This window comes from Kogia breviceps, chromosome 5, assembly GCF_026419965.1.
Source record: "Kogia breviceps isolate mKogBre1 chromosome 5, mKogBre1 haplotype 1, whole genome shotgun sequence".
NCBI classification, from domain to species: Eukaryota; Metazoa; Chordata; class Mammalia; order Artiodactyla; family Physeteridae; genus Kogia; species Kogia breviceps.
In genome coordinates, this window is record NC_081314.1 from 91742563 (window position 1) to 92007823 (window position 265261).

At 39.7% G+C, this 265261-nt stretch overlaps 6 protein-coding genes across 9 annotated transcripts; 2 read left to right on the top strand and 4 right to left on the bottom strand.

The window, feature by feature from the left end:
- Window positions 1-1190: 1190 nt before the first annotated feature.
- SLC9C1 (solute carrier family 9 member C1) lies at window positions 1191-99248 on the top strand. The gene is made up of 27 exons (XM_059063940.1): window positions 1191-1335; window positions 2501-2601; window positions 5512-5640; window positions 14686-14851; window positions 17219-17347; window positions 22236-22397; window positions 26824-26923; window positions 30907-31050; window positions 32670-32844; window positions 45040-45121; window positions 47570-47736; window positions 49505-49630; window positions 53021-53115; window positions 56412-56531; window positions 65177-65372; window positions 68841-69029; window positions 70093-70242; window positions 71918-71969; window positions 73191-73339; window positions 77029-77154; window positions 78518-78616; window positions 79145-79318; window positions 86461-86592; window positions 86725-86910; window positions 88426-88549; window positions 96695-96759; window positions 99168-99248. Exons 1-27 carry the CDS (start codon window positions 1191-1193, stop codon window positions 99246-99248), a joined length of 3564 nt encoding a protein of 1187 aa, XP_058919923.1.
- A 13088-nt stretch (window positions 99249-112336) lies between these two features.
- Window positions 112337-128422, top strand: GCSAM (germinal center associated signaling and motility). Its single transcript, XM_067035359.1, has 5 exons — window positions 112337-112466; window positions 117625-117669; window positions 118990-119036; window positions 124866-124894; window positions 125791-128422. The coding sequence occupies exons 1-5, from the start codon at window positions 112438-112440 to the stop codon at window positions 126055-126057; spliced, it is 417 nt and encodes a 138-aa protein (XP_066891460.1). The 5' UTR covers window positions 112337-112437; the 3' UTR covers window positions 126058-128422.
- Window positions 128423-129820: 1398 nt separating this feature from the next.
- Window positions 129821-161781, bottom strand: C5H3orf52 (chromosome 5 C3orf52 homolog). Of its 3 annotated transcripts, none has more exons than XM_067035357.1 (6): window positions 161072-161781; window positions 153740-153869; window positions 144795-144922; window positions 138869-138939; window positions 135408-135589; window positions 129821-132430 (listed from the first exon to the last, which is right to left on the bottom strand). In XM_067035357.1, the coding sequence occupies exons 1-6, from the start codon at window positions 161231-161233 to the stop codon at window positions 132426-132428; spliced, it is 678 nt and encodes a 225-aa protein (XP_066891458.1). In that variant the 5' UTR covers window positions 161234-161781; the 3' UTR covers window positions 129821-132425. The 3 variants fall into 3 exon arrangements, with proteins under 3 accessions (XP_066891458.1, XP_058920904.1, XP_066891459.1); XM_059064921.2 differs by lacking the exon at window positions 161072-161781 and adding an exon at window positions 159991-160218; XM_067035358.1 differs by lacking the exon at window positions 161072-161781 and adding an exon at window positions 159704-159982.
- Window positions 161782-165868: 4087 nt separating this feature from the next.
- Window positions 165869-206007, bottom strand: TMPRSS7 (transmembrane serine protease 7). The gene is made up of 18 exons (XM_067035360.1): window positions 205960-206007; window positions 203522-203729; window positions 197190-197320; window positions 195539-195606; window positions 193811-194004; window positions 192502-192540; window positions 191539-191767; window positions 190089-190219; window positions 187900-188012; window positions 183255-183361; window positions 179959-180095; window positions 177743-177850; window positions 175097-175207; window positions 174190-174306; window positions 172717-172894; window positions 170133-170401; window positions 168308-168444; window positions 165869-166515 (listed from the first exon to the last, which is right to left on the bottom strand). The coding sequence occupies exons 1-18, from the start codon at window positions 206005-206007 to the stop codon at window positions 166345-166347; spliced, it is 2496 nt and encodes an 831-aa protein (XP_066891461.1). The 3' UTR covers window positions 165869-166344.
- A 21328-nt stretch (window positions 206008-227335) lies between these two features.
- On the bottom strand, window positions 227336-241262 carry TAGLN3 (transgelin 3). Of its 2 annotated transcripts, XM_059063610.2 has the most exons (5): window positions 240884-241262; window positions 240403-240584; window positions 239113-239287; window positions 229309-229411; window positions 227336-227819 (listed from the first exon to the last, which is right to left on the bottom strand). In XM_059063610.2, exons 2-5 carry the CDS (start codon window positions 240580-240582, stop codon window positions 227678-227680), a joined length of 600 nt encoding a protein of 199 aa, XP_058919593.1. In that variant the 5' UTR covers window positions 240583-240584; window positions 240884-241262; the 3' UTR covers window positions 227336-227677. The 2 variants fall into 2 exon arrangements, with proteins under 2 accessions (XP_058919593.1, XP_058919591.1); XM_059063608.2 differs by lacking the exon at window positions 240884-241262 and having other exon boundaries at window positions 240403-240826.
- Window positions 241263-248653: 7391 nt separating this feature from the next.
- On the bottom strand, window positions 248654-263185 carry ABHD10 (abhydrolase domain containing 10, depalmitoylase). The gene is given in 6 exon segments (XM_059063606.2): window positions 248654-249687; window positions 254343-254480; window positions 254887-254998; window positions 260396-260579; window positions 262895-263063; window positions 263065-263185. Coding segments are annotated over 6 exon segments (1056 nt in total). The 5' UTR covers window positions 263173-263185; the 3' UTR covers window positions 248654-249342.
- Window positions 263186-265261: the final 2076 nt, after the last annotated feature.

Below are 265261 nucleotides of genomic sequence, written 5' to 3' on the forward strand. Positions count from 1 at the left end.
GAAAGGAGCAGAAAGTATAATTATATAAGGATGAACAGAACTATGTAAATAAAACATATAAAAGCCACTAGATGACATACTCTGCATATTTTTTTGTTTTTGAAATGCTCCTTTACATATTTATTTCAAAAATATTCACAATAAGCATGTATTCATTTAATTTTCTTTCAAAAGGTTGTTTTTATAGTCAGTAAAGAGCATATTATAAAACATATGTATGTGAAATATGAAACTGAAAAAGGCATTGCTGGATTGTGAGAGGAAGTTTAGTAATAACTAATTGATTGCTTAGCGAGGCAGCCAGATAAGATGCTAATAGACACTAGAAAAGGTTAAGCCAATATTATGAGAGAATTGGAATAGTTCCCTGCATGAAGTTTAAGACCCCGATGTAAAACTTTCCTCACCATGGGAAGCAAGTAGGATTGTCAGACTGCAGCTATTACCTATTTCTTCAAACCAAGACACACCATGGCCCATGTTCCTTTTCCAAGAAGTAACAATAGAAACATTAACAACTCCCTTGTTTTAAATCATTTTGTTTTCAATATTTTCTTAGGTCCTTGGTTGCCATAAAAATATTTAAAAGTTAGAGAAAACATGGCCCATCAATGTCTCAAAGGAGATAAAAGAAGGCTGTTATTAAACATCATCATGGTCTATTAATTTCTGTCTGGATAGAACAGCAAAAGAGATCAGAATATTCTCACCACCACCACTTCCTACTTTGGAATAGCTGCCAGAACATGCTTCCAGAGGCTCAGATACTCTGAGAGCAAACCCCTCAGTTGTCCATCCTCAGAGCTAAGTAACCTGCACCAGCTTGTGGTCCTGGTGACTGGTTAGATGAAAAATCCTCTTTTCAGCTGGATAGATACAGGGCGAAAATAGCTGAGTAGTGCTTGGCATCATAAGAACACAGGATGACACTGGCTCATCTCTATCACTTGGGGTTGTAATTCTTCTATCATTTAAGTTGAAAACATCATAGAAGAGGGAGGCATCCCTAATTTTGGCACACCCTATAAATCACTAGAAATAACTAAAGAGAAATATAGACTTTTTATTTATTTTTTAAGAAAAGCTGTAGAAGGCCACCAAGAAGGAAAATTTTATGTTCTTTTGGTCCTAGGTGAGTTTTGCAGAGAGTCCTAAGAGTTGGATTCAGACAGCCTATGAGAAACCACAGGATGAATGGCCCTGTTTCTAATTTCACTTTTCTTAACAAAGGATTTACCAACATATGGCTGGATTTTTTTAGGAGTACATTCATGAAAACTTCTCAGGAACTCCCTGAAATCATTCTAATATTGTCTTTGATCTGTACAATTGGAGGTAGGTGTAATTCTTTGTATTTAAGTGTGTTTTGTGGCTGTGTTTTGTGGCTGTATTTTTTAAATGTCATCATAGAGAATTAAGAAAAGTAGCAATAATAGGAAATTAGATTTTTTTTCTAAATTCATACCTCTATACCAAGATTTTCAATCAAATGAATTCAACAGTAATCTGCCCCTGAGGAGAGACCAAGTAGAACTGATCCACATTCTTCACCTCTGTTGAGTTCAGAGTATTCATACCTTCTTACTTGCTAGGTCTTGGTTATATTTAAGTGATGTGGAGAATTGAACCAGATAAGCAGAAAATCAAAGGTTAGGGATTTTATTGTTACCTGCATCATCATAAACTAGAGTTTCATTCATATTTTAAAATTAGCTGTCCCACAGATTTTTTCACTTTGAAAAAGAATTTTCAAAGTGATAGGTCTTCTGAATGATTCAGTTACTTTTTAACCCCTTGGTAGGTGTTCCCTTAGGTTTCGTCCAAATGGTAAATTATGCCCAGCTTTTATGAGGGGAAAAGAACGCTGTAGAAATCAAAAGAAAGCACATTTTTTGCATGTGCTTTTGACTTGATTAGGAATTGTATTACAAAGAATTAGAAACATTAAACTGAATGAAATGCTGTGATATTGCTTATTGCACTTTGAAAAAAATTATGAACAAAGTTAAATATTCATTATAGGCTTTCTAATGGGTAGTAGGTAATTAGTAATAGGTAGCTAGTTTTTCTCATTATTAAATTATTATACTAATTCCTCATTGTTATCTTGGGAATCAGCCAGGATATTTCATTTAAGTTTAGTAATTTATTAATCCCTCATTGCAGGATTACTAAAGAAATGAATATCTGATTTATAGCATGTACATTAACTGCTATAAATATTTTAGTAGGAACACAAGAACCAATGATTACTAGCAATATTTAGTAAAGATTCTAAGAAAATGATAGTCTTCGTAAAAGAAGTAAAGCATGAATTTAGTGAATGACCAATTATACTGATTCTATATGCTTAAGTGTGAGGGAGGGTTTCAGTTACAGGAATATAGCAAGTAAGGGGTGGTGCAGTATTTCATTGTCCTCAGTATTAAGAAGTCATGTCAAATTAAAGTTCTATAAATGTGGTATTTCACTGCCTTTCAATAGACATATTTTTTTGCAGCATTTTTGAAACTACACTTGAAAGACTTTCCAATTCCTCTCCCTGTGATATTATTTTTATTTGGATGCAGTTTTGAAATGTTAAGTTTTACATCTGACCAGGTGTGTATAGTAAATATGAGTATTTTATATATCTGACTATATCTAAGATTCATATAAATACAAAGATGGCTTAAGAAAATTTGTAAATATATTTCTTCACTGCTCTGCCAGTTGATAGATGCTTATGATGTGGATAACATCATATCAGCTGTGTAGAAGAAGGAACCAGGCATGAAAGAGCTGAAATCCAGGTAACATAGTCAAAACAGAGCCTAGGTCTGAAACTACGTAGGCAATTCAGAATGAGTACACATACAGCTGCTAAGAATGTGAGTAGCTGAGTATTTAATCATAATTCAAAACCTTAGACAAGAAATTGGTAAACAAGATAGAAGCCCAGAGAGACTTTGAGCTACTGATACAGGACTCTAGTAGCAAGAGAATTTTGACATTGAACCAATCAATTGCCTTGGGAATGTTTCATAGGGTTCCCATTAGAATAGAGGCTACTCTCTAAGTGCACCTGCTTAGAATATTTCAAGAAACATACACTGAACCTCTTACATGGAGTTGGAAGTGAGGAACAAGACAAACTATATAGTCAAGACATATACAGTACTACTAAATAGCTGGGAACAGCTGGAGTCAGGCAAAGGAGAGACAATATGCTTACTACAAGGAACATAGAATGCATTATTGACACATTAAATAGTTATCTAGCCCAGGGGTTGGCGGCGAAGTGTTTTCTGTAAAAGGCCATATAGTGCGAATTTTAGACTATGAAGGCCATATGATCTCTGTCACAACTACTCAACTCTGCCATTGTAGTTTAAAATCAGCCACAGAGGGACTTCCCTGGTGGCGCAGTGGTTGAGAGTCCGCCTGCTGATGCAGAGGACACGGGTTCGTGACCCGGTCCGGGAGGATCCCACATGCCGCGGAGCAGCTGGGCCCGTGAGCCATGGCCGCTGGGCCTGCACGTCCCGAGCCTGTGCTCCGCAACGGGAGAGGCCGCAACAGTGAGAGGCCCGCGTACCGCAAAAAAAAAAAGCAGCCATAGACAATATATAAGTAAGTTGGTATGGCTGTATTCCAATAATACTTTATTTACAAAAACAGCTATTGAGCCAGATTTGTTCCCAGGGCCCATAGTTTGCCAATACCTGCCCTAGTTAGTATATAAATACGAACGTGTGTGAAAATGATTGACTTTCCCAAACACATTTAACCAGTGATATTAAAAACCCTAATGGAAACCATGTATCCATGACAGAACCAGAAGCAGATTACTCTTTCATTTGTCATGAACATGTTTTATAATCATCTGATTTTTGACATAAATGCAATTTTAAGTACTTCTATAAACTTTACTATTTGTCAACAACTATTTAAAGGAAGGGACCATATGTTGAGAACTGTGAATGTTATAAGATTTTACTCAACTTTCAATCTAATAATTTTGCTTGCCACAGTTTCACGGTCCTGGCAAAAGACACAGGACTCCTGGGCTAGACACAAAGGACTTTATTACTCATAGCAATAGCAGAAGCCAGAGTATCAGCATTTTCTCATCCCTGTTCCATGAGCCCCACAGGGAGAAGTAGAGGGCAAGGTGAAACCTGCATACACAATGGGTTGCATTATAGGAGAAGAAATCTGAGCTTAGAGAACTTGAATATTTTATGATGGGCAGTGAGCTCATCTGCCCTCTTGCCCCAGAAAGAGATAATATCTTTATAACACTGGACAGTATAGTAAACCTGCCTTTTTCTCTGGAGGGAGACACTTGCTTTATCTTCCAAAGCTGTTAGCCATACAAATATTCCTGAAAGAAAATATTCCTGGAAGAAAAGCAGTCAGTGCCTCCATCCATAGCATACAGAGAAACACAAGAGACCCATGAAGAATCATCTCCCAAATGCAAGGAGAGCTCCTAACACAGTAGATACTCAGTGTTTCCTTAATGAGTGAATGTTGAATGGATATGTTAAGGAACCAAACTTGTCTGCTTGCCCATGGGCAGTAAAGCCAATCTACTGACAGTGGGTTGTGGTGAAGGAAAGTGCAGCGTTTATTGTAAGGTGCCATACAAGGAGTATGGGACAGCTAATGCTCAAAAAGCCTGAACTCCCCGATGGGTTTCAGCAAAGCATTTTTAAAAGCAAGGCAAAGGAAGGGAGTCCCAGGGTATGTGATGAGCTCGTGCACAATTCTCTGATTGGTTGATGGTGAGGTAAAGTAAAAAGATCAAAAATTGTTGCAACTATTTCCTGGTTCCAGCCAGACTCCTGAAGGGATGTGTTAATTTCTTTCATTTGGTGGGGGATTTTGCATCTGTAAAACAACTCAGGAAATGTGCATCAGATACTATTATCTAGGTACTTCAGAGAGGACCTAAAGCAGAGGATATAAGGGAGACATGTCTCTGGGGAAGGCCCCATAGGGTCCTGCTTGGTTTCAGATACCCATATAGGATTTAAAACTATCAACTAAATATTTTATGATAAACTCCATTAATTGGTTATTTCATAATCTGCATTACCTTCCTAGTCTCTATCCCTGCTATTCTTCCATACACATCTTCTGTATAATCCATGGCTAATTATGTAGTTTCTGGAAATTTATATGATTGTTTACTCCTTCGTGGATTTTGTGCATGATGATCCATCTACCTGAAATCTCTTTCTTTCTCTTGTATGCCTGAAAATCTCCTACATACCCTTTAGTACTTTTGTCAAACTGTTTCCTATATCTATTCTTAAAAAAAAAAATAGGCATAGAGATGTTCATTAACATTTTGCTGTAGTTGGTAACGATCTGATGCAAAATTATGAAAATCCAAGAGTTAAGACTTTAGCACTTACTATGTTGTGATTTATCTTTTTATCTTGTGCTAGGCATAGGAGTGCCTGGCATGTATTCCATGCTAATAGAACAAAAGATGAGAAAATAACATTTTTATATTATTAGGTCCAAAAATATGCAGATGCCATACAGTGGATGGATCCACATTTATTTTTTGATTTATTTACACCAATAATTATCTTTAATGTTGCATTTGACATGGATGTTTACCTGCTCCACAAGTTATTTTGGCAGGTAAGAAGTGTTATTTTCAATAATATTCACTCATGAACTACTACATGTTATCTATGTTCAGATTTTTTTACATTAAAAAAAATCAACTATATTTAGGTATAATTTATATGCAGTAGTATGCATACATCTTGAGAGTACAGTTTCATGAGTTTTGATAAATATCAACCTATCAAGATATAGAAATTTCCATTATCCTAGAAAATTCCTTCAGACTTCTTTGAAGTCAATCCCTCATCAATGCCTCAGAGAGGTAAGTACTGATCCAACTTTCTCTTTTTTAATGATTCAATTTCATTTGATTTACCTTAGAAATTCTGTCCAAATATTATGTAATTTTTGGTACAGATAGTCATTTGCAAGGTCATGGGGTACAAGTGCAAAGACTAACTTTCTCATTACTTGTCATTTCCATATAGTATATTTCTTTTGAATATTAATTCAAAGAGAAAAGTAGGAAATCATTTCTGTAGCTTTATTATTAGTAAAGTCTCATATAGATGCCAGGTGAAAAAATTTGCATAGTGACTATTACAGTCATTATTTTCAAAAGTCATTCCTAAGCAAGATAAATTATATTCAATTAAATTGATTAAAAAATCCATTACATATTTTTTAGCAGGTTCTTCAAGATTTACATAACAGTTTCATTGTCTTCCATGTATGACTTAGATTCACAATCAGAAATAAGTCTCCACTTTGATACCACTGTAGTTTTCTTTTTTCCAAAAGTTTTTAATTTTGATGAAGTTCAATTCATCAATTTTTCTTTTAGAATTTGTGTTTTTATGTCCTATTAAAACTTATTTGCCTAATCTAAGGTCACTAAGCTCTTTTGCTATGTTTTCTTCTAGAAGTTTAATAGTTTTAGATTTCACATTTAGGTCTAAGATCCAATTTGAGTTAATTTTTTTACATGATGTGAGATGGGTGTTCTATTTTTTTTTATATGGACATTCAATTTTTACAAAATCATTTTTCTTCTTCCAGTTTTATTGAGATATAATCATTACAGAGCACCATATAAGTTTAAGGGGTACAGCATGATTTGACTTGTATACATCATGAAACGATTATCATAATAAATTTAGTGCACATCCATCATCTCATACAGATACAAAATTAAAGAAATAGAAAAAAAAATTTTTCTTTGTAATGAGAACCCTTAGGATTTACTCTCTTAACAACTTTTGTGTGTAACATACAGCAGTGTTCATTATATTCATCATATTGTTGTACATCACATCCCTACTACTTATTTATTTTATAATTGAAAGTTTGTACCTCTGGGCTGCCTTCATCCAATTCTCCCTCTCACACCGCCCCCCACCCTGCCTCTGGTAACCACAAATCTGATCTCCTTTTCTATGAGTTTGGTTGCTTGTTTGTTTATTTTTGAAGTATAATTGACCTACACCACTGTGTTAGTTCCTGTTATACAACACAGTGATTTGATATTTATATACTTTTCAAAATGATCATCATGATTTCTAGTTACAATATGTCACCATACAAAGATATTAAATAGCTATTGCCTATATTACTCACACTGTACATTTCATACCTGTGAATCATTTATTTTGCAACTGGAAGTTTGTACATCTTAATCTCCCTCACCTATTTCTTTCCTTCTCCCAACCCCCTCTCCAGGTGGCTACCTGTTTGTTCTCTATATCTATAAATCTGTTTCCATTTTGTTACATTTGTTCAGTTAGCATAATACCCTCTAGGTCCATCTATGTTGCCACAAATGGCAAGATTTCATTCTTTAGTGGTTGAGTAATATTCCATTGTGTGTCTGTGTGTTGTTTGTATATATATATATATATATATATATATATATATATATATATATATATATATATACACACACACATATATAAACCACATCTTCTTTATCCATCTTTCGATGAACATTTAGGTTGCTTCTATACCTTGGCTATTGTAAATAATGCTGCAATGAACATAGAGTGCACATATCTTTTTGAATGAGCATTTTCATTTGTTTTGTATAAATACCCAAAAGTGGAATTGCTGGATGATATGGTAGTTCTATTTTTAATTTTTTGAGGAATTTCCATACCGTTTTCCATTGTGGCTGCACCAATTTACATTCCCATGAATGGTGCGTGAGATTTCCCTTTTCTGTACATCCTCTCTAAAACTTACTTGTCTTTTTGATAATAGCCATTCTGACAGACATGAGGTGATATCTCATTGTCAAAATCAGGGATTTTCATTTCCTTGATGATTAGTGATGTTGAGCACATATTCATATGCCTATTGGCCATTTGTCTGTCTTCTTTGGAAAAATATCTATACAGATCCTCTGCCCATTACTTAATGGGGTTGTTTCTTTGTTTTTGATGTTAAGTAGTATGAGTTCTTTATACATTTTGGATCTTAACCCCTTATTCGATATATTGTTTGCAAATATCTTCTCCCATTCAGTAGGTGATCTTTTTGTTTTGTTGAGAGTTTCCTTCATTATGCAAAAGCTTTCTAGTTTCAAGTAGTCCCATTTATTTATTTTTTGCTTTTGTTTCCCTTGCCTGAAGAGACATAGACAAAAAACACGTTACTAAGACTGATAACAAAGATCTTACTACCTATGTTTTCTTCTAGAAGTTTTTCAGGTCTTACATTTAAGTCTTTAATCCATTTTGAATTTATTTTCATGAAGGAAGTGAGAGAGTAGTACAGTTTAATTATTTTGCATGTAGCTATTCAGTTTTCTCAACACCATTTATTGAAGAGGCTGCCTTTCCCCCATTGTATATTTCTTCCTCCTTTGTCATAGATTAATTGCCTATATAAGTGTGGGTTCATTTCTGGGCTTTCCATTCTGTTCCATTGATGCATGTTGCTGACCTCTTAAGCTCACATGCATTTTAACAACCCTGCATTTTTATTCCCCCCCTCACATTTACTGTTTTTGACATCATATTTTACATATTTTTGCTTTATGTATCCCTTTACTACTTATTGTTGATATAGATGATTTTACTACTTTGGTCTTTTTACCTTCCTACTAGCTTTTAAGTGGTTGATCTACTACCTTTACTGTATATTTGCCTTTACCAATGAGATTTTTCCTTTCATAATTTTCATATTTCTAGTTGTAGCCGTTTCCTTTTCACTTAGAGAGGTACATTTAACATTTCTTGTAAAGCTGGTTTGGTGGTGCCGGACTCTTTTAGCTTTTGCTTTTCTATAAAACTTTTCATCTCTCCATCAAATCTTAATTAAAGCCTTGCTGGGTAGAGTAGTCTTGTTTCTAGGTTTTTCCCTCTTATCACTTTAAATATACTATGCCACTCCTTTCTGGCCTGCAGAGTTTCTGCTGAAAAGTCTGCTGACCGTCTTTTGGGAATTCCCTTGTATGTAACTTGTTGCTTTTCCCTTGCTGCTTTTAATATTCTTGCTTTAACTTTATGATCATTACCTTGAACTCTTTATCAGGTAGATTGCTTATCTCCACTTCACTTAGTTCTTCTGGGGTTTTATCTTCTTCCTTCATTTGGAACATATTCCTCTGCTGCTTCATTCTGCCTAATTTGCTGTTTTATTTATATGTATCTGGTAAATTAGTTACATTTTCCAACCTTGGAGAAGTGGTCTTTTTTAGAAGTCCTCTGTGACCCAGCAACATACTCTCCTCTCATCACCAGAGCTGTATCCTCTAGGAGTTCTTCCTATGTGGGCTTTGTGGGTCCTTCTGTTGAAGGAGGATGACTACTATATGCATTCTGGTAGATGTGGCTGAACCCCAGTCCAGTTGGTTGCCAGGTCCTGCCTTGTGTGGATGCTGCCAGCTGCTGGTGGGCAGAGCCAGGCCACAAGGCAGCTGCCTGCAGAGCCCTGGGTGGTCCTGGGGCTAGGGTTAGCCCACTGCTGGGCAGAGCTGGGTTCTGGAGTGGGTGGTTGTGGGACCTGGTATCCTGGGTCTAGTGTCTGCTGCTGGTGGGTGAACCAGTTCCTGACACAGCTGATTACAGGGTCTGGAGTACCCCAAAGTTCATATTGGCCTGTTGGTGAGTAGGGCTGAACCCTGGGGTGGGGAACTGAGGGGTCAAAGATGTCTCAGAGCTGGTGTCAGCTTGCTGACAGACTTGGTGGTTGGGTCCCAGGGCTGGTGTTGGCCTGCTGATGGGCAGGGCCATGGTCCAGGGTGTCCTGGAGCAAGTGCTGTCCTGCTGATCTGGATGGCTTTGGTGCTCTGGTGGTCCCTGGGCTCATGTCCACCCACTGGTGGATGAGGATGAGTCCTGGGGCTAGTGCCAGCCCACTGGTGAGTGGAGCTATGGCCTAGATTCTCTGGCTGCAGGGCCCTGAGGGTCCTGGAATTGGTATGTTGGCCTGATAGTGGGCAGAGCTGGGGCCTGGGTGGTCCTGGGGCTACTGCCAGCCCGTTGGTGGGTAAGGCTTGTCCAGGGGCTAGTGCCAGCTTGATGGTGGGCAGAGCCAGTTCCCTCCAGATGACTGTGGATATGCAGGGGATCCCAGGACTAGTGCCAGTGCATTGGTGTGGGCGGTTGGATCCTAGGCCTTTTGGTGGACAGGGCTGTGTCCCAGGATAGTTGTACACTCAGACAGTGTTAAGGCAATTGGCCTGCTGGTGGGTGGGGCTGTATTCTCACTCAGGTAGCTGCTTGGCCTGAGGCATCCCAGTACTTTTACCAATGGGCTGGTGGGCAGGGCCAGGTCCTGGCACTAATAAGCTAGAGGGAGGACTCCAAAAAGGCACTTGCTAGCACCAGTGCTCATGTGGTAGAACAAGGTCCCCCAAATGGCTGCCACCAGTGTCTATGTCTCCAAGGTGAGCTCCAGTTGCATCCTTCCTCTCTGAGAGGCACTCCGAGATCAGCAGGAGGGTCTGACCCAGACTCCTTTCAAATCACTGCTTCTGCCCTGGGTCCCAGAGCATCTGAGATTTTGTGTGTGTCCTGTAAGAGGGCAGTATCTATTTCCCACAGCCATCTGGCTCCCAAAAGCAAGCCCTGCTGGGCTTCAAAGCCAAATGTTCTAGACGAATCATCTTCATGGTGCAGTACCCACAGGCTGGGGAGCCTGATGCAGGGCCTGGACCCCTTGCTCCTTAGGTAGAGCCTCTGCAATTGTAATTATCCTCCTAGTTGTGACTCACTCACTGTGGGTATGGATCTTGACTATACGGTGTCTCTGGCCCTTCTACACATCTCATGGTTTGTTTTTTGGGGGGTTTTTTTGAAGTATAGTTGATTTAAAATATTATATTAGTTTCAGGTCTACAATGTAGTGTGATTCAGTATTTTTGGAGAACATATTCCATTATAAGTTATTATAAGATAATGACTATAATTCCCTGTACTATACAATGTATCCTTGTTGCTTATCTATTTTATACATGCTAGTTTGTGTCTGTTAATCCCATACACTTGATTTGTCCCTTCTCCCTTTGGTAACCACTAATTTGTTTTCTATGTCTATGAGTCTGTTTCTGTTTTGCATATACATTCATTTGTATTAATTTTTTAAATTCCATATATAAATGATATCATATAATATTGGACTTTGTTTGGCTTATTTCACTAAGCATAATATTTTCTAAGGCCATCCACATTGCTACAAATGGCAGAATTTCATTCTTTTTTGCATTGGTTGTATAGTGGTGAGCATAGGTGCTTTCCATTCTTTTTATGGCTGAGTAATAGTCTATGGAATACATATACCACATCTTTTTTTTTTAGCATCTTTATTGGAGTATAATTGCTTTACAATGGTGTGTTAGTTTCTGCTTTACAACAAAGTGAATCAGTTATACATACACATATGTCCCCATATCTCTTCCCTCTTGCATCTCCCTCCCTCCCACCCTCCCTATCCCACCCCTTTAGGTGGTCACAAACTACCTAGCTGATCTCCCTGTGCCATGCGGCTGCTTCCCACTAGCTATCCACCCTACATGTGGTAGTGTACATATGTCCATGCCACTCTCTTACTTTGTCACAGCTTACCCTTCCCCCTCCCCATATCCTCAAGGCCATGCTCTAGTAGGTCTGTGTTTTATTCCCGTCCTACCCCTAGGCTACTCATGACATTTTATTTTTTCTTAGATTCCATACATATGTGTTAGCATACAGTATTTGTTTTTCTCCTTTTGACTCACTTCACTCTGTATGACAGACTCTAGGTCCATCCACCTCACTACAAATAACTCGATTTCGTTTACACATCTTCTTTATCCATTTATCTGTTGATGGGCACTTGGGTTGTCATGGTTAGTTCTTTATATAGTTAGTTGTAGAAGACCTTTTCTGCTAGTCTTCTGGTCTTTCTCAACAAAAGCTACTCTGTAAATATTTGTAATTTTGATGTGCCAGTGGGAGGAGGTGAGCTCGAGGTCTTTCTACGCAACACCCCCCCATCTTTGCCACTGCGTACAATATAGTGATTCACAACTTTTTAAAGTTATACTCCATTTATAGTTATTATAAAATATTGGCTATATTCCCTGTGTTGTATGATATATCATTGTACCTTATTTTATGCATAATAGTTTGTATCTTTTAATCCTCTACCCCTATATTGCCCCTCCACACTTACCTCTCCCCACTTTTTAAGTCTCTAGTTACACCATGTTTGCTCTTGTTCAGTCAGTATGGAAGATAGCTACCCAATGGTGTAGATTCAGGGAGCAAAATTACTGCAGCCATTTTTGCAAACGATATACCATGTGATTTATTGAGGTATCAACAGCTATTTGGTGGAAGAACAAAGATTTGGATATCCTGACCCTCAGTCCTCTTGTCTCAAAGCCTCATTTTAATTTGTTCCTTTGAACAGGAGTTAGTAATACAACTCCCTTGACCACCAAAACCTTAAATTGAGAATTCAGCCACCCTAGAGGTAAATTACCTAGGGGACCTTGATTTTCTTTCACCATTCTGATGCTGTTATCAAGCTTTATCTAGCAAAGACTCCCTCTCAATAGTGTCAGATCTCAGTAATGCCATATAAGCACTCTGTCATTGTTCTGTCAATTCTAAGATTGGGTTAGAAATGTCTGATTAAGTGACTTAACCAAAATCACTCAGGACTAGCACCCAGGCCTCCTGAGTCAGAGTCCAGTTATTTCCCAGCTGGACCCTAACTCTGCAAGGATGTCCCTGTACAAACAAAAGACTAAAATAATCAGAAGGAAGATAGCTTTTAATATTTTAGCTCTTCTGAATTCTCTTTTTCATTAACTGCATTAGGTATGTCTTTCTCCAGTGCCTATTGCAATGCCTCATTGCATAGTAGGTAGTGAATAAATGTGTAATAAATAAGGGGGTAAGAACTTGTGCTTTTTCATTTTTCTTGATGTAGCAAAGCTGAGACAGGAACCTGGGGATTTTATTTGATTTTACTTCTCTGGAGAATTGTTTTAAATGGGAATGATTAGTACACTGCTGGTGGCTGTGTTTGTTGGTAAAACTTTTTGGAAGATATATTAGTAATCTCTGTGGAAAGACCCAAAATGACGCATGTCTTTAATTTTACTCATTGAAATTCTAAGGATATAATTAAGGATGTATGATATTGCTGTTTTTAATTTTATATTGGCAGTAAGAGCATTTTTCAACATCATTATGAAATTCTTAGTTATCCATTTTTATTTTATTTTATTTTTAATTTGAAATATAATTGACATATAACATTATATTAGTCTCAGGTGTGCAACATAATGATTTGATATTTGTATATATTTCAGAATGATCACCAAAATAAGTCTAGTTAACATCCATCACCACACATAGTTACAAATCATTTTTCTTGTGATAAGAACTTTTAAGACCTACCCTCTTAGCAAATTTTGAATATGAAATACATTATTGTTGTTAACTAGTCACCATACTGTATATTGCATCCCTATGCTTTATTTGTTTTATAACTGGAAATTGGTATCTTTTGACCCCTTTTACCCATTTCACACCTCCAACCCCCACCCCACCCCACTGCCCACCTCTCTTCTCCATATCTATGAATTTAGTTTTTTGTTTTTTTAGATTCCACATATAAGTAAGTGAGATCATATGTTATTTGTCTTTCTCTGTATGACTTATTTCACTTAGTATATGCCCTCAATATCCACCCATATTGTGGCAAATGGCAAGGTTTCTTTCTTTGTCTTATGGCTGAATAATATTCTATATAGATACCACATTTTCCTTATCCATTCATCCATAGATGGACATTTAGCTTGCTTCCATGTTTTGGCTATTGTAAATAATGCTACAGTGAACATGAGGGTGTAGTTGTGAATTCTCATAGGTACTTTAAGGCACAATCACCACATTTTCCCAAGTGCATTTGGGAATAAAATCTTGCTAGATAACCACCACAGGTAGAATAAGAGAAAGTAGAAGGCAATGGTGGGAAGGCAGAAGGCCAGGATCCAGTCCTAGAATAACAGATGTCCCTTCCCATCTTTTTCTGGTCCTCTGCCCTTTCTATACATTCCTTCTATTATTTTGTTTTCTCTTTTTTCCCCTCTTTTGTAACTTCTTTCTAAATTTGTGTTCTTTTTTCTATGTTAATAGGCTATGTCAAAGTTTTTATGCATTTTTAAATGTGTGTATATATATATATATGCATGTATATATATATGGTATGTATGTATATACCTTCACACATATACATCTATATTCAGTGGATTTATCAAGAAAATTAAAAGTTCATTTTTTTCCATTATGGTTTATTACAGTATATTGAATATAGTTCCCTGTGCTTTATAGTAGGACCTTGTTGTTTATCTATTTTATATGTAGTAGATTGTATAAAAGTTCCTTTTTAACTATAATATGGTATTTCCTGTAACTGGTATTTCTTAGGTCCTAAGAATCTCATTGCAATATTTGTTCCTTATTTCCAGAGTTGTAATCACATAGTTGTTAAATAAGATAATTTAAAATTTCCCTTTAATGGGTTGAATGTGATTCTACCTCTCCAGTATCCTGATTATCTGCATTTAAAAATGGAATACAAATGCCATCTGATTTTTCTATCTGTAAAATTTCTTTGCAGATACTTTTAATTACAATTCCTGGCTTTTTGATTAATTATACCTTAATTCTTTGGTATTTGGCATCTGTGAATAAATTAGTTTTGAAAACCACCACATGGTTATTATTTTCAGCTATCCTTGTTAGTTCAGATCCTATGCTGACTTCATCTGCTATAAAAGACCTGGGTAAGTATATTTTTCTCTTTTCCTATATTTAAAATATATTCCATGCTTAAACTGTCTAGTTTTAAGATATTTTGTTCACTATAGCTTTTCACTATGTGAAGTGGGGTTCTGGGACATTGGGGTTTGAGCATAGAGATTCAGGTGGTGATGCTTAGAACAGAAGGAAATGCCAATGATGGGCTTACTTAGTATTTTAAGTCTTACATTCAGTTGTGGAATATGGCAGGGGATTATTTGTAAACCTTGACTTTATGCATGCTTCTACCCTGAGCCAACAGAGTACTTCTGGGGGAATCGCAATATTGCATGTACATTGCGGTGACATTTCTATTGCCCAAAACCTCTTTTCTGTTGAAAACACTGTCGTTAATATAATGCTATTTGTAAAAAAAAAAAGAAAAGAAAAAAAAGTCTTTGGAGTGTTTGTCACCATTAAGACCAAAAGCCTAAAAAGTCAAAAACAATAAAATCATTAATGATACAGTGTGTACTATTTTAGGAGAAAGAAATCTATATTTAAAAGTATAAAATACCGAGTCAATGTAACCCAGAAAAAAATCCAAGAGCCTCATTCAAAAAAGAATTACCTAATTTGTATTCCCTCAGCTATTTTTTTTTTGGGGGGGGCGGTACACGGGCCTCTCTGCTGTGGCCTCTCCCGTTGCAGAGCACAGCCTCCAGATGCACAGACTCAGTGGCCATGGCTCACGGGCCTAGCCGCTCCACGGCATGTGGGATCTTCCTGGACCGGGGCACGAACCCATGTTCCCTGCATCGGCAGGCAGACTCTCAACCACTGTGCCACCAGGGAAGCCCTTGGCAACATTTTTGTCTGAGTTTTCAAAGCAAGACTTTTATATATTTTTTACTTTATTTTCAAAAATAAAACCTGCCCAGGCCAATGTTTGGAGTACATGAATACATTCACATTGTCTTGGGCTTTTTAGGGTCCACTGACTTCTCTTACGTTCCTTGTCTGTTATTTATTTCCAAATACTGACATTTTTTTATAGCCCCATTTTCTAAAATGGAATAGTTATACAACAGTGTCAGTTAGGGTTTGTCTTTGTCTTTGTTTTTGACTAAAAAAACCCACCAAAACATAGTGGCTTAAAACTACATTTATATTTTATTTCCCATGAGTCTGGCAGTTCTGATGGCATGGGCTGGGCTCCACTGATCGTGGTAGGCTCACTAATGAATCTCCAGTCAGCTGGAGGGTCATCTGGGGACTAAGTGATCTAGGATGGCCTCAACTAGGATGATCCACCTTTCTTCCATTATTTCTCACATTCCTCCAGAAGGGTAGCCAGGGAATGCTGCCATGGTGGTGGCAGGGATCCAAGAGAGAGGAAGCAGAAATCTTCCTCAAACCTCTGCTTTCATTGTCTCATTAAAATAATAATAATAATAATTTTTTTTAATTTAAAAAACCAGATCTCTTTGGTGAGAGAAACTGCAACATCTTACAGCAGAGGGTCTGGATGCAGGGAGGGGTGAAGAATTGGACCATCAAGGCAATTGAACTTCCACAGGAACAGACTGTCTTGGCTTTTCTTCTCTTCCAACAGCATACGTACTGTATTAGATTGTGATCACAACTATAGAGTGGTTGGTTCACAAGGAGGGCTTTTACCATTTCCTTAATAATATTTCCTTTCTATGGACATTTTGAAAATCATTAAAGATGCTCAAAGTTATAGTTTTGCCCCTACAGGCACATTGAATAGCAAAGAAAAAATGATAATTGATGGATATCTAAATTTAGAATATCATCATAAATAGAGGAAGATTAGGATGGAAGTAGATTATATCAGGGTGCTCTCCATTAATGGAGCACGATTTCTAAAACCATTGAAAGTGATGTATGGGAAAGTCAGACAATTTCTAATTATAGTGTGATTATCAGGACAATTGCCTTATTACTTTGGTTAGGTACCGTGGTATAAAGCCTTAGTTTATAAATATACTTTATTCCTCCACCATCATTTTTTTCTTGTCTTAAATGCATGATATATGTATTTATATAAGCCAAGTCTCAGAATTAAAAGTAATAAATTTTATGTTTTCATCTGTGCTTTGAAACAAGGAATGAGAGCTCTAATTGATTATCTTACTTACATAAACTATAATCAACCACAATTAATTTGGTAACAAATCATGGTGATCTAGACTTAACTTGTAGTTGATACATAATGAAATTTCCTTGAAGGGATTTTACAAACATGACTAAAGTATATTTAAGTATGTAGGAAAAGTATGTGATATAAATACATAGCTAAGAATATCCTTCTAATTGCTGATAAAATTTTATTCTTCAACATTGATGAAGTTTTTACCACCTTAAAAATATTTTTCCTTCTGCAGGTCTTTCTAGAGGCCTCGTCAATTTAATTAATGGAGAAAGTCTGATGACCTCTATAGTGTCTTTAATAGTGTTTACTAGTATTATGGATATTAACTTTGGCTTTCAGAAACAGATAAACTATTCCTTAGGTAAGGACTTATTTTTTTCTTAATTTCTTAATATTAGAATCCTGTATTTTCTGAAAGTTGACATGGATTTTGTTACACCTTACCATAAGTTATGCTTATACAAAGTTAATCGTATTAGTATAATGATTTACTCTTTACAAAGCACTACCACACATCCCTTATTTAATATCTGTTGTAGTTTTGTTATGAGGCTGAGTTGGGGCTTTTCAAGAGGGTGCATATAGAAGCAACATTCCACAGGCCTAGGCTGAACCAGAACACTTGATAACAAGAATGAGAGATGTTGTTTTTTATGCGTTGAAGATGAACTCAAAAGATAAGACAGGTAGGGCATCCACCAGTGGCGAGAGGAGGTGGCTTCCCTTCCCTTCGCCCTGGGACTATCTCCCTGCAGACAATACAGAGAGCTGTCAGCTCAGGGAGGAAATGTGAGTTATACAGCCATCTACAGGGCCTGAGCACAATGCTTGTAAGCAAAGAGACTGTAATATACCTGGAAGCTCATTTACCACATTCAGATAGCCCTGACAATAAGTATTTTATTTCCTTTATCACATGTGTATGTGTGCATGTGTGTGTATGAAATAAATGATATATGCACACTATGAGTGATTATAAAGTATTTATAAAGTATACAGATGAGTAATTATCACTGAGGACCAGAAATACAGTTACCAGCACTCCCATGAGCATCTTATATGTCCCTTCCCCATGCTTTCAGTGGTTCTCAGTGTGTAGTCTCAATAAAATTAGAAATGAAAAAGTAGAAGTTACAACCAACACCACAGAAATACAAAGGACCATAGGAGACTACTATAGGCAACTATATGCCACTAAAATGGAAAACCTAGAAGAAATGGACATTTTTTTTAGAAAGGTACAATTTCCCAAGACCAAACCAGGAAGAAATAGAAAATATGAACAGACTAATTACAAGCACTGAAATTGAATCTGTGATTTCAAAAACTCCCAACAAACAAAAGACCAGGACCAGATGGCTTCACAGGTGAATTCTACCAAACATTTAGAGAAGAATTAATACCTATTCTTCTGAAACTATTCAAAAAATTGCAGAGGAAAGAACACTTCCAAACTCATTCTATGAGGTCACCATCACTCTCATACCAAAACCAGACAAAGATACCAAAAAAAAAAGAAAAAGAAAATTACAGGCCAATATCACTGATGAATGTAGATGCAAAAATCCTCCACAAAACACTAGCAATACAAATCCAGCAATACATTAAAAGTATCATACACTATGATCAAGTGGGATTTATTCCAGGGATGCAAGGATTTTTCAGTATCTGCAAATCAATCCTTGTGATACACCACATTAACAAATTGAAGAATAAGAACCATATGATCATCTCAATAGATGTAGAAAAAGCTTTTGATAAAATTCAACATCTATTTATGATAAAATCTTTCCAGAAAGTGAGTGTAGAGGGAAACTACCTCAACATAATAAAGGCCATATATGACAAACACACAGCTAACATCACATTCAATAGTGAAAAACTGAAAGCATTTCCTCTGTGATCAGAACAAGACAAGGATGTCTGCTCTCCCCACTTTTATTCATCACGGTTTTGGAAGCCCTAGCCACAGAAATCAGGGGGGGAAAAAAAGAAATAAAAGGGATCCAAATTGGAAAAGAAGAAGTAAAACTGTCACTGTTCGCAGACGACATGATACTATACACAGGAAATCCTAAAGACACTACCATAAAACTACTAGAGCTCATCAATGAATTTGGTAAAGTTTCAGGATACAAAATGAATACACAGAAATCTGTTGAATTTCTATACACTAACAGCAAAAGATCAAAAAGGGAAATTAAGGAAACAATCCCATTTACCACCACATCAAAAAAGATAAAATACCTAGGAATAAACCTACCTAAGGTGACAAAATACCTGTGCTTTGAAAACTGTAAGCCGCTGATGAAAGAAATCAAAGATGACACAAACAGATGAAAAGATATACATGTTCTTGGATTGAAAGAATCAATATTGTCAAAATGACTATACTACCCAAGGCAATCTACAGAGTCAAGGCAATTCCTATCAAATTACCAATGGCATTTTTCACAGAACTAGAATAAAAATTTTTTTAATTTGTATGGAAACACAAAAGACCTCAAAAGCAAACTTGAGAAAGAAAAACAGAACTGGAGTAATCAGGCTCCCTGACCTCAGACTATACTACAAAGCTACAGTAATCAAAACAGTGTGGTACTGGTATACCATACTGTTGTGATTACTGACTATTCTTTTCCAAAAAGAATCACACCTCTCATGTCTTCCTGTAGGGAGCTGGTTCGGGTGGTGGACAATTACCCTACTTGGGCATAAGTAGCACTTGCTTTCAGCATTGTTCTGTATCCAATTATTTTACCCAGGCCATGGCAGCTTGGAACATCAACTGGAACCCCAGTTTAGCACAGGAAGGTACATCCTCTTTAAATGCTTCATATAAGCCATCTGTGGTGTATAAGAAAACCAAACGAACTATCTACATACAACCTTTTCCAAAATCCAGAGTACAAAACGAGGTGACACCATACAGTACTTAGTGAGTTTTTACCATAAAATTTGCTGCAGATAAGGCCTTCCTGAGGATGAATAAGGTGAACAAAAAAGAAAAGTTTATATTCAGAAGCATCTTAAAAAATCAAGAGCCACACTTGGGGGAAACTGAAAAATGTAAAATGTAGTCATACATGCTAGTCAGAAGGATCCAAGCCCAGCCCCTACACCTGATCTAGTATTCTACCAGGTCCCATTTAAGATAGTAAATACTGATCACATAATTTCAGGGAACTTTATCAGAGGCAACATCTACAATCTAATCAAAAGAACTTTCTTGATATTCACTGAGAAGCAAAAAAATAGGAAAAAAGAAAAGTACTGATGTAGAAGTTAATTCATTCATTAATCCAACAGTTACCTGTTGATATGTACTATGTGATAGCTCCTATTCTAGGCCCTGGTGATTCATCCATGAACATAATACTCCTTGCTTTTGTGGAGCTAGCCTCAAAATTTTGACTATAATCAATGGAATAGAATTTTGTTTTTGATTAGATTTCAGAGGAGTAAAACCTTTTAAGTAATCATTGTTAAAATGATAATAGTAACAACATTTTATTACAAATGTCTGCTGTAGGAAGAAGAGAAGAGTAAACTTATTTTCTTTGACATCAGGACTTACTCTGAATTTTTAGTAGGAGAATTCCCCTTAAGAAAGGTTCTTGATAAGTTTTACTGGTATTTCATTTATATCAGTTAACACAGCTGTGAAACAGTAATTTTCGTAGTAATCATTATTTTATAACATGTAATTATTTAAACAGTATTGCTCTATCTTTGAAGTAAACACATATTTCATAATAGGGAAAACCAAGAAGTTATTGCACTCAGAGGTTCTTACCTTTTCCTATTTGTATATTAGAAGTTTAAGAACATTGTAAGAAATAATGGATTTGCTTTGAGGCTTTTCCTGACCTAATAAATCCATTCAGCACATATTGTACTCATTAAGAGCTATTTTTTTTTCTTAAAGGGGAAAGCAACTTTTAAACTGGGTCTTTTAACTCCAGTTCCCTGCATCCTTCTGAAACCAGAGTCATCCTCCAGCCTATGTTTCATTTACAGGAGGTGCTGGATTCCCAAAATTATCATCATGGTCAACTCCATACCTAGAATGGATGTGACTTAGAGGGTCATTCATGAAATTCTCCTCCCAAGTTCACACTATCCCTATGGATGTTAAATCTTTCTGCTTGGCATATCTAGAAACTATGGCTCCCTTTCAGCCATAGGAATGAGACTAGGTAGAGAAGGAATCTAAATAGTTTCAGTACTCTGAACAGTGCCCTCTCCACCAGTGGACATGATTAAGGATTCATAAATGGATTCTTTCTCCTTCATTTTACTATCTCAGAGCATAGTTCTAGGATTTACTTCCCCAAATTTAGCCTTGTTTTTTGATGTGGCTACTGTTGCTGTTTTCTGTTGGCCATTCTTTGTTTCCATTTTGTTCTTGCTCTTCACATATTCTGCTGAAGTTGACCCTTCAGGCTCTCCTGACCCCAAGACCCACTCTCATCTGTAATTCAAACTTTGCTCCTCTGTTCCTCACCCTGTAAATGTGGGAAGGACTTCCTCACCCCTTGAAAATGCCTGATTCCAGCAATCAAGGCTATCAAGGGCTTAGGTTTCCTGTTTTCCTGGGAAGGGCATCATAACAACTGTAGAAAGGAATTTGGCAAGATATAATATTGATAAAGGATCAACTATCCTTCAGTGTAGTAATTCCACTTCTGGTGCCTAAGTAATCAGAGAATTACAAAATAATTATGTAGAGAAATATACACTGCAACATTGCTTCTCAGGGAAAAAACTGGAAACAATGAAACGCCCAACAATAAGGAACGAATTGGATCGGTTTGGCAGGCCAAGACAATACAGGAAATTCACTCAGCTGGGACTCAGATGCATTCCTTTTTTTGTATTTCTTTGTGTGTATTATGTTAGACCTGGAAAATAAGTTCCACGGGTTTAGAGACTTTCTACTTCTTGTTCATTACTGTTTTTACAAAATGTATTAAAATTTTGGCACTGAATAAATATATATTCCCTAATGGGGACTGAAAAAATCTCTTAAACTAAACTGATCAAATTTTACAAATTTGCGTCCAACTTTTAACATTTGAAAAGAAACTCTTTCAATTTAGGAATAAGAAAATACCCTACATCTACCCCAAACACTATGAGCTATTTTTAAAGATAATGACAAAAGGAAAAGTTGACCCAGATTATCACTTAAAATTAAGAGCAAGTAAGTTCTATTAATTATTTTCTGTTTACTGCCTTTCTTGCAGCCTATAGTATCATGGATAAAATTTGGTCATATTGTATAGCAAGTCTCTTGTTTGGAATTCTAACTTCAAAACTGGTACAATTGTGGATGTCTACTGTTTTTGGAGATGATGTGAATCATATAAGTCTCAGCATTTCAATTCTGTACCTCATCTTTTATATTTGTAAGTAAGAGGGCTATGCCTAAAATTAAATGATGTAGAAAAATTGAAAATAAAGATGTGGGAAATATTTAGGCCAAAAAAGAAAAAAAAAAAACCATTCAACTGATCTAGGAGGAATATTTTTGAAAATAATGTATCAAAGGAGATTAAAATTATTAATATGTTTACAATGGGAAACAATGTACCAAGATATATAAAGACAATTATAAAAGATGAGAAATTTGACAAGATCATAATTACAATGAGATAGTTTAACATGCCTTTCCTAGATAATTTCATAACCAACTGGACAAAAAAATGGCTATGGCTATAAAAAGATTTAAATAAAAACTCAAATGCTTGGCTCACAAGATATATAAAGAGTTTTATCTTCCAAAACAGAATGCTTATCCTTTACATATACCTATAGACATTAACAGAAATAAACTAGACTAGAAGAACATTACAATAAAATTTCAAACATTGTTCAACTGCAATGCAATTAAATGCTAACTACAAAAGGAGGGTCTTTAAAAATAAATGTTCTAACTGCCTGAAATTTAAAAAAACTTTTCTTGGTAACTCTTCAAGCAAAAAGGAAATAAAAATAGAAGTTACAGGGCTTCCCTGGTGGCGCAGTGGTTGAGAATCCGCCTGCTGATGCAGGGGACACGGGTTCGTGCCCTGGTCCGGGAAGATCCCACATGCCGCGGAGCCGCTGGGCCCGTGAGCCATGGCCGCTGAGCCTGAGCGTCCGGAGCCTGTGCTCCACAACGGGAGAGGCCACAACAGTGAGGCCCGCATACCACAAAAAAAAAAAAAAAAAAAAAAAAAATAGAAGTTACAGATCAAGGAAGGCTAAACATTAGAAACTCTATCAACATTACTAATCCATTTACCACAACTCCCTTCTCACAGAAGTATGGCAGGGAATGATAATTAGCCATATCTCTGTTCCCTGACAGAGCCTCATAATCACTTTCAACCCAGCCCTTTAGACAGCTCCACAAATGATTTGGAGTTGGCATGTGTGATAATACCTACTTCCCAAATTACACTATGTCTTTCCATTACATTTAGGAATAAGAGTGTTGCCTAGCCTCTTATCCGTGATTAAACACAGACGTAGAGAATGGACTTGAGGATACGGGTAAGGGGAATGGGAAGCTGGGACGAAGTGAGAGAGTGCATGGACTTACATATGCTACCAGATGTAAAATAGATAGCTAGTGGGAAGCAGCTGCATACCACAGGGAGATCAGCTCCGTGCTTTGTGACCACTTAGAGGGGAACGATAGGGAGGGTGGGAGGGGGAGACACAAGAGGGAGGAGATATGGGTATATAAGTATACGTGTAGCTGATTCACTTTGTTATAAAGCAGAAACTAACACAACATTGTAAAGCAATTATACTCCAGTAAAGAAGTTAAAGAAAAAAAAAGTTCTGGAAGCTCTAGCTAATATAATAAGAAAAAAAAGACGTTTATACATATTTTAAAGGAGAAAATGGTTACACTAGTCACAACATTTTAGATTATATAGAAACACCCAAGAAAATTAATTAATAAACTAAGACAACAAGGTTCTTTAATAGTTTGATATAAGGTAAATATACAAAAATTAATAAATCGAACAGCATTCTTATAAAGCAGCAGTAACTAGTTATAAAATATAATGAAAATTGATTCTCTTTACATTAGCAAAAAGTTATAAAATATCAAGGAATAAACTTAACAAGAAGTTTGGACTTAAACAGAAAGCTACACAAGTTTTCTGAGAAGTATAAAATTTAAACAGACACAGAGAAAAGCTTCTTTTTAGAAATGCTAGAGTAACAGGATTCATTATTTTCATGTCTGAGGAAGGAAATACAGAACATAGGGATTTGAGGTTTACTAATTAATCTGGATTTAAACCAATTATAATCTAATGAGGTTTCAGAATCGTTAATGAATTAATAGACAGTGAGAGAATGATAAGTCAGTACAAGTACATTCGTTACATACTTCTTTAGTGGTGTATTCCTAATGCTACAAAATTTATATTCCAGCAAACAATTTCCTCTAACATCATTAAGTAAGCATAGCCTCAAGATTAAGAGTTACGCTCAAGGAAATAATTTTATCTATGTATTTAATTTTAAAAATTGAATTATCATTGATTTACAACATTATATTAGTTTCAGGCATACAACATAGTGATTCAGTATTTTTACAGATTATACTCCATTCGAAGTTATTACAAAATAATGGCTATATTTCCTTGCACTGTACAGTAGATCCTTGTTGCTTATTTATTTTATACATGATAATTTGTATCTCATAATCCCCTACCCTATCTCCAAGAAAATTATTTTAAATTTTTAGAGTCAAGATGTCTCAATAAACATTTTAGCAAAAAAAATCCTAGGACAGAATTTCATGAAAACAGATAATGAGTAAATATAAATCTAATGTAAAAGAACTTTTACCCTGACCTAGCTTATTGTTTATATTAATATCTTCAAGGTAGTCATCATAAATATTTTCCAAATTTTACCATTACTTAACAAGTTATAAAGAGTAGTCCAGGATTTGATCTCCTCAAAGCACGTACATCCACAGTTTCCTCTTCTTTCATGATTCAAAAATGACTAAGTAAAGTGTTCGTTTCTGGCTTAGGTATCATTCCTAGCCATAACTAAAATAAAGAATATAAAACTTGTAATTTTCCATCTCTAGAAGGGAAGACTCAATAGTGTGATAATGTTGTTCATTTCATCAAATTAAGATTATCACAATCTGAATCAAATAATGATAGAATTTTAGAGGGAGGTGAAATTTTACAGAATAATTTAAAAATTCATCTGGAAACATAAACTGTGAGACTATGCATGACAATTTTTTTGAAGTGAAGAATTTTACAATTAGGTAAATATTAAACATTTAATAAGCCTATAGTAATTAAAATACAACTGCTATTAACAGGGGAATACAAAGTAAACCAAAGAAACAGAAGGGGCACCAAACAGATCCATGTATGACAATTTGATAAACATGGCAATAATGATCAAAGTGGCATATCCACAGTATTCTTCAATATTAGAACAAAAATTTTAATTTGTACTTGTTAACTAGAACAATGTCTGCTAAACATTAAGAGAGAAAAAAATAAGCCCATTACAGAACTGTATTGCTGTATAATCCCTCTGTAGTTTTTCTTACTGCGTGACTGTGTATATGTATGTTAAAAGCAAGCCTCTGTGAGTGTTCGCAGGGTACTCCACTCCTCTCTAAGATCTTGATCCAATTATCTTAAGCTTCCAATTCTATAGTCTATGAAAACCCAAAGATATCTCCTCATAATTTCTGAAAATTTCTGGAATTTTCTTCCTCATAATCTCTGCTGTCTCCTCATAAATATATAGCAATTTTTTTCTTCTTAATAAACTCTAGTGAAGATGGGGACAAGGGGAGCTCACAGGGAAAATTACATTTTGCAGTTCACAACTCTATGAGATCTAAAAGCTACCCCTATCTCCTCACTTTTCCATGTTTCCTGCTTAATTTTTACCACTTGTCTCCAGTATAGAAATTCAGCAAGCAGCCTTTAATGCTTGGAGTTGCTTTCTGGGTGTCTCATTCTGTACTTTCAAGTAGCTTATCTTATGATTTTTTTCTAGGCAAATATAGTCCTCTCTTCAATAGGAATTTCAATCAAAATTTTCTTTAAAACTATACCTGAAGTCCTGGCAGTGGAATTATGGGTATTCCCTTTTTCTAAAAAATATAATCTCTATACTGTACCATATTATTTGAATTTTTCACAGTGGTAATATATCACTTGCATAAGCTACTTTCAAAATTATTTTTCCCTCTGGCTCATGAAAGCTAAGAGAATGTTTAAGAATATTCCACAGTTTTGTACACTTTTCAGTCCCTGACAGTAAATTCACCAAACCAAAATTAAACTGGGGAAGTAGATCCATATTGTATTTCTATTGGCTCCACTCCCTTAGTCTTGTCACAAGATCAAACCATTTCTATCTCCTACTGTCTTCTAAGAAAAAGTATGTGAAGTGGGCTAGTCCATAGAGAGCTCATCAGCTCACTTCTATTTAATTCATCCAGAGTCCCTCTAAAAGAATTAGACCTGTGAAGGGTGCTCTAGCCTCACTAGGGCACATGAAGAGATTTGTGAGCTCCACATTGTTGCCAATGATCAGAAGCCAAAGCAGTGCAAGGATGTTCATTACAGAATTTTCTGCACAGTTGGGTATGAATCTGAAGAGGAAGAAGGTCAATGGGTGGTGATAATAATTTGTGATATTATCCAGTTGAAACCAAGTGGGATAGCCTCTTTATATGAAGTCTCTACTACCAGATATCTGATGTTTTCATTTCTGGCAAAATTTGTGCCACTGTTGATGTTAAATTAATACTTTGTATTTGTTTCTTTAAAAAAATAGGTAAGCTAGTTGGAATGTCTGGAATATTTACCATCGTCATTATGGGACTTTTTTTAAATTCTACAAGTTTTAAACCAGGAGTTGAAGCGCTTCTCCTTGAGTGAGTGGCTAGCATATTTATACTTTGTTTCATACATTAGAAGTTATAATATTGTAATAGTAACTACATCTACGTCTACATGGTCAAAATAAGATACTGACTTGAAAACTAGCTAACTAAAAACACGTTCTAAAAACTCTATTGCCTGTGTCCTCTAAACCTCTATCTTTAAGCAAAATTTGTAACCTCACTTAGAGTTCATGTTGACTCTATTTCACCACTAATTCCCTTAAGTCTCTGACCGTATTACTCAGTAATCTTCAGTCTAATCCCTTAGACAGGGGCTAGGATTAAGGTAAGGTAACTGAGGCCTTCATCTCAGGCACAAAATTTAAGAGGGTGCCAAAGTACTCAGTAATCAAATTAAATATTTTAATGCAATATTTAAAAATTGAAATTAATGCAAAAAACCCTTGGTGAAAATACAAAATTTTAAAAGAAAGATCAATATTACTCTCAGTTCCTTTTGCCTCAGGCTCCAATATGGATCAATTTGGCACTGCCACTAGAATGGAAGACCAATATTTTAAGGACAGTGAAGAGAGGTCATGCAAAGCCAATTAAAAGATTAAGCTGGGACATTTAAATACAATTGGCAGTGTTAAAAAAGAAAATAGAAGAGTACAAATTGTGCCTTGCTCAAGGGCACCCAGCTGAGGGGGTGAGTGGAATCTGTGTCAGTCTTGAAGAAGGGTACTTTCTGTAATGTTCCAATACATGGGATGGGAACTTGGCCTAAATCACACAATGGCAACATATTAATATGTGTTAACAGAGACCCTGAACATAATCAATGATTTTTTGGCTTTTGGGAGAACATTATGGAAGATGAAATGAGTTCAGAAGTCAGAAGCTGAAAAGTATAGGATTTTATAGGATTTGAAAGCATGTCACTAAAATTTCATGTCAATTACAATGGAAGCCAGTTGTACTAGCAGCTAGGCAGCATTAATTGGACCACCATTGTAGGAAAAATTTAAAATGTTATGCATGTATTTATATCTATCGGAAGTGATTCTGAAGGCTCCCTTCATTCTTGCTGTAACTGAAAGCTGGATCTCCCCTGAAGACATTATTTCCCTCGTGTTCCTTAAATGTTATAGTGTCTTTCTCACCTGCATCCCTGGTGCTATAAGCCTATGGTTGAGGTGGGTGATTTTTCTGTACCTCAGTCATTTCTATATTATTTTTCTTATTCTTCCCCAGAGGAGCCCAGTTTTGAAGCTCATGCCATCAGATTATACCATAGGCCACCCTCTTGGTTGTAGTTATCTCTAGAACTCTGAGTCACACTCTCCATTTTGTGAAGATATTGGCCCCTGTCTCACTGTGACTCTCTGCAACATCATGCTATCACCATCCTTAGTGGCATCAATCAGTATTCACACAGTTGATCCTACTATTCCCTCACCTTTCAATTCCAAGACTTCCTCTCCTCCTGTGAGCACATCTATCACTCTGCTTCAGCCACCCACTTTATGCTCATACAAATAATAACTTCATAATCTCAACTTCAAGAATCTTACTATCTAAAATATAATATGTACCAGCTCCTACTCTCCAAGACAGTAGAAATCTAAGATACTAATGGTAAATCCTAGTAAATCCTACAAGAGTCTACAGCAGGTCCATGCTACTCTCTAAGAGAGGAGGCGCACCATCTCTCCTCTTTTCAGCTTAACTCCCTAGGACCCCAATTCCAACAATTCTGTTGTCACACTGAGAATATAACGCATTGAACCTATGATGGTTTCTGACCCTCACCCACCTCACTTCCTCCTTACCCAGATCATTTCTTTTGTTTAAAACTATCTAATAACTTCTCATTTGGCTACAAGTCAAAGTTGTTTTAATGGCAAACACATGATATGTTTGTCTCCCTGTTACTTCTGTGATTCATTTCTACCACTCTCACCCTCACCCACCCTGCTCTAGCCACACTTGTTATTCCTCAAATATACCAAACAGGCTTCCAGTTTGGGCTTGTGTCCTTGTGCTTCTGCTCTTAAAATGTGCTTCCTTTACATATTGGCATAAGTAGCTGCCAATTTCATGCTTCTATTCATACATCACCTTGTTAGAAAGAAATTCCCCAAATAAGAGATACTTCCTTGTCAACCCATATAATTTTTTTAAGTCATATAGTACTACTTGGTTTATTTTTATTTGTTTAATTTTATTTATTTTTGGTTGCATTGGGTCTTCGTTGTCGTGTGCGGGCTTTCTCTAGTTGCCGTGAGTGGGAGATACTCTTCGTTGTGATGCAAGGGCTTCTCATTGCAGTGGCTTCTCTTGTTGCTGAGCACAGGTTCTAGGCATGTGGACTTCAGTAGTCGTGGCACACGGGCTCAGTAGTTGTGGCTCACAGACTCTAGAGCGCAGGCTCAGTTGTGGCACCCGGGCTTAGTTGCTCCGCATCATGTGGGATCTTCCCGGACCAGGGATCGAACCCATGTCCTCTGCATTGGCAGGTGGATTCTTAACCACTGTGCCACCAGGGAAGTGCCAACCTGTATAATCTTTTATTCTTGGCAAATTGATGTCCCTAAAATGTCCAGGCCATAAGGCCTTATCATTCCTCTAGGCTAAGGGCTGTGCAACATTGAGATATAAAAATGACACAGATGCCTAGATCTATAGTATCAAAATCTATGAGGGTGAGAGCATGGGATGTCTGACTTTAAAAAACTCTTCACAGATGATACTTATATACAGAAAGGGTTGTGACCCTTTGCTCCTGTAAAATGTCTAGATTTCTTAGGATGACTCATGATCACCAAATAAAGGAAACAGACTTTTTAAAAAAATTCAGAAGCTTTTTTCTGTGTGCCTGACTGATTGCAAACATGCACACACACATGTACATGCGCACGTCTATTAGATGGATTTGGAGCTTGGTTATTCAGCTCATATCCACTCTGAATTTGGTAGGCATTGATTCCTTACAGAATCTGGTTTCCTCCTCATAAGATTTCTCCAATTAATTTCTACCATATATGAAAGAGTCTTGATAACTCTTCACTATATGTCACTTAATTGATTTGATTACATTTTGTGCTAATCTCAACAAGACTGAGATTTTTGATGTTTGGAGGCATTTTCCCACAGTGTTTCATATTGAAATTTTCTCTGGTAATGCCTAGGTATTTGTGTTTCAGGGACAGAGTCTGGCAACATATGGGTAAAACCAAGCTCTTTTTCCTCTCATAAAATGGTATTCATGTGCCTTTTTAATTTTTTCCATTTATTTTGTTATACATATAATGTCAACATTAAATACATGAAATATACAGCAAGATAACAAGAAGTTTTAAATAGCTATGGTCCCAACACCCAAAAATGATAAATAATCATGTCTGAGTGTACTTTTTCAAACTGCTTTGCCTGCAGCTGATGAGACCATAAGCTTCGGGAATGATGCAGAGTTTTCCTGGGCTCTGGAGTACTTGAATAAGTACAGACTCAGAAATCACAAAAGGAGAATCTACAAAGGGCATTCATGTGAATAAAAGATTCATTCACATATTCTAAGTGCTAGCTAGATTTTGGGCAAACGCTTAATTCTATCACTATGTAAATCAGACTAGTAGTTCAGTATTTCCTTTTAAAATAAACAATTTTAGATCTTCCTAATGATACAAGGACTTCACAATCAGTATTTTCCAGCTACTGAACCATAATGCCTGAATGAGTTCTGTCAAATAGCATAGCTACAATCTAACATGTCTTTCAAAGTCAACCCAAATAGAAAGACACTAATTTACATTCAGTGTAAGCTGGTTAAAAATTCTTTAGAAGTATTTGTTTACTTGCCTTAGTGCTCCTTTCTCCCCAGTTAAATTATAAGCCCCTTGAGTGTTGGTGAATGCCTTATTCATCTTTATTTTCTTTATAATGCCTAGCACAATGCCTTACATAGATAAGTCTTGCATTGACTATATTAGATTAATTAACTATATTTACATTTTTTTCTAAAAATGCAGATTCTGGAATTGTCTATCATTTGTTGCTTTTCTTATGGTGTTCACTTTCATTGGACTTCTAATTCCTGCACATACATATTTATATATATCATTTTCTGATATATATTATTCATTAAATATCTGCTTAACACTTATTGTTTTCAGGTAAGAAAGTCATTTGAATTTTTCTATTTATAAGACATTGACTAAGCCTGAATACATTCTTTAAGTGACAGAAATGTTTCATTCCTTAGAATGAAAAATTCACTCAAACTTTCCAAGGAATCATCAGCAAATTAGCACCCAGTGTTTTATTCAATTTTTAACTACATTTCAAAGCAATGCAAGCATGTTGTAAAATTTTTGAAAATTAGAAAAAAGAAAAAAATTTCTCATAATCTTACTACCTAGAGGCAACCACTACTAACATTTTGTATATTTCCTCCAGTGTCTTTTATTGTTTTTTATTCTATGAAGTTTCATGAAGTTAAACACCTATCATAAATAAAAATGTTGTATTGCTTTGTTCGCTTAATATTATATAACAAATAACTTACTCTTAATAAAGTATAGTTGGAAATAGCTTTTTAAAAATCAGGGAGGGACAAATTGGAAGACTGGGATTGATATATACATGCTACTATGAATAAAATAGATAACTAATAAGAACCTACTGTATAGCACAAGGAACTCTACTCAATGCTCTGTAATGGCTTATACGGGAAAAGAATCTTAAAAAGAGTGGATGTATGCATATGTATAACTGATTCACTTTGCTATAAACCTGAAACTAATACAGCATTGTAAATCAACTCTACTCCAATAAAAATTTTTTAAAAAGAAAGGTAACCTTTCTTTACTCCTAAATTATTATTCACTATTATTTGATATCTGCTCTGTTAGGTGTTCTGATGATTCTGGCATTCTGCCATGTTATGTTATATTATGCGATGTTATGTTATGTTACTTTTAGGTAACATTTTTCTAGCTTTGATTCAAAAAAAATTTAAAATAAATTAAATGATCACATGTCTAATAAATAAATAAATAAAAATAATATGAAGTCCTCCTTGTAAATGTCTTTTTTTGCCTAAATAATTTTTGTAGCCCCCTTTCCAGTGTTAAAAGGCAGACAGCAGTCTGCTTATGTAAATGAAAAGGAGATGACATAGAAGAGGAAAACCATCATAACAATTCTTTAATCTCCATCACCAAAATTGTTAACATTCTACTTCCATCTAGGAAGATTAGTTGGGACTCAACATCAAGTCAGCCAGTGCCAAGTAAATGGAAATTAGTCCCAAATTATCAGATACAGTTAGTGTAAAATATAAGAATGATCTGTGACTAAAAGAAGAAATAGAAATGAATTAACTGATTCTGGGCAGATTCAGTAAGATTAAAATATACAAAGAAAAAGAAAGAGAGGACATTATTTTCTCTTGTATTTATTAGATTTGCTTTTATTTGTTTTTGAGATCTAGAATAGAATATATCTACAAAATATCTCTAACACTTTCTTTTCCACCTGGAGAAGCACCACTCAAAGGTGATGTGGAATTACTCTACTACTCACCTAAGAGAAAGAAAGAAAAAGAATAATACCATTCTCTTGGTATGGAATGCCCTTCTGCCTTCCTTTCATACCATGCAACAGAGTGTGAAAGATGGTTCATATGTCAGAGTTGGCAGTTCCACAGGGTATAGATTGGAATAACATAGAATGGGATGGAAAGAAATTTCTATGACAAAAATAACTTTTTAAAATCTGTTTTGTCTTTTAGACTTCTGGTCTTTCTATTACTGAGCCCTCTTTTGTCTCGACTTGGTCATGGTTTCAGCTGGCGCTGGGCATTCATTATGGTCTGGAGTGAAATGAAAGGGACTCCAAATATAAACATGGCTCTTCTGCTTGCCTACTCTGAATATTCTCTTGGATCTGAGAGGGAGAAATCTCAAGTAAAGAAAGATGTGTTTTTTATTAGAATATTTTATGAAAACTGTTTCTGTGTATGAAATATGCTTTTGTAGTGAGATTGGTCAACCCCACTTGGAATGTGGGAGTGATTTAGCTATGATGGTAAAACTGGGGAGGGGAAAAACAACTAGCAACTTTCCTCTTCTCCATTCTAGCTTAAGGATTCCCAAATCCCTTCATCACACTCCTAAAAGATAGGTTTATTGTACAAGTTAAGGGAATTAAAACTTATAAATCATTTAAAATATTACCTGATACAGAGTATGCACTTAATAAATGTTTCTATCTTTATTTACTTCTAACACCTACTCAAGAAAAGCAGAAACCTACTTATAATTGGCTCTATTGCCTTCTGTAACTTTATGAGTCCACATTTAGTAATGCTAGGAACCAAAACATTTTGTTTATTAACAGAAGTTATCTCTAAGATAGAACCCCCAAACTCTGCCTAACAGAATATAATGAGTATGACTCTCCCTCTACCTCATCTCAAAATAAGATAATTTCAAGGAGTTCTTTAAGAAATTTTCTTTGCAGACATCACAACACATCTAATACTTCCATCGTGGCTTTTTTTTTTAACATAAATTCCAAGAGTAAAGGGAACAGTGTAAAGGCCATTATTATGTATAATCCAAACATTAAAAAACTAAATATTCAAACACTGCTTTCTAAACCAAAGTATCTAATATTACATGACCTCCTCCTTCTTTTTAACCTATCTCCACCTGCCTGAATAAAAATCAGCGTCATCATCATACATCCTGACCAGTATAATGGTGAACGTTGCACATGGATATGGGTTCCAAAATTTTTAATTGGTTGCTATTTACTGTGTGACCATCCACAAGTTATTTAATTCCCACCACCTCACTCAAAGTATCAGTTTCCTCAGTCCAAAACAGATTTAGTAATAATACCAATGGTTTTCTAATAAATATTTAACAAGTAACTTTCTCAGAGAGAAGGAGACCCTAAGTTGTGGTGTTTGCCAGTTTCTGTTGTGTAATCACTGGCACCAACAGGAACATCAATCTGCTCATAAACTTCCTGAAAATTTAATTATCAGCTCTTATAAACTTGTATGAGCCAGGCCTATCTGGCTATCTCACTATCTCCACTGTCTCAAAGGGTTATTATGATAAATTAAAAATATACGTAAAATGCTTAACACATTGTTTAGCATATAGTAAATGTACAATAAATCTGAGCTATGATGATGATGATGATGGTGATGATGATGTTGCCATGTAGACTTGCTTTCAAATAAAACTTTGGTAAATAAAATCATTTAAGAGATGTCTCAGTAGTAGTTAACTAGTTGAAAAGAAAGTAGCACTCCTTACTTAATTTAATTTAACTGAATCTTACAGCTAATTTATTAATACTCACAAAGAGGCACTACAATGAAAGCTTAAAATTTTAACTTAATCCTGTCTCTACTACTCACAAGTTCAATGACTGAACTGAATATGTTCCAAACAAGTACATAAAAATATGTGAAGTGAAAACTGAGGACTAAGAGGAAAAATAGACAAACTATATTTGGAGACTTTAACACTCCTTTTTATAATTTGTTCAACAAAGTGTAGAACTAGATAAAAAATCAGCAAGGATATGGAAGAACTAAGCAACACCATCAACCAACAAGATCTAATTGACATTTATAGAATCATATCAACTGATAAAGGAAAAGCACTTAACAAAAATCAATATCCATTTATGACAAAATCTCTCAAAAAATAGAAATAGAAGGGAATTTCCTAATGTTGATAAAGAACAGCTACAAAATAATTTACAGGTGGCCTTATAATTAATAGTGAAAGATATTTTCACCCTATAATTGGGAACAATCCAAGAATGTCTACTCTTACTCTTTTGTTAAACATCATGATGGAAGTTCTAGCTTGCTCCATAAGACAAAAAAAATAAAATAAAATAAAGGAAAAAAAGAACACACGAATATTGAAAAGGGAAAAATAAACTCTCCTTATTTGCAGATAATATGATTATCTATATAGAAAATTCCAAGGGTCTTCAAAAAGAATAGTAAAAAAAAGCCCTACGAGAACTAATAAGTGAGTTCAACATGGTCTCAGGATATAAGATAAGTATAAAAAAATTAAGTATTTCTATATACTAGCAATTGATACAAGGAAGTGAAAATTAAAGATACAATTCCACATACAATCATTCAAGAAATAAAAAGCAAAGAAACTAAAATAACGAAAACAATTTTGAAAGAGAAGAAAAAATGAGAAAAATCACTATACCCAATTTTAAGGCATTATTACAGTTATAGTCATGGAGAATAGATAGTATTGTCAGAGAGAGAGAGACACGTGGAACAGAACAGAGAACCCAGAAATAGATCCACACAAACATCCCCAATTATTTTTTGATAAGGGTTCAAAACAATTCAATAGAGGATGTCTTAACAAATGGTGCTGAAGAATGGGACATTCATAGGCAAAAAAAAGAACATTAACTCTAAGTCTCACATCTTTTACAAAAATTAATTTATAGTGGGTCACAGAATTAAATGTAAAACTAGAAAACTCTTTTTTAACTTGTAATAAAATCTTTGGGACCTAGTATAAGGCAAAGACACCAAAAGCATAATCCATAAAAGAAAAAAAAGAAGAAATTATACTTCATCAAAATTAAAAACTTTTAACAGTCCAATGGGCAGAATACAGGAAAAGACATTCCACAGAAGAGGATATACAGATACAAATAAGCATAAAAAATGGTCAACATCATTAGCCACTGGGGACATGTAAACTGAGACCACAAAAAGATATCTCTCTATTAGAAGGGCTAAAATGAAATATGGTGATGAAACTAAATGGTGAGGATGCAAAGAACCTGGACCACTCATACATTACTAGTAGGAATATCAAATAGTACAGTCACTCTGGAAAAGAATTTGGCAGTTACTTTAAAAAAAATTGCATATGCAAAGGAAGGGACCCAAAGGGCCTGGGGTAGCATGGGCACTTCTGGCCCCCACACAGAGAGCTCCCATGCTAAGTCTGTCAAGGTCAAGGCTACAGTAATTCGACAAGACTTTCCACTATCCTCAAGTCAAGCAGTTATTGCTGGGAGCTTGGAGGTATCAAAACTTCCTGCCAGAAGACAAACTGTGCCTGTCCCTTAAACATTTGCCTTTAAGGGCAGCTTCAGGGCACTACACTCTGTTTCTGAACCAGCCCATCTGGCAGCAGCCTGGTGAAGCTGCCTCCTCCACTCAGTCTCCTCCATCAGGAACCATTTTCTTCTTTGAACACCATCAGGGACACCCGCAGCAGGGGCTGGGGTCCTGGTGCAGCGACAACCCAGGAATTCAGAGATTTCTCCTGATTGTGTCGCAGAGTGCCAAGGAGAGGACTAGAGCCGTGTGGTTGACAGGGTCTTGGTGCTCCAGCTGGGTGTCAACCCTGAGCCTCTGAAGTGAGAGAGCCAAGTTCAGGACTTTGGTCCATCAGAGAACTCTCAGCTCCTCATAATATCAATCAGCAAGAGCTCTCCCAGAGATGTCCATCTCAATGCTAAGACTCAGCTCCACTCAATGACCAGCCAGCTCCAGTGCTGGACACCCCATGCCAAACAGCTTACAAGACAGGAACACAACCCCACCCATTAGCAGAGAGACTGCCTAAAATCATAATAAGTTCACAGACACCCCAAAAAACACCAGCGGACACAGTCCTGCCCACCAGGAAGACAAGATCCAGGGTCATCCACCAGAACACAGGCACCAGTCCCCTCCACCAGGAACCCTATACAACCCACTGAACCAACCTTACCCACTGGGGGCAGACACCAAAAACAATGGGAACTACTAACCTGCAGCCTGCAAAAAGGAGACCCCAAACACAGTAAGTTAAGCAAAATGAGAAGACACAGAAATACACAGCAGATGAAGGAGCAAGGTAAAAACCCACCAGACCAAACAAATGAAGAGGAAATAGGAAGTCTACCTGAAAAAGAATTCAAAGTAATGATAGTAAAGATGATCCAAAATATTGGAAATAAAATGGAGAAAATACAAGAAAAGTTTAAAAAGGACCTAGAAGAACTAAAGAGCAAACGAACAATGATGAACAACACAATAAATGAAATTTAAAATTCTCTAGAATGAATCAATAGCAGAATGACTGAGGCAGGAGAACAGATAAGTGACCTGGAAGATAAAATAGTGGAAATAATTACTACACAGCAGAAGAAAGAAAAAACAATGAAAAGAATTGAGGACAGTCTCAGAGACTTCTGGGACTACATTAAATGCACCAACATTCGAATTATAGGGGTCCCAGAAGAAGAGAAAAAGAAAGGGACTGAGAAAATATTTGAAAAGAATATAGTTGAAAACTTCCCTAATATGGGAAAGGAAATAGTCAATCAACTCCAGGAAATGCAGAGTCCCATACAGGATAAAACCAAGGAGAAACATGCCAAACCACATACTAATCAAACTTTAATACTAATCAAAACTTAAATACAAAGAAAAAATATTAAAAGCAGCAAGAGAAAAGCAACAATTAACATACAAGGGAATCCCCATAAGGTTAACAGCAGTTCTTTCAGCAGAAATTCTGCAAGCCTGTAGAGACTGGCAGGACATATTTAAAGTGATGAAAGGGAAAAATTTACAACCAAGATTACTGTACCCAGCAAGGATCTCGTTCAGTTTTGACAGAGAAATTAAAACCTTTACAGACAAGCAAAAGCTAAGAGAATTCAGCACCACCAAACCAGCTTTACAACAAATAATAAAGGACCTTCTCTAGGCAGGAAACACAGAGAAGGGAAAAACCTGCAATAACAAACCCAAAGCAATTAAGAAAATTGTAATAGCAACATACACAATGATAATTACCTTAAATGTAAGTGGATGAATGCTACAACCAAAAGACATAGCCTGGCTGAATGGATACAAAAACAAGACCCATATATATGCTGTTTACAAGAGACCCACTTCAGACCTAGGAACACATACAGTCTGAAAGTGAGGGGATAGAAAAAGATATTCCGCGGAAATGGAAATAAGAAGAAAGCTGGAGTAGCAATTCTTGTATAAGAAAAAATAGACTTTAAAATAAAGACTATTACAAGAGACAAAGAAGGACACTATATAATGATCAATGGTTCTATTCAAGAAGAAGATATAACAACTGTAATTATTTATGCACCCAATATAGGAACACCTCAGTACATAAGGCAAATGTTAACAGCCATAAAAGGGGAAATTGACAGTAACACAATCATAGTAGGGGACTTTAACACCCCACTTTCACCAATGGACAGATCATCCAAAATGAAAATAAATAAGGAAATGCAAGCTTTAAATGATAGATTAAACAAGATGGACTTAGTTGATATTTACGGGACATACCATCCAAAAACAACAGAATACACTTTTTTCTCAAGTGCTCATGGAATATTCTCCAAGATAGATCATATCTTGGGTGACAAATAAAGCCTTGGTAAATTTAAGAAAATTGAAATCATATCAAGTATCTTTTCCAACCACAGCACTATGAGACTAGATATGAATTACAAGAAAAAATCTGTAAAAACTACAAACACATGGAGGCTAAACAATATGCTACTACATAACCAAGACATCACTGAAGAAATCAAAGAGGAAATAAAAAAATACCTAGAAACAAATGACAACAACAACCCAAAACCTATGGGATACAGCAAGAGCAGTTCTAAGAGGGAAGTATATAGCAAAACAATCCTACCTCAAGAAACAAGAAACATCTCAAATAAACAACCTAAACTTACACCTAAAGCAGTTAGAGAAAGAAGAACAAAACCCCCAAATTTAGCAGAAGGAGAGAAATCATAAAGATCCAATCAGAAATAAATGAAAAAGAAATGAAGGAAACAATAACAAAGATCATTAAAACTAAAATCTGGTTCTTTGAGTAGATAAAGAAAATGGATAAACCATTAGCCAGACTCATCAAGAACAAAAGGGAGAAGACTCAAATCAATAAAATTAGAAATGAGGAAGGAGAAGTAACAACTGACACTGCAAAAATACAAAGGATCATGAGAGATTACTACACACAACTATATGCCAATAAAATGGACAACCTGGAAGACATGGAAAAATTCTTAGAAAACCACAACCTTCTAAGACTGAACCAGGAAGAAATAGAAAATATAAACAGACAATTCATAGGCACTGAAGTTGAGACTGTGATTAAAAATATTCCAATAAACAAAAGCCCAGGACCAGATGGCTTCACAGGCTAATTCTATCAAACATTTAGAGAAGAATTAACATTTATGTTTCTCAAATTCTTCCAAAATATAGCAGAGAAAGGAACACTCCCAAACTCATTCTATGAGGCCACAATCACCCTGATACCAAACCACACAAAGATGTCACAAAGAAAGAAAACTAAAGGCTGATATCACTGATGAACAAAGATGCAAAAATCCTCAACAAAATACTAGCAAACAGAATCCAACATAACATTAAAAGGATAATACACCATGATCAAGTAGGGTTTACCCCAGGAATGCAAGGATACTTTAATATATGCAAATCAATCAATGTAATACACCATAATAACAAATTGAAGAATTAAAATTATATGATCATCTCAATAGATGCAGAAAAAGCTTTTGACAAAATTAATCACCCATTTATGGTAAAAACCTTCCAGAAAGTAGGTATAGAGGGAACTTACCTCAACATAATAAAAGCCATATATGACAAACCCATAGCCACCTTCATTCTCAATGGTGAAAATTTGAAATCATTTCCAGTAAGATCAGGAAAAAGATAAGGTTGCCCACTCTCACCATTATTATTCAACAGAGTTTTGGAATTTTTAGCCACAGCAATCAGAGATGAAAAAGAAATAAAAGGAATCTAAATCAGAAAAGAAGAAGTAAAGCTGTCACTGTTCACAGATGACATGATACTATACATAGAGAATCCCAAGGATGTTACCAGAAAACTGCTAGAGCTAATCAATGAATTTGGTAAAGTAGCAGGATACAAAATTAATACACAGAAACTTGTTGCATTCCTATACACTACTGAAGAAAAATCTGAAAGAGAAATTAAGGAAACACCCCCATTTACCATTGCAACAAAAAGAACAAACTACCTAGGAATAAACCTACCTAAGGAGAAAAAAGACCTGTATGTAGAAAACTATAAGACACTGTTGAAAGTAATTAAAGATGGTACAAACAAATGGAGAGATATACCATGTTCTTGGATTGGAAGAATCAACATTGTGAAAATGACTCTACTACCCAAAGCAATCTACAGATTCAATGCAATCCTTGTCAAACTCCCAATGGCATTTTTCACAGAACTAGAACAAAAAAATTCACAATTTGTATGGAAACACAAAAGACCCCAAATAGCCAAAGTAAACTTGAGAAAGAAAAATGAAGCTGGAGGTATCAGACTCCCTGACTTCAGATGATACTACAAAGCTACAGTAATCAAGACAGTATGGTACTGGCACAAAGACAGAAATATAGATCAATGGAACAGGATAGAAAGCCCAGAGATAAAACCCCACACATATGGTCACCTTATCTTTGATAAAGGAGGCAAGAATATACAATGGAGAAAAGACAGCCTCTTCAATTAGTGGTGCAGGGAAAACTGGACAGCTACATGTAAAAGAATGAAATTAGAACACTCCCTAAAACCGTACACAAAAATAAACTCAAAATGGATTAAAGACCTCTTATAAAGTCAGACAGTATAAAACTCTTAGAGGAAAACATAGGCAGAACATTCTATGACATAAATCACAGCAAGATCCTTTTTGACCCACCTCCCAGAGAAATGGAAATAAAAACAAAAATAACCAAATGGGACCTAATGAAACTGAAAAGCTTTTGCACAGCAAAGGAAACTATAAACAAGATGAAAAGACAACCCTGAGAATGGGAGAAAATATTTGCAAATGAAGCAACTGACAAAGGAGTAATCTCCAAAATTTACAAGCAGCTCATACAGCTCAATATCAAAAAACCAAATAACCCAATTGAAAAATAGGCAGAAAACCTAAATAAACATGTCTCCAAAGAAGATATACAGATTACCAACAAACACATGAAAGGATGCGCAACATCACTAATCATTAGATAAATGCAAATCAAAACTACAATGAGGTATCACCTCACACTGGTCAGAATGGCCATCATCAAAAAATCTACAAACAATAAATGCTGGAGATGGTGTGGAGAAAAAGGAACCCTCCTGCACTGTTGGTGGGAATGTACATTGATACAGCCACTATGGAGAACAGTATGGAGGTTCCTTAAAAAACTAAAATTAGAACTACCATACAACCCAGCAATCCCACTACTGGGCATATAACCTGAGAAAACCATAATTCAAAAAGGGTCATGTACCGCAATGTTCATTGCAGCTGTATTTACAATAGCCAGGACATGGAAGCAACCTAAGTGTCCATCAACAGATGAACGGATAAAGAAGATGTGGCACATATATACAATGGAATATTACTCAGCCAGAAAAAGAAACTAAATTGAGTTTTTTTGTAGTGAGGTGGATGGACCTAGAGTCTGTCATACAGAGTGAAGTAAGTCAGAAAGAGAAAAACAAACATCGTATTCTAATGTATATATATGGAATCAGAAAAAAAATCGTTCTGAAGAACCTAGGGGCAGGACAGGAATAAAGACACAGACATAGAGAATGGACTTGAGGACACAGGGAGGGGGAAGTGTAAGCTGGGATGAAGTGAGAGAGTGTCATGGACATATAGACACTACCAAATGTAAAATAGATAGCTAGTGGAAAGCAGCTGCATAGCACAGGGAGATCAGCTCAGTGCTTTTTGACCACCTGGACACATGGGATAAGATGCAAGAGGGAGGGGATATGTGGATATATGTGTACGTAGAGCTGATTCACTTTGTTATACAATAGAAGCTAACACAACACAGTGAAGCAGTTTTACTCTAATGAAGATGTAAAATAAATAAAATGTCAAACCTTAAAAAAGAGCAAGAGAGGGAGACAGAGAAGACAGAAAGGGATAGGGAACAAATTACTGATATCCATAATGAAAAAGAGAACATGACTACAAATTATACAGTTATTAAAGGAGTAATAAATAGAAATTATGCATAACTTTTTGTCAGAATAATTCAATACCTTAGATGAAAATGGTTAAACTCCTTAAAAACACAACTTACCCAAACCGACACAAAAGAAAATAGAAAATCTGAATAGCCCTATATCTGTTAAAGAAATTGGGTATATAAATTAAAACTGTCTCACAAACTAGAAGTCCAGATGGCTTGACTGGAAAATTCTGCCAAACATTTAAGGAATAAATGATAACGATTCTACATAAACTCTCTCATAAAATAGAAAATGATTAAACACTTTCTTATTTTATGTGGCCAGCCCACTCTGATACTAAACCCCAACAAAGATAATTACAAATAAACAAAACCATTAATGAAACAGGATGCAAAAATTCTTAGAAAATATGCAGCCAATTAATTTTAAATATATAAAAAATATAACATTATGATCAAATAGATTTTATCCAAAAAATATGTCCAGAAATATTAGTTTAACATTCAAAAAACTATTTGTGGAATCTAAAAAAACTGAACTCATAAAAACAGAGAACATATTGGTGATGGCCAGAGGTGGTGAGAGGAGACGGAGGAAATGGATAAAGGCAGGCCAAAAGTACAGACTCCCAGTTATAAGGTAAATAAGTTGCCAAAGAAAGTAAAACCTCCATTTTTACCTCACACCATATGTAAAAGTGCTTAGAGATGCATCATAGACATAAATATAAAATCAAAAGCCCTAAAACTTCTGAAGAAAACATAAGAGAATACCTTTGCAACCTTGGAATAGACAAAGGGTTTTTAGAACAAAAATACAATAGTAATTAGAGTTCTCAACATTAAAAATGTTTGCTTACCAAAAGATAGCTTTACATAAATGGATAATGTAAGTCACAAACTGAGAGGAAATATCCATAACACATATATCTGATAATGTACATTTTTCTGTATTTTTCTAGTGAAATATAGCTAATTTGCAATATTGTATTAGTTTCAGGTATACAAAGTGATATTCTTTTCCAGATTCTTTTCCATTATAGGTTATTACAAGATATTGAATATAGTTCCATGTGCTATACAGCAGGTTCTGTTATTTACCTATTTTATATATAGTAGTGTGTATATGTTAATCCCAAACTCCTAATTTATCTCTCCCACCACTGCTAAACCCTTTGGTAACCACGGGTTTGCTTTCTATGTCTGTGAGTTTTGTAAATAAGTTTATTTGTATCATTTTTTAGATTCCATACATAAGTGTATCCTATGATATTTGTCTTTCTCTGATTTACTTCACTTAGTATGATAATCTCTAGGCCCATCCAAGTTGCTGCAAATAGCATTATTTCACTCTTTCTCATGGCTGAATAATATTCCATTGTATATATACTTTCTTTATCCATTCATCTGTGGATGAACATTTAGATTGCTTCCATGTATTGTAAATAGTGTTGCAGTGAAGATTGCTGTGCAAATATCTTTTCGAATTAGACTTTTCTCCAGATATACACCCAGGAGTAGGATCATATGGTAACTCTATTTTTAGTTTTTTAAGGAACCTCCATACTGTTCTCCATAGTGGCTGTATCAATTTACATTCCCACCAACAGTGTAGGTGGGCTGCTTTTTCTCCACACCCTCTCCAGTATTTGTTATTTGTAGACTTTTTAATGATGGCCCTTCTGACTGATGTGAGGTGATATCTCATTGTAGTTTTAATTTGCATTTCTCTAATAATTAGTGATATTGAGCTTCTTTTCATGTGCCTGTTGGCCATCTGTATGACAATGCACTTTTATCCAGAATATATTTTTCAAAATTTCTACAATTTTATAATAAAAGAAAAACAACCCAATTTAAAAAATAGGCAAAAGAGTTGAACAAATGTTTCAAAATAAAGATATATACCACTAAGCACATTAAAATGCTTACCATCATTACTCTAGGGGAATGTTAATTAAAACTATAATGAGAAACATAATATTCAATTTAAATGAAGGTTTTAGAATTGGCAAATCTCACCTATAGAAATAGAAATAGGAAGAGTAGTTGCTTCGTGTCAGGTGGGGATTGATTGGAGCAGCACTGGAGAAATTTGGAGGGATATGAGAATATTCTAGATCTTGATAGGACTGAGGGTTATATGGGTGTATGCACTGTCAAAACTTATCAAATGATACATAAGTACATTTCAATGTGTGTAGATTATACCTTGGTTTTTCTAATTACCAGTGTTTGGGCTGCACCCTTGAAGAATTAAATCAGAATATTCACTGGGAACATCCTGGGCATCAATATTTTAAAGTTTCTCTGGTGAACCTAGTGTGCAACCTTGAAAGCCTCTTGTGTGGTTTCATGCTCTGTCTCTAGACTCCATTTGTAGCCAAAGAATAGAGGACTGGCTAAGAGTTTAAAATAAGTTCTGGAAGTTAGAATTCCATAAATCGATGGAAGTATGTAGTATCAAATTGAAAAGTATCACTTCATCTGTCCATGGAGATTAATTGTGATATAAGTGGAGAAGAAAATAACAGGTGGCACCAAAGGCATCAATTGCTCCTCTCTGCTGGCAATGAAAGGATTCCAGAGAGGCAAAGTATGAGGTGGAGCAAACATACCAAGGCCTCTGAGTTGTTCTCTTTTCCTAGGTGGAGAGAATTATTTCATACAGATGTGCTGATAATGTAGAGCAGAGAACTGTGTGGCTGTGTACATGGAGGTGTGTGTGCTGTATGAGAATTGGTAAAGCACAGGTATATTTCCAGGGCTCAAGAAGTGCAGTAATGGAATTTAAGAACAAGTATTTTCTCCTAATGTCTTCATATGTAGATAAATATTTGTCAAACCATGTGTCCTGATTTTTGGTTTGGTTCCAGAAATGTGAGTGAAGCACATGCAAGAAGATAGAGAATCCCCAGAGTACTTTCATCATGCCTGACATCCAAATTCCCCTCTGCCATGAGTATCTATTGACATAGTACATCCTTGCTTAATTTACATTGGTAAATATAGAGTATATTATATGACATTGTGAGAAAAACTTACTTTGTTTTTTTTTTCTATTCCAGATATTATTTCATGGAGTGTCAGTATCCTTAGTTACCCTGATTGTCAATAGATTTATTTTGCCAATGGCAATTACTAAACTCGGTAAGCCCTGCAAATTCATATTCTGAGTGAAGAGAAAAATATTCCAAACATGCTAAAGAGTTGTTAATAATGAAAAAAGAAGCCATATAAATACAAATCAATGGTGTCTAATTGAAGAGGAAATTGGATCTCTATGTAAAGTCATATGAATTGTTTAGGCCAATAAGCTTGTTAGGCCAATAAGCAATAATCTTTTACCCCAGTGTTCATTGCAGCACTATTTACAATAGCCAGGACATGGAAACAACCTAAATGTCCAATGATAGATGAATAGATAAAGAAGATGTAGTATATATATACAATGGAATATTACTCAGCCATGAAAAGGAACAAAATTGGGTCATTTGTAGAGATGTGGATGGATGTAGAGTCTGTCATACAGAGTGAAGTAAGCCAGAAAGAGAAAAACAAATATTGTATATTATTAACACATATATGTGAAGTCTAGAAAAATGGTACAGATGAACCTATTTGTAAGGCAGGAATAGAGATGTGGACATAGAGAATGGACATGTGGACACAGAGGGGGAAGGGGAGGGTACAACGAATTGGGAGATTAAGTATGACATAAATACACTACCATGTGTAAAATAGATAGCTAGTGGGAACATGCTGTATAGTACAGGGAGCTCAGCTCAGTGCTCTGTGATGACCAAATGGGTGAGATGAGGGGCGGGGTGGGAGGGAGGTCCAAAAGGGAGGGGATATAGGTATACATATAGCTGATTCATTTCACTGTACAGCAGAAACTAACATAACATTGTAAACCAATTTTACTCTAATTTTAAAAAGATTACTTATTTACATTAGTCCAGTTTAAGTAAAATTATACAATAAGTTTATTCAATTATTTGACAAACTTTTTATTAAAAGCCTCTTATATGCCATTCACTATTCTAACTGATAGTGATGCATTATGAAGACAAAATTCTGAATTGATGGAGCTTATGTTGGAGAGAGGAGAAACAGGCAGTAAACAAGTCAAATAAAGTAATATCAGAGAGTCATTTTTGTATAAAAATAAACAAACCACATATAAATAAAATAGAAAACACAACAGGTAGTAGATTCCTGAGGAAATTAGAAAATGAGTGAGTTTAAGGAAAGAAGGTAAGGTGCTGGGACCTTCGAGAACAATGCTAATAGTGAAGGAAGTCCAGATGGGAGAGGTAGGGTAAGAGTTAGATAATGAAGGACCTTGAATTTTAAGATTTTATTCTAAGGGATAAATGGATTTCTTGGTTGGTTTTAAGCAAGTAAGTGTAATTTTATGAATAAGGTCCTTAAAAAGACACTACTCTGGTTCTGTGGATAGCTGGTTGGAAGCTATGAAGAGAGTAGAAGCAGAAATACCAGTTTTAGGAGGCAACTGCATTATACAATATGTTTCAATCCCCTACTTTTTAACAATTGATAAATTGAAATCTAAAGAGTTAAAAGTTCTTGTCTAAGGTCACATGGCTTGATAATGGCAGTTAAAGAACTAAAAACAAATTGCTCTAATGCTTTTAATCCATTGTATTCTTAACTGCTTTATCACACTTTCTTGCTACACACAGAGTTTTCATTCATATGGCATTTTGTAACCAATCTTAAATTTCATCTTTATGGATAATATTGCACCTTCATCCTCATATTTGCAACAACATCTTTTCTTCCATTTACTTTTTTTTCTGTTTTTATTTTCTGAACCTTAACATAGTAAAATGGGAAAAACAGATTAAAGAGGTAAAATTTTGCAGTTTATCAGATGTTCTACTTAGTAGCTAAATAAACCTAAAATTCTTATTGTGGAGCATCTGTTTACTTGCACTGAGAGCAGTGAACATTTGCTCATGGAACATTATTGCTTTCCAAAGAAACTCCTATGGCTCAGAAAAAGGGAATTTGTATCTGGTAGTAAGATTCCTTCAAACTTTATTGAGGTCTAGAGATATATATATCCATACACACACACACACACACACACACACACACACACACACACACACAGAGTTGATCCTTGATCAACATGGATTTGAACTACGCCAATCCACTTATAAGTGGATGTGAATTTTTTTTAATTTAAAAAATGTTTTAATATGTACTTCAGTATGACGTGAACCTGCTTATTGAATCTGAGGATGCAGAAACATGGATATGAATAGCCAACTGTAAAGTTATATGCGTGGAGGGTTGGCACCCTTGACTCCCATGTTGTTCAAGGGTTAAATGTATACATCTGGAGATAAATAAATATATATCATAAATACTTATATATATGACCTTATGTATAAGTGGGAAATATATGTATATATCTACACATACACAGTGTACATATATGTATATGTATATCTATACCTCTTGCATATATCTCCTACACATCTATACATATATATGTATATTGTATATATATATAATCAAAATGATGATGTCTACTATTTATAAAATGTGGTCTTTGTATCAAAGGTCTTCGTGATGTCACATCAACAAAGTATAAATCACTGTATTATACATTTCAACACTTTCAAGAACTAACCATATCTGCAGCCTCTGCACTCAAATTTGACAAAGATCTTGCTAACGCAGATTGGAACATGGTTGAGAAAGCAATTACACTGCAAAACCCATATGCAGTAAGCAAGTAATATCTTTTGTTTATTCCTTCAAGTGGATATGATTGTCCTTAAATAAATATAAATGTTATAAATATTAATTCACAATTCTTAGGGAATTTTGTGACCACTATGGGGCAAAGTAGAAGTGACAACCCCTTTGAGTATAGCAAGTATGTATTGTAAATTCGAAAGAAGGACTAGTGTATTGGAGCTGCCTTTAAAAGACAGCATAAAAAGAAGAGAGTGAGTCTTAGAAAATGGCTAGTTTTTTTACTAGACTGCAGATGGACAACATTGATTCAGCGTTTATTTAGGCTATTATATAGCCAAGTACTTGCTAGGCCCTGGTTTATGATTAATATTACTTTGTAATATAAAATAGAATTCAAAGCCAGTGTCATACGATTAGATGTGGTGAAATGTCACCTCCTGCTTCTGAGATATGCTTTAGAATCTCCATGGTCAGACTTCTAATTCATATATGAGTTCATAATTCATCAGTAGTCATGAATGCCACAAGGAGAAATAATAAAAGTTGTCCTGGTATCTGCTCAATGCTTCTTCTGGGTTACCATCTCCTATATTACATCCAATTTTCATTGCAATGTTTTTCTGCATCACACAGTGTGAGGGCCCAACTTCTATGACTGTAGACATAAGATAATTGGTTGCTATGAAATAGGATTTATAAAGCTCCATTTAAAATCCTCTAACAAGTGCTTGAAGCTCCAGATGGGGGCCCAGAATCAAGCCTTGTGTCTGCAGGAATATTGCCAGGATTTCTGGATAAGAAAAGTACCAAGTCAAATCTAAGGATTTTTTATAGTAGCTCCCAATATCTGATTGTGGGCTTTTGTTAATCTGGCTGCATCAGAATCACCTGGAAAGCTTATTTAAAAATACGGATTGATTTCCCAGCCTCTACCAAGGAGATTCTGATGAAGATGGTCTGAGGAGGGTCCCAGGAATATATATTTTTAATCTATTTACCCAGCTAATTCTAATGCAAAGTCAGGGTTGAGGTCACCACTCTGGTATTTGATCTGTTTCAGAAGGCAGATAATTAAACAACTACATTCTCCTCTTTATGATGCTGACATGAGGGACATTCTAGTGTTATAGATAGAACATTGGCTTTAGACTCAGAAAATCTGGGTTCATATCCTAGTTTTATCACTTAATAAATGCTTTGTGATCTTTATATAAACCTTTTATTTTATCTAAGCTTCAACTTTTTTCATCTATAAAATGGATTTATCCATATACCCATCTCCTAACAGCCATGTTCACTTTTTATTCTACCTTAAGTAATTAGTTTAAAGCAGTGGTTGTCACACTTTAGCTGTAGCAGAATCATGGAATGGGTTTGTAAAAACACAGATTGCTGTCCATCTCCCCACAGTCTCTGATTCAGCATGTCTATGGTGGGGTTTGAGAATGTGCATTTCTAACAATACCCAGGTGATGCTGCTGGTGCTGGTGAACCACACTTTCAGAACCAGTGGTTTAAAGTGTGATCAGAAATGTAGTAGCTTTTATAAACTTTTACCAATGCCATGCAAAGGTAAAAATATGATATAACTCCTTCCCCCCAAAACTGGCAATTATTTTACCTTCTAGATGACTGTGCAAATGATGAGAAAACTCATCTGAACATTTTTCTGTATCTAGCAAAATGTCTATACTTTTTTAAACCAAAATGGTATGTGAATTGCTTGAGGTTTATGCTAAACAATATGTTAATGTTCATGCATTATTTATTGGTTTTGATTTGTGTTTTATTTAGTTGGGCCAAGAAGAAACAACAGAACATCAAAAAGTGAAATGTCTACACTGTAACAAGGAAATAGATGAGACCCTTAACACTGAAGCAATGGAGCTGGCCAAGAGGCGTCTCCTGTCAGCACAAATAGTTAGTATTTTATTATACGCTTTTAAAATTATTGTCCTACATGTGTATCATTTGCAAATATATTTTTCATTCAGTAGGTTGTCTTTTCATTTTGTCAGTGGTCTCCTTTGCTAAGTTTAATTGGGTTCCATTTTTTCATTTTTGTTTTCGTTTCCTTTGCCTTAGGAGACAGATTCCAAAAAATATTGCTACGATTTATGTCAAAGAGTGTTCTGCCTATGTTTTCTTCTAGGAGTTTTGTGGTTTCCAGTCTTACATTTAGGTCTTTAATTTTGAATTTATTTTGGTATATGATGTGAGAAAATGTTGTAATCTCATTCTCCTACATGTAGCTGTCCAGCTTTCCCAGCACCTCTTATTAAAGAGACTGTCTTTTTCCATCATAAATTCTTGCCTTCTTTGTCATAGATTAATTGACCATAGGTGCATGAGTTTATTTCTGGGCTCTCTATCCTGTTCCATTGATCTACATATCTGTTTTTGTTCCAGTACTATATTAAAAAAATTAAAATTAAATTATTGGCTAAAATTATACTGAAAAGTTGCTCCCTTGCTTAAGACATCTTGGTTATGTTCACCTGCACAGCTTAATAGATTGTTTACAAAGGCAAAGAGAAGTTTGGCATTGTCTTAGGAATTCTCTTGATTGCAAAAAGAAAAAAGAAAAGGACGAAAAGGAAAGAAATCCACTCAAATTAGCTTAAGTAGAAGGTGTTTTATTTTGAGGAACTTGGAATTTCACAGATCCCAATGGCAGGAATTACAGCTGAGCTCTACCACCAGGTGCGTTATGCAGTCAGTCCCATGACACTGCCTATCTCTGGACCAAACCAGTTTTTCCCGAAAGAATACCACCAAGTCCACTAGTAACTGCTGGTATAGGTTAGTATGTTTTCATAGCAAATCTTGGGTAAAAATTAAAGAAATTCTGTAGCACAGCAGCATATAGGACTCTGTGAGGAAATGCTAATAGCCTAGTTACCATTTTCTATCCAGGTCAGAATCTTGACCAGTTGCCATGACTCATCCTCTCAAAATGTTCATGTTGGGCCTTCCTCACTGCCTGTGGAACTGTCATGCATTTCTCAGCTGTTCCATGCATATAGGATTCTAACTTGGGAAATGGAAGATCTTTAGGGTATGATTATTCCCTCCTCAGCAGTAGTCCTGGCAGACAAGCTGAGTCTCAAAGACAGCTTTCCAAGGACCTAAATAACTTCTTTAAGCAATTGAGGCAGTGCCATGAAGGGTGAACTTATGCCCATATCATGCTTTGTTCCACCAGCAGATTTTATGAGATCATGTCTTTGAGTCACTTCCAGATTTTTAATTTATTTCAGGAAAATATAGTATTCAGGAACCCTTAAAATCAATGCAGGAGACTCCATTTTGAGTCTTGCTTTTATTATTAATATGATATATGACTCAGAACATATTCTTTTAAGTTGTTATTCTCCCCATCTGTAAAAGGGGGAAATTATGCTACCTGAATGACCTCTTAGATTCCTTCCACACATGATAGCCTGTGTTTTCTGCAATATATACTTCCTGTACCTTTTTGATTTATTGCCTTAAAAGATTTTTTTCTACTATTATATCTTTGTTGATTTTGTGCTGTCTGTGTGTTAGGTCTTAATCCAGAAATCCTATTTTTCAAAGTATATTGGATCTCTCTGTTCTATTCTCCAGATCTTAACCTCACCTCATATATTTTTAGTCTTTCTTTGTTCTAGACATATTTTCATGTGTATCTTAGCTTGTTGATTTGATTTCTGCAATCTCAATGCTAATGTTCACTGTTCCCTACAGTATTAATTGGTTATTGCAGTTTCCAAAGCTCTGAGAGTTTTTATTTAAATCTCAGCCAGCTCTTGTTAAAGGGAGCAATATCTCCTCTGCTACTGTATGTTAGAAGAGGGGGACTTCCCTGGTTGTCCAGTGGTTAAGACTCCACACTCCCAGTGCAGAGGTCCGAGGGTTGATCCCCGGTCAGGGAACTAGATCCTGCATGCATGCTGCAACTAACGATCCCACATGCCACAAGGAAGAACCCACACGCGGCAACGATGATTCTGCGTGTGGCAACTAAGACCCAGAGAAGACAAATAAATTAACTAATTCAAAAAAGAAAGAAGAGGAAGCACAGGATGGTAAGACAGTGGCACAGGAGAGCAGCACAACATAATGGGGGAAAAGAGAGGCAGGCTTTAAATTCAGAAAGAACTGAGTTTCCAATGTGATCTTGAGAAAACTGCTCGACTCCTTGAGGATCCTCATCTTTCTCATCTATGCAGATTCGTATACCTTCCTCATAAAGCTGTTGCAAGAATTAAATAATTTTCTGTAAAATATAAATTATTATGTTAATTCAATAGTATATTAGAGAGCTCAGAGATGGCAGTTATTGTTTGGAACCAACCATACTCTAAATTCTTCTTACATTTTGGTGTGAAGGATCATTTAAGAGTTAACATTTTTCTAGTATCTAACTGCTTTGTCATTTATGTCGCTAAGCTTTCATGAGCTCCATATGGCTTTCAGCTTTCTTATTTTCCCCACAAGCTACAGTGTTTATCTTTGAGGATACTGAAAATATTTTAATTTTACATTATTTTGCAAGTATTTTAATGATGTTTAAGGAGAAAATGATACTGAATTCCTTTCATTACTGACAAATAACCTTTTGACCTTTCATCCTTAAATTTAGTTCTGTCCCTTTCTAGGATCCCCCAAGAGCAAAACCATGTTTCAATGTCCTTAAATAATTGTGCAGACAGAATGTCTTCTATGGAACCAGGAATCTTTAGTCATATCACACACCCCAGTTTAGGAAGTTGATTCTCAACAATGTTCAGCACACAGAAGCCGAGTGGGCTCTCAGTATATGGACTGAATGAATGAATGTCTGTGTTCTGCACCACAGGAGCAGTTCATTTCATGCTGGGAATAGATTGGAGACAAGAGAGTTCTGTCGTCAAAATATTTGGGGAAGTGGAATTAAATAAAGATATAAATCAGAATCCCTTACTGTAGAATTTCTCAGAGTCTTTAATATTCTAATATGCATTATAAACTTTTAAGATGAGGATAGTTTGCAACAGTTCCCACACTTATTTGGCCACAGAACTCCACTTATTTTTGAAAACCTAATTAACATCTAGAGGAACCTAGTTTCCTGCATATCCATTTTCATTCCACCCAAAACTCAGACCTACCTTCTGCACTGACCTCATGGTCTGGACTCTATAGAAAAAAATTTTTTTTAATATAAAGATACTAGATTATTTGGGGATTTTGACTTCTTTCTCACAGATTATTTTTCCATAAAGAAATAATATATTGTCCCTGTTATCCATATTATAGAATTATTTGATTCAACATTTCTTTTAGGCAAGCTACCAGAGACAATACAGGAATGAGACTCTGTCCCAGAGTGCAGTCCAGGTGCTGGTAGGTGCAGCAGGAAGCTTTGGTGAGAAAGGAGAGTAAGTATATTTTCAGGAGAAAGCTTCCATCCTAAGCCACTGAATTTAGGAAATTGTGCAAATGAGTTTCTCGCTTTTGTCCGGTAACTTGAGATCATCCAGTATTATGTGTGCAAGCCACTGCCTGCTCTCTACCCCACAACCAGGCCAAATCACCTGCTTCCAGTTTCCCAAACTTGCTCCACTCATTCACACCTCTGTGCATTTGAACCAGCTGCTGCTTCTGACTGAGATGCTCTTCCCTTTCTCCTTTTGCCCTCCTCTGCAAAGCTAAGCTGTGGTAAACCACTCCTCCTTCTAGGCTACTCAGATACCTCACTGAGGTCAAAGACTTCCTTAGTCCTTCCAGGCACATCTGCCCAATGCACAACCTCTCCTGATATCCTCGTAATGATTTCTTTAGAGGCAAGCCTCCAGAGTCAGCAATGAGTTCCTCAAAGTCAGCATGTTAGGGAGTACGCTCAGATCATCCCCTGTGGAGTGGAAGGATGAAGGATGTATGCCTGGGTAGACAGACGAGTTAAACTGCAGTGCAGTTGCGACAGCGACCACCCAAAACCCAGACATACCTTCTTGTTCTAGATCTCACTTCTGGTACCACGGACACCAAAATTTCCTGCTCAAGTGGTCCTAAGCTTATTTCTAGGATTGCTTGGGCCTTTTCCCTTATGTCATGATCTTACAAGCAAACTGAGCCCTTGGTGTTCACCCCTCAAAACCTAAGCATGTGCCGACCCAGTGTCCACTCACATGCACCGGCTTGAGGTACAGTGAGAGATAAAGCTGTGTGTAGGAAGAGAAGCAGCCAGACACTGGAGCATGCTCTCACTGCAGTGAGTACAGATTTTCAAAGAGTCTAAGAGTTTTAATTTCAGGCCTAGCCATGCAAATCATTATGACATTATCTTTGCATATATGGTGCAAGTCCTCCACCTGCGCTCTTGCTCTTGGGCCCTCAAATGCTTAGGGGACCTGAATGCTGTTAGTGAAGTAGAGGGAGAAGGCTGGGCACATGTGATCAATTTAAAACAATATGATTCATACTTTAAAGACAGAGGCACTATGTACAGCAGAAATTTTTAAATGAATGAACAAATGACATGCTGAAAAGTAGTAACACTGCATTGTCCAGGAGAGGTTAACATATGTAGAATACATATAAAACAGTACCTATATAGAGTAATTCAGCCCACCACGTTGATTTTTCCTCTTAAAATCCACGAAGGCAGAAGCAACATGTGTCTCTGAGGACCCAGAGTAAATGGGGTTAAGGTTTGAACGGACTCATAGTGGGCAACAAAGGCAAATTTTGAAACATTTGTTACATTTTCATTCACACATGCAAGAGATAAATATTGAATACTAATGTGTGCAAAACTATATGCCAGCACTAGGGAATATCAAGATCAGTGGAATGGTGTTCAGATCAGAGAACTTTCTCTTAATTACGCTTGTGCTCAGTGCTTGCTGCCTTGCTGTGTTGCTTTGGAGTTGATTTCATCATCTGCTGATCATTCCTATCCATAGCCCCACCTGTTGGGGTACCCTGCGGCACGAAAACAAGTCTAAAGATAAAAAACAGTAGGGGGTTAAATAGAGGTACCAGGACCTGTGCTAAGTGCCTGCATAATTGCCTAAGAAGCAATACTTTGAACAGAGCTTATATTTATTGTCTTGTGTCAGACACAGTTTTAAACATATTACATGTAATACCCATTCAATGTCATAAAAATCCTATAAGTGCTATTATTATCTTTATTTTGCAGGTGGGGAAAGTGGGGCACAGAGAGATTAAATAATTTACCCAGGGTTATTTAACTAATGAATTACAGAGCACGGATTCAAAGCTATCCTACCTCACTATCCAGTTAGACAGATCATACTCTTTTCCTAAATCAGGTCTAAACAGTGAACATGTTGATATAAAATAGGAACTCAGGAGCCTGAAAAACACAGTAATTTGGCCTGTAAAATATCACACACATTGATATCACAGAATTTTAGGATTAATAGGAACTTGTGAAATGATCAAGTCTTAGCTTAGACATTAATTCCTTCAGGAAGGTTTCCTGATTGCCCAAGACTATATTCAACACCCCCCTTTGTGGGTCCAGAGTGTCCTCTTATTGTCTCTGCAGAACACTTACTGCGCTAAATGGCAACTGTTGTTTGCATGTTTTACTCCACTAGTCTTCTGGAATCTTAAGGGCAGAGACCAGTATTTATGGTTTACCCCATGCATTTATCAGGCATAAAAGGTGCTCAATCAAATATTTTAAGAATCAGAAATGAATCAAGTCATATATACATTCATGATTTTCCATGTAATTACCACATTATTATATTGAATCACAGAGAACAGAATAACTTCCTTCTTTTTAATTATATCAGTATCCCTGAAACTGAGAAATTGCCCAAATTTTAAGGTGAGAACATCATAATCCATAGGAAGAAAAAGGTCCACTTTTGAACTTAAGTCACCCATGCCCTTCCATTAAGCTGCATTTTAAGGTAGGGCCTCAGATCCAGGGATGGAGCCCCAGCCTCCTTCTGAAGAAGGCAATGTAAGTATCTGGTCAGCAGCAGGTAAGTTTCTCATAAAACCAAGGGAATTTGCTGAGCAAGACCGAATCATAGCACATAGATCTGAACTGCCTCAACAACAAACCCAGAAGAAACCTACAGGCAACTTGGGGCAAATGTTTTTTGGGGGTTTATGAGCACCAACTTCTCCAAATAACCATTTTTACTCTTTCACTTCACCACTTGTATTTTCTCCATAAACTCCCTGATTACTAGCCCAGAAGGTGCAAGAAAAGAGATGGGCGAATGTGTGAGTTGGGCTGGATGCCTCATATATGCTTTCTCATTTAAGTTTCCCAGGCTGACATAAGTATTTTTACTTCCATTCTGAGAGCAAACAGGTTAATGAGGTAATTTGTTCACTGCCACCCAGGTAATAGAGGATCAAACACAAAAATCCACATATATTTGAATCCCAAATATTTGAATCATGGTATGCTTTATCTCCCTGAAACTTGACTTCTCTATTTTGAACCATTTATCTCCATTTTTTTTTTTTTACTCTCTGTTTAATGATGAGCCCCACAATCTAACTTTATAATTATATATCCATCTTTATCTACATCTTCATGACTTGGACCTATGCCCATGAAAGTGTCTCATTTCCTATCGTCACTGGACAAAATAGTTTTCCCACCTCCTGACAGTACTGCATTAAACTCATCTCAAAAATTTTGAAGCATGTTTAAAGGTTCTCCTTTTTTTTTTTTTAGATATCTGAGTGCTGAGACAATAAAAAATTATTCTGAAAGCAAAAAAATTCTTGTCTTTACTAGAAAAGTATTGCTCAATTGGGTGTATAATACGAAAAAGGAAAAAGGGATCCCATCAAGGTAAGTGCTTTTAAACCTTACTAGAAATGCCATTATAATCATTTGAAATTTCCTTTTATTTATTTTTAAAAATTTATATCCTGAATACTTTGTAAAATATTTTGAGGTGGTTTACAACTAAATTACTTATATACATACAAAAAGTTACTTAAAGAAAAAAAGATACAGTGTAATAAGTTTTATTATAGGGGTAAATTTCATACAAGATTAAACGTTAACCATTTTTAAGTGTACCATTCAGGGTTATTTAGTATATTCACGTTGGGCAACCATCTCCTCTGTCAAATTCCACAGCATTTTCATTGCCCCAAATGTAAATCCAGTACCCATTAAGCAGTCACCCCCCATTCTCTCTTTCCCCCAGCTCCTGGATAGCACTAGTCTGCTTTCTGTCTCTATGAATTTACCTATTCCAAATGTATTATATAGATAGAATCATATAACATAGCCTTCTGTTTCTGGATTCTTTTTTTTAACATCTTTATTGGAGTATAATTGCTTTACAATGGTGTGTTAGTTTCTGCTTTATAAAGAAGTGAATCAGCTATACATATACATATACATATATCCCCATATCTCTTCCCTCTAGCATCTCCCTCCCTCCCACCCTCCCTATCCCACCCTGGAAGCAACCTAAGTGTCCATCGACAGATGAATGGATAAAGAAGATGTGGCACATATACACAATGGAATATTACTCAGCCATAAAAGGACATGAAATTGAGTTATTTGTAGTGAGGTGGATGGACCTAGAGTCTGTCATACAGGGTGAAGTAAGTCGGTTTCTGGATTCTTTCACTCAGCATAATGTTTCTTCCACATTGTAGCATGTATCTGTAGCATAAGGTTCATCTACTTTATAGCATGTATGAATACTTTATTCTTTATTTCTTCTTATGGCTGAATAATAGTCCATTGTACAGACGTGCTGTATTTTCTTTATCCATTCATCGGTTGATGGGTATTTGAGTTGTTCTCACCTTTTGGCTATTGTAAACAGTGCTGCTATGAACATTTATGTACATGTATTTGTTTGAATTCCTGCTTTCCATATTTTGGATATGCACCTAGGAGTAAAACTGCTGGATCATATGAAAATAAAATTTATTTAATTTAATTAATTAATTTAATTTCTTGAGGAAACACCAAATTGTTTTCCACATCTGCTAGATAATTATGAAATCAGGAAATGTGAGTCCATCCACTTTACTTTTCTTTTTCAAGATTGGTATAGCTATTCAGGGTTCCTTGCAATTCCATATGAATTTTAGGATTAGCTTATCTATTTATGCACATAAAAAATGTCATTGAGATTTTCATAGGGATTACATTTAGTTCGTAAATTGCTTTCAATAATGTTACCATCTTAAAATATTAAACTTTCTGATTCATGAACATAGGATGTCTTTTCATTTATTTAGATCCTTAATTCCTGTTAGGAATGTCTTATAGTTTTCAGTGTACATGTCTTTGGTAAAATTTAATCCTAAGTATTTTTATGCTATTTCAAATAAAATTGTGTTCCTGATTTCATTTTTGTAGTGTTTATTTCTAGTGTATAGAAATACAAGTTATTTCTGTATATTGATCTTGTATCTTGAAGCTTTGCTGAATTCATTTATTAGCTCTAGTTTTTTTGTGAATTCTCTAGGATTTTCTGTATTTAAGAGCATATCACCTAGGGATAGAGATAATTTTACTTTTTCCTTTCCAACTGAGATGTCTTTTATTCCTTTTCTTAGATTCAAGAGAGGTCTCCCTCTTCTCAATAGGAGTATCAGTAAATACCATATGGATATTTTTGTCCTATGGTTCTTTTAAAGCCTTCAATAATGACTTAAACTACAACTTTCTGAGTACTTATTTCTGTTGATGTAACAAAGAAATGGAGATTTGAAAAACTAGGATTTGTAGTCAATCAACCTTTTAGGCTGTCTCTTATGCATCATTCATCTCAGAGTAGGTAATACAGATTCTGGAGTCAGATGGCTTAGTTTAGAATCCTAGTCTTTATCATTTATTAGCTAGATAAGTTTTACAGGTCTCAGTTTTCTCATTTGAAAAACGAATAAAGTAATATCTATGTCATATTCTGGAGACTGATATATGTAAAGCATTTGGCAAAATAACTGGCACATAGTAGGTACTAGTATATGCTAGTTGGGTTCACCTCTGCCTACATTATGAGACTGTTGTAAAGATTACATAAATAGTGTGTAGAAGCACTTAGTCCAGAGACTAGCACTAAGTAAGCAGTTAAATGTTAGCATTTATTACTAAGTGCTAAATAAAAATTGAGTTCTCTAATGAGAGGACGAAGTCACTATCAAAGATGAACAAACACACAAGGAAACAAATACTCGTGAAAGTGAATCAGCAGAAATAACAGTAGCAGATTTATATCCGTAAGACTTCAGTTATTAAAATTATCCAATATGGACTATAAGTATTAATGAAATGTTGAAATTAGTAAGTGATGGAATCACAAAAATGAACAAGGCCAATCACCAAAAGATTTATATAATGAAAATGAAAAAATATATAATTTATATATAAATTATATAACATGGATAATATATATAATAGTTTCTACCACCTTTTCATTGCTTCCAAGGTAATTACTCAGGTCAGGTCTCAACACAGCTGGAGTGGGAAATATAGTGGCTGCTTCAGGAGACTACAACTTGTCAGCTGATGGAATTACAGGACCTGACATCAGCAAATACTAGTAGAACATATAAGGGGATGGATCTTGAGGATATGGGACCAGAGGGCTGCAACATAAGGCCAGATTAGGGAGAAATTTATTGGCACAGAGGTCTTATCCATGATAATTCAGGATTCAACATTCTATCTAGGACACTTGGAGCTGGTGCTATTATATTCCTGAGATGGTTCTTTGAAGCTTGACCAGGCCAATAACCTACAATAAATGAAGTGCAGATGATAAAATTGGAATATTTAACTAGATTTATTATATTAGAATGAAGAACCAACCTCATGATCTTGTTCCCTGTGAAAGAACGGAGGATATTTCCCTTCACCAAGGCAACAGTGAGAAACTCAATGATAGATGTGCTCTGCAGGACATGGTTAACCATATTAAGTCTGCTGTGGCACTGGCCTCTCTAGTATCAAAAGGAAATGGGAATGGCAGAAGACAGATGGCAACACTTAAATGTCAGAGGCAAGGTGGGCATACTTTATTTTGTGGACAGCAAACCTCGAGTAGCAGTCAGAGTGTTTGACCTAAGGATGGGTAACAAATATTGTATATTAAAAGACAATACAGACAAACAGTTAACTATGGTATTACTTGACTTTTCTAAAGATAGAAAGGGAGAGTTGTTGAGCAAAGGGATGAAGTCAATGACTGCAAGATAGCTAAGTCAATTCTCAGAACCAGAGTCCTTGAGAAAGAACTGCAACAACACCACAAATATGTAGGATAAATATTTCCTCAATCTTCTCTCAGATGGACATTTAATCATTTTACCAGAGTTCCTGTGCATTGGGAAAAGAAAATACTCAGACTCTTTTAGGACTTTGGTTTATGGTATTTTAAATGATACTGATACCAAAGGCTTGAAATACTATTGTGTTCTTCAAGTTAAACTGGGAGCTTTTAGGCCAGATAATTTATGGAGTTTCTGACCCAGTCTGTCTCATAGAAGTCCACCAGGTCCACTGTGTGGTTATTTCACTAAGTCCCTAAGTGTAAAATTGGAATGAAGATACTTAGTGTCTAGCTGAACACAAACATTGTCTTGTTGACCTATATCATATGAATCATGGCAGAAATGGCCAAGTGACCAAGTGGAACCCTGGGCCAAAATAGTAATAAGAAGCAATATAGCATTCCAGGAGGAGTTTTAAAACTAACACCAACATTAAAGATTTAAAGGAATTGTAAGTAATTCCCATCATATCCCCTTTAATTTATCTATCTGACATAAACAAGTCAGATTATAGCCAATTATCAATTTAAGCAAAATGTAACCTCAAGTGTAATGCTGTGCCAGATGTGATTCTATTGCTGGAAGAAATTTTAAAAAGCAGTCTGTTCTCTCATCCAAGATGGTGGCATTGAGGCTCCTGAACTCAATTCCTTCCATGGACACACCAAATCTACAGTTAAACATGGATGAGTTCTCCTTGAAAGAAATCCAGAAACTATCTGAGCAACTCCTACACATCAGGCTAATGAGAAAATACCTACTTTGAAACAGGTAGGAAAGGCTGAGACACACTTTCACAATAAAACTCACCCCCTGGCACAGACATACAATCGGAAGGGAACACACAACTCCCAGTCTCTCCCGAGAAGCAAAGGGTTTGAGCCCAATATCTAGCACCCCAACTTTTAAGACTTCACCCTAGGGGATGGGCCCCCAAAATACCTAGTTCTGAAATCTAATGAGGCTTATAACCACAAAATACACAAGACTAGAGCAGACAAAGAAACAGTTCTTAATGTGTTCATGAAGATGTTGTCTCCTTGGAAGGAGCTTGTGCAAAATTTGGAACCCTAGCTTTTGTGGCTACCACACAAAGGACACACCTCTTGATTGCCTGGCTCTAGTGGCCAAGGGAGCTTGTATTTTAGGACTTACAGGACTGTAGCAAACAAAGAAACACTTCTTAATGGGCTACAGCCCCAGAGCTCAGTGCAGATGGAGCAGATGGAAATACACATCTCCCAATCTTTCCCTGAAAGAAGTCTATTTGCATACCTCAAAAGCTGCTACCTGAGGAGTCCAGTTTCCAATCAACTTGCATCTAGGTGATGAATGATACTCTCCACAATGGGACACAAACAGATCTTAGCACATCCTCAACTACTGGGAGCCACTGAGAGCAAATAAGGCAGCTTGGACAATCACAAAGGTTTGAGAGACAACCAAGAGCTCAGGCTAGGCTGAATGATAAGGTTTATCTACACAAGACCAGTCCATCAAGACTGAAAGAGGTGGCTGTTTTATCTAATGTGCAGAAACCAACAGAGAGCATGAAGGAAAATGAAGAAACAGAGGAATATGTTCCAAACAAAAGAACAGAATAAAACTCCAGAAACACCTTAATGAAATTTAGATAAGTGATTTATCTCTTAAAGAGATCTGTTAGAGTGATTTATCTATTAGAGAGATCAAAGATGCTCACTAGGGTCAGAAGAAGAATGTATAAACAAAGGGAAAAATTTAACAAAGAGATTAAAAAATATAAAAATGTCCCAAACAGAAATCGCAGAGCTGAAGAATAACTGAACTGAAACATTCAATAGAGGGGTTTAACAGCAGACTAAATCAAGCAGAAAAAAGGATAAGCAAACTCAAAGACAAGGCAGCAGAATTCATCCAATCTGAGGGGGGAAAAAAAGAATGAAAAAGAGTGAAGATAGCTTAAATGACTCATGGGACACCATCAGGTGGACCAGTATTTACATTATAGGGTTCCCAGAAGGAGAAGAGAGAAAGAAAGGGGCAGCAAACTTATTCAAAGAAATAATGGCTGGAAACTTTCTTTACATAGGGAAAGAAACAGACATCCAGATCCAGGAAACTCAGAAATTTCCAAATATGATTAATCCAAAGAGACTCACACCGAGACACATTAGGTAATTAAATTGTCAAAAGTTAAAGACAAGGAGAGAATATTAAAAGCAACAAGAGAAAAACTATTTGTTATATGCAAGGGACACACACACACCAATAAGGCTATCAGCATATTTTTCAGCAGAAGCTTTGTAGGTCAGAAGAGAGTAGTATGATATACTCAAAGTACTGAAAGAAAAAAAAAAGAAAGAAAAAACTGCCAACAAAGAATTCTCTACCCAGCAAAATTGTTCAGAATTGAAGAAGAGACAATGAGTTTTTCCAGGCAAGCAAAATGCTGAGGAATTCAGCACCCTCAGGACCAGCCTTATAAGAAATGTTAAAATGGACTAAAGTCCCTTTCAAGCTAAAATGAATGGGAATTTTTTAATAACAGGAAAACATATCAAAGTATAAATTTCATAAGTAAATAAATATATAGTAAAATTCAGAGTACTCTAATGTTGTAATAATGGTGAGTAAGTCACTTATAAATATAGTATGAAGGTTAAAAGACAGAAATACTAAAAATAACTACAATAATTTGTTAATGGATACACAAGGTAAAAAGATGTAAATTGTAACATCAAAAACATAAAATGTGGAGAGGAGGAGTAAAAATGTAAAGATTTTAGTATGCATTCAAAGTTAAGTTTACCTTAAAATAGACTGTTATAAATATAAACATGTTTTATGTAAGCCTCATGGTAACCACAAAGCAAGAAACAATAGTAGATACACAAAAGAGAAAGAGAAAGGAATCTAAGCATACCACTACTGAAAATCATCAGTAGATAGGTATGGATTTACTATTGCCATTTGATAATTGTTTTCTTGCTACTTTATAGTTCTTTGTTCATTTTACATTCTCTTATCTCTTAAATTGATGCAGCCACTATGGAAAACAGTATGGAGTCTCCTCAAAGAATTAAAAATGGAACTACCACATGATCTAGAAATCCCACATCTGAGTATATATCCAAAAGAAATAAAAACAAGATATCAAAGAGATATTTGTACTCCCATTTCACAGTAGCATTATTCACAATAGTTAAGATATAAAAATAACCTAAGCATCCATCAATGGATGAATGGATTAAGAAAATACAATGGAGTATTATTCAACCATGAGAAAGAAGGAATTCCTGCATTTGTGACAACATGGTTGGATCTTGAGAGCATTATGCTAAGTATAAGCCAGACTGAGAAAGACAAATATCATATGGTATCACTTATATGTTGACTCTAAAAATAAGTACAATGAAAAAAATGAAATAAAATGATGATTTTTAAAAGTCAACTCATAGGGACTTCCCTGGTGGTGCAGTAGTTAAGAATCCATCTGCCAGTGCAGGGGACATGGGTTCAAGCCATGGTCCAGGAAGATCCCACACGCTATGGAGCAACTAAGCCCGTATGCCACAACTACTGAGCCTGTGTGTTGCAACTACTGAAGCCTGCATGCCTAGACCCCATGCTCTGCAACAAGAGAAGCCACCACAATGAGAAACCCATGTACCACAACAAAGAGTAACCCCTGCTCACCACAACTAGAGAAAGCCCGTGCACAGCAACAAAGACCCAACACAGCCAAAAATAAATTCATTCATTCATTCATTTTTTTAAAAATAGACAACTCATAGAAACAGAGAGTAGAAACCAGGGCAGGGTTTGGGGAAATAGGGATTGATAAAAGGTTACAAACTTTCAGCTATAAGATGAATAATGCCTGAAGATCTAATGTAAGACAAGGTGACTATAATTGAGAACACTGTACTTTATAACTGAAATTTGCTAGAGAGTAGAACTTAAATGGTCACATTCCCAAAAAAGAGTTATATGAGGTGATGGATGTGTTAAGCAACTAGATGGGGGGAATCCTTTCACAATGTATATGTATATACATTGTATTGTATATATACATGTATATATGATGTACACTTTCAATATCTACAATTTTTTTGTCAGTTATACCTCAATATGGCTGAATTTTTTTTTAAATAGAAAGAAAAGAAAAACAGTCTGGAGAGAGGGCTGAGAAGGGCAGAGGCAGTGTTACCATAAACTTAACAAAACTTACACTCTATGGCTCCTCCCTCACACTGGCACTGCCTGAGGCCTTGGAGGATTTTTGCAATTTGATGACAGCATCATATATGTATTCATAATTTCATCTTCTTTTCCTTAAACAGGGTTCCAAATTGTAAAAATTTCAGGTCCTGCATAACACAGATCTACCTCTAAGAATAGCGAAGTAATCCAGCACTTACCCACTCTTCAATCAATAATTGATTAATAATTTCATTTGAGATTTAGCAATAATAATGCATTATTATACTAGTTGAATAATTTAAAAATAAAATTAAAAATACATTAAGTAAATCCTCTCACTCACAATTCTACTGTCTAGCATACTCAGTATAAAAATAATTTTTCAAAGCATGTATGTTAATTTAAAATTTTTGATAAAATGCGACCTAACCTGTTCCACGACCACACATGCTGGGATTTGTTCCAGATTATACGCCTTGACAAGGAAAACTACTCATGATCCATTGCTAAGAGCAAAAAAAAAAAAAAAAAAACAGAACAATATGTATGATATAATTCCTTTTGTATTTATAAATATGATTATATAAACAAAAATATTGGAAAAATATTCAAACTGGTAATAGTAGCCATCTCTGAGAAGTGGAATTATTGGAAGCTGGGAGAGATTTGCTTTGTTTTTTTTTTAATATTTCCAGTTGGAATTATCCCTGTCTTATGATCTGAAGTATTTTTACTAAAAGTATAAGTAAAAATGAATGAGAGGTGAGGAAAGTGAGAAAGAGGGGAAACCAGCCTGAAGACATTTAGCAGAGGAAGAAATTAAAGGAAAGTATATGAAGTAGGATGCCAGAAAGTGTATGGTAGTGACAGCTACTTCTAAGAATTAAGCTGGGCTTTGTAGCTATTGATGATTAGAACAGAACTGAGCATATATTGAAATTAATTCAGTGTAATTATTTTATCAGATAAAACTTAAAACTATCTCCTTTTGTTTTTTTACAGATATTGGTTTCTTCGTGTATGTCATAAAATAGTATTTACTGATGAATTTGAGTATGTCGGATACCTTGTGATACTAATGAATATGTTTCCTGTTATAATTTCTTGGATATCTGTGTTAAGCAATATCTATGAACTTGAATTAACATATGCTAACTACTCTTTTCTTGCATTTTATATTGCGGAGGCACTACTTAAGGTAAGCTAAAATGTGATTTTGTGTGTGTGTTTGTGTGTGTGTGTGTGTGATATGTCTAACAGGGAGATTTCCTAATTTCATTTTTCAACACTAGCTACAGACAGTTTTCCAAAGGAGTATATAAAATTCTCCCTCACTCCTCAAACAAATTTATTTTTTAAAGGTGATTTTAGGGTGACAATAGAAAATATTAATACTTTAAGGATTGATTTTGTATTTGCAAATTTTTAATTAGTGTGTGTCAAAGGGATGCAGAGTGAGTTACAAAGGTATTGGTAAAGTTCTTTAACTTAGCAGAGAGGTGAGCACCTGGATGTTCATTTTATTTTTTTTTAATGGAAGATTTTTCTTTCTTTCTTTCTTTCTTTCTTTCTTTCTTTCTTTCTTTCTCTCTCTCTATCTCTCTCTTTCTTTCTTTCCTTCTTTCCTTATTTTTGGCTGCTTTGGGTCTTCATTGCTGCACACTGGCTTTCTCTAGTTGTGGCGAGCAGGGACTACTCTTCGTTGCAGTGTGAGGCCTTCTCATTGTGGTGGCTTCTCTTGTTGTGGAGCATGGGCTCTAGGTGCACAGGCTTCAATACTTGTGGCATGTGGGCTCAGTAGTTGTGGCGCATGGGCTTAGTTGCTCCATGGCATGTGGGACCTTCCTGGACCAGGGCTTGAACCCATGTCCACTGAATTGTCAGGTGGATTCTTAACCACTGTGCCACTAGGAAAGTCCCATTTTATTGTTTTTATGCTAGATAGATAAACAGATGGATAAGTAGATTGATAGAAATTCATTTATACTTGAAAAACATTTCATAATTTGATTTTTTAAATCCAGTATAAAGGTAGCTGTTAAATGATGGAAATGTATTGATGGGTCCACAAACTGATAATAGTATTGTGTCATATGGATCAAGTTGTAATATAAAATATTTTTAGCCAGATGATTTAAATAGAAGAATTATATATGATATTCAAACAAAGTGGATGAAATCTCAAATTGTTACTGGAAAATTAAAATGCTACTGCAGAGCTGTGATTGGTGGGGGAAGGGGAATGGCTTCACATTCAATCACATTGTATGCAATAAATTCCAATTAGTTGGAACAACCATAGGACATGTCACCTAATTAAGAAGAAATAAAGCAATTAGGGTTAGGGTTAGTACCAGGGTGAAGGTGAGAGTAAAGAGTTCCCTAAAATCACTTAATATGTACTATAGTGGAAAGAACACCGAGCTGGGATGCAGCAGACTTGGCTCTGGTTTTGGTTTTCTCTGACAGTTAGCTGTTCACCAAGTCACTTTGCTTTTCCCAACCTCAGTTTCTTCTTCTATAAAATATCAGTGTTGGCCTAAATGAAAGAAAACGATCCCTCTAGCTCTGTGGTCTTTGTACTTTGCCAAGTTTAAGCTGCTGCCACAACTCTGCATAGCCATAGCTCCTTCAATCAAGTCTACTTAAGAGAGCAGAACAGGACTGCAGAGACATTGCTACACTTCGTAGCTAAGAGGATACTCCCAAATGTGCAGTCCTGTTCTTGTCTCTATTTAACTCAGGATTCATCTTCACTGCCCAATTTACAAGCTTGCCTTCACTTATCATTTTCTTTGCTGTCTTTTCTACACATGTTCAGTTCTGCCCCTTTTGTACTATGCCTATTAAAATATTCATTATGTTAATAACAACAATAATAACTGATCACTAAGGTACCAGGTATCATTGCAATTATAACATTTCAAATCCTTAAGTTAACCCTTTAATGTAGATGTATATTATGATTTGCATTTTACAGATGAGGGACCTAAGTCTCTGAGAAGCTGTTTAAGGTCACATAGCTAATGACAGTAGAGTTGGGATCCAATCCCTCAAAGTTTGTGTTCTTTCTAATACAGAATTCTACCTTAAACTTTCCTTCTTATATTTTCAAACTTTTCCCAAAACACTCCTCAACCTATTGGAGTAATGGATCTTTTGAAACTTTCTCAGAGGAAGGGTAATCACTCTTCTATATCTGAGTGCTGGAGGCTTCCATTAGCTAAATTTCTAACCATTCTTCAACGACCTTATATTTAACAACCCCCTCTTCCTTTGAAGCCTACACTATCCTTTTATACCAAGCTCTTCCTCTCCTGTGGCTGTATTCTATTGACCTCCAAAAAACTCCTTCTCATTTCTGAATACTTGGTATCTGGATAAAGTCTTACTGTTTATACCATTTCTTTCAAGTTCCTAAGAGAGCGATCTAACCTATATTCTGTTTCAATAAGAAGGAAATGAGACATCTACAGTAGCTGAATGGTGCCTTGAGCAGGACCTCACAAGACCAGGATCTGGTCTTCTGGTCCCTAGATTCAGACACTGAATTTCCTCAGCCCCACCAAATGTAAACAGACTCAAGGGAAATCACTCTCTACCACTAAACACACAACAGTCTGTTTACAAACAAGCATGAGTTTCTTAATTTGTAATCGAGCTTACGCTTTCCCTGGTGTAAATATGTCTGTCTCTTACAGTCTCTGAATCATAGTGAGTAGGGGAATCAGGCTGCTAAAAAAGACAAATTAATCAAAATTACAAATCAGTATCTTAAGTATTATGATAGAGACCTACACAGGGTGCTATGGGAAAAAACCGGAGTCCCTTACACAGAATAGTAGGTTCAGAGAAGGAAGGCTATTAAGGAAAGGAGATGCTTGAGTTGAATTCTGAATAATGAATAGGAGTCAAAGTAGAGAGTGAGTATGTGAGTGGACAAAAAGAACAAGGGAAAACTTAGAAGCAGCAATGTGACACCTACAAGGAACATTATTCCTAATGACAGGAACTTAGGGATGGGTTGGTCAGGATGGAGATTGGAGAGATGTTAAATCTGTGTGGAGGATATGGAAAATGAGACAGGAGACACAGACATGAATTAAATAATAAAGGGCCTCATGGGTCAGTCTATCTCAACCACTTCCCTGGCATCAACTACCATTCATAGTCTAATGATTCCCAAACTCATGTCTCCAGCTCAGATTTTATTCTGAGCCTCAGATCATATAGACAACTGATGACCGGATCTCTACAATAAAATACTGTGCAAAAATCTCAAACAGCACATTCAAATCAAATGTATCATCTCTAAACCTACTCTTGCTTCAAAATTCCCCTGGAAACCTAATTTCCCAGGCTGGATTCCACAGTCATTTTTGACCGCTCCTACTCTCTTAGTTATAGCAGGTTTTCAATAAAAATTTTTTTAATAAATAAAGAATGAATTAATAAGTTAGTAGGCACTTTCTCTCTTGGAATAGATGTTTCAATATTTTAACCATTTAATTTCAAGTTGACATGATCATTTTCTAGTATTTTAGACAAGTAGAACCTTAAGGTAGGTCAGAGAAAAACCTAACTAGTAATGTTTCAGTTATTATGGAAAATGGTGTAGCAAAAGCAAAAACAAATAAGATAATACAATTTCTTTTTAAATCGACAGATAGCAGCAATGAAGAAGGAATATTTTTTACATGCCTGGAATCTATTTGAGTTAACAATTACGTTAATTGGCATCATAGATGTAATGCTTATTGAGACAAATTCCATTGATTATTATACTTTTGATTTGATTCAAACAGTGGTCTTTTTAAATGTTGTTCGATTTCTTCGCGTTCTACGCATTTTGAAGGTAAAGAACTATTAAATCATGCAGTTTCAAACTTCTCCTGACTGCTTCATGAAATATGGAATAAAATCAGTTTACTAGTTTTATGGTTTCCACTTTCTGTTGGGCTGATGTTTATATTTTAGATCCCTTTGACAAATTAAGTTTTATAACAGATTATATTATGAATATCCAAGTTATATTAGAAATTTGTTTAGCACATGAAAGTACAGAAATACTCATCACAGCTTCTCCTTTGGATAGAGAGCACATGAAAACTCCAAAGTAATGTTTATTCTTATGAATACCTGAAATAAATGATGGAAATCAACAAAACAAACCATGTAGCAATAAAGCAAATAGTATACATTCATACAAGTTAAGAAACCGAAAAATACACGTTTTGTGTTATATAAACTCATAATATTATAAAATCACAGCATCAAAAATGACCTTTGACTGTCTAATTAATGTCTTCCTATAACAAGTATAATGAGTAGTTATTTATTTCGATATGAGTGTGGAGACTATGGAGCATGGACAAGAAAACTTAGGGATCAGCCAACTCTGCTGAAGTTAGGAGACTGTACAAAGGTAACATAACCTGGGGACTTAAACCCTCAGCAAAGAAACCGCGAGAGGTTAATTGTGGGGTCAAACAGGGAGTATAGTTGTCGTGGACTCTCACTCAAATGAACCATCTAGTGAAAAGTTTAGTGGGAGGTTTAGCAGGTAAAAGTGACTACTTTATAGACAGTCATTTTATGACCTAAGCCCAGAAGATTAATCACATTGTTTTCCAAGAATTTAAACCAGTTGAAAATAGCATGCAATTCTCTCTAAGGGAATTAAGTAAAGAATAAAGTCTTAACTTCACAGAGACATCTAATATTATTAGTTATGGGGAAATAGCTCTAGCTATGAAATTATAGAGATACTATGAATAAAATAACCAAGAATCTTGACAAGTTACTATAACTACTATTGAGAGCGTGTCATTTTTTATTAATACCTATTTTAAACTAACCAACATAAAATCAACTATAATTTGTGCAATTTATATTAAATAGTGGTCCTGTTTTTTTAGCTCGTAACACCAAAGTTGCTGCAGATATTAGATAAAAAGATGAGTCATCAGCTGTCCTTTAAGTATGCTATACTAAAAGGATATATCCAAGGCGAAGCAGACATAATGACTATAGTTGATAAGATTGCAAGTTCTAAACAGGTTAAACAGGTGAGGAAAACTTTAAATACTAAGAAAATTATTTATGTCCCTCACCCCTCAGTTTCCCTCACCCATCATGTCTTCTGTCTATATATGACCTTTGACTCCTGGTTTGCTAAGAAATGTCTGTAAAAACTGAAACCAATCAACATTTAGATTACTCAAAAGGCTCCTTACTGAAGTGTCTATGCCATATTAACAAGTTATGAGGCTCCTGGAGCACACCTTTTTGTCCTTGTGGAGCTGTCATGAAACCCGTGTGCAGCGGTCAGCTTCTCTCAATGCAAGTTCCAGGATCTGTCAGGCTACAAATGCATTAAATAGGAAATATTGGAGGATGATAAGTGATGGCAGGGTTGAGTCAACAGACTTTCCTCATAATTCCCAAAGGCTCCTTCTATTTCTCTATATCCCTGATTTTCCCACAGTAAATAATGAAAGAAGTAAAGGATGGGGATATGGCAAATGGAAAGAAATACCAATAACTCACTTAGAGGGAAATCACATCTAATTCTCTCATTATACAGGTGAGAAAAATGAAACCAAGAGAGGTTAAATGATTATGCCCAAAGTCACACATATAGCTAATAAACAGCAAAGAGAATGCTAGGGCCTAAGTTCTAGACCTTATTTTTCATTTTCTCAATTAGGCAGATTATATGTCCCCACAAATTTGCTAGGTATGTGGAATTAAACAGTCACCTTTCAAGATAATTTAGAATATTTGAATGCTGTATTCTATATGCTATATGCCCAAAGCTTTGTAGTTGAGAACATTGAACACTCGATATGTAGTTGAACACAAAGAGCTGTATCTTTTCTCTCTTCACCACCTGTAACTATAAAACTATTTTGCTGAATTTTGTTACCTTTTATAACCACTCATATTGAGGATACACAGTAGATAATACAGAAGGACTTGAATCTCCAAGATATTGGCCAGTTTCAGTCCTCATTTCTGCTCCCACATAGTTTGGTTAAAACTTCTATCTTAGTTAAGGTTGAAAGCCACACCTGTTTCCTAAATTTGGAGGCTCTAAAAAATTGAATGGGAGAGTACCTAGCATGCCTGTATTTTTCAGAATCAATAGTATCCTAAAGTAAGTTACTTTAAGAAAAAATATACGACTTACCTTTAGGCTTCTCAAAATTAGCCTAGGTAATGCCACTTCTTATCTTCTCCACCACTCTTGCTGGAGTAAAATAAAATTCATTGCACAAAATTCAATTCTAATTCCTGAAAAGTTCTCCATCATATTTTTCTTTAAAGTTATGTTTTAAATTCATTTTATTTATTTATTTTTGGCTGCGTTGGGTCTTCGCTGCTGCGTGCAGTCTTTCCCTAGTTGCAGTGAGTGGAGGTTACTCTTCGTTGCGGTGTACAGGCTTCTCATCGCAGTGGCTTCTCTTGTTGTGGAGTACAGGTTCCTGGCACACGGGCTTCAGTCATTGTGGCACGCAGGCTCAGTAGGTGTGAAGCATGGGCTTAATTGCTCCACGGCATTTGGGATCTTCCCAGACCAGGGCTCGAACCCATGTCCCCGGCATTGGCAGGCGGATTCTTAACCATTGCGTCACCAGGGAAGCCCTAAAGTTATTAATTTAGGTTAAAAATTCATCAGTTGCAAATATAAAGACATTTTATAACAGTTTTGTCTCCCAAAACATTTCTTTTGTTCTGTAGATGTTATTAAGGAGGGTAACGAAGAATACAGGACATGCTATGAAAGAGCTAGGTAGGTACCTCTCACCCTAAAGATCTAACTTGACCATCTCTTATCATCATTTCTTCAGAGAGGCAATGGTTTTGATAACTAAACTAATCTTTGAGGAGACCTACTTACTATCAATAATAAAATGAATAACTTCAACAATCAACATGATCGTATCTTTGGCTGGATGAGAATAGTGTAATATTACCCCTCCACATTTGTTCTCTCTGCCTTATACCACAATGAAGGCCTTTTAATTTCTGTTTAAAGAAAACACATTTGCATGCCATGGTTATGCATGTCTTTATCACCTTATAAATTCTGTTTTCTTCCAAACATACCTTCCTGAACAACACAAGGAAAGAAGTTATTTTTTCCTCCATTTGCCACAGAGTTGCCATCTGAGGATTTAGGCTTTAAAACGAGTTGAAGTTGGAACAGAGCCTCACAGGTCGCTGATGTGACTGCCAGGAGGCTCAGTTTCCAAAAGTGACAACAGCTTGTTCTCTGAATCACGCCAATTCATGGTCCTAGTACAGCACAAATCCTGGGAGTGAGACAGACACATCCCTATAGCACAGTGTTTATGTGTATGGAGAGGAAGGGAGTTTGGTACCAGATGGTGGACAACAAAAGAACACAGCAAGCCTGGGAATGAGGCCAAGCATGAGAGATCTTGCATGGCAGATAGTTGTCAAGCCAGACAAGGGGTCATGACCAAGAAAAAGTCCTAAGTGGATGAAACTCTCATGGGCATCCAGGAATCCACATCAGACAGGCAGGAGAACATAGAGAGATGAGTCATCTAGATGCCCAGGCAGACGGGTGGAAATGACCCAGGAGGAGTGAGGGACCTTGATCAGAAGCCATATTTAAGCACACAATAGTCAGAAATCTTCATTCAAACAGAATAAAAAATTGGGTCATGAACTCCAAACCTAGAGCCCAGGAGAGCCTGTCAGTGTCCAGCATAGGTGCTTCAGTATAATTTTGATGCAGGACTAGGGCTGTCTGTCCTTCATGGGCTTAGACACAGGTATGGGCTGCCGACAAGAAAATGTCAGGCAGAATTCTGCAACTACTGGTGAATTTTGATTGACTGTAGAGGCCTCTTCAGGGAGAGATACATTTCCCTGTGGTGAGGGTTATACTCCATGGGTTTAAAGAAGAAATATTAGCTTACTGTCCACATGAAATATTTAAGCAATGTCTTATTTCCTCTGAAAATAGTTTGTTATTTTTCAGGCTACTTAGAGTATGACCACCCAGAAATCGCTGTCACTATGAAAACAAAGGAGGTGATTAATGTCATGCTCAGTTTGGCTAGAGAAATTGTTAAAGTTTTCAGGTTAAAAGGAATTCTTCATAAAATTGAAGGTTTTGAAATTAATAAGGTATGGTAGAATATTTTCAAAGCAAATATACTTACTTGATATATAGTCATTTATGATCATCAAACCTACTTTTGGCTCTCTCCAATATAGGCCATTCCTGCAATATAAATATATAACTTAAAATAGTTGTCTAAAGAAAAGCACCTACCAGAGAGAGTTTCCTTCCTGCAATTCTATTGGTCAACTTCCCTTTCCTTTCTTGCCATAGTGAGGGACAACTTCTTTCTATGCTTTGCACCCAGACTAAATGTATAATGAAACTATTCCTCATCCTAGGCTAGACTGGGTATCAATATGTTCCTGGGAGTTACCTGTGACACTGAAACAACTTTTTCCATAAAAACTTTGATTTATAAGAACACTCAATTATAGGGTAAGAATTAATTACATTTCCCTTCTCTAAGTTATCTAAATGGTACTGTGACATGTAAAAAGTTAGAGGGTCCCAACTCATTCTGTAAGTATAAAATTTATTTCCCAAATAAATAGTATAAGGGGGAAAAGTTATTATACTTGTGAATACATATATAAAACTTTTAAACACAATAGTAGCTAGTTGAATCTGGCATAATACACTATGACTAAGAAGGTTTTGTCTCCCAAAATAGCTATATAACTCACTTATTAAGAGATCAAAGAAGAAAAGTCATTTGATAAAATCCAACTCTCATTCAGAATGTTCAAAGGCTAATAAAAGAAGTAACATCCACTGGATAAAAAGTATCTTTTAAAAATCTGAAGCAAACATTGTATTAGATGGCAAAACATTTAGAATTATTCCCATTAAAGTCAGGAAAAAAGAAGAACAGTAACATTCCACGTAGTGAATGCTGTGCTTGTAAGTCTTAGCCAGATTAAGAAGAAATATGAACTTGAGAGATGGAAGTTTTGGAAAAAGGATAAAACTGTTATTGCTTTTTGATTGTTTAATCTAAAACCCTAGAGAATTAACTTAAAATTGATAATATAGGATCAATAGAATAATTCAATAGGGTTTCCAGAAACAAGATCAACTTTGAAAATTATTCCACAACTAAAAAAAATGTGGAAAAATATTGTATTCACAATAGCAATTAAAAACTCTAAATCCTTAAGAATGAACCTAAGGTAAAATATGTATAACACCACATGGCAAGAACTAAAAGGCATAAAAAAAAAATAAGTCTCCTTGAAAACCGCACCATGGAATTTATAGCATCTGAGGAATAGAAAGTAAAAGATTGAAGAAAAGTGAGCAGAGTCTAAGGGACCTGTGAGATACCATCAAGTGGACCAACACATGCAATGTATATGTCCCAAGAAGACAAGAGAGAGAGAAAGAACAGACAGGAAATTTAAAGAAATATTGGCTGAAAACTTTCTAAATTTGATGTAAGGCATAAATATTAACATCCAGGAAGCTCAGTGAACTTCAAGTAGGGTGAACTCAAATAGACACACATCAAGGCACATTGTAATCAAATTGCTGAAAGATAGAGAATTTTGAAATCTGCAATAGAGAAAAAATTCACCACCTACAAAGGATCCTCAATAAGATTATCAGCAGATTTCTCATCAGAAACTTTGGAGACCAGAAGAAAATGGGCTGATATATTCCAAGTACTAAAAGAAAAAATAGTCAGGTAAGAATCCTATATCCAGCAAAAATGTCCTTTAGAAGTGAGAGGGAAATTAAGACATTTTCAGACAAACAAAATCTGAGGGAGTTCATTACCACTATACCTGCCCTGAAAGAAATTCTAAAACATGTCATGAAGATTGAAATGAAAGAACACTGGACAATAACTCAAACCCATATGAAGTAATAAAAATCTCAGTAAAGGTAAATACATGGGTAATTATTAAAGCTAGTATTATTGTAATAATTGTGTCTGACTCCATTTTTTTTTCTACATGATTTAAGAGAGTAATATATTTTTTAAGTAATTATTAGTCTAAAAGCTAGAATTATTATAGCTTTGGCTTGTAATGTCATATTTAAGAGATGAACACATTTTAAAACATTTTTAGTTTGTGTTTTGGACAAACACATAAAGATGTAATTTTATGACATCAACTGCAAGGGGTGGGGATGAAGCTGTTAAAGGAGCAGAGTTTTGTATGTTATGGAAGTTAAACTGTTATAAATTCAAATTGGAGTGTTATATTCTAGGATGCTAAATGTAATCCCCGTGGTAATAGAAAAGAAAATAACTAAAGAATTACATATAAATAAATGAGAAAGGAGTTTTAAATGTTTCACTACAGAAAATCAACTAAATACAAAAGAAGACAGTAATGCAGAAAATGAGAGACAAAAAAAAAGATACAAGATAATGAAAAGACAATCCACAAAAAGGTAGAGGAAATTTTCAAAATAAATATATCCATAAAAGGGCTCATGTTCAGAATATATAAAAATATCTTATAAATCAATAAGAACAGGACAGAAAATTCATTTAAAAAAAAAAAATCAGCTGAAGATTTGAACAGGCACTTCCTAACAGAGAATATTCTAGAAGCCAATAAACATAAGAAAAGATGCCAAATATCATCATCATAAGCTTAATGCAATTTAAAACCAAAAGTAAATACAAATACACAACCATCAGAATACTTAAAATTTTTTAAAAAACCTGGCAATACCAAGTGTCAGCAACTGGAACATTAAGGTGGGAATGTAAACTGATACAATCACTTTGGAAAATTATTTGGCAAAATCTACTAAATTTGGACATATACATAGGTTAAGACCCAGAAATTAGATTACATAAGCATATATACAACAGAAATGAGTACATATGTACAGCAAACAAGTACTCACTGCAGCATTTCAAAAGTCCAAAACTGGAACAGCCCAAATGTCAATCAACAACAGATAAATAAAGCTGTGGTATATTCATAAAACATAATACTACACAACACTGAAAATGAAATGAATGAATGTTTGCTCCTTGCAACATTATAGATGAATCTCAGAAACATAATGTTGAGCAAATGAAACCAGACACAACTAAGTACATACTCATTGATTTCATGCAGATAAAGCTCAAAACCAGACAAAGCTAAACTATGGTTATAGAAAAAGAGTGATTAATTTTGGGTAGAAGTAATAGCTAGAAGAGAACATAAGGGAGGATTCTAGGGTTCAATAAATGTTTTATTTTTTAATCTGGGTGCTGGTTATACAGATATTTTCATATGGTAAATGTTCTTTGATGGACATTTATGATTTGTGCACTTTTTGCATATATGCTATACTTTGGTAAAAGATTTACTTTTTTTTTTCTTAGTTTCTGCTTTATAACAAAGTGAATTAGCTATACATATACATATATCTCCATATCTCCTCCCTCTTGCGTCTCCCTCCCAGCCTCCCTATCCCACCCCTCTAGGTGGTCACAAAGCACCCAGCTGATCTCCCTGTGCTATGCGACTGCTTCCCACTAGCTATCTATTTTACATTTGGTAGCTGGGACGAAGTGAGAGAGTGGCATGAACATATAAGATTTACTTTAAAAAGTAATCTGTGACTTCAGAATAATGATAACATAGAAAAATGCTATAAAAGGGGAGAGGTTGAAGGTTTCCATGGAAGAACAAAAATCTCAGAAGAGCAAGGAAAGGAAATAGTATAAAACCATAATTGTTTTAAACATTTTGTGAACACCAGTTTTGTTCATCTCCTTTCTTAACTTTTGTGGTTTTAGTTAATAATGGCCAGAAAAAGAGAGATACTTGATCTTCAAACTATGTACAAACCTCTTACTGTTGACAAAGCACTCTATCATATTCCATGGCTAGATAAAGACCAAGACCATATAAGCTTTATTCAGGTAATATTTCTATTTGCTAGTAATACTATCTCTAATGTATGATATCTAATCAAATGATATTTTAAAAAGTAAAGATTTAACCATGATACTCTTCGGTTTTAAATTATCTAAATGTCATTGATTACCTGTAGAATAAAATCATAATCTCTTTGAATGACATGCAAAGTTCTCCCACAATCTGCCTCCTGCCTACATCTCCATCTTTACTTTCTGTTACCCATGTGTCATATACCCCATACTCTATTTATACTGAACCACTCATGGTACCCCAAGAACTTTATACTGTTCTTTAATTCCATTCCTCTGTGAGTGCTATTTACTTATCTTGAAATGCTCTTTGCTTTCATTTTTTCCCCAAAAAACTCCTCTGCTTATTGCTTCTCTGGAAACACCCCCACCAAAGTTACTCTGTAAAGCAGGCTTTAGAGTCAAATACCCCACCAGTAGAAGAACATCCTATGGTCCATCCAGAGTTTGGAGGACCAAAGGAATCACCATTGTAACTATATACCTTTATTATAGCATCATTACATTACATTACAATTATTATCTTTACATCTCTCTCCCCTACTATAATTTTTACCTCATCCATCTTTTGAATACTCAACTCCTACCATGTAGCATCTCACATAGTGGGTGTTCAATAAGTGTTTGTGGGATGAACAAATAAACAGATTTAACCTGTTCTATTAACATCTTTTTCTATATCAAATAAGTACCAAAAGACAAATTATATTTTTTTCACCTGCTTAAAATATTTTGAATGAATGAATTTTTTAATTACTTCATCAGCTGTTTAGAGCACGAGTATATATAAGACACATATGTGCCATTAGCTTGCATCTATCCTATTTTTCATCCAAACATTTTCATCCTTCTACTACATTCTTATTCCTAGATTAGATTTTTTTCTAATCTATGTATGAACACCTCATCTGAAATTACATATACCTGTGAAAATCCACCTTCTTCTCTCTCTCTCTCTCTTTTTTTGCGGTACGCAGGCCTGTCACTGCTGCAGCCTCTCCCTCTTAGGAGCACAGGCTTCGGACGCGCAGGCCCAGCGGCCATGGCTCACGGGCCCAGCCACTCCGTGTCATGTGGGATCCTCCCGCACCCGGGCACAAACTCGCGTCCCCTGCATTAGCAGGCGGACTATCAACCACTGCGCCACCAGGGAAGCCCCCTTCTTCTCTTTGTTAGCCATAATTCCTATTTTCTCTTACAAATTTATTACTAACACAAAATCTCAGATATTTTTGAGTAATATTTACTTTTAAAATGTACAACTTTTAAAAAAATGTAAACTCCAATCACTACTAAAATATTATTTATTGCTTATGTATTTGGTGATATTTTTTAGGAAAGATCCAGAGTTGTAACATTTGATTGTGGAAATGATATATTTGAAGAAGATGATGAGCCCCAAGGAATTTATGTAATTATTTCAGGCATGGTAAAGGTAAGGCAGAGACATTTATAAATGCACTTGTGAGCACTAGTTAAAAGTTTACATAATAGAGAATAAATACCTTTCAATGTTAAGAACTCCATTATTCCTTTTTTTGGACAGCAGCTGTTATCCAAACAACAATTTTCTTCCTCAGACACAATGATAATACCAGCCATCACCTTTAAGCCATACGTTCCTATTGATAACAAGAAACCTCAAAGGATCAGCATTAAGATGGAAAGTTATAATATAAATTGTTATTTATCTTATGTTTGAGTTGGGCTTTTAGTCATTCCAAGACAGGTATAGGTTGGATGAGTAGGTGGGATCAGAAAGATCAGAGTACTTAAGAATGCTTTTTTTCCAAGTCATTGCTAATTTAATAAATTCACTTTAAAACTTATGAGTAATACATGTTCTTAAATAATATATAAATATTAAAACTGTTAAAACCAAAGGGGGAAAAAGCCATAAATTAAATAGTTTTGGTAAATTAACTGGCATATGTATTTTTTTTCTTTCTTTGTTCCTGAACAGCTTCAAAGATCAAAGCCAGGTTTGGGAATTGACCAAATAATCTGGGAGTCAGAGGAGAAAGATTACCAAATAACTTACACAGACTTTGTGATCAGTGGGGCAATAATAGGAGAGCTAAACTGCTTGACTAATGAACCCATGAAATATTCTGCCACCTGCAAAACTGTAGTGGAGGTCAGAAAACATCACCTTATGTCTTACTGTTGTACCTTGTTAAATATCTAGTACAAAATTTAAGGTTATTTTTGTATTTGTATATGTTTACAGTCTAGTGACTTTTTAAAAAAAAATAGGAATGATAAAGAAATAAAACTTGTTATAAAATTTTATGAACACTGTATAATGTCCTAACAAAATGGTTTGTAAAAGTTAACCTACCATATTGAAACAAGGTTTTAACCAGAAAAACTGGTTATATGAGATCTCTCATGGGAAAATTAGGTGGGCTATGTTAACTATCAATACCATAATTTGGAGAGTAAGGAAGGGAAAAAGTCAAAGAGTTGGGATTTATTACTAGAAAAGTTGAGCAAAGTGAACGGAAGTTTCCTGACACACAATTGAGGACAAAATCCTCAAATCAGCAGGGGTTCCCACTGGCCTAATGTGAACTCAGAAAGAATAATGACTGTAAATAATTGAAACTCTAAAATATATAAAAACCCATAAGTTGATAATGACACCTATTTTTTTATTCCAAAAAGGTTGCTAGGATATCAACTTTTGTCTCTGAAAATGTATTGCTTCTTTTTTTTTTAAAGGACAGTCTTTTATTTATTTATTTTTTACTATATATATATATATATATATATATATATATATATATATATATATATATATATATATATATATATGCCATGCTATGCAGCTTGCAGGATCTTAGTTCCCCAAGCAGAGGTTAAACCCAGGCCCTTGGCAGTGGAAGCCCGGAGTCCTAACCACTGGACCACCAGGGAATTCTGGATTGCTTCTTTTAAAAAAGAAAAAAATTAAACATTTATCCTGCCTTTCCTCTATGAACTCTTTCAAGGAAGCTAAAAAGAAAAAAAAAAAAAAAAAAAAAAAGACAAATTCTTCTGTGTAGAAGAATTCCAGCTAACAAATGTAGAATGAAAGAATTAGAATATCTCCATTTTGCCAGTCCTATGAAGTAATAAACCTATGCAACAATCACCAACTGATGCTAAAACTACTAAGCAGAATGTTAATGGGAAACTTTATAATGAAAAACCAGGGTCACACCACCTAAGGACAATCTTAGCATCACTAAAATAATCACAGCTGGGGCATTACATACTTCATGATCTGATGCAACAGAAGGACGAGCACCATGGAGTCTTCTTGCACAAGAAAAGAGAAAACCTCAAGCCTCTAAATCCAACCAGTTTACAGAAAATGCAGGAAGGAGATAAACAAGTTAATTGACACCAGGAGAGAATAATTAGCTAAACCTAGAATGTGGAAGGTCCTCAGGCCAAATGACCTGTTCCTTTTTTTTTTTTCTTCAATAAATCAAAGGAATAAAAAGGGAGGGGAGGAGGAAGAAGGCAAGGGAAAATTTTAAAAGTCTCTGTCACTCAGCAATGCATATTAGAATATTTACAAGTGAAATTACATGATACCATGCATTTGCATAAAAATACTCTAGCCTTTTGCTTCTGGATATAATGAAGTTACCGAGAACGTGGTAGCATACTCACCATAAATAACCATAGAACTTGACAAAATATATGAGACAAATATTTTCAGCCATTGGAAAACCGGCAGTGTTAAGTTTGGAAACCTCAAGAGAAGAGAAACTTACAAGTTAAGCCGCACATCCACCCTGACCCTCTCATTAGGACAGCTTCCAACCACAGTGCAATAAGAATCCAAGAGAAAGACCATGATCCTGCTGAACTGACATGGGAGAGATTAGAAATTGTGGCAGCTAAAGTGGTTGGAATCTGTAGAGCTGGGCATAGGAGAAGAAGTTGCACATAGGGAGAACTGAGAAATCTGTGTGGTGGTTCTCCACAAGTCCTTGGTTGAGAGATAGGGTGCACATGCACAAGATGAGACAAAACTAAATTATCAGATTGCTAAGAATGGACCAGAGATATTAGAGGTCAAGGAGTGCCAGGGATTTGAGATGTTTAAGGTTCTGTCTTGCCAGAAAGGATAGAACTTTTCAAACCTCAGGCATGTGGGTGAGAGAACAGAAGGAATAGACCTTAAGAGTTAGTACCATGACCTAGTAAGTCTAGCTCTAGATTTACTATAACAGAGATTGAGAGCAGGTCCTGTCAGGCTTCACAGTGGAGACAGAATTTGGAGGTTAAGTACCACTAAATTACACAATCATGGAAAATACCTAGAGTTTTCTACTGATTAAACAAATCAACCTATACAAGCTCAAGGTTATCAGACAGTAAATGAAGGGCCTACTACAACAAAAATAAGCAGTGCTCAAAGGAAGATAACAGAATCTAGAATCTCTATAATTTATCATCAGCAATCATGAATTACTAAACAAGCAAAGAAACATGAACGTGTGACCCATAGTGTGTGTGTGTGTGGGGGGGGGGTTAATAAATAAAAAACTCACAGTGAGATTGCCCAGAATATGGATTAAATGAAGACATGAAAGAGCTAAGAATAGATTCAAAGAACTAAAGGGAAATATGTTCAAGCAACTAAAGGAAAATATAATCTTTATGAGAGAAGATATAGGAAATATTGAAAAATAGAAAAGAATCTAAAGGAAATTTTAGTACTTAAAAGAGTAGTTTGGAGATGGCAATAAAAAAGAGTCAGGAAAGGAAAAAAGCCACTAATAAAGGCAAATATATAGTAAAAGTTGTGGATCAGTCACTTAAACTATTACAAGATTAAAAGACAAATAATTGTAAAATCAACTATAACTACAATAAATAGTTAGGGATAAAAATGAAGATGTAAAATACGACATCAAAAACATAAAACCTGAGAGAAGTGAGTTAAAAAAGTAGATATTTTAGAATGTGTTTGAACTTAAATGACTATCAGTTTAAAACAAGTAGATATAGCTATAGGTCAACATATATGAACCCCATGGTAACCACAAATCAAAAACTTACAATAGATACACAAAAACTAGAGAAAAAAGGAACACAAGCCTACCACTAAAGAAAATCATCAAACCACAAGGGAAGAAACGAGAAAGGAACAGAGAACTACAAAAACAGCCAGAAAACAAGTAACAAATAGCAGTAAGTACATACGTATCAATAATCATTTTAAATGTCAATGGACTAAATGCTCCAATCAAAAGACATAGGCTGGCTGATTGGATAAAAAAACAAAACCCATTTACATGCTGCTTACCAGAAACTCACTTCAAAGCTAAAGATACACACAGACTGAAAGTGAGGGTATGGAAAAAGATATTTTATGCAAATAGAAATAAGAAAGCTGTGGTAGCAATACTCACATCAGGCAAAGTAGACTTTAAAACAAAGTCTATAACAAAGGCAAAGAAAGGAATTATATGATGATAAAGGGATCAATAAAAGAAGAGAATATAACACTCATTAACATATATGCACCAAATATAAGGAGCACCTAAATATACAAAGCAAATATTAACAGACATAAAGGAAGAAATTGACAATACAGTAATAGCAGGGGACTTTTAATGCCCCATTTACATCAATGGACAGATCACCCAGACAGAAAATCAATATGGAAACAGTGGTCTTAAATGACATACAAGACCAGTTGGACTTAATAAATATCTACAGAACTTTCCATTCAAAACAGCAGAAGACAAATTATTTTCAAGTGTACATGGAATGTTCTTCAGGATAGATCACATACTAGTCCACAAAGCAAGTCCTGACAAATTTAAGAAGAGAGAGATTATATCTAGCATTTTCCCCAACCACAATGATATGAAACTAAAGTCAATTACAGAAAGAAAACTGGGGAAAACACAAACATGTGGAGACTTAAAAACATGTTACTGGACTTCCCTGGTGGTGCAGTGGTTAAGAATCTGCCTGCCAATGCAGCGGACACAGGTTTGAGCCCTGGTCTGGGAAGATCCCACATGGCATGGAGCAACTAAGCCTGTGTGCTACAACTACTGAACCTGTGCTCTAGGGCCCATGAGCCACAACTACTGAGCCTGCGTGCAACAACTAATGAAGTCCTCGGACCTACAGCCCATGGTCCACAACAAGAGAAGCCACTGCAATGAGAAGCCTGTGCACTGCAACGAAGAGCAACCCCCACTTGCCACAACTAGAGAAAGCCCATGCACAGCAACAAAGGCCTAACACAGCCAAAAATAAATAAATAAATAAATAAAAATAAAGAGCATGCTACCAAGAAAAACAGTGGGTCAATGAATAAATCAAAGAGTATATCAGAAAATACCTCAAGACAAATGAAAATAAAAACACAACTTTGCAGATTCTGTGGGACACAGCAAGAGCAGTTCTAAGAGGGAAGATTCTCAGCAATACATGACCACAATACATGACTACTACTATGAAAAAAATGAAAGAAAGAAAATTACAGGCCAATATCTATGATGAATATAGATGCAAAAATCCTTGATAAAATATTATCAAGGATTATATTTGAATTCAACAAACTGAATTCTGAATTCAAACTGAATTCAAACAATATGTAAAAAAGATCATACACCATGACCAAGTGGAATTATTCCAAGGATGCATGGATGGTTCATTATCTACAAATCAATCAATGTGATTCACCACATTAACAAAATGAAGGATAAAAATCACACGATCATCACAGGAGACACAGAAAAAGGATTTGACAAAATTCAACATTCATTCATGATAAAAACCCGCATCAAAGTTGATATAGAGAGAACATATCTCAACATAATGAAAGCCATTTATGACAAATCCACAGCTAACATCACACTCAATGGTGAAAAGCTGAAAGCTTTTCCTCTACAGTCAGGAACAAGACAAGGATGCTCACTCTCACCACTTATATTTAACTTTCCATTGGAAGTTCTAGCCACAGCAATCAGAGAATAAAAACAAATAAAAGGCATCCAAACTAGAAACAAAGAAGTAAAACTGTCACTATTTGCAGATGACAAAACCCTAAAGTTTCCACCGAAAAAAACTATTAGAACTAATAGAGGAATTCAGTAAAGTTGCAGAGTACAAGATTAATATACTGTTTTTCAATACACAAATAATGAACTATCAGAAAGAGAATAAAAGAAAACAGTCTTGTTTAACCCATCAAAAAGAATAAAATATATAGGAATAAACTTAATCAAAGAGGTAAAAGACCTATACTCTGAAAACTATAAAACATTGATGAAAGAAATTAAAGATAATACAAAGAAATGGAAAGATATCCTGTGTTCATGGATTGGAAGAAAATATTGTTAAAATGTCCATACTACCCTAAACAGTCTATAGATTTAATGCAATCCTTATCAAACTACCCATGACATTTTTCACAGAACTAGAACAAATAATCCTAAAATTTATATGGAACCACCAAAGACACAATATTGCCAAAGCAATCTTGAGAAAAAAGAGCAAAGCTGGAGATAGCATGCTCCCTGACTTCAGATTATGCTACAAAGCTTCAGTAAGCAAAACAGTATGGTACTGGCACAGGAACAGACACAGATTAATGGAACAGAATAGAGAACCCAGAAATAAACCCACATACTTATTGTCAACTAATCTACAACAAAGAAGGCAAAAATATACAATGGAGGAAAGACAGGCTCTTCAACAAGTGTTGCTGGGAAAACTGGACAGCTACACGTAAAAATGAAATTAGAACTTTTTCTCACACCATATACAAAATAAACTCAAAATGAATTAAAGACCTAAATGTAAGACTGGATACTGTAAACTCCTAGAAAAGAGCATAGGCAGAACACTCTTTGATATAAATCGTAGCAATATTTTTTTGGATCTGTCTCCTAAGGCAAAGGAAACAAAAGCAATCTTACAAGATTTTCCATGACAAAGGAAACCGTTGACAAAACAAAAAGACAACTTATTGATTGGTAGAAAATATTTATAAATTACATGACTAATAATAGGTTAATATCAAAATATATAAACAGCTCATATAACTCAATATCAAAACAGCTCAGTTACATAATACACAGAAGACCTGAATAGATATTTTCCAAAGAAGATATACAGAAGGCCAACAGGCACATGAAAAGATGCTCATCATTGCTAATTGTCAGAGAAATGCAAATCAAAACCACAATGAGATATCAGCTTATCTCTGTCAGAATGGAGTATAATCTATAATAATACTGGATCACTATGTTGTACACCTGAAACTAGTATAATATTGTAAATCAACTATGCTTCAATTTTTAAAATTGGGCAAAGGATTTGAACAGAAACTTCACAAAATAATATATAAATTGCCCATAAACACATGAAGAAGATAATCAATATCATTAGCTCTCAGAGAAATGCAAATTAAAATCATGATAAGTTATCACTACACACCTACTACATTGGCTAAAAATAAAAAAACTGAACACAGGATATTAACAAGGATGTGAAGCAACTGAAATTCTCATACATGGCTAGTTAAAGGGTAAAATGTTACAACTTCATCTGAAAACAGTTTGGCAGTTTCTCATAAGGTTAAATACACACTTACTGTATTACCCAGCAGCCCCACTCATAGATACTTACTAAGAGAAATTAAAACCAACATACACAATGTCTTGTGTATTCATAGTGGCTTATTCCTAATAGCCCATAGTCTGTTCATTGTTAGTATCTGCATTTTATTATTGACCAAAACACTTGCTCCCCTCAAATAATGTGTTTTTAGAAATACTTATGTCTTTAGAAAAGGTTAAATGATCTTTGGTACTTGGTTTTCTATTTTTTTCAGAATCTATAAGAATAATAAAGAACCTCTCATTGGATCATGTAGTCTTTTAGAGCTTAGTGTATGACAAGATTGCACAAATATTTACTAAATAGATACATTTTATTAGGTTTCCAGGCAATAACATGAATCTATATAATTTAAATTATTAGCTTTAATGTTACATATATAAATGAGAAAACCTCATTTCATTAAATAATGGGTGCACAGGATGAAATGTTAAACTGATATCCTCTGGGACTTCCTGTCAGTCAAGTGGTTAAGACTTCGCCTCCCAATGCAGGGAGTGTGGGTTCCATCCCACGTTGGGAAACTAAGATCCCACGTGCCTCGCGGCCAAAACACCAAAACATAAAACAGAAGCAATATTGTAACAAATTTAATAAAATACTTAAAAATAATTGATATCCTCTTTTTTCCAGGCATACTTTATTCCCAAACATCACTTGTATGAAGCTTTTGAACAATTCTGTCCTCACATTGAATATAAAATGTGGCTAAAACTTGGACTTTCTATTACTGCCAAAAAAATCAGGGAACATTTATCTTATGAGGTAAGAGGTGTTTATATAAAATTGTACTTCTCTCTGAGTGAAATTGCCCTGAAGTTTTGTTAGAAATTAACTACTTAGGAATTTATAATAAACTTTATAAAAATAGACTATGAAATTGTGTTTTTCTTATAGGATTGGAATTACAAGATGCAGTTAAAACTCTGTAACATTTATGTAAAAGATATACCAAAGAACACCAAAACTGATATCTATGATGAAACTGTAATTTATGTCATCCTCATTCATGGAGCTGTGGAAGATTGTCAGTTAAGAAAAGCTTATAAAGCTCCTTTCTTAATTCCTATAACATGCCATCAGGTAAAGAAATATTGATTCATATCTTCAGGTCAATATGCCATTTGTCCAACAATGTGTTAATATTAGAAAAATTGTCACTTTTCCACCTTCCCATTCTTTCCCTTTCCCCCACCACCTCTATACAGACACACACACACACACACACCCCACACACCAAATTAATTGATTTCTTTAGCACTGAGTAGCCCAAACACCAAGCTATTCTTATTCACTGTCAATGAATTAGGCCAAGTTATACATTTTGACCACAGTTAGATTTTGGTGCAACTGTAAATAGCAAAAGAGGACCTATTAAGTTCATGTACATATTGCAGAAGGACTACTCTCTCTGGACTGTAACAGCAGTTCTCTAAAAATGTTCTGTCAGTCCCATGCTGAAGTGGGTGCCAGTGGTATTTCCCCAGCTACTTTGAAAGTGAATGTAGAAATGAAGGACTTCTCATATTTAAGCTGTTGGGTTACCCTTCCAATTAAAATGAGAAGCTGTGCTATGAGAAGAAAGAAAAAGTAAGACTGTAGTGTGTGTGTGTGTGTGTGTGTGTGTGTGTGTGTGTGTGTGTGTGTGTGTGTGTGTATTGGGGTAGAGTAAGAGAGGCACATGTCAGGAGGAATCAGAGGGTGCATAAAATACAGCTAAAGAAAGTAACTTGAAAGAGGGAACTAGAGTCAATTAAATCAGGCGTTTTTTTAAAGCAACTATGACAGAAACAGTGCTAGATGTTAAAGTGGTCAAGATGAATGAGACTTTCAGCTTGCCCTCAAGAGATCTCTCAACCAAGCAAAAAGAAACATATATAAATAGATTAATAAAAATTTACAGCTATGGTAGAAGTGTTTAAAAGGTAGATTTGGGACACAAGGAAAAAACTGAGGTGGGAATAAGAGGAATCCTAAACTGAGAAACAGTCACAAGAAAATTTTCTATGTGGATGCCACTAGCACCAATTTGATGCCAAGTGAGAGGAAGTAAAACATTATTCTTAACTATGGTGCTCCCCAACTCTATTCTTGAATACATAATAATAGAGCTTAGTTGGGGGTGCTGATTGGGAATTTAGATTACCAAGTAAGAGATTCTCGAGGCAGGCCAAACCTGCCCAACTCTGTCTACTCTCCTAGGCATAAAACTCTGCTCACTGTGGATTTGGGCACCAATGTTATTCAAAGCATATTGAAGACAGTCAAGGTTGGAAGATTTCTTGAAATCCATTGATTTTCAAACTTTCTTCCTGCCACATAGAAAAACTTTCTGGGTGATATTTTAAAGGGTCATTGATGATTAACTCTTGATTATTTTTCTCATTTGTAATAAAAATGAGCAAAATAATTAAAAATCAGTGAAAGTATGTAGAATATTGACTCTCACAAAACTAACATATCCAGGCATTTAAAGATATCTAATATCTATTGATACTGTAAATTTTCAGGCCCAGATATTTAGAGAGAGTCTGAGATAGTAGCCTAACAGAGAAACATTCAACTGTATGATATACCTTGTAATCTGTCAACTTTCAGATACAAGGCACAGAAGATTTCACAAAGGTAACAATTGTTCAAACTGAGATTGATTCAAAAAAATTCAGATGGAACACTAGAAAGTATATAGCTGCACGTAAACCAGTTCATCCTGCAGCATCAGGTATGTTAGATTTCTTTGAGTAATTGGGAACTTACTTTCCTTTTGTAAAATACTCCTATATGTATTTGGAAACTTGTATATATTCTACCTAGAGTATTGAGGAATCCTTTTAACTGCCATATTTGATATCCAATGTGCTAATTAAAACCGAGAACATCTAAGTTATTAGAAATTTCAATATTTAATGTATAAAAACAAACATATAATTATATGCATTATATATTATACACATTATTCATGTATAAAAGTAATTAAAGAGGGAATTTCTAATTCATCCCAAAAGTTAAAATATTTTATATAGCAGTAATAGTGAAAATATTGTTGCACTGTCTGAACAACAGAGATATAAATCATGTGACTAAATAAATAACCTTATATTTTTTAAAAAATTTGTGAATTTTATTTATTTTTTTATACAGCAGGTTCTTATTAATCATTGGCTTTATACACATCAGTGTATACATGTCAATCCCAATCGCCCAATTCATCACACTCCCACCCCCACCCCACACCACTTTGCCCCCTTGGTGTCCATAAGTTTATTCTCTACATCTGTGTCTCTATTTCTGCCCTGCAAACCAGTTCATCTGTACCATTTTTCTAGGTTCCACATATATGCGTTTATATATGATATTTGTTTTTCTCTTTTGGACTTACTTCACTCTGTATGACAGTCTCTAGATCCATCCATGTCTCCACAAATGACCCAATTTATTCCTTTTATGGCTGAGTAATATTCCATTGTATATATGTACCACATCTTCTTTCTCCATTCGGCTGTCGATGGGCGTTTAGGTTGCTTCCATGACCTGGCTATTGTAAATAGTGCAGCAATGAACATTGGGGTTGCAGGGGTCTTTTTGAATTATGGTTTTCTCTGGGTATATGCCCAGTAGTGGGATTGATGGATCATATGGTAATTCTATTTTTAGCTTTTTAAGGAACATCCATACAATTCTCCATAGTGGCTGTATCAATTGACATTCCCACCAACAGTGCAAGAGAGTTCCCTTTTCTCCACACCCTCTCCAGCATTTGTAGTTTGCAGATTTTCTGATGCTGCCCATTCTAACTGGTGTGAGGTGACACCTCATTGTAGTTTTGATTTGCATTTCTCTAAACATTAGTGATGTTGAGCAGATTTTCATGTGCTTTTGGTCATCTGTATGTCTTCTTTGGAGAAATGTCTATTTAGGTCTTCTGCTCATTTTTGGATTGGGTTGTTTGTTTTTTTAATATTGAGCTGCATGAGCTGTTTATATATTTTGGAGAATAATCCTTTGTCCATTGATTCATTTGCAAATATTTTCTCCCATTCTGAGGGTTGTCTTTTCGTTTTGTTTGTAGTTTCCTTTGCTGTGCAAAAGCTTTTAAGTTTCATTAGGTCCCATTTGTTTATTTTTGTTTTTATTTCCATTACCCTAGGAGGTGGATCAAAAAAGATCTTGCTGTGATTTATGTCAAAGAGTGTTCTTCCTATGTTTTCCTCTAAGAGTTTTATAGTGTCCGGTCCTACATTTAGGTCTCTAATCTATTCTCAGTTTATTTTGTGTATGGTGTTAGGGAGTGTTCTAATTTCATTCTCTTACATGTAGCCATCTAGTTTTCCCATCACCACTTATTGAAGAGATGTCTTTTCTCCATTGTATATCCTTGCCTCCTTTGTCATAGATTAGTTGACAACAGGTGCATGGATTTATCTCTGGGCTTTCTATCTTGTTCCATAGATCTATATTTCTGTTTTTGTACCAGTACCATATTGTCTTGATTACTCTAGCTTTCTAGTATAGTCTGAAGTCAGGGAGTCTGATTCCTCCAGCTCCATTTTTTTCCCTCAAAATGGCTTTTGCTATTCGGAGTCTTTTGTCTCTCCAGACAAATTTTAAGATTTTTTTGTTCTAGTTCTATAAACAATGCCATTGGTAATTTGATAGGGATTACATTGAATCTGTAAATTGCTTTGGGTAGTATAGTCATTTTCACAATATTGATTCTTCCAATCCAAGAACATGGTATATCTTTCCATCTGTTGCTATCATCTTTAATTTCCTTCATCAGTGTCTTATACTTTTCTGCATACAGATCTTCTGTCTCCTTAGGCAGGTTTATTCCTAGGTATTTTATTCTTTTTGTTGCAGTGGTAAATGGGAGTGTTTCCTTAATTTCTCTTTCAAATTTTCATCTTTAGTGTATAGGAATGGAAGAGATTTCTGTGCATTAATTTTGTATCCTGCAACTTTACCAAATTCATTGATTAGCTCTAGTAGTTTTCTGGTGGAATCTTTAGGATTCTCTATATATAGTATCATATCATCTGCAAACAGTGACAGTTTTACTTCTTCTTTTCCAATTTGTGTTCCTTTTATTTCTTTTTCTTCTCTGATTGCCGTGGCTAGGACTTCCAAAACTATGTTGAATAATAGTGGTGAGAGTTGACATCCTTGCCTTTTTCCTGATCTTAGAGGAAATTCTTTCAGTTTTTCACCACTGAGAATGATGTTTGCTGTGGGTTTGTCATATATGGCCTTTATTATGTTGAGGTAGGTTCCTTCTATGCCCACTTTCTGGAGGGTTTTTATCATAAATGTGTGTTGAATTTTGTCAAAAGCTTTCTCTGCATCTATTGAGATGATCATATGGTTTTAATTCTTCAATTTGTTAATATGGTGTATCACATTGATTGATTTGTGTATATTGAAGAATCCTTGCCTCCCTGGGATAAATCCCACTTCCTCATGGTGTATGATACTTTTAATGTCTTGTTGGATTCTGTTTGCTAGTATTTTGTTGAGTATTTTTCCATCTATATGCATCAGTGATATTTGTCTGTAATTTTCTTTTTTTGTAGTATCTTTGTCTGGTTTTGGTATCAGGGTGATGGTGACTTCATAGAATGAGTTTGGGAGTGTTCCTTCCTCTGCAATTTTTTGGAAGAGTTGGAAAAGGATGGGTGTTAGCTCTTCTCTAAATGTTTGATAGACTTCACTTGTGAACCCAAATGGTCCTGGACTTCTGTTTGTTGGAAGATTTTTAATTACAATTTCAATTTCATTACTTGTGATTCATGTGTTCATATTTTCTATTTCTTCCTGGTTCAGTCTTGTAAGTTTATACCTTTCTAAGAATTCATCAATTTCTTCCAGGTTGTCCATTTTATTGGCAGAGTTGCTTGCAGTTGTCTCTTAGGATGCTTTGTATTTCTGCAGTGTCTGTTGTAACTTCTCCTTTTTCAATTCTAATTTTATTGATTTGAGTCCTCTCCCTCTTTTTCTTGATGAGTCTGGCTAATGTTTTACAAATTTTGTTTATCTTCTCAAAGAACCAGCTTTTAGTTTTATTGATCTTTGCTATTGTTTTCTTTTTTTCTATTTCATTTATTTCTGCTCTGATCTTTATGATTTCTCTCCTTCTGATAACTTTGTGTTTTGTTTGTTCTTCTTTCTCTAGTTCCTTTAGGTGTAAGGTTAGATTGCTTGAGATTTTTCTTGTTTCTTGAGGTAGGCTTGTATAGATATAAACTTCCATTTTAGAACTGCTTTTGCTGCATCCCATAGGTTTTGGATCATTGTGTTTTCATTGTCACTTGTCTCTAGGTAGTTTTTGGTTTCCTCATTGATGTCTTCAGTGATCTCTTGGTTATTTAGTAATGTATTGTTTAGCCTCCATGTGTTTCTGTTTTTTACATTTTTTTCCCTGTAATTGATTTCTAATCTCATAGTGTTGTGCTCAGAAAAGATGCTTGAAATGATTTCAATTTTCTTAAATTTACTGAGGCTTGATTTGTGACCCAAGATATGATCTATCCTGTAGAATGTTCCATGTGCACTTGAGAAGAAAGTGTAATCTGCTGTTTTTGGATGGAATGTCCTTTAAATATCGATTAAATCTATCTGGTCTATTGTGTCATTTAAAGCTTGTGTTTCCTTATTAATTTTCTGTTTGGATGATCTGTCCATTGGTGTGAGTTGTTAAAGTCCCCCACTATTATTGTGTTACTGTCGATTTCCTCTTTTGTAGCTATTAACAGTTGCCTTATGTACTGAGGTGCTCCTATGTTGGGTGCATATATATTTATAATTGTTATATCTTCTTCTTGGATTGATCCCTTGATCATTGTGTAGTGTCCTTCATTGTCTCTTGTAACATTCTTTATTTTAAAGTCTATTTTATCTAATATGTGTATTGCTACTCCAGCTTTCTTTGGATTTCCATTAGCATGGAATATCTTTTTCCATCCCCTCACTTTCAGTCTGTATGTGTCACTAGGACTGAAGTGGATCTCTTGTAGACAGCATATATATGGGTATTGTTTTTGTATCCATTCCCCAAGCCTACGTCTTTTGGTTGGAGCATTTAATCCATGCACATTTAAGGTAATTATCGATATGTGTGTTCCTATGACCATTTTCTTAATTGTTTTGGGTTTGTTTTGCAGGTCCTTTTCTCCTCTTGTTTTTCCCACTTAGAGAAGTTCTTTTAGCATTTGTTTTACAGCTGGTTTTCTGGTGCTGAATTCTCTTAGCTTTTGCTTTTCTGTGAAGCTTTTGATTTCTCCATCTAATCTGAATGAGATCCTTCCTGGGTAGAGTAATCTTGGTTGTAGGTTCTTCCCTTTCATTACTTTAAGTATATCATGCCACTCCCTTCTGGTTTGTAGAGTTTCTGCTGAGAAATCAGCTGTTAACTGTATGGGAGTTCCCTTGTATGTTATTTGTCATTTTGCCCTTGTTGCTTTCAATAACTTTTCTTTGTCTTTGATTTTTGTCCAATTTGATTACTGTGTGTTTCTCCTTGGGTTTATCCTGTATGGGACTCGCTGCGCTTCCTGGACTTGGGTGGCTATTTCCTTTCCCATGTTAGGGAAGTTTCGACTATAATCTCTTCAAATATTTTCTCGGGTCCTTTCTCTCTCTCTTCTCCTTCTGGGACCCCTATAATGTGAATGTTGTTGCATTTAATGTTGTCCCAGTGTTGTCTAAGGCTGTCTTCATTTCTTTTCATTCTTTTTTCTTTATTCTGTTCTGCAGCAATGAATTCCACCATTTTGTCTTCCAGGTCACTTATCCATTCTTCTGCCTCAGTTATTCTTCTACTGCTTCCTTCTAGTGTAGTTTTCATTTCAGTTATTGTATTGTTCCTCTCTGTTTCTTTGTTCTTTAATTCTTCTAGGCCTTTGTTAAACATTTTTTGCATCTTCTCGATCTTTGCCTCCATTCTTTCTCCGAGATCCTGGATCATCTTCACTATCATTTTCTTAATTCTTTTTCTGGAAGGTTGCCTAGCTCCACTTCATTTAGTTGTTTTTCTGTGGTTTTATCTTGTTCCTTCATCTGGTACATAGCCCTCTGCCTTTTCATCTTGTCTATCTTTCTGTGAATGTGGTTTTTGTTCAACAGGCTGCAGGATTGTAGTTCTTCTTGCTTCTGCTGTCTGCCCTCTGCTGGATGATGCTATCTAAGGGGCTTGTGAAAGTTCCCTGATGGGAGGGACTGGTGGTGGGTCTGGCTGTTGCTCTAGTGGGCAGAGCTCAATAAAACTTTAATCTTTTGACTGCTGATGGGTGGGGCTGGGTTCCCTCCCTGTTGGTTGTTTGGCCTGAGGTGACCCAACACTGGAGCCTACCTGGGCTCTTTGGTGGTACTAATGGTGGACTCTGGGAGGGCTCACGCCAAGGAGTCCTTCCCAGAACTTCGGCTGCCAGTGTCCTTGTCCCCATGGTGAAACGGAGCCACACCCCACCTCTGCAGGAGTTCCTCCAACACTAGCAGGTAGGTCTGGTTCAGTCTCCTCTAAGGTCACTGCTCCTTCCCCGGGTCCCGATGCGTACACTACTTTGTGTGTGCCCTCCAAGTGTGGAGTTTCTGTTTCCCCTAGTCCTGTCAAAGTCCTGCAATGAAATCTCACTAGCCTTCAAAGTCTGATTCTCTAGGAATTCCTCCTCCTGTTGCTGGACCCCCAGGTTGGAAAGCCTGACATGGGGCTCAGAACCCTCACTCCAGTGGGTGGACTTCTGTGGTATAAGTGTTCTCCATTTTCTGAGTCACCCACCCAGCAGTTATGGGATTAGATTTTACTGTGATTTTGCCCCTCCTACTGTCTCATTGTGGCTTCTCCTTTGTCTTTGGATGTGGGGTATCTTTTTTGGTGAGTTCCAGTGTCTTCCTATTGATGATTGTCCAGTAGCTAGTTGTGATTCCAGTGTTCTCGCAAGAGGGAGAGAGAGCACGTCCTTCTACTCTGTCATCTTGATTCAGGGCCCCAATAAATAACCTTAGTATAAAGCCTATTCTTCATAAAAATTTTGCATGAATAAAGTTGAATCAGAACATAAAGGATTATTTAATAAATACTATTAAGCCATTGATTAAAATTTGGAAAATGAGTTTGAGGTAGATTTAAAAATTAAATAGTAAATAATTAAATTATGGAATAAATAGTAATATAATTTAATATTTATCATTTCACTGAGAGGGACATAGTTCTAAATTTAGAAATATAGAAATTAATTTTAAAATTCTGTGTCAATAAAAATATTACCAATCAAGAGATTAGCAAAGGACAATTCATGGAAGAAAAGTTATATAGAAATCAAAATGTAAAAAAGTTCAACACTACTAACATTTAAAGAAACAGAAATTAAATATTGGTCTGTTTAATTAGTGAGATTTTTAAAGAATTATAATGTCTAATGCTCAAAAAAAATGTTGTGGGGCTTCCCTGGTGGCGCAGTGGTTGAGAGTCCGCCTGCCGGTGCAGGGCACACGGGTTCGTGCCCCTGTCCGGGAAGATCCCACATGCCGCGGAGCGGCTGGGCCCGTGAGCCATGGCCGCTGAGCCTGCGCGTCCGGAGCCTGTGCCCCGCAACGGGAGAGGCCACAACAGTGAGAGGCCCGCATAATGCAAAAAAAAAAAAAAAAAAAAAAAAATGTTGTGAATCTGATATACATTCTTACCTTGATACCAGTACTAATTGATAAAATAAATTTATCACAAAATTCCAAAAGCCATAAAAGTATTTATATCCTTTGCCTAAATAATATAATTTCTATATATGTCAATTATACCTCAATAAAAAATTAATTAATAAAATAATTTCTAGACGTTTATTGTAAAGAAATAAAGCAAAAAAGTGAAAAAGGTAATTGAGCATTATTTATAAAAATAAAAAGTAGAAGTTATCAAAATAGCTAATGATAAATGAATGGTTAATTAAATTAACACATTAGTCAACATGATTAAATGCTAAATAAACATTAACCAATTAATTTCCCATGTAGTAACTTTAAAAAGACCAATGATACATGTCAAGTAAAAATACCAATGATACAACATTGTGTTGCTAATATTAAACAAATTTTATCTTTATTATGTTATAATTTTATACCTTTGAATCCATGTGGACACACAATACTGTCATCACATGAGTCTCCTCTCATCTTTAGATTAAGCAGAAATGGGACATGGAATTGAAACCTTCACCATCTTCTCTTTCTTCAGCCATCTCCCCTCCCCACTCTCTAAAACATAGCCATACCAAACGGCTAATGGTTCACATAATCTGGGATACCTCATGTTTTCTCATTCCTGAACTTTTGCACATTCCTTCTTTTCCTTCTGCCTGGAACTTCTAAACATGCCTCTCCCCACATCTCCCCATTCCACAGAGCTAACTTATTCTTCAAACCTCAGCATCACTGATACATTCCAAATTCACAACACTTCACTCTCCCGTGTGCTCCTATAGCCTACTATGTGCACAGTCCTATTTTCCCATTTTGTATTTTTTTTGCTGGTCCGTCTGCTCCAAGAAGGCATGGATCATAACTCATTTGTTTTCTTATGTATCCCCATTGTTTACCAATGGGCCTGGCATGCTCAATACATATTAATATAAAAGTATTTTGGGGATGGTGGGACAATAGATGATTTTGTCTCTCTACTTTCCAAACCTTCTGCACAATTGTTACACAATCTTTATAATAGAGAACTTTTAATCCCTTTTTTGAAAAGTGACCCCACTTGCTACCAATTGAAATTACCACCAATTTCAGATCACAGGTCTTGGGTGTAAGTGACTTGAACATGGTTGACTTTGAGTCAGACTATTTGATACAGTCCTTTGTTTCAGTGCTTGAACTAACACAGTCTTTTTTGAAGCAGCTGCAGGCAGAACAAATGAAGAACACCTTCAAGAAGAGAGAAGTACTCAGGTAAACTGAGAAATAGAGTGAAAGTACAGTCAGCCCTCCATATCCTAGACCACGGAACCCGTGGATACTGGGCGCCGACAGTACTATGCCACTTTATATAAGAGACTTAAGCATCCATGGATTTTGGTACTCGTGGGAAGAGGGAATGTGGTCCAGGGACCAATCCCCTGCTGATACCTAGGGACGACTCTATCTCACTAGATCTACACCAGCCTACCTGTAGACTGGATTTTATGGAGTTCCAGGTGGGGTAGAGAGTTTATTATTTTTTTTAATAAATTTCCTTTTTTAAAATTGAGGCATATTTTTTAAATTTATTTATTTTATTTTATTTTTGGCTGTGTTGGGTCTTCGTTGCTGCACGTGGGCTTTTCTCTGGTTGCAGCAAGCAGGGGCTACATTTCATTGTGGTGTGCAGGCTTCTCATTGTGGTGGCTTCTCTTGTTGGGAACACAGGCTCTAGGCATGCGGGCTTCAGTAGTTGTGGCACACAGGCTCAGTAGTTGTGGCACACGGGCTTACTTGTTCTGCGGCATGTGGGATCTTCCTGGACCAGGCTCGAACCCATGTGTCCTGCATTGGCAGGCAGATTCTTAACCACTGCTCCACCAGGGAAGCCCAATTGAGGCATGTATGACATATTAGTTTCGGAGAATTTATTTTTAATTCTTGTCTTTTCCAAGCTGGTTATATTTTTCCAGGACATGTTGATTATCATGCCCAGAATCTGAGAAATATCTACTACAAATACATCAGAAAATTGTATATTTGATGGTTAAAAATGTTTTACATCAGTTAAGTCTATTTGATCTATTAGCAGTATGCATCAAACTCAAAACACATGCTCCCTTTCCCCCAAAACTCTACTCATGAGTGTATGTTGAATGAAAGGTGATTATAGGTTCCATGGGGGACATTGAAGGTGTTTTTCTCATGTCTGTCTTAAACTCAAATGTGTCCAAGTTCTCAGGTCTTCAAGAAGCCAATACTCTTCTTTAACACACATGTTCTCATTTTGCATAAAAGCAGGAAGTTCACTTTCTCCCTAAGTATTTTGGAGTCTTCCTGGGGAAGCTTTTCCTCAAACCCTCCCTGGTTGTTGCTTGTTACCTAGAACTCCTATAGCTTTGGGGCTAAGAGTATGAGCTCTAGCATGAAATTCTCTGGTTTGTCTCCTGGTTCCATCACATATTAGCCATGTGACCTTGGACAAGTTTCTCAACCTGCCTGAGCACCACTTTTTCCCTGTCTATAAAACAGGGATAGAGTTTCCCTGGTGGCGCAGTGGTTGAGAGTCCGCTGCCGATTCAGGGGACACAGTTTCGTGCCCTGGTCCGGGAAGATCCCATATGCCGTGGAGCGGCTGGGCCCATGAGCCATGGCCTCTGAGCCTGTGCGTCCAGAGCCTGTGCTCCGCAACGGGAGAGGCCACAGCAGTGAGAGGCCCACGTACCGAAAAAAACAAAAAACAAAAAACAGGGATAATAACGATGCCTATTTCATATAGTGCGACTACATGGGGATTAAAGAAATGGGAGGTACACTGCATAGTACTTGACATATGACAAGCAATACATACACAGAATATCTGTTATTCTTTGTTAACCCCCTCTTAACATTGTAAACTACTTCTCCAAACCTCTTTTGCTCTCCCCATATTAATTTTCTAAAAAAACAAAATTTGGATACAGTCACCTCCTCTAATTCTCACAAACACAGTTGCTGCTGAAGACTAGGAAATAACAAAGGGAAATTACAATTAAAAAACAAAAAAAGAGGAGTAAGACACTTAAGATAAAATATTAGATGGCTTCGTCTAGCTTACCGATTAAGCCATCTTTCTCCTTAGCCCTGTCAGGCTGCCAAGCCTGTAGGATTTATCTTAATAGCATATTTGAAGGGATGGAAGGAAAAGCCAGGGAAGCTAGTGCTCTCCCGGGACATTTTGCCCCCAAATGCTGCTTTTTCTTAATTAAAGAAAAATGATTGCATAATGGTTGCTAATATAGAGGAAGTAGTTTTAAGTGAGAGACAGTCCATTAAATGGTAGAAACATCAGCTACTGAAACATACAGAGATCAACAAATTGTGATATTTAGTAAATGCTTTTTTCTCCCTGATGTCAGATCTTGGCTATGTTTCTAAGCCAGCTCCCTTCCTACTCCCCTCAAACCATTGCCCTACTACTACCACCCCAGAATTGTAGCTTTACCTTTACATAATGAAAAAGCCTGACACAACATAAAGTGGCTCCTTACAAAATGTTTTGGTCACCACACAGTGCTGTCACTGGCAGAGGTCCCAGTTCTAGGTGCCCTGATCTACAGACCAGATTTGACACCAGCTCTGCTTTATAAATCTGACCCTTATTAACAGTCTCAGACTTTGACTCCTATCTCCATTTTTAGAATCAACAGCCTACAGAATCAATTGTTAAGACCACGGAGGATAAGAATATCTATGAGGACGCCTATAATAAGCCTAAATGAAAGTCTGGTAAGCTGCCTCAGTTTCTCCAACATGATCAGGAGCACACTTGTCCCCAGAGATGTAGAAGGAAGCCAGTTTATTTGCCTTTGTGTGCTAGTATGATTATACCACCTTCCATTAGCCAGAGATGCTTCTAATGGCACTAGCTCTAAATTCTAATTTGGAAAATTAATTTTAAAATAAGATTCCTTTATCTGGATTTCTGAAAACTTTATAGTCTCGTGGTTCCCTCTCTATATTCTGCTATTTTGTCTCACATGCAACACTGGTTGTTCCCAATTTGGCAGGTCATCTTTCAGGCAGCCATGCACTGTGGAAGATGTAAACAGGCAATAAGCTATGACTTCATGTTCAAAAGTTTATGTTCTAGTTAAGGAGACAAAACATACCACACAGAAGGCAATTAAAATAACAGTACGAGATACACCGTGGACAGCGTCAACTGAAGCTAAATGAATTCAAAAGAGAATACTGAGCATAAACAAAGTCTTTGTAGAGAAATGAAGCGGATGCTCAGAATAGAAGACACAAGAGAGCAAGACTTTGGGGGGAAAATGAGTAGACCAGCCTGACTGTTGGCCATTCAAAATGTGGTGTCTCTGGGGAAATATGTGTTTATAAGTGCTTTATATGACTCTATGTTACATTAAGAATATCACTGGGTTAAAAATGACCTTCAGATAAATCTTATCTCCATTTAAAAAATGTTAGCTCTTGCATACCACTTCCTATGACAAAGATCATATTTAAAAATGGATTTAAAAGCTAACAATACACCATCAAAAAGGTGTTTGCAGGAATTATTTGCAACACATGGGGAAAATGTATACATTTTCCCCATGAGGAAAACACTATGATTCCAACAGGCAAACTTAGGAACAGCCAGTTCAGGGAAAAGACAATACCCAGAATATAGAGAAAATTAAAAATGCAAAACTAAACAACAATGAAGTATTAACATTTGTTTTTTTAAATGAACAATTTTTATTCTATGGTAGAATTATTTCCTTTGAAATAACTGAAAATAGAGTGATACTTGTTTTGTCATATTTAGCTAGTGGATAAGTAAAAGTAATTTGTTAACAAAAGTCATAAAAATGCTTACACACTTGGGCTCAGTGTTTTTTAAAAAAATCAGTCTGAAAATTGAAATCCTAAGAGAGTAAAAATCAATCCAAAGAGAGTAATCCAAAGTATTCAAGTAGACTTATGTACAACATGTCTAGTACACTACTGTTTCTAGGGGCAAAAAATTTAAAAGAGCCTCAGTGTTCAACAATGAGAAAGTGCATAACTTCACTACAGAACATCCATACATGGAATATCATAAAGCCATGAAAAAGACTGGCTGAGTAGTCCAATGTAAAATATAAAAGCTGAAGGCAAAACTGTACTTATACCTTGTTTAGCATAAAACAAGGCCAGAAAAGATAAATCCAAATGATGTGATTAAGTGGAAAGGTGAGAATAGGGGTGGTCTTATTTACCTCTCTTATTTTATGAAGTTTTATTACTATTATAATGAAAAATATGATTGTAAAACTATCAAGCATTATTCAAATATAAATTACTTTAAAGTTGTCTTTTCTACCACACTTTATTTTTTTTATTTTTTTCTTGTGTGTGTGTGTGTGTGTGTGTGTGTGTGTGTGTGTGTGGTATGCGGGCCTCTCCCATTGCGGAGCACAGGCTCCGGACGCGCAGGCTCAGTGGCCATGGCTCACGGGCCCAGCCGCTCCGCGGCATGTGGGATCCTCTCAGACCGGGGCACGAACCCGTGTCCACTGCATTGGCAGGCGGATTCCCAACCACTGCGCCACCAGGGAAGCCCTTTTTTACCACACTTTACACTCAGCTATCCATAGCGTTAGGAAAGGGAGTGGTAATAGCCAGAGCTGAAACTCAGTGAGTGATAATGACTCCAGTGAGTTATTCCCACAATGGAAAACCCTCTTCCTGATAATGCATAGAACACCCCTGTCTGGTTCAGCAGATGCCAAGGACTACTTGGATTCGGACTCCCAGTTTAAATCACGCTGCCACCCCTTTATGAGGACGAATGATTCACACTCCCTTGCTCAACTTCCTTCCTTGGCCTCATCAATAATGACCAGATGTTTCTTGTGAGAATGAAAATGACCCTCCAATACATCCTATCCCAGGTTGTGGGTCAGTGTTGAAAGATTCCAAAGTTCTTTTGCCTTTATTTTCTTTCCTTTCCATTTTTTTTAGAAATGGTTGACAAGGCTGTTTGGAAGACTAGCACATGCATTGGCACTGCTGTCATGAGATGCCTCCTGTTTTTGAAATGCATTTCCCTACCTCAAGAGGAAGCAACTTCGAGTTGGATCCTGTGCAAATGTTCTTGGTGCCACAAGGAAAGAAGTTTGGACCTTGCAACTGTTCCGTTTAAAATATTTTTTTTTGCAAAATTTCCTTGATTTAAAATATCTATTATTTAAAATATGTAAAACACCCCAGAAAATTTTAGAGTGAGTTTTAGTTTTAGAGCCAGAAAATAAGCTTATGCCGTCTCAATAATTTGCATATTACTCTTAATACAAAAATGGTTTGCTTCACTTTATGAAAATTAAATGCTATTAAAGTGTATTTTAAATGTTGCTCTTGAACCAAGTATTGATTTTTGTTGTTCATTGCACTTCACTCATCTCGGAAGCACTCAGTGAATTAAAATACCAAAGAATGGAAATGGATTTAGACTGAACCATGTAACTCAGTCCTAAGCGAAACTGCCAGTGTCCATTTTGTTCATCATTATATTTACAACAGTGACTACAATGCCCAGCACATAATTTTAAAAGATAATCTTAACAGTGAAGAGATATTGTGTGCTTTCTGTATGCTGGTATGTGACAAATGCTGTAGAGTTATGAACTTACATAATCTTCACAACAACCACGTAAGGTAGGTACTATTATTCCCAATTTACAAATGAGTAAATTGAAAGAGTGAGTGTGAGCAATTTGCCGAAAACCTCCCAGCTAGTAAGAGGCAGAGCAGAGATTTGAAAAGAAGCCTGTGATTAGCCATTTTACCATATATATACCTCCAGTATGATAAGTCTTAAATAAGTATCTGAAGAATTTATAAAAATTTAAATATATGTCTTTAGGATCATGCTTCCACCCAGGGGTTGGGAAATATTATTCCAAACTTTTTTCTTGCTACAACTGGTGGGAGGCACAGTTTTCAGAAGCCAAGTGTAGAGACTCCATTCACAAAATGCAGTTGTGGAGAAGACAGTTTGGTTTGTTGCTGTTGAGAAAGTCAAATCAAACTGCTATCACTTCTCTCCAAAACTAAACTCAACCAGTTCTTTTCCAGTGATAGTTACATGACAGCTCTTTTAATGTCTGAGGAGACATTATTTTTTATTACTGAGATGTAGTTGATGTACAATACTATACAAGTTACAGGTGTACAACATAGTGATTCACAATTTTTAAGGTTATACTTCATTTATAGTTATTATAAAATATTGGATATATTCCCTGTATTGTACAATATATCCTTGTAGCATATCTATTTTACACATAACAGTTTGTACCTCTTAATCCCCATCCCTATATTGCCCCTCTCCCCCTCACCACTGATAACTACTATTTTGTTCTCTATACTTGTGAGTCTGTTTCCTTTTTGTTATATTCATTAGCTTGTTTTATTTTTTAGATTCCACATGTGAGTGATATGTATTTGTCTTTCTCTGTCTGACTTATTTCACTTAGCATAATACCTGAGGGATCTTATTAATGAGTACCCTTCCTCTCCTGAGTTCTGAACCAAGTGAAAATTAAGACAGAGGATTAAGGCACTTAGAACCTAAAACACACACATCCCACTCTCCCCACACTGACACACACACCTTTATTAGTGATTTAGCTGACATGGAATACATGGTTGCCTTTTGACTCCCAGATTTGGACAGATTTACCACTGTAGACATTTACCATTAAGCTTACTGCATAGCTGTGGACAGTAGAAAATAAGATTTCTAAGGGCAAGTTCGCCCCCAAAAGGAATCAGGAAGAAGGGGCTGGACAAAGAACATCCAGATTCTGCTTCCAAATTCATTAACCTGATAAGCGACTCTACCTCAGCAGAATGAATGAGGGGATGGTGACAGGCCAGGAGCGTTAAGGCAATGGAGAGTGAAGCCTTCAATCTGGAACCAGAAATCAGGAGGGGGAAGAAGTGCTCTCCACCAGTAGCCATCACTGACAGCGAGCTTAGTGTGCACCAGGCACTCTTCTGAGGGTCTTGCCCTCATTTCAGCTTGAGCCATCACTACACGAACTTTAGGTGGTAGGTACTATCATCATCCCATTTTAAAGAGAAAGTAATGGAGCTTAAAGAATTCAGAAAATTGCTCAAAGTCACAGCTAGACGTGATGACACTGGTACTCAAATCACCCAAATACATTCAGAATAATTTACAATGCCTTTTAAGTTCTCTAGATTTTTGGGGGGGGTGGGTGGGGAGGGGGGTGGAAATCTAAGTCAATGGAGAAGAGAAGGATACACTCCAAAAAATATTAGTCATTGTCAGTGTCTGACTAGGTCCATGTCCTTGAGGGTAAACATTTCCACGTGGGGAAAGAAGCCTGAACAAGGCACTGAGATACGAAATAATTGCAGCACCTTGCAAGGTGTATACCAACCCTCCTCAGCAGGGTATGGTGATTGTGTGCCCAGGACTCCTCCTTCACCAGAAAGAATGTAATGCTGACTTTGGCCTGAGAAGGGTGCTTAGAGCTCATTTCTGCTTGACTCCTCAGGGGAAGCCCACTTATTTGCTTACAAGGCCCAGAATATTGTCTGCTTTTAATATTATTAGATAAGGGCTTTACTTGGTCTTTTGACCCTTGGAATTTTATTTTTAACTTAGCTTTTTACTTTTACAGTGCTTAAATCTAGTTTGTTTGGGTTTTTTTCCCTCCAGATACATAACTTAACTTTCAATATTCTATGTTAGTCTTACTAATGAAAAACAGGAAACTTTGCTGATGAAGGACTATTCTTTCCAAGGGTCATTCGTTCTGAAACAGTAGTCCAAGAAATGACAGGGAAGAGTGCTATACCATCCACCTGCCTGGGTACATTGTAGGAGCCCTCTCAGTGAGCTGAACAAATTCCCATTTTGTTTCAAGTAGTCCCCTTACCATTAAAAATAATCCTCTGTTTTATTATTGCCCCCAGCAAGTCATATGCTAACATCCCTCCCACAAAGCTCACTTAGAGAGGTATTGGAACTGTGTTGTTACCTCATTTTTGAAACCAAATACTCCTTATATAAACAAATGATCCTTTTAAAATTGCATCAAAATAAATAAATTAATTAAATACTTAGGAACAAACCTCACCAAGGAGGTGAAAGACATATCTGCTGAGAACTACAAAACATTAATAAAGGAGACTGAAGATGATTCAAAGAAATGGAAAGATATTCCATGCTTCTGGATTAGGAGAATTAATATTGTTTAAATGGCCATACTACCCAAAGCAATCTACAGATTTAATGTGATCCCTATCAGATTACCCATGACATTTTTTACAGAACTAGAAGAGATAATCTTAAAATTTATACAGAACCATAAAAGACCCAGAATTGCCTAAGAAATCCTGAGGAAAAAGAACAAAGCAGGAGGCATAGCCCTCCCAGACTTCAGACAATACTGCAAAGCTATGGTAACCAAAACTGTGTAGTACTGGCACAAAAACAGATCAATGGAACAGAATAGAGAGCCCAGAAATAAAACCACACACCTAAGGACAATTAATCTTTGACACAGGAAGGAATAATATACAATGGAGAAAAGACAGTCTCTTTAGCAAATGGTGTTGGGAAAGTTGGATAGCCTCACATAAGTTAATGAAGCTAGAACACACCCTCACACCATACACAAAAATAAATTCAAAATGGCTTAAAGGCTTAAACATAAGACAAGACACCATAAAACTCCTAGAACAGAACATAGGGAAAACATTCTCTGACATAAATTGTGCCAATGTTTTCTTAGGTCAGTCTCCCAAAGCAATAGGAATAAAAGCAAAAATAAACAAATGGCACCGAATCAAGCTTATAAGCTTTTGCACAGCAAAGGAAACCATAAAAAAATGAAAAGACAACCTATACACTGGGAGAAAATATTTGCAAATGAGGCAACCAATAAGGGCTTAATTTCCAAAATATACAAACAGCTCACACAATTCAATAACAAAAAATACACAAACAATCCAATCAAAAAATGGGCAGAAGACCTAAATAGAAATTTCTCCAGAGAAGACATACACATGGCCAAGAAGTACATGAAAAATGCTCCTCATAGCTAATTATTAGAGAAATGCAAATCAAAACTACAGTGAAGGCCTTCCCTGGTGGCAGAGTGGTTGAGAGTCTGCCTGCCGATGCAGGGGATACGGGTTAGTGCCCCGGTCCGGGAAGATCCCACATGTTGCAGAGCGGCTGGGCCCGTGAGCCATGGCCACTGAGCCTGCGCGTCCGGAGCCTGTGCTCCGCAACGGGAGAGGCCACAACAGTGAGAGGCCCGCGTACCGAAAAAAAAAAAAAAAAAAAAAAAAAAAACTACAATGAGATACCACCTCACACTGATCAGAATGGCCATCATTAAAAAGTCTACAAACAATAAATGCTGGAAAGAGTGTGGAGAAAAGACAACCCTCTTACACTGTTGGTGGGAATGTAAATTGGTGCAGCCACTATGGAAAACAGTATGGAGGCTCCTCAAAAAACTAAAAATAGGATTGCCATATGATCCAGCAACTCCACTCTTGGGCATATACCCATACAAAACTGCAATTTGAAAAGATATATGCACCCCTATGTTCATAACAGCAGTATTTATAATAACCAAGACATGGAAACAACCTAAATGTCCATTGACAGATGAATGGATAAAGAAGATGTGGTGTATATATACAATGGAATATTCCTCAGCCATTAAAAAGAATGAAATAATGCCATTTGCAGCAACATGGATGGACCTAGAAATACTAAGCAAAGTAAATCAGAAAGAGAAAGACAAATACCATGTGATATCACTGATATGTGGAATGTAAAATATGACACAAATGAACATATCTATGAAACAGACTCACAGACATAGAGGACAGACTTGTGGTTGCAGGGCAGGGGAGAATTATTGGGAGTTTGGGATTAGCAGATGTAAACTCTTATATATAGGATGGGTAAACAACAAAGTCTTACTATATAGCACAGGGAAATATATTCAATATCCTGTGATAAACCATAATGGAAAAGAATATGAAAAAGAATATATATGTGTATAACTGAGTCACTTTGCTATACAGAAATTAACATAACACTTTAAATCAACTATATTTCAGTACAATTAAAAAAAATAAAATAAAATACTCCTTAATGAGGAATATCAGCAATTAACAGTCATAGTTTTCAAGCACATAACTCTCTGACATTAGGCAGGATTCCTAATCAACTCATATTATGTACCAAAAAGTAAGTAGTTAGAAAATTATACTCAGGAAGACCTTTCAATATTATCCCATCATGCAGCCTTCACCCTCTCTATGAGACTTTTTGCAGGGAAGGCAGAACGGTGATGTCTTAACTAAGCCATTATATTCCTGACTCTATAAGAATTCTTAAATAAACCAGTTCTTTTCCTGTCATAAAATGCTCCAAAATGATTTTCCTTAGCATAAACAGCTCTCCCAGCTTGCATCTCTAATCACAAAAGTCTAAAAAGGACTACCTAGGGCTTGATTTATACCATCTGTTTTTTTGAGACTGAAAAAGTTCAAAGAATCACTCTTATCCAAAAGACCTCTAACCGGCCTTGGCAACTGAAGTCAGTCTGAAGTTGAAAGTGCCAACTAAATGTCACTCACCATCTGGTTCTACAAGGATTGAGTCATTAGCCACTGAAGTCGCTGACTTTCAACACACCCTGAAAGGAGTTCAGGGTAGAGATAAGGAATGAGGCACTCTGTGCTCTGGGAAAAATAGGCATATATTTTCAGGAGAAATTTTTATAAACCTAATTTCTTGTATCTCCCTGTACTTAGAAAAATCATTAACAGAGATATCTGTTCTTTGTGACTAGCAGCAACCTTCCACTGAGATGTGTGCTCGACTGCATGTACCCCTTCTCCAAAAATCACATATGTACTGATCTCCCTCCTTACATCTTCAGAGCAGCTCCTCAGAGCTATCCCCAGGCTATAGTCCTCAATAAATCTCCAAATAAAACTGAACTCACAGCTCTCATGGTGTGCTTTTTTTTTTTCAGTTGACAAAAGCCACATAAGAACTGGAAGCCATAACACACTCCAGACATGTAAATATGTTTCAGCCTTTCTGGACACATTGGAGTGATACAGACCTAAGTTCAAAGTCAAGGCCATCTTTCCACAAGTACTTATTGAATAGGAAAATGAATAAAGTGCATGCCCTGTTTGCACTTATAGCCTAGATTACTGTTGGGGTGTCTTGAGCAAGTCCCTTGACTTCTGTGAGCCTAGTGTTCTCATCCACAATATAGAGGAAATGGTATTTATACCATAGAATTCTTGCATGATCTAATAAATTATACCTAAAACATTTAATGCAGTACATAGATTATAGAAAGCTCTCAACAAATGATTATTCTGATTATACTATCCTATGATCTTGGGATACAGCAAAACAGGCTTTGCATTGGTAATTAATTCTCTTACAGTAATACCTAAGGATAGGAAAGTTAATTTAAAGATTCCAACTCAACCGTCCTCTGATTTCACCATCATCTGTTTGCAAACATCCAGGCTTTTATTTAGAATTTAATTCATATAATTTCTCATATGTCTTAGGCACTGGAGTAAGCACCAAGAAGGACAGAGAATGTATGATTCAAAGATTTGTTATTTTGGCATCTTTGTGTGGGTGTGTGTATTTCTGGACTTTCATTTGTGGAGCAGAGGTAGATTATTTAGTCCAGAGTTGTTTTCACAGCAATAAATGTGCATATTATATGTGTTCTGCTCCTTCCTGCTACCTTACACAATCATAAGAAATTTTCATGATCAGTAGCTAACGCTTCCACAGCTCAGCTCCTCCATCTAATGGCCTGAGTAAAACTCAAAGTTGAAAGTTAGGGAGCCATCCCCAGCCTTTTCTTAAATTATAATGGAAGGTTGATTTCCAACACTCACCCCTATGGTGTTGACTCTCTGAACGCAAAGAAGGCTTTCCTTAACACTGGAACTAATTAAGCCACCCTTGGGGCAGCATCCAGGCTGTTTGCTCAAGCTGCCCTACCCAACGTCTAGGATACCTTAACTTATACTGGTGAGGAGTCAAAAATTGCCCTACTCACTGGCTAGCTCCCTTGTCCATTTTGTCTTTCCTCCATGATGCTGAAAATCTCTGGTTCCCTGCTTCTGACCTCTAGGTGTCACAACACATAGAGAGGCTGCTGAGGAGAGGAACTTTAAAGTAAATTTTTACCTGAAAGTAATAGGGAAGAGAAAGGTTAGTTATAACAGTGTGTCAAGACACCTTCATACTCTCTCTCTGTCTCACACATACACACACACACACACACACACACACACACACACATCACTTTCTTCACACACAAAATGGCAGACCATTGGCTGTTATCTCAGATTTCCTACATATGGTGTAGGGGAACAAAACTTGCCACCCTAGACTATCCCTTTAGCTTGAGAATTATTTGGATTGGAGATTTTTTTTAAAAAGCAAAAGGCTCAAGAACTCTTTCTTTTTACCCACCCCCTCCTTAACTGCCTAAAAGAATTTAGACAAAGAGGCTGGTCCAGGAAGAGCACTACCACTAAAGATACCTACAAAGAATTCGGGCTACGTGTGGTATGGGGAGTTCAGCAGAGCCTGGAGCCCAAAGTCCTGTCTGTGTTCTGTTGTCTCTGCGTGGCCCAGCAAACATTTACTTCTCCATCTCCACGTGAATTGCCTTCCTCCCCTTTGAAGTCTCAAGCCACTATGCCCTTCTTCTTCTCTCAGAAGGCATATTAGCCTCAACTGCCTAACTTATCTTTGGGCCTCATATTCTTATGGAGCCCCTGTAAGTATATAATTAAATTTGGTTTTTCTTTCCTGTTAATCTCTCTCCTGTGGATTTAATTCTTAGATGAGCCAGAAGAACCTAGAAGGGTAGAGGAAGTTTAGTTTAGTTTAGTTTTTTTTTTTTCTCCCCACAACAGAATAGAAAGCTTTAGATAACTAGGAAGAAATTCTTTAAAATTTATTGTAATTATTCAACCTGGGAAAGGAAGTGGTTTTGACCCAGGAGAACGGGAGAAACAGATTAGGGCAGCCCCAGATTTCTTAGATCTGTATGCAGTAGACATCCCTAATTTTTATATATGCTTTGTTAAGAATTTTCTTTCTTCACTGTTCAACTAACTTACTGAGGAGAGTGTTTCCTGAATTTCAGATATTCCTAAGATAAGAAAATTTGCTATCTTAATATCTTTCCTAGGATAAATTACCCAAGGGATTAATGAAAAATTGAATGGAGGTTCTGTTGGAGAAATATAATTTAAAAATCACAATCTCCTGCTGCCCCAGAATATCTCTCCACAAAAGTAGAAGGAAGAGAAAGTTTTATTAATGAATAAGCATTAAACGAGAATGTAATGAGAATCATAGGCAATCCACTAAGGAGATTACAAAAACAAAGAAATCTTGCCCTTTTATGTAGACAAACAGATACAATCCATTGTATAAACTTTTTCAAGATAAACAATGTCTAGTCCTCAAATAAGAGGACTTGACTGTATTATTTGTCACACATATTCACCCTAAATGCATTTGGTAATACGTTTGCTGATTGTCCTTAAAAGAGAAATTTTCCTCTTATCCTTTTGCCTGTAGGGAGGTTTGAAATTTGGAGCCAAGGGCCACCTGAAGTTTGGTTCCTATTCTCCCAGGAAAACTGGGAGATAAGGGCCTTATCTTCCTTGTGATTGCATTTCAAAAAGATGGGCCCCAGGTCCCAGAGGAAATGTTCCTGGATTGTTTATTCAATTTTTAAAAGATTTACATGTATTTTAAAGATGGAGGGAAAAAACTTACAAGTTTTCTAAAATAAATGCTCTAAAAAGAGGGAGGGGAAAAGGTCTCTTCCCTTATTTTCAACAGAGAGAATTAGGTTCTTATCTTTCATTTGTATTTCCTCTTGCAGGACTAAAATGTTATAAATCATAATATATTTTACTTCATGTATTGAGCCCTCCTAGACTGGCATAGCCCTCCTTCCCCTCTCACAAGCCCTACTCACTCCAGAATACTTTGTCCTCCTAGGCAAGTGTTGTCCACCTCTCAGCTCATTTGTCATAAAGTGCTCCTGGAAACCTCCCACATAGACAGCCTGACATCTGGAGAGCAGCAACGGGGGCAAGAGTGATGTGTGATGGGTCTGGTGTTGCACAACTAGTATCCCATCTTCTCTAACATGGTTTCTTCTAAGCTGCTTCCCCACGCTGCCCTGCCTGTTGCAGGTATGACGTCTCCATTACATTAGGACAAGCAGTAAGGCCTTTTGCACTTTGTTCCATTTCATTTCAAGGAGCTCCATGAGGGCAGGCCTGTATCTGCTTTGTTCACCATTAAACCCACAGTGCCCAGCCTACAGTAGGTGCTCAGCATATACTTGTTGAAGGAATGAAAGAACAAATGAGTGGCCAAACTTGAACCAACAATCAACTATAAGAATAACTTTAAAAATCTGTAATTCCTGTCCTCAATTTAATTTCTTTCATTTTTTAACCTTTCTATTGAGATAATTTACCTATAGTAGAATACATGCTTTTTGGTATACAGCTCTATGAATTATGAGAAATGCATATAGTCAGGTATGTCACCACCACCACAAGATACAGAACAATAACAAAAAAATTCCCTCCTGATCCTTGAAGATCAAACCTTCTCCTACCCCTTCTCTGGCCACCACTGATATGTTTTCTGTCCCTACAGTTTTGCCTCATCTTGAATGTCACAAAAGGTAGATATTAAATCTGGATTCTTCCACTCAGCATAATGCATTTGAGAATCATCTATGTTGTTGTATATATTAGTAGTCCATTCCTTTTTATTACTGGGCAGAATCCCATCGTGTGGATGTGACATAGTTTGTTTAGCCATTCACTACTTGAGATTATCTGGGTTATTTCCAGGGTTTTTTTTTCTGTTTTGTTTTGGGGTTTTTTTGGCAATTATGAGTAAAGCAGCTATAAACATACACATGCAGGTCCTTAGAGATCTTAATTTTTTATTTCTCTTGGGTAAATGCCTAAGAGTGGGGGTGCTAGGTTGTGTGGTAAGGCTATGTTTAACTTTATAAGAAACTGCCATATTCTTTTCCAAAGAGGCTAAACCATATTGCATTCCCATCTGTAGTATGTGAGACTTCTAGATGCTCCACTTCCTTGTCAGCACTTAGTTTTATCAGTTTTTGTTTTTGTTTTCAATGTTATCCATTCTAATAGATGTGCAAAAGTATTGCATTGTAGTTTTGATTTACATTATTACACCCCTAATGACTATGGTGTTGAGCATCTTTTCATGAATTTGTTTGACATCTGTATATTTTCTTTGATGAAGTATCTGTTCAAATATTGTCCCTATTTTGTTATTTGATGTTTGTTCTATTCTTAGTAAGTTTTGAGAGTTCTTTACACACTTTGGATAAAAATCTTTTTACCAGATGTATGTTTTGCTAATATTTTCTACTGGTCTATGGCTTGATTTTTAAGCTTTTTTGTTTTAAAACAAAGTTCCCCCCATCTGATGTTTCTAGGACTACAAAGTGCTTTAATAAGTTCAGGCATCTGCAGTGAAAAACCCCCATGGCCTGTTTACAATTGCAGATGGGGCTTCCCCATTTGTTCAAAACTCTCATTGACTAACGACTTCTGGTTAAGGGCAATAACCCAGTTGGTTCAGCCTCTGACATTTTAGGAAGTTGTGCATGCGTGCACTTCTGAATCTCCTCCCCCCAGGCTCCTCCTCTCCTCTGCAAAGGGATACTCTCCTCTCAGCTCTCTCTGCCCTGGTGGCCAAGCAACACAGCCCTGTCTCTAAGTCAGGAGCAGCACTTGTCAGAAGACAGGGCAAGACGAGGGGAAGGCACCAAGAGGACTGAGAGGATGGGGAACTCTCTGCTGAGGGAAAACAGGTGAGCCCAGACTCCCTAATGGGGAGCAGAGGAGATGGGTCTAGGCAATGTAGCCAGAAAGAGAAAAAGAGGTCTACTCTTCGGGAGAAAGCAATTGGGTAAGGGACTGACAAGAATGAAGTGCCTACTACGTGCCAGAGAACACGTTCAATTCCTTATAGGTTGGCCTTCTCCCCAGAATCACAGTGAGCAGCTGGTGGAGTACAGCTGAAAGGCAAGACTTTATCAAGGAAGTTCTGTGCAATAGCCTACCCCCTAAGAAATGGAACAACTTTCTGGGGGCCCGAAGGCTATGCTCTTCTGAGGTTAAAGACACCACCACCCTTTTAGTCACCATTAAAGTTCGAAATAAACAGCAAGCTTCCGGATAGCATAAGACCTTACCTGGTGCACATTCCCTGCAACAGGTAAGCAGAGGTCATTGAAATCGGTAGAGAACTTGGCTTAACTTTTCTGGGCCTCAGTTTCCTCATGATAACTGGAAATAATAACACAATACCTATGCTGGAGGGTTCTAGTGTGTGTGATGTTAGCATAGTACCTGAAACAGAGTAGGGTTCAATAATTAGAAGATATTATTTTTTTGGACCATCATCTTCATTAATGTCAAAGCAGCCATTGCAAAAATTAGTACCACCCAAAACAAGGGAATTCCTATGGTACAAAGTGAGGTGGTTTGGAGAAAATGAGCTAGCTGGGGAGTTGTGGGGGTGGTCTTTACAGGATTGTGTTTGGTGTCCCAGAGCTCAGTTCATGCCATTGAGAGCTAGAACATAGAATCCAAAAAGCCACCTGCCAAAAGGAGTCTTGGTGAACCCGAGGAATGTCTCCCAGCCCTCCCTGATGGTCAGTGTTGTCTGGGACTTCTCCTCCTCAGATCCTCACAGCCCTCAGTCTGAAACTCTAGCATTCTTCTATCAGATTATAAGTCCCTATTTTTATGTCTAGATGTGAGGTCCTCAAAAGTAGAGACTGTTTCTTATTCATCTTTGAATTTCTGTTTCCTAACATTGTTTCTGGCATATAGTAGGCACTCAATAAACACCGAATGAATGATTGGAAAGCTAAATAAATATTGTCTTGAAAAGAAAAGTAAAACAAAATACAGATATGATGTGACTGAGAAAGTTATGATTTATGTTACATTTGTAATTTTGTATTTTAGAACTTTGGTGAGGCAGTGAAGGATTGTGAGATTAATACATGTTAGTTGTAAAATAAATTGGAGAATAAATAAAGTATAAACAAGAAAATAAACTAGGAAGTCACAGTTATAACTACTTATAACATTAGAAGCATTATCTTTATTTTACTGTCTATATTTATCAGAGATGTGTATTTTTTCATCTGTGAAAAGCTAATATGCCTTTTCCCCGCTTTTGTTTTAGATTTTGGTCTACTTTGTTTTATTGATTATAAAAGCTATTTTTACTTTGAAGAAATTAGCCCTTTCTCATAAATATTACCAAAAATATTTTTGTCCAATCTGAGTGTCTTGTGCCATACAGAATTTTAATGTTTTTCTTATATATTTAAACATAATTGAATTAAATCTAGAAAGCTTTTTGGTTTCTACCAATTTATGCTTAAAATTATTTCCCCATCCCAAAAAAAGACAAATCCACAGTATAATTTTCATAGTTTTATTGCTTTACATTTAGCATCATACATTCCTTATATGGTGTCAGATAGAAATACATATTTTTCTACATAGTTACTCAGTTGACCCAGCATCTTCATTTCTATGCTGACTTAAAATGTCTTCCTTAATATACTCAAAAGTCTTATATTTACTTGGATATGATTTTCAACTTCACCTTTACCACCTGGTTATCATCCAGTCAGCACACTCCACCATGTCTCTCCAGATCAAATTTGTTACAAAAAGCAGGGAAATTCCCACCATCAGGCAGAATGGCACCGATTCCCTTCATGAGATGAGCTCAGAGTTTCAGAGGATGAATCTGCCAGAAGCAAACTGAGCTTCTCCCACTTATTCCCACTTGTCCTCAGACACCTTGCATAAATTTTTTAAGCTCAGTTTCTTCATGGGTAAGACATAGAATCATAATATCTACCTCATGGATTTATTCTGGGATTAAGTGAAATATAACATAGGAAATGTATATGTTACTTACATTTAGGAAGTAGTATGTATAGTAAGTAATATATATATAATAGTAAGTAGCATTTATAGTGTGTGTGCATATATATATCTGTGTATATATATATATATATATATATATATATATATATATATATATAGTAAGCACAAAGTAAATTGTGTTTAATTTTTAGTTTCTCTTTCTCTATACCCTAAACTCCCCACAAATAAAAAGATAGTTATACAGAAACCCAACCCAAACAATGAGCCAATTTATTTTCTTTATTTAATTATTTCCTTCCCTTTTATCCCATGTTCTCTGCCTTGGTGCTTTCTGTGAAAATTGCAATTTACATGAGACGAGGCCAATGCCCTTCTCGGTTCCTGTGTACAGTCCCTGAAACTGCATAGAGCGGATAAGCCTCTCTGTACACTGGTATTCTTGCAGTTGTCATGAGGCTGTCTGGACATTTGATTGGGGCCTGGTGGTGTATGGCAGTTGTTGGAGAACGTTGTGAGGGCTGTTCTATGGAAATGGAGGGGAGGTCAAATCAAGGACAGATTGAGGTATATGCTTTAGAAGGGCGTATTAACAGATGGGAGGGCAGCAAGAGGAAGCCGAGGCAATTCTGGGGTTACACACAAATAGCAGAAATGAAGAAAGCTGGAGAAAGTATCAAGCAAGGTGGGAAGCCTGAAAAGGAAAGACTTAGCTCATTCTTGGTATGTTGAGTTTTGGGTGGCAGCAGATCTCTCAAGAGACACCCTGGAATCTGGGAAATCAAAGCCCCAAACAGAGAACATCCAGGTGAGAGCAAATCCAACAAAACTTCTCCCAGGCTTTGCCTGTGAGGAATGAAGTCTGTCAGGTCCTGGACTTCACATACGCCCCAACGGAGGACCCTGCTTAGACGCAGCAGCAGTTGTACTGATAGTAAACGTGAAGACAAGACAAAAGACAAAAACACTCTGAAACCTTGGACAGAAGATGTGCCATTTTGCTAGGAATCTAGTGTAACTCCTAGCAGCTGGAAAGAAGACCCTTATTTCCTGTTGTCTCTTTGTCTGTTGATATCATGTACCTTTCTGCTCCAGCTGCATCCTGGCCATTTCAATTTAAGCTCTGAGTTTCTATTTCTGAGGTGACCACATCCTCCACATGGCTACAATTGTTGAAAGGGCTGTGCAGAGAGACACTTGTGATTACTGTGATGCTCTTAAACAAAGTCTTCCTCATCAATCCTTTCTGATCAGGACTTTTGAGTGTCAGGGAATTGCTAAAATATGGAAGAGTGTCCCTGGATCCAAGAAACCCGAAGTGTCGCAAAGCCAGTTCTGCTTGAAGAGTTATCTACACTTTCCCCATTGTTTCAGGTGAAGCTTTTGAAAGAGTATCAGTTAAAAAGCAACTACACAGCCAAAGCCTACAGACATTCCCCCAACACGGTGCTTTTCTTCGGTGCAAATTAAGGATCAAATATTTGGGGTGTATCATTGGACCTAGGTTAAAGTATACAGTCCAAAGGATGAAACAGACTGGAAGGGCCATGAGCATTAGAAGAAGGGAGAGACTGGGCAGACTGGAGCCAGGGAAGCTTTGTGTAAGAGACAGGAACCTGGAATTGCTGGCACATAGCCTGAACCTACCCCAGACCAAAACTCCAAACTGAAATGCAAGAATATATTGCAGAGAAGCTGACTGGGGGAAACAGTCAGTTTGAAAATAGCTTTTGTGCATATTTAACTTTATGTGACCCTTACAACTCCATGAAGTAAGCAGTCTAAGTATCCTCATTTTATACATAAAGAAACTGTGGCTCAGGGAGTACAGAGATATTGATCCAGTAGTAATGCAAAATTAATAATCTCCTTTCATCTCACTCTCATATCTCCTCAGTGAACCTGATTTCTTAGCATGAGTGTGATTTAGTGGTTTCCTTCCGGTGTTTCTTTAATGGCAGAAATAGGAGATATAAGCAAATGGGCTAAAGAACCCTGAACGAAGCCTGAAGAGGAGGAAGAACTACAGCCATACCTCTCAGCCCCAAAGGCTCTAATGGTACACAGACCCCAGAAGCTGTCAGAAGACTCAGCACGCTGGTGCCCACAGCCAAGCTCAAGTGCAGCAGCCTCTCTTCCACTGCCCTTTCCAAGGGAACTCCCTGAAAAAGCTCACTGGGGGAGATATTTTTGGATGGTGTTTTCCAAACATTTTTACATAGTGTTACTGGTACATGCAGTACTTTATAAAGGCCTTTCCCAGTCAACCGTGTAGGTAGTTAACTATGCCTCAGTTCAGAAAGATGCCCAGACTTAGCCTCAATGTCTGACTGCAGAGAGACCCTGAGCCTTTCTGCCATTAAAGAGATAACAAGTCCTGTTTGTATAGCTATACCTTGAGGTCAATCAGGCAGATCTGATGATCTGAGCCAGTTAGAGTTGCTCTGTTCTTAGCCACTCCTTCATTTATCAAATACTTATTGAAACTATATTTACTATGTACCAGACACTATGGCATATGCTGGTAATCTACATCGTGATGAACAGGCAAATATGGTCCCCAACCTTGTGAAACTCACCTTCTAGTGTAGGATATAAACAAGTGAGCAGAAAATTATAATAGAGTGTAAATAGGAGAAATTCAGAGTGCAGCGGGATCCTATGTAAATATTGCCTAATCGGTGCCTAGAAGAAATTTCTCAAATGTCCACACACTTTTACTTTGATAACTCTGTGTGTCCTTCATCACAAGAGGCCACATAAATCGCTGGAATTGGAGATAAGCAAGCCTTTTTTCCTTTGCTGGGAACACAGCAGAAAGTTCCTTCTCTGATTAGGAGTTGATAATGTCATATTTCCAAAGGTCCAATTAATGTCCTGGGAGGACGAAGCCATTCTGGTATGACAGATGTGTCCAAGTCACCTAGAATGAGTATTCTCTTGGGAGAGAAAAAAAAGGGGAGGTTTTCACAGAAGTGACAAAGGGAAGAGAGTCACCCTAACAAAGCTGCAGAAACTAAACTTGTGATTTGTGTCATCTCTTGGGTATTTTAGATGCTGGGACTGCCACATCGCTGGCGGGTGTTTCTGCCTTCCATGGTGAGTGGAGAACTGTTTTCAGGGGTTATTTCCCTATAAGCGTAGTTTCAATGTGGTATTTGCTGTAAGTTACCTGTGATTTACCCACTGTCTGTGGCCACAGTGGAAGCTGGCCACTAGCCCAGGCACCATCATCTGAGAGTCAGTCAGGGAAGTGACGCTTCGAGTTTGGTGAGAAACAGGAACAATAGTCTCATGGGTGGTTACACACTCTTCAAACGGGAAAGCCTCGGAAGCAAGGGTGAAACTGGCTATCAATGTAGAGAAAGCCCCCTTAATCACACTGCAAATCCCAGCGTCTACCTGGGACAGAAGCATGCATTTCTGTCCTTTGCACAGAGAACGTATAGCCAGGGTGACCATATAATTCATTGTCCAAACTGGGAAACTTTTGTGAGTGAAAAGGAGGCTAAAAATAGTTAAGCGTCACTAAATGATTGATAACACCATTAACTAAACTGTCTGTGTAAAGCAGGACATATGGTCTTTCTCCTTAGAGCAGATGTTGTCCTTGTCTCCTGTGATGATAACTGGCTGCCATTATATTTATACTGTGTTTTTCCGAGGGTCATCAGTACAGTGCAGTCACCTCTGTGCTCATACGGGAGGTGTTTGATTGCTTGCTTGCTTGTTTGTTTGGATACCATAGATTGAGATTGAGGTTGGGATTGGATATAACAATGGCTCCTTGATATAAAAGAAATTGAAATTTTGTCAGAAAAAAAACTCTCCAAAAAGTTAAGTAGAGGGGACTTCCCTGGTGGCACAGTGGTTAAGAATCCACCTGCCAATGCAGGGGACACGGGTTCGAGCCCTGTTCCTGGAAGACTCCACATGCCGCAGAGCAACTAAGCCCGTGCACCACAACTACTGAGCCTGCGCTCTAGAGCCCGTGCTCCGCAACACGAGAAGCCACCACAATGAGAAGCCCGCGCACGGCAACAGAGTAGCCCCCGCTCGCCGCAGCTAGAGAAAGCCCATGCACAGCAACGAAAATCCAACGCAGCCAATGAAAAAAAAAAAGTTTTGTATAACATAACCATAGTTCTCCATCTATAAATCAATTCCATACCAGCCTCAGAAAAAGGAGGAGGAAAGAGAAAAAGGGAAAGAGAGAAACACAAAGGAGTAGATTTCTATTCAGTCTTATCTTTAATTTTTTCTTTTTCCTATCCTCTTATTTCTCTGCTGAAGGAGGTATTATAAGAGGCTTATAACTTTAACAAAATGAGTTAAGCATAAGTTTTCATAGTTGAGTGTAACTCCCTTTGAGAGTTTCTGAATATTAAAACAACCGACCGATTTCCTTTTCTTTTATAGGAAAAAAGTGCACATTTTAAAAGTGAGACAAGACTCCCCAAAGCAAAGTAAGTCGTTGCTTTCATATCGTTTTTACTTTCGACAGACTTAGGTTTCCAAGCTGCCCCTTCCCTCTGTTCCCAAAGCTCCTTGGGCATATTTCTAGTCTAACACTCACACATTTGCTGCAATTTGTTCAATTGCGTGTCTCTTTTTCTCCACTAAATTGAGAGCTCATTGAGGCAGGAACCGGCTTACTGATCTCCATAGCCTTCTGTTATTTCCCGAGGTCTGCAGGCTGAAGGAGTTAAATGGGAACAATGAAAGCAAAAGGTGGAGGTGTGAGGCACATGTAAGGAACTGCAAGGAGGCCAGTGTGGGCACAGAGGAGGGGCAGGGCCTTGGGGTCAAGTTTAGGGTTAGGGTTTTTGTCTTGAGAGCTACAGGAGGCGCTGAAAGGCTTTAAACAAGGGCCAAGTATGACCACATTTGCATTAAAGACATCACCCAGTTTGCTGTTCAGAGAACAGATTGTAGGAGGAAGTGGCAAAAAGAGCGGATGCTGGAAGACCACTTAGGAGGCTGATGCAATGGTCTCTGGTGACTGAACAGGGCTAAAGTTAAGGTAAGAAAAGCATTTGAAGGAGAGGGTGGTGAAGAGTGTCATGTGTAAGGGGGGAAGCAAAGGAAGTACAGGCCTGAGGACAGGCCACAACGTTTCTGAAGAAGAAAAACAAATGAGTTTTGCCTTTGCCTTCCTGGGTTTAAAGAGGAGAGCCTAGTTCATTCACTCTGACTCTGAAAACTGAGCCCTATTGGCATGTAAATAAGTCATACAGCCCTCCCACCCCTAGCCTTTTCACCCAGGGGAATTGTGGGTGCAGGAAACCCCAATCTCCATCACAGCGAGACAGAAATAGAAATAGACCTCTAACGGTAGAAATAAGACCTCTAATGCCGAAACTCACAGACCCTTTTCTTTTTTAAAATTTTATTGAAGTTATTGACTTACGTTATACTAGTTTCAGGTGCACAACGTAGTGATTTGATATATATACCATATATATCAAATATATATAATACACCATCACCATACAAAATTATTATAGTACTATTCACAATATTCCCTATACTTCATATTATGTTCTCATGACTTATTTTATAACTGGACGTTTGTACCTCTTAATCTCGGTCACCTATTAACTCCCACCCCCGCCCCCTCCCCTCTGGTAACCACCAGTTTGTCCTCAGTATCTATGAGTCTGTTTGTATTTTGTTATGTTTGTTCGTTTGTTTTGTTTTTTAGATTCTACATATAAGTGAAATCATGCAATATTTTTCTTTCTCTGTCTGACTTATTTAACTCAGCATAATACCCTCTAGATTCATCCATGTTGCTGCAAATGGCAAGATTTCATTCTCCTTATGGCTGAGTAATATTTCATGTATATACATATACCACATCTTCTTTATCCATTCATCTACTGAGGGACACTTAGGTTGCTTCCCTGTCTTGGCTGTTGTAAATAATGCTGCAGTGAACATTGGGGTGCATATATCTTTTCAAATTAGTTCTTTGTTTTCTTCAGATCAATACTCAGAAGTGGAATTACTGGATCGTATGGTAGTTGTATATTTAATATTTTGAGGAAACTCCATACTGTTTTCCATAGAGGTTGCAGCAAGTTACAATCCCACCAACAGTGCAAAAAATTCCCATTTCTCCACATCCTTGACAACAGCTGTTATTTGTTATTTTTAATTAATATCCAGTATAGTAGTATAGTATTTGTACCATAGTACTACTATAGTAATAGCATACTATAGTAGTGTAATATAGTTTGAAATCACCAAACATGATACCTCCAGCTTTGCTTTGCTTTTCTCAAGACTGCTCAGCTATTCTGCATCTTTTGAGGTTTCATACAAACTTTAGGATCATTTATTCAAGTTCTGTGAAAAACAGTATTAGTTTTTCCAATCCATGAGCACAGTATATCTTTCCATTTTTTGTGCATGGTCTTCAATTTCTTTCATCTATGTCTTATAGTTTTCAAAGTACAAGTCTTTTACTTCCTGGGTTAGATGTATTCTAGGTATTTTATTCTTCTTGATACAATTGTAAATAGGATTGTTTTCTTAATTCTTTTTCTGGTAGTTTGCTACTAATGTATAGAAATGCAACAGATTTCTGTATGTTAATTGTATATCCTGCAACTTTACTGAATTTATTAGTTCTAATAGTTTTTTGGTGGCATCTTTAGGGTTTTCTATATATAGTATTATATCATCTGCAAAGAGTGACAGTTTTACTTTTTCCCTTCTAATTTGCATGCCCTTTATCTCTTTTTTCTGTCTGGTTGCTGGGGCTAGACTTCCAATATTATGATGAATAAAAGTGGTGAGTGTTGGGCATACTTGTCTTGTTTCTGATCTTAAAGGAAAAGATTTCAGCTTCTCATCATCGAGCATGATGTGGCTGTGAGCTTGATGTATATGGCCTTTATGCTGAGGTATATTCCCTCTATATTCAGTTTGTTGAGAGTTTTTATCATAATAGATGTTAAATTTTGTCAAATGTTTTGTCTGCATCTATTGAGGTGATCATATGATTTTTATCCTTCATTTTGTTAATGTGGTATATCACATTGATTGATCTGTGGATATCGAATTATTCTTGCATCCCTGGAATAAATTCCACTTGACCACAGTGTATGATCCTTTTGATGTATTGTTGAATTTAGTTTGTTAATATTTTGTTGAGTATTTTTGCATCTAAGTTCATCAGCAATATTGGCCTGTACTTTGTTTTTTTTTTCTGTGGTGTCTGGTTTTGGTATCAGGGTAATGCAGGCCTTATAAAATGAGCATGGAAGCATTCAATATTTTGGAAGAGTTTGAGAAGACTAGGTATTAACTCTTCTTTAAATGTCTGGTAGAATTCACCTGTGAAGCAGTCTCACCCTAAACTTTTTTTTGTTGGGAGTTTTTTGATTACTGATGCTACTGATACTAGTAATTGGTCTGTTCATTTTTTTCTATATCTTTATGGATCAGTCTTGGAAGATTGGATGTTTCTAGGAATTATCCATCTCTTTTAGATTGTCCAGTTTCTTGGTTTACTTGTAGTTGTCTCTTGTGATTGTGTGTGTGTGTTTGTGTCTGTGTGTGTGTGTATCAGTTAGTTTTAAGCTGATAGCTACTTTAGTTTGAATGCATTCTAAAAGCACTATATTTTTACTGCCCCCCATCTGTTTATGTTATTGTCATCATATTTCACATTTTTATTCTGTGTATCCCTTAACTTCTTATCGTAGTTACAGTCGATTTTACTACTTTGGTCTTTTAACCTTCATAGTAGCTTCTTAAGCGGCTGTTCCACTGGCTTTAATATGTATTTGCCTTTACCAGTGAGATATTTTCTTTCGTATAGTGTCTTATTTTTAGTTATAATCTTTTATTTTCTGCTTAAAGAAGACCCTTAAACATTTCCTGTAAGGCCAGTCTAGTGGTGATCAACTCCTTTAGTTTTTGCTTGTCTGGGAAATTTTACCTCTCCTTCAATTCTGAATAATAACCTTGCTGGGTAGAGCTTTCTTGGGTTGTTAAGGTTTTTCCTTTCAGCACTTTAAATATATCATGCCACTCCCCTCTGGCCTGCAAAATTTCTGCTAAAAAATCAGCTGATAGTCTTATAAGAGCTCCCTTGATGTGACTTGCTGTTTTTTTTTCTTGCTGCCTTTTCTCTCTTTAACTTTTGCCATTTTAATTATGATATGTCTTGGTGTGGATCTCTTTGGGTTCATCTTGTTGCTTCCTGGACCTGGATGTCTGTTTCCTTCACCAGATTAGGGAAGTTTTCAGCCATTATTTCTTTAAATACATTTTCTGCCTCTTTCTCTCACTCTTCTCCTTCAGGGACCCCTATAATGTGAATGTTAGTTTGCTTGATGTTTTTCCCAGAGATTCCTTAAACTATCCTCATTTTTTAAAATTATTTTTCCCTTTTGCTGTTCTGATTGGGTGATTTTCCACTCTTCTGTCTTCTGATCACTGATCCTTTCCTCTGTATCATCTAATCTATTGTTGATTCCCTCTAGTGTATTTTTCATTCCAGTCATAGTATTCTTCATCTCCGACTGGTCTTCTTTCTTACATTTTCTAATTCCCTGTGGAGGTTTTCACTGTGTTTTCACTCCATTCTTCTCGTGAGTTTGGTCAGCATCTTTCTGATCATTATTTTGAACTCTATAAGATAAAAGACTTATCTTCATTTCATTAGGGTTTATATCTGGGGGGTAATTTTGTTCTTTCATTTGGAACATTCCTCTGTCTCCTCGTTTTGTTTGATCTCCTGTGTTTATTTCTATGAATTAGTCAAAACAGCTACCTCTCCCAGTCTTGCAGTCATGGCCTTGTGCAGGAGTAGCCTCTGTGTAGACTGTATGTGCTGGGCAGCTCTGGTGGGATGGCTGGAGCTGGGGTAGGAGTCGGGGGTGGAGAGCCGGAGTGCACCCCCTTGGTGTTGCTTTTGGGAGATGGCTGGAGCTTCTGTGGGCCTGAAGCATGCAGGAGCAATCTTGGCAGCCTGGCTGGAGCACCTGGACTATGTTCCCATCTGTGCTATCAAGGTCAAGGAAGAATGCAAAAAATGGTGCTCTCCAGTGCCTTTGAACCTGAGGAGTGTTCCAGTAGTTCCCTGCCCATTTGGCAGATGCTCTAGGGGTAGTAAATGGATTTCTTCACATAGAGTCTAGGTGCCTTTAAACCACTATTCTTATTGCTGTGCCCCACCCCTGGCGGGGGGGATGTTAATGTACGCATGCGTCCCTCAGTGATACTCCTCCCTCCTACAGGTTGCTGTAACAAGGACGGGGTTCCTGTCCATACCGTCTCTCCTACCCATCTCTATTTGGTCCTTCTGTCATTTATTGTGCAAAGCTGTTCAGTCAGTCCTCAGTTCTACTTTAGAAAGAATTGCTCTATATGTAGGTGTAGATTTGGTGTGTTCATGGGAGGTGCTGATTGTAGGGTCTTCCTACGCCACCATCTTGGATCCCCACAGACCCTTTTCTTGCAGTGATAGTCACGGAAGTCCTAGATAGCCAGGTGAATTTATAGAGATGTGAGAATCTAGAATGTCAGTACTGAGGGAATATAAATCTTTACACATCAAGGTGGCCTGCATCAGCACAGCCACCTCCCACGTCGGGTGATATCATGAGGCTTCTTTGTGAATTCTCATGTTTATTTATTGAGCTAGTGTGTTTGCCTCTTTGCTGAGTGGCCAGAGTCACCTGCTTTTAAGTACACTGGCTTTTGAAAAATTGGTCTGCTTATGTTTGTTTCTGCCAGCAGTCTCAAAAATGGGAGAGTTCAGTTTAAGAGTTTCTCTGTAAAGCTTTCCTTGAGCACCAGCTTCCACACTGCCATCATCCCCTGTCACCTACAGTAGAAATGACAGCTTTCCTCTGCATTGTGGACCTCTCTTAGGTCCTTGTCTGCCTCCTATGCATGCCTGTGAGCCCCTTGAGGACAGGGACTGTCTGATTCTTCTTTGTCTCCCCAGTTCCTGGTACAGGGTAGACATGCAACAAATTTTAGGTAAGGAAGGACACAGAAGGAAAGGAGTGAGGAAGGGAGGGAAGTGTGATTTCCTATCCAAAGACCCACTGAATGTGTTTCCCTCCACTCAGCATCTCAGCACAGCTCTGGCTGTTTCTTGTCTAGATGGCCCTGTCACTCCCCAGGGATGTGTTGAAGATCAGGATAGCTTGAGGAAGACTACCCCTGCTGTTCCTTGGCTCTCTGGTTGCTTATCTTTCAGTGCTCCTCTCCTCCCCTCCCAGAAATCTCCCCATGACCTGAAATTCATTAAGTGTATTTTCTTTCTCCAGATGAAGAAACAACATCTGCTCCCATTCAGGTAATGCAAACATTTCTGAGACTTTTTCTGAGATGACAGTAGAAATGCAGACACCTCAGATAGCAGGAGAAGACCTCCAAGACCCCTTCTGACATTAATATTGAATTATTTAGACACCAGTGCTTGTGAGCCCAGGGACATATGCAGAGCCTGACAGCAGAAGCAACAGCCATCTCTGTTGCACAATTTATTGAAAGGAACTAATATTTATTGAGTACTTGGTTTATGCCATGCAGTGGGCTGAGCGCTTCACGTGCATCATCTCATGTAGCTGTCACAACAACCCTATAAGATTTGTACTATTATTTTCCTACCCATTTTACAGATGAGAAAACTGAGACATTAAGTGATGTTCCTTCAAAGCCAAACAGCTGACAAGATGGCAGGGGCATGATTCAAAAACAAGTCTCACTCCCAAATCCATGCTCTTTCTCCTGTGCCTTGCTGTTTTGCTTTTTATCTCCTGAGATTTCACTGAATGAGACCTTCTCTTAAGTGGATTCTCTTTTTAATAATGCAGATATCTCTAGAATGGGTGGTTAAATATCATAACCCAAGCACTATAAGGTGTCTTCAGATTGTTCTCTTATATAAGAATGAGCAGCCCCAGGGTCCTGAGACTTTGGGAATTACATAGTGTGGGCTGGGGTCACTCTGGGACGTGGGGCAGAGAATGCATGCCTGAGTAGGCTGAGTTCTCTGAGCAGCATGAGAACTCTGGCAGCCTGGACTAGTGGTTGGGCTGGGGCAGCCATTTAGGAAAACCAGACAAAAGAGATGGAAGGGAAGCGGCCGTGGAAGACAGACTTTGCCCAAGGCTGAACCTCTGTTGAGACGAAGTATAAAGGGAATGGCAAGAGGCCAGGTCTTGATGATGGCTGTCCTTTGACCAGCAGGAGAATGTTGACCAGGGCTCCTCGGAGGATCTGTGCTACACCCTCATCAACCACAGCGTCCTCGGGAAAAGGCCATCAGGGAACGCTGCTGAGGAGTGCTATGAGAACGTTTCCCTCAAGGCTGAGAGACCCAGAGAGTCGCTGGGCGGAAATGGGACTGAGTATTCGCTTCTTCGTGTACCTTCCGCCCCTAGGCATCCGTCCTCCCCAGGAGATGAATATAAATTTCTCATGCCCAGTAGAATCTTCTCTGACTCCCTGATATAGCCACATCCACTTATGCCCCTTCTCAGGCTCAATCTTGTCATTTCTAATGAAGTGATTGCATCAGCACTTAATACCAGCAAATAAAAGCCAGGGATGGGGAGCTCTGGTTGAAGCAGGCATGGGGCACAAAGCCCTTTCAGCTTATCTCCCCTCAACACACACACAACGGCCCTCTCTATAGGGGTCGCTGGAGGGTGTAGTTTGCAAGCCTCAGGGCCTCCTAGATCCTTCTCAATGTCCAACATCCAAAGATCAAGCAACTATCCCAAACACCCACTCTTTGAGAAGGAAGTGACCATCTTCGGTTCTAAGTGGCTTTAAGAAATGGGCCAAAAAAAAAAAAAAAAAGAAATGGGCCATTCTACTCAGTGGTGGGAAGAACCCCCTGGTCCCCTGCTCCTCTGTTCAGGTTCTTCCTATAAAATGTCCACATGACTGTCCTCTGATGTCACAGGGAAGCTTCACCCATCATAGTAAGTGCAACCAAAGGGGAGTCCTCATTCCACACGTGTGGGTAGACCCAGCTCCTCACTCATAGCCTTCCGGATAGGCACCTGTGGCGTTCCTCTTACTCCACACCTCTAAGCAGTGTCCTTCGCAGAGCGTCCTTTGACTCATTGGATCTTTTGGTGTGGCTGGTTACATGGGTTGAATTAGTAAGTTCCAGGCCAAGTTTTTATATATTTTTTATATATTTTTAATCCATATTTTTTAACTTTGTATTTCTCCCTAGAAATCTTAGGAAAATCATAGCATCAGAGAAGGATAGGGTAGATCATTAGAGATCCTTTAATCCCATTATTTTTTCTGGCTCAAAGAGGATAACTAGCTCAAAGCAACATGTCAGAACTTTACCTAGAGCCTGATTTCCTGGCTTCCAATTCAGTGCTCTTCCAATATACTACATAGAAGGGCCTCTACTACAGGGTATATGTATGTGTTAAATAATATGCCATGTATAAACTATGAATAGTGTCCACATTGGAAAAATCACACACACACACCCCTCTTCTCTAATGAGCATTTCTCCCTATGCCCCAATTATTTATTTTCCCTTATCTTTCTTTTAGTGTTTCTACAATTATGCCTATCCCCTAAAACAGGGGTGAGCACGCTATGGCCCACAGGCCAAATCTGGCCGACTCGTTGTTTTGGTAAATAAAATGTCACTGGCCCACAGCCCGCTCATTTGTCTATGTACTGTCTGTGGTTTCTCAACCTCAAGAGAATTGAAAGGTTGTGATGCACACTGTAGGTCCTGCAAAGCCAAAAATATTTATTTTGGGGCCCTTTTCAGAAAAAAAAAGCTTGCAGACCCCTTCCTTAAATAATCATAACTACAGATAAACTAAACAAAAGTGTGTTCGGGTATTGGTGTAACCTGTAAGAGCTAGTACCAATAAAATGATATGGAAATATTAAACCACAAATTAGGGTGAGAGCAAGAACAATTAGCAAATTAGACTATTTCTATATGCACACCTGTGTTCTCAACTTCCTGTTTTATTTGACCCATAGCTATTGTCCTAATTTTAGGGGTGTTAAAATAGTAAAAAGTTTGTTGAGATAAGCAGTAGATGCATTATGAGTTTAATTACTGTTTTGTTCCCCAACCAAACCAAAGTTAAATAATTTTGCTATTTAAAGTGTGCTAGGGGCCCAGCAGGGATAAATCCAGTGGCTTAAGGTTGGATGTGTCAACACAGGTTTGCTGAGACTTCAGCCAGTTGATGGTCTTGATCTAAGAGCCAATCACATCTTAATATCTTATACTCCACTAACTTCCTATTTTTAGCAAAATTTTTCCACATGGAATCCTAACTTTGACCTTTGGCCGGGATTCACTCAAGTTCAAAAGGAGATATGCATGATAGCAGGGAATACAGTACAAGATGTAACATGGCTTAGGGCAAAGAATGTGGCTACTGGAGTCAGATAATCAATGATTCGAATCCTTGTTCCCGTTCTTCCTCTGAGAACTTGAGCATGTAGATTGGAGGCTCAGTTCCATCACCCATAAGCAGGAGGATTATGTTCGATGTATGTACATCATCTGTCACAGATTCTGAACAAATGATATCAAAGAGTAAAGGGATACAAAACTCTTTATGATGTCTATAGAAAATCATGTGCTGACGTGCCTGGTGATGCAGGGCCACCTGGCAGTCTTCCAGTGAGGCAGAAACACAAAATTGCTGGGGTTTACACTGGGATTTTTCACTTGGACGTTGGACCACTGTTGAAGTTGATTGGTTTAAATATTCTTAGTACAACATGATAAGTTGTAGTTGTTTGAGTCTTACCCCATGAAAGAATTACTTGTCCCAAATATGTTTTATAGAGAACATGTTAAGTATAAATGCTTAAACAAAGAAAATTGTTCTTATAATGAAATTTAGAGGGATTCTGAAAGGGAATTATTTCTGAGCAGGAGAATGCTTTGGGAGTGCTTTGAAATACCTACTAGGGCTGTATATAATGCTGATCTATTTTCCATAGATTTCAGGATTTCTGATGAAAGCAGGGTACCCTCTTTACAGAAAATGTACATTCACACACACACACACAAACACACACACACAAATATCTGTATACAATTTCAAGGGGTTGGGGATGCAACCCCTAAGGTAAAGAATTCCTGTTCTTGATAAGAAACTGAGACTGAGGATTTAAATTGGTCCCTTAAGTCACGTATATAATCAGAAAATTCCCCTCCCTGATGTTGATCTTAAAACTAGACATAGCCTAAGTTCACAGAGGCATATTTTATGCAGTATCTGCAGGCTTTGTGGTTTCTGCTTTAAGTTCATACTAGTAGCTAGAAATAATCTCTTAGTCTGTGAATAAATTCTTACATAGAACAGAAGAGAGGTACAAGAAAAAGACAAAGATAGGTCAGGAAAACCTACCGTTGACAACAAATAAATTCAAATGCTCACGTTTTTAAGACAACCTTGGGTGACAGTTGCTTCAACTATGCTCAGGAACGGAAAGGCATAGGTAGAACAGGGAAGTTGAGTCCCCAAGGTTCCACAGGAGCCTTCAGAGAAGAAGGAGATTCTGTTTATGTTTATCTGACTCTGTTCTTTTCCAAGCCAACCTACAGATTTCAGAAAGCTACTTGAAAGCCACTTGATCTGACTGTGCCTCGGTTCTGTCAACTGTTAAATGGATCTGTGTTAGTCTCTCCCCCTTTCCTAACAGAGGGTTCCTTTGCGAGGCACTGGGTGAAGCGTTGAGTGGTCGTTATCACCCCAGAGAGTCTTGTACAGTCTGACAATCACAGCTCTCAACCCATCCCTTCCCCCTCACCATCTGTGCTCCTCATGGATTCCCAGATGGTAGCCAAGCCTGAACTGAGCATGACCCTGGGTTGCCCACCAGTTAGAGGCCATTGATCATGTGTGGTTGCCCACTAGGCTGGACTTTGCTCCCCAACACTGTGGAATTCTGGGCTGGTCCTTCCACCTCTCCAGACCTTGGTTTCCTAACTATAAGATGAGAGGGCTGCCTTCTGTTACTAAGAGGATAATGAACTTTAATCATAAAGGAAAGATTGCTGCTAGCAATGCATTAATAGTGTGAATTAGCTTATTTTAAAACAATGAAACAGTAATGGGAGCAGAGAAGGGAAGACACAGAGATTTCTCCCATTTTTCTCAGCACTAATCAGACTCTGAATAGGGCAGAATCCATGTCCAGAGTCCACATCTAAAGGGGAAAGGAGAAAACATGCAGCTCATCCTAAGACACAAACATGTGTAAAGGAAAGCAAATCTGTTTATTCACATCCCACCATTGCTTCAAGGTTCAGCTCCAGTCCTACTTCCTAGGCAAAGCCTTCTCCAATTAAACTATACTTTTCACCCTTTTCTCTGACCATCACACAACCCTGCAGTTTGTCTTTATTTATTCTTAACACCTATTTTTTCCTGCTGTTTCCTGTTTCATCTGTGCAGAGCCTGACACCCTAATAAGACCAGTGGCTTTTTTCCTTATTATCATCCTCTTTTTCATTGGTATATTCTATAGTCTTTTGCAACACAGATCATTAAAAAATCTGCAGAACTAAGTTAAATTGAAAGGGAGAAAAGAATAGGACACATGGCTAGAATTTTTGTCAGTAATGGGAGGAGGGGCAGGTTCCACTGTATCCTTTCTGCCTGTACCTAAGTGACTCCCAGAAAAAAACAGGTTTTTTTTCTCAAATCCTTCAGTGAGGGACTTCCCTGGTGGTCCAGTGGTTAAGACTCTGCTCTTCCACTGCTGAGGGCCTGGGTCAGATCCCTGGTGGGGGAACTAGGATCCCACAAGCCGTGTGGCCAAACAAAACAAAGCAAAACAAAACAGAACAAAACAAAACAAACAAAAAAAGCCTTTCAGTGATACTACAGATATTCGTTGAAACCTTCTTATGTACCTTCATTATGCTCGTCATGAAGATGTCTGATAGCCAATCAATTCATCTCCTATAGCACAACAGTATATAAGTGCCATTTTCCCCCAAACACCTCAAAATGCTCTAGTCACAAAGTTCAGTTCTTTCCACACCATTTGGGCAGAAGAGTCAAACTAATGGAAAATCCTCTCTATGACTTTCACGTGGTCAGAATCCAAGACAAGGTGCCTGCATCTTGGTGGTTTCCAAAAGGGAAGGGAAGATCAGAACCAAACCCGGTCCTGCCTCCAGACAGGAAACAGCCCTTCCTTCCAGCCTCAGGCTCTTCAGACACCTGGTCCTGCCTGCGGGGCCCCGGGGGGAAGTGGAGAGGAGATACGGCTCCCCTGCTCCCCTGGCAACAGGAACAGGGAGAGGAAGACACAGGCCAGCCCAGTTCAATCTTATTCACTCAGAAGGGGACGCTGCCCTTGGGGAAATGAAAAGGTCACTTCCAACACCATTTACTGCAAGAACATGCCAACCCAAATCCTGGCCCTGGAGAGTCAAACCCTACGCAGCAAAGGTCAACATGGCAATGCAGAGGCAAAAATAAAGTTCTTCATTATTTTCTTAAAAGTACAAACATGAAGGTTTAGGCTTGACATATAAAATAAGAGGAAGAAGGGAAATACACCTGTTTCACTAGTTGGAGGAACTGTCCTCAAAATGAAACACCGACATATGATAAATGTTACCTTTTAGTTAAATAACAAAGCACATTCACATTATGCAGGGTCCTGGGTCATAAAGAGCCCCAGGCAAATCTAGCCTGAGACTCTTACTCCCAACACATCCCAGAATGCAGCTGCCCCCAGCCTGACATCCACCCAGGGCCAATTTAACTGAGATACTGAGGCTGAGAACCTCTCATTACATGACCACAAAACTCTCCTGGAAATTTCCAGCAAAGCCATTTTCCTAACAAGACACCTCGTTCCCTCATGACAGGTAATTCTATACCCGTAGACGACCAATAGAGTCGCTCTTGTTCACTCCACCCTCACCCCTCCAAAAGGATCTGACGTTAAACTTCCAGCAGTTTATTTCTGAGTGTGGTTCTTCCTGTTTCCTAACCATCTTCAATAAGATACACAATCAGTGCCTGAAGACACTGAATCCTACGGGAAGGCTAGTGACTCTGGACAACAAAAACCAACATGTACTACCTAGAGGAGTCTTAATGATTCTCTGATGAAAGTTAATGAAAATATAAATGGAGAAACTATCCAAAATGAGAGTCGTGTGTTCAAAACTAACATGGACCCGTGTTTCCGTAACAGGTGTTCAGGAGTTGCAGGAACTATACACAGAAGGGAAATAAGAAACACACACCTCATTTCTGTAGCTCTACATAACATTGGATGGAGTGCCAAGGCTAGTTTGCTGAGATATGCGGCTATGGAAGGAGACACAGACGATGCTGCTCACATCTGGTGAAATGCTTGCCTCCTCCTCATAGCCTTGCTTGGAGGTAGATCAGACATCGGGGTGGGACGGAGGATTTCAGGGAGCGATTGGCTCGGCTCTCCCTCACCTCGCCTCTCCCCGTTCTCTCGCCACGGGCTCAGGCTGGCGGGATCCTGCCTCAAAGGCCACCCTTACCCTGAAGAGAGGGTGTCCACGTGTGGGTGGAGGCAGAGAGCGCTTCAAGAACAGCAGCGACCTGGCCCTGCAGGTCCACCTGCTGCCTGGTCACCCCGCCCCATCTGGACCCAGCTGGGGCAGCCATGGGTTTTTTTTTTGCTGGACGTAGTGCCAGACTCTTAACTGTGCAGAATCAGGAGAAAAAGGGCCGTCTCCAGCCCTGTAGTCACTGTGAGTGCTTCTACGTTAATTCACAGGATCTCTTCTGTAAAACGGAATGAATTCTCCTCATCCCAAAGTTCAGTGGAGTGCTGCTTTCAGACACAGATCGACCTTGACCACTTCACTCTGAAAAGAAAATACAAAGTCACCATTTTTTAAAAAGCATGGTTATTCTAAACATTTATGTTTTTATCTTATTTCATTGGGTTTGATTATAAACTAATGTAAAAGTGGAATATCTGTAAATTCCTAACAGAGGAGGTTTACTCTTCAGGGATCTCACACACACATGTGCGCACACACACACGCACACACATGCGCGCACACGCAGAGGCACACAACTCTGAATTCCTTTCAAAAGGCAAATTACATTGTTTGCTTATTTGCTTCGGTATGATTCATGATAAATAACATTTTGACGAGGGCTTTTGGATACAGAGGACATTTTAAGTCTTTTTTTCATAATCTAACCATAAAAATACCGCTAAATTTTCATTTTTAATACAGCACAATATTCAGTGAGACATTTTGATGAGGGAAATGGCACACAGTTGGCCTGACTAAAGCAGAGGTACCCAGGCAATGTCTCGGGACAGGACATAGGGGACCCACGTGCGCCACAGCAGGGTTCTGGCAGTTGATGTTCGGGGCTGGATCATTCTTTACCATCAGGAGCTGTCCTGTGCATTGTAAGAGGTTTAGCAAAATCTTTCTCGCCTCTTCCCACTAGATGCTAGTTTCCCACCAACACCCCCAATTGTGACAACTAAAATGTCTCTAGACTTTGCCAAATACCTCGGAGCGGGCAAAATTGTCCTGGCTGAGAAGCAGTGCTCTTTGGCTAAACTCTGTGTTTCCTGGGGAATCTACAAACCACCTAAATGTTCTCCCTGGACATCCCAGGCAGTCCTTTCAAGGACAGAATGCATACACTGGCCTCTCTGCCAGCAGCCGGCCCATCCATTTACCCCAAATGTGTGCAAACAGAGATTCACTATTCTCATTGCCTAGAGCTTTTTCTTCTTCTCTCTCACATTAATCAGTTTTTGCTTTTGTTCCTTACTCAATCTACTGGTTAACTCCTTCACATGTCAGAAAACACTACAAAATAACTTACCCCACGTCCAAAATAACTCATGCAGCTGTTTTACATTGTAAAACAGATTTCCCCTCCCTGTCCCTGGACCCCTCCCTCCACTAGGTGAAGAAGCTCAAAGGTAGGAGGGAGGTGGGGGCAGTGATCCAATAAAAAAAATTCCCTTAACCTTGAGGACATTATGCCAAGTGAAATAAGTCAGACAGAGAAAGACAGATACTGCAGGATCTCACTTATATGTGGAATCTTAAAAAACCAAACTCATAGAAAAACAGATCAGATTGGTGGTTGCCAGGGGTGGGGTGTGGAGGAGGGGGAATTGGATGAAGGTGGTCAAAAGGCACAAACTTCCTATTATTACAAGATAAATCAGTCCTGGGGATGCAATGTACAGCACGGTGACTATCATTAACACTGCTGCACTGTACCTTTGAAAGCTGCTAAGAGAGTAGATCCCCAAAGTTCTCCTAATGAGGGAAAAGAAACTTTTGTAACTATACGAGGTGATGATGACGGCTGTTAACTACTAGCCTGTGCTCCGCAGCGGGAGAGGCCACAGCAGTGAGAGGCCCGCGTCCACTTCCACTTTCCGTCCCCAAGAATCAAGCGTCATCACAATAAATGCCTCTTGTCACACCGTGTGGTAACGTGTGTGCTTTATAATCTGTTGCACTCTCCTGACCCTCGGCTGCTGGCCCCGTGCCTGCTGCTCACCACACCTCCTTCTCGTTCACCTTTTCCATTCACTCAACTAGTATTTACCACTGCTGATGTGCAGAGTGTTTCTGATGGGTTGTGGCTGAAAAACCATCCAAGACTGTTGGCGTTAAACAAGAGCTAAAAACCTCTCCAAGTGAGGAATCAGAAGTGGGAAACGAGAAGAAGAATGGGAAGTAAGGCCAAAGCTCAGTGCAGACAGACGTGAGGGAAGGAGGTCTCGAAGGCTGGCCGTCATCTCACCTTTCCACCTTCCTTTCTGGCAGGTTTTGTACAACATTCTCAGATTCTGACAAGTCGGGTATCTTCTATGCTTGTTAAAAAACTGGGCTTCCCTGGTGGCGCAGTGGTTGAGAGTCCGCCTGCCCGTTGCAGGGGACACGGGTTCGTGCCCCGGTCCGGGAAGATCCCACATGCCGCGGAGCGGCTGGGCCCGTGAGCCATGGCCGCTGAGCCTGTGCGTCTGGAGCCTGTGCTCCGCAGCGGGAGAGGCCACGACAGTGAGAGGCCCGCGTAAAAAAATATATATATCCATTTCCCCATCCTTTTCTTAGTTTTAAAAGTAGATGAGTAAATGTATTACAATCTTCTACAGAAAGAGACAAACTTGCCTTTTTATGTCCCTCTATTAGTATCTTAATGCAGCAGTCCCCAACTTTTTGGCACCAGGGACCAGTTTCACGGAAGATGACTTTTCCACAGACTGGGGGTGGAGGTGGGGGTCGGGGGTGTTCCAGGCAGTAATGCAAGCTATGGGGAGCACTGGGGGGCAGCAGATGAAGCTTCACTCGCTCGCCCGCCGCTCACCTCCTCCTATGTGGCCCGCCTCCTAACAGGCCACGGACCAGTACCGGTCCGCAGCCCGGGGGGGTTGGGGACCCCTGTCTTAATGGACTCAGTGGCCTTCAATAGAAAAAGAGATTGATTCCCCATACTGAGGTCATCTTTCAACAAATTAACTATATTGTTTACTTCAAACTCTTCAGCACTTGCTTCTCTTGTGAGACCACAGTGTTTCCATGAAGGTTTCTAATGATATTCTGATGTGGGATATGGGGCTTAGAATGTGGGTGAACCAGAGCAAGGAAACACGTAGCAACCCTCATGTTTATAGTTTAGTTGTTTCCGTAACACTTTTTCCAGTTGCTCTGTCTGTTCACGGAGGGCTGGGACTGGGTGACCTCCACGGAGCGTGGAACCACACCTGCTCAGAAAGCAAATCGAGCCATCTGCCCTGTCTGGTTCTCTTGTTTATCATCACAACTCTGCCTTCTGATGTGCTCGACTTACCAGAGAACCAGAGGGACGCTGGATCAAGCCCCAGAGTCTCACAACCGGGCACGTTCTGATCATGGAAATCCTGCTGCAAAACGCCCAGCACCAACTCCTCACTCATCACATACTTCATAAAGTTGTGGTCTTCTGACGGAAACCCAAAGTGCAGGTGGTAGGTTATTGTGCTGTTTTCACCACTGAAAGGCAAACCAAACAGAGACAGTTAAAAATATCAACAGAATCACACTGCAACTCAGGAAATTGATTTTAGGAAAAACATCTTTTTAGTTCTGCATTCCCTCCCAGGACAAAAGAGCGAAGAGTGTACTGCCCTAGAAGGCCCCTCATCAATGCATCCATCACACAAAGTTGAGGTGATCCTAACCTCCTCCTTCCACCTAGAACCCATCCCCTAGGAGTCCGCCAGGAGAGGCTATGCAGGGGAGATACTGACTCAGCTATTGTCAGCGAGGCTCCAAGAGCTGCCCAACACCAGGCTTTACCCCCGAGGCAGGCCAGGGAACCTCTTTTTTCCCTGTTCTCACACCACAGCCTCTCCCTGCCCCAACAAGTGCATGTCAGAGCTACTCAGTTTAACCGGTTCATTACTTAACCTACCAAATGTTCAAGGCAGGGCCCAAAGCTCCCTGCCATCGGCTGGATGCAGACTCCTAAACTCTCACAGATGGCCCTGGGTACCAGCAGCAAATCATACCTCCCTGGTTTGTCCCCAAAGTGAGAAACTTTTTCTGTCCCATTTCCACTTCCTAAGGTTTTGCAACTCTCAGTAAGGGGACCTAAGGAAAGGGAGTTTTCATCTTCTTAGAACATACTTTCCTCTTTCTAAAATAAAAATAATCATGAGGCTATCCTCAGCTAATCAACAGTCTATACAGCTTGTCCAATGCTACCTTAACATTTAGATTTCTCAACAGATCTCCTTTGGTTCAAGAAGGCCTAGATTTTGTTAAAAGGTCCAGATAAAGAGCCAGCAATAAAATATTTAAGAGTGGCCACATCCGAGACCCTCACCCGGGGGCAAGTTTGTGTTTTTGTTGTTGTTGTTGTTTTTAACATCTTTATTGGAGTATAATTGCTTTACCATGGTGTGTTAGTTTCTGCTTTATAACAAAGTGAATCAGCTGTACATATACATATATCCCCATATCTCCTCCCTCTTGCGTCTCCCTCCCAGCCTCCCTATCCCATCCCTCTAGGTGGTCACAAAGCACCTAGCAGATCTCCCTGTGCTATGCAGCTGCTTCCCGATAGCTATCTATTTTACATAAGGGCAAGTTTTGCAGACAAGCCAGTCCCAAGAGTGAATCAGTACACTGTCCCGGCCAACGACTGGCAAAGAGCTCCCTCTTGTGGCCAGAGGTCACATAGGCCAATACTTGTAGACTGATACGCTGACAGTTGAGTTTATAAACTCCACTACAGCCTAGAGGTTTGCCAAACCCTGAGGTTCATACAAATAACGCACACTCGGGACTCTAGAGAAATTCACAGTTTCAAGGATGCCTCTACAGACAGGTGAAAATATGCTTTCAAACTCTAGGCCAGCTACTCTGGTTTGCAGGTGCCACTGCTTGTTCCCTGTGCTTCACCCTCGAATTATAGCTAATGATGGTCAACATCTTGACACGCAGCCACCCTGCAGACCCACAGGCAAGGACTGGGGTTTGCTAACAGAAAGGACCAGAGGCTGACTTGCAGAAGACCAGGCCAGAAGCGGAATAAGAGGGTTGTGCTGCCTAACCTGGCCTGGCCAGCCCCTCCTAGTGCATCCAAGTCAGGCCACTGGAGGAACTGACATAAGGCTGAATTTTGAGGGGAGAGAAAGGATTTTTCAGGGAAGCAGAGAAGCCTGTGGGCTTTGCCTCAGCTGCCCACCACTACAGTGGGCCTAGAAGCTGATGAACCAAAGGACATTTTCCCAGGTTCCTGCTGGTGGGTCCAGGACTGAGGTGGGCTCCACCATGGATACAAGCCCATATGCCAGGGATTCAGCTGCTTCCTTCCTGCCCACATGCAGCAGCAGGCTTTGGAGGCAATGTGTTTGTTTCTCAGTTCGACACTGTTGAAACTGTCTGGACTTTAAAAAATGAAACAAAAATGTTTCCCAGCAGAATTTCTTTATCCGAAAATCCTAAAACCCTTGGGTTTTTCTTTCAAATAACTTTTCAAAATAGATTCTCTCACATTACTTTTCAGATTTTGTTTTACTCAGTTTTCTGATGGGTTTTTCTGTGTTTACCCCAATCCGTTATGCAATCCCACCTCCTCTAGACCCGTAATATGGGCTGGATTCTTGGTAAGACCCTTTAAGCTCTGAATATCCTTCCTCTCTCACCTCTGTCTTTGAATTGTAAGTTAGGGCAAGCGCACAGAGGAAAGCTGGGTCTGATTATGTATTTCTCCCTTTTCTATTGGAGTTTTAATACCAGTAATTTATGAATAAAATAGGCTAGGTCAAAAGTGTCACCATAAGGTAGCATGCACACTGGCGGTCCATAAAGAAGGAGAAATAGTGTTGTTGACAAGGCAACCTGCCACTGTGTTTTCAGACTCCAAATCCCTTTGGTCTTACCCCACTGTGCACCAGTGCTTCACGTGCTTCCCCTCCCAGGTTTGGGAAATTTATGGTTTGAGAGGAGGAATCTCAATGTAAAATTGCCTTTGATGGTCACATTCCAGGGATAGCTTAGGCACAGCAGGTAATAAAGCTTTGCCTTGCAAATCTTGTCCTAACAATATAAAAGGATAATCAAATGACTCTTCTACATACATACACACTTTTCCCTAAGTGTCTATAGACATATATAAAAACATTAGAGATTAGGAGGAAACTAAAAAGGAAACAATACGTATGCGTGCGTATATGTTACACATGGATAATACACAAAGTATATATGGTAAATACATGCACAGAAGAAATCACACAGACCAGTGATTGTTGTTCATTTTGTAGAAGGGATTGGAATTCACTGTGGAATTGATTGGCACATGAAGTGTCCAGGGGTAGTGGGGCAGGGGAAGGCAGGATGTGTACTTTTCCGGTAGCATGTATCTTTATTTTTTAATATTATACAAGGAGCATGAACTTGTATATGACTTGTGTTCCTCAAAAGCAAAAGCCAGTACATAATCCCAGCACTATCTGAGATCTATTTCTATTTCTACTCTTAGCTTATTTGAGCATCTGCTGGGAAACAGAAATGGTTTGTCTGGGCTTTTCCTCTATTCCCTGTTACTGGGTTGAGTCATATAATTTATCTGGGTTTCATTTTTTTCCTTTGTAAAATAAAGGCATTGAGCTAGTTGGCCTCCAAAGACCCTCCTGGCGCTGACACTATGGTTCTATCTTCCGTTGGTCTCCTCTGTGCTTTTGGATTAGGGAAGTCCTTTTTGGTAACTAGTGATGAGTGTCGATTTCCAGAGAGACACCAGCACATAATGCTCCACATTCTTACCTGAAGTCTATGATTTCAACTGAAGTAAAGTAACGGCTCAGAGCTGGTGATGAGCTGTACACATCTGTGATCTAAAACAAACAGGGCCAAATTAACAACCACACACATTACTGCCAGATCATACTGCATATCACCTGACAAAGCAAAACTACTCCTAAGCAAACTCTAGGGAGGAATTAACTTACCTAGAGGCTCTAGATGAAGAAATAAGAAGGGGTGGGCCCCTCACCAACCAAAATTCAAGTTAGCATTCATTTCAAGGGATCTCATTTGTAAGGATCAAGTGACCAGGCTGGGATTTTCAACATCTCATATGTTGCGCTGAGACCTGTGGCCTTCCTGGTCTGCAGCCTGAGCCCACACAGACACGAAGCGCCATGGGAAGGAGGGAACCCCCGCGGGGTTAGGAAGACTGCAAAACAGGCCACTCAGGGCCCCGTACATAACCGAACAAGGGCCTCTTCTCTCTTTTCTCCAGAGCTTCACTCCAAGGAGAAACAGCCACGCTGTTTCTAGATAATGGGACCAAGAAGGGGAACAGTTGCAAAGATACGGAGTTCTTATTTTATCCACGAAGTGCTGCAACCATAAAAAATAATGGCATCTGTGTTCCCAACTACCCAGGTTTCATGCCTTCACATTTTACCATATTTAGTTGAGCCCTTTACGTGAAGAAACCCAACACAGCTAAAGCTATTCCTACACACTATTCTGTTTTTCCTCCCTCCCTCCCCACTACTAACCACTGTCCTGAAGCTGGCATGTATCCTTTCCATGCATGTTTTTATAAACCTAACACTCCCCTGTGTAATCATAACTACATAAATTTAATGCACATTTTTATTCAAATAAAACATACCATATTCTACATAATCTTCTCTGACTTGCTTTTTTTCACTCAAAATCACATTGGAGGTTTACCCATAACGGTACATCTAGATGGAGGTCATTCAATGTGACTCCTAACTGCAGAGATTCCAGGAAATGACTGCCCGACCTCACCTCTTCCCCTACTGGTGGCCATGGGCTTTGTTTCCGATTTTCTCCTGCTACAAACTACACTGAGGTGATCCTGCTTGAACCTCTCTGAGCCTCTCTTATACAGGTAAGAGTTTCCCTGGGCCATATACCAAGAGATGGACTCGGGTCCAAGAGTTAGCACATCTCCACCTTAACTAAGTCTTTCTGAATTGCTCTCCATTTCACTCCCCTCCCAGCAATGTATAAATACTCTATTTCCCACAGCCTTGCCAGCATTTAATGTTACCAGATTTTTCCATTTTTGCCAATCTGATGAGTATAACATCGTGTTTTACATCGTTTTCACTGGCAATGTCTCGCTTTCTAGTGAGGTTGAGTATCTTTTGGTGTGTTTATTAACTCTGTGGGATTTCTCACCTTTGAATTGCCTATTAGGGCCCTGTCTTTCTCTTGGGTTGTCTTTTTCTTATCCAAACTGATTGGTGTTACATTCTGGACACTAGCTGTTCATTTTGTGTCATAAATATCTTCTCCCAGTCTTTGATTAGTCTTCTCGTCATGTTTCAGAGATGTGAATTCTCACCTATAGTACCCGAGAACTTGTGGCTGAATGTATTTACGTTGCATCTCTTTAAAATTTACTTTGAAGGTGAAATGCCTTGTTCTTAGCAGGCAGGAGGACGGTGCTGGGATCTGGGTACACCCCTCAGCATGGACCCAGCTCTGAGGCTGGAAGCAAGCCCACAGCCAGGCCTCTGAGAGCTCGGCCAGACCCACTCCTACTGGCCTAAAGCCTCAGCCCCGATGTTGTTCTAGAAATTCCACACCTGCGATTTCCCCCATGCTGAGCCTGGCACGCCCAGCAGCACCCATCACGGCTCGGTGCCTCACTGTTTTATCCAGCAGCAAGCAGCAAAACTACCCCGAAGGAAAACTTGCCCGCCTGTCTCCCACCCATTCCAAGCGGAATCTCATGGAGGCTGCATCCATATTTCACTCCCACTTAACTCACTGGTGACATTTCATTCTCTCCAAGGTAGAGCAGACGGGATTAGAGCACCTCCTCTAATCCTGTCACTATTGCTATGATCTGCATAAGAATCTCGACATAAGAGGCATTGCTATCTCTGCTATCTCTCCCTTTCTCACTGACCAAAAAAGAAAAAAATTCCAGGCATTCGGAGAGGTTACAAAACATGGCCCAGGCCACTCTGCTAGTACAGGATTCAATGCTAGATGTTATAGACACTAAGGCCAGCTTCCTCATGTTTTATCACACCACCCAGTGGAGATGAAGCAAGGAGGAAAGTGGATCCTTCTGAATATCAAGGAGGAAAGTAGCATTAAGTGTTAAGAACTTTGGGGGAAAACGACTGGGTCATCTTATAGTTTTTGAGCCCCAGAGAAGAGAATATTGCCAACAGGCTGACAATCATTTAGAAAATCCGGGAGGTTGGAAATTGGCTCTCCCAAGGGCTGCTCAGAAGGGCAGGGAAGAAGATGAGGATGCTACAGACAGAATTATTTTTCAAGAGCTGAAAATAATAATAATAACAACAATAATGCCACTCTCTTCCTTTAAGACTGAGCTTCTTATGTCAGGAATTATGTTTGTCCTTCCTTCTTTTTTCCCTCCCTCTCATCCTTCCTTTATTAATCCTTAGGGCCCTAATCACTGTGTTTTGCACATAGTAGGTACTCAGAAAAAATTTTAAGTTAAAATTTTATGTTAAGATATGGAGTGGTATACTAGATCACTTTCAGTGTGCACTCTAACATTCTTTTTGGTGGCATGGTGCCCTGCTATAATTAGGACATATTTACATATTTAGGAGCTGTTAACCACACTACCCACTTTGGGACCAAAAAAGTGAAAAGAGGGGCTCCTCACCCCTTGCTCTGGTGTCTCTCACACTATGCCTATGAGGCTGGGTACAAACTGAGCTCAGAGCCCAGTGAGCTGATCACCAGAGTCAGGCACAGTGGCTCATCAAAAACCAGCTTCCAAAAAAAAAAAAAAAAAAAAAACCAGCTTCCAATTATTTACAATAGCCAAGATATGGAAGCAAACTAAGAGTCCATCAACAGGTGAGTGGATAAAGAAGGTGTGGCATATATAGACAATGGAATACTACTCAGCCATAAAAAAGAATAAGATATTGCCATTTGCAGCAACACGGATGGACTTTGAGGGTATTATGCTAAGTGAAATAAGTCAGACAGAGAAAGACAAATACTGTAAGATAACAATTATATGTGGAACGTAAAAAATAAAACAAACTAGTGAATATAACAAAAAAGAAACAGACTCACAGATACAGAGAACAAACTAGTGATTACCACTGGGGAGAAGGAAGCAGGGAGAGGCAAGATGGGGGTAGGGGATTAAGAGGTACAAACTACTATGTATAAAATAAATAAGATAAAAGGATATATTGTACAGCACAGGGAATGTAGCCAATATTTTATAATAACTATAATTGGAGTGTGACCTTAAAAACTGTGAATCACTATGTTGTACACCTGAAACTTATAATACTGTATATCAACTATACGTCAACTTTTTTAAAAGCCACTTTTTAAAAGTTAAAAACAAAAACAAAAGAAAACAGCTTCCAGAGGAAGAGGGATGCCTTCCCTGCATCATCAGGGGGGGCCAACGCTAATTCTGCCACAAGCACGTGGGCTGAGCTATGACACCACAGAGCTAACGGGCTGGCTTAAGCAGAGTATCGGCCCCAACCCTAAGAGAAGGAAACTGGCAGTGAGTGAGATATGAGAGGGGCCAGGAAAACTGTTTAGAAAAGCAAGACAGTAAAGCAAAAGAGAGGGCACAGTGTTTCAATATCCACTCCCATTTACCTTCCATGTCCAGAAACTTCTGGAAACTGGCCTAAGTGGAAGAAAGGGGTTCTTGACCTGATAATTAGAGAGTAATATCTCTAAGTTCCTCATTTTTGTTCCTGAACATATGTGATTGGGAAGCCAGGGGCAGGAGTCATTTCAGCTCACTACACCTTATGTTTATCATCTGCAAATCAGATAATTCTTTTAAAAAATGTTTTACAAAGTTCTTTATACGCACCTCATATGCACCTGTGTGTATATAGGGAAAGTGCGGTGATTTCCGTTTATCAGAGCAGGAACAAGCTCAAAGAGGCCTGTGAACATGCCCCAGAGACCTGCCAGTCCCTGTTCCTCAGCCACTACACGTTGATGAGTTAAAAAAACACCTGCAGACTCTGCTCACGCCTGCTTCTGTGCAAAAGAGATACGGCTTTAAAGAGAGTGATTAATATCCAGTACCCTTTGACATAGAGTGTCCAGTCTGTAACAGGTGACACATGTGGATGCTGACTCACTTGGTTTCTGCTCCGCCAGTGCAAAACCCCTCAATCAAAAAAGCACCCAAGGGACTTCCCTAGTGGTCCAGTGGTTAAGACTCCGAGCTTCCACTGCAGGGGGTGTGGGTTCGATCCCCGGTAGGGGAACTAGGATCCTGCATGCCACGCGGCGTGGCCAAACAATTTAAAAAAAAAAAAAAAAAGGCAACCAAGAGGAAAGTAGCAACAGGCTATTCACTCAGCAACTTGCTCTGGAAGCAGGTGGCAGGAAAGGAGGAAAGGGGAACTGCAGATAAGATATAAACAAGGAAAAGAAGGAGGAAGAGAAACCTGGAATAATCCTCGCAAGGTACAAACTCCTGTGATCAAAGGGGCAATCAAACGGTATGCACCTGGCTGCCCAGAAACTGACTCTGGGGTGACCTAGATGGAATCAGATGGAAGCCAAATAAAGAGGGCTCACTCCATTCAAACTATCAATTGCAGGGAAGAGGGTAACAGACGGCAGGCTAGTCTTGCTTAGGTTTTCTTATCAAAAACTTTTCTGGGTCTGGCTGTGAACCACCCTGTCTTTGACAAGGTGACCAGGACTGCCCACCAACCCTCGTGGTCTGGCTGCAGAGCCCCCATAATGCACAGAGGCTCATTCTCCTGCATTTCCTCCTCCGTGAATGATGTCACCGTCCACCTAACCAGGAGCCTGGAGCCATGCTCTCCCTCAGACCCACATCCAACCAGCCATGAAGTCCTACTGAGGGAGAAGACCTCTGAAATCTCACTTGAACGTTAATTACTCCCCCTGACATTGCCCTAGTTCAAGGCTCTCTCATTTGTCACCCAAATTATTACAACACCTTCTAACTAAGCGCTCTACTTCCAGTGTTTTTCCATCATCACAGAGAACAACTAAAATCAGAAGCTGACCATGTCAGCCTGCAGATTAAAATCTTTCAGGGCCTCACCAAAGAACACAGAAACCTTCATGATCTGACCCGTCCCCTCCCGTTCAGCCTCACCTCTGCAAGTCTGCTACACAGTATGCAGGGGCCATAGCACACTGCTGGGCACGTCCTCTAGTGTTCCTGCTCTCTAATCTGGAACACCCTGACTTCATATTTCAAGATTCTTCCTGAGTGTCACCTCCTCCAGGAGGCCCTGCGTGCCTCCATCCCCACCTCCGTGGTTATATAAAACACACTGTACGTATCTCAGTGATGGAACATATCACACTGTTTATAACTATTTAATTGCTTCCTCTACTTGGACTGTGAGCTCCCATTGAGGGCACAGACTCTGTGACCCTGGCACCGGGCATGTTGTTGAGCACATCGCAGACCCTCAATGAAACTTCAGGTTGAATCAAGTGTAAGACCAGAATGAGAAACAGAACACTGTCCTCCAGGATGCATTTAGCTGGAGGCCAGAGCTCCTCCCTCTGGCTTTGCACTACAGAAAATCCATTTCTAAGCACCGGCTTCTGCCACTACCCAGACAAAGAATCCAAGCTTGAAGCTACTTACCGGCTAGCTCTAAGCCAACTGTTCTGGGAGAATTCATACTCTAATGCTAAGAACTCAGTAACAATGCATAAGGTATCTTACCCTTTTCGTGAGCAGGTCAGGCAATTTCTCTTCAGTAACACACTCCTCTGGAATCTTTAGCATGACCAAGAATGTTTTATTAGACGACAATTCAAGTATTTCATTTTCATCCTCATCGACATAGGTTACTAAAGAGAATGGGGGGGGTATAAAAAGTAAACACATGCATAAAATAATCAACTTATTTACTCCATTGGCTGCTATACTTAAAAAACAAACAACGAATATTCATCAAGGATAAAGCCTAGACACAGTAAGCAAGAATAAGCAGAAATGCTTTTCTCAGTAAGGCTGAATAAAGACAAGGACTCGCCTCTACCATGATATAAATTTTGTTGTTTTATCTGATGCCACGGGGGGCTCAGATTCCACTGAACACAGACTGGGAGGAAGGCGGTGGAACTGGGAAGAACATGATCTCCTTTGTTAAACTGACCCTGTAGCTTAGCTACATGCACAGGCGTCAAGGCAGACGCTGGAGACGTTCTGGAGGGGCCAAAAAGCAATGGGGGACAGGGGACAAGGAGCAGAGCAAGGAACTTTGCCGAATCCTCTTCGGTTCTGTACACATGCTGAGGACGTGACCATCACGGAGCAGAACAGCTTGGGGATTCAAATCTGAGAGCGTGAGCATGAAGTCATGGCTCTCCAGGATGTTCCACACGGGGATGTTGACACACTCTGTTTGCACTCAGAGCCCCAGGGCTCACGGGACTTACATTCCTGGGACAATAGTTGGCTGCTTGTGTTCTAAGGACCATGAGCTAATTGACTTTTTAAGTAGTTAGAGCCAAAGGGAACACACACAAAGTCAGAGCCAGTTCAAAGCTGGCATGCTGGCACTAATTATGCTCCCCTGGCTTCCTGCCGGGGTCACTCGGGGACAACCTCTCCGGCCCTGAGAAAGGCGTGGGTGACTGGAACCCGGTGTCTGCCGTGAATTATTTTCTGTAATCCCATGCCTCAAACCTAACATTATCAGCCTCTTTTACTGGACTCGGAAAAGGCCACAGTGGCATCAGTTCTGGGTTTATGATGGAAGTAAGAGTCCTGGTCCTTATTCCCTGAGGGAAGTCTTAAGTGCGAGGCATGAGGAGCAAGGGAATGTGCAGAAGAATGAACAGAGCAGGCTGGAGGCTGACAGCCTTAGCAAGTCCACCGCAATGTTGGCCCCTGGCTGGAATCTGGAACTTGGATTTCCGGAGTGTTCCCACGTTTCCTGGTAAGAGTGGCTGGCTCTGCCTCAACTGTTTGCAGAAACAGTGTGGCTTGTGCCGAGTCTCTCCTTTCCTTCTGGGAGTCTGGAGTTTTGGTAGGTACCGGGCAGAGCCTGCCTACGCGACCAACTCCAATAAAAACTGAATCTCGAATGAGCTTCCCTGGTGGACAACATTTCACACGTGTTGTCACAACTCATTGCTGGAGGAATTAAGTGCACTCTGTGTGACTGCACTGGGCAAAGACTCTTGGAAGCTTGCACCTGGTTGTCTCCATATTTTCCTTTATATCCTTTAGCTGTAATAAATCAGTCATCTTTATGACTATATGCTGAGTCCTATGAGTCTTACCAGCAAATCACTGAATCTGGGGGTGATCTTGGGGATCCCAACACAGGGAATTATCCCTGCATCCTTATTTGTTGTAAGTCATCATGTTATTTTTGTCTGAGAATAAAAGTTATGCCCTCAAAGCAGAAAACTTGCAAAGTATAGGAAATTGTAGCAAAGCAAGAAAAAAATTACTAATAATTCTTTCAACCAAAGGTCCCCCCCATATTTTATATTATATATTTGAGGTCTTAATGAGAAGGTAATTTGTATACTGCTTTTTGTTGTCATAATTTCTTATCTGTCTTGATTCTTTTGTTGCTGTTTACATATCAAAAGCCATTCCCCACATGTTTAAAATTCCTTGCAAAGATTATTTAATGGCTGCACTAATGTTCTAAAACCATTTAGTGTTTTTATCTTTCCAATTTGTAAATGCTGCTGCAATGGGTATCTTTTTTTTGTGTGTGTGGTACGCAGGCCTCTCACTGTTGTGGCCTCTCCTGTTGCGGAGCACAGGCTCCGGACGCACAGGCTCAGTGGCCATGGCTCACGGGTCCAGCCACTCCGCAGCATGTGGGATCTTCCCGGACTGGGGCACGAACCCTTGTCCCCTGCATCGGCAGGTGGATTCTCAACCACTGCGTCACCAGGGAAGCCCTGCAATGGGTATCTTTGAGCTCTACACCCACCACCTACATTTGCAGAGTAGATATCATTACCTCAGAAAGGAATAAGGATGTCAGAGAATGGATACGGGAGTCACAGAACTGCTGAACTCAAGGGCACTAAGAAATGCCAGGTTTGCCATTGTATATTCTTGCCTCCTTTGCCACAGACTAACTGACCATGAGTGCATGGGTTTACTTCTGTGCTCTCTATCCTGTTCTGTTGATCTGCATCTCTGTTTTTGTGCCAGTACCATACTGTTTTGATGACTGTAGCTTTGAAGTATAGTCTGAAGTCAGGGAGCCTGATTCCTCCAGCTCTGTTTCTCTTTCCCAAGATTGTTGTAGCTATTCAGGGTTTTTTGTGTTTCCATACAAATTTTAAGATATTTTTGTTCTAGTTCTGTGAAAAATGTCATTGGTAATTTGATAGGAATTGCAGTGAATCTGTAGATTGCCTTGGGTAGTATGGTCATTTTGACAATATTGATTCTTCCAATCCAAGAACGCAGCATAACTTTCCATCTGTTTGTGACTTACTTGATTTCTTTCATCAGTGTCTTAGAGTTTTCATAGTACAGGTCTTTTGCCTTCTTAGGTAGGTTATTCCTAGGTATTTTATTCTTTTTGATGAGATGGTAAATGAGATTGTTTTCTTAATTTCTCTTTCTGATCTTTCATTGTTAGTGTATAGGAAAGCAAGAGATTTCTGCGTATTAATTTTGTATCCTGCAACTTTACCAAATTCATTGATGAGATCCAGTAGTTTTCTGGTAGTGTCTTTAAGATTTTCTATGTATAGTATCGTGTCATCTGCAAACAGTGACAGTTTTACTTCTTTTCCAATTTGGATCCCTTTTATTAAGAAATGCCAAGTTCAGGACTTCCCTGGTAGTCCAGTGGTTAAGGCTCTGTGCTCCCAATGCAGGGGGCCCAGGTTCAATGCCTCATCAGGGAACTAGGTCCCACATGCATGCCGCAACTAAGGAGCTTGCCAGCCTCAACTAAAGAGCCTGCATGCCACAGCTAAGGAGCCAGCACAACCAAAATAAATAAATAAATAAATGATAATTTTTTTAAAAAAAAAAGGAAGAAAGAAATGCCAAGTTCAAAAAGAGGTCTCCAATAATAGCTCTAATGACATATACTTAACTTGTATTATCTGAATGAATCTGTACACGACCTGGCTAAATAGTTGTGCTTGTTAAAATAACAACAACAGAAAAAAAAAAAAAAAAATAGGCTTACCCAGTCAGCAGAATTTTTATGTTTTTAATGGAATTTAACCTAGTCAGTATTTCCATGTAGAGAAAATGTCTTTAAAAAATTGTAGTACATACACAAAGGACACTGGAGGCACATAAAAACAGCTCCTAGGCAGGAACATAAGAAATGAGGCTGGAGAGGTAGGCCTTAAATGCCAGCTGTCTTCAAGAGATAATGGAGGTTGTTAAATGCCTCCCAGGAAGGAGATGAGAGTAAATCTGCTGGTGACAGATGGGATGAAATGGAACTGGGGGAGATTGGAGGCAGAGAGGCCACTGGACAAGAATGGGAGAGACAGATTTTGATTGACAGCAGTGGGAAGAGGAAGGAAGGAAGGGAGGGAGAAGAAAGACCAGGATGGTGGAAACAGAGCTGGCTGTAAAGGCAGCCAGACTTAGTTTGAATTCCAGCTCAGTTAGTCATTAGCCATGTTACTTGAGCAAGTCACTTAAATCTCTGAAGCAGTTTCCTCAACAGAAATGCCTACACTGTAGGTGACGGTAAAGATAAGAACCACCATATATAAAGTATACAGCACAGAGCCTTGCAGTAGGCAGGTAGTCAATGTTGAAAGTTTCTATCAAGACACTACCAAGGGGGCTTCCCTGGTGGCGCAGTCGTTGAGAGTCCACCCCAGTCTGGGAAGATCCCACATGCCGTGGAGCGGCTGGGCCCGTGAGCCATGGCCGCTGAGCCTGCACGTCCGGAGCCTGTGCTCCACAATGGGAGAGGCCACAACAGTGAGAGGCCCACGTACTGCAAAAAAAAAAAAAAGACACTACCAAGGAAGGATTGATAAGACCTGGTCATTATCTAGCTATAGGAAAGAAGAAGAAATCAAAAATGTTCCAAAGTATCAAGCCTAGGTAACAGGAAGAATAACAGCTACTGTATTAAGCATTATGCACAGATACCCTGCTATGCACTTGTAGTTTTTACCTCATGTAATCCTCAAATCAACCCTATTAATTAAATATTAACGTTTTTATTTTAAAATGAAGACATCGAGGCTTAGAAAAAAATGCATAATTTGCTTAGGTCAGTCAATTGAGCTAGTAAGTAGGAGGGTCAAGGTACATTTATAGACACAGATTCAGAAATCATTTATATTTTACAAATGTGGAAACTGAGGCCAAGAGCGTTGAAGAATTTGCCTAAAGTTACACAATTGGATGATATAAACCTGGCCTCAGGACTCACCATGAAACTATAAAAGGTGAGCTCAGTGGAGAAGGGGATACACATGACTAGTAGTTTCACATGGATAATGATAAAGATGATGACAGTTATTTCCAGGTAGAGAACTACAGCAAAGTGCATGACTAAAACTCAGGAAAAGTGTTCCAGGGGGCACCTCCGAGAGGGGATGGCTGCTGGCTTGGGAGTAAATGAGCTTCTCAAGGAAAAGAATGAAGAATGAGAAAAGTGAGAAGGCTGAAGACATGCTTCCTGCAATCGCAACATGGAGCCAAAGGCAGAGATAAAGTCCTGAAGTCCAGAGTTCTGAAGGCCTGGAAGAGTGCAATACAGTGGACAGAGCTGAAGGCTGCAAACAGGGCAGGGGAAGGGAGAAAGGCCACGGGGTTTTATGATCAGACGCTTGCTGCTGGCCTTTGGAAGAACAATTTAGGACCAATGGATACAGTGGTTTAGGAGTGAGCAGGAGATAAGATCCAAATACACACCTCTCTTTCTAGAAGTTTGCCAGTGAAAAATGAGGGAGAGAGAAATATATGAATGAAGTAGCAAGATGCTGATGGAAGATTGCTCTGAAGGAGAGACTATGTGAGCACATTTGAAAAGACCCAAGAGGATGCTTAGAAAGAAAGGGCACTATCTGAACGTCCACGGGTCAGAAGAAGCTGGAGAGGATTCTATGGAGAGCACAGGTGAAGAGGTCAGTCTTGGGAAGGCAGGAGAACATATGAGATGTGAGGGAAAGAGAAGCAGGTGAAAATGCAAAGAAATTTCAAGATACTGGGCTTGCTGTCTGCCTAGGATTTTCCCATGAGTCACCCTATACCAGGGAGCAACCTGTGCAACTTGCTTGTCTGCCAGGAACATGTGATGTCATAAGATGTGATTCTTATTCCCAACTCAAGGCAAAACAAACCCATCCAATACAGCATCACGTAGGAAGTCCCTGCTTGCATCTCAGTACCAGAGCCTCCCCTACTCATAGAGAAGCCTGTATGGTAAGAGAGCTGGGGGACATCACATAAGGGTTCCTAGACTGTTAAAACTGGTCACCTTTAAATCATATTTCTAAGCATCCACCTACTTGTCGCAGTTTGGTTTCTGTAACATTTAAAACATTTTGCCCAAACCAAGCAAAGGTTTCACCAGTTAAGGCATTCCTAGGGTCTCTCTCACTGTTCAGACAAATTAGTAAAGAAAGCAGAATCCTTGAGGATGCTTATCTGATTCTCCAAATTATCCAGACAGGAAATGACTTTGAGAGAGAGGAAAACATTTTTTTTTCCTTTACCCTTCACACCAAGGAATTTATAATTCCTTAAGGAGAAAGAGAAAATCCATTAATACTTTTTTCCTAAAGAGCTGGGACAAAACCAGGCCTCTAGATTTAATGGGAAGGATTCCCTGAGCTCTGCCCGCGCCCCTCCGCCAACCCCAAATTGTCCATTTTAAGGTTTCATTGTCTCTTGTGAGCCTGGTGGAGTGCTAGCCTCTCCTCCATACTGTGGACACAGCCCAGGCTCAACGCCTTAAGCCGAGCCGTGATCCTGAATTTGCCATCATTTCAGTGGCGTACCACGGGCAGAGTCAGGGGAGAGCCCACTCCAGGTGCAGGCAAGAAGGGGTGCACGGTCTGTAGAGAATTAATAATAATAAACCTGACCACAGGTTGGTCTGCTTGTATTATCACCACATCATGGCCATTCCTATCAATGTCAGTGACAAGCTACAGCTCCCCGGTGGGCACCTCCTTCTGGGTACCCTATTGGCCCCTCCCCAAATTGGATATCTTTCCGTACTGGGATGTATTTAGTGTCCCCTGTACGATATACCTAATAGTCTGGATTTCTTTCTCCCCTACCCACATATCGCCACTCCCACATTCACTAACGAATGCACAGCCTTCGAATCTCCCACCTGCTCTTTTTCCAGACAGCAGCATTTTCTATACAGCGCCCAGAAGTTCTACCAATACTCATTTCATATCAAGGGGCTTGACAATTGGACAATGGCTGATTTTTGCAGACTGTCATCCCAGAAGTGCCTGCGGAGCTGCTCTGGGTGAGGCTGGGACTGTCATGGAGGGAGTCCTGCTCCTGTCCCTGCTCCTTTTTACCCATTACACCCGCCACTGCCTACTATGACCCTCCCCACAAGCCCAAACTCTTGAAAGTTGAGATGCCAAGTAAAATAAAAGTATTTCCCTGATTTAAAAAAAGTAAAAGTTTGAAAATCTCTCTATGGCATTAACATACTTTAAACACAATTTTATAACCAAATTGAAAACAAAGTTTGCACCGCACGTGTTAAAAAACTCTTCCCTGAATCCCATCCTGTGAACTCTCACGTCCCCCTGAGAAACTGTGGAGGGAAATGGAATCCCTTCTTCTGCAGGTTGCTCTTCATGATTTGAAGAGGTCAAATGACTTTCTGAGAATGAAAATGGAAGACAGCTCTTGGATCTTGAGCTTTTTTTTTTTTTTTTTTGGCCACTCGGCTTGCAGGATCTTAGTTCCCCAACCAGGGATCGAACCCGTGCCCTCTGCAGTGGAAGCATGGAGTCTTAACCAGTGGACTGCCAGGGAAATCCCTGGGTCTTGAGCTTTAGAATCCTAAATATCAAACCAACCAAATCTGTGGCATCATCCTTTGTTATAGGCCCCAGATGCCAGCAGATGGTTCAGCCTACTTTTAGGACAGCACTGGCTGGTTGTGATAGGACAAGGCTGTGTGACTCAATTTCAGTTTCAATATCCACATGTGAGAGATGACGAGGGAGTATCAACCTTCATACCAAAGCTATTGTCCTCAGTGTGATGAGGGAGGGGCAGCTCCTCTTATCAACTTCTCCCTACCTCGGGACCAGCCTCTGGCCTCAAAGGCACAGCCATTCCACCTCAACACTGCCTTAATTAACTAAGCAAACATAGTGCCTGCCTGGGAAGCTCACACGCTAGAGGTCGGCACACCTCATCAGAGTTTTCCTATTTCTTCAGGTACTATAAAACTTTGAGACAGGAGATGAAAGGGCTGGGACAAGGAGGAACAGGCGGTGAATGACAAATGCAGTTCCTTAGGAGAATTCCCAGGGCCCCCTCTGGAGAAACTCAGGGGCTGCCATTCTTGCTCTCATCCTGTAACTTGGTTTGCTACGGAGAGTCCAGCTCAACCCTTATCTTGTGGTGACCAGATCACCCTCACAAGTATCCCAGTTCCAGAAGAGCCCCCCCTCACACCCCTGTACCCTACAATCATCCACACATAGAAATGAAAGCACTTTTCTTCTTTCCTATTTTGAAATTGAAATATTGCCCACTGGGGGGGCGTATAGTTATGCATCATAAAAACCTTAATACTGATAATCATAAAAAAATTAGCAACTACCTAAAAGGTTTTAAAAAGATGTGGAAGAGTACATCACGCAGTCATAAAAAAAAATGTTCACAAATAATTTTTAATGAATTGGCAAAATGATCTCAATGTAACATTAAAATCCTGAAGGTAAGCCGCAGGATGATAAAAAACAATCTGATTGCAAATTATTTTTAAAATGCAAGTAAGAAAAAGACTAGAGAAAAATATAACAAAATATTAATAATGTAGATGGGCTTTATGGGTAACTGAACATGTACTATGTTCATATTCATAATAAAAAATAAAATGACATAATGCATGTAAAATATATATTTAGCAGCATGTGAGTTTTGGTTTTGTACCACATACAACACATATATAACAGTGATTTCTAAAATAAGTTAAAATAATGACAGCTTACAGATACATGGTTCTATAAAGTTTTTTAAATGCTTCCAAATACATTATTCATCATTTTACCATTACAATAATATACTAGGTATATCAGATAAAGTTATCGTTATACAATAATTACCTTTTTACAATAATTATCTTTACTAAACAAATTACTTTTAAAACTTTTCAAACACACATGGGTAAGATACAATAAAACGTTGTGTTTATGGAAATTAAAAATTTAAGAAATCTTCAACATCCAATGGGTAGAGTTTAAAGTAAAACAATGACCCCCATACTTTTTCCAGAGTTTATAAAACAAACAAAAAAGAAAATAAAAAAGAAAAGCAAAAGTGATGTATATCTCCCATCTGTACAACCTATCGCAAACCAGTTTTAAATTCATATTATAAACGATGAAGTAGCAGTGAGTACGTCTTTGATTTCAGCATTTAAATCATAAGCATTACATGAGTTCTCAAAATGCATCAATTTAGTCATGTTTAAATCCTCTTACCTCCAGTCAGACATAAGCTTATGATGATGACGATAACGAAACCTAGGAAAAGAGAGGCGAGGACCATCCACAGTTTGCACTTTCCAACCAAGTTCTTATTACAGGAGTTCCAAGGGCTTTCCTTGTCAGCCTGGAAGTCAGAGGGAGACTTAGAGGCAGTCATTTGGTTTCAACAAACATTTTTTAATACTCACTATGGGCCAGTGACACAGAAATGAAGGCAGCAGGATCCTGACCTCAAGGGGCTCCACCCTACAGAGTCAAGTTTACAGAACGACAGAATGGAACCTCACAAAGAAGTTAGCAAGAAAATGCTGTGGGGACTCTGAGGTGGGAAGGACAGGGAGGATTTTGAAGGAGGGACAGAGAAAGGCATTCCAAACCCAGGAAAGAATATCCTCCGTGTCGACTCATAATGAAATTGGCCAAGAGATGCATCTGATAGGAATGTGGGTTTCAGAGGCAGGTAATGAGAGTTAAGATTAGAGGCAGTGAAAGGCTGAAGCATATCTGAGAGGGTCTTGAATGCTGCCAGAGCAGTTTGGACTTAAATTGGCGTGTACTCATTGAAGGTTTTTGGCACACAAAAGCTGAGTAGAAGATTAAGAGAATGATGTATAGTTTAGACCAAGAAAAAGCTAACAACATTCTGCTGGGGGCCAGACTCTATGTAATAAGGGCCTGGAAAGGGAATGAAAGGGAGGTCAAGGATGGGAGAGATACCAGAAAATAAGCTGCAATGTGTGTAGTGAGGCAGAAGGTGGGGTTAAAGTGAATAATTTCAACCGCTCTGGTCTACTGAACTCCAACACCGTTTCACTTCATCTGAACAGCCCTGCAAGGGAGGTATTAACCCATTTCAAAGATGCAGTTGGGAGAGATTAGCCAGGACTAAACCCTGCTGCGTGACACCGCCCCACTCACTCGCTCTCCCATTGGTCTACAGCGTCCCCCAGGCACTGTGTGGGGCTCCAGGTTATGAGTGCGCCCGGCCACCTCCATTCTCAGTACTGCCATCTGCCCCAAAAGGTCCCATTCCTCTCCTCCTACTTCCTACATGGAGACCATGGGAAACAATGGAATATGATGCGGAAAAAATGTGTTTCTGTATCAGGATCCCAATCCCAGCTATACCACTTAAAGGCAGGGTGACTACCAGCAAACTCCTTACTGAAACTCACCAGCCCCAAGGTCCTCACCTGTAAAACACATAAGTAATAAATCTAGCTCACGGAGCTGTTATAAAAACTAGAGATCACGCACATGAAGCACTTGCTAAACAAGGGTAGAGTGGAGGTCACACTTCGGAGCCCCTGAGCGCACTTGACACTGGCTCTCAACAAGCGGGAGCCAGTGGTTACATGGAGTATTCACCTGCCTCACCAAGAGGCAGCAGGTACTTCCTGAATCCATGCCTCGTTAACTTTCTCTCCTGTCATGATTTTAGTGGCAGCCATCAGAAAAGGAAACTGTCCACGTAAGGACTACAGTTTAATCTTTCTCAATGAGAGTGTCCAAGCCTGCATATCAGAATCACGTGAAGGGGAATTTAAACAACAAGCACCTAGGCCCTACCTGGACCCAGGGGATCAGATTGCAGGGAAGGTGGGAGCAGCCCCAGTTTGTCAATGTAGACTTCCCAAGGTAAATCAGCTGCTTTACGAGAGGTGGACCCCTGGTCTGGAGCCTCCCTGCTCTTCAGGAACCTGGTCAAATCTCTCCTTTCGTGGAGGCCTCCCTACCAGCCTACCCGTGGAGAGATCTCCCAGTACACACAGCTCATCTGCCGCTGCCAATGCCTGCCTTGTCTGGTTTCAGGTCCCAATATAAACAGATACTGGCCGTATCTTCTAGGGAAAGTGAAACCACATAGAAGGAAGGGTGGCTCTTAAAATTCCCTACTCTTATATCCCATACCTCTGCCTCACACAAGTAACAGGCTCTTAATAAATGTGTGTTGCTTAGTTATAGTGGGCGCCCAAAATTTTGAGAATGCACTTTGAGAAGTTCTAGAGTAGAGGTCACACTTTGGAGCCCCTGCCTGCACTGGCCCTTCGGGTGGGGTATGAGGGGTGCAGTAAAGGCCCCGTCAATATCTGGACAGAGGGAAACCGTCTTGAGGTAAGTGGGTGTGGAGTCCAGGGATGGCACCACTGCCCACCCCTACCCACAGACTGAGCATTGCTCCAAGGTCACCAAAGCTACAGGCTCAACAAGGCACACAGGAGAGAGGAGTCCCAGTACAAGAAGCCTTGAACTTCTCAGGGGACAGAAACATATCTTCCTATTTACAGAGCTCCTGAGACACATGCCATTTTCAGTCCTTGTACAAGACACAGCAGGAACCATAATTAGTGCAAAATGAGCCCATGAATGAGGGTCAAGGCACCTCTTTGGCCCTTTGTGCCTTCACCTATGCTATCCCTTAGAGACCACAAACTAGGACGCTGGTGGTGTGAGACCAATATTCTGACTCCCTGGGGGAACTCAGCTCAGAATTACATAGCTTTCCTCTGTAGGAAATGCCTCTTCCTGAACAGCCCATCACTGCCACCCTACAGGCTGGCCCCCTTCTCCTGCCATCAGCCCAAAGGCAGAGACCACTATCCTTTGCATGACTAATCTTCACATATTTTAAGTCATGGTAAAATGGTCTGTCAGCCACACCCAACCCATCAACAGAGTACAGTGCTTCTCAGCGGTCTGCACACTAGAATCTACACAGGAATTCTATTTTTTCGAAGGGCCCCCGGGAGAGTCCACTCTGCCTTGAGAGAGCCTCTGATCCAGCAGATGCGTGCTACCCATGCACACTGGGCCATGAAAACACAATGTCTCCTTCACTGCCTTCTTTAGCATTTCTTGCCCAAATTCTAGGTCATGAAGAGAGGCCATAGGCAGGTTCTTCTCCAGAGTGGCTTCTGAAGATTTTTGCAAACTGCATCTTACACTCTATGATTGCAGTATATGGCCCAAGAATTTCTGTGACTTTCCTCTGACTATTCCCCCAGATATATTCACATCCCTCTTCAAATAAGGTCCAAATACATGACATAAGGTCCTGAAACAATGGCAGGACTACATATCTCTTGGATACAAAAAGCTTTTCTTCTCTTTGGCTCAATTAGGAAAAGGTATTATATAGATGGGGGAAAATTTTCTTAGCACACAGTAAAATCTATACTTGGTACTCTTCATTGTGGGATTTAATCCACTTGCTGACTCAAGCACGAAAGAGTTGATTCTTGTCCTAAATTCTGAACAACACATGTCAATGGGCTAATTTTTAGCTAGCCCATTCATATATGTATTGCCTGCCTCAAAACTACCCATGGATTATTATTGTTATTATTAAAATGATGCTGCCATCCCTTAAAATGCCTCTGGGGACTTCTACCTGAAAACTGAGGTCAGAGTCCATGAAATGAGCCATAAAAGAAAAGTAGTCTTACTCAATTATCCCTAATGCCTTTTCCAGTTTTTTTTTTTTTTTTTTTTTTTTGCGGTATGCGGGCCTCTCACTGTTGTGGCCTCTCCCATTGCGGAGCACAGGCTCCGGATGCACAGGCTCAGCGGCCATGGCTCACGGGCCCAGCCGCTCCGCGGCATGTGGGATCTTCCCGGACCGGGGCACGAACCCGTGTCCCCTGCATCGGCAGGCGGATTCTCATCCACTGCGCCACCAGGGAAGCCCCCTTTTCCAGTTTTTACCCAACTATATTGCCATGTTTACAGTGATGGCAGGCAAAGTGAAGTTCAATGGCTTACAATCCTTTTCCCTCAAGGCCTAAACCCAAATTAAGAAACAGAAAGTTCTTTCTACTGCCTTTGAATACCCTCCCAGATTAGCCCTTCCAATAGGAAGATACCCATGATATGGGATGTCTTCTTCCCGATGATCCCCGAACTGTTCCCTGCTCCTCTCGCATCTACCCATCCGCTCACATCTCCCTCATCCTGCCAGATACGCTACTCAATTCCTCATATTTCACCTACGTTCCATAACTTACAGAAATTAGTAATAATATATAACAGGCAATTATCCATAAATAAATATAAGTTATATATAATTATATTTATATATTCAAGTTATGTACATATATATAGACATATAAAATAAATAAACAAAAGCAGCATAGGTTTGAAAAACAGTCTGAGTTCAATCTCAGAGCCAGCACTGGGTGAACTTGAGTATTTTGGTAACTACTCTGAGTCTCAAGTTCTTCACTCAGTTTCTTCTTCTGTCAAATCAGAATGCCACCCTCTTCCTCTGAAGTTTCTTGTGCTCATTAAATGCATTTATGTAGCAGAAGTGTTTGGCACATGATAGGTACAAAACATATGTTTAATAAAAACACATGGACTTAATGCTGCATTTCAAAATTCGAAATCTTAACATACAGTTTAAAGAGACCTACACACAAAAGACTTAAGAGTCTGGATCTTGTGCTTGTGGCTACATTAGTTGACTTTTCAATTTAAAATACACTTCAACTGATTCTATGGAACCAAAGAGAATGATCAACACATTAGATGAGGATTTTTTTTTTCCTCTTTTAAAAAATTTTTCCTCTTCAAGCATTTCTATAATGTTCTCCAAGTGCTGATGCAACCCTTCATCTTCACGTCATTCTGTCCCTCACACAGCTTTCCTATTTCCTACACAGCTTTGTATTTCCTACAAAGCTAGTTCACAAGGAAGTCTCAGATATCTGTATACACCTGGCTAACAAGGAAGTAATTAAAACATGAAAAAGCAACCTCTACCAGGGAGGTTAAATGATAATAAAATACTGACACTCTGTATGTGTCCTGCACGGTCTACTCCTCCACTGTATTCAACATGCATTCCCAGGCCTCACAAAGAAGACTGGTTGGCCACATTACATTACCACCAGTTGACAGCTGGGGAAACACAGGCCTTAGTGCCTTGCCTTGGGACACAACTCTTAATGGGGAAGTTGTCACCAGAATTCAGATCTCTGGATTCAGTCCCAAACCATGGAGTCCGTGGGGTGTCCTGGGTCTATCTGACATGAGGCAAGTACTCCCAATTCCCATTCCTAGACATTGCCTTGGAGGATCCATACAGCAAGTCCACAATTGCAGCCACTTGCACAGAGATCAGATCATCTTCCTCCAACTTTCATTTTTCATTGGTATTCATCTTCCATTCAAATATAAGGTTCCAAATTACTCTCCAGGGTACCTATAAAAGCAGACTTTACAGTATTACTAGGAATCAAGGAGAAAGCAAAAGCAAGGCTTTCAACTTCTGAATTTCCTGCTTATCCCCGAAATCAACAGTTGAGCTGCCAAAGGGATGGCAGTAGGGGAGAGGGCCCTAGAAAAATCAGGTTGGAACCATATGTGTGTATATGCGGAGTTCCATATACCAAGTAAACATCAAGCCAGTTAGAAGGTTAATCAGAAGGTAGAATTCAAAGTCTCTGCTGTGTTACAAGCATCTGATCAGAATGAATAATTTTCCTGCCCCTGTTAGAGCTGAATCAGAAGGGTTCAGCCTAAACGTCACCAGGGACTTACTTGGAAATGAGATGCGGCCAAAGCAAATGAGGCATAGTCTTGTTCTTTGAGACAAGAGCTTGGAAATTATTTCCCTTAGTTAAGCAGGGCAAGTTCACCCCCCAGGCCTACCTGCTCTTTTCTCCCTTCTCCTCTACATCTATTCCTGTTAAATCAAATGGCCAGACTGAGAGAAGACAGAAAGAGTAGACCCAGGGGATGACGAGCCGGGATGGGGGATGGCGAGCCGGGATGGGGGATGGCGGGTGGTGGGTGAAGGCTGGGGGAGGGTGGAGGGTGAGGGCAAGTAGCAAGGCAGTATAGGAAAGGAAGGCAAAGAATCCTCAAGAAAAGGAGGCACCAGTTATCGCTGGTTCTCCCTACTGGAAAAAGAAAAACCAAATTAAAAGTTAAAGAACTTTTTAAAACCACCTCTACCTCTGGGGATTCTCTCTCTGAAGAGAGGAGCCGCACACCTCCGGGATAAGATTCCTCAAGTTCCTTGGAGCCGGAGGGATCTGAGGGCCCTCGGGCAGGCTCAGGGTGGAGGGCATTGTTGTGTCTGCTCCATTCAGAATATTCCAGCGCGCACCACCGGCGCTTGGGGTCTGCTGCGCCCAGAGAGCTGGCTAGAAACCGGAAACTGTGCGGTGCCAGGCCCGGGTCCTGGCCGGCAGCCTGGCTCAGAGCCCGTCGGATAGCGCCGCCTGCGAAGACGACCTTACCTGAACTGGGCAGGGCTCCTCCTCTAGAGCAAAGATGCCCTGGACGGCTCCATTGAGTGGCGTCTGCTCGTCTGGCTGCCCCTGGATCACAGAGAGCTCCAGCTCATCTCCTGGCGATGGGGGCCTGGCCCCCTCCATGGACGGGCAGTGGAGGATTAAACAGCCCGCCAGGAAGCAGGACGCATACACCCAAGGGTACAAAGTGGCCTCGCGCGTGGCTCGCCCTACGCCCCCGGTGGGCGGGGCGGGGAGCCCTCGGGCAGTGGGCGGGGCCTGGTGGGGCGGCGGTTGTGAGGTGGCTGGAGGCGGGCTTTGACGCCTGGGAAGCGCCCCTAGCTCCCGCCAGGTGCGGCAGCCTTGGCCTGCTGTGAGCTCAGGAACACAGCGGAAGAGGGCTGTTTTTCTGGTTTGTTCAGGGCGCTACCTGCTCTGCCTTTTGCTATTTGTACAGATACAAAACACAAGCTGAGCCGAGGGCCTGACTGGGCGTCAGGCTGTGGCATGGATGGACATTCCACCCTCCTCGAGGAGCTGTCTGTTGCAAGGTCTTGCCCCAGTTTTCGCTGCCAAGCAAAATTTCATTCATTTAATCCACATATAACTATGAACATATAACTATTTCCTGCATGCCAGGCGTCGTGCGAGGTTCTGAGCCAAGGAAGGTGCATAATACGAATACACTCCTTCCTCTTACGAGTCCAGAGTCAGGCAAAGACACAGCGTAATGAGTGGTGGAGGGAACAGCAGGCTCAGGAACCAGGCTCCCCGGATTAATCACCTCTCACAGGGTTCCTAATGGCGAGACCTTGGCCTTTCATCTTTCTGTGCCCAGTTTCCTCATCTGGAAAGTTGACATAATGTTAGTGCCCCCCTAAGGGAGTTGTTGCCCGATTAAAAGAGTTGATGTCAGCAAAGCACTCAGACATATAGCAAACATTCATAAAGGTTGGCTATTATCTACCTTTGGGAAGAGGAGTCACAGATACCCCACCATCACCACCACCACCACACACAGACGCGCGCACACACACACACACACACATACACACAACCTTAGGAAAAAGTATATGCACCCACTCACAATCCACAGTCCAAAGTTCAGAACTTCTGGTCTTGAGAGCCTGAAATGATGTTTGCTCTGTACGGTGTGCTGATTCTCAAGCTTCTGCTCCGGACTGGCTTGCTTCCCTACTTCTCGTCCCTGCCCCCAACAAACATACATATTGAGATGAGTTTGAGGCATGGACCGGGCACATATACATCAGCTCCATTTCAGAAGATGTTGACTTGCGTCCAAAAATCCAGCACCCTCGATGCCTACTGTTCAGACACTGCCTAGATATCGGGTCTCTAGTTGTCTCTTGCCCGGCTGCCAGCTCATCTGCACTCTGGACTCCACCTGCCTGCTGGATGGGGTTGTGCTAACTGCAGCCACTCAGCTGCTGGCTGGCACTGACTTCTGCTTTCTCTGCCCTAAAATGCAGGACTCGGTCTGCATTCTCAGCTGGGATTTTGTAAGAGGCTTTCTAATGAAGGAGCAAGGGTTAAGGGAACCAAGAAGGGGCACCAAGGCACTCAAACGCTAGCAACAGCAGAAAGCCCTCCATACCCTGAGGCTTAAAGGGACTAGGGCTTGGTTAAAAACTAGAACCATCAGTTGGGCCCTCTTGATAGGATCTGTAGTCACAAAAATTTGCAGCCACTGCCAGGACTACGGTCCAGCAGAGAGGAAAAATGCTCTGATCTTTCTCTCCACCTGCCAGGGTTTTGCCCATTAACTCCCATTGGAAACTGGTGATGGAGGTTGGGGGTCAGCCTCCCAGGCTAAGAGCAAAGAATGAATCAGAGGTGGAAAGAGAGGAAGCTGCATGTATACCTTTCCCTGCAATAACTAACTTCTAGTCTACCTTCTCAGACATTCAGTAGTCAGTAGACTCCTCTGGTCTGACCAGATTCCTCTTCCTGGCTGGCCCTTCTCTCTCCCATGCTGTTGACACTCCCCACGTCTCTGTATATGATGCTCCCTCTACTTGAAATGTTTTTCCTTCCATTCCAGCCCACTTTCTGTATGGACAGCTCCCCTTCATCTTTAGATCCAAGCTGAAACACACTTTTCCCAATAAACCTTCTCTGATTCCCTTCCTCCACCGAAAGTTATGCACACTCTTCTCTGCTACCAATACACGTTGTTCCTGTGCTAACCATGTCACATATTCAGTCTAATTTAATTCAACAAGTAGTACTGAGTGCTTGCTATGTGTCAGGCATTCTTCTTGGTGCTTGAGATGTACCTGAAGAGATAGCTCAATAAAACACAATCACTGCCATTGTGAAACTAATATTTATTAAGGGGGAGCAAACTTAAATAATGTTTTCAGAATATTAGGAGGTGGTGCATGCTACGGGGAAAAAAAATGATAAAGAAGAGTATGGGAGGTTGGAGAGCTGAGCGGTGCAGTTGGGAGTTGCGATTATAAATAAGGTGACCAACTTAGGCCTCATTAGGAAAGTGAAATATGAGCAAAGAGTTGAAGATGGCAAGAAATTAGCTCTGCAGATTTCTGAAAGAAGAAGGAACTCCAGGACAAAGGACCTGAGACTGGAGCCTGTCTGACTTTTACTGTCTGAGAATCTGTAAAGAGGCCAGAATGGCTAAAATGGAATATGAACAGGAATTTTTTTCCCTTGTCTGCCTCCACCATTTGTTTAATCTCCTCGAGGTATCTATGTTCCCAGTACTCCGCTCTGTATCCAGCACAGTGCCCTCCGTAAATGTTGATTAACTTGAATATTCTCGGTAATGACAGCTTGCTAGACCCAGGGCTAGAACCATTAAAACCTCTCTAACCCTGACTCCTATCCTTACCCAGCCCCAGACCACCTTTCCCATAATTTCCTCATTTGACTACAGGAGCTCATTCTCAGTGGGAGATTCCCTCTGTTGTGTAGGATGGATTGTAACTATCTTCCAAGCCTGCTTTCTCCATGAACAGATGTCTAAAATCTCCTTCACTCTCCCAGAGAACCAGAAACCTACTGTTTCCTGTCACAAGCATATTCTACACCACATCTCTCAATGCCTTCTGAGTACCACGAGGCGAGGTTTATTTATTCTCTTATCTAGACTCGAATGCACTTCCAGAATTCCATAAGACTAGCCCTTGCACACTGTTGCCATCCCTATGGTAGTATAGGTTTTGAAGACAAGAAGAGTTAGGATCAAATTTAGACCCTCACTATCTGTGTGTTCTTAGGCAAGTTGTTTAAAGTCTATGAGCTTCTTTCCGCTTTATAAAATGATTCCTACCCAGTAGAGTTAGGAGGATTAAATGAGGTAATTAAAGTAAAGCATTTATTTCTGTGCCTGGCAAAAGCAGAATCGCAGTAAATATTCCTTTCCTTTCCATAACTATGAGTATCTCTGAAACTAATACCCACCTACCCCAAACTCTTTGCACCCAGCAATAACCTTTGATTCAATATACTTTCTTTTGATATTGATTTGTGTTCCTGTCTTGTCACATTCTCTGGAGTGCTGACACTTGCTCACACCTCCCCATATTGCCTGAACTACTTAAATTCTTACTTGCAACCTGTTCCTGATTTCTGATAACTGCAAATTTCTTCATCTCCAGAGAGCTGACCTAGAATGTAGGTGAATGTACCAACTTCTACTTGAGGACTTTTTTTATCCTGCCAGTCTGACTCTAAACTGAAGATTCAGATGAGTTAGAAAGAAGTGTTTCTCCCTGGAGGTAGAACCAGGTTTAGATTAAATAATTCTTGTTGAAGTTTAGGATTTGTGAATGAGGAATCAAATTCTATCTAGATTTCTTTTTGCATTTTCTTCAAAACTGACTTCTATAGGGGTAGGTTTTTAAAGGATATTTTTCTTTCATAAATTGTTCTTTAAATGTGCTTTTTTAAAGTAAACTGTTCTTGCACAAATAGTTCTTTTTAATATAATCTAAAAATTATTATTGACTCAAGTACTTTAGTTCATTCAAGGGGGTCAAATGTAAATAACATTAAAAAATTCAAACATACTTCTTGCCAAAACTTGCTGACCAGTATAAGATTTTCAATTTTGCTTTTCTTGTCATACTACTTGCTCTTCTTTCTTCATCTCCTTAAAGAGCAAATAATTTCCTAAATGGTTATCATATAAAACAAAAAATAAAGTCACATCATTAAAGTGAGGTGACCAAAGCATCTCATTAGCTTCAAATAGATCTATGCCTCTTCAAAACACCACGTTTTGTACCCATATGTTGACAGATGGCAAGCAGTACTATGCTGAACATCAGCAATTAGAGCAATTGGATCAGCCACTCAGGATACTCAAGCAGAAAACAAATGAGAAATAGTTGGTTGGCTTGTGGGATTTCATTTTGAAGTTTTCCAGGCACTGTGAAGGGTGAGTCCCTTCAAATTCTCCCCAATAGTCTAGCACATGAAAATGCTCCTGTCTTTGTTTTTGGAGACCATTCCACTCTGTTAACTAAACCAGTCTTGGAATTTGCCTCTACTCACACCTTTGCAAAAATAAAGTTAATATTCCTACATCATTCAGGTTCTAAAGGCATCTTGGCATGAAGTAGCCAAGTAAGTTAAACTGGTGTTTCTCAACCTTTTCCCCATGTCTGCACTGATGAGGAGCATGGTACACTCACATTAGCACCAGCAAGTGCTAAGAATGGTAGCATGTATGCATGGTTTGAAAACTCCCTCTGATGAACCTGATAGATCATGCTCTCCATCCTCCATCTCCTAACTGAGATCGCAAATGTATGCAAAGTTGTGAAGTATTTTGTTGAATAGCAAATCTCCTCAGAAATCACCAAAAGTAAAAAGTACAATTCATCGTGTACCTAGGTCACAGCAATACCAGGCAAAATACACCTAGGTTTTAAGAACTGTCAGCCTAATTTGTTCTTCTATGCCATGGGTTCAGTAGCTAAATCTCCCTCTGTGGATTAAGGAGAACACTTGGCCCTCTGAATTGCACTATGCCACAGCCAGTTTAATGAATCCTCAGGGACATATTCAAAGGTGTATCATTAAAACATTTTTCCTTTATCTGAAGGAAACAGTCTTTTAGCAAATCAAAATATGTTTTGTGAAATGGAAAACATTCACTATCTCAGGGAAATCATACCCAGGTTTCAGTCTTACTATCTGATCTGGGTTATGACACCTTTTACTCTCTCTTCTTTTGCTGTCACATTAAGATTTTCCGAGGTGCTATGAAATCCAGTTTCATTATTTTGGACCCTACTTAAAAATAGCACTGCTATTACTTTCTTTGACTTTATCCCAAGGAAAACAATAATATCCTCCTTCTCCTTTCTGCTGTTTTTACCTACTTGGTGATATTGTTAAGTACAGCCTCTATTAATGCAAAGTTTATTCTGAGATTATGTGTGAAACACTCTAAATCAAAACAAAATAAATCAATAACTATGATGTATTGAGCATGTACTATAGGTTTACAACTATGCTAGGTATTACATGGCTCTGATAATAAAAGAAAATTTTGGCCATTGGAGTTTTATAAAGGGATCAGAAGTCACATGATAATATGCTGAAATTTTTCACTTTCAAAACAGTCATCCAAAAATTCCTTTGTCTTTCAACTGCTGACCAGCATTGCCACAATTTTCTTAAATCCCCTGTAAGTGCTTTCAATCCAACTACCACAATGCTTCATTCTATAGTTTTAGTGAAGATTACTAATTAGTAATTGACAAATAATTTTTGTTAGTTGTTTGATGGTTTCTCTGTACACAATATTACCATGTTATAGCTGAAGAAAAGTCCTGTGTTATGGTTAGACACATTGGATTGGAAAATAACAATATATAGGTACTTCCTCTGTCAATAACTGAGTTTAGCTTTATTTGCATTTGTGAAGGAGTCATTTTTATGCATTTTATTTCATTAGAACACTGAAGATCTGGCATGGTTTTTTTTAATGGAACTTATTTCAATAAACCAGTTTTGCCTGGATCCTTATAAATATCTGCCCTTGAATAGGAACATAAAGTAAGGTATGGATTCCTGAGCATCTCACCCACTTTATGTCCTATTTTAGAGGTTTTGTTCATGACATTACTTTAGTTTTCTTCCATTCCTGAATCAATGGCCCTCTGATGCTTAAGAATGAATACAGTTCTATCCTTGAGGCAATTTTTCAGGGAACAAAATACATATTAGTCTTTCTGTCTTTCAATACCAAATGTATGCAGTCTGAGAGTTCCAGAAAAAAAAATTATCTCATTTTACTGATAATTACTGCATTCTTTTTTAAAGAATCTATCACATAAAACACAGTCAAAAATCAAACTTGCACAATTACAAAAGAGAAGGGACATATTTATGAATCCAGGGAACAAAGTTTGACACCCTTGTATAAACACCAGGAAAGTTTGGTCTTCCACATCCATGTCCCCAGCTAACAATGCCAGTCAAAATCCATTTTCCATCACTTTTTCTTCGACAGGACAAAGGTCCACCCGAATCTCCCTACACAAGAAGATAGTATAAGTAAAAAGCACATTTGTCCCGTGATCATCAATTTTGCATTAAGGTGTCTAATGAATTGTGAGCAAACTTCTACTCTGACAGGTTCTTGCTTGGCTAACTACTATGCAGTCTGAGGAAGTAACAAGAAATAATGTGAAACTTCTAATGTCATTTTAGAATTATTTTTCCTATAATCAAAAAGGTACATTCAACATAAGAAACTAGATTCTTTAGGCCAAGAGTGACATTAAAAGATTCTTGCAGAGGAAACAATTCTCACATACGTCCAAAAAAATAACAAACCTCAATAGTAATAAGAATGACAATAATAATAATAGCCAACATTTATTTAGTGCTGGTATGTGCTAAGCACTGTTTTGGGTCATTTAATCCGCACAATAACCTTTTGAGGCATGGTTATCTTGGAAGGTAGGTTGACTTCTACCTCTGGGCCATGCAACTTTAGTGTTGGCTCATGGCCCTGAGGAAGAAAGAAAAGGAGACCCTGTTTAGTTGGCCAGGTCCAATTACGAAACCCCAAGGATCACTGGCTGATAGTTATCACAGAGAAATCACCCTCACTTGAGAGTCCTTTCTGACATCTTAACTCCAAAAGCAAAGGCTGAAATAATTCAATGTTTAAACAGAATTCCTACAGTGCTCATTATTTAAAGTATAATATCTGGATTTTTATTTTCATATTTTGGAGGATACCTGAAGCTACACCTTACTCAGAGGCAAAGATAAAAAAAGCATTCCTAATGTGTCCCTGGATGCCACCCCTACAATTCTAAACCTGATTAGGTGAATTCTAACTAGTAGGAGACTGGGATCTTTTTATTTTAACTGTTGCCACACCAACTCTACAAAGTCTAATTTAACCTCTAAACCCTGGTGGCTATGAGGAACAGGACTATATAACCGACTAGCTGCAGGAAGCACCCAAAATATAGTAGCTTTAGCATTACAGAGGTAAGCGTTCAAATCCCAGCTCAACTAGCTGTGTGACCTTGGGTAATTTACTTAGGCTCTCTGTGCCCCAGTTTCCTCTTCTATAAAATGGGGATGAAAGAATAATTTGAATGAATTTATGTAAAGGACCTAGTACAGTGCTTGCCACAAAATAGGAGCTTAGAAGATAGAAGTCACTACAGTATTATAATAAGATTATTTTTAAGGTTATGTAAAGATGCAGGAACAGCTCCCCTGCCCTCCTCATTCTCTAAATCATCTTTTCACTTTTTGGCAATCAAATAGACATCTGCATACATTGGAATCTGAGGCTCATAGAAATGTCCCCCCAAAGGTGACCTTCAACTTCACCACTGTCAGAAGGCCTAACCAGAGGCATAAAAATGAGTGTCCCTGTCACCTCTCCCACTCCTCTTTCCTTTCCCCCAGCCTATGCGTTAAAGGAGTAAGTAAATAAAACACTGTTTCTTTAGAAGGTACATGGCCACTGCTAAGAAATAGGTAGTGATCCTAAAACACTGCGTGTGTGCGTTCTGCTTTGTTTTTTAGTTTTTGGTTATAAGAAAATCATGGCAGAATGATAAATGCTGACTTCATTCCCTAATTGTTGGAGGAAAATACATGGCGACTATAAAATGAGTTTTACAGATCCAATTACTATTTAATCACCTTTTCCTGATCTCAGACAATTGGATTATAATTAATATATGAATGAAGGTAGGCCCCTGCCCGAGTTATTGCCCAGTGTCGTATAGATTAAACACGAAAGCATTTATGGAAAGTACAACATGTTAGGCAAGGGAAATGTAAGATGACTTACCCTGCAAGCATCTCTCTTGCCTGACATGACGCCCGCACAGAGCATCCTCGAAGTGATGATCCCATAGGTGGAAACACAGAGGGTTTGGTCAATGAGCTCTACCTCTGCTTGCTGCAAAACAGGGGAACCTTTATTATCTGGAAAACACATAGAAGTAGAAATCACAGTGATGATTACATTTACTTTATTAGACAATTTACTCATTTTCTCCTTTTACCCTCATAACAATTCTTTTACGTAAATTCTACTATGATAACCATTTTTCTGATGAAGAAATGGAGGCTTAAGAGGATAAAGGACTTAACCAGGTGGCACAAGAATAGCGAGTAACAGAGCAAGATTCAGACCCAAGGTCTGACTCGACCATCTGAGCTACTGTGCCATACTCCTTCACCAAGTACCTCCTGCCTTCAGGACTGTGAATCAGCAACAGTTATTACCAATACTCAGTGGTCAGGAAGGCCCCTTAAGTGGAGCATGATAACTGACATATGGGAGTATCCTAGGAACCATAGAAACATAACACTGTGGATATAGCCATTTCACTTCCTTTTCTAACCTCTGTGGCTAAGATGATTCAGAAAAATAAACTCACACACTCATGTTTGTAAAGAAAATGTCCCATGATATGGTGGTTGAATAGATTCTTTCCTCTTGTGATATATGATTATGTAATTAAAGTCCTGAGCACAGTCCTGATAGGTTATAGGTGTTCGAGCAGTGATCTGCCTTCCCTCAGCAGGGCCAAACAGGTGGTGAATTTCATGATTTCAATAACTAAATGTAGGCAGTTAGCACTGGAGAAGCTACCCATGGTGAATCTTTAGAGAGTGTCAAAGCAAGGCCAAGATAAGGTTCAAGACTTAACAGAAAATGTATCTGTCCTAAGCCCTTGGAAATGACTGCAAGGGAATCCAAGATGACTGGGAGATCAAGGGAAAGCATTAGCTCTAACCTTTGGATTAAAACTTTGGATTCTACCAGGCTTCCCTGGTGGTGCAGTGGTTGAGAGTCCACCTGCCGATGCAGGGGACACGGGTTCGTGCCCCGGTCCGGGAAGATCCCACATGCCGCGGAGCGGCTGAGCCCGTGAGCCATGGCCGCTGAGCCTGCGCGTCCGGAGCCTGAGCTCCGCAACGGGAAAAGCCACAACAGTGAGAGGCCCGCGTACCACACACACACAAAAAAAAAACCTTGGCAGGACAGATCTAGGGACTTCCCTACCATAAAGTCTGACCTTTGTGCATATGAAAAAAGATGCCCCCTCTGGGTGGAAGAATTGTAAAAAGGCATCCCCTCTGGGTGGATCAATTCTAGGCTGATTTAACCCCCTATGCCTGAATCTGCAGTCTGGGAAGCTAAGGGCAGGCTGGATTTCAGCCCTCACTCTCATTGACTTAGCCAGTTAGTTGCCCTTGTGAAGGACATACTCGCATTATCCTCCAGAAAACTGTCTGTGAGTTGACACAGTAAGGTGTGTGTGTGTGACAGAGTATCCTTCTCTTCTTTATGACAATTAGTCAATTTTTTTGGATGAAAGGCAACTAGCAAACCCCTCTGCATTTGAAAAAGGCCCATACTATCTATCCAGTCCTGCCTTGCTCAGAAACCTTCCCTTAAGAAGTGGGTCCTGCTTCTTTTGGGGACAAGGGGAAAGCATCATAAAACAAGAATTATAATACTCTCCTCCATTCCACCTCTCAGAGTTTTTAGAAGGCTCAATGAGATCATATGCAAAAACCCTCTCCATGAACCCTAAAGCACGACATCAACACAAGTTACTAGGATCTGGAGGGCAGGGCATGACGTTCACCGACACACACACCTGCTTCGTGCCTTCGCCCCCAGCCGGTCACCCAGCACTTCTCTCCACTGCGCACTTTCTGGCCAGCAGGAGGAATGCATATTGGCTGAATGAGCTGTTTCAGGGTCTCAGGCCAGGCGACGCTGAGCTGTAGCAAGGCAATATCATAGTCAAAGGTCTGGCTGTTATAGTACTCGTGGACCACAATTCTTCTCACTGGGGAGACGAACTTGGCATTCCCCTGCACGTACATGCCAAGGTGAGCCGTCCATGGTGTGGGGTCGGAGAGTCTGGTACGAAAAGAATGAAGCACGGAGTCAGAGGCCTGAAGAACCAGACATGGTTTGGAAAAGAGCACTCCACGGAGGGAGGAGGGCTGCAGGAAGGGGGGTCTGACTTTCAGTCAGTCCATGGGCATGACAAGAAGCACAGCTTCTCTGAGCCTCCCTTGTCTCCTTAGTAAAACCAAAGGTGAAGTAAGGTACAGCAGGGCTGGTAAATAATAGCTAAGTTCCAGAAAATTTCCTCAACCACACTCTAAGGACATGCTGGCAATTTTCTTGCCACCAGTATTTCAGGAATCACACACAGGTCAAGATGGTTAGTGACTGGAATTCATTTGTTACCTTCTCCCTATTCATGCTGACAGTGGTATTCGATGGAGACAGACAGGGTCAGTAAGACAGTGGTCTGGGGATCCTTTTACCAAATTCAAATGATATGAATACCAAAATAGATTAGAAATCAAAGTATTCCAAGCAGGAATGTAAGGAAACTCCTTCTTGAAAACTACCAGAAGCCTTAAAGATCACTGCTCTAACTGTTCAAACTTGACTGTTCACAGGGCCCCACTCTCTATGAGCCCTTCCAGAATTCTAATCCTGACCCCAGTAGCCTGGCATGAAGTCAGCGAGGGTCTTGAAACCTCCACCTGAGATTTCTGTCTCCATGGGTGCAGCAGCCTTGCTCTGGTGGGGTGAAGAGAATGTGGAAGCTTTGGAAGAAAAATAAGGACAGATCCCAAAGAGTGTGGCCCCTTATCTGCTTAGCTGACATCTCACGGGCAGCACTGGGGATCCAGGGGAGTATTGAGGGTCACGTATTACTTGGAGCAGTTTCTTAGCATGAAAGACCAATGGTGGAACAGAAGTGTAGCCGTTTTAGTCATTAACATGAATCCTGTAATTTCCAGGAGAAACAAATACTCTAATTGTATAAATTCATTGAAATACTCCACTTAAAGAAATTCTGAATGAGAAATGAATGGCATATTTTTGTACCTAAGATCCAACAGATTCCAAATAAGGTTCCTTTTTAGTGAAGTTGTTTTCTGAGCTTTCCTTTCACCCTTAGCTGGGAGAGGGTCTGCCCCATAATAACCCCATCGGTAAAGGCAGACAGAGCCCTTTGGACAACCCTAATGGACTTTTTCATGATCCCCCCCATGATATTGTGATATGTACTTGGTTTTCCTTCCATTTCTGGCACAGAGCTCCTAAAACCCTTGGAATTTCCTAAGTGATGAGAGGGGCAAATGTGTCTTTTGTTATGTTAATGGCGTTACTTTGGGACTGCAGCTAAGGCTGGAGGCTGGTCACCAGGAGAAACAACTATGTGATTGGAGGGTTAGAACTTTCAGTTACACTCCCGACCTCCAGGGAGGAATGAGGGGCTAGAGGTTGAATCCATGGCCAATGACCAATGATTTAATTAATCATGGCTCTGTAAGGAAGCTTCCATAAAATTCCAAAAGGACGGGGTTTGGAGAGCTTCCAGGTTGGTGAACGCATGGAGATTCGGAGAGAGTGATGCACACCAGGAAGGCATGGAAAATTCTGTACCCTTTCTCATACCTCACCCTATGCATGCCTTTCATCAGACTATTCCTCAGTTATATCTTATTATAATACACTAGTAAGCCAGCAAGTAAAATGTTTCTCTGAGTTCTGTGAGCTGCTCTAGCAAATTAGTAAAATCCAAGGAAGGGGTCATTAGAACCTCCACTCTATAACCAGTCAGTCAGAAGCTCCGGTGACAACCTAGGCTTTGGATTGGCATCTGAATTAGGGGGAGAGGGGTAGTTTTGTAGGACTGAGCCCCTAAACTGTTTGGTCTGTCTATCTGGGTAGACAAAGTCAGAATTGAGTTGAATTATAGGACACCCAGCTAATGTCAGAGAATTGCTTGGGACTGTGGGAATCCTCCCCACCTCTACCCTGGAAATTGGATGCAGAATCGCTACCCTCACACTCTAAATAGGGATTCCTGTACCCCAGTAATCCCTTAATACCCATTCTCCACACATTCCAATACTCCATCGTCTTCACATGTTCCCACAGAATTCCTTCTGACTTGAAAGCCCTAACCTATTTTCTCAGTCTGGTAAAAGCCTGTTCATTCTTGATATTCCTTTGTGTTCTTCTCTTTATATCACTAATACCTGAAAAGAATGTTCGGCATACAATGGATGTCACAAAAACAAAACAAAATAAAAAACCACCAATTGATTGAATGTGTCCAACAGGGAGCTTCTTCCCACAACATGGGGGCAGGTGTATGGTCTGTGGTCTGTGGTCACTTCAGAGTAAGAATTGAGATGCCCTACCTGTTTCCATGGAAACAGTGGGCGGCCGAGAGAAGCCACTCCCTGGAGATGACTGAGGCTCCACAGTAGGCAGATCCAACAAAGTGGAGGCTGACTTGCCATGGCCAACCCCCTTCCTGGGTGTCGGTGCCCCCGATGATGCGGTGGAGGCTGGAGAGACTCCTGCTGCAGCCTCCTGCTGCAGGAGAGGAAGGGTCACATGAATTAAAGGCAGACTTGGAAGAAAAACTGGAAATCCAGTCAAGTTTTGAGCTGGGTTGGGAACTGACTAACCAGATAAGCAATTTGAAATCCACTGCTTATCTAGAGAGGCGAGATGGGGGTCTGTCTGAAACCAGCACCACCAAATCACTACATCCCTCCTGAAAATAGGCCTTGACACAGAGTCTCTGTACAATAACACACATGAGGGGAGGAGGGGACCTATTAGTAACAGCTGTACTGATAAGAACAGGAGCCGTGGAGTTCAGGTTGTTAGGTAGAGAAAAAAGATTAGTTCCAAATGCAACAGAATTGAGAGTGTCCTTGAACTTGTGCTGATTTGGGAGAGAATTTGTAAGTCCCAAACAAATGAAAACCTAGCTGGACTTCCCTGGTGGCACAGTGATTAAGAATCCGCCTGCCAATGCAGGGAACATGGGTTCGAGCCCTGGTCCGGGAAGATCCCACATGCAGTGGAGCAACTAAGCCCATGCACCACAACTACTGAGCCTGTGCGCCACAACTACTGAGCCTGCGCGCTGCAACTACTGAAGCCCACGCGCCTAGAGCCCATGCTCTGCAACAAGAGAAGCCACCGCAATGAGAAGCCTGCACTCCGCAACGAAGAGTAGCCCCCATTCGCCGCAACCAGAGGAAGCATGCGCACAGCAATGAAGACCCAATGCAGTCAAAAGTAAATTAATTAATTAATTAATTTTTAAAAAAACACCTAGTTAAGAAAAACTAGTTAGCAGAGCAATTATTTTCCAGTGTAAATAGTATTGATAAGGATACATAATTAACAGGTTGGCACATGGCCAATTAGAAGCCACACAACTAATAATAACATACGGTGGATTACTGTTCTCAGGTCCTCAGGTCATAGCTAAGGAACAAACCAGCACTTGACATTGATCACAACATAAGGCATAATTAACAAAGTTATCCATGGCATGGCATTCCAGTACCTATTTCCTTTCTCATAGGTTTTTTATTTAAGAGCTTATCCCTTGATTAGAGTTATTAGAAAGTGAAAGTTCTCAGTATAAACATCTAGTGCATGAATGCTTATTATCAAAAAAGAAGACAGAATTCACTCTAGAATTTTAATTCTGAGAAACCATTTCAGGTTCAGTTCACCAATGTTTACTATTCTTCCCTGGCCTGTGGCAACTTCTGCCTGGGGCATTACACCAAGAAGGGAATAAAAATGAAAAACAGATCAACTGAGGAACTAATACAAAGGATCAGAAGGAACATGTTTCTACTCACTGCAGCCTTCCTCATCACTTCCATCTGGACAGTCCAAAGTGCCATCACATTTTGCATTTTGTTTCCTAATGCAAATATCATTGCCACACTTAAAAGTTCTGTTGTTGCACGGAATACCTAAAAATGAGCAAAGAAGAAAGAATTTTTCCTACTCCGAGACAGATTTGAGTGAATGACATTGAATTCCGTCCACAAAGGATGGCTTAGCCCCAGGATCAGTATTTGCTGCTCTGGGAAACATGGCAGAGGGAAATGAAGCAACCCCACACTGTCCCGTCGCTGCATCTCAGCAGAGTCACTGAAAGGAATGCAGGCAGGTGCACTGATTGAGAATCAACCCAATAGTCTCTCCTTTCTTCCACTGTAGGGGAGATGCCAAGCAGTTGGCCATATCAGTGGCTTAAGCCATGGCTTCTTTGCCATTACTTTGCCTTGTTCTCCAAGAAAATTTTTGAGCAAAAATCAACACCATACCCAGTCCTTTTATACCATTGGGGGCAGTGGGGAATGGACAGATTTTGTGAATTACTGCACATTTGTTCACAACTCTGGCAGTGTGTGTTTTTGTAGGGGCTAGAAAAGACCATACCCTATCACAGTATCTGGCAAATCCCTCTACATCCGATTCTCAGTTTCCTTGAGTCGTGAACAGCATTAAAAGCAAGTCAGCAAGGAAAATCTTCCAGAATTCACACACACACACACACACACACACACACACACACACTCCACCCCAGTTAGAGTGACCAACTCTTCCGCTTTGTCTGGGCCCAGGAGGATTTCCGGGACCTGGGATTTTCTGTGGGGAAACTGGGACAAGTCGATTGCCCTAACCCAAGAGAGATATTTTGATTTGTGCTTAGAAGAGTCTGATTATAACAGCAAAGTGCAGAGGGCTCCTCCTCACTTTGAGTGCAATTCTGCTCATCCTGGCCGTCCTCACAGTCCCTGAAGCCGTCGCAGACCAGAGGGCCGTGCTGCCTGAAGGAGCTGGAGTTGCAGGCAGGTCTAAAAGTCACTGGAAGGAGAGCAGGCAGAAAACTCGTGAGCCTGAGACATCAGTGGGACTCCCTGATGACCAGCAGTGCCCCTCAAAACATGCAAATGGTTAAGATGACGTAAACAAAACAAAACATGTATTTTCTCAAAACTGACACCTCCATGAGGAAAAGCAGATGTTTAAATTTTGGTGTAATTCTTAGCACTTTGAGTTTATCAGATATGACTTTTGCTTGTGGACAAATACATTAAACTCTGGTGGTTTGTTTCTTTAATTACAATTAAATGCATCATAAGATTTTCAGGAAAATAAAAATCATAAACTGTTATCTAAATTGGACTTGTCTACCTTCCTAAACAAAGTGGAGTGTCCTGAGATTGGGGAATTTGTTTTACTCATCTCTGTTCTTCAGGTGCCTGATCAAATAGTAGGTGCTCACTAAAAGTTTGTTGACTAGATTAACAAATGTGAGATCTTAAAGAACAACAGACTTGTAGTCTATTGGTAAGGAAAACTCTCTTTAAAATTATTTTACCCTGAGACATTCATTCCCTGAACTAGGAAATGCCAGTGTAAATCTGTTATAATTTTTCTTCTTTGGAATATTTTCAGTAATTGCCTTTAGACCAGTGACAGACACACTATAGTAGCAAGCACTCTTAGAAGGTATAATTCCTTAGACATTTCTGGGTTTTTTTAAAGTTATCATTTTTGTTATCTGCTCCTGGTTTTGTTTTGTTTTTTGTGGTACGTGGGCCTCTCACTGTCGTGGCCTCTCCCGTTGAGGAGCACAGGCTCCGGACGCACAGGCTCAGTGGCCATGGCTGACGGGCCCAGCTGCTCCGCGGCATGTGGGATCTTCCCAAACCGGGGCACGAACTCGTGTCCCCTGCATCAGCAGGTGGACTCTCAACCTCTGCGACACCAGGGAAGCCCTGCTCCTGTTTTTTCAGAGGTATGTCTTGTGAGGAGCAGGGGGAGAGGACGTTGTTGCCCTGAAATAGTTCACTTATTTACTATGACAGTATCTAGTACCTAGTCAACTCCTAGAGAATAGCTCCCAACATGGCATGATGAGAAATGATAATTACTAAAAAACAGTCTTTGTTACGAAGTAACAATAATCACTTTCATTTGGAGCATAATAGTAGGGAATAAAAATAACATAAAAAACAAAAGCAACCTCAATCACTATATAATGGTATTTATTTTCTTAAGAAATAGAAGACCCTATAGATTTAAATTGTTAATGAAGCCTAAGTTAAGAGGGTTTTATTTTGTTTTGTCAATAAAAAACAAAAGGTGTAGAGTTACAGGTTATTTTTTTATGAACATAAATTTTCAGTTAGTTATATTAACTTTAATATTTCTCCAAAATATGAAAAAGATTAAATAGCTTCATCACTGCAGTTGTATTGGAATTAAACTCTGGATCTTTAGGAGAAAGTGTTGCCAGTGGTGTCATATGGTCCAGTGAACTATTCTCCCCATATTGCTCCCTGAAACTGGAGATAGATTCTGGAATTATGTGCAAATAGTAATGAAAAACCAATACAGAGACTCTCTGCCCGAAATAAGAATATCCAATACCCCACCACTTAGTTATTACCAATGTGATGTTGATGCAAACTATACAGGTAAAAAAAAAAAAAAAAAAATCAATTCTTTTATTCTCAACACCTGTGCTCCATAAATGAGCATGCTGAAAGTGTTTACTTCTCTGCAGATTCTGAACTTCTTTCTAGAGGAAAGATCCACGCTTTAAAATAGGATTATGGGCTTCCCTGGTGGCGCAATGGTTGAGAGTCCGCCTGCCGATGCAGGGGACGCGGGTTCGTGCCCCGGTCCGGGAAGATCCCACATGCCGCGGGGCGGCTGGGCCCATGAGCCATGGCCTCTGAGCCTGCGCGTCCGGAGCCTGTGCTCCACAACGGGAGAGGCCACAGCAGTGAGAGGCCCGCGTACCACAAAAAAATAAAATAAAATAGGATTATGTTTAAGATTGTGGCTGATTGATTTACTAACCATAGATCCTCATTCTCTATGATAGTATTATGCATCCGCACCCTTGCCATGGCCCCAAAGTGTGCAGAATAAACTCCCGTGCCCCTTGACTATGGCCTCAGCTATTTGATGGAATATGACACAAGTGATGGTGTGCCAGCTCCAAGCCCAGGACTTAAGAGGAACCTTATATTTTTGGTCACCCCTCCTTTGCTTCTACCACTGCCAGGGCCAGGCCACTAGCTCAACAAGGAAAAGAACCATGAGGAGTTGAATCAACCCCAACCTGAGAGGAACCAAGCTCAGGAGGCTCCACAGCTTAAAGCAGTGCCACCCAGCTGAGCCCAGCCTCGATTGGTCATACCTGAGACAACACACAGATGAATGATCCAGAACAAATGATTGTTGTAAGCCACTGAGTTTGGGGCATAGTTTATTATGTGGCAATAGATGACAGCTACAAAGACCCAGGATATGCATCAGCAGCAACAGTGATCCTGACAAGCTATTTATTCCTAAGAAAGTCATAGTAAAAGCTTAAATACCCACCACAGAAGAGTTCATCACTTTCATCAAAGCAGTCATTTACTCCATCACAGCGCTGGGTCTGAGGGACACATAAACCGGAGGAGCATCTAAAAGATCCAACAGGACAGGCTAGAGACAATAAGACACAGGAAATCTGTGTGGGTCCCTAAAAGTCACCAGACTACATTAACAAAGAAATGTGAATTGTTAAGTGGCTGAGTGGCCACATAGCGGTAGTAATTATACAATTTCTCCATCAGAGCGAAGCTATAGCTGGTAATTGAAAGGCCAAAAAGGAGTATTTAAGAACAAAGAAATCAAACTAATCCACCAGAAGCTCTGAGTCAACATTGCAGCCAGGTTACATGTACAACTTCCTACACCTCCATCCTCGACTCAGCAACCTGGCTTTATCACAGACTTGAAGGAAGAGAAAGCTGGAAGATGCCTTTGAGTCCAGTATGCTCAGTGTGCAGTCTTTAGAATCCCCGGGGAATTTAAATGGCCTTATGGTGTTTCTGAATCCCCTATGACCAGATGCATTATTCTGAGGGTCTGTTCCTTTAATTACATTTTCAAGGGATCTCTATGGCAAAATGTATTAGTAACCCCTGATCTTAGAAGTTGGACCTAGAGAGATTAATGACTGGTTTCAAAACTCAGGACTCCTAGGGTACTTGAACCAGGCTACTCATCAAAGATCCATTCCCTGGAATGGAATCTTTAATCCTGGGCTTATACTAAACATGATAGTACTAATAAATCCTTTCTCTCTGCCATGGTCTGAATATTTGTGTTCCCCAGCCCCCAGATTCATATGTTGAAATCCTAATGCCCAGGGTGATGGTAGAGGAAAGTGGGGCCTTCAGGAGGTGATAAGTGACGGAGGCAGAGCCCTCATGGATGGGATGAGTGCCTGCCTTTATAAAAGAGGTCGCGCCACAACAGTGAGAGGCCCGCATACTGCAAAAATAAAAAATTAAAAAAAAAAAAAAAAAAAAAAGAGGCCTCACAGAGCGCTCTCACCCCCTCTGCCATGTGAGGGCACAACGAGAAGTCTGAGACCGGAAGACAGCCCTCACTCGACCATGCCGGCACCCTGATCTTGGACTTCCAGACTCTAGGACTGTTCAATTTCTGTTCATTATAAGCTACCTAGCCTGTGCTTCGTGCGAAAGAATGGGGAGGGTGCATGGTCCGGTCAACCACTAACTCAATGGCACACGATGGAGAGCATGAGCTCCTAGGAAGTATTCACGGTTTGAAATAAGAGTTAAAAATAAGATAGCTTACTAGTTACCTGTATCATTGATGGGATTTATCATATTCTGATATTCAGAAGTGTAATAATTCTGAATCCAGAAGCAGGTATATTAGCATTGGCAAAGAAGGAAGGGTCTAACTGAGCTTTCTCTCAATACTTAACCTCATGGATTCCTAAGTGGTCAACTCTTACTTTCCCCCTCTTAAAATGGGTTGAGAGACCCAATCACTGTTTCTTCAAGCACAGGGTGGCATCCCAGGGGCAGGAGAAATGACTGTAGGTGGAATACAGACGAAAGTCTCCTATTTGAATTGTCATATATTTTAATTTCTACTACAAAAAAACACAATTAGATTATTAAACCTCAGAGACTACTGTTTAAGACAAAAAAAAAAAACGGGTTGAGAATTTCCTGAGTTAGTATCTACTCTCTCTAGCACTAATGACTTCCCTCAGACATTGCCTTTTCTGCTGACTGCTTTCTGGCCACTATTCCAGCAGTCCTCAGTGTGAAGTTCAACACTCTGCAGGCTGATATTTGGACTCTCCTTGAAAGACCAGTCCTTCTACACATCAGAAGGCACAGTGAGTTGCAACTGCTGCCCTCTGATCCATCAAATGTTGGCGTAAACCTCATATTTACAAAAAATTATGGCTAGAAAGAACAATGAATCAAGAAATTGTCCTATATTTCAGGAATAATGTAAGAAACTATTTTTCAATTGTAACAAAGATATTATTTCTTCTATAATTTAAACTTCAGCATAATAAATACATAATTGTATGTAATATTTATCATATATTTTGTTCCTACTATATAGTTATTTAAATATTATTATAAAAGTATACTAGTCAATAGCAGCAATAAAGAAGCAGTTTTCATTCCTTAAATTCTCAACGTTTAGAGTCATAAAGTGTTAGCCTCTGTTTAACCCTTCTTTACTGTTTTCTAAGGGGCTGATCACCAGCTTACGTTGACTGATGTTGTAACTGCCATATTCCACCAAAAGTGGCTTGTCCGAAAGCCTTGAACTGCACTGAAGCTGAACGTGAACCAAGGAGTTGGGCACTCGGAAAATCGTCTGGTGATCCATGTAGGAGCCGCAGTACCTGAGGAGTAAGGGTAGGGGGACACACAGCATGAGGGCCTGTCAACTGCATTCCTGTCTTCTGTCAACAGCAAATTCACTGATACTTTGGTCATTTGAGCTTCATAAACGGAGATGCTTATGGTAGAGCTGATGGCAGTTATCCATCCTATGCTAAGTGATTGTCATTGAGTCACTTCTGTCCCCTTGATTTTCTCCTCTGCTAAATAAAACAATAGCAGTACTACCAACTATCTGTTACCTGTTGCTTTCCTCACCAATACTTATAATTAGAAGAAATACGGGTTTAATTCTCCTAGGCCTCTCTCTTCTTTGAACATGAATAACTGTCTAACAAAAAAGGAATTGCCTACTCTGGCCACAAACCTCTCTACAGGGCAGAGTGGAATCTATGAACTCAGGCTGAAAACATGAAGAGAATTCCAGCAACACTTAAGGCAAAAAACAACAATGTTTCAATCTAAACTGAACTCTGATATGCATTTCAGGGCTTGTCCTTGGCAAAATTTCAAAATAGTGATGTCTATCTGCAATATTCCCCTACCTTGGTTTTTCTTTTCATCACCTAGGAGAAAATGTCCCTCCTATTAGTAATCTTTACATGAGCACTGCCGTTAGTGGAACATGAAGTATAATTACACTGGGGCCCATGGTGAGTTAGGCTTCTGCCTTGTGGAAGCAAGATTTTCCCAGGTGTCTATTGCTTCTCAAAGGGAAACAGTAGACACTAGGCTTGAAGGGGGACATCCTCCACTGGAATCTGTGAATGCCCATCACTCCAGGTCCCCAAAGCATTTGGGGACCACATATTTCATGGATCAGATGTTGGCATTCAGTGTGAAGAGCACAGGGGTAACCTATCATTTTACAGTTCAAAGCATTCATATATATTTCAGGACGAATGTTTTGCGATTGACTGAAGTTCAGGAGCTGATCCGCGGATAGACCAGCTCCTGGGATACGAGGAAGAGACAGCAGCTGCAGGTGGCCACCTGGCTAAGCAGAAGCCAGCATCTGAGAGGTGCCTGAAAACCTAGTCAAGCTCTTGAGGCCAGAGTCTACTCTAGTTGGTCATCTTGGGATCAGAAGCCTGCATTCTAAAATCATGATGATTGTTATCTGTATCTCATAGTTTTTATTGGAATTCTCCATTAATATTCACTAGAGTTTTCTTGCAAAGATTAGCCTCACTTCGACATTAAAGAGGAGTTAAGAGGAAAGGGGTCAAGCATGAAACCATGCTTGGGCTGGAGTTTACAGGGGGACAATATGTAATGGGGAGTAGTGGTGGTTTATGAAATGAAAGTAAAATAAAGCAAGAGATTGGAGAAACCCAGCAAGTGTTAGTTTACATGGGCAGACCCGTGACAGGTAAGAAAACTGAGACATAAAGAGGTGAAGTAATTTGTTAAAGTTCAAATAGCAAGTAAGAAGAGGCAGCATTATGACACAGTTCACTGGATACTAAACCCTAGCACTTTCTAATGCACCAACAGCATTGCCCTCCAGAACTTTCCTGGACAAAAGCTTAGGAAGGCTGTCCGTTTCTTCAGGTTTGTATACTGCATTCTAGTTGCCCTGAACACTCATACCCCACCCCTATGTTCTCTGAATTCAGGATCACTAAGCTTCCTGGTGTCAGCATTACTTTTTCTTCCTTCTCCATGACAGACCCAAAGCCTTTAGGCTGACCTTAGCAGCAAGGTGCCAGGAATTAGTTCAATTAGAGCCTTTCTAATGAAAAGGACTGATAACGGGAAGGGCTGGCATTTTAAATCCCATGGGTACAACTAGTATCAGAAGAATCTGATAGTATTTCAGCCAACCCACAAGACAAAATGAAGAGCTGGTCCTTCAGGGAAAGTATTTAGGGCAGAGAGCTTTCCTGGTATTTGCAGGAGGAAACTCTTCATATTTTGGCAGCAATACATCATGGATGGCAGGGCTTGTTACTTAGGGGGGGAAAAGCATCTCATTTTCAAAGCACTGCTTTATTTTAAGCATACAAGCTTACAATAGATTTGTAAAGATTTGTTTTCTAGACCTCTAATTAAAGACCAAAATGCAGTATCTTTAAAGCCTTGGGGCACATTCCATAGTATTTATGCATCCAATGTCATTTCCTTAGCAATCCTATTAATCATATTAATCATAGCTAAGATGTTCTGGTGTGTGGTAAGCATCATTTCATTGAATGCTTACCAGAAAACCCCACCTCATTACCTCATTTTACAGACTGACAAAGGGATTAAATAATTTGTCCTAGTTAATGTAGCTACTAAACAACAAGGCTGCAATTTGAACCTAGGTCTTTTGCCTCCTCCTTAATAGACCCGTGATTCAAAAATACTCCCAAAAGGAGTGCAGGCCACATGTTAATAATGGATCCAAGAAAGCCATTAAATCAGGGAGATTCTATTCCAAGTCATTGATTCTAGGATCAATGACTATTTAGCAAGTCATCTAAGAGTCTAAAGGAAATCAAAGAAGGTTTTTCAGGAAAATCATTTAGAAAGGGAAGCTTTCATTCAAGGAATAGCTGTGAGCAAAGAATTAGCAGACAAGTCCCTCAGGTTAACTTCACAAGTTTCCTTAAAGTAAACTGAGAAGCTATTCGGCAAAGACAGGGCATCCTGTATTTTTTTTTTTTTTTTTTACTACAAGACCTATTATAACTTTAGAAGCAAGTAAACAATAACAACAACTAAAGGATGAATTAAGGGAGAGAGTAAGGACCTTCTATATCAGTTCGGGAAGCCCAGGCACCTAAATTTCTCTCAGCTTCTTTCTCCTACTGCACAGAATTGGCTAATGGTTTCTAGCTTTTGTAATCATCAGGACTTCTATTTACTATTTTCCTCCATGGCTGCAATGGTTTTTCTGCCAATTATTTTTGTAAAGTACGGAGCGTGTACATCCATAGCCCAGCAGCACAGAGCAGTGATAGAAACAAGGACTTGGGAGCCATAAAGACTTGAATCCTAGGTTAATTAATCTCTTATGAGCTTAGTGACCTTGAGCAAGTTATTTAACTTCTGTAGTCCTCCGTTCCCCTGTCTGTAATTAGTAAAGTGCAGACCCTCTGGGGGAAAGGAATCCAAGGCTTTGAACTCCCGGGTGAGGCTTTTCATTAGATTCTTCACATATGAAAACCACTTACATGTGCTCATTAATTTCCCACCATCCATGGTCACAGCCTTTCATATTCTTCTTGGTTATTGAATAGTTATGGAATTTCAGTGCTATGCCGAGAGTTGATAGGGGAGTCTATGAAAAACAAACGTAAGTCAGAAAAGTGACTCAATTGAAGAATATGTTTCAGACTAAGATTTTGTTACTCAGAACTCATTCCTTGGGCTTGCTATTTTAAGGGCATTTTATTCTTTGAGCCCTGTGGCCCTTGGTTGGGTAGACAAGTTCCTCTGAACAAACTGACCTGAAGAGGAGAGCACGACAAAGAGGGAAGTAAGCTGCCCCCCCAGCCCACCCTGTGCTCAAGGAGCAGCTGTGACGCCCCAGTGTGATGAGCTGAGATAGATACATTAGATCACTTCTAGGTTTCAGTTTCCTCCAAGTAAGTGAGCTTAACTTTGAAAACAACCACTTGTTAGCAAGTTTACACACTTTCCTCCTTAGATGACAATAATGACAGTTTATTTAAGGCACTATTCTGATTCTTTAGATAAAGGAGGAATGAATCAGCATCCTCTTCATATTAAATCTTTGTATTTCAGAAGTTTCTGAGTCATCCCTAAGTCTTCTCTGAAGAGATCAAACAAGGGAAGCACCTACTTATGTGGTACGTGCACAAGTGAGCACATACACACACACACACACGTACACACATGCAATGCAACTGGCCTTGTTGTGGCATTGTATGACATGCACATACATCACATCTGATATGCCATAATTTTTGTTTTCATTTTCACTTTAGCCCAGGAATTATTTAAGAGAGAGTTCTTACATTTCCAGGGAGCAGAATTTTGGCTTCCCTATTTTCAAGGTTTTAAATTCTATCTGAGTTAGATAACAGATTATTTATTGCAGTATAGCTTTTAATTTTTTTTTTTTTTTTTTTTTTTGTGGTACGCGGGCCTCTCACTGTTGTGGCCTCTCCCATTGCGGAGCACAGGCTCTGGACGCACAGGCTCAGCGGCCATGGCTCACAAGCCTAGCCGCTCCGCAGCATGTGGGATCTTCCCAGACTGGGGCATGAACCCGTGTCCCTTGCATCGGTAGGCGGACTCTCAACCACTGCTCCACCAGGGAAGCCCAGCTTTTAATTTTTTAATTTACTAACTATTTTGTTGGGATCCAATTTATGAAGGCCCCAAGGTCATTTTTTTAAAAGGGTAATTTCTGTTTATATATATTACCAAACTCATTATTTGTATGATTTAATACTCTTCCTAGCCTTATTTATTGTCCCTCACTGTCTCTGTCATGAGCCAAGAGAAAGGAAAATCTCTTATTGAAGCACTCTCCATTTCTCTTTGTACTTCATATAGGTTTTACGAGTATTAACGCTATATCCTTTGGTGCAAAAATAACTGTAGTAATTAGATCGTTAAGTGGCTTGCCCTCTTTATCACTGCAGATTGCCCTCCTTTTCCCACTGAATGCTGTAATTTCAGCATTGTCTGGCATTAAGGTTGTGCTCCCTGCTTTCTGATTGTTTACATATGCCTAGTAAGATATTTCCCATCTTTTTATTTTCAACTTTACTAAATCACTTTTTAAATTCATTTTGTCTTTTAAAAACAACATACAGTTAAGTTTTACATAATACTTTGCAATTCAATCCTACTGTCTTATTCCTTTAACAGATGAATTTTGTCCATTGACTTTTATTGTTTTGATAGACATTTGGTTTTTCAGTTATGTCATCATATTTTATGTTATAGTTTCTTTGCTGTATGGTGTGCTTCTTTCTAACTTGTGTTTAAATATAGCTCCCCTCCCGCCTTAGTCTACCTTGGAGAGGAAATGGATTGGGCACTTTATGACTGATTTAAACATAACAACATGGTTAGGCAGGTAGTATGATTCCCATCTTATAGAGGAAGAAACCTAGACTAACCAAAGACAAGCAACTTTCCCAACGCAGACCAGAAACTCAAACCAGTCCTGCATATCTCTGAAGGCCCCCCTTTTCTCAGCACTGCCTGGAAACCCATGTCGGGAACGCCAGAGGAACAAGATTGTTCACCATGAGACTCACAAGGCTCATGAGAACACGTATCACATTTTTTTCACTCTTGTCATCTGGTTATTTCTTCACATTTAAAAAAAAAATGTGAACTGAAAGATAGTAAATATATTTAAGGAATCAATTAAATTTTATAGCATGAGAACATATTCCAATGCAATCCTCCACCAAGAAGCTTGCTTAGGCATTTTCACTGAGTTCCAGAGCGCTGAAACAAAATGGATTTATATGCACCCCAAGCACAAAGCCTCTCCACAGTGAAAGGAAATATGTCCCCTCGTACACTGATTCCGCTGACACAGAATCATACGCAATTCTACTTTCATGCTCAGATTGGCCAAGAGACTCTACTGATATTACCGTGCTTGAGAAATGGATGGATGAGGTGCAGTTTCACAAAGTATTGCAAGTTATTTCAACAAATGAACGAGAAACGTGAAACTACTAAGTACGCTATTTCCCTCTATGTTCTGTACTCTCTGTTCCCACTACCCAACGCTGTACCTTTGTTCTGGGAACTTTAACCAAGTAAGGAGAGGAATTCTTCTGATCTGGACCTGCTGTATTTCAGTATGTCTCTAGTCAATGATGGTAACAAAATGCAGGACATGCCTTACTTTCAGTCACCCCTAACTTGCCAGTGGTTGTGTACACGTGTACACACAACACAAGAACCCACCTCGGATGAGCACTGGAAAATTCTTTGGCAAATATGCTTGCCACAGAAGCATGGAAGAGAGGCTCCCTTCTGGGGAATCCCATCTACTTCCTGTGTGATATGAGAAGGTGAACTTGCATGGCCCACAGTGATCCCTGTTTATGTCTGGTGGACCTAACTGGATGGTGCTGGGGTGATGACATCTGTGATAAAACAACTCAAGGGACTGCTTTACTTTTTCTTCTAAGACTCTAAAACAAAACTGATTATTTGGCAAACAAAAAGAAGGAAGAGAGAGGGAGATGAATGTTCAGATAAGTGAATCTTATGACAGATAGGGAAGCTGAACATCTTGAGGAGCCCAGAACAGGAGAGGCTGCTGAATTTACTTATGGAGGGGGCATGATTCCTTTTAACCCTACCTGGGTCACTTACTATTGGAGTGGACTCTGGCAAATGCTTTGTCCCCATTTCTGTTTCCTTATCTATAAAACGACGAGAATATCACTCTTTCATCAGAGGTGTGCTTTGAAGAGCAAATAAAATTATGTCTGCTGAAAACACTGAAGTACTAAACAAATGTAGACAACATATTATAACCTCAAATTATATGAGGCTCTGAGCTCTGAGCTTTTGCTGCTCTAAGGCACCAAGAATCTGGCAGTGAGCAAGAATCCAGAATCTTTATGTCTTAATTATATTTTAAATATTTGGGATAATGATTAAAAAAATAATTTAAGGATGCCTTCTAATAGGTAGAGATTTGGGTATAAAAAATTATTTCAATATTTAACTGTTAGGACTGTGCATGAACCCTACATGCAGCAAGCACTCTCCTGCCTCCTTGGGGCCTTTGCCTCAGCTCTTCCTTTTGCCTGCAACACTCTTACCCTCAGCATGCACCAGGTTAGTTCCCTCGTGTCTCAAGTTTCTATGCAAATGTCCCCTTGTCAGTGAGGCTTGCCCTGACCATCCTACTTGAGACAACAAATCCCAGACTTCCTACCTTTCACACCACCACCCCCCCACTCAGCTACAGAGCCCCTCCCCAGCTGTATTCTCCATAGCATTGTACCATCACGGAACACACTGCATGTATTTTACTTGTTTATTTCTTTGCACCTGTCTCCCCCTACTTTATAGAGGACTCCATGACAGCAGAGCTTGTGTGTGTGTGTGTGTGTGTGTGTGTGTGTGTGTGTGTGTGTGTGTGAGAGGGAGAGAGATCTCATGCATCCCAGTGTTCAGAATACTGCCTGACACGGGGCAGGCATTTAATAATATGTTGAATGAATACAAACTAGTACAAACTAGACACTGCTTGTCACTTACATCTAACTGCTATGCCTCACAAAAATGCTTTCATATGTATATGCTTAAATAGCAAAGGCAACCTCCCTCCACATTAATATAACAACTGGAGAAAGAAAAATAGGTTACACACTGAGATTTTGAAAAACAAACAGAAACAAGGGACTACCTGTCTAGTGCCAGAGGGAGACATATGTATTTCATATAAATTTACACTCCGATTTGCTTATACAACTGAAATATATGTTGCCTAATTCAATTTATTATTTCTTTATTATTCTCATTATAAAGCTGATGAAGGAATTAAAAATTAATAAATGAGCTCTACCATAATAAAATAAATTGTTTGATCCTATAACAATGTCTTTGCTCTTTTTAATACAAAGTAAGAAACTGGACAAATAAGCCCCAGTCTGCAAAAAGCAGTTAATTTGTGAGCAGCAGCTTGAAATTAAAACAAACTTTCATGTTTTAGATAATATATTTTAATAAGGTTTAAATATTATAAAATTAACTGACATTCCTTTTGTAATTTAAAAAATAAGTATAATTAAATTCAAAAATAAATAGCTACTAAAATTAGGATAGCAATATTTTTCTAAGATACTGTTAAAACTAGGCTACCTGAAATTTCCAGGTACACTTGCATTTTGGAGGGTAGTAGCTTGGGTAATATGGACTTGAAATTTTCCCTTCAAAGCCAGTGATTTCTTTGACCAACACTGTGTTTTCACATTCTGAAAAAAATATCCAGTAACACACAATGATTTGCAGTTGTGAGATTATGGGAAATAGATAGCATACATTTCTTTAACTACAAATGCACATTTTCTTGGTCAATAAGCTTATATATTTTTGAAATTAAATTATTTTTTTAAAAAGAATAGTACCCTACGAATGTAGGGTAATATACTGTTCAAAGTCTATACTTGTTTTCAAATCATTTATTTTGGTTACAGATCTATAGGATGCTATTCCTTTCTTTAAAAAACATGGTTTAAATATATTTTTTCTTCTAGTTTTATTGAGATATAATTAACATATTAACACTGTATGTATATATATTTTTAACATCTTTATTGGAGTATAATTGCTTTACAATGGTGTGTCAGTTTCTGCTTTACAACAAAGTGAATCAGTTATACATATACATATGTTCCCATATCTCTTCCCTCTTGCGTCTCCCTCCCTGTATGTATATTTTGACATACAGCACTGTAAATATATATTTTTAAAGCTTCTGAGTTAATTTTGTTCAAATTCGTGTGTATTTGTTGTTCAAGAGATATCCAGTTTTCATAATGTGTTATACTATTTAAATAAGACAATCTACATGTCTATTCTTACTGTTATGGTCATCCTTCTGCTAGAATATAAGCGGCCCAAGAGGATTGATTTTCTTTCTATTTTGTTTACTATTTCCCTAACACCTACAGTCATTTCTGGCATACAACAGATGTTCAGTAAATATTTGTTGAGTGAATAGACAAATTCCACTATAATATTTCTGTTATAATTTTATTTTTAACCTTTGGAGTTACAGATAATTTTCAACCTAACACTATCTCAAATATATAGTCCAACAAATCAATTTTACATTTTGTTTTGTAATAATCTGACAGAGAAAAACCTATCAAAATGAGCCACTGCCCTAAAATAGTGATGAACCTGTAGCTCTCACCATCTACTTAAGCCCAATTCTCTTCCCTCCTCACCCCCATCTCCCATTCTGACCCCTTTAGCTTTGTTGATACTCATAAAGAAGTTACCAAGACATGACCTGTAAGATCTGACCGGTTTCCAAGGCAACAAATATTACAAAAACATTAGAGTTTCAGTGAAGGCTCTTTTCATTTTGTTTGACTTTGTCAACCCAAGTCAAAAAGAGAAGAACAAAGAGGAGGTCACTTATTGCTCACTAGAAAAACCCATTAAATCTTCTGGGTTTTGCATCATGAGCACTTTCTAGGATGGCACTTATGTGCATTACTATAAATGAGAATTCATGAAAGAATGTGCTAGTTACTGAGCTATTGTCCCTCAGCTCCAAACCCACCCCTCTACTCTGTTCTGCAAGGCTGGGCTGGACTATACAAACCACTTCTGTCCTTCACTACCTGATAGGCTCTGCCAATAGGGGGTGCTAGAGGGAGACTAGAAGGCTGGAGAGGGAAGAATAGGACTTCAGTCTGTTTCTTATTCCTGAGAGTGTCACCCCAGTAATGCTGCTTCACCCTCGCAGCTACTCTTCCTTCCTGTAAGAGTTGAATCTGTTAGCAGTTTTTCCAACTTCTGCTTTATTGTGTCTCCCTAAAAGATGCCAGTTCAGCTGTCTGGCACCCTCCCCTCAAAGGTCTGGGTCCCAGGTTCATGAACACCTGCCTCCGAATTTATAGACACCAACACCAGCTGGGCGGAGGTCTGAGTTCCATTACACAGACCACCCCCCCTCCTCCAAGCCCTAAATTGTAATCCTTCCAATTCCTTTCCTTTGTTCCTCTAGATCTACAGTGTTAGGTGCTTCCTACATGTGCTACATCCATGATACCTTACAGTTTTTTTGTGTTTTGTTTTTTTGTTTTTGGTTTTTTGCCTTTTCAGTTACCCAATTAACACCTCTGTACTGAGTTAACAGTTCTTTACATTAAATTCTCTGTTAGAATAACTAATACCATCTCCCTCTTTGAACCAGACCCTGACTCAGGGTCCTGACTAATGCAACTAGTATTACAACACAGCCTTGGGAGAGATAAGATTGGAGTATCTATCATAACAAGTATTTCTCATGACTTTTTTCAATTGGGGAAGCTTACCTTGTTCTGGAATGACCTCGAAATATGCCCGGATTCCTGATAGCCTTGGTATCTGAGGAGACTTAAATGTCACCAACATGAGATTATTTGTCGAAACAAATGACATTAATGTTCTTGTGGGTTCACAAATTCTGAAAACAGATAACGAAACAAAAGCACATAAATAATAGGTTATTGAGGATCGGATCTCTACCCACCACTAATTCCACACATTTCTTGGGCCATCCACACAGTTCCTGTGAATCAGACTCTACCAGCCAGGTCTTCATCAATTAGTGGCCAGAGGGCACTACAGATGGAGTGGAGTTGATATAGCTGCAGAAATTTTTGTCCAGCGACTAATGAAGAATTCTCTTGGATGGCTGTTACTGGATACTCCTTGAGAGCAAACAAGGTATACAGGCAGGGTATTTAATAGCTAAGGTCATGGGCTCTTCACCAGGGAAAACTGGGTTCAAAACTCAGCTCTATCACTTAACTGGGCAATGAAGTAACTAGTTCTTCATAAATGCCAGTTTCCAAACTCTGAAATGGTAGTAATAATAACAGTATACTCCTCATAGCATTGTGGTGAGGATTAAATGAGATAATAACTAAATATGTCTGGAAATAGTGAAAAGAAACCAAAAAGTGATTGAGGGGTGAGCGTCAGTGACAAACTTACTTTTCACTACAAATCTTTAGACACTGTTTGAATTTTTAACATGTTCATTCACCACCAAAATATAAATAAATAATACATAAAATACTATTATATACATACATAAACACCATATGAAATGATAAGATAATTCATATGCCTTTTAGCACAATGAGTAAAAATAGCAAATTCTTAATAAAGTCTAACTGACATTACTAGATTATCAAAATATTAAGCACTCATAAAAAGATGTCTACTAGTGAGTAAGAAATACTAGGACATGTACATGTATACGTGTGTGTAATTATGTACACGTATGAATGGAAGAATGTATGAAAAATATAACAGACATTTATTCTGGGTAATGGGAATGTAAGATAATTGACATTGTTTTCTCTGATTGACCTCACTTTCACAATAAACATTGTGTTATCTTTATAAGGAAAAAAATTTGTTTTACTAATGCTATGCAATCAGAATATTTATTCTCACATTCTACTGAAACAGTAGCCTTCACTGTGATTGCAATGAAAGTAAAATTAAACCAAAAACAAAATCTGAAATATATATCAGAACTGTCGACTGAAGTTCCCAATGATTTTGACTGTTGTATGCTACAAGTGAAAAGCAAACACTGTGTCTGATAGGCTCTGGCTAATACAGGGAGCACTAAATAGGGCACGGATCAATCTTGACCTCATGAGTATACACAAAAATGGTTTAAAAAAATCCAAGGGCAAGCTAGATACTGCAAAAGAGAGACATTGTAAAAATTCTTTTCACTTGCCAACCAGAGTGCCTGCATAATACCTATACAAGATGGTGCTCCGGATCGGCAAGAGGGAGTCGTAAATGGTCAGGGAGTCGGTGACACAGTTGTCGGCTTCAATCTGGACGGACTCTATCGAGAGACGGATCAGGTGTCCCACTATGGCCACCAGCTTGAAGTGGCACATCAGCCTCCCCGAGGTTGCCGAAATCTCCAGAGGGTAGCGGAGAGACAGGTGATCTGCGTAGAAGTACTGAGAGCAGCCTTTGTCTGTGGAGACAGCACTTTATTTTGCTTTGTTTTAAGAATGATTTTTCTAGAAATCTTTATAGCAGAGTAAAGAGCAAAAGAGCTCACATGGAGAATATCTGCTGTCTTTGCCAGCCTGGAATCCACTCTCATCTCTTCTGATAACAGCACCTTGATTTTACTTTGAGAAACTACTCCTACCCTGTCCATGTGGCTTGGTTGGGGTGAAACTCACCCGAGGTCCAGAAGTGAGCACATGACCCAGACTGACCAATCAGAGACAAAGCAGCTGTTTCAGGAGTGGGAACGTCAGCCAATTTGAGACAATTAAACTCAGCCCAAGGACTTCTCAAAACACAGGTGAGTTTTTTTTCCACCGTGGTAGCTAAACTGTTAAATCATAAGCTTGGATCTGCTGGTGGCCATTTATGCCACCACACAGGAAGAACCCACTTGATGAAGTCTCAGCAGAAGAAAACAAAAATGCAGAGTCCTGACGATATTTTATCTTAGAACCTGGACCCAACCATGCCTGCAGCCAGCATATTGCACGTATGTCCCAGTTATATGAGGCAATCACGTTTCTTTTGTGCTAAAGCTAGTTTGAATATATTATATTGTCACTTGCAATGGAAAGAACACTAACAAACACCATCATGTGAACAGGAAAACTACAGCCAAAAAGGATACTGATTTGGAGGCAGTTGGGGGTGGGGAGGTTGGAGGGCAGGGGAGAAACCACAGACATAATTTACCAGATCCTATGGTTGAAGAGTAATCTGACCGAAGCCCAGCTGCATTGAAAAAGCACATAGAAAAAACACTATCAGTCCCAGCATTTCATTTTGTTAGAACTTTGCTTAGTAAAAATATCTTGTCCTTTAAAAGCAATCCAGCATATCTGGAATTTGCTTTAAAATAACCCTGTGAGGGTAAAAGGGAGGTTGTTTAGGTATTTAGAGATCAAATAGGACAGCTATGAGTTGATAGTTGTTGAAGCTGAGTAAAGTGTGTAAGAGTTCATTAAACGATTCTCTTTACTTTTGTGCTTGAAATCATCTGTTGTAACAAATTTTAAACATTTTTTGAAGATAAAAAAGCAACTAAACATGGTAATAATTGGTTCTATACCTGAAGTAGTATATGTGGTACAGAATTTTCCACTAGAGATTTTTTAATTGATTCATTATTATTACAAATACTTAACAACTACCTACTATATGCCTAACATATATATATAATTTAAATCAAAATAGAAAACTGCATAAATTTTGGGTTAGACAATAATTAAACCACTTTACTGTCAAGACAAATGATGGAATTTGCATTCTGACTGTGTTTTGGACAGGCCATTTTGGAGCATTGGGGCACACTATAGAACATAGGTGCAGTTCTGTCTGAACAAGGGAAGAAACAAGGAAGGTAAACCTCAGCAAAATTTTCTTTCTCTAGGACCTTGTCCCTTGGAGCCTTAGTTTGAAGATGCATGAAGCCAAATTAAATATAGAGAAGGGTATGCTTTAATAAATTCATTTTCATGTATATTCTGACCCCAATTCTATTGTCTAATCACTGTATATAACATTTAGCAACTTCCTTTATCAATGTAGCTCCAATGTCTTCAGCTAATCCTGTTCCACTGGGATTGTGGAGAAGAATACAGTCATTCCTCAGTATCCACAGGGGACTGGATCCAGGACCCCCAAGGATACCAAAATTCATGAATGCTCAAGTCCCTTATGTAAAATGGCACAGTATTTGCATAAAACCTATGCACATCCTCCTGTATATTTTAAATCATCTCTAGATTACTTCTAATACCTAATACAGTGTAAATGCTGTGTAAATAGTCACCAGCCTGTGGCAAATTCAAGTTTTGCTTTTTGGAACTTTCTAGAATTTTTTTTCCAAATGTTTTCTATCCATGGTTGGCTAAATCCATGAATGTGAAGTCTGTGGATATAGAGGGAAAACTGTACTTCACGGCAAAATTGACTACGATAACGACAGTATCAGGAGTGCTGCAGGAAGGAGTGCTTTGAAGGAGAATTACCCAACAATCACCATTTAGTACCACAGAGTCCATGTCCACAGCCAGACCCTGCAGGCTCCCCACGGAGGTCCGGTTTATGATGCTTGTCTGGATGGAGTCCTTCAAGATGGCAGCCACACAGTCCTCACAGAAGATATGGCCCTTGGCATGTGGCATGACAAACACAAGCCAAAAGTGGACAAGGAGGCCACCTTTGCTGTTACTGCTGTAGTGAAAAGAGAAAGTTCAGGGATACCTCTTAGGAAGTAGACTTTCATATGGAGGCAGTGACCCAAGTGATAAATTCAAGGTGAGGCCAATGAACACATCCTTCAACTGAACATAACTTCCTTCTTTAGGAAGCCATTGACTCCTATCATGGGAATTTGGAAAGGAAAGCATCATGGTATGTGTATTCTTGTGCTGTGTTCAAATCTAGAACTAGAACTATTAGTATATTTTGCATCTCCATGGAGAATATACTATTTCTATGGATGTCAATCAGTATTCACTGCTATTACAAATAACAACAGTTAGAATGTTTGATACCTCACCATGTCCAGACACAGTGCTAAATCTGCTTTATCCCATTTCATCTTTTGAGGAAGTTCCTGTTACGCTTCCAGTTTTACAGATGAGGAAATTAAGGTCATCTACAACTCAAAATCACACAGCTACTGAGTAGCAAATCAGGAATCAAGCCTAATTTGGTTTTCAATCTGACCCTGCAGTAGGAGCTCTTACCTGCACAAATATTGTCATGTTTTATGAAAAAAACATAAGATAGTGTTCTATAGCACATAATTTGGGAAATGGAAGGTGAAGGAGAGGAAACAAATTGCTTTACTCCAAGACTTCTCAGTGCCTTTAATCTGCCCAAACGGATTGTGAATCTCTGCAGATATATTAGAGGTGGGGCAAGGTGGGATACAGTACAAGGCACACAAATTTTCCTAAAAATTGTTTGATCATGGGATCCTTTTTTTCTCAGAAGATCTCTACTGACCAGGTTTTTACTGAACATATTTTGAGAGACACTGACTGGTCTGTGTTTTCTGTTTGCCCTCATGCAATATAGTGGACATGTTTATGGTCATTTTGCCCAGTGGCATTAATACAAAGGTCTAGGATCCCAGTTCTGGAAAGAGGGCAGGCTTTGGTAAATGAAGAAAAAAACTCAGCATGATAGCATGACAAAGAGTTCGGTTGCAGGTTTCCCTGGTGGCACAGTGGTTAAGAATCCGCCTGCCAATGCAGGGCACACGGGTTCGAGTCCTGGTCCAGGAAGATCCCACATGCCGCGGAGCAACTAAGCCGATGAGCCACAACTACTGAGCCTGAGCTCTAGAGTCCCCAAGCCACAACTGCTCAGTCTCGTGTGCCACAACTACTAAAGCCCACGCACCTAGAGCCGTCGCTCCGCAACAAGAGAAACCACTGCAATGAGAAGCCCGGGCACCACAATGAAGAGTAGCCCCTGCTCACTGCAACTAGAGAAAGCCTGCACACAGCAACGAAGACCCAACACAGCCAAAAATAAATACATACATACATACATACATACATACATAAAGTCTTTAAAATAAATAAATAAATAAAGGAGGGTGGGAAGAGTTGGGTTGCTATTGTGCTAGAAGGGTTTTAACCCACACTGCCCCCAAGGGGTTACTTGAGAATGGCGCTCTTTCAGCCCTTCCACAGCCTTTTGAGGTATTTACAGCAGTGAACGTAGAAGTCCCAAAGCAAGGGACGTTCATTACCTGACATCTGCAACAACCGACTGCTTGTAAAATTTGGAGAAGGCAGATGTTGTATAAACCAGGTTTACCTGCAAAAGAAGAACCAAGATGTCTGAAGACTTTCAAATTGGCTTCCTCTCATGATACCCAGTGTGCCGTAGGTCCAAGCTCTGACAGTTAGCAAGGAGAAAAGCAAGGCTCAAACTAAAGGCCTCTAAGGCCAAACCCAGACATTATTGCTTGAATTCAAATAAATTCTTACTTCCTGTATCAGTGTTACTTACTGTCATTCTCCTCTCTGTGAAGATTAATCAGATACCTTTATTCATTTATTGCTGTCTTTAGACACTCTAACCAAGCTTAACTGCTGCATTCTGCCTACTCCAAAAGTTAATTTTCTCCACAATGAATAAGTGAAACTCCTTTAAGCGTATTTTCAAGGTATTCGGCCCAACCTGTTTTCTATCAATGCACGCCATGGAAAATGTATATTAGCCGCTAGAGGGCGCGTGGTGCCCACAGTCCAACTTCCATATCCCACTGCAGAACTCTCCAGTTTCCAGGGACACACCCAGATCTTTTAAAACACCATAAATGGATCTCAAAAGAGAGCTATTTCAGTCAATTGACTGTTTGCCCTTACTTAGCATTTCTAAAACCAATTTCTTCTGCCAAATCTTCTCCTCCTGTAGTCCCCTTTTTACATAATAGCAAAATCACCCACCTAATTGCCCAGGAGAAAAAAACAAAAAACGAAAAACCTTAGAAATAATATAGCATTGTGCAAAAAAATGGGCTATGGAGTTTAAATTCACTATGCAACACAGAACACATTACCGAGGGCTGCTGAGCTTCTTTTTTCTTTTTCTTTCTCTCTCTCTTTTTTTTCTAACTTCTTTATTGGAGTATAATTGCTCTACAATGGTATGTTAGTTTCTGCTGTATAACAAAGTGAATCAGCTCTACATATACATATATCCCCGTATCCCCTCCCTCTTGCGTCTCCCTCCCCACCCTCGCTATCACACCCCTCTAGGTGGTCACGAAGACCTGAGTTGATCTCCCTGTGCTATGCGGCTGCTTCCCACTAGCTATCTATTTTACATTTGGTAGTGTATATATGTCCATGCCACTCTCTCACTTTGTCCCAGCTTACCCTTCCTCCTCCCCATATCCTCAAGTCCATGCTCTAGTAGGTCTGTGTCTTTATTTCCCTCTTGCTCCTAAGTTCATCATGACCTTTTTTTTTTTTCCTTAGTTTCCATATATATGTGTTAGCACATGGTATTTGTTTTTCTCTTTCTGTCTCTCTCTTTTAATCTGTAAAGTGGTGATCAAAATGCCTACCTCTTTGGGTGGGATGTTAAATAACTATAATAAGATGCACTGAGTGCAATACTAACTATACAAACAGGGTCTACACAAAGCCAGCATTGACTCTGCAGGAGGCCGGGGAGGATTTCACAGAGAAGGAGGCTTTTTGATGGGTCATGAATGATGGGTGGAATTTCACTCCATAGAAATTGGACAGACGGCTTTAGGTCCTGAGTGAATAGCAGCAGAAACCAGGGCTGCCAGACATGTAAATTCAATGATTATTCATAACACCCCCCCATCCCTTACCCCCTGACCTCACCTTCCCCAGCCTTGCAAGCTCCCCCCATCACCTCACCACTTGCTGCACGGTCCGGGCCACTGATAGAAATTCCCTGGACTCCTTCTGTCGGTATTCAGGAAGAAACTCAATGTTGGTGACGCGAAACATCCCAGCAAAGTAAAAAGCATCTCTGCTTTCTGTCTTACCTGTCAGAGAGGAGAGAAGGTGGTTAGGAGGCTTTCCATCCATGTGAAAGTGAGGCATTGTCTGATCTATGTCACTATCGGGCTCCTAAAATGATTTTATTTTAGACAGCTTCTTTAAGCTGTTTTTTAAAAAATTTATTTGTATTTAATTTATTTATTTGTGGCTGCATTGGGTCTTCGTTGCTGCGTGTGGGCTTTCTCTGGTTGTGGCAAGAGGGAGCTACTCTTCGCTGCGGTTCACATGCTTCTCATTGCAGTGGCTTCTCTTGTTGTGGCACACAGGCTCTAGGTGTCCTGGCTTCAGTAGTTGTGGTTCACGGGCTCTAGAGTGCAGGCTCAGCAGTTGTGGTGCATGGGCTTAGTTGCTCCGCAGCATGTGGGATCTTCCCGGACCAGGGCTCGAACCCATGTCGCCTGCATTGGCAGGCAGATTCTTAACCACTGCGCCACTAGGGAAGTCCTAGACAGCTTCATATTTTACAGACAGTGAAACTCTAAATGTAGTTAATAACATCTCTTCTGGACTTCCCTGGTGGGAAGAGCCAGGCAAAGCAAGATGATAGGCCAAAGGAAACCCAGAAGAAATGCCCCATATAAGTGATTCAAACTACCACGAGGGCGCATCTCTCTCTCTGAGTCCACCTGTGTGTCTATCTACACTTACTTTTTTTTCTCCTAATAAACACTTCACTTGTTTCACTACTTTCTGTCTCTATGTGGAAATTCATTTCTACAAAGCCATGAGCCAGGGTCTTATCACTGGCCACCGGCCTTCGTGGTCTAGTGGCTAAGATTCGGTGCTCTCACTGCTGTGACCTGACTTCAAACTATGTGACCTGCTTCAAGCTGCTGCAGGCTGAGGCCACCTGAGATCAACTCCTGCTCAAAAACTCTGTCCAGGTAGGGCCATGGGACTGGGCATCAGGTGGGCCAGAGACTGCTGCAAAGACAGACAAAGACATTGCTGTGTCTGAGCTTCCTTCAGGCACCTGAGAATAGCCTAGGGAGATGAGGGACTCTCCTTTCAGCCGTTCCTTTTTGTTACAAGGTCTTACGGGTATGAAGCATCACTCCCAGGCTCCCATGGCTGTGGTACCTTTCTTTCTTGTGACACATGCCCCATGGTATCATAGCTTCTGTCTGCATGTCTGTCTTTCTAGATGAACAGTAAATTCTTGTCCTTCAACCCCTAACATAGGGTAGCGAGTGCCTGACTTAGCTTTCAAGCTCAGTAAATGTTCCTGGGAAGGAAGAGAGAGAGGAAGAGAGGGAGGGAATAATCTCTCTTAGCACAATGCCCAGCACATGGAAATGCTAAATAAGTGATGGCTGAATTAAAAAGAAGGTGCAGGGCTTCCCTGGTGGCGCAGTGGTTGAGAGTCCGCCTGCCGATGCAGGGGACACGGGTTCGTGCCCCGGTCCGGGAAGATCCCACATGCCGTGGAGCGGCTGGGCCCGTGAGCCATGGCCGCTGAGCCTGCGCGTCCGGAGCCTGTGCTCCACAACGGGAGAGGCCACAGCAGTGAGAGGCCCGCATACAGCAAAAAATAAAAAAAATAAAAAAAAAAAAAAAAAAAAGAAGGTGCAGCCTCTGTGAAGGACAGGGAGCAGCCTCTCTGTGTGACCCATCCAGGCTCACATTAGCCCTGTAGTGTAGTGAGGCTGTGGAGAGTGGGGAAGGCGCCAGAGGCCTGAGCTCCTGTCCTAGATTTGTTCTTTGAAGTTATGAAACTGAGCCCCCTAAAACTGAGTTTCTCTGCCAAGTTTATGACTAAGCTCTCTATCCAAAACTTTATTCCCTTTCTTGTCCTGTACTTGTTCACCTCAAGATTAAGGAGTGTCAAAGAAAAGGAGGGATTGAAACAGAGCAGGACCCTGCAAGGCCCTCCTGGGTACAAAAGCCTTTCCATTTTCCCCATTTCTTGTTTGTAGGAAAAAGGCTTCAGCCTCCCAGATCTTCCCTGAGTTCCAAAAGGCAGATTCAAACAGTTACTAATTAGAAGTGAGGGAATGCAGAAACAAAGGAAAAGCAGTCAAGAAACAATAGTGCAGAGTCCTAGTTCCTCCTTAAGGGATAAACCTAATAATCTGATACATATCTTTGAGTTCTTCTATAGGAACTAAGGGCCTATCCAGGTGGAGGATGGTGACTTCAGGCTGAGCACAATCACATAGATCCCAGACTGGTTGGAACCAGACGGCTGATGGTTGAGATTCCTGAAATACCATCCTGTTACCTCACCACCAACCATCAGAAGAAAGTCACACACCCCATAGCCCTCCCCAACAAAATTTGCCTTTAAAAACTCTTCCTTGGGCTTCCCTGGTGGCACAGTGGTTGAGAGTCCGCCTGCCGATGCAGGGAACACGGGTTCATGCCCCGGTCCGGGAAGATCCCACATGCCACGTAGCGGCTGGGCCCGTGAGCCATGGTCACTGAGGCTGCACGTCTGGAGACTGTGCTCTGCAACGGAAGAGGCCACAACAGTGAGAGGCCCACATACCGCAAAAAAAAAAAAAAAAAAACCACCAAAAAAAAACCTTCCTTGAAGACCATCAGGGAGTTAGAGTCTTTTGAGCATGAACTGCCCATTCTCCTTGTTTGGCCCTTAAAATAAACCTTTCTCTGCTCCAAACTCCAACATTTCGATTTGTTTAGCCTCACTGTACATCAGGCACATGAACTTAGGTTCAACAAAAGTTATGTTGAGGCAGGAGATAGATGGGCCCTCAGGGAAAACAGTTTGAGTTCATTCCATGTGGACCATACTCAAGATGGGATTAACAGGACAATTGAGAGAGGAGGCTGGGCCCTGCCCTGATAGAAGATAAGAGACCACATATTTTATTTTAAAGTCAGGAGATCTCTCCGCCTGCACATGCATAGAAAGGCTCTTTGGAGGTCAAAAGGGGAGTGATGTAAAGTGGCCAAATCTACCCATATGCCTCTTTGGTTGAATCCATCTTGGCTAAGAGATGCACGCGCACACGTGGGAAGATCCTTAGATATACCAAATATGGACTCTGAACTAGGCAAATAAAAATGATTGGCCAAAGGAAACATGGAAGAAATGCCCCATAAAAGTGATTCAAACTGCCACTTCGTGACTCTCTCTTTGAGCCTGCCCATGTGTGTATCCACACATACTGTACTTCTTTTACCCGTAATAAATACTTTACTTGTTTCATTACTTTCTGTCTTTGTGGGAATTTTTTTTTCTGGAAAGCCATAGGGCCAGGGCCTTGTCACTGACCACTAGTCTAGTGGCTAGGATTTGGTGCTCTCCTGGCTCAATCCCTAGACAGGAACCGAAACTCTGCTTCAAGCTGTTGCAGGCCAAGGCCACCCAAGATCATTGTAACCTTGGAAAAATCACCTTGCTTCACTAGGCCTCTTGTATAAAGCAATAGTTGTTTTTGTCTTTGATTTTACCAGGAAAGTCCTTAGATTTTTTTTTTTTTCTGTTGCAGATTCTTTAAAATTTGAATGAAAGCTATGACTTCTACCTAGAAGTTCACACATTCTTCTATCAGTAAGTAATCAAGGGATAAACAATGCAAGAGAGATCAATTTAGCCTTCAACCAGATTACATTTGTCTAACTCTTGAGCTCAGCCTAACATACAAGCCCTCCATGTGAAACTGAGGAGGACCCTGTGGGGCCGTCCTGGGCACAAAAGCCTTTCTGTGTCCCCCTTTTTCTTATTTGCAAAAAAAAATGTCTTCTGCCTCTTAGACCTTCCTGAATACAAAGAGCAGATTCAGACAGCTGCTAATCAGGGAAGTAAGGGAATGCAGAAATAAAGGAACAATCAAGAAACTATAGTCCAGGATTCTGATTCCTCCTCAAGGAATAAACATAACAATATCTTTGAGTTCTTCTGCAGGAGCTAAGGCCCCACACAGGTGGAGGATCATAACTTCAGGATGAGCACAATGTTCCTGGAACACCACCCTGTTACCTAACCACCAACCAATCTGAGGAAAGTCACACACACTGCAGTCCTCACCCCAAATTTTGCCTATAAAAACTTCTCTTCCAAAACCATCAGGGAGTTCAGTTTTTCTGAGCATGAGTTACCCATTCTCCTTGCTTGGCCCTGCAATAAACCTTTCTCTGAGCCAAGATCCATTTTGGTTCATTTGGTCTCACTCTGTGTTGAGCACACAAACTTACATTCAGTAACACATGGTCTTCCTGATGAGCTGTCCACCTCATTTCTGTTAAAAAAAAAAAAAATCACAAGCCCCAAATGGAGTCCTTTGCTCCCAAGACTGCAAACCAAGACTTAATTACAGTTTCACATTCTCTCAGGAATGTGACCTTTAAACAGAAATTTCCTGATCAACACTAGTGTGGTAATCTGCATGATAAAGATCCCTGCTGTTCCCTTCCCCCAAAATTTGATGGCCTGACCTGAAACAATCCTTTCTTTTCTTCTGCTAATAGCTTCCTTGCCCCACCCTCCTTCTGCCTATAAAAACCTTCCATTTTGTACACTCCCTCAGAAAGCCCTTTTATTTACTAGAAGGGATGCTGCCAGATTCATGAGCCATTGAATAAAGCCAATTAGATCATCAGATTTACTTGGTTGAATTTTTGTTTTTTAACATTTCTCAAGGCTACCCTCCATGCCCAAATTTCATGTATCAAAACTAACCCCTGTTGTTTGTTGAACAATTCTCACTTATCTATACCAGTCTTCCTTTGCTTGTACTGGTCTGTTTTTCTGAAATGCTCTTCTCTGATTTTTACAAAACCAACAAATTAACTCTTCACAATGATGTCCCAAAACCTTGTACAAAAATGCAAGGGCAATACAAATATATCAGGGCTGGCAGAGAACTGAAGGGAAATAAACTGGTTTGCTCTGGATTGGGGTTGTGTGTCTTTTGTGTTTTTCTTAATTGCTCATTGACTTGACTGCCCCCACTAGTCTGTAAAGACAGATTCTTTCCTGTCTACCACTCTGTTCCATGCTTATCACAGAGCCCAGCTCACAGTGGGCACTCCCAAGATGTGTCAAATGAATTTTCAAGAACCAATTCATGAAGCTTTATCTAGACTCTATCCCTGGGCGGGTTGTTGGATGTCTCTCTTCTGTGATTGCAAAGTAATTGCTTGAGAAAAAAAAAAAAAAATCAACTCACACTCCCTCTCTAGTACTGAACTGTGAGATTTTTTGAAAGTAGAAAAATGCATCTGTGAGCTTTTGAAGGTAGGGGATGTATCTTGGTGTGCGTGATATCTTATATTGTGTCACACAAATTATAGGTGGTCAATTTCTATATGTAAATGAACTGAACTGTTCAAGACAATATTCGTTCATTCTTTGCCTATAAATCTAGCTTTCCAACCAAATTTTAATATCCTTGAGAGTACACTTTTTTTTTTTTTTTTTTTTTTGTGGTACGCGGGCCTCTCACCGCTGCGGCCTCTCCCATTGCAGAGCACAGGCTCCGGATGCGCAGGACCAGCGGCCATGGCTCACGGGCCCAGCCGCTCCGCGGCATGTGGGATCCTCCCGGACCGAGGCACGAACCCGTGTCCCCTGCATCAGCAGGCGGATTCTCAACCACTGCACCACCAGGGAAGCCCAAGAGTACACATATCTTGTATCAAGTATATTAATATGCGTAGGGTGGGAAGTCCAACATAAATCAATAAATGCTGTAGTTACTGAGCTCCTTGGGTAAGCACTCTCTAAGGAAGAACTTAGTTATGACTCCTATCCAAAAAGATCAATAAGACTGACAAAAACAATCAATTGGATAAACAAAAACAGAAAAACAGAGGAGAGAAAGACACATGAGTAAAATGAAGTTCAGGGAGCTAGAAATATAAGGTTGCCTAGAAACAAGCAGTGGGTGGATGAGGAAAGAAAACAGCTTAGCATTCCATTCATTTTTTAAAGCTAAAATTGCATTACATTTCTGAACCAGTCAGAAGCTCCTGAGCATTCTTCTCATCCTATCCTCCCATCTCTGCTCCTCTGGGAAGAAAGCAGTGGTGGTAAAAGAAGAAATGGGAAAGACAATTCTGGCTTCTTCCTTAAAACCTCAACAGTTTTGAAAATGACTGTCAGTCTGAGAAATAAGAAAATTCTATCAGAAACCCCCAAGGTCAGATCAGGCCTGCGTTGCTGATGCAGAACTCACAGGGCAAGCCTTAACCCCAAAGGTACACAGATTTCAACTCACTGATATAGAGCCACAGCAGTGTCCAGGCTACCACCGCTAAGATGAACAAAAATACTGTGAAGAGAATGATTTTGTTTTGGACATTCCAAAAGGGAGCTTTCTTCTTGAGTTGCTTCTTGGGTTTGGCTTTGTTGACGGGTTTTCTCGGTGGTCGTCTCCCTGGCAGCTTCCCTTGGACGCTGACCACCTGAACTGAGATATTGGATATCTTCAAAAGAATGAAAGATGTGTTAACAGTTAGAAGTATTCTAGAGCTTAAATGCAACCACCTAGTCAGGAGAATATTAGTGCTAAAAGGCCTAAATAAGTCAAATTATTTACATAAGCATTGACTTGCATTGAATCACACAGTTAAGACCAATCAGAAAAAAACAGACAGTATGTGAACTCTAGTAAAATTGTTCCCAGGTCCTCAGCTGGTCCCCTCAACTCTCCAACTCTGCTAAACTGACACTGTAGAGGATAGGCCTGAATTTTATGGAGTGTAGACTAGAGGACCTGAAGGTCAGACAGGATTCTTTGGGGTTTGATTCATCTGTCCACCACTCTGGGGATGTGTGTGTTTGTACGATATAGCTTTTCTCCCACAATCAGTGTCTTCTGGGCTGAGGCAGATCAAAAGTAAGAATAGAAGTGAGTTCCTCAGAGAAACGAATTGATTTCCTAATTATGGCTTTGTGACCTGGTGGTAATGATACCGAGCAGGACCCTGTGGGACTCCTGGGCACAAAAGCCCTTCTGTGTCCCCCGTTTCTTGATTACAGGAAATAGGCTTCATTCAGCCTCCACGACCTTCCCTGAGTTCCAACAAGCTGGTTCAAACAGTTGCTAATTAGGGAAGGGAGGGAATGCAGAGACAAGGGAGGAAAAGTCAAAAGAAACAATAGTGCAGCCTTGGGGCAGAGTCCTGGTTCCCCATCAAGGGATATACATAAAAGTATCTGTGAGCTGTTTTTCAGATACTGAAACCCCCATCAGGTAGGAGAAATTAACAGTATGCTGCCCACAAACAAGTAAGACCCCAGATGGGTTGGAACCAGAAGTTACCTCACCTCCAACCAGTCAGAAGATTGTCCACGAGTGCCCTCTTTGAACCATTACTATAAAACTCCTCACTACCCCCTCCAGGTTGAGACACAGTTTTGAGGGCATTCGCCCACTGTGGCCCCCTTTGCCTGGCAAAGCAATAAAGCTATTCTTTTTTACTTCACACAAAACCCCGTCCCCCAAAATTAATTCAGTGTTGAGGTACAGAGGCCGGATTCAGCTTCAGTAGGAAGAAAAATTTGAGGATGATGCTCTTGTTTGTGTAGGGATGCAGGACAAGGATCAAACTGATTTTTTTACCATTGCCTAACAAGCATGCACTTTGAAGCCAGCCACTGAACTGGTCAGTGACTCAGTTTTTCAATACAAATGAAAGAATGATTAAAAAATAAAGAATGAAATAGGGGACTCATGTTAGATTAGAAAATTACCGGGTTTAGTGCAAGGTGTTATGTGCAACAGGAAAAAATACATTATTTAACTCTTTCCCCTCCTCTTTTTCTCCTCTATCCTCTGTCATTTGATGCTGTGAATTCTTTAATAATGTAAGTGAGAGTTTAACTTCTTTGAAGGAGAGATTTATACATGTCAGGGTAACTAAACTTCAGTGACAAAATAACTTTTAACCACACATTCTTTTAAAGGCAAGAATATGGAACACCAGTTCCAAAGAAATAATCTCTCTTTTGAGCTCTCCTCTAAGCATGCTTTCATTCTCTCTTTCTCTCTCACTGTTCCCTACAAAGTACATGTCTTCCAATCTTTAATCCTACCAATTAATGGGATAATATGTGGCCAAGAACATTCTAAATTATTCATGGCTCCCTCATTCTTTTTGCCAAACACTCCTGTCAACCCCTGGAGTGAAATGTAGCTTATATGCCTCCTGTTGAAACTGAACTAGACCAGATCTCATCTAATGTGATGTCCTGCGTGACTGAGGATGGTGTTTCTAAAGAGAAAAACATTCTGTTGTTGGATGACTTGACTATGCTGTCAAGCTACTTTCCAATATTCCCCCCCAAGAAGTAAAAAAGGAAAACACACAGAAATGCTAGCCCATGTAGAACTGGCAAGGTCAACGTTTGGTCTTTAAGTGCGGGAACACATTATAGGCAGTCTCAGTTAGCCCTGATTAAATTTTAAAGTGGAATTTGTGTAGAGATCAGTACCATTTCCCTGGAGTTTTAGAAAAACAGCTGCAAATCAATCGCCAAGTACAGCACTTTAAAACAAGTTCAAATTTGTAAAATCCATTAAGTTCCAAAGAAGGCTAAGTATTTTATTATTGTTTCCTTTATTTTTGTAAAGTAACTCAGTCTCAGTTTACTAAAAGGGTCAGCAATAAATGGCATTCGAGTAACAGAGAAGGCCTCTCTCAACGTACTTACATTCACATCAGCAGGTTTGGATGAAACATCACTGTTTTCTTTGTCCATTTTTAGTTCTGCAGGCGAACATCCAGAGGTACCTCCAAGCCAGTTTTCAGCCCCTTACATTCCTGCTTGAGAAGAATTGGTTGCCACATTCAAGCTAGCTTTCAGAGGAAAGGAATCAATTTACCTCCACCGGCTCCAGTTCAGAAACTGAAGCTGCCTCATTACTATATAGTGAATGTTAAAGGGACCTAGCAGAGAGCCTTGCAAACCCAAACTAAATGTTTTTTAATGTTACCCCAATATGAGTCAGGCCTCTCAGAGCCCAGCCTCAAGTCAAGGTTGCCTCACAAGGATACAGTCCAACAACCCCCAAACATTTACAAGTCATTTATATTTTTGTCTGCATCTACTAAAGTATATTATGAGATCTAATGTATAACCCTCAGCATTGCTTCTTAGAAATCCCCATACTGTCCATGGGAGGGTAAAATGGGTGAAGGGGGTGAACTCTATGGTGATGGATGGTGATTAGACTTAGGGTGATGATCACATTGTAGTGTATATAAATATCAGTTTATAATGTTGTACACCTGAAATTATATAATGTTTCATTCCAGTTTTACCTCAATAGGAAAAAAAGAAAAGAAATCCCCCCACACACACCCATTTCTCTTGCTGGCATCTCACGCCAACTCCAGAAACCTGACTGTCCATTTCCGCTCTTAGCTTTCCAGCTACACTCTCTGAAAATCCCTATCCAAGAGGTTGGGTTTATTTCTCCCCCTTTTTTCTCCCCCTTATCTTACAGTCCTCAGTAAACCCAGGCCCTTCCTGATGAAAATCTTCTTTTTCCATCTCTCCCATTCATCCCCATGTCGATCTGAATTAGGTTCAAGTGTAGGAAGAGGAGAGTAATCACGAGATGCACCGTCAGGGTTTTCCTCAGTACACAGGTGGAACAAGGCTCACACATTGCACCCCTTGTCCCTGTGACACAGGCATGCTTCCCTCTAGGCACTGAGAATCAGTGGAAAGCTGATCAATTGCCCTTTAAAGGGGAAGCACTGCTCTGCTGATTTGGACACAAACTGCATCATTCAGGGGATGGTCATAAAGAAGCAAGTGAGAAAGTGCCTACTGAAAGTGGTGGAAAATTACTAGTTAAAGCCTGACAAACAAATTATGTCATGTTGTACAAATCTGCTTCAAGGCTTTGTTATTTATTAATAACAGTGATGAAATGACTAATAATGCTTTAAGCTTTATAATGATAAGATTGGGAAATTTAAAAATTTCTTTAATTGCCCATCCTTTTTGTATTATTTCCCTTATTTCTAGAATTACTCATTTCACCAATATAAGTAAAATATATGTCCTGGGCAGTGGCACTGAAAAGACTTTCTTCTTGAGAGTCAAACTTTAGACAGGCTCCTCTGAGCCCTCTTTGTGATCAGGCCACATTCTTGGGTCCTGACAGCATCTTCCTACCCAGTTGTAATAAGAATATATGTCCTGGGCAGTGGCACTGAAAAGACTTTCTTCTTGAGAGTCAAACTTTAGACAGGCTCCTCTGAGCCCTCTTTGTGATCAGGCCACATTCTTGGGTCCTGACAGCATCTTCCTACCCAGTTGTAATAAGAATCTTGCTATCAGCTTAGTGAGAATCCCCCCTACCTTGATATCTGATCAAGTTCTTCATCCTCCATTCTTGATGTGTAAATCCTTGGCCTGCCTTTATCAAGAATCCTTCTACCCTTGGTGCTTCCTCTTAGTAATCTCCCATCCACTGACCCCCTCACTCTGCTCATTTGCCATACATGACCAGCTGTCTTTACTGTATTTGGAATTGAGCTAAGTTCTATTCTGAAGACTCTTTCCCCTATTACACTAGTACTGAACAAAATCTGTCTTTACAGCTTTTCACTACTGTGCATCTGTTTCTCTTTGACATCAAGAATGGGAAAGGGGCAGCAAATCATAGGAGGCTGAACTACATATACAGAATTTTAAAACAATCATAAAACCAACTACAGGCTAATTTTTTAAAATCTCCATTTGCCAGCAATTCTAAATAATTTCAGTGATAAAATACTCCTCTCTGAAAAAAACTTTGGTATAAGTTCTAAACAATTGCTTCCATTACACCTGAGTTTTTTTTTTTTTTTTTTTTTTGCGGTACGCGGGCCTCTCACTGCTGTGGCCTCTCCCATTGCGGAGCACAGGCTCCGGACGCGCAGGCCTAGCGGCCATGGCTCACGGGCTTAGTTGCTCCGCGGCATGTGGGATCTTCCCGGACCAGGGCACGAACCCGTGTCTCCCGCATCGGCAGGCGGATTCTCAACCACTGCGCCACCAGGGAAGCCCTACACCTGAGTTTTAATAATATATACATAAGTTTCAAAATGAGCACATTTTTATAACTCATAGTTTAATAAATGAGAAATATTATATAGAAGTTAATTTGAAAAACTCCCATTTGTACAGTTGGTCTCAAGCACAAGAGGACTCTATGACACATGCTCATTTTGAGAGTAAGTTTCTAGCAGTTTGGAATCATTTAAATTTACTTGGAGTAGAATCCTTGTCTCCTGTGGTATTGCATATTCCTGCACTTAAACAGAATATTCAACATAAGCAATAATAGTGCAATGATTGTAAAGATGAAGAAACAGAATGGCAATTATTTCATATCTGTTACTCCATGTGACCATTTGAAATTAATTAATATTTAAAATGTAAAACAAGTATACAGAATGTGAACTGCAAGGTATAATATTTTATATATAACATTTTGTCTATAATATTTATTTTGTTAACTATTTTTTCTAGCAAAATTATGCATACAAAGTTGAATAAAACTTTTTACTGTGTTTTGTTATTGTTTTTTCACTTTATTCCATGATTATTACTGAAAATGTGCTCATTGTATCAATGCAAAGATTGTTTAAAAATGATCCCCTCCAGATGGATAGATATATGATAAAGTAAGTATAGCAAATGTTAATGTAGAATCTAGGTGTGGATATATGCATTTACACTATAGAATTTTTTCAAGTATATGTTTGAAATTTTTCTTGATAAAATGTTAGAGAGAAAATTATCATCTCCAGGAGGCAAAACTCTAGATAAGCCACTGGTTTTGAGAGGCAGTAGCAAAGGCAGCTGGGGTACAGGAAAGTCTTGGTGAATGAGCTTGTATTCATCTCCTTTTGCTGGCATGGATGCTCTCGTGCAAAAATCCCTTCAATTACCAGAACACATGGCCAAAGACAATCACAACGGCCAGATGTAGGCTACTGCTTCCCATCACAAAGATCTTGAAAGACAGTGAAGAGGTTTCTGTTCCTTTCCCAGGAACAAAGGTCCCTGTGCTGAGGGAAGGGAGGCAGGTATCTGCCCACTGGCTGGTAAGCAAATAGTGTGCAGTGACCTGGATCAGAGGAGAAATATCTCCCCATTGGATTCGGCAGTGATCGTTGAGAGCACATAACCTAGCCAGTACATCAATTCATCGCATGAAAGTACTTAAAATGCTTCAACCTTCTGCCCAAAGATGACCCCAGCATATCTGAAGGCCTGAAGGTAGGGCCAAGTCATCCATCTAACATGAGCAAGGTTCTGAGCCTCTGGCACAGAAGGCACTTAGCAAGAGGGGGTGTCAGGGGAGTGACACTTCCATCCTTGCCTAACCAGAGCAGAGGCCAGCTCTCCCGCAACAGATAAAGTTCTTTTCTGCTATTTAGGATCCACTTCTCTCTGTTATGACAAATAGCCATGTGCAAGGTCGCCACCTGATCACCACTCACCACCAAGCTCTCTGCAGAGGGGAGTGAATCCTGAGGAAACACAAGGTTGCACGGGAGCCTGGGAAGCCAGCCAGCCACTTAACCCTATCTCCCTTGGGGTCCTGTAATAAAGGGACACAACAGTGATCCTAGCTTCTCTTTTCCTGCTGACTCACAGGGAGCTTGATCCTAATCTTTACATCATATCACATGGATTATTTTTAAAAATGAAATGATGTGGAGTGTCTTAGAGAGCCCCTAGATCTGGTCTGTTGTAATATCCCCTTAACAGATTTTCCTCGTCTAGGCTCATCTTTCCCATGTACACATCACTACTAAATACATCTTCCTAAAATAACTCTCCAGTGTCACCATGTCCTTGACAATGGCAGCCCAGTCTCCTTTTGTTTAGCTCCCTAGCCTGACATTCAAGGTCTTCCCCAGTGTGGTACCAGCCTACCTTTCTGTGTCCTCCCATCACATCTGTTAAACCTGCTCTGTCAAATCATGCAGTTTCAATCTATATTCATCCATTTGTTCACGACCCTTCTGTTTACTCAATACGTATTACATGCTTACTATGAGATTGATGCCAAAAAATTTTTAACTGAATAAACTATATCTCTGCCCTTAAAAACTCTCAATAGAGGAGGCAGACAGGCAAACCAATGATTATAACATTATGTAATAAGTGCTATCAAAGACGTGTCAACAAAATGTCACATAATCATAGAGGAGGCTGATATTAGCAGCCCTCTCCTCTGACTCTTGTGGCCCCAGTCCACATTACCTTATTCAAATCCTAACCACTTTAAACAGGCTACTTTCCTGACAGCTTTTCCACCCCAGACCACAGCACTCTGTTCTTTCCCCAACTCAAAGTCTTAATTGTACATACAAGTACTTGAGACTTAAATAAAGTTATAATAATCCATCAAACATTACTTTGCAGCATCTCTCACGTTGTCTTGTCATTTATTTAGCTTGTCATCTGAATATTGTCTCCAAGCTCCTTGACTTCATATTAACCAATTATATCTGCAATGACTCTATTTCCAAATAAGGTCACTTTCAGAGATAGTGGGAGTTTAAACTTCAGCTTGTCTTTGGAACAAACGACACAAGCCCATAACACCCTCAATTTCTGTAGGAGTGGGAGGGACTCTTGGAGGGTAGTCACTCTCAACAGAGTAAACTTGCTTTTAATGGACAGTATTGCAAAAATTCTAAAGCCTGGTCATAGTCTGGGGCAGCTACATGTGGCATTCTAACCATATTATCTGGATGTTATCCTGAAACCTCACCATGCTCTTTTGATTCCTTTTCCCTCCCTGGTGAGGAGAGGGAAGGATGGTGCAGAATGACTGAGTCATGGTCCAGGAGGAGCTGTTAGTACATCATCCATGATCAGCCATATCAATACCAAGGGATGAATGTTCACACGAGATTGTCTTACTTTAGACCAGTAATGGGACAATAAAGGGGTGGATGGCTACTGCATCTTCTCTTTCTGGTTCAATGGACACATTAAAAAGACCTCTTAGGGCTCCCCTGTTGGAGCAGTGGTTGAGAGTCTGCCTGCTGATGCAGGGGACATGGGTTCGTGCCCTGGTCTGAGAAGATCCCACATGCCACGGAGCAGCTGCCCCCGTGAGCCATGGCCGCTGAGCCTGTGCATCTGGAGCCTGTGCTCCGCAACGGGAGAGGCCACAACCGTGAGAGGCCCGCATACCGCAAAAAAAAAAAAAAAAAAAAAAGACTCCTGGACTTCCCTGGTGGTGCAGTGGTTAAGAATCCGCCTGCCAATGCAAGGGACATGGGTTCGAGGCCTGGTCTGGGAAGACTCCACATGCCGCAGAGCAACTAAGCCTGTGTGCCATTAACTACTGAGCCTGAGCTCTAGAACCCATGCTCTGCAACAAGATAAGCCACCACAATGAGAAGCCCACACACCGCAATGAGAAGCCCACACACCACAACGAAGGGTAGTCCCCACTGGCGGCAACTAGACAAAGCCTGCATGCAGCAACAAAGACACAATGTGGCCAAAAATAAATAAATTTTAAAAATTCTATTAAATAAATAAATAAATAAATTGTGACCTTTCTCTCGGGTCACACAGATTGTATCTTTAAAAAAAAAAAAAAAGACCTCTTTCCCCTTTTTTTTTTTTTTTTTTTTTTTTTTTTTTTTTGCGGTATGCGGGCCTCTCACTGTTGTGGCCTCTCCCGTTGCGGAGCACAGGCTCCGGACGCACAGGCTCAGCGGCCATGGCTCACGGGCTTAGTTGCTCCGCGGCATGTGGGATCCTCCCGGACCAGGGCACGAACCCGTGTCTCCTGCATCGGCAGGCGGATTCCCAACCACTGCGCCACCAGGGAAGCCCCTCTTTCCCCTTTTTAAGTGTGTAATATAAAGAGTATTCAATTCAGTAAAAGCATGTGGTTGGGCTAAGGAGTACTTGAGTAAACTAATCCAGAAGTCATTCTACAACACATCCCTTACCAGAGAAACCTTAGACAGTCAGATTGGCCTGAGTTGGTAAACAGCACTGTCACAGAGAGATATGAATATATAGAGCTGGAAAAGTTCTGGCTCACTGTAGGTGCTGATAACTCAATGTTTGACGAAGGAATGAATCTGCTTCACTAAAAAGTATTGATTTTGGAAATTATACAAAGGTCACTAGAGTACAAAGGAATACTTTTTTAAAGTTAACTTTAGAAACCAGATGAGATCTAGGGTTCAAGATGGCAGAGTAGAAGGACATGCACTCACTGCCTCTTGTGAGAGCACCGGAATCACAACTAACTGCTGAACAATCATCAACAGGAAGACACTGGAACTCACCAAAAAGATACCCCACATCCAAAGACAAAGGAGAAGCCACGATGAGACGGTAGGAGGGGCTCAATCACAGCAAAATCAAATCCCATACTGCTGGGTGGGTGACTCACAAACTGGAGAACACTTATACCACAGAAGTCCACCCACTGGAGTGAAGGTTCTGAGCCCCATGTCAGGCTTCCCAACCTGGGGGTCTGGCAATGGGAGGAGGAATTCCTAGAAAATCAGACTTTGAAGGCTAGTGGGATTTGACTGCAGGGCTTTGACAGGACTGGGGGAAACAGAGACTCCACTCTTGGAGGGCACACACAAAGTAGTGTGTGCATCAGGACCCAGGGGAAGGAGCAGTGACGCCACAGGAGACTGAGCCAGACCTACCTGCTAGTGTTGGAGGGTCTCCTGCAGAGGCGGGTGGCTGTGGCTCACTGTGGGGACAAGGACACTGGCAGCAGAAGTTCTGGGAAGTACTCCTTGGCATGAGCCCTCCCAGAGTCTGCCATTAGCCCCACCAAAGAGCCCAGGTAGACTCCAGTGTTGGGTCGCCTCAGGCCAAACAACCAACAGGGAGGGAACCCAGCCCCACCCATCAGCAGACCAGCGGATTAAAGTTTTACTGAGCTCTGCACATCAGAACAACACCCACCTCTACCCACCACCAGTCCCTCTGATCAGGAAGCTTGCACAAGCCTCTTAGATGGCCTCATCCACCAGAGGGCACACAGCAGAAGCAAGAAGAACTACAATTCTGCAGCCTGTGGAAGGAAAACCACATTCACAGAAAGACAGACAAAATGAAAAGACAGAGGACTTTGTACCAGATAAAGGAACAAGATAAAACCCCAGTAAAACAACTAAATGGAGATAGGCAACCTTCCAGAAAAAGAATTCAGAATAATGATAGTGAAGATGATCCAGGACCTTGGAAAAAGAATGGAGTCAAAGATCGAGAAGATGCAAGAAATGTTTAACAAAGACCCAGAGGAATTAAAGAACAAACACCTAGAAAAATTAAAGAACAAACAAACAGAGATCAACAACACAATAACTGAAATGAAAAATACACTGGAAGGAATCAACAGCAGAATAACGGAGGCAGAAGAATGGGTAAGTGACCTGGAAGACAGAATGGTGGAATTCACTGTCGTGGAACAGAATAAAGAAAAAAGAATGAAAAGAACTGAAGACAGCCTAAGAGACCTCTGGGACAACATTAAACACAACAACATTCACATTATAGGGATCCCAGAAGGAGAAGAGAGAGAAAACGGACCTGAGAAAATATTTGAAGAGACTATAGTCGAAAACGTCCCTAACATGGGAAAGGAAATAGCCACCCAACTCCAGGGGTGTAGAGAGTCCCAGGCAGGAAAACCCAAGGAGGAACATGCCGAGGCACATAGTAATCAAACTGACAAAAATGAAGACAAAGAAAAATTATTGAAAAAATCAAGATAAAAAAGACAAATAATATACAAGGGAACTCCCATAAGGTTAACAGCTGATTTCTCAGTAGAGACTCTACAAACCAGAAGGGAGTGGCACGGTATGTTTAAATTAATGAAAGTGAAGAACCTACAACCAAGATTACTATACCCGGCAAGGATCTCATTCAGATTAGATTCGATGGAGAAATCAAAAGCTTTACAGACAAGCAAAACCTAAGGGAATTCAGCACCACCAAACCAAGTCTACAAAAATATGCTAAAGCAACTCTCTAAGTGGGGAACAAAAGAGAAGAAAATAACCTACAAAAACAAACCCATAACAAATAAGAAAATGGTCATAGGAACATACATATCGATAATTACCTTAAATGTGAATGGATTCAATGCTCCAACCAAAAGACACAGGCTTGCGAATTGATACAAAAACAAGACCCATATATATGCTGTCTACAAGAGACCCACTTCAGATCTAGGGACACATACAGACTGAAAGTGAGGGGATGGAAAAAGATATTCCATGCAAATGGAAATCAAAAGAAAGCTGGAGTAGCAGTACTCATATCAGATAAAAGAGACTTTAAAATAAAGAATGTTACAAGAGACAAGGAAGGACACCACATAATGATCAAGGGATCAATCCAAGAAGAAGATATAACAATTATAAACATATATGCATCCAACATAGGAGCACCTCAATCCATAAGGCAACTGCTAAGACCTATAAAAGAGGAAATCGACAGTAACACAATAATAGTGGGGGATTTTAACACCTCACTTACACCAATGGACAGATCTTCCAAACAGAAAATTAATAAGGAAACACAAGCTTTAAATAACACAATAGACAAGATAGATTTAATTGATATTTATAGCACATTCCATCAAAAAACAGCAGATTACACTTTCTTCACACTGCATACGGAACATGCTCCAGGATAGATCACATCTTGAGTAACAAGTCAAGCTTTGGTAAATTTAAGAAAATTGAAATCATATCAAACATCTTTTCCAACCACAGCACTATGAGATTAGAAATCCATTACAGGGGAAAAAACGTAAAAAACACAAACACATGGAGGCTAAACAATACGTTACTAAAGGACCAAGAGATCACTGAAGACATCAAAGAGGAATTCAAAAAATACCTAGAAACAAATTACAATGAAAACATGATGATCCAAAACCTATGGGATGCAGCAAAAGCTGCATGGTAATCAAGACAATATGGTACTGGCACAAAAACAGAAATATAGATCAATGGAACAGGATAGAAAGACCAGAGATAAACCCACGCACCTATGGTCAACTAATCTATGACAAAGGGGGCAAGGATATACAATGGAGAAAAGACAGTCTCTTCAATAAATGGTGTTGGGAAAACTAGACATCTACAAGTAAAAGAATGAAATGAGAACACTCCCTAACACCATACACAAAAATAAACTCCAAATGGATTAGAGACCTAAATGTAAGACCAGACACTATAAAACTCTTAGAGGAAAACATAGGAATAACACTCTTTGACATAAATCACAGCAAGATCTTTTATGACCCACCTCCTAGAGTAATGGAAATAAAAACAAAAATAAACAAATGGGTCCTAATGAAACTTAAAAACTTTTGCACAGCAAAGACAACTACAAACAAGACAAAAAGACAACCCTCAGAATGGGAGAAAATATTTGCAAACGAATCAATGGACAAAGGATTATTCTCCAAAATATATAAACAGCTCATGCAGCTCAATATTAAATAAACAACCCAATCCAAAAATGGGCAGAAGACCTAAATAGACATTTCTCCAAAGAAGACATACAGATGGCCAAGAAGCACATGAAAAGCTGTTCCATATCACTAATTATTAGAGAAATGCAAATCAAAACTACAATGAGTTATCTCCTCACACCAGTTAGAATGGGCATCATCAGAAAATCTACAAACAACAAATGCTGGAGAGGGTGTGGAGAAAAGGAAACCCTCTTGCATTGTTGGTGGGAATGTAAATTGATACAGCCACTATGGAGAAAAGTATGGAAGTTCCTTAAAAATCTAAAAATAAAACTACTATACAACCCAGCAATCCGACTACTGGGCATATACCCTGAGAAAACCATAATTCAGAAAGACACATGCACCCCAATGTTCATTGCAGCACTATTTACAATAACCAGGTCATGGAAGCAACCTAAATGCCCATCGACAGCCGAACGGATAAAGAAGATGTGGTACATATATACAATGGAATATTACTCAGCCATAAAAAGGAATGAAATTGGGTCATTTGTGGAGACGTGGATGGATCTAGAGACTGTCATACAGAGTGAAGTAAGTCAGAAAGAGAAAAACAAATATCATATATTAATGCATACATGTGGAACCTAAAACTTGGTGCAGATGAACCGGTTTGCAGGGCAGAAGTTGAGACACAGATGTAGAGAACAAATGTATGGACACCAAGGGGGGAAAGTGGCAGGGGGGTGTTGGTGGTGGGATGAATTGGGCTATTGGGATTGACATATATATACTAATATGTATAAAATAGATAACTAATAAGAAGCTGCTGTTTAAAAAAGTAAATAAAATAAAATTCAAAAATTCAAAAAAAAAAAGATGGCATCTAAAAAAAAAAACAGGTAAATTAGGACTTCCCTGGTGGTGCAGTGGTTAAGAATCCACCTGCCGATGCAGGAGACATGGGTTCGAGCCCTGGTCTGGGAAGATCCCACACGCTGTGGAGCAATAAAGCCCGTGTGCCACAACTACTGAGTCCATGTGCCACAACTACTGAAGCCTGTGCACCTAGAGCCCATGCTCTGGAACAAGAGAAGCCTCTGCAATGAGAAGCCTGAGCACAGCAGCAAAGAGGAGCCCTGGCTTGCTGCAACTAGAGAAAGGCTGTGCAGCAAAGAAGACCCAACTCAGCCAAAAATAAATAAATAAATTTATATTTTAAAAAAAGATTAGATGAATCAGATTGAAAGTATAAGATTGGGGAAATGATAGAATGGTGAAAAATGAGAACAGTTAGGATAGAAAGAATGAAGTAAAACAGATGAATCAAAAATGGACATGGCATAGGGCAGCATGGAGGAAAAGGAGGAATAAAAATAAGAGGAGAAGAAAACAAAGGGACAGGAGCAACTAGCTCATTTTAAGTGTATATTCCATGCCATAATTTGGCGTGGAGAGCATCCCCCTTCATAGCAGAGCCAAGTCCTACACTGCTTTCTGCAGAGTTAACTTCTCTACCAATTTCCTCTCTCTCATGCTGCTCGATGCTTCAAGCTTTTTTGGAGTTTAGCCCCTTGTCATTCCAACTTCCCCATAGGCTGTGTACATATTTTGAAATCTGAAATAAATACTGTTCAACTATTCGCTCATTGTCCTAAATCATTTGCAATTACAGACCCCAACGCCCTTGATGTAATTTACAAATGTCAAATGAGAAATGCCTTATTATATGTTCTGGTCATTTCTGTCAAAGATCAGATGATTGGGAGCACAGCTAAAATCCAAATGAAAACATCAGTGATGTGGTAAAACAAAAATCCTACCCTTCCCACCCTTCCACCCTCAAGAGAGAAGTATTTCTGAATTGAATTAGACACTTTCTCCTAAAAAAATGGTTTGGCTCACTAAGATTTTCTACCCTGACTGAGGGAAGTTACATAGTGTTGCAGCAGGGCTTTGGTTTTTTTTTTTTCCTTTTTTGAATTACAAACCGTAGGTTAAGGTTTTGTTCCAGCTAGCACATAGTGTCTGTGTGTGGTTTCTATAGCATTAGCTCCTGAATTATTTTTTTATTCAAATTTTAATCTCAGTTTGATTAAGCTGACCTATCTAAAACCTCAGGGTATCAGGTAGATGTTTATTTGCCAGGATGTCTCCTGCCTGTCATGTTGGTTTTGACCTCATCTGAGAATTCTACAATATGGTTGGGAGTGTTCATCAGGATGCAGGAGCCTCTGGTGGGATTTTATCGCCTTTCCCAACAGGCTAAGTGCTTCTGACTTATTGAGATGATTGCTGCCATCCTCTCACTTTCTCGTCAAGCATAAAGGGCACATGAGTGGACGTCTCTGTTAAGTGATCACTCGGTGCATCAATTTGAGGCAATGGGCCAGAAAGGGTTTTATTTTAAATGGTATTTTTGTACTTTCACAAGTTGAATGTCACTAGAAATCCTTGATAGCACCACCTGACAGTTGCCCACAGCTGCCAAATCTCCTTTCTCAAGATACAGGCTCTTCAGCTTCACTGACTGAATGCCTTAGTCTCTTAGCAAACCAGCAAAGGATGGAGTCTATCCACTGGGCTGGCATCAGACTGGGAGAATCATCATTCTCCACAGTCATCCAGAGCCACGAGGCAGGACTACGCAGGCAGGGGGCTCTGCTTCCGGACTCTCCTTATGATAAACCCACATCAGCTGAAGGAGTCTCTGATCCTTACAAACACATTGAGGGTGGCATGGGGCCTGACATACAGCGGGTGCTCAGTAAATCTTGGCCAACATATTAATTATTAATTAATAACATGTACTAATTACTATGAATTAATGAATACAACATTGCCAAAGACCTAGTTTCTCTATCCTTATTCCTTTTACCACGGGAGTATTAGAGACTGTTTTGTATTATATTATAGACTGGTTTGCTTCTCAGAATGAATTTTTGTGCCCAGAGAGAATGCCACTTTCACCTTACCCTAATTAAAAGATTCCAAAGAAAAAGAAAGATTTACATAATATTTACACAGCTTTGTAGGAGTAATTCTGATCAAGAATCATGAGTTAAATAAAAAAGAATCATAGGTTAAACTTTCATACATAAAACAAGCTACCTTAAGTGTTGGTTACTTGTATACACAAGGGTGCTCCAAATTCAGGAAGGAATTAAGCACATCTTTTGAGCAGGATCCAGAAAATCATCCATGTCTGTGCTTTCCTGAATTACAAACAGGTGAGCTCTTCACTGTGAGTTCCCACTGGGGGAAGATGAAGTGTTAGTTGAGTACAGGGACCACATCTTCATTTGTGTATCCCCCAGAACCTAGCAGTTTGCTTAGGATGGAGAAAACAGTATTGATGGAATTCATAAAACTTTGGAATCATAATGTTCAGAGTTCAAATTTTAGTACCCCCTTTTACAACTGTTTTACTTCCTTCGACATCTCTAATCCTCACTTTCCTGATTGGGAAAGTTATGTCAATACTCACCTTGCAGGATCATTATATGCATTAAAGGAGGCAAATTATATAGATTGCCCAATATTTAGTAGGTGCTCAATAAACATCATTCAAGTGAAATTCCGCTGGGTCATTATTTTCCCCTTCAATTGTTCTGAAGCAGGGTTCCTTCTTTGGCAGAATTTCTCATTTTGCAACTTATGTGAGTCAATCTCATCCCATCACAAGAGCGATGCAACGTTCTCCCAAAGAGTTATTGTTCCAAGAATGTGGAACCAGAATGGCTCTTTAACTTTACCTGACAGAAGCCCATTTCAATATCTGCTTCATTAAATAAAGGTCGGTAGGGCAATATTCACCCTAAACCCATTTGAACCATAGTGAGCTGTATCCTTGCCCTTCAAAATGGCTTTACATTCTCAGCTCAGGGCTATGAAAGTTGACATATTTATTCTGAGAATATATAATAGGCTCATTGCCACATCAGAACTTTAATTTCGCTGAATGACAAATCAATTAACCACATTTTGCTTTAATTCTCTTGCCTACGACATTCCAGTTGAATTCTGGAAACAATCATTTCTGTTCTGGTCCTGTATTTTGGAATATTTTTTTACAGCTGATGCTTCTGTTTTTACCAACTGTGTTGACTTCAGAGTCATTAACAAGCATGAATGGATTTAATGTGCTCTTTGGCAGAAATGAAAAATGCTGGGATTTTGAGCAGGGACCCAGCAATCATAAAACTCCTTTGCAACTGCTGAGGAAGAACATCAAGTTCCACCAACATCCTGGTAGATAGACGTTGTCTTTCAGAATATTTACAAATAGATTTTTAAAGTGATCATTCTGACGGAGTGTAGAGAAATGGCCCCACTTACCTTTTACAGGTGAGTGTAAACTGGTACTCTGGATATAATTTGACCATATTAATCAAAAATGGATATTTAACATCTAGGAAATCATCCTAAGGAAATTATCATAAAGATACATCTATAAAAACTTTTGTAATATTAATTTTAATGGTGAAATTTGGAAACATTCTAAAATTTAACAAGAAAGGATCAATTAAGTGAAATGTGGTACATCCAGTCAAAGGATTTTCAATGGGAAAGTATCCAGTCATTTCCATACAGAACAGCTTTCAACGTAGAAAGGATTACTTCCTCTTCCTATTTTGTTGGGACATCCCCATGAGTCACATCTTTTTGTTTCTTGAGACGATATCTGCCCTCCCCTTTCTATGAAGCTTTAATGGTGAACAGATTGTATCCAAGAGGAACTAGTTTCCTGCAAAAGGATAATGAAGATGGAGACATTCTAAAAATGTGATGGTGATTACATATGTATTTTAATATTCTATGATGATGGACACTAAACTGTGGGCAGTGGTTATTCTGGATGATGGGATTAAAGAGAGTCATTCATGTTCCCTGAGTTGTTCAGATATTTTACAAAGTTTTATCAAGAGGGGTAAAATGCTTATGTTGAAATTTAAAAATGGAAAAGTTATTATGCTGGCCCAATGCACAAATACTTTGAAGCTAGAGTGATAGTAAATTAAGTATGCTAAACATTAATTGAGATCAGTGTTATTAATAAAGCAGCAGCAAGATAATAAAATAACTATAAGCCAACATCTCGAATCACTGTGCGCTTCCAAGGAGTATTGCCTCAGAGACTCATCTACTATGGATTATGTCATAACTACTGGCAATACAAGGTAATTTTGACTTAATCATATATTTCGGAAAGGATTAATGTTAGAAAAATATTCAATTATCCTTCTTTTCTTTGTTGGGTGCACATGATGGCAAAGAACTTATTTGACATGGAAATTCCCATTTCTACAATTTACAGTATGTCACATCACATGGAGAAAAACTAAGCATCAGGGGACTAGAAGAAAACAACTCAGTTGGCCTCCTAACCAGTGGTTTTAATGGCACAATAGTGTCCCTGAGGAGACACAGGGTTTGCATAATGACTATTTAGAGTTTATTCTGCCTAAATCACCACTACTTATAATTAGAAAGAATCACAGCATTCTAAGTAGATCTGTAATTTGAGAGAGAAGAAAGTTGCTCTTTTTTTTCTTTTTGGCCATGTGACATGTGGGGTCTTAGTTCCCTGACCAGGGATCGGACCCATGCCCTTGCAGTGGAAGTGCAGAGGGACCACCAGGGAAGTTCCCAAAAGGTTCCTCTTTTTAATAAATGGACTTGACTATACTCTGGATCCAATCAAACCATTAGATTATTTTGTGGAGCTGAAATGGGTAAAGAAACTATCAAGGATTGGCACCTACCATTTGAAGTATTTCTTTCTTTTTTTTTTTAAATTTAACATCTTTATTGGAGTATAATTGCTTTACAATGGTGTGTTAGTTTCTGCTTTACAACAAAGTGAATTAGTTATACACATACATATGTTCCCATATCTCTTCCCTCTTGCATCTCCCTCCCTCCCACCCTCCCTATCCTACCCCTCCAGGTGGTCACAAACCACCCAGCTGATCTCCCTGTGCTATGCGGCTGCTTCCCACTAGATATCTATTTTATGTTTGGTAGTGTATATATGTCCATGCCACTCTCTCACTTTGTCACAGCTTACCCTTCCTCCTCCCCATATCCTCAAGGCCATGCTCTAGTAGGTCTGTGTTTTATTCCCATCCTACCCCTAGGCTCTTCATGATATTTTTTGAAGTATTTCTTAAACATTGCTTGGGAACAGAGAATCTTACCTTGCTCAGGGCATGTGGCGGCCTTAAGCTTATTCACCATCTGCACAACATGAGGAAGATGGCCTTGAATCCATTCAAGAAGCTGGGCTGTTTAAATAGAGAAATTTAGCCTTCAAAATGTTCAGGGGAACTAGGTTTACAAAACAACTTGCAGGAACGATGTGCTCGTTTCTGCCAATAACACAATAATTTACATTTTAATCTTTGTGCTCTACAGTTACCATAGCAGTGAAAGATCCACAGTCAACAGGATTATGTCAATTTCAATGACGATATAATCAGCACTTAAGCTAATTTGTGTCCATGACAATTAAATTTACTATCAGCAATAGTGCTGCCGCCTACTATGTCATTAAAGTTTTCTGTAAATGTCAACTAAAATGGCAGCCTGCATGGAAACAAACAAAAAAAAGATCTTATGAAAAGTGAGCTTTGTGTTTCCATTACCAGAAGACCCAGCTTTAGTCACAGCTCTTGGTGGAAGGAATGATATAAAAAGTAGAGAACTGTGGCCTAGGTTGTCTGCCTGGAGTCAGACATTTTCTTAAATCATCTTTCTGTTCTTTGACATATCAGAGAACCAGAAACAGGACCTGCATTCACACTGCAGCCTGGTACAACCCTATTGATGGCATGTCTACAGATGTCACTAGCTTTTAGCAAATCTTTTTGTTTCTGTGATCACGAGGAACCTTGATTCTGGTTCGTGGGTTGAGGCAACAGATGTGTGAAGCGGAGAGCTGGGTGTCTTGGTCCTGTCAGGGACCTGCAACCATCACCATGGAAAGTTTTGCACATTCCACGTCAAGGTGAGCTCTAACTACACTGATCAAATTTGGCCTTTTAAAAAGTAACTTGGGGCTTCTCTGGTGGCGCAGCGGTTGAGAATCTGCCTGCCAATGCAGGGGACACGGGTTCGTGCCCCGGTCCAGGAAGATCCCACATGCCGCAGAGCGGCTGGGCCCGTGAGCCATGGCCACTGAACCTGCGGGTTCGGAGCCTGTGCTCCGCAACGGGAGAGGCCACAACAGTGAGAGGCCTGCGTACCACAAAAAATAAAATAAAATAAAATAAAATTTAAAAAAATAAAAAGTAACTTGATGTGTACACACTGCTATATTTAAAATAGATAACCGGGCTTCCCTGGTGGCGCAGTGGTTGAGAATTTGCCTGCCGATGCAGGGGACACGGGTTCGTGCCCTGGTCCGGGAAGATCCCACATGCTGCGGAGCGGCTGGGCCCGTGAGTCATGGCCCCTGAGCCTGTGCGTCCAGAGCCTGTGCTCCGCAACGGGAGAGGCCACAACAGTGAGAGGCCCACGTACCACCAAAAAAAAAAAAAAGATAACCAACAAGGACCTACTGTATAGCACGGGGAACTCTGCTCATTACTCTGTAATAACCTAAATGGGAAAAGAAATTGAAAAAGAATAGACACATGTGTATGTATAACTGAATCACTTTGCTGTACATCTGAAACTAACACAACATTGTTAATCAACTATACTCCAATTTAAAATAAAAAGTAGGGTCTTCCCTGATGGCTCAGTGGTTGAGAGTCCGCCTGCCAATGCGGGGAGCACGGGCTTGTGCCCCGGTCCGGGAGGATCCCGCATGCCGCGGAGCCGCTGGGCCCGTGAGCCATGGCCGCTGAGCCTGTGCGTCCGGAGCCTGTGCTCCGCAGCGGAAGAGGCCACAGCGGTGAGAGGCCCGCGTACCACGAAAAAAAAAAAGTAACTTGAATACAAACTTTTATGCATTTCTTTAAATCTCGGGACTTCCCTGGTGGTCCAGTGGGTAAGACTCTGCTCCCAATGCAGGGGGTCCGGGTTTGATCCCTGGTTGGGGAACTAGATCCCACATGCATGCTGCAGCTAAGAAGTCTGCATGAAGCAACTAAGAAGTCCGCATGCCTCAACTAAAAAGATCCCACATGCCGCAACTAAAGATCCCAAGTGCCACAACTAAGACCCAGAGCAGCCAAAATAAACAAACAAACAAGTAAACAAATACATACATACATAAATAATAAAAGATCTCAACCTCTAACCCTGCCTCCTAGAGGTCTAAGACTGAATAAGACTCCGAGGCATGGATACCACAGGGATTTCTCCAATCAGCCTTGCTCAAGTCCACCCAGGAAGGATCCGTCTTGAAATCCAAGACCCTTCCTCATTGTTTTAACTCTTCTGGGTCCAGGCAGGTTGGGACAAGTGGTAAAGAGGCCAATACATTCTCATAATGGCACAAAGCAGAAGTTCCCGTGTCCAGTGTCCTCTAGCAAACATTCCCTGACCATCCAGGTCAGAGAACTCTTCCTTCAGAGGGTCCGAGTGAACACTGCTGTTTTTTCTTTCTTTTTTTTTTGTGGTACGCAGGCCTCTCACTGTTGTGGCCTCTCCTGCTGCGGAGCTCAGGCTCCGGACACGCAGGCTCAGCGGCCATGGCTCACGGGCCCAGCTGCTCCGCAGCATGTGGGATCTTCCCGGACCGGGGCACGAACCCCTGTGCCCTGCATTGGCAGGCGGACTCTCAACCACTGCGCCACCAGGGAAGCCCCTGCACTTATCTTTTTACAGAGTGTCTTGTTTTAATATTCTAATTTATTAACTTGTTCTTTTTATCCATTCTACTATCAATCTGTATTTTAATTTATTTTATTTTATTTATTTATTGGCAGCACCTCACAGCTTGTGGTATCTTAGTTCCCTGACCAGGGATTGAACTCTTGCCCCTTGCAGTGGAATCACGGAGTCCTAACCACTGGACTGTCAGGGAATTCCCTTTTATTTTATTTTTATTTTTTAAGAGACTTAATTTTTTTGGCTGCATTGGGTCTTGGTTGATGCACACAGGCTTTCTCTAGTTGCGGCAAGCGGGCTTCTCATTGAGGTGGCTTCTCTTGCTGTGGCTTGTGGGCTCTAGAGCGCAGGCTCAGTAGCTGTGGCACACAGGCTTAGCTGCTCTGCGGCATGTGGGATCTTCTTGGACCAGGGATCGAACCCACATCCCCTGCATTGGCAGGCAGATTCTTAACCTCTGTACCACCAGGGAAGTCCCTATATTTTATTTTTTTATGTTTCATATCTCCAGTTGGCTTTTTCTTCATAATGGAAGCAATAGCTTCAAGTTTCCAATATTTTCCCGTATCATTTTTAGTATATTATTAGACTAATTGTAAATGATTCTTCTCTCTGGTCCACAAATTCCACTTCATCTGGTAAGAGTGCTCCAGTGTGTCTTTAGATGACAGTACTTACACTCCTCAGGGGTCTTCCAGTTGCTGTTCGTGAGCTCACATTTCCCTGAGATTATCTGCTACCTTGACTGCAAATGCAAAATGGGGAAGAGGAAGAACATCTGAGGCCCTAGCTTGGATCGATTCTGTTGGGAATATATATCTGGAGCTGGAAATATATTGAGGCAGATTGTTTTTGGAATTACAAACTGGACTCTCTCATTCTCTGTTACTTCCTGTCTCAATCCCAAGCACTCTGGGTAAACCTCCATCCTAGAGCCTCACATCTTTTCAATACCCTCATCTCCAGGCTGTAAGCATCTGATGGGACAGAAGGGGTAGGAGCCTGTCAGGGCCAGTGGAATCATGTTGGGAGAAGAAAACGCCTGGGTGCTGGCAACCTGCTGTGTTACCTGCTCCTCCCTTCAGCTGGGCTCTGCACCGCTCTAGATTGGGCTGCTTTTCCACCTCTTAGTGTCTCTGGCACAGCAGTGGTGGAACCAGTGCATGTGGGGAATAGAACAGGAATAGCCTGAAAGCACTCTCTCACACCTAGTCCCACACACCGCTGGTGGAGGTTATTTCCCATGCCCTTCACCTCCCAATCCCAAACAGGAAACTAACCACCTTCCATCTCTCATCAGGAACTTCCTCCCAGTTTTATTTCATTCTGCGGGGGAATCATCAACCTCTCTCTCTTGCTTTTATGGCAAATCCAAGGTAAAGTTGGAGAAAGGAATTCAGCTGCATGTTAGTATAACATCTTTTCAGGAATGGACTATTCACCAGTAATTGAATTGGTCACTAGGGATCCTAGAGGATGAATTCCTGTTTTTTTTTTAAATATTAAAAGTCTTTAAAAATCTTATGCTGGATCCTAATATATAAAATAGATCAAATGAGCAATGCTCTCATAGAAGCAGGAGTAGGGACCAGAATTCAGCATCCTCCCCACCACCCCCCAGTCCCATGAGAATCCCATAGAACTCTCTATGGAAGCCTAGAACTGCGTGGCAGTGTCTATATTTTCATTTATTTTATTTTTTTCTTGTTAATTAACAATTCATTATATGAGTGAAAGACTTTCTTTTCTTACTAAATGCATCACTTTAAAAAAATTTTTTTATTTACTTTTGGCTGAGTTGGGTATTCATTGGTGCGCGCGGGCTTTCCCTAGTTGCAGCGAGCGGGGACTACTCTTCATTGCGGTGCGCGGGCTTCTCATTTGCAGTGGCTTCTCTTGTGGAGCACGGGCTCTAGGCGCGCGGGCTTCAGTAGTTGTGGCTCGCGGGCTCTAGAGTGCAGGGTCAGTAGTTGCGGCGCACGGGCTTAGTTGCTCCGCGGCATGTGGGATGTTCCGGAGCCATGGCTCAAAGCCGTGTCCCCTGCACTGACAGGCGGATTCTTAGCCACTGCACCACCAGGGAAGTCCCAAAATGCATCACTTTTTTTTTTTTCTTGTTTCTACTGGTAGGAAAGAGTAAGATGAGTTGGTGGTCCCCAGGTGTACTTGCCTTCTTAAGTTTTCTGTGGATGAGAAAATGTTTAAAACCTTTCTCATCTTAGCTAGATCTCAGTCTTAGACAATGTCCAAGAGTTTTAGGGGGCTAGACCCTGTAAACAACTGTAAGAGAGCAATCTACATTGCTTTCACTTCTGGCTAATGAAGAAACTGTAAAAATGTCTGCATCAGACCCAGAATCTGGCCTGTGGGGATAAAGATTATTGATAGAGAATAGAAAACTGCTCTTTCCTTCAACAAATCATCACCCATCCAGCTTATAAAACCACCCCTCCATCAGATAGTTCCTGAGCATCTACAGCAGAGCTCTTGAAGAGTTGGGGCTTCAGCTTGCTCATTCCTGTGTCCCTCCCCAGAGTCTGGCATAATAAGCACAAGGTAGGTACTCAAAAAATATGTGGGAGCCAAAGACCTTGTCCTTGAACTCATGCGTTTAGGCTATCAGAGTGGGCAAAACTGTTCCTAAACTTCTACTGCAATTGTCAAGATAAGCAATACAACCTTGCAAGGGCTTCCTCAAAGTTAATGTGTATTTCTACTGCTACAGCTAGCTGGCCTCTTGAATGAAATGGAGACCAGCCCTGCCTGCAAAGTCCCTAAGACAAGGAAGGAACTTTAAACTTGAAGACACAAGACTAATTTGTTTATTAGGTGCGTTCTATAAGTTGAGGAGGGAAATTTTGGGCAAATAAATAAATAAATAAATAATCAGGTAAATGAAGGCTTTTAGGGCAAAGAAGGAGCTCAGGAAGAGGAAGGAAGCGGAGTCTTTGCATAGTTCTAAATGAACAGAAGGTGGCAGCCGTAGGCAACGTGGATTCGCGGCAGAAATGCAGCACTTGCAAAAACCAGGGACAGGAGGCTTTGAGAAGAGAAGGTCAGAAGGTGACTAACTATTTCTTTATCACAGAGACCATGGTGTGGCACGTTCGTCCTCTCTACTGGGTCGCGGGATGAAGCGTCTTACATGATTTGCCTGGGCATCCCATATCCAGTCATGCCTGCCTGGGAGGCTCCCTTGTTACTGCCCATCTGCAGGCCTATTACGTTCTGTCCCTGGCGAAGCTGCTCCTCTGAAAATCCTCTCCGATTCTGCTGGGCTTTCCTGGGTAAAGGGAGTGAGATGAAACAATGTCATTCTGTTTTCAAAACTTTTCCAAGATATGCAGTTACACAGGCTCTTCTGGGGGTCACCAAATAGAAGGGCAGGCCTTATACAGAACTATAGTCCTGCCATGAGCTATGGCCCTACCCTGGGCTAAGATCCTATCCTGGGCTATGATCCTATCCTGGGCTATGGCCCTACCCTGGCCTTGGCCCTACCCTGGGCTATGATCCTATCCTGGGCTATGGCCCTACCCTGGCCTTGGCCTTACCCTGGGCAGTGATCCCCTGGGCTTTGGCCCTACCCTGGGCTATGATCCTATGAAATATGGCCCTACCCTGGGCTGTGGTCCTACCACAAACGGGCCCTGCCATGAAACACGACCTCTCGACATTTTAGAAGCTCAGGTGATTTTCCAGAATTTCCACAGCAAAGAACCAGTGCTGCCTCTCTGGATACTTTACTCTCAGACAGCTTTCCTGTCCCCCCTTCTCACAGTTACCTCAAGCCCTTGTGAAAATTAAAATCAGCTCTTCTTACAAATCATGTCACTAATCCTATTCCACCTTCCCTGTATGGGGCCAAGGATTAATGTCCCACTTTAAAGCTGAGGGATGTAGGTATTAGGAGGGGAAATTTCCTACTCTAGACCAGAAGTTTGCAGACTTTGGTGAAGAGCCAGATAGTAAATAATATTGGTTTTATGGGTCACATAGACCATGGTAGATCACTAACAAACGGGGCCTAAAACCAGGGTTTCAACTGGCCAATACCTAGGAGCTTTTCAGACCAGGTTCATTTAAAATGTCACAAGCTGGTACCTTTTCATAACTGTCAAGAAGAGGAGGGGATTAGGGGAATGAAGAGTCAATTATCTGCTACAACATGCTCTTTTCATCTCTCACGGAGCTAGGGGTGGAGTTTAAGCGTCCTTGCTATCCCTCCCCACCCCCCAAAAAACAAACGACAAAGCAAATAATCTCTTTAGGGAAAGTCCCTTTACTGACATGACGAGATATAACTTATTATCCACTTCAGGCCTCCTCCGAGAGTGACAGACAGTGCTATCAATGGATATGCTGGGATGACAGGACTGTCTCAGGACTTCCCTGGCAAATAAAACATGTTTTCCCTTCATTACGTGAGGAGAACAATTAAATAAATAAGTAGATTCAGGGCTACCTGGTTCCTAGTGAAACCAAGTTCAAATCTCAAGGGAGACATAACCTGGGCAGAGCTGGAGGATCCAGGTGTCTAGTAGGAAAGGCCCAACGACTTCTGCCCTGGGTGTTATATTGGCCTGAACAGGCTGCATCGGTCTTTCCTTGCTCCGAGGGATTCGGTTATGGGGCTGGGAGTGCTTGTTGCTAGGCTGGACTTTGTGTCAAAACAGCCTCCGGGGAGCTACAAGGCTTCAGATGCTCACTCTTGTTAAAATCATCCTCTGCCTGGGGAGGGAGATGGTGTGTGGCTGGGAAGGGATTTTTACCTGTGAAACCAGGATGGCTCTCCCCGGTAGCAGCCATCATCCTTGGTGACGGCAACACTGCCTAGAGCCATCAGGGTCCTCTGCACGGCCGCCATGTCCTTCCCTGGAAGCCAAAGGAGAGATTAAAGCCAAGCATGTGTCAGGGCCAAGGAAGAGAGAAGGATGGGGCTGGACCTGTGGGAAGAAAGTTCTCATAGGAGGCTGTAGGTGAGCACATTCACAGGAGAGGGATACAAGATACTCCTCAAAGTGGCCTGAAGACAACCATGGCCAAACTTCTCAGAAAGGAGAAAAAAAAATCTCCTGGCTAATAATTCTCTATATGGTACATGCCAGAGATAGCGAGTTTCTAATCCGTTCACAGTTGCTGCATGAATAACACATTCCAAACACTGAGCAGCTCAGACAGAGGTAGGTCCCTGCCCTAAGCAGAGGCCCCGGCCTCGGTGGGTTCTACAGGCGGTGGGAAGGGGAGGTGCTGTGGGTAAGCTGGCATGAGGTCTGCACGAGAGATTTTTCGTAAGGACTGGAAAGAAAAAAAGGAAACCGGAAAGAAATTTACTGGTGGGTTAACTGCACCAAAGCCCAGGTGGCTTCTCTCTTTTACTTTATCTGGGTTAAAAGGGTCTAAAATCACCCATGTGCAGCAGATTGAGTCTTCACTTGTCTCTTTGGGCTGGAGGCCTGGCAGATGAAGAAAAGCAAATCAACACAGAGCACTCCAACATGACACAATGAGAAGCTCTTCATTTTGTGCTGCTTGAGAGGAGCTAAAGGGAGAAAACAAATTAATGGCTTGTGTGTGTGTGTGTGTGTGTGTGTGTGTGTGTGTGTGTGTGTGAGAGAGAGAGAGAGAGAGAGAGAGAGAGAGAGAGAGAGAGAGAGAGAGAGAGAGAGAGAGAGAGAGAGAGAGATATCTGCGGTGTGCTCCCTCACAGAGTGGAGGGGGACATTGTCACCCGAGGAGCCAGCCCAGGGACCCTTCACCCACTGGGCTACAGGGCAGCCTCCTCTTCCCAGCCTTTCTCCCCTCCCCCCTTCCAGCGGACAGACGTGTCCTGGACAAGGAAAGGGAAAGATGCTACTGTGTGGTTAGCCCCGCAATTTAGAACCAGATCGAAGGTACACGCACGAGTGTGCAGTGCAAAAGCTAAAGGGCTAGGCGGGGGAATGGTGGCTGCATTCAGCCTGGCAGGGGCTGTGAAAGTCAAGGGCAAACATTGAAGGTCCTCTTGAGACCCAGTGAACCATCTGTAATCTCCGGCTGGGCTGCTGCAGCCCGGTCACCGGGGAATACAGAATTACAGGGGAAAGGCAGACAGAAAGTGAGAATGGAGCATAACTCTAACAAAATAAACAATTAGGGCCCACAGAGGAAGTCCAGGTCAGGATGTCCATTTATTCAAAGAGGAGAGAGACAGCAGATCCTTCTTTCCTTGCCTCTCTCCCCATCCCCCATCCCCCATTAACCACAGAATGATTTCCTGGATCCGGAGGCCCTGTGGGATGGATTGATGGATACAAGGATGAGAGGTTCTCAGTGGAGAGCCCCCCAGAAGCAAGGAACAGCTGGGGTGTTGGAGAAAGGAGGACCTGGGCAGCAGATGGAAGGAGGATTGCACAAGGAATACTGAGAAGGCAGAGAGAGGAAACGTAGAGGAGGTTATGAGAATGATCCTTCTCTTCCACAGATGAAAAGCATTTCTGTAATTGTCACTGTATTACAGGATACATTTTTTTTTGATAGAACTGGCATGATGATATTCTGAAGGATCACCGTGGGAGGAGATAGGAAGAAGGTTTGCTTTCAAGCAGTGAGTCATTAAAGAGAACCTCGAGAAACTATGAAGCACATGGAGGCTTAGGAAGGTCCAGGTACATCACTCATCTCTACTCTGTATGTAAAGCACACCGGAAATCTGTTTCTGGTGGTTGGAAACAGCACGCATCTGGCATGTCCAGGATCTGGGGAAATGTGGAGCCTGGCACCTGGCAACCAGCCACAGATACTACCCCTGGAGACTGGGGTGGGAAGCAAACTCTGTTAAACCAGTCCCCACCACATAATGCATATACTGCATGAACCCAGAAAGGACACAGGGAATTAAGTTGGGGGCAAGGGTAAGATATCCAGGCCCCCTGACCTATAAATCTCACCCCACCCTCATCCTGAGAGAGTGCAAAAGGAAGCAATTGCACCATTGGGGCAGAAGAAGCTGGGGAAGGAGGCATTAGATAGGAACAAACTGGAAAAGCTTTTTTTTTTTTTTAAAGAAAGGGCCAGAGAAAAGAGATCTGTTATAAATGATAGGCTAGACACTTTATTATAAGTGACCTTGTCCCTGTGGACTTGATATGATTCCTCCCAATGTGTGGATGGGAAAATTAACTCAGGGAGGTTAATTAATTTCCCCGAGCCACCCAACAAGTGAATCAGGGCCCAGATCTAGCTCAGGTCTGTCTGAACTCAAAGGCTGTAATCAGTCCAGGAGGCCACACTGCCATCTCCCATGGGTCCCCAGCACAGGTTGGTTGGGAGGCATGGTGCTCAGTGATCAGGAATGACCTGAAGGGTGGCAGTGGCTGCTTCAGTGCCAGGCCAGAGGGAGGCACTGGAGGGATACAAATGGGGCATAGTTCTTGGGCCCCACAAAATCTGGGGCACAAACTTCAAATGACCATAAGTCTATGTTTTGTCTGGAATAATTTCTCAAGGTCTCAACCCAAATAAGATGAAAGCATAAGAAAGCAGTTGGGGCCCAGAGTCCCCCATCAGTTTGCCCATCAAGTTAAAATAATTATTGTCAAGATTCTAAATAACATAACAAACAGAAATCTGCCTTCTGTAACCAGTTCATGTCTAGTTCATTTTCTAGTAGACATTCCTTGGACAGAATTCCAGTGTTTTGGGCTGACCCAATGGGAGGAGGGTCTCTTTCCAGCCTCATTTCTCTTGCCAGTTCAGAAGCCCAGATCAAGTGCTGTTGGGTAGAAGGGGGCAGTTTGTGGAGACAGAATCCTGTAGCTGAGGGTCAAGAATGGAAATGTCTGAAGGAGCAGTGAGATGAGGGAAGACGTGTGAAGTGAGCCAGTTATAAAGCAACAAAAGCTGAACTTCTTGTATCACAACGTGTGCCATCTGCCTAGAACCCAGCCTGCTGCAGAACATGGTTTCCCAAGCTTCTGGGACTACTTATGGGATGGGGTTGGAAGGTCTTTTTAAAAATATGAAATTTGAGGTCATCCCTAGACAGACTGATTTGGCAGTCCTGGGGTGGGGCCTGGGAGTTTGTATTTTTAATAATCTCCCCATGTGATTCATGCCATCAGACAACTTTGAGATACATGGGTTTCACCTGGTGACTCCCAATGGGACTGAACATGAGAATTACCTGAGGATCTTGAAAATTCAGATTCTGGGACAATATCCTGCGATGATCCTGAGGCAGCCAGATGCATAAGCAAGCACTGCCCCAGTACTTCAGCTTTTAATTTTTAAAAGCATCCCAATGGCTGGCATGTGGTAGGCACGAAATAAAAGTTGTTAAGCAGTAATTCCTTGCTTCAGAGCTATTGTCCACAAAGTCGGAAGTCACATCAATAGTTAAAGGGCTCTGATACAAGATGGGAGCCTGCTCAGAGCTCCAGCAGCCTGGAATCTCTTTGTTCCCTGAAAGGTACCCCCAGAAACTTTGGCAAGACAGCTTGAAAACTGCTGCTCAAGCTAGTTTTCCAAGAAGAAGAAGAACAGTTCTAAAGAAGTACCAACTAGGTGTTGGGAATTTTCTAGATGCTGGGAAGGCAGGAATGAGACTGAGTCTGGGTGGTGATCTACAGATGAGACCCCTGGCCATAGAAGGAAGTGATACACGAAAGAGAGGGGTCAAATTTACACTAACAGCTCAGGATTTCAATCAGGTTCCTGGACTCTTCTAGCTCTCTGTCATGGGGGGGAAGCTAATATTAGACTCGAAGTTGTAAAAAGAGATGGTGGCACAGTAGCTTTCCTTGTCAGAACCTCAGATAGCAACTGACACGTTGACTTGACAGTACTGTATTCCCTGTTTATTGCATTATCACAAAGCAATGTCTCCCCAAGTGTGGTCTTACACTCCAGCTACTAAATGGTCATCTCTGGGGAGAGAGACCAAGAGCTCTGCATTATAAGTACCCCTTGCCCCGACCTAGGAATTCTTAGTTCCCATGAAGTTTGAAGACTTTTACCATAGAGATATTTGAACAAGGATTTTGTTCCCTTAATTTTTTTTTATTACTTTCATGCTATCTTACACATGTCTTTGGGAAGAAAAAATAAACAGAAGGGTAAAGAGAAAGAAAAAGGCCAGAGAAGTCACATCTGGGCTGGTAAAGTCAGGTTGGACACTCTACTTTCAATACTAAAAATCAGTCTTACATTCAAAACTCTTTGCTTTGGAGTTACTTCTATTTTACATTAGTCTTGACTCAAACTTGTAACTCTTAGAATACTGTTGTTTTCTTTTTTCATCTTTCTGGGACTTACAGAGAAAGTGGTCAGTGGATGAAGAAACCACTTCTTATTTCCCTGAGTAATAACTTAGGCATAGCCCCCAATTCTCCACTCAGAGTAGAAAAATTATTGCTTTGGATAAGAGAGAAATGTCAGAGGGTAGGTTGGGCTGCTCTGTGGGCTTTATGAATTTTTGTTGCTTGCCTGCCTGGAGAAAATCTGTAAGGAAGTGGTTCTCATAGTGGGGTTCACAGGCCAGCAGAAGCGGTATCACCTGTGAATTGGTAAGAAATGCAAATTCCTAGGCCCTACCCCAGACTTAATACCTCCGAAACTCTGGGGCTGGGGTCCAGCAATCTGTGTTTTAACAAGCCTACCGGTAGATTCTGATGCACACTGCAGTTGGAGGACCACCGCTGCAGGAAGAGCCCGCCAAACTCAAGTGTGGTGTGAGCAGTGCTTGCAGGAAATGCGGTGAAGGCTGCACTGAGAGAAAAGGAGGCTTCAGGCGGCAGGCATTTCTGTACTATCTTGAGTCACTACAGGTACTGTACCATATCCCAAAGCAGCTCTCACATTGGGTGAAATGTCTCTTCTGTTCTTGCTACTGAGGAATGACACATACAGTGACACCTCCCAGAGGACATATTTGGACCTTCCAGGCACTCTGCCCCCCCAGTATAAACCAGCCTCCCCAACACCCAATCATCAAGGAGGGGAACAGAGAGGCAGGACAAGGCCATGTGTCCCGGAGCCTCATCAGCAGGATTATGGAGAAGAGCAATCAGAGTTGATTGATCTTTGAGTCTTGCCTGCTCTGACATTCTAGAATTCTAGGTGTCTAATGCTCGTTGCCTGGTTATGCATGGGAACCAAAAAGGCTAGTTGCTGATGGACTAACAGCAGAGGAGAAAAAAGCCAACATTTATTAGGTGTCTCTTAGCCAGGCATTGTGCTAGGCATTTTATACATTTAATCCTTGCAAGAACCCTGCAAGGGAGGTGCTGTTTACAGGGAAGGGAACTGAGGCTCTGAGAAGCCAAGCAGCTTAACCAAGGTCATGTAGCTAGTATGTAGCTAGTTTCCAAAACTCATGCTCTTTCCACAGTACCATGATCCTTGGGTCTGGAATTGGCAAAGCAATACTATATCGTGGGGAAAAACATAAAGGGTAATGACCACGAGGTGGAAAAAAGTTATTAACGAGACCCATAAAGGTGGCCCCTCGTTTTGGAGAATGGTTAATGAGGTGAAGGCACCGCAGATGACAGAGAGGGCAAAGGTCATCCAGGCAACCCTACCAGCTGCTGTGTGAGGTGCTTCATGAAGTCCATCCATTCTGAGACAGAATATGTGCCCTTCCAGCCTTGCTCCTGCCGCCCTTACTTTCTATTAGTCTTAAAAAAAAAATAGGCCAATGATAATAGTAATTTGAACATTGCTACCATATATTATGGTCTTTTCTTTCCAGCACTGTGTTAAGCACTTTTAATGCATTATCTCATTTACGCCCCATGTCAACCCTGTGAAATAGATACTATTTTCCCCATTTTACAGCTGAGAAAACAGAAGCTTAGAAAAGTTCATTGATAGGTGGTGAAACAGAGGTTTGAACAGGGTGCTCTAATTTCTGACTTAGGAGCCTGCACTCTCCTACCCTCAGGGTAAGCTTTCTTTGCAGGCTTTCTGACCAGCACACTCACTTGCTCTCACAAGAGTGAGACACACACACACACACACACACACACACACCTCCTTTTCTGTTTCCTCCCTTTCTCTCCTTCCCCCTCTCCCTCCACCGAAGAGATGCTGAAAGCTAACCTCCGTTGTGCTCTCCTGAGTCACAGCTGAGACGGCCCCGCCTGCCCTTTCCAGGTTCTCAGGGCGAATCTCAAAGTAACCTGCCTGGCATCCACCTTCTCTCATCCAAGAGAAAGACCTCTCCACTCCCCTTCCACGGATTTAAGCTGCCCTCACTTCTCCCCCATCACTGAAGGGAACTGGTTACCCCAGCTTCCTCTGAGGGGATCTCCAGGAGCCTTGTCTATATCTCTGTGGTTGGGTTGTTTTTTAGGCCATTCAGCCCTGGGTTCCTTCTTGAAGCCTTGAACCTTTTATTCTGGTTGCCCCTGAGTCCACTCCAAACATTTCATCTTGCATCTAAAAGGGGTTTCAGAAGAGAGGGTACATCTGGGGCGTCTGCCTGTCTAAGCAACTGAAGACAAATGAGAAGGCATTTGGCGAGCCCTGGCTCCTGCGGCGTTATTCATCTGCGACATAAGAGCAACACAGAGTCACGGGCAGCCATGGGCAAGCAGAGCCCTACTTAGGAAGATGCCAAGCAGGGGAGATGGGAGATCGAGAGCTGCTGAGCATAAAATGCCTGCAGAGGAGGAGGAGAAGTTCCCAGGCAAGGAAGGCTGGCCACTCAGAGCCACAGCCACCATGACCACAGTGCATGGAATCAGGAGTGAATGTGAGTAATCTGAAATTTGAGGACAGCATTAAAACCACAGCCCAGGTGCAGAAGAGTAGGAAGAACGTGAGACTAAGCTAAGGGGATGGCCAGTCCAATAGCTGTGCACACAAACATGGACAACCTCACACGCACACAGGCACGTCAACACATGCCAGCCCCCCGAGTGGCATCCCTTTGATTCCAGCTTACTCATCCCTAAATTCATGGGTGACAAGCAGCTCTGGCCGAAGGATCCAGCCTCGCACTTCTCCATGCTGCTGTTTCACGGGTCTCAGTGCTGGGCTCGCCCAAGGCCGCCATCCCTCCCCGTTTCTCTGTTCAAAGCAACCCACTTTTCTGTCTCTTGCTTCACTGTATGGTCACCAGCTCCAGCCTGAGCTGCAGAGAGTGCACTTGGGGGATGTCAAGTAGCCCCTCCAGCAAATAGAGTGAATCTCCCAAACCTCAATCCTGAGTTGCCTCTCCATGGAGGGGGCCGCCAGGCCCTGGTGCCTCTAGAGGCCATTTGGACCCTCCGAAGCATCTGTTCTGTTGCCAGCTGTCCTGCCTATAGCATCTCAGCCACAGCACCCTGGGAGTGGTCTCCTTCCTCGTTTCCTTTAAAGCCCCATCTTTCTTTGCCCTGGGAATGAGACTCCTCAGTGTCTGCCTTGTTCCCTTGTTCTAAGAGCATCACTCTGTCCTGGAGCCCATCTGTCCACCACCCCATCTCAGGCTCCTGCAGTCACACTGATGCCTCTCAACTTCCCTCTTCCCTAAGAGGTATCTGACACACAGGGCTGGGGCAGGTGGTATAGACTTCCACCTACTCTGCTCATCAGGGACCTTTGCTCTCTATCCTCCTCCCCTTCACTACCAGCACCTCCTGGGTGTAAAGTTCACCCGTGTGGTCTTTGGAGAAAGGGGAAAGGCAAGAAAAACATTCTCAGCACAGAAAAGCACCCGCGGGATCCCCATCTCCCATAGCCCTCCCAGTTTCTTCCTCCTCGTATATACTTCCTGTACTTGGGGGGGTGTGTGTCTCACTGGGACCCCTTCCATTCATACAAACCTCCAAGTACTGGGTCTCTAACCTTCCGTCCCACACAGCCCTGAATCACCCTCCCCCTCCTCTTCATCTCATCAGTCACTGTTATGACTCAACAGCACACTCATGGAGTAGGTGAAGGAAACAGCATCCTGGCCAAAGTGTGGCATGGCAGACTAGTTAAGGCCCTACTCTTTGGCATCACGGAGCCTGGGTTTGAGTCCTGGCTCTGCTAATTACTAGCCAGTCATATGATCTATACGAGCAATAATGGGTGAGCTCCAGTTTCATCATCTATAAAATGGGGAAATTCATAACACCCACCTCCTGGAATTGTTAGGAGAATTGATTGGCGTCATGCAGAAAGGCACTAGTACCATGCCTAGTGTAGAGGAAAATATCAATAAGCAGCAGGAATTTTTATTAGCAAGGAAAAATCATCATAGTTTTGACCTAAAATGCAGGGACCAAGTCTCAACTGTGACATTCTGTGGGGATTTGGAGGCAAGTGTCCATGAAGTTCAATAGCCTGGCCTGGAGGTCTGAATATCTGAGTTTCTAAATAATGGCAAAACATTACTGATAAACTGATTGGCATCTTAGGATTTTAACTACTCATCTGTGAAGGAAACAGGAAATGCTAGCTCTGTGTAAGACACGGAGAAGGGGGTGAGGATTAAGGAGGCAATGGCTTCTTTATAAGTTGTTTAGTAGAATGGTCCTCTGCTAGAAATCTGTTTCAACCATCATCTAAATACCCCTTTAACTATCATTTTCTTGATCACAGGAGAGAGTTAGTCCATTCTCACTGTCAGCAGAGCCACTTGGGTCACTGCCCTGGGCGCCCTCTTGGTTGGGCCACTGATGACAGCTAGTGACAATGAGCCATGAGAGTGCAGAGTCAACCTGGCAGCCCTGCTTGGACCTGTCCACGCCCCCAGCAGGCCCGATGTGGAACAGTCGCATGGATGGTGTGCACGTTTGGGATCCAGGGGACACTAAGCCCTAAGACCATGGGTCCCAAATTCTCTGGCGGTAACTCCCTCCATCCACATCATTTGCCCTAATAATGGTGGATTGTTAAATATGTCCAGCAACTTGATTTCCTTTTTATGCCTTGTTAGGTTTCTTACATCAATTCACGACTATGAAAGAAAAACATCATTTGTCACCCTCTCTAAGAAAATACACATCTGGAAGGTATAGTCACAAAGCTCCCAGATAATTGTTTAGTAAAAGTGTGGGGTGCTATTTATTTCTCAGATTGAATGACAAAATTGCACCAGGGAGCTTTGTCTATAAGTCTGGCTGCTGGTGAGTCAGAAGCATACTCGCCGCCCCCCTCTCCTCCAGGAGCTATCACTTGTGGGGAAAAAGTACATTGTGGGAGGGGTAAGAGGAAGGAGAGGCATCCATGTAATAATCATTTTAGCTTCCTCTACACGGAGGCTTCTGTTTACCTGTTAGTGTGCTGGGGTCCCTGCTGTGTCCTGGGGTGTGTGTTCCTTAGAGGAGGAACACTTTCAGTAGAACATCACAAAGCGGGAGGCTAACAGAGCTCCTGGGTAACAGCTGATAATCCTCCCTCTCTCTCTCTCTCTCTCTCTTTCTCTCTCTCTCTCTCTCTCTCTCTCTCTCTCTCTCTCTCTCTCTCTCGCACACACACACACACACACACACACACACACACACACACACACACACACGCCTGGAGATATGTGGAAGAACACTGTGGGAAGGTTTCACAAAGAGAAAAGCAAAAGGGTGCGGGAGGAGGGAAGAACGATCCCAAAGGCACGAGGGCTTTACCTTCCCAAAGGTCCACGGTCTGAAAAATGTCAGTGGTCCTGACGCCATAGATCTCCGCAGCTTTTAGGAACTGGGAGATTTGCTCCATCTGTTTGAAAGCCATCTTTGACTCTGAGATCTTGGGAATGGGCTCTTGTCCTGGCGGGTATAAGCTGTTTATCAGCTTGCACAAGACCTGAAGAGGGAAAGGGGGAGGTAGAATCAGCGATTCCCTTTGCATTTACCCCTCCCTAATGCAAAGTGAATCCTGGGCCTCACAGGGCACAGCCCACGGGTTTGAGCATGGGCCAATCTTGCACCCCAGGAAGGCATGGGTTCTGAGCTGGGTGGCCAGGCTCCCATACCGAACCCCAAAGACGCAGGCGACTCCATTCTCAGGGCTGCTCCTGACCACTGCTGGGTGAGGGAAAGGTGGTTTATAGAGAGGGAATGATGTGCAGTGATGAGGCCACGATGTCAGACTTTCAATGGAGGGAAGAGTTAGTGGCTCCCAGAGAGATTAAATGATAGACCCTATATTATTTCTTCTATCAAAAGGCAGATCAGAATCAGGCTTCAGTAACTCATCCAGTAAAAGCTAATGATGTGTAAAGGAGCTGAACTGGGTGGGTACCCCCAGATCCCTATAACCAAAGTGCTGGGCATTACCTGACAGAAGTGTGGGATAGCAGTTATGTAACAGTAAATCACAGCCTGCGGGGAAAGACGGGCTTATTGGAATCAGCAGAGCCTGTCAAACACACAGGAGCATCTCCTTAGAAAAGCAGTTATCAAATAAGGATTCCCTTCAGTTTCAAGAGAATCCATCCATTGGACAAACAGGCATTAAGCATCCCCAAGGCGTATGGCTCCAGGAAGAATGGGAAGGTGGTGAGTCCTCCCCCTCCACCCCTTCCTTTGTTTTACTAAGTAACCAACCTATTCCCCTGGGGGAAGGAATGCCACCGCCCCCTCCTCCCACCTCCCAAAGGAGCTGATGCACCAAGAAGGCTGAGGAGATCTCAAGGAAATACTTATCTCTGTTCTCACTGGAAAAAGCAAAAGGACTTCGAATTTGCCAACAACTCAGAAGGAACCTGTGATGTCTGGGATGGGTGGGGAGTCCTCTAGTCTAGCGAGGGAATTGTGCAGGGAGCCCAGACCTTCCAATCCCGAAGAGATAAAGGCATTCCCGTCCCCCTTCCCCGAGAAGGAGCTTGGCAAGGCGCAGCCCCTCCGGTAGCCTCTCGTTAAACGAGGAGACCCTGGAGGGTTTCCCAGCCCACCGCCCCAGCATCCGAGATCGCTTACCGTCCCGTCCATTAGCCATTTCTGAAAGTGGGCCCTGCCGGGGGGCGGGTGCTCTATGTCCTCGGCGCACTGCAGGATGACCCAGTCCACCAGCTTGTTCTCCAGGTCCGCGTCGTACTTTTGCTCGATCTTCTCCTGCACCTCTCGGCTTAAGCCGTAGCTCGGGCCCCTGTTAGCCATCTCTGGAAGAGAAGAGAGGACACGCGGGGCATCCACACAATAGCAGCAGCAGCCCGGGCTCCCGGCAGACGGGGTTGGGATGTGGCTGGGCCGCCTGGCCCAGCAGCAGCAAAGCCGGCAGAAAGCCGGGCGTGGTTTAAATCAAGGAGCCAATGAAGCCACTGGGGTTTCACCTACAAACGGGAAGGAAAAGCGCAGCGCCAGTGACTCTTAGAATAAAGCCCCTGCCGGTCCAGGGGGAGCTGGAAGCCCCCTCTCAGTCCCGTCTATCAATGAGATGAAACGATGCACAATGACTCACAATCAAGCCTGAAGCCCTCAGGCAGCAAGGGGGCTGGGTGGTGGTCGTTTCTTCCCTCCTCCCAGGAGCAGTTTGCAAAGGCAGGAACCCTGAGATGGGAGAGAGCAGGTAATTAACAGGCCGGGAGGAAGCCCCCCTTGACGTAGAGCTGCGGATGCCGCATCGCGCCTGGAAGAATGGTACACTGATTCTATTTTCTCATGGCTGAGGAGGGTCAAACCAGGGCCGTTGCTAAGAACCGTCCAAAAAGCCAGCCCTCTCTTGTGTCAGTCTAGCCCGCCCGCCTCCCTCCCGCTGAGAGCGGCTTTCTCAGCAGCACAATTCTTTCCCCTCCTCTGGGGAACAGCCGGTTGTACACAAGGCCAGCGCACAGCTGCACACGGAACGAGGCCTGTGGGAGGGTCCATGCTGTCAGCTGTCCATCTGTCAGGAGTTGCCAAACCACTTTCCCCCTGCCTGGAGGGAACAGTTGTCTGGTGGGGCAGGAGGGGCAGGGCTGTGAGCTGCAACCATTAGTTTGTTCAGCTGTCAGCCAGATTTCATCCCGAAACTTCCATCCTGGTGAGAAACTATTGTGCCTCAGTTTGACTTATTCAAGGAATGTAGGGTTTTAATGCCATTTTTAATCGAAAGACACTGAGAGTATATTTTATAAATTACAAGGAGCTCAACGTGCTAAGAACGCTTAGAGTGAAAGGTCTTGATAGAGTGTAAAGATTTCATCTGTTTAATTAAGGACCAGAAAGGCACCACTGACACACTGCCAGTGGTAACTGAATATTTGGTGTGAGCAAACAAGACCTCGGGAGAAATCATTAGACCTAAGTTGGCCTGAAATTTTTATAAATACTGAAAGGCTTGGTAGTTTGTCTTCCTAGACTGTAAGCCACTTGGGGGTAAAGATTAAGTCTTGGTGTTGGGTTAATTAAGTCTTTGGGTACTTTTCATGGGAAAAAAACACCATAAATTTTGTTCTTTGGTTCATTCAACGAATATTTTTTTTGAGCACTTAACTGTGCCAAGTTCTGTGCTGGAGAGAAATAAAATATAAATTTTTCCTCTAGAACAGATTGATCAATTGACTCAGAACATTAGATAAAACAATTTTAGTATGTGGGATAGCCAGCGACCTTTGTCCCTGTGGGAAATTGATTAGAAGCTATGCAGGAAATGACCTCAAACAATACATGTATTGAGAAAAATCTCCTGCCAGCTGGGGCCTGGACTCTTGAAAATTTAATTACTTAGTAGATATGTGGGTGGTTGGCTTGAGAAAAGACTTGGTGGTCAGTAGTTGAAGGCATAGGAGAGAGCTCTGTGAAAACCGGTTGTGAGAGAATCAGAGCTTTGAGGAGAGCAGTAGGTTTAGAGAAAGGCATGACAAGGGCTGACGGATGCAGGTCTGGATGCTGCATGGACTCGTCAGTTGAAGAAGCTTTAAGGGCAGCAGAGCTGGCTCCAGAAACTTGGAGCTCAGGGGTAGAGTTCAGAGCAGAGAAGTTGTCAGCAGAATTTTGGAAGTCACTCAGTTGCATCTTGGTGGCAGCAATAAGGTCAGTTCCAACCCGGGACTAAGGAAACAGAACCCCAAACAGGAAGCATGTTATTTCCTCTGTGGCTGGAATTGCTCTAAGGAAGATGTTAAAAAAAAAAAAAACAACAACCAGAAACAATTCTAAAAGATGTACATTTGCCTTTTTTTTTTTTTTTTCAGACTCTGTTTTGCAGATCTTTTGTACCCAAAGATTTTTTTGCCATTGTAACAAAATATGTGGGCTACTTTAAATGAATGATTGAAATCATGGCTCTGGAGAGGATACAGTGGCAAAGAGGAGAGTCCAAGCAAGGCCTGGAAGGTTAGAAGTGTCCAGAAATCGACAGGAAGTCATTAAAGAAAAAACCACTTGATCCCCTGGGTGGTGACAGTGGAAACTGGCTCAACCTTCTGTTTACTGAGTGCCTCAGTAAATAAAATATAATTTTAATTAAAATATAATTTTTTCAACAACTTTTTAAAAGGGTCTATGTATCTGAGATTTAAAAAAGAAATGAATAAGATATGGCAAACATGGTCTACCAGCAACATTAAACCTGTAAACCATAAATGCCAACCAGGTGTCATGCTAAAACTATGCACAGGGTACTCGGGTACATTTATATCTGGAGTAAGAGGGTAGGAAATTAGCGAAAATATTTATGAATGAGATGACTTTAAGTCTCAAAAGAGACTTAGATGTTTTAAAAACTTAGGTGTGTGCCTAGTGAATGGGATGAGGCAGAAGGGATCGGGAACGTTTCTGGCAAAGGCAGCTTATTTAAGAAGGTGAACATGTTCTGATATCAACAAAGCATAAGGTTAAAGGGAAGAGACACAAAGAAATAAAGCTGGAATGTCAGGCAGTCCCCAGATTATAAAGTAGAGTGCTTGCAAATGTCCATGGTTAAATTTTCAGGAATTTTGAAAGCCAGTTGTTAAACTCAGCCGCTGGAACCACTTAAATTATGTAAACTTACACTTAAATACATTATATTACAAGTAAAGTTTAAATACTCAAAATGGATCATTTCGGGCTTCCCTGGTGGCGCAGTGGTTGAGAGTCCGCCTGCCGATGCAGGGGACACGGGTTCGGGACACGGGTTCATGCCCCGGTCCGGGAAGATCCCACATGCCACGGAGCGGCTGGGCCCGTGAGCTATGGCCGCTGAGCCTGCGCGTCCAGAGCCTGTACTCCTCAATGGGAGAGGCTGAAGATCACTTCCTAATTTTGCTACATTTTACTATTACCTATGTTTTCGAGGATATTTATGTTTATTGTCTCTATATGGGGTATATACGATGTAACAGTCTGGTACTGGCCATGTCTTCCCAGATTCCTTTTATTCAGTGACGTCCCAGTGGTAGCTTGAAAGCAGCTATGACAAAAATATAGCTGGTTGTTGGCAAATGCTGCAAATCGGGGCTCCCCTCACCACCCAGCTAGTTGTTGAATATTTACTGGCCTTGCCACTGGGCTTATGTATCATGCAAATGAGCTTGAGTGTTTTCATAGAGAAAAAAAAAGATCAGATCTGATTTAGGTGAAGGAAAAGGAGAGGGTCAGAATGACTCAAGGGTTTGATTTGTATAACAGGGGTCATGGTTGCACCAATTATTGTAAGGGGACCATAAGTGGGGAGGTGCATTAAGGAGGAAAGATAATAGCGTTTGGACTTACTGCATTTGGGAGGGCTACCACAATCCATCCCGGTCATTCAGTTTTATGCATCTGGAGCTAAAGAGAAAAATCTGCAATGAAGGAAAGTACTTGAATCATCTGCATGCAGGTAGCAGTTAAAACCAGGAACCTGGGTGAAGTTGCTCAAGGTGAATAAGTAAGTTGCATGAGAAGAGTGCCAAGGTCAGAACAGAAGGGAATATTAACAATACAAAGTGCATAAGGAGATGGTGTGGCATGGTCAGGGACACTTGGGGTTAAAGAGTGTCAGAACAAATCTCCTGATCTCAATGGTCCTTTCAGAGAGGGAGGTTGGCATATAAACTGAGAATTTCCATGTAGTAAGTTCTATCAGAAAGGCCTCAGCAGAGTGCTGTTCATGAGAGAGCACAGAGGACCCACCGCCAAAATTCTTGGACACAGAGATGAGGATGAGGCAGGAAAGGCTTCAGTGAGAAGCTGAGATTTGAGCTTCTTTTCGAGTAGAAGTTTATCAGTGAGTAAAAATCTGAAAGCTCAAGAAAATAGAGAGGACAATTTCTTCAAAAGACAAATTTCGTCTAAAAAAATTACCTGCAGGGGCTTTCCTGGTGGTGCAGTGGTTGAGAGTCCGCCTGCCGATGCACGGGACGCGGGTTCGCGCCCCGGTCCGGGAAGATCCCACATGCCGCAGAGCAGCTGGGCCCGTGAGCCACGGCCGCTGAGCCTGCGCGTCCGGAGCCTGTGCTCCGCAACGGGAGAGGCCACAACAGTGAGAGGCCCGCGTACCGCAAAAAAATAAATAAATAAAAAATAAAATAAATTACCTGCATTTTTCTAAGTATGTTCTCTAAATGTACCAAAGCATCATATTTTTTCATTAAACCAAGTTATACATATTACATGATTGTGTTTCTAAACTAAAAAGTGACTTTAGGTCTGTAATGAAAGGGTATCTTAAAAAGGTATATCGGGACTTCCCTGGTGGTGCAGTGGTTAGGAATCTGCCGGCCAATGCAGGGACACGTGTTCGAGCCCTGGTCCAGGAAGATCCCACATGCCATGGAGCAACTAAGCCCGTGAGCCACAACTACTGAGCCTGCGTGCTGCAACTACTGAAGCCCGTGAGCCTAGAGCCCGTGCTCCTCAACAAGGACATGCCACCCCGATGAGAAGCCCGCATACCGCAGCAAAGAGTAGACCCCGCTGGCCTAAGCTAGAGAAAGCCTGTGCACAGCACGAAGACCCAACGCAGGCAAAAAAAAAAAGGTATATCTAGGGCCTTCTCTGGTGGTGCAGTGGTTAGGAATCCACCTGCCAATGCAGGGGACACAGGTTCGAGCCCTGGTCCCGGAAGATCCCACATGCTGTGGAGCAACTAAGCCTGTGCGCCACAACTACTGAGCCTACGCTCTAGAGCCCATGCTCGGCAACAAGAGAAGCCACTGCAGTGAGAAGCCTGCGCACCACAACGAAGAGTGGCCCCCGCTCGCCGCAACTAGAGAGAAAGCCCACGCGCAGCAACGGAGACCCAAAACAGCCAAAAATAAGTAAATAAATACATTTATATTAAGAAAACAAGTTGTAAAATCTTACTGGTTCTTTCCTTTAAAAAAAAAAGGTATATATAAATTCCACTGATCTTGCTTCCTTCAGAAAATGAGTTCCTTAGTTCTTTGTTTTTTTAACAGTTTAAAATGTAATGAAAAGTCGACATATCCCCTTTGGGCACTGCCTTGGGAATGGTTATGTCGCAAGTAATGTTCTCCTTGCTCTGTATCTCCGTGCTTTATAAAATTCCGCCTTGCCCAGAGCTCTTTTCCTCCTCTCCTCCTCACAGACCTTTCTATTGGCTGCTCAGAGAACACCCTACTGTGTAGATTTGTATCTGGAAGTACTTGTAAGCTCAACAGATGCTGCAAAAGCAAGTGTATTCTGTGGTCTCATTAGCCTTCCTCTCCATTGGCATTGGCCTTATCCCCTTCCACTGCATGCACTGGGATTGTTTAGAGGGGTCATGTCGCTCCTTTTAAGTTAGTGCAGGGGTTCTAGAGGATAGGCACTGAGGGCCTGCTGGCTGTTCAAGCATTTTCCATGTCACTGAATACAAGGCATGGAGTGGTTTTAGAAAAAAAAAAAAAAAAAAGTTTTGGGAGAAAAATAGAAAAGAACACTAAAGGAATGAACAATGTACTAGAATACTAAATCTCACTGCTTCAAACTCATTTGCTGTTTATGATGCTAACCTCTGCAAAGCTAGATTAAATTTTAAGACAGCTTTTCCTGCCTTTAGATAGTCAAGGTTCCTCCCCCTCCCTTTTCCTAGCCATTGATGGATACCATACAGCTAACATTCCAATTTGGGATCTTGAGGTTAGGAAGTTCCAATCCAGTTCAGTTTCAGAAGACCTACTCACTTCCTTGCCTCCACTTTCCTTCCTAAATCCCCAAGAATTCTGCCCTCCAACTTCTCACTGGACTGTGTTTTGTGCATATAAAAATACAGGCAAAATGGTAGTGACTCCTATGTGTCATTTTTCTAAACGTGTTGTGCTTAACCCTTACACTTTATTAAGTAGGTTTATATTGACATTTTACAGATGAGGAAACCTCAGGGAGGTTAAGAAAATGGCTCAGTCACAGGGCTAGTAAATGGTGAGGACTTAAACCCAAGCTCTAGAGTCTGTCTTTAACCACTATATGTACTGCCTCTACAGAAATACTATGTATCTCCAAACGTATTTATCACATTTTATTATAATTATGTTTAACCCTAGAAAGCTCTAAAGGGCAGGGCCCTTTCCTCATCTTTCTAATCCTCATGCCTAGCAGTGTCTGGGCAGCTTAGACCCCAGTAGAGGCACCCTGGCCATCCTCTAATAACCCACTCTAGCACCAGGCAGTGTGGCACACTGATGGTTCATGTATTTTTGGTTTGTAAATGATTTTTGTTTGGTATAAAAGATACCTCCTAGAATATACTGTATTGCCCTGTAGGATATTAATCTGCTTTGGATCTGTGTCGGGGTCCCCAAGACCACCCTCAGGTTTGACAATTTTTTAGGAGGACTCACAGCTATGATTTATTACAGTGAAAAGATACAAAGCAAAATCAGGAAAGGAAAAAGGCACACAAAGTGAAGTCTGGGGAAACTAGGCATGAGCTTCTAAGAATCCTCTCCTAGAAGAGTCACACAAGTTGAGCTTAATTCCCCCAGCAAGGCATTGTGACAGCACATGTAAAATGTCCACCAGGGAAGCTTGTCAGAGACTCAGTGCCGAGTGTTTATTGGGAGCTGGCCACTTGGGTAGTCTCTGCTTGGCACCTACCAAAATTCTAGACTCATAGAAGGAGAGCATTTGTCCAGCACAAACCACATTGCCTGTACACACAATTTAGGCACAGGGAGCCACTTTGATCAGTTCTGGAATTGTTGCAGGAAGGCAGACCCCTTGCAGGGCCCGAGAGTGGGCTCTTGACTAACACTCGGAAATGAACTGTCTGAGGAGACACACGTGCTGAAAAAGCAAGAGACTTTATTGGAAAGGGGCGCCCAGGTGGAGAGCAGCAGGGTAAGGGAACCCAGGAGGACTGATCTGCCACGTGGCTCTCAGTCATAGGTCTTACTGTGATGGGATTAGTTTCCGGGTTGCCTCTGGCCAATCATTCTGACTCAGGGTCCTTCCTGGTGGCACATGCACCTCTCGGCCAAGATGGATTTCAGCGTGAGGGTTTCTGGGAGGTAGGCAGGACACATCACCTCCTCCCTCCTCCTTTCGGCCCATCCCAAATTTTCCTGGTTAGTTTTCAGTGGCAGCACCTTGTTCTTTATTGGGACCTCCTGTTGTGAGACAACTCAGGCAATTGGTTATCATTGTGTCTGGCCAAGGCTGGCGGTTTTGATCAACAGTTCCCTAACAGAATGCTGCGACATTCCTAAAATCCAAGTTCGCCAAGGGCGAACTTTGTAAGCAGGTCTCTCTGAGGAGAAGCAGTCATCTGCTATGTTAACTCTTTTCAGCACAGGAATTTTATCCCAACGTTCTTCAAAACCTATAAATGTTTCTTCAATTGTCCTTTGAGCCAGGTTTACCATTTGCTGGTTCTCTTATTAATGAGTTAAAGAAATTTTTGACACATGCAAGCTAAATAAAATCCAGTCGAACTTAAAAGCTAAAAGATACCAATTCAATATCAGGGTTGATTACTGCACAATCTTATTTTAGTTATTAAAAAAAGAACTTTGTATTTCCCTTTCATATTTTCTTACTATCTCTACATTTTAGAAAGCCCTCTGATTTAGATGGCAATCACTTGGCTATTTGTACTTAAGCCACAAATTAATAAAACAGGAATGTTTCTGCAGGTAGGTGATAATATATAGATTCATTTCTTCTTTGGAATATGAAATCAGAATATGAAAATACTACATCATTGCTTAAGATGAAATTGCCCCAGTTAACTATAAGACATATAAGCCAAAATTTAAAAGTGATATATACCCTTTATATATCTGTAAAGTTTTGAGCCCTTAAAGAATAACCTTGATTTTAAGTTCAAATATAACATGCAGAATATATAAAGTAATAGCTTTATTTTGAACTTTATTATGCTTCAGACATTTCTCTAGTCATTTTAGATTTATTTCAATAAACATTTTCCTATATCTTGCAAACTGCATTTTAAAATCAGAAATAGGGCTTCCCTGGTGGCGCAGTCGTTGAGAGTCTGCCTGCCAATGCAGGGGACATGGGTTCGTGCCCCGGTCTGGGAAGATCCCACATGCCGCAGAGCGGCTAGGCCTGTGAGCCATGGCCGCTAAGCCTGTGCGTCTGGAGCCTGTGCTCCACAACAGGAGAGGCCACAACAGTGAGAGGCCCGTGTACCGCAAAAAAAAAAAAAAAAAAAAAAAAAATCAGAAATAATTTTGCAAATCTCTGTATATAATGATATCAAACAAAAAAATCAAGTTTTATTAGCAATTCTAAGAGCTGGCACAGTTAATATAAGCATTAGAAGGTAAACATACATCCCTTGAATAAAAAAATAGGAAATATTTTAATGAAAAAAATCAAGGATTGAAGGAAGGAGAAAATTTTTCAAACAGCAGCTGGCACTTTCTTCACAATCTGAATCACTTGTGCAAACACATCATTAAATACTCACATGATATTTACAAAGTAGAGGTAAGAGAAACAAACCTTCTGTTATCCCGCTTCCATCTTCTGGATCCATTACTTTACATTCCAACTAAAACTGTGATTCTAGTTAACTACAGTAGAAAGCTTATCAATTAAGTCATCAATAGTGTAAACCAGAAGTTGAATGTCCGCTTTTTCCTTCATTCGGTGATCACTATTCTTTCGGAGGATGACATCTACATCTGTGCTGACTACTCGGTCAGCAACCTGCATGGACGTATGCCATGGTACAATGTCATCCTTCATGCCGTGGAGCAATCTTATAGGGCAGTTCACAGGAATAGGACTATGTAACAAGCAGTAGTGCTCTGCTTCTTTAATGACACTGTACTGAATGTGATAAGCTCCTTCTTCACTGTATTTTGATGGCATGGACCACACACCTTTCATCTCTATTTCCTTTTTTGCCTATTGGGAAAAATGAGGAAAACAAAAGTATTTATGCAACATTAACACATACAGTAGTCTTAAACAATTCAAGAAAAGCAGTCTTTGAAGAAGGGGAAAACAGATAAAAATATAACAATGATAATTATCAGTAATTAATTACGATGTGCAAGGAGCTGTGACAAGTATTTTCCACATAGTATCTCATAAGATCCTGATATTGTTATTTCATTTTTACAAAAGAGGATATTAAAGTTAGAGTAATACATATGTTTAAAGTTGAAAGGTAGTTAACTGCTGTAACTAGGATTCAAACAGATTTAACTAACTTTATTGTGTGATGTCTTAAAAATCAGGTATTGCTTCACTCCAACTTGAAAGGGAAAATGAAGGGGAGAAAAGTACAATAATTTCTTGGAATCAGTACAGGTGGCATTCATATTACATAAAATCAAATCTTAGGAATAAAAATTGTTTAGATTTAAAAATCATGAAACTAAAAGTGCACATACAAGAAGTTACTAAAATGGGGATGGGGTGGGAGAAGGAGAAGAATAAAGCATAGCGCTAAAAATGAAAAATAAGACAGTGGTTATTCTGGGGCAACCATACACACCCAATTTTATCCTGAATGTAAAAAAAATGTAGTTTTTGCCTTTTAGAGTTCTATGGAATGAGAAAAAATGTGTTTGTTGTTGTGGATGACAAAGAAGTCTTCCAAATAACTTCCTGAAAACTGAGCATGGTATCACTTCTACCCTTAAAATAAAACGCTGGGTATTCTTTGATTCTTGAAGAATTTCTATTTTTTAGATTATAATTTGTCTTAAACAATTTTTCTAGTTAAAGTAACATATACTCATTATAGAAACATGGAAAATATAAAAAGCATAAAAAGGGACTTCACTGGTGGTGCAGTGGTTAAGAATCCGCCTGCCAATGCAGGCGACACGGGTTCAAGCCCTGGTCTGGAAGATCTCACATGCTGCAGAGCAACTAAGCCCGTGTGCCACAACTACTGAGCCTGCGCTCTAGAGCCCACGAGCCACAACTACTGAGCCCTCGTGCCACAACTACTAAAGCCCGCATGCCTAGAGGCCATGCTCCACAACAAGAGAAGCCACAGCAATGAGAAGCACACACGCCGCGAGAAGAGTAGCCCCCACTTGCCGCAACTAGAGAAAGTTCACACGAGACCCAGCGCAGCTAAAAATAAATAAATAAAAAAATAAACAGGGCTTCTCTGGTGGTGCAGTAGTTAAGAATCTGCCTGCCAGTTCAGGAGACACCGGTTCGAGCCTTGGTCCGGGAAGATCCCACGTGCTGTGGAGCAACTAAGCCCGTGCGCCCTAGAGCCCGTGCTTCGCAACAAGAAGCTACCGCAATGAGAAGCCTACGCACTGCAGGGAAGAGCAGACCCCATTTGCCGCAACTAGAGAAAGCCGGTACACAGCAATGAAGACCCAATGCAGCCCAAACTAACTAACTAACTAAATAAATTTATTAAAAAGAAAACAAAAAACCTCTCCCCTTAAAAAAAAAAAAAAGCATAAAAATAAATAAATCACCCATAATCCTATTTCATGGATATAACAACCATTATTATTCTGGCTTATTTCCTTCCAGTATTTTTCTATATGTGTTTGGTTTTTATATATACAATATGTAAAACACTTAGCTATTACAATTCATATATAGTTTTCAGTGCTGGTTTATTTATTCAATATATATATTTCTGGGTTTTAAAAGATTCTATTAAAAGTTTTTAAAGGCTGCATAATTGTCCACTGTAATGCATCTAAGATAATTAACTTGACCATTCCCACACTGCTGAATACTTCCCTGAACATCTTTGAACATAAAGGTTTATATGCATATAATAAATTCTTCGGAAAGATTATCACAACTTGAACAACTAAATCCAAGATGTAAATAGCTTTAAGCCTCTTGCAACCATATACTATGAAGGGCATTTATATCTAGAAAAACAGATGGACATCTTATCAAAAATAAAGAAAAATATAAGGAAAGAAAAGCTACATACAATATATTTCAAAAATTTTGTATTTAAATTTTCAATGAAAATATTATTTTTCCACATTTAAAACTGTTGACTTATTACGAATACCAAGAGGCAAAAAAAGAATTTAAACAGTAAAATATGTATGATATAATCTGTGTACTTAAGAATTTAAATGTCTTTTATAAAATTCCAAAAAGATTTGATTCAGTGAAAAAGCTGTATATCTGAAACCTAGACTTCTAAATATCTATATCCAAATGACTTAAAATTAATGGAAGTCTAAAAAACTATAAAATATATGAACCTATATTAGTATCATGGGGTACTTTGCATTAAAGCAACATATGAATCAAATATTTAAAGTAAAAATGATATTCAGTTACCTTCAAGCTACTCATGACTGTTCCTGAATTGGTCATTTCAGTAATAAGAACTTAGTCTCATTGATTATTAGATAAAGTGGGAACTATGTTAATTACTGAGACATAATTAATAATAGTTGCATTTTAAGCATCATTGCCCACCCCAACTAGCTCTGTTATCTGCTATTGAGTTGAATGAATATCGTCCATTTGAAGAACAAACTTAACTTTATAAAATCTTGTATGTCCCAAAGCCTCAAAAACAAAAAGTACAGAAATAGCAAAAACAGTATTAATCAGAGAAAATGTACAATATACATAATTACTACATCAAGAAGAAACTAACAAGGCAATGTGGCTGTGAAGCTTAGACTCCAACAGCTGTGCATCCTGCCTGACGCCCTCTACTGTTCAGAGAAGCAGACAATGATTAGAGTTAGTTAAGAGGTAAGTCAAGTTCCTACATGAGTAATGCTGGGTCTTAACATTCTCAGGGCTAAAGAAGATAGTAAAAACCTCTACCTCCATTCCCTTGACACTGCTAGTACTGGCTGTCTATGCGGAGAAGAGATAGTGGTCCTAGTGTCCCTGCTCTTTCTTTACACCTTCTTTTAAGTTAATAAGGGTCAACACGTTTCTATTTAAGAATTTTTGCTGGTCTGATTTAGGATTAGCAAAGATATACCCTGATTTGCAGGCTATAGATCCTTTCAGTCACTTACAGGGTATCTACCATATCTTCCGTCTGAGTGATGGATACACACACATAAAAATAAATGTACATAGATCTTGTCATTTACCAATAACCTCCCAAAATTGTTTAATCAATTCTTTTCCAGTAGGCCATCTTCTTGAAATAATTTCCTACCATGAGAAGCACTGCATTATTGAGTTAGAGAACAGAGTAAGGGGTCCAAGGTTTATATGCAGAAGGATAAAATGGTAGGAAAATTTAGCATCATGAGGACATTGAGCAACCATGTATAAGAAACAATCAAGAAAGTGAAAAAAATTCAGAAATAGGAGGTAAGTGCAAAGATCAGCTTTGCAATTTTAGCCCTCATAGGAAAACATATGAAGAACCTGACTATGCAGACAATGCCATTCTTAAGGAGCTGGAAAAAACAATGTGGACTAAGAATAAACTTAGAACAGATAGTGTATGGCACTGAATTCAATGCAGAACTTGAGGCAAAAGTCAATGACATTCTACTATTCAACACTACATAGGCTTTTTTTCTTTTTCTTTTCCTCCTCCTCCTGCTCCCCCAACTCTGTACAGCAGTGGTTCTCACACTTCACCTGAGGGCCTGGTTAAAACGGGTTACTGGGCCACACTCCCAGTTTCTGATTCAGCTGGTCTTGGTGAAGCTCAAGAATATCCATTTCTACAAGTTCTCAGGTGATGCTGTTGCTGCTGGCCTCAGGCCTACATTTTCTGAACCACTGCTCCGGACTGTTTTTCTTTCTGCTAGGATCTTAGTACCACAAGTGAAATTTAGAGCCCTAGGAAAAATATGCCCAAGGAGAACTTAATTTGATTGCAAAACAAAAAATAACATACACAAAAATAAACAGTTATTACCCACCATATTTTTTTTCCTTGCAGACAACTGAAGTGCTTAAACATATGTCCAATAACAAAGTATGATAAATGAATTCCCTTCCCAATTATTTCTGAAACCTTATTTCTATCATGAGTTACTGAAGAACATGCTAATGGTGAAAAGCACCTTTTTTTTAAAAGGTGAGAATCAGGAGTAGAAAAAGAATGCTAACTTAGTGTCTACACCAGGAATGGCAAGTCTCATCTCCTGTGTATGACTGACAGTGTGTGCTCAGAGAACTCTTCTGAGAGAGGATCTGAGGATTTCAGGCTAAAAAAAAAAATAGTTTCATAATTGATTAGCCATCTTAACATGGCCATAGAATAGGTATTATTTCCCATAAGCCACAAAATAAGACTAAGAGGTCCAAAAAGAGATCACGATGTATGATCCAAATAAACAAATGTGGTTAATAAAATGTTGCTAAAACAAGAAATTTAAAGTGTGATTTCATTCATGTGGCTCAAATATTTGGCAAAATGATTTGAAGTGACTGAAAAATAAAGAAAACCTTAAACAGGAGACCAAATAGTTAAAGAAGGCAAAGAAATGGTATACAAAAAGGCAGTTAAGACAAAAGATGGGCCAGCGTAACAAGTCAAAGGACAGATGACACATGAACAAAATTCAAAGAGGGAGCAAAAGAACGACAGGAGGGATATACTGAAGTTGCCTGGGACTTACCTCAACAGGAAGCTGATTAAACTGTGTCACTAGGCCATCCACAGCTGACGCTATGCCAATAAGAGCAACAACCTTTTGTGGCCGTGCGATTGCAGCATGAAGCATAAGCCATCCACCGAGGCTAGATCCAACTAGTATCTAAAAATAAAAACATGTAGTTTTAAAGAGGAATTTCTTTTTCTTTTCTGTAAGGCAGTGAATAATTTCATAGAATGTATATACTTTCTTTCTTTATATTCATTGGCTCCCAGACTTTTAATATTTGGCACAAAGTAAAATTAAGATTATGATTACTTTTTGTTAAAGTATTAGGTCTATAATAGAGAATAAATGAGACAAATAAAACTTGTAAAATGAAAAGTAAAATGCTACCTTCATTTTATGAGAAAGTGAAAATAACAGAACTGATTGATTTGATATTGAAATACAAAAATGGATTGTTAGACATTTAAAATATTAAATAAATTTTCACATCTAAAGAAACAGCTCAAATGTCATGAGGTTGCAGTCAACAATTATCATGATATTAAACAAAAATAGTCACTTGTGGTCCTTCAGCTAAGTCATCAATTATAGAAAGAACATCTTTTCTCCATTTTCCCACTGTGCATTCTTCTAAGTTACCATCTGAATTTCCAACTCCTGAGTAATCAAACCTGAAAAAAGAGAAAACATATCTATATTTAGATATCTATGTATTTGTTTCTCTAATTTTTAAGGAAGATAGCACATTAATCATTATTACAATGTCTAAAATATATTAAAGTAAAACAGTGAAGTCAGTATGTATTTCAGTAAATCCTAGTGGCTTAATCTTCAAAGATCTCCCATAACCACTTACTTTCTCACCTCCTCCACTGCTGCCAGCCTGGTCCAAATCACTATCCTCTCTTGACTGAACTAATGCAACGGTCTCCTAGTAGATCTCCATTTTCATTTTTCACCCTCAAAGTCTATTCCCCACACAGTAGTCAGTGATCCTTTTAAAACAAAAATCATGTCTTGCACAAACCCTCCAAAGGCTTTGTATAATCTTTAAGTAAAATCCAAAGTCCTTACCATCCTCTAGCCCCTAACTACTCTCTGATCTCATTTCTTACTGTTCTTTCTCCCTCCCAGTTGTATCCTTACTTTCCTTTTTGAAGTTAATGGAATATACCACCCACATTCCTGCCTCAGGAGTTTTACAACAGCTTCTCCTTCCACGTGGACTACTCTACTCCAGATATCCACTCAGATTGCCCCCTCACTTCATTTAGGCCTTTAGCTCAAATGTTATATCTCCGTTAAGTCTTCTCTGACCATTCAACCTAAAGTTGTGCTTCTTTCATCATTCTCTAGTTCCTTACCCTGCTTTATTCTCTTTATAGCAAATATTGCTACCTGATAATACACATATTTGATTATTGGTTTGTGGTCTATCTCCCACACTATAAAAGAAGCTCCATATGGGCAGATTGTTTTGTTCACACTGCTTTCCCAGTGCCTAGATCAGTCCCTTGCACATGGTAAGTACTAAGTGTATGTTTACTCAATTAGTAGAAGGAAAAGAGAAGTCCAGAATCAAATTCATCATCACTAGCTCCTCCTCTTGGTTTTCTTTCCTTCCAACTTTCTAGTTCTCCAGGCTCAGAGTCTGTTTGATCTGTGAATTTTACCTCTCCTTCAAGGTCTCAATTCAATAAATCATGAAGTATCATACCACTCCTGCAGACTGCCCTAAACCCTAGTCATACTGAACTACTCCCAATTCCTGGATAAGCCCTTTCCTAACGTTGAGACTTTGCATGCTGTTCCACTGCCTAAAAAGCCTTCCTTCCCCATAAACTCCTAGTCATCCTTTAAGTCATGTCACCTCCTTTGAGGAACTTTCTTTGACAGAATGTGTCATTTAGTAGTAATAGGTCACTTTCTTTGTACCCAATTAACACTTTTCATATTGTGTGTTATAATCAAGTTTTAAATATATGTCTCTGATTAGAATGTCACTTCTTCAAGGGCAGACTGTTTTATTTCAAGTTTGTTTTTCCCCAGTGTATAGAACACTGCCTGCCCTGTACTATCCTCACTCTCTCATTTTTTCTCACATGCACCCCTTTCTCCTCAGTTTGGTAAGACTGGTGTCTTGGTGCAGGTCTTTCTCACCTTAAACCTACCCTATCACAGCAGCCTCCTCACTGTGTCTCTATGACTATTCTTTCTCCAAATGGACCCACTTTATACTGTCAGGTTTTGTCTGACACGTTGTATTGATATGGCATTAATTTCAATGGCTTCCTGTGATATATAACAAAAATTTAGTGCTTTAGCCTGTTTTTTAAAAACATATTTTAGTCATCTCAGATTGACCTTTTATTTCTTCTGATGAAACTACTGCTTTAGTCAAACTAAACAACTTGCTGTTCCTAAAAAAGACTCTACGTTTTGTCTCTGTTTTACGCTTCATCCATTTCCTTCACGTGGAATACCTTCTCCCATCACCTTCATTACTAATATCCCCTCTTAGAGCTTAGTCCAAATGAAGTTTTGCTGGAAAGACTTCCCAGACAAGCCGAAAAGAAAAAAAATACCTCTACCTAGTGAAACTTAGATAGAATTCACTTTTATTAGTCACAATCATTTTATTATATCCTGCTCTATAAGACAGTTTATGTGTGTATTCGTGTCTCATCATTCCTACGAGACTGTAAAGATCCTAGCGGGGAAATACCATCATCTTATTTTTGTTTCTGCATTCTCCATAGTGGCTAGCATGTGAACCTCACACACTGAGTACTATAATACATAATAAATGAATAGAACGTAAAAGTATAAGGAACTATTTTATTTAAAGTTTTCAGTATTTTTCTGATTCTTAAAATCTGGTGAAAACTATCAAATCCTAGTGTTTGTTTTTCATGTACTTGAAGGATATATGTGATATATAGTGTATACATATTTTCATAGAGATAAGGGATTAAAAAGTGATGGAGGGACTTCCCTGGTGGTGCAGTGATTGGGAGTCCATCTGCCAATGCAGGGTACACGGGTTTGATCCCTGGTCCGGGAAGATCCCACATGCCACAGAGCAACTAAGCCCGCATGCCACAACTGCTGAGCCTGCACTGTAGAGCCCGCGAGCCACAACTACTGAGCCCACGTGCCACAACTACTGAAGCCCGTGCACCTAGAGCCCATGCTCCACGACAAGAGAAGACACCACAATGAGAAGCCTGCGAATCTCAGCAAGGAGTGGCCCCCGCTCGCCGCAACTAGAGAGCCCGTGCGCAGCAACGAGGATCCAATGCAGCCACAAATAAATAAATAAAATTAAATTAAAAATAAATAAATAAAATAAAATTTAAAAATAAATAAAAGAGATGGAGAAAGAAATTAAAATTAGGTATGAAGTGAAGTGGTTTTGGATCCCTGGGAAATAGTGTAACAAGGCACCTACTGAAGTCTAAATCACAGTTATTATTTCTCCTCAATCCAGGGGATATAGAAGAAAGATCAGGGAGAAGAGAGGAGAAAGACACCAACTAATTCTCCTTTACCCCTGTCTGTGGGCAATCACACATCTCTACTTGCTGTATTTTGTTTACAGTTCCCTTCCAACTACATGGTGAAGATGCAAAACACATGTAGAGGGTCTTCAAAAAGGAAAATATAAACATTCAGTGATACTAATAGGTGTCAATATAGTTCCTTCTTGCTGAACCCTAACCAAGTGACAAAGATAATTTAAAAACATTCAGCAGTTTAAAACTTTTAAACACAGTAATGCAATTCTGTCTTAGAAGTCCCAATACTCTGGAACATATTCCAAAATCTAAAGTTTTAAATTTTATTAGAAATAATTATGAGAGAAGACCAGCCCTAAAACCATGTGTTCCTGAGCTCTGACTCAAGCTTATTTTAGGCATGGTGGCAGGATATTAAAAAACCATTTACACAGAACCATACGTACTATTCCTTGTGTAATATACAGAATTAACCATTTCCTCATTCAAGATCTAAGTTTTACAGACAAAATCACAACAAAAGTAAACTGAGAAATTGGGAGTATAAATAGAAGATAAAATCTCTTATAACAAGTTAAAATGCAATCAATAGCTAAAAGTGATTAGATTGCAATGAAGTTTGATGAAAGCAAATAAAAAGGAACCTGATCAAATTAAAAATTGTAACGAAGGGCTACACTTTATACAGTTTTATAAAGATACACTTAGGCTACATTTTAATACAGTATCACATAATTGTCTGTATACATTATAATTTCATCCTCATTACTTAATATACCTTTAAAAAGAAAATTTACTTTATATGCATCCAAAATGCAGAAAAGCCCCTTACATGTCTTATAATAGGGAGACAGGAACTGGTCATAGCTCTCATAGTCTCAATTTAAATTCGAGAACTGATAAAATGGGGATTCCTTGAGTCAAATTCTTTTGGGGACAAAGAAGGAGAATGATGGCAATTTTTCTGATATCATCATGTCTTCTTGCTCAGGGCAGTCCTCCCCTCCCTGGATAGCTCTTCCTTCTTGCCCAAATCCTAACTATTTTTCAGTGTTCCTTTATAAAGTTTCTTCTATCTACTTCGACTCCTAGTTTTCTCTCACCTTATACAATTTAGTATCCTGCTCTTTGACATAATCACATTTTGATGAATATTTCTGTGTAATTTCCCATATGTATTATCTTGTATTTCCCCACCCTGATTAAAAGATCCTTACAGGCAACGACCATGTTTTATAATTCTTTGTATATTTCACAGCACCAGTATAGTGCTAGAAAGTCTACTTGTAAAAAATACTCCAGTCTTCAGAATAACAGGTTAGAACATATTTTTAAAGAGTTCTGAGCATGAAAATGAAATAATTCAGTTAATTTGATAACAAGAATAAGACAAAATTCATACAATTGACATTTTTTGCTAATATATTGAATAGATAAAAGTCTTATTTTTAATTCTAAAAGTTTTAAAATTTTTAATTTCTAATTATTTTTTATTTTATTTCTAAAAACTGTATTTTCTAGACCTATTGAATGAATGTTAGTGAAACTCTTCTAAAAACTAGATAAATAGATTTTTAGGTTGCTAGTGCTAGAAAAGAATTCAGAAATTATCCTTCATCCAATCTCCTCCTTTTTATGTTGAAGAAAATAGGTCCAGAATTTATTAACTGACTCATCTTGTCAGTTATTGCTAGCATTAATTCTAGAGCCCATGTTTCTTGGGGCCAGTGCTCTTTTTACTAAACCATACTATCTCTTCTGTCAAATCAGGCACTAAATAAATGATCGTTGTAAGTAAACAAATCTAATAACAATGTAAACACATTATTTTAGTAAAATAATATCAGTATGAAATATTAGGAGCTGTGAAATCAAGTAGTAAACAACACATATCCTTATTTATGCTTATACATATTCAGGCTACAGAAGTGAAAGAAAAGAAACTCAGTGGAAATGTGAACTATACAATATTAATTTTACAATACTTTTAAACACATATATTATTTTAAACTACATATTTTAAAAGGAAATAAACAGTGATCAAATAAATGTCCTTAAGTCCCCAAAGGATAACCACAATATAATTACAAGATTACAAGAAAGCCAATTAGTATACTGGTTTGTTGTCATGTTAGAATATTGTTTCTAAAGAGCTAAGTTACCACTAGTTTTTTTCTGCCACCATTATCGGTGTGGCACAAAGACCTTTATTTATTTATTTATTTATTTAGGTTTTTTGTTTTGTTTTGGCAGCGTGGCTTGTGGGATCTTAGTTCCCCGACCTTGGATTGAACCTGGGCCCTCGGCAGTAAGAGCTCGGAGTCCTAACCACTGGACTGCCAAGGAATTCCCCACAAAGACCTATAAAAAAGGCCTTTTAAAGACTGCACTTTACAAGAACCCTAAATCACAAGATGAAAGTTTACAGACCATTAAAATAAATTAATCTATAAAAATGCTGGCATTTGTTTCAGTTGGTTAGAGCAGAAGTGATTCTCTACTGCCATGGTAAATGGTAGTAATATTTTCTCTAAAATGTGTTGTTCCTACCTTATATAGGCGTGACCTAGAGATTTGCAAAACTCCTCAATCGCCAATGCTTTTGTACCATTCATATTAGAAATATAGCCAGGGATGAAGATAATTCCTGGACTTTTGCCTTTTAGCCTCTTATAAGCCAGGTTTGGAAGGTCTGGTCGACTAAGGAAAGAGATTGATGTCTTTCGTCTGCAAGCTAAACAAAGTACACAAAACATAGTTTGCAAACACAGTTTTTTGAAAACCATACAAATTTTTAATCTTAACTTTCTTAACTCATCAAATTGATGTCAAATCTATTTCCATTTAACAGAATAAAAATACAGATGTGAAGTATTAAAGTCACAAGTCTATGCATGGTATCTTTTAAAATCATGTCACAAACAGTGTCTTCTCTGAGCAAGGTCCAATCATGATTCTTCCAAAATACACAATGAGAAGGAAATTTGAAGGCAACAAAAGACAGAGACTTGTCAAAAATGCTTTTCTGTTGCTGCTATATCATCTGTCCCAAATAGGATCAACCAACATTCAGATTTACCTACACTAGTTTTAGCCCTTTCTTATGAGATTTGTCTTCTTTTAAATTTTTTTTAATGTTTAAGGGGTTTCACATCATCTACTTTTTAGTGGGGAGGGGGAGAAACAAGTTTGGTCTGCCCTTGGGAAGTTGTTTCAAAAGTAGAGGTGCTGTGCCCCTTTTATTACTGATTCCCTCTCCACCCATAAAATCATGGGCCATGGTAACAGCCAATCGTGATTCCATATCTGCTGAGGCGGGTTCAATGAGCAGTTTCTTTACAAGTAACCTTGAATAAATGCATGATAACACCATTTTTGGAAAAAGATTTCTCATAGGACTCCCAATCACTGTGTTTTGTTGGCCTGGTTTTCTGTGAATGGTACACACAAATCTTAGTGCAAGTACAAAGGCACAAAGGGTAAACCTTATAAGATTGTTCCATTTCATTATTTTTAAAGTTCCTTCCCTACTGTAAAGTCAATACTTGCTCTTAAAAAATGTAAAGATATTTTAAAAAGATTCATTTATAATCCCACTTTCTCCCTCCAAAGAAACTAGGCTTGTGTACTCCCTTAACAGTCTTTTTCTGGACCAATGGAATCTCTTTTTAATTACATGAAAACTTTCTCTACTTTGTGCCTAATTAAAACTTCTCAGTCTCTTCCATGTAAGCTAATAAAGTTTTCCTCATTTTGGATTTGAGAAGTTGATTTTTTTAAAAAACTGAATTGAAGCCCTTAAAGCTATCCCTTTTATATGTAATCTTGTTTAAGGGTTTCAATGTATAGTGAAATATGCCAAATTTAAAACTTTTAGTGAAAAACAAGGCTAGTAGGAGCCAGTTATGTTGGTTGACAGATTACAGCAGCAAAAATGTTCATTTCCCATTTCCTTAGCACTCCAAAATTCCTTCATATCCTCTCTTCCATATTGCTTTCCAACAGGAAATTCTCCATGAGATAATTACAATTTGTTTAATCTTGGTGAGTTATAAGTGGTCAGGTTCTTAACATTATATCCGTGAATGATCTTCGTACTGTAAGGATTAGCTCAAAGCCTGGGGCATAGTGTTCAATGAATGTTTACTAAATAGTAAAAGAGTATCATATTCTAGTTAATGAAATGACATACTATACTTTGCTAGAAAAACATATATAACAACCTTTTGGTTGTGTACAATTAAATGTAAGTTAAACTGATAATATGCTTAAAATTCTTAACTCAAAGGGTATTTGCCATGACAATTCCCATTCCAAGCACTATGCATCTGACAGCTGTCTGGCAAGGGTGTGAACACAACACAACAAAACAAAACAAATACATAATTTAAAAAGACAGACTACATATATGGGGGTTGGGAGTGGAGGTAGGGTGGGACGGGGAAGAATCAAGCACAAGGAATGGAAATATTCATGGGCTCTAATATTTCGTCCAAATTCTAGTTTCCTTTGTAGAGTAATGACTACGGTTTTTACTGGGCTGCGATCTTGGAAAAAAAAAAAAACCAAACAAGAACAAAAAACTAGAAATTAGGCTTGATGACGGCGTTTACACTTTTCCAAAGAAAATGTTCATACTGTAAAATCGCTCAAGTCAAGAGAGGACAGGTCTAAGCATCTTAACAGTCACTATCTGTAAACCCTTTAGAATTAGCAGAGAAAAGCAAAAGCAACTAATAATCAAACGCATTAAATGCACATCTGAATGTTTCCTAACGTTGGCGCTTAACAAAGGGGAGGCGGGCAGAGAGGATCCTTAGACTGCAGAGCGTAACGCCACCAACGGCCCGGGCTGTCCAGAATACCCCGGGGCCCGGCAGAGCTCTCCTCACAGCCTTCACCAGAACTGTCGAAAGCGCCTAGAACTGGGGTACTGAGAACCGGGGAAGAGCATTTCTGAACGGGGCGTCAAAAACGCATGGCACAGGAACTGCCGGAATCCGGGATGTTCGAAAGTACGCGTCCTACTCCAGCCTTTCGGACACTGACCTGGGAGCCACTGTGGCGCCCGCTCGGCCTTCGGTGCAAGTAACGTGCTGAGCCCACGATGGAAGCCGAAGGAGACGGCCATCCAGCCCCACCTGCGACAAGGTACCCACGCGTCCAAACCCACCCTCGCCATCTTCCCAACGGCCCCTGCGCCCCGCGCCGACCTACAGAGACACGCACAGCGACCAGAAACTGAGCTTGCGCATGCGCCGCCCTCTGGAAAAACGCAACTTGGTAAACGGCGCCTGTCCGAGTTTCGACTTCCGGAGAGCGCACATGCGCAGAGCGTCGTCGCTCTTCCCAGACTCTCGCTGTGGGGCTGTTCTGTTGAGGTTCGGTCTGTGAGTTTGGGATGTTTTGAGCGCCCTCGGTAGGCTGTTTTCTCGGTGGGTAGATACCCCACGACCGGAAGCGAGGAGAGGAACCCCACCCATCGTTCCTAGATAGGAAACCATCTCATCATCCCGATGACAGTAGGGAGCTGAAACATAAAGTGCTAGGCTTGCTGCGTTACAAGTAGTTCCCACCCCCTCGCAGTTTTGACCTGTAACGGAAATGGTTCGAAGATCTGACCTTAATCCTGCTTGTATAAACGCCTGGAGTGGAATCGAACATTCGCCGCTCCTTCGCCCTTTTTCAGTTTGTTTTAGCTCTTTGTATGCCTGACTGTTGAACTACTCTGACCCCTGCCTCATACAATACGCAAAAATAAATTCCAGTAGATAAACGGTCTCAACAGAAGAATAAAACCTGAATAGTTCTGTTCACCCTGATCCTAGAAATAAGAAAATATATAGAATTCCAATAAAATTGGCCAACAGCTGTGATAGGCAGTTCATATATGTAAACATGATGATCAACCTAACTGAAAAATTGGAATTAAAAAAATAACCCATGCCATTTTTCCTACCCATCAGATTGGCAAAAGTTAAAAAGAACAACTATTGTTCTTTTTAACTTTTTTCCGGCAAGGAAGCTGGGCAATGGGCACTCACATATGGTTGGTGGGAGGGTATACTGACAAACTCTTTTTGTCAAGTAACCTGAGCACCTATGGCAATTAATAAGCAACATTTTCAATGCCCTTTGACCCAACGGCCCCAATTTGTGACTATCCTATAGAAAATACTAGTTTATAAGGATGCATATTATCTACTAGAGCACCAGTTTTAGAGGCAAACAGAAGAAAAAAATGGAATGGCCAATTTTTAAAAATAGTTGAATAAACTGTGGTACAAGGGTTTCTGGATTCCTTCTCTGACACCCTTCAAAGCAATTCTTGGAGGCCTCAAGCATCAACAAGTAAGGACTAGTTTTTTTGTTGTTGTTTGTTTTCTATTTAAAAGTTACTGTAGCTGGTTTAATACTGGATACAGTGAATCCAGCCTATCTTTGGAGTCTTGAGAACCTCTCCTATTAGAACACACCAGAAAAGTTGGATAAATAAAAACTTAATAGATCTCTTTCTTGAGAGGTGTATTGCCAGAAACACTTGCTTGACAGCTGCTTGATTTAGCAACTTTCTCCAAAAGCTGCTGGGCTACTTTGCTAGTTCTCCGTTAAGCCTGTTGTAGACTCTAAAGTGACTAAAATCACTAAGGTGATGCCCAATGCACATCACTTCAGCATCCTTTGTATCTTAACAATAAATACTTCTCCCTATGGTTCTGGATATTTGCAAATATTCTCAATCATTCCTGTCCCTATTCTGTCCCTTTATTTTTACAGGTCTTCTTGCATTTTATGTGCAGAAAAAGAAAAAAAAAATCTTACTTCTTCTCATAGTGAGAAAGGCACTGCACAAAAAAAGCAGGGAAACCCATGGACCATTTTCTCCATCCACCTTCATCAGTATAACAAATCAGGAAAAATTGTAGCTAGAGTCAAGTGAAGATGCTTTTACTGACAGCAATGGGCCTGAAGTAGACAAATTTGTTTCCGTTAACCTACTATCAATGTTGCCTTCATTGACAGGTGTGAAAGGACATACTGTAGAGGGCGGTTTCTTCCTCTGAAATCTTCTGCCTTGTTCAGGGAAACAAATGATGTCCCCACCAAGTAAAGCCTTAGAGCTTTAACTTCATACCTGCATGATTTTTTCGCCATCAGAGAGAAGGATAGGTAAACACAGTCCTTCAATCCCCAGTAGTAATTGCATCTGTGCAATTAGACAAAAAGATGTCAGGTTTCTCAGGGGTTATCTCATTTTGTTAGCAACAGGAATGTGACCAGAGATATTTCTGATTACTTCAGTTTATAAACTACAAGTCAATGTTAGCACACAACAACCTTTATGTCAATTCTACAATGGAATTTTGCTGATTAATCCATCCCCTGTCATGTAACCAATGGGTGACTTCCTAATGA

What these genes read in the sequence shown, in the direction of transcription:
- SLC9C1 (XM_059063940.1), top strand. Translation starts at nt 1,191, where the DNA reads ATGAATGGCCCTGTTTCTAATTTCACTTTTCTTAACAAAGGATTTACC. An exon ending in TAAGTTTTACATCTGACCAG is followed by an intron (nt 2,602 to 5,511) that starts GTGTGTATAGTA and finishes TTATATTATTAG; the next exon opens with GTCCAAAAATATGCAGATGC. An exon ending in CCTGCAAAACTGTAGTGGAG is followed by an intron (nt 79,319 to 86,460) that starts GTCAGAAAACAT and finishes TCTTTTTTCCAG; the next exon opens with GCATACTTTATTCCCAAACA.
- GCSAM (XM_067035359.1), top strand. Translation starts at nt 112,438, where the DNA reads ATGGGGAACTCTCTGCTGAGGGAAAACAG. An exon ending in TCTCTGCTGAGGGAAAACAG is followed by an intron (nt 112,467 to 117,624) that starts GTGAGCCCAGAC and finishes TGGGTATTTTAG; the next exon opens with ATGCTGGGACTGCCACATCG. An exon ending in ACAAGACTCCCCAAAGCAAA is followed by an intron (nt 119,037 to 124,865) that starts GTAAGTCGTTGC and finishes TTCTTTCTCCAG; the next exon opens with ATGAAGAAACAACATCTGCT.
- C5H3orf52 (XM_067035357.1), bottom strand. Translation starts at nt 161,233, where the DNA reads ATGCCTCAAACTCATCTCAATATGTATGTTTGTTGGGGGCAGGGACGA. An exon ending in AAGCTTATGTCTGACTGGAG is followed by an intron (nt 144,923 to 153,739) that starts GTAAGAGGATTT and finishes CATTCTCTTTAG; the next exon opens with TAACCTATGTCGATGAGGAT. An exon ending in GTTGAAATCATAGACTTCAG is followed by an intron (nt 135,590 to 138,868) that starts GTAAGAATGTGG and finishes TTTGCCTTTCAG; the next exon opens with TGGTGAAAACAGCACAATAA.
- TMPRSS7 (XM_067035360.1), bottom strand. Translation starts at nt 206,007, where the DNA reads ATGGACAAAGAAAACAGTGATGTTTCATCCAAACCTGCTGATGTGAAT. An exon ending in CCAAACCTGCTGATGTGAAT is followed by an intron (nt 203,730 to 205,959) that starts GTAAGTACGTTG and finishes ATTCTTTTGAAG; the next exon opens with ATATCCAATATCTCAGTTCA. An exon ending in GGGGCGAAGGCACGAAGCAG is followed by an intron (nt 168,445 to 170,132) that starts GTGTGTGTGTCG and finishes TGTGTTTTCCAG; the next exon opens with ATAATAAAGGTTCCCCTGTT.
- TAGLN3 (XM_059063610.2), bottom strand. Translation starts at nt 240,582, where the DNA reads ATGGCTAACAGGGGCCCGAGCTACGGCTTAAGCCGAGAGGTGCAGGAG. An exon ending in AATGGCTAATGGACGGGACG is followed by an intron (nt 239,288 to 240,402) that starts GTAAGCGATCTC and finishes TTCCCTCTTCAG; the next exon opens with GTCTTGTGCAAGCTGATAAA. An exon ending in GAGCCATCCTGGTTTCACAG is followed by an intron (nt 227,820 to 229,308) that starts GTAAAAATCCCT and finishes CCCTTTACCCAG; the next exon opens with GAAAGCCCAGCAGAATCGGA.